Raw genomic sequence first — 288,358 nt, forward strand, 5'->3', positions numbered from 1 at the left:
GGGGGGGGGGGGCAAAAGAGTGCATTTGGAATTAAAACCAAGGTTAAATTCCTGGCTTTGCCATCTTCTAGTTATATAATGCAGAAGTTACCTAACCTCTTGAGTCTCGGTTTCGTTTCCTCTAAATTAAGGGCGACAATACATTCTCGGTAGGGATTTGAGTATAAAATCAGTATTTTAATACACCTAGCAATGGCGCTCAATATTGGTTCCCGCCTTCCCCAAGGTATCCCTCGGGCTGTCTGCGGAGCCAAGGACCCCCGACCCCCGAGGTCGGGAAAGCGGTTCTACCTGGAGACCGCGGCCGGGCACTCCTCCTCAGCCCCGCCGACCTCCGATCGCCGGCCCCACCTGGGAGCACTTCCCGCGGGATGACTGAGCATCCCCCGCCAGACGGGCTCGGGAGCGGATGCCACTCCCGCCAGCCCGGAAGGCGGTGGGGAAGCGCGGAGAACCGGGCGGAGAGGCTGCAGCGGCCACCCCCACACCGCCCGCCCGCGAACTCGCCGCGGGTGCTGGGCCGCGCTGGCCGCGTTTGAAGTCTCCGGCGCCGCCGCTGGTTGGCCGGCGCGGGTCACGTGCGCCCAGACAGGAGTTTCCCCGACAGCTGGAGGCTGCGTGGGATCCGGCGGCGGCTCCCGAGCTCGGCTGTGCGGCCTTCCCCGCCCCCTCCTCCCCCGCCCGCTTCCGCCCGGCTTATTATCCTCCTTATTGACAAACAGAGCGGCCGCGGCGGCGACTCTCGGCGTGCGTTTGTAGCCAAGCCATGGGAGACAAGAAGAGCCCGACCAGGTAACAGCGCCCGGGCCCCGGGCCCGGACTGTGCAGGCGGCGGGGCCCTCGCGCCGAGCTTCGGGCGGCCGTCTCGCTTGCCGCCCGGGCAGCGGGGCCAGAACGGGGGCGGCGCCGGCGCGGCTGCTGCGCTAGCGCTGCCGCGTGAGGAGCCGGCGCCGGCCGCCCCACAATGGAGCCGCGATGGCGGCGGCCGGAGAGGTAGCCCCGGGTGTCAGAGCGGCGGCGACTGCGGCCGCGCCCGTGCCCTCCCCCTTCCTGAAGACTTCCCTCCCACTCCGAGCCGGAGCGCGGTGCGCCGGGGGCCCGCGGGGCGGGGGTCGCTGAATTGGGGCGGGGGGCGGGGCGGGGGCGGCCGCAGGGCCCGGGCGCCGGGCGCGGCCTGCTGGTGACCCCGCGCCGCGTCGTGTCCGGGTTGTGTCCTGCAGGCCGAAGCGGCAGCCGAAGCCGTCCTCGGATGAGGGTTACTGGGACTGTAGCGTCTGCACCTTCCGGAACAGCGCCGAGGCCTTCAAGTGCATGATGTGCGATGTGCGGAAGGGCACCTCCACCCGGTGAGTCCCGGGCCTGCCCCTCGCGCCGTCGGCCGCCTGGGTCGCGGCGCAGAGGACGCCCCTGCGGCTGCCGCCCCCTCGCGTGACACTCGCAGACCCGGCGGGAGGAGGCGAGACCGAGGTGGTGGCCGCGATAGGAACTGGGTCGGATTGATCGCGACCCGAGCGGTGGTTTGCGGTGAGGGGTCATTGAAGAGGCCGTAACGTTATTTGCTGCCAAGAGAGAATAAATTATTTAAGAGAGGCATTAGCTACTGCGATTTAATTCGTACTGCTGGGTGTAATGCCCCCCCCCATTCCGGGTATAATAATGTGGGCTGCATTGTTGTGTTAGTGTGTAGGAATCAAAGAAAAACCATGAAATCCTCTGTGGAAGCAGAAGATGCAATTTAATTTCGTTCTTCAAAAAAAAAAAAAGTATCTGATTATAGAATATACAATAGGTTCAGCTTCCTTTTTTTAAATATAGACGTCTGGAAGGGTCAGATCAGGATTTTGGTTAGTATTTTTATTCTTATTTTCTAAGATTTTATAAATAGTTGGAGGTGAGCCCAGTCACAGGGACACATTTTCACTGAAAGTATCTGAATATTTTTAGTTTGATTAAATGGCAATCTATTAGACTATACAAATGAGATGAAATGATCTCTGCCTATTTTCAGTATTTTATTGTAGGCTTACATTATAATAGCTCAGTCTTTTTAAAAAACCACTTAAGTGAATTAAGTGGATAAAGAAAATCATACAGGAAATTCAAAGTCTGATATTCATGATCTGCCAACACTTGGTTACAGAGTTCCTTTGCCTTTATAGGAAAGTAGCCTTTAATTTGTTATAATCATGTGATTTATAGCCCAATATATATTTTTTGGGGGGGGAGTTTAAGTTTTATTTTTAAAATTTATTCAGTTTATCTAAAACAAAAACCAGTTCATCCATTTCTGTCCTCCCACCTCCAATCTGATATGAGAGTCATATGTATAGCCTAATATTTAGATACAATGTATTTTCATATTAGAAAGTCCGTTAGGAACTATGCTCTCACAAGAGTGTACCTATACTGATGTGATATACTGTTGCTTTTAAAAAAGGGCTACTCAGTATTGACATCAGATTTATATATTCCGTAGAAGTTAGATTTCTAGAAATGAGCTATCCAGATTTTTAAACACCATTTACAATTTATTAAATTTTTAAAATGTAGAGACAAGTGATTGGCAATAATTTAAATTTTAAGATTTGTTTAGTTAAATTAGCTGCTTTTGACATACCTTTTTGTGGACCATAATATGCTTTTTTTACATTAATTTTTGTTTACATTGGGTAAAATGTATTGAGCATTTTTCATGATATCCTTTAAGAAGCAGACTTTAAGACATCTTCTAAATCCAAGGGAATATAATAGACCATTCTAAAAAGAAAGAAAAGCACTTTTTTGCTGAAGTGAATGTGGCAACTATTTTTGGACCCGTGATTTAAGTGTTTTGAAAAGTGGAGTATATCTTTATATAAGGTTGGATTTGGTTGAGATTATGTTTGTATATCCGTGTTAGTACTTTGTACTTCTTAAAACACTCCAACAATTTTTAGAAAATGGTTTTTGGAGGCAGGAACTTTAAAGTGGAGACAATTATTACAGTCTTAATCTCTGGTACGATGTTGTTGCTTTTTGTTGTTCCCTCTCTATTTTCTTGTAGCCATTAGAAAAAATACTGAAACTAGAAGAGCCTGTATGTTTATTTGCAGGGACAGCAAGGAAGGGGGGAAGCTGTTGTCCTACTCCACAGCCAGTCTTGGGGTTAGAGGAACCCTAAGAAATAGAGTAGGTGGTGGCAGCTCAGAAGAGAAGAAACAGGCTGAATACCTGGCACCTGGAAGAAGAAGGAATAGAGTGCACAGGGGAGTTGGCCCAGGACAGAGAAGTGGGCCTAGTTTAAAAGAGGCTTGAGGCCCACATGGGAGCCCCTGATACTTTTTTACCAGTACATCTGAGCTCTTGTAGATCCAATTTTTAGTGGTGGAAACATTACTTGAGGAGGACTCAGAGAAGCATTGTCATTTGGATTGAAACTGAAGAGGCTCTGGGCAACTCACCAGAAGTCTAAGGGACACTCTGTTCCTAAAAGTAAGTGTTCTACAGTACGACCCTCTCAGCTTCTTCCTTCTTCTCTCTGAATTGTCTCTTCTCTTTTGATTTTTGGCCCTAAGTTAAACCTAAGAGCTCTAATTTCTGTGTTATCTGTTATTTTCCTGCCACTGTTTCTGCAATTCAGAGTGGAATCCATGTTTGGATAGAATATTGGAACAAGGCATTGTTAATAGGACAGATATTGACTTCACCACAAAATATTTCCCTCTCTGGTAATGTTAGAGAAACAGGATTGCAGAACACTAGTGAGAAGCAAAAGTTTCAGGAGTTGGAAGAAATAATTCTATACAACTGACACGTTAATTAGCAGTTAGGGTAATTTCATGTGTAAGGTTGGTGATTCTCAAAGCAGGGCCTGGATAGTGGCAGAGCAGGAGATGTAGTTTGCTAATGACTTGTTTGCGTGACTGACCTAAGGGATTTGAATTGCTTGGGTCACACTGACCTTTGAACTGATTTTGTCTGGAAGTCGCCAAATGTGAGGCCAAGTCTCAGCCATTCCAGACATTTGAAAAGTCTTTTCTTTTTAAATCTCCAGAGAAGATGGAGCCCATGATTTCCTTCCAAAGTCTTTACTGACAATTTTGTCTTTAAGGAATATCGAGTTCAAATCCTTTGTATTCCAACAGAAGGACCCCCCCCCCCACCTTTTTTTGGCTATATCCTTGGTAGGTCACAATTTTCTGCAGAATAATTATGCAGTGAAATGAGGTCATATTCATAGTAGCATTTTAAAATGAAACATGATTTGAAGGAGCTTCAGTTCCTAAATTGATCAGTTATATTCTTTAAATTAATGCCATTTCTATGATTAAATTTCAGTTTGTGCTTGCTGGCCTTAAGTAGTTTAAATTTGATTAATCTCTTTTTTTATCCAGAATGTAAATAACTAGATAGTTCAAGTACCTGAAGTTTTCTACTTTGTGTTCTTTTGAGAGAAGCAAGGATAAATGTCATACTGACAGGAAACATTTAAAAAAGAAAAAGCTATGGTGACAAATTACGATCAAAGGTACTATACAGTCTCCTTCATCTTTTTATCTCAAGTTTTTATATAGAAAGAAATGTCTCACATATAAACCTCAGAAATGTTAGGAAATTAAGAACCATTCTAAATCATCAAAGAAAATTTACTATAGTGTGAATAAGGGTGGTACAATCAATGTATAATGATTGAGTTAAAATGGTATTTTAACTGCCACTTCTTATAGGAATGGAAATTACAGGTGCCAGATATTTAAAAATGAGAATGATGAAGCAATTTTTTTTTTATTTTGAAATGTGATCTCAATGAGAACATATAAAACACCTAGTCTATAGTGGACTTTTCAGGTGCAATTCAAAGTATAACAGGTAATGTTTATTTTCTCCAGTTAAGTTGCAACAGTTCCCTTAGGTTTTTTAGAGATGTTGTTTTAGAGAACAATGAAAAAAATGTCACATGGCAGAAAGAGCACTAGTTGTACTAGATGTCTGGCCACCTGTGTTCTTAACCATTTCAACTACTTCAATGTTCAGCAGTTTTCACTAAACATCTTAGTTTATATAAGGGTTGAGCTAGGTATTGGACATACAATGGTGAGCAAATAGATGTTTCTTTGTTTCCTTTGTAAAGTTTTATGATTTTTTTGTCAAATCAGAAATACCTTGAATAGTATCAAATACCATACATGCAGTAGTATTAGTAAATCTTTATGTATACGTCAAAGAGGTTGAGATTTTCTCATTTTAAAAAAGTAGTATTGGGACACCTGGGTGGCTCAGTCGGCTGGGCATCTGCCTTTTGCTCAGGTCGTGATCCCAGGGTCCTGGGATTGAGCCCCACATCAGGCTGCCTGCTCAGTAGGGAGCCTGCTGTGTGCGGGTGTGCACATGAATAAATAAAATCTTTAAAAAATATGTTAAAATTTTTTTTAAATCGTGTTTGTAACTGAACACAGTAATATTTAGGATCTGACTGTTGGTAAAAGGTACCTTATTTCAGCTTCTGTAAAATGGAAGTAAATTGTTTAACATTTACATTTTGAAGAAATCTTAAAAAGAAACCCAACTATCTGATAAAAAAATCTTTCCAGTATTATTGTTATCATAGTTGCTTTTTGTCTTCTAATTTGAGGTTTGCCGCAGATTCTCCTACTCTTGATGTAGGAATGGGAGAAAAAATTGAGGGCCATCTAGGTCAGTTTGTTTTTCAGAAATGCAGAGTTCCCCAATCTCCCTTATCTGTCTGAGGAGACTTTCCAGCTACTACACAGCTGTTGTTGTTTAGAGATTCTTTATTCTAGGTGCTTGGTTGATTTTCCTCTTTATATCTTGGGTTAGAGTAATCACAGGAGTTGATTTTTTTTTTTTTTAAGATTTTATTATTTTATTTGACAGAGACACAGTGAGAGAGGGAACAAAAGCAGAGGGAATGGAAGAGGGAGAAGCAGGCTTCCAGCTGAGCAGGGAGCCAGATGTGGGGCTTGATCCCAGGATCCTGAGATCATGACCTGATCCGAAGGCAGCCGCTTAACGACTGACCCATCCAGGCGCCCAGGAATTCATTATTTACAGAGAAATTCCTAAAGTGATTAGCGGTTGGATTAATGGTTTTCAAAAAGTGTGATCTGAGGAACCCTGGGGATCCCTGAGACCCATTTAAGGGAGTCTGTAAGGTCTAAACTGTTTTCATAATCATATTAAAATGTTACTAGCCTTTTTTTTTGTGTTGACACTGCAGTGGTGGTACAAAGGCAAGGGTGGGTAAAACTGCTGGGCCCTTAACATGAATGAAAGCAGTGGTAACAAATCGCTATCTATATTTATCATTATCTTCACCACTATGCATGTGAAGTAAAAATAACGCTAGTTTCACTTAAGAATGTATTCTGTTGAAGCAGTAAAAGTTACTAATTTTAGGAAGTTTCATGTCTTTTTGAATATTGTTTGATGAACTGGGAAGTTACAAGTAAAGTACTTCTGTTGCATACCAGAATATAGTGGTTGATTCAACTGCTACTACATTTGTGTAGTTGTTTGAGCTGCAAGCAGAATTAGCTGCTTTTTTCATAGAACATCATTTTTACTTGAAAGAATGCCTAGCAAACTATGGCTATTCAGACTCGGGTACATAGCCCATATTTTCCTGAAAATGAACATAGTGAGTCTGTCATGTCGAGGAAAACAATTGGTAGTATTTGTTTCCAATGATAAAAATTGAGCTTTCAAGTGAAAACTAGAGTTTTTGAAAATGTGTAACTGTGATAGTTCCTAGTATTTTAAAGATGAAATAGGTGGTGATACCAATGTACGTAATATCTGATATTTTATCATGAAATTTGTTGATATTTGGAAGATTTGCATAACTCAGTGAACCAATATTTTCTAATAATGTATGATGTTACAAAACCAAGTGTAGATAATCTCTTTAAAGTACAAAATAAACGAATAGACTTTAAGGGACTACCATGAAAAGTTTGTTGTTGTGGTTTCACATGTCACGTTGCAATTAACACCTTTGAGAAATAACTACTTGTGTGTTTTCAGAAAAAGGCTATTAAAATACTCCTCCCTATTCAACTACCTACTTGTAGGAGTCCACACTTCCTTCATATTCTTGAACTGAACCAACCTACTACAACAAATTGAATGCAGAAGTAGATATGACATTCCAGATGTCTTCTGTTAAGCCAGATATTAGAGGTTTGCAAAAGTATGCGAGTACTACTCTTCACACAGAATTACTTTTGTTTTGGAAAATACAGGTTTTTAAAATAAAAATATTTATATTAAAATGTGCTTTTTATTTTTTAATAAACTAATATATATTAAAATTTTAGTTGTTTTTATTTCTAATATAATAATTTATTCTTGCTAGATAAGACTTACATAAACAAAAGCTCTTTTAACTTTGAGAGTATACAGAGAGCCTGAGACCAAAAAGTTTATGAACTGCTGGTGTAGGGCTTGCTAGCTTAGGTTTCTACAATCCAACAGATTTTTTTCAGCAGAGATTCTTTTCCTTTCATTTATCCTTTGCTGAGTGAGGTCTCCCTGATAACCTAGTGACCTACTTGTTAAACTCATTGGCCTATCTCACTCTTCTTTCCATGTCACCTCCATAGTATTTGATGTTGGTAGCCTTTTTTTTTTTTTAAATCGAAATTCTCCCTTTTTGATGTCTCTAACACAACTTATTCCTAGCTTTCCTTGTATATCTCTGAAATCAATTTCTACACGCTGAAAGCTGGCTTCTTCTCTATATACTTTACTTTGTACGTGGCATAAACTTTCTGGAATCTAAGCCAGAAACTATCATTGTCTCAACTTTGATTCTAACTTATCATCTCCCATGTCCTGTCTTTGGATTGTCTCTCATATCTGTCCTTTTTCTAGTTTATGTTGCTGTAGTTTAGAAGCCTATGTCATTTCTCTCATGAATTATGACAAATTGGTCTCTTCTCCATGATGCTGCTAACATTATCTTCAGTATATTTTTTGAAACTATGTGACTATGCAGGTCCCCTTATTTAAAAAAAAAAAAAAAAATTGAGAGAGATCTCTCCAGTGAATAAAGATCTCTTCATTGACTAAAGGTTGAGATCCTGAGTGTGGTATTCAAAGCTATATTATTTATCTCTGAACTGCCTTCCTACCTTTGTTTCCTGCTGCAAATACCAAGGAATCTAATGCTGCATTAGCACTGAAGTGTTTTCATCAAATGGCCCATCTTAAATCCTTTTGGGTTACAGCCTCCCCACCCCAACTGTTTTATTGATTCAGTCTATGTAAATGTATATGTAATTATTCCTAGAGAATCACCATGTTGTAGTAGTATCATCTAGATGTTTATCTGCCTTTCTGGGCAGTCTTACCCTCTTTGGTATCCCCAGAAGCTAGAAAAGTAGTTGGAATATTATAGGCACTTAAACTTTTTCAGCCAACGTTCCTTTAAATTTTACTCTTGCTATTTGACACCTAGCATTGCTTTTCCAATAACTTTTTTTTAAAGTTTATTTATTTATTTTGAGTAATCTCTGTACCCAGCATGGGGCTTGAACTCAGGACGCTGGGATCAAGAGTCATACCTTCTTCTGACTGAGCCACGCAGATACCCCTCAATAACTTTTAGGACTGTGTAAATGTTATCAGACTATTTTGTTTATAATTTGTAGGTATATATTTTAGCATTACTTTTTTTTTTTTTTTAAGATTTTATTTATTTATTTATTTGACAGACAGAGATCACAAGCAGGCAGAGAGGCAGGCAGAGAGAGAGGAGGAAGCAGGCTCCCTGCTGAGCAGAGAGCCCGATGCGGGGCTCGATCCCAGGACCCTGAGATCATGACCTGAGCCGAAGGCAGCGGCTTAACCCACTGAGCCACCCAGGTGCCCCTTAGCATTACTTTTTAAAAATATTTCACAATTTTGTCTTATATTTTGTTGCTATTATTTGATTCAAAGCAAGTGTTTACAGTAGACTAGTAACTGAGATGAGTGGCCCTGAATCTTTATATCTTTTGTCTTTAAACATGGAAATAGTATTTTTATAACATAGTAATGTTATAACACAATATGTGGTTATTTTGAAGAATTAACGTAAAGAAATATTGCATCTCTTTTATGTGCTTTTTTCTGTTACTATATTTGTTCTTGTCATATACTTTTTTTTTTTCTTTCCTGTTTTATTTTTATTTATTTTTTTTTTAATTTTTTTTTTCAGCATAACAGTATTCATTATTTTTGCACCACACCCAGTGCTCCATGCAATCCGTGCCCTCTACAATACCCACCACCTGGTGCCCCCAACCTCCCACCCCCCGTTCTTGTCATATACTTAAAAAACATGTATGTGTGCAAGTAAAAAAATTTGCATCTCAATTCTGAGACATCTTTAACTTTACCATTTTTAATTTAACATATAACAACATATTAATTTCATATTTCAAGGATGATATGTGCATGAATACCTTAGCATTTTTATGGTATAACTTTAGAAAGTTGCTTATTATTATCTCACAATATTTATATAGGTCTTGTTCAGATTTTTTAAATTTGCGTAGCATGGCTAAAAATGGGAAGTATTTCTTGACTGAAGTAAACTACTGAAGTCATGAAAGAGTACACTATATTATGAAATATATTTTATTCCTTGACTAAATTTTAGATTTTCTGCTGGGTGATTTTAAAAGTTAGATAGTTGATATTGAGGGCTTGTCCAAAACTAGAATATGCCAAACATAGATTTGTGATATTTGAGATCATTTAATTGAAAAATAGTTTAGAATTCAGATTTTGCATTTGTTTGAACTTACAGTTTAAAGTTAACAAACAAATTAAATTTAATTATAATTAAAATGGAACTAATTTTTACTTTATGTGATTGAGATAATCTTTTACCTATGAACTTGTTACTTTTAAAGATGAATCAATTATATAAATTAGCAGAAACCTATACAACTGTAGAAATTAGGCAGACAATAAAGAAATAATGGAATTTTCCCTCATCTTGTGCTTCTTTCCTATTTCCAGTTGTCCAGAGTCAGACTAACAGGATTACTTGCTGATATTTTTTTACAGTCCTGTTACTGTATTGCCTACCGAGGTAACTGCTTATTCTTCAAAATGTAGTTCATGTCTGTTCTCTTTGATCCAACTGAAACATGCCTTCCTTTGTCTTTTGTGCATACCTCTGATTGTGATCTTCATCAAGCTTTAGCATTTCTTTATAAATTTAGGCTTGATTTTTGTCTTTCTCATGAAGCTGAATATTCTAAGAGGATGAATTATCCAGAGAGAGGAGGGTGGCTCTTTGGTTAAAGTTGTGAGAGTAGCCGTGTTCTCATTTTAGAATCTGAATAGTCCCTCAGTTTGTGATGCTTATCGTCCTATCATTTAGCATATTAGAGTTGTGCTACATGTATGCATTTACTGTCTTGATGAGTTTAAGGGAACTATGAGCTTTTCGTTACCTTTTTCAAAGATACTTGACAAAGTACCTGGGAAATAATAGGTGTTCAGGAAAATTTTGTTGAAAGAGGAGTATACATACTAGAAAGGAAAGATTGTGATTTTTTAAAATATATAAGCTTTGAAGAAGTAATGCTGATACAGGTTGTGTAAGTCATTTGGAAAAGAACTCTCATGTATACATGTGTGAATTATCAGAAGTAAATGGTGATGAACAAAATTCTAGAATTCTGCCTATGCCTCATGAAAACATACCATATGCCAGGAATTATGCTAGGACTGTAGAATCATGGATGAGACCCAGTTCCATACTCAGAGAGTTTGAATTCTAGGAAAGATAGATAAATGGTATTTGCTAATGAGTAAAAAGAAGAAGGAATTTAGAATTAATTTTCCAACATAGTCCTCATTTTTGGAGAAGTCCTGTGCTCAAGTTAAGAAGGAAATCAGTTATTGCTGTAGTCATTATGAGTCAAGCCCTTTTGGTTAAGTGTGTTTTAACATCATGGCCAATTTCCAGTTTGATCAGTTAGCTTTCTCTTAAGAAATTTAAGCCAAATGAAACTGCCATGTCACTATTAGGTAAAACCCTCTTTTCTTCTTCCTGTATAGGTCTATGTGTATATAAATATGAATATTTTAAAAAGGAACTGCTGTTTTTAAGATGGTAATTGTCATATAATTAAAGTAAGATTTCAGAGAACTAAAATTATTTGCCTGTGACAAATTTACGTAGGATGGTATAGATTGTTGTATGTATATATATTGAATATATATATATATTGAATATATATATATTCCCAGAAACCATCTTTTTTGAGAATAGAATAATTTTATAATGGAACTGAATTTAACATCTTTCTCAGCTATCTTACTGATTATATTGGCAGTAATTTCCAGTGTGCTACTCAGTTGTTTTGTTTTGTTTTAAAGCATTGTTGAGAAAATGAAACGAGTTAATTTCTGAAAAGCCTTCATTAGAGTGGCTCACTAAATGGTAGCCATTACTATTAAGGTATATATTTGAAAGAATATTTATAATGTATTGCTATAAAATTAATTTTGTTATTGGTGGTTTCTGGAGGGTTGGAATTCAGTAAAAGCAGTATCTTTAAATTATTTATTCAGGTGGTGATTTTCTGTGTTCAGAATGTTTTCCTGTATATCCTTCCATTTGCTGATCAGATCACCTTATGTGGAGGAGAGGAAGATGGTCATCAAATCACAAATTAGTGTTAGAGCCTAGAGTGAAATGAAGATTGACTACCAGTTGATCTTTTCAATCCTTTTGTCTCTCATAAAGAGATGTATAAAACTCTATTTGAGTGAAAGACTTCCTTGCTTATTATTTTCTTCAAGATATTAGAGGCCAGCATATTTTGGTAGAAGGATTAGCATTTTGTGGAGTATTAAGTTTTCATTCAAGATTTAATGAAGCAGGTTTTTAAAAAAAATACACATTTTCATTTTTCTTAAATAATCATCTTTCATAGCTTGAAATTTAAGTGGTATTGCAAATATGTAAAATATGTCCTTGTGATTTTAAAAATTATTTAACGAGTATTTACTGAATACTGACCATGTTTTGTTTATTGGCTTTCATGGTTGTTAAAATCTCTGACTTTTATTACATGATCTATGATAATATCTAGAAGATTCAGTAGGCACTCCATTTTGCAATATTGTTAATTATGGGAAATTAAAGAATTACTGAGAATTTTAGAGCTGAAAGAAACCTTTCAAGAGCTTCCATGGTGTTTAGTCATTTCCTGAGACAGGCTAGTTTTTATAATTTGAAACCTTAGTAGAAGAGGGAGAAGATTGTCTTCAGAGGAAAGATCTTGAGGGGTTTGGGGTAAAAATGTTGGTATTAAAACTCTTGAAATAGGTTGAGGCCACCATTGTTTGCAAATCCTTCCTGATTGGAATTTTGAGCTCAGTTTAGAGGATTTCTTATTGCTATACTGAGAACTGCCAGGTAAAGCATAGCAGTTTGCTGGGTGAGGTCTTTTCTGTTTGTTCAAACTCATGGCTCTAGCCTAGTATCCTCTTGGCAGGTAAGAAAACAGGCCTGGAAAGATTGTAACTGTTTAAAAGTCAATAGCTTGTTAATGTCAGATTCAGATATTTGGATTTCTAGTCCTTTTTAATCACCTTGCTGTGGTAACATTTAAATTTGCTATTAAGTAACTTCTTAAGGATTTCTTCTTGTAAATTTCATATACCTAGATCTAGTGCTGTATGTCTTGATAATTTCTAACATTAATCCTACTTCTTATAACAAATATAAGAATTTATATTAAAAACTGTGCTAGCAGTATAGGAAATGAAGAACAAAATGACAGCCCCCAAAATAATGAGGATTTTTGAAGTGCAAATGTTAACAAACTTCATTTTGATGTTTTTTATAGTAACACTTTTTGTGCAGTGTATCCTGACTTCTTTGATATCATAGTATTTCTTAGAAGAAAAATCCCTATGAATATAATTTCCCTCTTTTATGGCAACACAATAAAAGTCATTAATAGTATAATTAATAACCAATTTGACTACATGTATGTATACATGTGAATAATAAAAAGTTTGTGCAGTCCACTGGCAATTTTTGGACATGAGTTAAAGCACTTCATTTTTACATGTTTTGTAGTCTGGTCAAGGTTCTTCTGCACACTGTCATACTTTATAGGATGTACTAGGGACGATCAACCTATAACAGCAGCAGGTAGCTTATATTTGATGCTAGCAAGGTGATTGCTCAAGAAATAGAGCTCTAGGCACATTTGTAGAGAAGGCAAAATTGTTTTGGTCTTCTATCATCTTTTTCCATCCTTTTTTGCTATGTATTTTTGTTCTCCCCAGTGCCCAAAGTCTCCTCACTAATATTCATTTCTAGGTTGCTTTTTTTTTTTTCCTAGCTTGCTTGCATTCTGAGAGGTTCTGATTCCTTTATTTTCTTCACTCCACCAGCAGTTCTTCCTTTACTAGAAAATCTTTTTTGTTTTATCTGTTCTGTAAATCTGAATAAAGTAATTGTTTCAAGTGTAACTATAAACAACCTGAGCATGGGGGATAGTTATTTTTTTCTTAAGGTAGTAACTCTCATTCTGATGATAAAAGTATTACTTGTTCGTTGAAGATACTGAAGAAATAGAAGGGGGGTGCCTGGGTAGCTCAGTCGCTAAGCACCTGCCTTCAGCTCAGGTCGTGATCCCAGGGTTCTGGATCTAGCCCCGCCTTGGGCTCCCTGCTCTGTGGCAAGCCTGTTCTCCCTCTCCCACTCCCCCTGCTTGTGTTCCCTCTCTAGTTATCTCTCTGAATAAATAAATAAAGTCTTAAAAAAAAAAAAGAAATAGAAGGAAAATAGGAATGCCTGTCATCTCTCCAGCCGGAGATAGCTACTTCTAAAATGTGTTTCCTTTCTTTAAACGTGGATATTAGTGTTTGTTTATTTATATTGAATTTAGTGTACATACAGTGTATTACTAGGTTCAGGGTGAAGTTGGTGATTCATCAGTTGCATGTAACATGCATCGCTTGTTACATTAAGTGCCCTCCTTAATGCCAATCACCTAATTGCCCCTCCTCCCCCATCCACTTCCCCTCTAGCAACCCACAGTTTTTTCTCTAGAGTTAAGAGTCTCTTATGGTATGTGGTATGGTGAGTGCTGTGAATTGTGTAAGACTGATGAATCACAGACCTGTAGCCCTGCAACAAATGATACATTATATGTTAATTTAAAAAGATTTTTTTTTAAAGTCTCTTTTGGTTTGCCTCCCTGTCTGGGTTTTATTTATTTATTTAAAGATTTTACTTATTTATTTGACAGAGATCATAAGTAGGCAGAGAGGCAGGCAGAGAGAGAGAGAGAGAGGAGGAAGCAGGCTCCCTGCTGAGCAGAGAACCCGATGTGGGGCTCGATCCCAGGACCCTGAGATCATGACCTGAGCCGAAGGCAGAGGCTTAACCCACTGAGCCACCCAGGCGCCCTCCCTGTCTGTTTTTATCTTAAATTTATTTTTCCTTCCCTTTCTCTATGTTCATGTTTGTTTCTTAAATTCCATGGATATTAGCATTTAAAAGTGGAAGTTGAGGTGTCTTTCTTTAGCATAGGAGAAAGGAGGAAACTTCTAAATCAGGGGAGTTCTCTGACTTCCCAAGATAGCTCTCACCTTGACTTGATTCTTTCTGGGCTTCAGTATGCTTCACAAACACCCATCCTAGGGAATGCTCTTTGAAAAAAAAAAAAGCCAAGATTTTGGAAAATACGGTGTATCCTATCTTTGGAGTTTAATAAATTAAAAGTTCTGAAAAGTCCTCCAGTAGAACTTGTTTTCGCTTAGTTCGTTGAACAGTTCTCAATCGTACTTGACTGGGTTTTCTTTTTTGTTGTTGTTTTATTTCCTTTCTATTATAATACAGAACTTGTTGGGGCATACTGTTTTGTAGACCCTTGCTACTGAAGGGTGGTCCAGATACCACTGGCATAGACATCATCTGGGAGCTTTTGGAAATGCAGAATCTCGGGGTGCTGGCTGGCTCAGTTTGAGGAGTGTGTGACTCTTGGTCTCAGGGTTGTGAGTTCAAGTCCCACAATGGGTGTAGAGATTATTTAAATAAATAAAACCTTAAAAAAAAATGTAGAAGCTCAGGTCCCACCAAGGATTTATGAGTCAGAACCTGCATTTCAGCAGGATCTCTAGATTATTCAATATGCACATTAAAATTTGAGAAGCACTGCTCTAGTTTTTTTCAGGTTAAGCTAGTGAAGTGGGCAAGGCTTTGACATATTCATTCCATTTGAACTGCATTTTCCAAAGGTCTTTACTCTTTCAGGGGTGTACATGTGTGTAGGCATGTACGTGCATGTATGGGTGTTCATTTGTGTACAGGCATGTAAGGGTGGGTGTGTCTCTGTTTATGGTGCCTCCTCTCTGGCCAACACTTCCCTCATGAACTCTTATGTTCAAAAGTGCCTTCTCTGTTAACACTTCCTCCTTCTTATCCCTGTTTCTGATATCCGTACACAGCCATACGTTCGTTCACCCATACAGCTCATTCAGGCTTGACTTTGGGAAACCTGTGAGAGGGTAGGTATCAGGAAATAAGTCAGTAGAGATGTGTTTGCCATTTAGAATCAAGTAAGAGGTTTCTTGGGAGTGGAAATGAGCTAGCCTTCCATCAGAAGAGCTCAGAAGTTTTTAATTGTGTTGATTGGAGCCCTGAAATCTTATGAAATTATCTCACTGCTTGTCACTGGGAGCAAGCAAGTTGGGCTCCATGCTCCCACACTCCACTTCAGCCACATCATCTGTGCTTTTATACACCTTATTTATTGGGATTTCTTTTAATTTTTATTTTTGAAAGATATTTTACTATCAGAACATTTTTTCTTTAAAAAACCACTGCACTGTTCCATCCATTTAGTCTTCTACCACTAAATGCTCTGTTCAGCACAGGCTAGGTTAATTGTAACTGGACTGCTTATCCTCACATTTCAAAGATGAGCTAATAATAATTTACTGTAGTGATGGGTGCATTTGAAACTTTCTCCCTTGAAAAACCTTTTATTCCTCCCTCTTTCCAGATTTTATTTATTTATTTGGCGGAGAGAGTACAAGCAGGGAGTAGCAACAAGCAGAGGCAGAGGGAGAAGCAGGCTTCCCGCCAAGCAGGGAGCCTGATGCAGCCTTCCGTCCCAGGACCCTGGGATCATGGTCCGAGCCGAAGGCAAATGCTTAACCGGCTGAGCCATCCAGGCACGTCTTTTTAAAATTTTTATGTGTACTCAGCATAGTGGAAAGCAAAGCAAAAAAAACAAAAAACAAAAAAACCCAAACCATATATATGTGTGTGTGTGTGTGTGTGTGTGTGTGTGTGTGTGTGTATATATATATATTTATTTATTTATTTATTTATTTCAGGGTTTCTTGCCATTAAGTACTATAGTGCTATAGTGGTGAAGACTTGGGACTCTGGAGCTTGATGGTTTGGGTTTAAATATTTGTCCTACCCACCACTTACTGCCTGTGTGACCTTGTGAAAGTTAATCAATTTTTTGAGCCTCAGTTTTGATGTTTATACAGTGGACTTGATAATAGCACCTACCTCATAGAGTTGTGAGGATTAATTGAGATAATTCTTATAAAGTATTTAACAGAGTGCCTAGCATATAGTAAGTCTTCAATAAATGTTAGCTTAAACAATCAAATACATGAGTGGTGATACAATTTACGTGTATAACAGTCCCCTTTCTCAAGCATGTGGGTTCAGGTATGCTCTCACAAAACCAGAGCATAAGAACAAGTGTTTTCTACTAAAAGATAACATTTCCAGAAATTGCTTCAGGGAGAATTTCACCTACCTCTCCCCTTACCTCCCTCTTCTTGTTTCCTACCCTATTTGTGCCTGCAGGGTTGTGTGTGTGTGTGTTTGTCCTAGTAACTTAGTGTGGCTTATCACATAAACATTGGGGCTTACCAGTAAAAGTTTTAACTTTAGGGGCGCCTGGGCGGCTCATTCGTTAAGTGTGTGCTTTCAGCTCAGGTCATTATAGTAGGGTCTTGGGATCATTAAGTGTCTGCCTTCAGCTCAGGTCATGATCCCAGGGTCCTGGGATCCAGCAGCGCATGGGGCTCCCTGCTCAGCAGGAAACCTGCTTCTCCCTTTCCTACTCTCCCTCCTGTGTTCCCTCTCTCGCTGTGTCTCTCTGTCAAATAAATAAATAAAACCTTTTAAAAAATAATAAGAAAATAAAAAGCACTTTAGTACAATAGTGGTAAGCAGTGTCTATAGACTTAAGAATTGAACAGTTAAAAACAGCATTTTTTAACATAGTTTGCCATAATTAAAGAGTAAGTCTGTTTCCAGGATTGAATTGTCAGAAGGCATGTTGATCGTCTTTTTAGGCCACTTTTGTCTTCTGGTATATTATGCTGTTTCTTCTACCTTGCACTCTACAGTCCTTCACAGTTTCTTTCTTAATTTTTTTTTTTAAGATTTTATTTATTTGTTTGACAGACAGAGATCACAATTAGGCAGAGAGGCCGGCAGAGAGAGAGGAAGGGAAGCAGACTCCCTGCTGAGCAGAGAGCCCTATGCGATGCAGGACTTGGTCCCAGGACCCTGGAATCATGACCTGAGCCTAAGGCAGAGGCTTTAACCCACTGAGCTGCCCAGGTGCCCCTCTTTCTTAATTTTTATGAGTGCTCAGCTATCATCTCTCAAGAAACATTTCTTTATCTCTAGGCCAGAATGAATGTCCTTTCAGTTACTCTTGAAGCATTCTATGCAAAAATGTGATGATTATAATTACATAGTATATTGAAATCATTTTGTTTCTGTTTCTTTCTTCTTTCCAGGATTGTAATCTCTTGGAGAGCAGTATCATTTGTCCTGGAATCACATTTCAGCCATTTATAGCCTTATAACCATATGGCTTTATGGTGATGATTCAGTGTGATAAATGATGTAAGGAACTTAGCATAGTTTTTAGTTAATAATAATAATAATAATAAGTTATATTAATAAAAATTCTCAGTGCCTGTCACTGTGTCTTGCGTAGGTATTGATAGTGCTTGACTGCAAAGGCTCTTTATCATTTATCTGATTGCCGCTTTAAGCTGTTTTCCACTTCTTGTTTTCTAAGGAACATTTATATCATATCATTTTATTTCAGGAGTCTGTGAGGTGGATAGAATATGTTTTATTATGCCCATTTTACTTGACAAAAGAACTTGTATTAATCAAAGTTATCTTCTTACTCAACTTTTTCAACAGTTTAAAAAATGTTTTCTTTTGCCATCAGTATAATATATCGTTTAAACCACAACCGATGGCATTTTATTCTTATGTCATGCTTACTATTTTGTTGAATCTGAACTAGAGGCAGAGAAACCATTTAGTGGAAGCCATTATGATAGTCTACCCAAGAGACAGTAGTCCTGAACAAGGATAATGCCAGTTGGAGACAGAAATGCATAGATTCTAGATATATTTAGAAGAAAATTTATAGGATTTGATGAGTGGCTGGATATGGTTCTGGGAGGTAGGAAGTTGGGTTGTAGAGAGGTAAGAAGCAAAGATGAATCCCAGGAGTCTGGCTCAAGTAAGCAGCTTTGTAAATGTGCTTTTCATTGACATAGGAAATAGGAGGATAGACAGTTTTGGGGAAAGGTAGTATTTCACTTTTAGATTTGCTGAAGTTCAGGTATCTGAGGGAAGATCTGTGAGACAATTGGCCATGTGGGGCTTAAGATTATGAAGGAAAATAGGGCTATAAATATATACTTGGTAGTCATCAGCATACATGATCGAGTTGAAGCTTTGGGAGTAGGCAAAACAGATCAAGGAGAGAGCAGACTGCATAGCATGAGAAACTTGAGAAACATCACTACGTTTTTGTGATGGTAGAAGAAGAGCGTCCCACCAAGACAAAGAAAGAATTAGAGAAGGGGAAATAGGGAGAAAGAAACCCAGGGGAGTGTAATGTTACAGAAACAGGGAAGAGATTTTCAAAAGGAGAGGATGTTAAAAGGTGAGCCATGTCAAATGGCCTTTCATCAGATAGAGTCTCAATTTTTCCCTTGCATTCTGTGTAATGTTTATTTTAATAGGTGTTAAAATTTTTAAGTTTTAACAAGATAATAATCATGCATAATGCTTGTACTAGGCTTTTCATGAAAGCTACAGTAGTTCTATCTATACGTTAAATAGAGAAAGTTAATATTGATAGGTCCTGATAGGAGATGAGTAAAACTATGTTAGTAATCTAACTTTCTCAAGGAAGAATGCTCTGATTATTTAGTAAAATCTATCATTAAGCCTGTGCTTTTACAGGTAGCTCCTCATTATAGGTACAAAAATCAATAGACTTAATTTAAATAATTGAGTCCATCTTGGTACCAAGAATTTTTTAAGTGCTAAGTAAATGTAATTGCATAATTGTGCGGGGGAGCATGTATGGTTTAAAGAAGCTCTTCTGTTTTTAGAAGGAATGAATCATAGCACTCTTGATCAGCTAACCAAGCAAATCACAGTACTTTTCATAAAACTGTGTTTGGTTCATAAAGTAATAGTTATCAGTGGAGTATATTGGGTTTGATGTGGTTGTTGATTCAGATTTTACGAGTGCTCAATAACAAAGTTATTATTTAGAATATAGGCAGTAGTTTGAAAACTATCACTGTTGACTTCAGACTATATTGGAATTTATGTTAGAAAATCTTGTTTTATAAAATCAGTTTTATACAGAAAATGTGTACTTAAACGTTTTACAGATGGTTATTAAGAATTGCTTTGAAAACTAATACAGGCTTTAGAATTTGCTCAGATTAATTTTAATATCAAAAGTTGAGAAAACAATTACAGAGTAAAGAAAGGTTAGACATGCTGGCATAATTGTTGTCATTGAGAGGACCATTACCTGTGATTTTTGTGTGTTAACTTGGATACTAACTATAGTGGGTGTATAAGGGATTACATATGATGCTCCTGACATTTTGGACTAGGATTAGAAAAATGTTTCCTTGGACTAGAAGCTATAGAGAATAGATGATATTAACTGTCTATGGAAGTATACCATTTTAAGATACAGTTTATAAAATGTGCTTAATTAAGGGACCTGGGGTATCTGTTAAATTAGGAAGATCAAAATATTATTGAAGATCAATTAATGTGATTAAGGTATCCTTAGGAAGAATGAGTAGAACATAAAATGATGTAAAAGAAAAACCACACAGCATTATAGCACTGGACAGTTGGTTAATATTTAGCAAAGTATAAGAGGTGGTAGGAAGTGAGATGCTATTTGATGGTCACTAGAATACTTTATTCTGGGTTCGTGGTAATGTAGTCTTCATTATATTAACTAGTTCTAAACATCATTCAAGTAAAAAAAAAAGTAATTTGTAGATGCAGTTACCAGTTTCAGGGCTGCTACTATACACTTAGTCTGTGCATTATGCAAGTCTCTGTTAATGCTTTGGCCCTGTCCGAATATGTTGTTGATACTGGGAAGGAAATACTCTGACTTATTAATCAGTTTGGTGAAATTGGTTGATAGAATTCTGTCATTGAATTGTATCTGCTTTAGCTTTAGGTTGAATTTTTGGACCTAAAAACCAAGAACCAGATCAAAATTGGGACGCCATCCATCAATTCATAGGTATTATTTTTCTATGAGTTCCCATTTAGACAGCTAATTGGCATTTGATTGATCACTTTTAGCTTAATACTAATTACTTATGTAAAGTTTTCTGTATTAGTTATCTATTTGTGTACTGTGTAACAGATTTCCCCAAAATCAATATATTATCCCCCCACCCCCCCCCTTTTTTTTTGAGCAGCCTATCAGGTGATTCTGGCTCAGGGTCTCAAGCTTAACTGAGGGAGGATCCATTTCCAAACTTACTCATGTGTTTGTCAGAACTTAGAACACCTGCTTCCAGGTTACTCATGTGGCTGTCAGCAGACCTCAGGACTCTGGCTGTTGGCCAGAGACCTCAGTTTTTTGGCCTCATGGGCTTCTCCATGGGGCTGCTCACAGTATGGCAGCTTGTTTACTCCAAAGCAAGGTATCTGAGCAAGACCCCTCCCAAACGAAAGCCAGTCTTTTTATAAACTAATTTTGGGTGTGATTGGGTGTGTCCTGTTACTCTGCTAAATTCTGTTCCTTAGAAATGAGTCACTAGGGTGCCTGGATGGCTCAGTCGGTTAAGCGTCTGCCTTTGACTAAGGTCATGATCTCAGGGTCCTGGGATCAAGTCCCATATCCAGCTCCCTGCTCAGTGGGGAACCTGCTTCTCCCTCTGCCTCTGCTGCTCCCCCGCTAGTGCATGCCCTCTCTCTGTCAAATAAATAAATAAAATCTTAAAAAAATTCTTCTGTCCAAAACAGGGGTTCTAGGGAGATAGCTCTTAGCTGCTATCATCCTTCCCCTTTAGCTTCCAAACAATTTGAGTATTAGTACCTTTACCATCAAATGTCAGTCAAAAACATAAGTAAATACTGTTTTTCTCGTATATTCATTTTAGGATTTGTCAACAGTTGTAAAATTCTAGCTTATAAAAATCAGGTATTTCAACATGGAAAGCAATTTGTATAAATGTTTCTGGCAACTTTTGAAGTCCTATAACTTCCTTTAGTAAAGTAAGTCTAATGTAATACCTGGTTTTGTAGTATTAGCAGATATAAACTATATGTTGGTGTGATTATGCTATTAATTAGTTTAGTTTTGTAGTATTAGCAGATGTAATTTTTATATTGTATTAGATAATAATTTATATATTGGTGTGATAATAATAGTGATTTATTAACTGCTGCCTGAAATATTTCTTTAGCTATTTCCAAATTATATGTATTTCTAAAGAAAATCACAAATGTATAGCAGTATTTGGAATTCAGTTTTAATATTAACATGTTCTTATGGCTTTTATGCTGTAAGTTGTGATTCCTAATTAGTAACGTAAAGTACTTTGTTTATCTTGCAGTTTAAAGAATATAGTTTCAAAATAATAGTGCCAAAATAAATAACAAACCAGAAATCTGTAAGTTTAGAATTTCTTTATGTATTTCTTTTAGTCCTTAGACTATATCCCTCTAAAGATATGTAGAATTATTTGAAAACCATTTCTGGGTGTTTATGTCAACAGTTTGATACATAGATTCTGGGCATTGTTTCCAAATGTTTGTTTGCTTGTTTTATTTATTTATTTATTTATTTATTTATTTTTAAAGATTTTATTTATTTATTTGACAGAGATCACAAGTAGGCAGAGAGGCAGGCAGAGAGAGAGGAGGGGAAGCAGGCTCCCTGTTGAGCAGAGAGCCCAATGCAGGGCTGGATCCCAGGACTCTGGGATCATGACCTAAGCCGAGGGCAGAGGCTTTAACCCACTGAGCCACTCAGGCACCCCTTCAAATGTTTTTTTTTTTTTTTTTAAAGATTTTATTTATTTATTTGTCAGAGAGAGAGAGAGAGCGAGCACAGGCAGACAGAGCGGCAGGCAGAGGCAGAGGGAGAAGCAGGCTCCCCACAGAACAAGGAGCCCGATGTGGGACTCGATCCCAGGACTCTGGGATCATGACCTGAGCCGAAGGCAGCGGCTTAACCAACTGAGCCACCCAGGCGTCCCTCCCCTTCAAATGTTTTATTTACCTTAATTCGTTCTACTGTCCTGCAAACTAGGTTCTGTTGTTACCTTATTTTACTGATGAATATAGTTTTTGCCATCTTGATTTTAAGTTAATTTACGCTAACAAGAAAATAGTACTGGTTTTGTTTGTTTCTCTATGGATTGCTGTAGTGGGATAAAACTGAGGGAAACTGAGGGAAAGGAAAATTTTAATTAGGAAATGGGATTATAATTTGGGGACCTTGAAGGTAGTATATCATGAGACTGAAAGGGCAATAAGTCATAAAGGACTCAATTCAATTCAGATATAAACACACATCCCCCCATGTTTGTTTACATATGAGCGAGCCATCAGTAACATCACTTAAATATGTGTGAATATGGGTATAATATTAAATTTTGTTATGCTGTTGCAAGATTCCAAGTCCAGGATTTACCGTGAACAACCTTCTACAGCAATAATACCTTACATTAGAATTTTAAATCTTAATTGATAATTAGAAAATAAAGTGCCTGGAGTCATCACAACCAGTTGTAATTTAAATTGCTTCTAGCTAAAATATAATGTTCAAACCAGTGAGTAATATTGGAAGTGAAAGTTAACTACCATAGTTTTTTCTGACCAGTTTTTTCACAAGTTCAGATTGATTTTATGGAGTAGATTTTCATTACTGAAATGCTTGATTTTCATTAATTACTGAGGAGTACCTTTTTGTGGATAAGTGTTGTAATTATTAGAGCTTACACAAGATAGTTTTGAATAGAGCATCCTAATTTCTGGAATTTCTTTTCTAAGTTATTTTGATAAAAATCCATGTAAGTTGAACTTAAAGCATGATAACAAACAGCTTTCAATGCTGGTCTCTAAGTGACCTTTTTCGTTACTTTAAAATATTTTCCAGATATTTTAATTCTCTTGAGTTACTTGAAAAATGCAGTTGATTCTTTTTTAAAATTTTTTTTTAATTTTAAAGATTTTTATTTGTTTATTTGACAGAGACACAGTAAGAGAAGGAACAGAAGTAGGGGGAGTGGGAAAGGGAGAAGCAGGCTTCCCGTCGAGCAAGGAGGCCCATGCCAGGCTCAATCCCGGGAGCCTGGGATCATGACCTGAGCTGAAGGCAGATGCTAGATGACTGAGCCACCCAGGCACCCTGAAAAATGCAGTTGATTCTATTTTAAATTCGTAAGATGAGTCTAATTGGAGACTGAATTTGCTATAAATAAAAATTGGAAATTTTTAGTTCTTAGTGAAATCTTTTATTCTAGCTTATACCAAAAGGATGAAATATTTGGATCATTGCGCCTTATCTGTTTTATTAATCCAAACATGTAGGACCTTTGCACCAAATATTTGTTCACTCTCAGGTAATAGTAGTTAATTAGGAATCCAGAAGAGGTGACTAGAGGAGATCTCCCTTTTGGTATTTATTTCTGTATTACAGTTAGAAATGGAGGTCTGTATAGTGTCCCTGTCTGTGTGAATGAGTCATTTAAAAACAAATGCAGTGGGCGCCTGGGTGGCTCAGTGGGTTAAGCTGCTGCCTTCGGCTCAGGTCATGATCTCAGGGTCCTGGGATCGAGTCCCGCATCGGGCTCTTTGCTCAGCAGGGAGCCTGCTTCCCTCTCTCCCTCTCCGCCTGCCTCTTTGTCTACTTGTGATCTCTCTCTGTCAAATAAATAAATAAAATCTTTAAAAAAAAAAATAAAAAAATAAAAACAAATGCAGCAATTATTATTTTTTAAAACTCAGACTTACTTTAAAAAGCTTATGATTTTTTCCAAGACAGTTTGTATCTTTAAATTAACTAGGAATATAGCAAAAATCTTGACATGTGAAGTCAACCTTTACTAAATACAAACATCTCATAATGAGTGAAATGTAACATTTTCATTAGAATTACATTTTCAACTTGTTTTTGTTGAATAAGTTTATACACCGTTTTATCCTAAATTATTTACTTTTATTTATTTAGTATTTAATTTTTAAAATTAACATATAATGTATTATTTGTTTCAGGGGTACAGGTCTGTATCCTCCTTACTTTTACAACACAGGAAAAGCTGGGGCACCTGTTGGACTCTTGGTTTCAGTTCACGTCCTGATCTCAGGGTTGTGAGATTGAGCCCCATGGTGGGCTCTGAGCTCAGCGCAGAGTCTGCTTAAGACTTTCTATCCTTCTTCCTCTGACTACCCATGCTGTACTTGCACTCTTTCTTTCTCAAATAAATATTTAAACAAAGGAAAAGCTACACATTATCTTTGATTTGTTTCCATTGAATTAAGAATCATAAAAACCTTATTTTTTTGATGGTAGTAGATGATTATTTAGCAACATAATGGTAAGAAGGAGGAGTATTACTGAAACGTATCTGTAGATTCAACAGGAACTCGTGTTTGAAGTCATCATTTCTGTAGTACATTAAAGTAAACATGTACCTGATCATTATGTATTGAGTTAAAGGTAATAGAATATTTTCATGTGAGCTTGAAGATGAAATTCTTCTGAGGAGACCTTTTTTTTCTTTTTGTTAGAAGTCAGTGTTTTTTTGTGTGTGTTTTTTTTTGTTTTTAATGAAAGGACCATTTTAGGCAGTTATTTAAAAAGCATAACAGGTAATCAAAACTATGGCCATACTACTTTGTACAAGTTATTTAAATTAAAATCTGTTGTTATTATTTATCAGTGGCCTGACATATCTTTATATGTGTGTGTGCTTGGTTTCTTAGAGGTGACAAATGGTTATTTTAAAGACTTATTGAGTGATAAAAGGGAATTGTATTGATGTTTTTTATCTGAAGTCTCATAATTTGTTAGTTCACTGTGGACTCTACACCAAAATTTGTTGAATGTTAATGACAGTGCTAGTTAAGAAATGGCAGATTTTGATCAACTAATTATCCTTGTACTAATATTAAAAAGTGGTGGTGGTGTCTCAGTAAAATGGAATAGTCTAACAGCTGATATTTTTGTATATTAAAATATAGCTGCCATTATAGTGGGAATTTAAAAATGAAACCATCCAAATCATATTTTCTTTTCCTTCTCTTCCTGATAGTGCCAGACGTTTCTGTTGACGTTGTAGTTAGCAAATTGTTTTTGTGTTTACTTTGGGGCATGCAAGTGCAGTTATTTGGTGAATTTACATCCCTTTCCTCTGTAGTTCTGCGTGTATTAATAATCTCAAATAAAATTAATCTTCTTATTCTGCTAGAGAAGAAAAAGCTGGATCACTTACCAGTAACTGGAGTTCTCCTATTGGGTAATCTCCACAGATCCACATTCTTTGAAGTTATTGTGAATGCCTCGAGGACCAAGGAACCGTTGAAATTTCCAATTTCAGGAAGGTAAGCAAGTGCACTGAAGCATGTCTCTAGCATCTCCCAAATCCCCTCCCCCCAACTTTCTTACATATACGTCTGTACTGCATGCCCCCTCAGTTCCAGTGGATGCCCATCAGGAAGATTCTCATGCTGGACAGAAGGGCAAGAGAGGTGGATCTGTGAGGGAAAAGACCCAATAGGATAACTCAAGTTACTGGTGAGTAATCTAGTTTTCACAAACTTGAGATTTTTTTTTCTCACATTTCTTCTCTTTAGAAGGAGTTTACTTACAAAGAAGAAAGTTGTTTGAGATAGCTTCATTTTGTTAATTTGATGTAGATTATGGAATTTATTGTATGGATGATAAATACCTCGTTCTTAATGGGTGTATGAATAAGTGTGACAAGAGTATCATTTACATAATAGCTGTTTATAAAAATTATGTGTCTCTTACCTTTTGGTAAATAGTGTAATACTCAAAGTAATTTAAGGAAGCCATGTGTCGAATTATTTTATAAATTCCTTTATTTGTGATGTTGCTTTTATATGAAGTAAATACTTACACTGTAAAATTTATGCTTATGCCAAATTTGGCCAAATTCTTTTGGCATAGTACTGAACAACAAAAAGTAACTTTATATTAATTGACTACCACTTCTTACTGATATGCTTTTCAGTGTACCTTTTAACTTCATTATAGGTATATTTGGGAGATAATTCAGGGTGTGTTACCGTTCTGTTTACCACTTCCTTATTCATAATAGGTAGACTTATTAATGTGATGGGTGGCACAGTTGGTTCATTGTGAGTCTGTTCTTCCACAAGTACCAGACGATTTATTGAACTGGCGTATAAATGTTAGAGTTGGACAGAATTCCTTGCTTCTGATTTCTCTTCTTTCTCACTTACTCTGCTTTCTTACCAGTTTATCCTTTCTAAAAGGGCACTTTTAACCCATAAAGAGCCTACAGTGGTGCTTCGCTCATGTTGTTTTATAAAATTTTCATCCATTTGCTTCGAACTTAAGGCCTCTCATAATCCAGTCCCATCCTATTTATCCAGTTTTTATTTCTTCACTTTGAAACTTTTTTTGGGTCTCACTTGTTTACTTGTTATACTTACACTTTGGGGCTTGTGCCTTGCCATTTTTAAAAAATGACTTTTTATTCTACTCTTCTATACTCTAGGTTTGAGATCAGGTCCTATCCCTTACACAGTTCCTTTTGTGCTAGCATCTCTCTGTGACCTCTGTTTCCTCCGTGGAAAAATGAGATCTCTATGAGGATTGAATTAATTAATTTGTGGAATGTACTTAGAACAATGCCTAGTAGCACATAGTAAACACTCTGTTAACTATTATTTGAATGTAGGTGGAACATTGCTGTGAATATGGATATAATTTTCATCTCTTTGACACAGTTTAGCCTTTAAGTATTGGCTGTGGGTGCTATTACTATTTCCTTGATATGAAACTCTTAAGATGATTTGTATGATCACGGAGAACAAGGATAGGATTTTAATCGTTTTTAATTTTATTTAGTTCCTAACATCAGTGACTGGGATTAAATTATACCAATTAAAAAATGGTTTTTCGGGGCGCCTGGGTGGCTCAGTGCGTTAAGCCGCTGCCTTCGGCTCAGGTCATGATCCCAGGTCCTGGGTTCAAGCCCCACATCGGGCTTTCTGCTCAGCAGGGACCCTGCTTCCTCCTCTCTCTCTGCCTGCCTCTCTGCCTACTTGTGATTTCTCTCTGTCAAATAAATAAATAAAATCTTTAAAAAAAAATGGTTTTTCATGTAGTTGATAGAAAAAACTTAGTTTTTCAGGATATATTTACCAGTTTCCTCATTTATAAAACAGGGTCATTTGGCTTGTCAGTCTTGTTTGTATTGCCAGTTTTTCTTAAGAACAACAGTTTTTTCCCTTTGAAACTGGAATAGTGAAATTATAATTGTTAAGTGCAATATAAATTTCTTCTATGGGACATTAAAATAGAATGTATAGTTTTGAGAGAGTTAACTAATTTGGCTGCACTTTAAGACTTTGTGTAGTGTTAGAAAACAAACTGGGAGTTCAGTGTACTTGATTTTTGAGGTTCAATTATCAGAAGATTATTGCTTGATTTTCAGAAATGTTTGGGCTTAAGAATACCTGTCTGAAGAAGCAATAGATGAAATATAATTTCAGGTTGCTGAAGAGAGGGAATGACAGATTGAGTGTCACTTTTAAATAGTCACCAGAGAACCAATTCAGGTCCAATTAGAGAAGCCAAAGTAAAGGACATTTAGGTGACTTAAGCGCTTGTTTTGAATTTCCTTCTGCATACCCAGTTTCATTGTTTCTTTGGTATGATAGTGCTGTAGTATATTAAGAATATCCTTATTCTTTATTCTTTAGAGATACATGCTGAAAATTTTAGAAGGAAATATGATGGGTTCAGAAGAAAAGTATGGGTATTTGGGTGTGTTGTGTATATGTGTATGTAGAGAGAAAAACAGAGATAAAGCAAATGTGGCAAATGTTAATGATTTTGAATCTAGGTGAAGGATATATAGGGTATACATTATACTTTCAGCTTTTCTGTGGTTTTGATATTTTTCAGAAGTTAAGAAAGTATTTTAAAAAGAACTGTATTGTGCTTCAATTTCTCTAATTCTAAAATGGGAATAATAGAACTTGTTCTTTCTATGCCTTGATACAGGTAGGCACAGTGGGGGTACCTTTGGTAGACTAGTACTCAAGAGAACTTTTAAGAAGTGGGTTTGTTTTTTTTTTTTACACTAAAGAAGAGTTTTATAGCAGACAACTTTCAAAGTACATTTCACATAAAAGCATGTTAGCTTAAAATATATCCCTTTTTCTTATTCAGAGCATATTGCATTATAATTGAACAAGAGCAGTCCAGAAGCAATAAATATGTAGAAATATATGAAGTAATTGAAATAGAAAAATATAGCTAGTTATAAAGTAACTCCATAAATAGACAGAAAAGGAGATTAGACCTAGCTGAAGAGAGAAGTTGTTAATTTCAGGATAAAACTGATAACTCTTCCAGGACACCTACAGCAAGATAAAGAGATGAAAAGAATGGGGAAAAAATGCTAAACCACCTCATAAGTAGGTTGAAAAGCTCCAGTGTAGGTCTGATTAGGGTTCTAGAACAAGGAATACAGAGAATGGTGGAGAAGCAGTATTGAAGAAAAAATGACTAAGCATTTTCAAGAGTTTTTTTAAAAGCTGGAAATAGTTGGTAATTAGAACTGAATCATAACAAAAGCATTGTATCAGGGGTGCCTGGGTGGCTCAGTGGGTTAAACTTCTGCCTTCAGCTCAGATCATGATCTCAGGGTCCTGGGATTGAGCTGCACATTGGGCTGTCTGCTCAGCAGGGAGCCTGCTTCCCCCACTCTCTCTCTGCCTACTTGTGGTCTCTTCTCTTTTTCTCTGTCAAATAAATAAATAAAATCTTAAAAAAAAAAAAGCATTGTATCAGAACTTGAAGGGTACAGGAAAAGTGGTGCGTAAGGGTGAATTTATACCTTTAAATGCGTGTATTGGATTGAAAGAAAATAAATGAGCCAGATATTAGACTCAAAAACTAAAAAAAAAAAAAAAAAAAAGAAAAGGAGAAAGTAAAAGCTAAGAAAGAATGGAGAAAATAAAAATAGAATTTGGTGAAGTAGAAAATAATCAACAATAAAAACAATAGCAATCTTTATTCAAATCAGAGCTGGTTCTTTTTAGTCTTTTTAGTCTTTTTAGTCGACTAACTTCTGGACATCCTCCTCAAAAAACAGATGATGCAAATAATAAAATTTAAAATGAGATATGACTACAAACACAATTATAAATTTAAAAATCACAAGAAATCACATATATAAATATATATATTACATATATATAAACTCACATACACATACATGTTATATGTGTGTGTGTATATGTGTGTGTGTGTTTTCATATATATATATATATATATTTTTTTTTTTTTTTTTTTTAAACCAGGTGAACTGGATTGTTTTCTAGGGGAAAAAAATCATTCCAAAATTGTAAAGAAAAAATCTAAAGAAATTTAAACTCCATTAAAAAAAATTGAAGTTGTAGTAAATTTTCCCAAAAGGAATAGGTTTTTAAAAATAAAAACTTTAGGGGTGCCTGGGTGGCTCAGTCAGTTACACATCCAAGTCTTGATCTCAATTCAAGTCTTGATCACAGGGTTGTGAGTTTAGACCCTATGTTGGGCTCCACACAAAGTGTGGAGCCTATTTAAAAAAAAATAATAATAAAAATAAAAATGGGGTGTAGCTGGGTGGTTCAGTCAGTTAAGTGTCTGCCTTCAGGTCAGGTCTTGATCCCAGGATCCTGGGATCAAGCCCTGAGTCAGGCTCCTTGCTTGGTGGGAAGCCTGCTTCTCCCTCTCCCACTTCCCCTGTTTGTGTTCCATCTCTGGCTGTCTCTGTCAAATAAGTAAAAAAAAAAAAATTATTTTTAATAAAAAATAAAATAAAAATAAAAATAGAAACTTTATTGAGCTATAATTCACAAATCCTATCATTTATCCATTTACAATGTACAAGTCAGTGGTTTTTAGTCTTTTTAGTTGTGCAGCCATTACTCTGATGTTTTAGGATATTTTCTCACCCCAAAAAGAAACTGCTATACCTGTTAGCAGTCAGTCCCAATTCTTCTCAAACTCTCCAGACTTAGGCAGCCACTGATTTATTGTTTCTGTAGATTTGCCTACTCTAGACATTCCATATAAATGGAATCATTCAATATGTGGCCTTTTGTGACTCACTTCTTTCACTTATTATAATGTTTTAAGGTCCAGCCCTGTCATACCCTATATCAGTGCACTTTATTCCTTTTATGGCCAAATAATATCTCATTCTGAGCATGTGCCACATTTTGATTATCCTTTCATCAGTTCATGGATATTTGGATTTTTCTGCATTTTTTGCCTATTGTGAATAGCTGCTGTCAGCATTTATGTACAAATTTTTGTGTGGACATACATTTTCATTTCTCTTGGATATATTCCTAGGAGTGAAATTACTAGGTCATATGTAACTATGTTTAACCTTTTGAGGAACTGCCAGACTGTTTTCCAAAGTGACTGCCATTTTACTTTCCCACCGGCAGCATATGAGTGTTCTAATTTTCTACACGCTCACCAACACTTTCATTATCTTTTTTATTTTATCCATCCTCAGTGTGTGAAGTGGTATCAGAGGAATAGTTTTAATTGTGATATTTATAATCCTTTTTCAAATATACTTTTCTTGAACAGATAATTCTATTTTTATACAAAATGACCCACATAATAGAAAAAGAGGGAAAGCTATCCTGCCGTTTATCAGACAAGTGTACTCTGGAAACCTAAACTGGAAAGAATATACAAGGGAAAATAGATTCAATCTCATGTATGAACAGAGAAATAAAAATTTTAATTAGGATAAGAATGTAAGGATAGTTCAATATTTGAAAATTATATCCATATAACATAATATTTAGGGAAACAATTTTTTTTTAAGATTTTATTTATTTTTTTGTGGAGGGCACAGATTGCATGGAGCACTGGGTGTGGTGCAAAAATAATGAATACTGTTATGCTGAAAAAATAAAAAAATTAAAAAAAAATAAATTAAAGATTTTATTTATTTTTTTGACAGAGAGAGGGAGAGAGAACAAGCAGGGGGAGCAGTAGGAAAAGCAGATGCCCCAATGATCAGGGAGTCTGACATGGGGCTTGATCCCTGAGATCATGACCTGAACTGAAGGCAGGTGTTTAACCGACTGAGCCACCCTGGTGCCCCAGGGGAACAATCTTGAAAGATGTAGTGAGAGTTTATGATAAAACTCAGTGCCCATTAATGTTTTGGGGAAAAAACCCTTAAACCATGACAAGTGAACTTTTTGCTTTCTGTAAAGTCTGTCTTTTAAACTGCCTTTCAAACAGCAACATTATGCTTAATAGTGAAACCTTAGAAACATTTCCGTTAAAGTCAAGAATCAGACAAATATGTCTTTACTGATAAAGAAAAAAAGAACTAAAATCCAAAAGGATTAGAAAAGAGGAAAAATGAGATGAATATATTTCTGGAAAATTTTTAAAAAAACACTGTATTAATAAGAGAATTCAGTGTCACTAGATACAAGATCAAGATTCAAATTGACAATAGCCAGTTAGAAAATAAAAAATTTCTCCTAGGGGTACCTGGGTGGCAGTGGGTTAAGCCTCTGCCTTCAGCTCAGGTCATGATCTCAGGGTCCTGGGATCGAGCCCCACATCGGGCTCTCTGCTCGGCGGGAAGCCTGCTTCCTCCTCTCTCTGCCTACCTCTCTGCCTACTTGTGATCTCTGTCTGTCAAATAAATAAAAATAAATAAATAAAAAATCTCTCCTATACAGCAAATTCTATAAACTACCCGAAGTGTTATTGAAGGACATAAAATTAGACCAGTTAAGTCAGAATATACTATATTTATGTTAGGTATAAGCATGGTTTAAAAAATTACTTCTCTGTGATTTATTTTACATATAATTTCAAACAAAAATCCCAATAGTATATATATTTTTTAAAGATTTAATTTATTTATTCAACAGCGAGAGAGGGAACACAATCGGGAAGTGGGAGAGGGAGAAGCAGGCTACCTGCTGAGCAGGGAACCTGGTGCAGGGCTCGATCCCAGGACCCCAGGATCACAACCGGAGCTGAAGGCAGACACTTACTGAATGATCCACCCAGGGCCCCACCCCCAGTAGTTTTTTCTTTTATTTATTTATTTATTTATTTATTTAATTTTATTTAATTTAATTTTATTTTTTTATTTTATTATTTTTTTTAATTTTTTTATTTTTTTTTATTTTATTTTTTTAAAAGATTTTATTTATTTATTTTGACAGAGATCACAAGTAGGCAGAGAAGCAGAGAGAGAGAGAGAGAGAGAGAGAGGAGGAAGCAGACTCCCTGCTGAGCAGAGAGCCCGATGTGGGACTCGATCCCAGGATCCTGGAATCATGACCTGAGCCGAAGGCAGAGGCTTTAACCCACTGAGCCACCCAGGCTTTTTTTTTTTTTTTTTTTTTTTTTTTTTTAAAATAAAATGACCTTCATATACAAAAGTAAAGCCACAATAACCAAGACAGTTCTGCAAGAAGAACAGTGAGGAGGGGCTTGCACCATTGTTTAGCAAGACTAATTTTAAACTTACAATATTTAGAATATAGTACTACATAGTGATGAAAAAGAATCAACTGCTGTACACAACATGGCATGAATCTCCCATGCTTAATGTTGAGGAAAAGAGATGAGAAACAAAATATTACATAATGGGGCACCTGGGTGGCTCAGTGGGTTAAAGCCTCTGCCTTCGGCTCGGGTCATGATCCCGGGGTCCTGAGATGGAACCCCGAATCGGGCTCTCTGCTCAGCAGGGAACCTACTTCCCCCTCTCTCTGCCTGTCTCTCTTCCTCCTTGTGATCTCTGTCAAATAAATAAAACAAAATCTTTAAAAAAAAAATACATTTTGTATGATCTCATTTATAGGAAGTTCAGAAACAGCTAATCAGAATAGTGATTTTCTTGGAAACATGGTTCTAATTTGGAGGAGCATTCTGGAGCATGAGAAATGTTAATATATTGATCTAGGTTGGATCACATTGGGATATACATTATTTAAAAATCAAACTGTACACTTTATGTAAATTAAACCTCAGTAATAAAAGTAAAATACAAACTTAGGGTAGTTAAAGTAGTATAACCTTAATACAGGAAAAGACAGATTAATAGAGAGTTCAGAAATGGATCCATACATATTTGAGAAGTTGGTAAGAGCTAGAGATGACATTTTCTATCAGCCGGGAAAGAAAGAGTGGACTGTTGAATAGGTTTTCTATATGGGGGGAATACTAGGTCTCTACTTGAAATGATATGCAGAAGTCAGTTCCATTTGATTTTTATACTAAGTGTAAACAACTGTTTGATAAAGAGCAAAGAATAGAAGAATATGTGTCTTTAGGATGTGTGAAGTGTTCTTTAACAAGTCAAGAAAAGAAGATAAGGACATTAAGGATAAAGGATTTGACTACCTCAGGAAGAAAAACTTAGGTTTACTAAAATAGCATCATAAACCAAACTAAAATGTGAGTGGCACAACTGAGAGATAGGTATAAGGTCTGTAATACCCAGTGGATTCGTGTCCAGAATAAATAAAGAGGAAAATAATAAGACAGATGATACAGATGCAGAGAAAATGAACAATGGATATTAAGGCAATTCACAACAGAGGAAAGGAAATTGGAATGCCTAACGAACCGAAAAGATGCTTAGTCTCATTTGCAGGGACATGCAATTAAAAACTTATGAGCCATTAGTTTTTACCCATTAGCTCAAGATCGGGTAAGTGTTACACAGTTGAAAGGTGCATATCCTAGTATCCAGAAATTACTGTTCAAGGTATTATTAGTCTAGAGAACTTTGCACATTTGCCCAGGGAGATTTGTACAGGGATATTCATTTGGAAAAAAATCTAAATGTCTGCCAATAGGAAGCATGGATAAATAAAATATAAAATAGTTGTATAACAGAGAATTACCAAGTCTATGTTTAGATTTTTATCATGGGTGACTATTTTTATACTTTAAGAAAAAAAATAATATTGTTTATGCCCAGGAATTGTTTTAAGCATTTATAAATAATTATTTTAGTCCTCGTAAGAACTCAAAAATAGGTACAGTTATTATCTCCATTTTATATATGGGAATACTGAAGCATACAGAGGCAAAAAACTTACCTACTTTCAAAGGTGGTGAATGGCAAAGTGGAGATTGAAAGTTAGGATTTGAATCTCAGTTGCCTGGCCCCAGAGTCCATTATGCCATGCGGCCTTTTGATGTGTTCAAATAGGGAGAGCGCTCAGAAATGTAAAGTCAAAGTAGAATGATGTACAAAGTACAATGCAATCTCATTTACACCAAATTCATGAGGGTGGTTACCTCTGGTAAAGGAGAGAGATCTAGTGATAATGGTGAAAGCAAGCTTTATGGAACTACATGTTTTTCCTTAAAGAACATGTATATAATAGCTTTTAAACACCTACAGTTAATGTATATATAAGCTTATTTTTATAAAAAGAAAAACTAGAAGGATTGATCTAATTGTCTTAATTTGCATTTATTCTTGATATTTGTTTATGGTAGAAAAAGAAGTAGTGGCCCTAGCAGAGTGACTGTGATTTAGTTTAGTTCTAAGATAGCAGCACATGAGCACCAGTCACTGAGTTGGGTGCTAGGAATAGGATAGGTTTCTTCCTGTCTCTTTAAGGAGTTTAAAGTTTTATAGGAAGGAGATAAATAACTGTAATTCAATATGTTATATATAGATCTGTTTTCTTCTTTGTTTCTCCATTCCCCCGCGCCCACCCTTTCCTCCAAATACAAATAGGAGAAGGGGAAACATCCTCATTTGGGGCATGGGAAGCAGGCAGTGAAAGGTCAGTGGCAATTCTACATCCTGTTCTTTTACAAAACTACCGGAGAACAAGCTTGTGGTCAGAGGTTTAGCTTGTTCACCATCCTATCTCCAAAACTTAGTGTAGTCCTCGCACTTAGTTGAATAACTGGTGTGCTTCCCTCTCAGTTAACTAGCACTTAAACCCAAATTTCTCCTTAGCCATCTGGGGCGTTTTCCATTGGTTCTGTTTCTTCCATTGATTACCAGAATCTATGGCAGTTAGACGCCTTAAATTGATGCCAAAGAACTTTGACTTGAGAAATATTTTAATCTGTGGGAGATTTTGGCTTTTTAAAATCCATTTTATTTTCATTGTGCTGAGTCCAGTACATTTTTTTTGAAAACTAGTAGTCTACTAATATGGGGATAGTACAATTGTTTTCCTGTACTCTCTGTCTTTGGGTCAGTACTGTCTTGTACAAGTATTTATGTTCTATTTCTTATTTGTGAAATTCTTAATTTCCTAAAACCACATCCTCCTCAAGTTTCTAGATGGATCATGGACTGTTTCCAGATGGTATTAATGTTTATGGTGTGAAAATCCTAGTGTCTTTTAAAATCTCTCATGGTAACCTCATAAAAAATAGTTACTGTTGTTTCCTTTCAGCCTAATGAGAGGTGTGTTTTCCTTGGTAGCAAATTGGAGTCAGTGTTAGGTGAGAATCTTTCCCAAAAGAGCAAATGTGAATACATTAAAAATTGCTGAGAATGGGTAAATTTGAATAAATCATAGTGAAAGATGTTTATTTTACTTTGTAAATTTAACAGTTGGATTATAATTGAGACAATCCTAAAACAAGGCATGTTACTATGCTGGATGGATTTAGTTAAACTATTGGTCAGATCCTGTTCCATGTGTACATAGTGCTGCTTTCTTAACTATATAACCCTTTTGCCAGAGATAACATGAAGAGAGCCTGGTTACCATTTGGTGGAACAAGCCTGCTGGCTCAAGCCTCTGCCCAGAAATTTGATTCAGTCTCTTTTCTGGACAGTCTGGTAAGCTCTCATTGTTCTTCATGTTAAAATCATCTTATTCAGGATGCACCCAAGAGAAACTTAATACTAAAGGAGGAGACAATATTAAATTCAATGAAAATGTTAAAGTAGTTACATTAATTGAACACTTCACATTAAACATGACTAATTTTTAATAACACTGTCCAATAGAAATATAGCAACAAAAGAGAGCCATATATGTAATTTAAAAATTTCTCATGGCCAAATTAAAAAAGTGAAATGTAACAGATGAAATTAATTTTAATACTGTACTTTATTTAACCCAGTATATCTAAAAAATTCTCCTTTCAAATCAGTGAGATATTTTATGATCTTTTTTATACTGAGTCTTTGAACTCTGGTCTATGTTTTATATTTATAGCACATCTCAGTTTGGGCTAGCATGTTTCAAGTGCTTAATACCCATATGTGGCTTCTGTATCCTATAGCGTAGACTTCGAACATCTGAAAAAACATTTGGTTTTGTATATTTATCCTTCTGTTACTGCTCACTAAAGGTGCTTTGAGTTTCTTTTTTCTTTCATTACTTTACCTGTTTGTGGGTGCTCAACTTTACAGTTGATCATTGGTAACCTGAAACCTACTATCCATTCCTACGTTTGACAGAACATTTAGGTCTTACTATAGTATTCCCTGATACCTAGGTCTACTTAATTTCTTCATATATATTTTTAAGGATTTTATTTATTTGAGAGAGGGAGCAAGAATGAGTGGGGGTAGGGGAGGGAGAAGAAGGGGGAAAGAATCTCAAGAAGACTCCGTGCTGAGCATGGAGCCTGACGTGGGTCTTGATCCATGGCTCTGAGATTATAACGTGAGCTGAAACCAAGACTTGGATGCTTAACCAACCAATTGAGCCATCCAGGCACCCCATACTTCCCTACAAGCTTCCTATAAAAAGCTCCTGCTTTTTTTCAGAATATCAGATTCAGAACTTGTACGTAGGCTACTCCAGGTGGGATTATACATTATTGCCCTTGTCATCTCCCCAGCAGGGTAACAAACCTCTTCTTTCTTCATTTAAAGTCATTGTTCTGAACCAGAAGTATTCCTTATATGATGACTTTTTTTAAGAAGGAGGAAGTCCAACATCTTTATGGGGATTGGGTATCCATTCTCTAAGAAACTGATCGCTTGAAGATTTCCAAACAAATCAGTTTTTCTCTGTTTCTTCCCTAGTAGATACTATGAGAATGAACATGTTGCAAAATAAAAGAATATCTAAGTATAACACATATGACTTGAAATTTTGATATCCTCTTGATTTCACCTTTCCTAGATGAGGGACATTTATGAGGATTATTCTCAGCAAATGAATTTATGACCTCTAATAGTGATTATCTCTGTGTCCCAATACCAGCAGAAGAATCTTCTATATTTCATTTCAAACAGTACTCTTGAATGGGATTACTTGAACTCTGAATATATAAATGCCCAGATATTGGGGTTTCTTGAACTACCTGCTTTCTGGTCTTAATTGTTATTTAACTTTCATACCTCTTTGGAATTTCCAGTATTTCTCATCCTACCTCTTTTGTTACTCTATCTCCCTTCTAGCAGAATCTCGATCCTCTTCTGTTTCCTTTCCAGCCCTGCTATGCAGGCATACCCATTATTGTTGGTAGGTATTGCCAAGCGCAGTGAACAGAGCATTTGTTAAGGTAGAGTTTTTTAGCAAGTGTGGTAGGGTATGGTGTGGAATTAGTATTGGAGGGCCTGGTCTGTTGTTAAAGTGAAGCATAGAATATTCTCATTCTCCCATCCACTGTGACCATTCATCCTGTTTAATTTCATTGCCTCTACCTAGGTGACAGCTGATAGTTGCTAATTGTGCTTGCTGGTATGTTGGGCATGTTTTTGAGTTAGAGGCCATTATAGCCAGTGAACACTAGGCAGCATGTAGTAGCAACTGACTATTAAACAAACTAAAGACTGGCAGAAGAGGGTTCTAGGATTAGAGCAAGGAAACACTGGATTTGTTTTCTTTTCTTTCCTGTGATTGGATAGTTTGTCCTATTTACTGCCATCATGCTAATGTTCAAAAGATTCAGGTTTAGCTTCATCTCTGAGTATTTACTGAGACTGGTGAAGTGCCAGGTACTTTGTTAGCAGTGACCAAGATGGACATGTGCATTCTCAAGCAGTGGTTACTTGTTATTCCCCTTTCAATGTCCAGGAGCTCGCTCTCTACTGCCTTTAGGTCCCGGTCAGAGGCCTCAGCTTAGTTTTTGAGTTTCTGTAGTAGAAACTAGAAATTGATGACCAATTGTACCAGTTTGACTCTTAGTTTTGTTTGGTCCCCTCAGTGTTGGTCTACATCATGTTTCAAAGAACTTGAATTGCCACTATTAAAAGTTCAGGAAATTTTTCTTGATATTTTAAATTTCCTGCTCTTTATTTATTTGTTTGTTTGCTTGCTTAAAGATTTTTTTGTTTTTTTTTGTTTTGTTTTTGTTGTTGTTGTTACTAGTTGGAAGGTCTAGCAACCCTGAGCCTTGTTGTTCATTGCAACAGTTTAACCCACTTAGAGGGGACTTTGGCTCTCCATAGTTCTCATCACTCCCTGGTTGTCTCCTGGGTGTAGGTTTTACCTGGCCCTCCTCACTCATTTTTATTAATTATCTAGTCTCTGTAGATAATTGAGTTTGTAACTTCTGTCCTAGGTAATCTCATATCTCACTACTCTAAACTTTCTTTTCTTTCATATGAACTTTTTAGTATGGCCAAGAGACATCCTTAGGTAAAGTCCTTAACATGGCTTACAAATCTTTTCATGGCTTGATTCATGTTTATTTCTTTAGCCCTAGCTCTTACCATTCATCCCAGTAATGTTATGCCTCAGCCATATCCACCATCCCCCTACCAGTGATGTGCTGTTTTGTGTTTCTAGCCTTTGCACACACTCTGATCTCAAATACTATTTTGTCTTTCCTTTCATCCTCTATCCCCACTCCTTACCACCTCCCACCCCGAGTTTGGTTAATTCCTGTTAATTTCATGTCTTAGTTTAGATGTCACATGCTTCAGAAAGCCTTCCCTGTTCCCATGGGATCTGCCTCTGTATTCATCCTATATATTTCCATAACTGCCTGCATTTAACCCAGTCTTAGCACTTGCCAAGTGTTTTTGGTTGTCTGCTTTCCAGACCTGCTCTAGACATTTTTATTTTTAAAGATTTTATTTATTTATTTGACCGAGAGAGATCACAAGTAGGCAGAGAGGGAAGCAGCGGGGCTGGGGAAGCAGGCTCCCTGCTGAGCAGAGAGCCCGATGCAGGGCTCTATCCCAGGACTCTGGGATCATGACCTGAAGGCAGAGGCTTTAACCCACTGAGCCACCCAGGCGCCCCTGCTCTAGACATTTTTAAGAGGTTGTCTTTATCACTTTTGATTCCCAAGGCCTGTCCTAGAATTGGTTATATAGTAAATATTTCTTTAATGGCTTCTTTCTCTTAAGTTCTTTTAATAATTTCTGAGTCTTTGCTTATGGAATTTCTATTGTATGGAATACTCTTTTTGTTCTTCCAACTCTTGTTCATCCTCTAAGCTTCAACTTGGCGGGGGGAGGCTAACCTAAGCTTTTTTTTGTTTGTTTGTTTGAGGACTAATTTCAGTATCTACTTATCTTTCACTTCTTTAGGTTCTGGGAACACTTTTTAAAAAATGTCTCATTTTAGCACTTGACATGGTTTCATGTACATTACTTTAAGTTATATTTAATGTACAGTATCATTCTTAAAGTGTTATGTGCCAGTAACTTGTGCTTATTAGTAGATTGCTAGCTAAAATAATTTAGTGATTAGATTCAGTTTATGAGCCAAGGTACTACTATCTTAAATAATCTCCCTTGTTTATTGAGAACTCTGACATCTAGCCAGAAGTTTTATATCTCTACCTAAATTTGTTCTTCCATTTTATATCTCTACCTAAATTTCTTGTCCTGCTTTCCCCATAATAACAGTGCATGTATCTTAATTGCTTGGTTATTTTTTCCGTTTTCTCACACTGAACTGTAAACTAAGGGTTGAAACCATGTTTGCCTTGTTATAACCACCTGCTGGCATATCTTAACTAATACTGGAGTTGAGAAGATCTTGATATTCACCGTGTGCATGTTTAATATGTGACTATAAGACAGTGTTTTCAATAAGTTAGGCATGAACATTTCTTTTTTGCATGATAATTATTAGGCAATTATTTAGGTGACTCTACTTTGTGTCTTTTAGGAATTTCACATTTTATATGTGCAAAATTGAACTTAGAGTTCTCTCCCCTAATTCTCCCTCCCTTGATGACACACAGTCTCTCTCTCTACTTCTTTCTCTTACCTTCTACTTCCTCCTGTTCATCTACAAATCCTACATGCTGTACCTCCAGAATATATTTAGAATCCCACCTCTCTCACCCTCAACTGTTGCCACCCTACTATAGGCTACCATCATCTCCTGCTTGCCCATTATAATGTGTTCCTAATTGGTTGCTGTGATTATAGTGTGCTTTCCTACGGTCTGTAGTCTAAATAGCAGCCAGGTAGTTTTTGTTTATTTTATTTTTTTAGTTTCCAAAGCTCATTTAAATTTGATCCTCGCAAACCCCTTTTTAGGGGTTTAGAATCACTATTATTATGGTAATTATTATTATTGCAATTATTTTACCAAGAAAGCAGAGCCCATGCAGGTTAAGTGACTTACATGAGAACAGAAGCCATTCATTAGTAGAGCCAAAATTTAATTATAGATCTTCATGTCTCAGAGCTTTGCCTTGTGGTTCATAAATTCTAAATGTGATGACTTGAGAATCCATAAGGACATTACCTTAAAGTCTCCCCTAGGCAGTTTTCCAAAGGGATAGGTCATTCATACTATTTATAGTCACTTTTTTTTTTTTTTTTTTTTTTAATTTGTCAGAGAGAGAGGGAGAGAGAGCGAGCACAGGCAGACAGAATGGCAGGCAGAGGCAGAGGGAGAAGCAGGCTCCTGCTGAGCAAGGAGCCCGATGCGGGACTCGATCCCAGGACGCTGGGATCATGACCTGAGCCGAAGGCAGCCGCTTAACCAACTGAGCCACCCAGGCGTCCCTCACTTTTTTTTTTTTTTAAGATTTTATTTATTTGAGAAAGTGTGAGCACAAGATGGGGAGGAAGAGGAGAGGAAGAGGCAGGCTCCCCGCTGAGCAGAGAGTCTGATGTGGGGCTCAATCCCAGGACCCTGGGGACATGACCTGAGCCAAAGGCAGATGCTTAACCAACTGAGCCACCTAGGTGCCCCTAGAGTCACTTCTTAAGAGTGGTTTTCACAGTTAAATTAAGCAGAAGGTACAGAGATTTTCCATATACCTCTTGCCCCCACAGTCGCTAAATGCCTCGCCCCATTATTATCTTTCTCCACCAGAGTGGTACATTTGTTACAAATGATAAACCTATACTGGTGCGTCATTATCCCGCAAAGTCCATTGTTTATATTTGGGTTCACTCTTGGTGTTGTACGTTCTGTGAGTTTAGACAAGTGTATCATGACATGTATCCACCATTATAGTGTCATACAGGATAGTTTTACTGTCCTAAAAATCTTTTTTTTTTTTTAAAGATTTTATTTATTTATTTGACAGAGAGGGATCACAAGTAGGCAGAGGGGGAGAGAGATGGGGAAGTAGGCTCCCTGCTGCGCAGAGAGCCCAATGCGGGGCTCGATCCCAGGACCCTGAGATCATGACCTGAGCCGAAGGCAGAGGTTTAACCCACTGAGCCACCCAGGCACCCCTGTCCTAAAAATCTCTGATGCTCCGGCTGTTCATCTCTCTCGTCCCAATCCCTAGCAACCCCTGATCTTTTTACTGTCTGTAATTTTGTCTTTTCCAGAACATCATATAGTTGGAATTACATAGTATGTCACCTTTTCAGACTGGCTTCTTTCACTTAAGCAATATCCATTTAAACTTATATATCCATGTCTTTTGATGGCTTGATAGCTTATTTCTTTTTAGTACTGAATAATATTCCATTGTCTGGATGTACCACATTTTATGTGTCCATTCACCTTTTAACAAGTTTTGATAATTATGAATAGAACTGCTATAAACATCCATATACAGGTGTTTCTGTGGCCATATCAGCTTTTTTGGGTAAATACCAAGGAGTATGATTGCTGGATTATATGGTAAAAGTATGTTTCGTTTTTCAAGAAACTGCCAAAGTATCTTCCAAAGTGGCTGTTCCTTTTTGCATTCCCACCAGCAATGAATGAGAGTTTCTGTTGCCCTATGTCCTTTCCAGCATTTGGTATGGACAGTATTCTGGAATTGGACTATTCTAAAAGGACAGCAAGATAATTTTTATTTTAACTTTAGTCAGGTCATGTTTTTCTCTTTTTCAGAACCTTCCCATTCTACTTTGAATAATATTCTATGTTCTTTCCATTTTTTCAAAGGAACGCCTTACATGATCTGGTCCTTTGGACTTCCTCAAACTACTTTTACCATTTCCTCTCTCATTCATTGCAGTTGAGACATTTTGGCCATCTTAGTGTTCTTCAAATATGCCAGCCTTCTGCCATAGGGCCTTTGCAATTGGTCTTGCGTTTCCTGGGATTTTTCATATCTAGATACCTCCATCGCTTACTCCATCACTTCATTTAGGACTCTGCTTAAATAACCTTATTGGTGGTGCTACTTTGATTTCCCTGTAGAAAAATAGCATTTCTGGGTGCCTGGGTGGCTCAGTTGGTTGAGGGACTGCCTTCAGCTCAGGTCATGATCCTGGAGTTTCTGGATAGAGTCCTGCATCAGTCTCTCTGCTCAGCAGAGGGTCTGCCTCTTCCTCTGACCTTCCCCCTCTCATGCTCTCTCTCTCACTCTCTCTCTCAAATAAACTCTTTTAAAAACAAGAAAGAAAAATAGCATTTCTGTGTAGTTCTCTTATACCCTGCTTAATTTTTCTGCTACTACCTAAGAATATTTCATGTGCATGTGTGTGTACATGCATATATTTGCATATAATTGTGTGTGTGTGTGTGTGTGTGTGTGTGTGTGTGTATAAAATGTATATGTTTGCCCATCTTTACTGGAATGTATGTATGCTCCATAAGGGGATATTTCTGCACATCTGTAGAATAGGACGTGGTATATAAATGGTGTCTAATAATTGTTGAATGAGTGACTGTATTATACCAAAAATGTTTTAGTGTTACGGATTTAGATTATTATGGTAGGACACAATCATATATGTAAGGAAGGCTTAGTTTTATTTTATTTCACAACTTGTAAGCTTTGTGAGGCTAATAAGGATTTTCTTCTTTGCTGTATTCTCATGTGTAGAATGTTGCCTGGTGGCAATATTTATTTAATATTTATTGACTCAATGAGTTTATGTAAAGGAACAACGATATCTTTATTATGGAAATAACCAAATTATGCTGTATGTGCAAGTAATCTTTTTTTTTTAAACATGTGCAAGTAATCTTGAACAGAACTAGAAGTAGACTATATAACTCCAAAGTTGGTAGAAAGGGGAGAGGAAGAGTGATAATACTACCTTGATTAAAATCTTTCGGATCCATTTATATCTGTCATTTGCTAGCTACTCCAAGCCACCATCATCTCTGGTCTGGGCTACGTAATAGTGTACTACTTGATCTCTCCAATTCCAAATATATCCTGCTCTAGTTCATTCTCTACACAACAGTTTTAAAATGGAAATATGATGGAAATCACCTTTCTTCTGAAAATATTTCTCTACTGTTAGAATAAAATTCAGGTTCTTTAACTTGGCTCATTTGTAGAGCTAGTGTGGCCTGCCTCCCTTCTGACGTTATGCAGTTCTTCCTCCTCATGACTGCATGATGTCATGCAGTATTCTCCAGTGTCACAAACTCTCAGTTACTATCACCCATTAACTTTTTTGCTGCCCTTGGACACTCAGGGCTTACTTTTTGCCAGATAGAATCTTTCTCCCAGTCTTTCATTGGAGTAACTCCTTTGTATTATTTAAATCTGAGCATGTCAGATCTTGTGTGCAGTCTTCCTTGAAAGCCTTATCTACATCATTCCTGTTACGGTTGCTCATGGTGTTGGAGTGGGCAGGGAAGAACAATGCCAGTTTGTAATTATATAGTTAGCTAACTTTTTTGTTTGCCATTGTATTCCTAACACTAAGCATGGTGCTTGGTGCATTGTAGGTCCTCAGTAAACATTTGTTCAATATATGAAATAACTGTATAACAAAAGATGGAAAACAAAAAAAAAGAGCATGGAAACAAATCCCCAGAAAACATAAAAAGAAGACCATATGTGCTTATTAAAACAGTAAATACCCATGACATAAGCCCAGCTATTAAGCAAGACTCAGATTAGGTGAAATACAAAACCCAACTATACAGCAGATATTAGAAACACATCGAGAACAAAATTACTAAGAAGGCTGGAAGTAAACTGATAGTCAAACCAAGATACTAAGCAAACATAAGCAAGAAATTAATCAATGGATGGTATTGCTAGACAGAGTTGAATTAAAAACATAAACATCAGGGGTGCCTGGGTGGCTCAGTTGGTTGAGCAACTGCCTTCAGCTCAGGTCATGATCCCAGGATCCTGTGAATGAGCCCCAAGGTAGGCTCCCTGCTCAGCAAGGAGTCTGCTTCTCTATCTTAGAGATAGATAGATAAATAAATAAATAAATAAATAAATAAATAAATAAATAAATAAAATCAATCTTAGGAGGGTAAAAAGCAGTGTGAGAAAGAAGAGGGGTACCTCGTAATCATCAAGGATATATATAGTTACCAATAAAAAGAGAACCATAAATCTTTATAGTTTAAAGATGAAGCATTGAAGTACGTAAAGTGAAAACTGAATCGGAGGAGGAAGAGAAAAAAAATACAGCAGTAATGGGAGACTTTCAGTCCTTGCCACATCAAAGAGATAAAAAATAAGATATAGTCTGAATCATATAATCAATAAATCTGATACAGTAAACATACTCTCACTGTAAAGAGAAAGAACACCTTTTTAATTTCCCAGGAACATTGGAAAATAAGTACTGGAAAGAAAACTGGAAAAAAAAGTAAAAATATTATCAACCACATATTCTACAATGAAACTTTAAATTTTTAAGATTTTATTTAGTTGACAGAGCACAAGCAGAGAGGAGCATCAGGCAGAGGGAGAGTGAGAAGCAGCTATCCCACTGAGAAGGGAGCCCAATGCAGGACTTGATCCCAGGACCCTGGGATCATGACCGGAGCTGAAGGCAGACGCGTAACTGACTGAGCCACCCAGGTACCCCATACAATGAAATTTTAAGTTAATAACAAAAGCAGACTCAGAAACCAAATCACAAAACCTTCTCAAACCTCAAAACAAAAACCTCAGACACTTGAATTAAAAAATGTAAAAATAATCTCCTAAAAAAATCTTAGGTCAGGGTCTAAAAGATACTGCAAACTGGCAAATTTAATCTATCTAGATTAAATAATAAATACACATAAATAATATATGGGACACAGGAAAAATTATTTCTAAAAATGTCATTACTAAAATACTGAGTTAAAATAATGAGTTAATATTCAACTAAACTTAATAAAAGAACAAAATAGGGGCACCTGGGTGGCTCATTTGGTTAAGTGACTGCCTTCGGCTCAGGTCATCAACCTGGAGTCCCAGATCGAGTCCTGCATTGGGCTCCCTGCTTGGCAGGGGGTCTGCTTTTCCCTCTGACCCTCCCTCTTCTCATGCTCTCTCTCTCTCATGCTGTCTCTCTCATATAAATAAAGTCTAAAAAAGTAAAATAAAATTAAAAGAAAAATGTAAGGAAAGCTGGAAAAAGTAATCTTAAAAGATAAAGATAGCAAGTAATAAATTAGAAGGTAGTTAAGATAAAACCAAGAGCTGATTTTTTGATAAAAAGAAAAATAAGACTAGCTAAGAGCATTCTTTTTAATGAAGGGAGTACAAAAATCAAATTAGAATTATGAAAAATAAATATAATAATTATTCTAATATTCTAATATTAATTAATATATCTAAATATAAATACTTTAATATAATTAGAATGGTTGGCATAATAAATTAGAACATATTGGAAAAATACATTGTTTTCTAGGAAAATGCAGGTAATCAGAATTGATCCAAGAGGAGACTGAAAACCTAAACCTGCCAGGCTCAGATGGTTTTTCAAATGAATTCTTTCAAACCTTTATGGGACAGGTGATTTCATTCATATTAAACTGACCTCAAGGAAATAGAAAGAATTGAGTCTTCCTATTAAAATAAGAGAATCTACCACAATCTAAAGTTGCTAAGATTAAACAGGTTAATGCAAACACAATTCTTAGAACAATGCTTGACATATAGAAAGCACTCAATAAATATTAGTGTCACAAAAATAGAGCAGTAGAGCAGACGTGAAATTGATAACACCCAATAGAGATAATCATAATAAAATAAAACTACAGGTCAGTTTTATCTAAGAATATTGATGCAGAAATCCAGTAATACAAATAAAATATACTATATAATGATTAAGTGGAATTTATTACAGGACTGCAAAGATGTATTAGAATGCTCTTAATATAATTCAACAGTTGATGAAGGAAGAAAAGCCATATGGTCATCTCAGTAGATTTTTTTTTTTTAATATTTTATTGATTTATTTGCCAGAGATAAAGATCACAAGTAGGCAGAGAGGCAGGCAAAGAGGGAGGGGCAAGCAGGCTCCCTGCCGAGCAGAGAGCCTGATGCAGGGTTTGATCCCAGGACCCTGAGATCATGACCTGAGCTGAAGGCAGAGGCTTAACCCACTGAGCCACCCAGGGCCCCATCTCAGTAGATCTTGAAATACCGTTAATAAAATTGTACATTTATTCCTGAAAAGTCTTTAATAAAACCTTTACTATTAAAATATGTACCTCAGAACCATAGTCAGGAAAGTAGTTCACGGAGATATATTAGAAATAAAGTGAAATTAATAGAAACAAAACAAAAACATTCTCTTATTAGAAATATTTAACTTTGTTCTAGATGTACTAAAAGTTATAGCAAGGGGCGCCTGGGTGGCTCAGTGGGTTAAGCCGCTGCCTTCGGCTCAGGTCATGATCCCAGGTCCTGGGTTCGAGCCTCGCATCGGGCTCTCTGCTCAAGCGGGGAGCCTGCTTCCTCCTCTCTCTCTGCCTGCCTCTCTGCCTACTTGTGATTTCTCTCTGTCAAATAAATAAATAAAATCTTTAAAAAAAAAAAATAAAAGTTATAGCAATTAGAGAATCATGATAAAGAAGTAATTCCCTAACCCTTTCAATAACATCCAGTGCTTTGTTCTGGGCATTTAGTTAATGTGTGTTCACTGACTATTGTGCTTTTTTGAATTTTCACCCATTTTCCAGTAACTTCTATCCAAAACAGTCTTAAAGTGTTTTGGGTTAGCTTATTTTAGCTTTTTTTTTTTTTTTTTTTTAAAGATTTGACTTATTTATTTGACACAGAGAGATTAGAAGTAGGCAGAGAGCCAGGCAGAGAGAGAGAGGGGGAAAGCAGGCTCCCTGCTGAGCAGAGAGCCCCCGATTTGGGGCTCGATCCCAGGACCCTGAGACCATGATCTGAGCCGAAGGCAGAGGCTTAACCCACTGAGCCATCCAGGCGCCCCAGTAGTTTTCACATTAAAAAAAAATCTCAAAAGAATTTTGATTGAATTCTAATTAGTAAAGCAAAAACAAAGCTGCTTTGTTTGCAGAGGGGTTAGGGAACTCTAACTGATGGGTTCTGCGAGTACTTTATGCAGCTCTAAAAATGACAACTCTAAGGCCGTCTGGCTGGCTCAGTCGATAGAGCATGACTCTTGATCTCAGGGTTGTGAGTTCAAGCTCCATGTTGGACATGTAGCCTACTTAAAAAAAAAAAAGTTAAAAGATAAAGTTAAAAGATAAATAAAAATTACAACTCTAGGGGCACCTGGGTGGCTCAGTTGTTAAGTGTCTGTCACCGGCTCAGGTCTTGATCCCAGAGTCCTGGGATCGAGCCCCACATCAGCCTCCCTGCTTGGTGGGAAGCCTGCTTCTCCCTCTTCCACTCCCCCTGCTTGTGTTCCCTCCCTCTCTCACTCTGTCTCTCTCAAATAAATAAAATCTTAAAAAATTACAACTCTATTCTGTTTTATGCAGTTTTCTATGTTGCAGTCCTTTATAGTGATAGAAAATTGTTTTATAAAATATGGTCACCAATTTGATAAGATCTTCTTATTCTTGGCAACTTTCGATTCTTGTTTGGTTATGGTAGATATTAAATTAGAAACAGCTTGGTATTGGGAGTTGTGAATGTGATCACTTAAGGTTGCCAAAAGCAGATCTATCAAGAAGTGGTAACTGGTAATGAGATAGGAGACCAGAGAATTACCAACTAGAACTAGATAGAATGTTTGAAACTGCCTTTTCAAATAAGGGGAGATGGCCAAAACATCTTAATGGCTATGTTGATGAGACATGTTGAGTGTAGTTCTGAATGGTGACTCTTGAGTCATCACAACCTCAACATTGTGATCTATAGAAAGCATGGGCTGTTGAAGGTCAAATACTGCATGAACTCATATATATGTGGAATCTAAAAAAGTTGAACTCAGAAGGAGAATAGAATAATGGCTGCTGAGTAGAGCAATGTTGGTCAAAAGATAGTTTAAGTTACACAGGATAAGTAGCTTCTGGGGAATCCAATGTACAGCATGGTGACTATGGTTAATATTGTATACTTGAAATTTGCTAAAAAAGTAGATCTTTGGGGTGCCTGGGTGGCTCAGTGGGTTAAACCTCTGCCTTCGGCTCAGGTCATGATCTCAGGGTCCTGGGATCGAGCCCCACATCGGGCTCTCTGCTCAGCAGGGACCCTGCTTCCCCCTCTCTCTCTGCCTGTCTCTCTGCCTAATTGTGATCTCTGTCAAATAAATAAAATCTTAAAAAAAAAAAAAGTAAATCTTTAATGTTCTCATCACTACCACCACAACAAAGTTGGTGGGTATGTTAATTAGCTTGATTATGATAAACATTTTATAGTGTATTCATATATGAAAAATATAACATTTTACACCTTATATACAATTTTTGTCAAATGCACCTTAATAAGGCTGGGAAAAAAATGTATGAACTTTAGAATCCAGGAGACTGGGAGTTGAATATGACTTGGAATGTGATCCTGGCAGGTTTCTTAAACATTTTGAGACCTAGTTTCCTCATCATGTGAAAAGGGATTTGAATGAAATGAGTTAGTGGATGTAGAGCTTAGTTTGATTCTTGGCACACATAAGACACCCTTCATAGCTTTTATATGTTATACTGTTTACTAAAACGGTGAAGCACATAACAAATTTTAGCAACAAAATTTAAAGATTTGGGTTTTTTAAATGTATGCTTTAGTTAGCCAGAAAATCAATTTTATTTAAACACTTCATTCTCAATTACTCATAACCAAAAATCTTGCTGCATTTCACTTAACTGAAGTATAATTAACATGTAATAAAGTGCATAGGTCTCATATTTTCAGTTTGGCTGAATCTAACTGAATATTATTGTGATAGTATCTTTCATTTGTATCAAACTACTACTAGTGAATTGCTAAATATAGTTGATAACTGTTATAACTTAGTAAATTCTGTGTTAAGAAAACTCTTTTATGGGGACATCTGGGGGGCTCAGTCAATTAAACAGCTGCCTTCCGCTCAGGTCGTGATCTCAGGGTCCTGGGATCCAGTTCCCTGCTTGGTGGGGAGTCTGCTTCTCCCTCTGCCTACCGCTCCCCCTGCTTATGGCTCTCTCTCTCTCTGAAAAATAAATAAAAATCTTAAAAAAAAAACCACACCAAACTCTTTTATGGAAACTTTATTCGAAAGTTCATTTCAAAGAATTGAGTTAATTTGTTGTCATTGTTGGTCTGTATTAACTCAGTGGCAGTAGTTTTTTAATAAATTGGGTTTATTCGTGGCCTGTACAACAAAAATTTCTGCACATAGCTTCCATTTGTTAGTACATATTCCCCTTTTTTTTTTTTTAAGATTTTATTTATTTATTTGACAGACAGATCACAAGCAGGCAGAGAAGCAGGCAGAGAGAGGAGGAAGCAGGCCCCCCACTGAGCAGATAGGCCAATGCAGGGTCCGAGCCCAGGATCCTGGGAACATGACCTGAGCCGAAGGCAGAGGCTTTAACCCACTGAGCCACCCAGGTGCCCCTGTTAGTACATATTCTACGTGAGATTACAAAGGTAGTCTTTTCATACTTCTTTTTTATTTATCTCATTTGGTGAACTTACATACTTCTGTTCTTTTTTTCCATTTTATTAAAGTATGGTTAACACAAAGTGTTACATTAGTTTCAGGCGTATAACATAGTGATTCCACAAATCTATATTTTATGCTCTGCTCACCACAAGGGTAGCTACCATCTATCACCATACAACCCTATTACAATACCCTTGACTGTATTCTCTGTATTATACCTTTCGTCTCCGTGATTTATTCGTTCCACTACTGGAAGCCTATCCCTCCCACTCCCTTTCACCCATCTTCCCCAACCCCTTCTCCCCTTTCCCCTGAGAGAACCTGGGAGTTCACTTGTGTTTGGTTGAGAAATACTGAGAATAGAGGAACATTTTTCTTTCCTATATTAGAACTCTGTTCATCAACAGAAATCCATCTCTTCTGTAGTCTTTTCCTCTCTTCTTCAGGTAAGCACCTTTTTGTTGCATGTTTCTTTAAATTACCTTTTATTGTTAACCTTAACTTCCCCCTTTTCAGTTATTTTGGGGTATGTCTTTATGACCTGTTCTTTTGAAAGTAATTTAGTTCTGGGGTGGGTGGCTCAGTCAGTTAAGCAACTGCCTTTGGCTCAGGTCATGATCCCAGGGATCCTGGAATTGAGCCCCATATCCATATGCATCCATCTGGATTCCTGCCCAGCAGGGAGCCTTCTTCTCTCCACTCATGCTTTCTCTCCGCTCTCAAATTAATAAATAAAATATATTTTTTTAATGAAGTAATTTAGGGGCGCCAGGGTGGCTCAGTGGGTTAAAGCCTCTGCCTTCGGCTCAGGTCATGATCCCTGGGTCCTGGGATCGGACCCCGCATCAGGCTCTCTGCTTGGCAGGGAGCCTGTTTCCTCCTCTCTCTCTGCCTACTTGTGATCTCTCTCTCTGTCAAATAAATAAATAAAATCTTAAAAAAAATGAAGTAATTTAGTTCTCTACAAATCGAAGTTGTTCACTTACTGTTTGTGATATGAAATGCTCACTTACTGTTTTGTGATATGATTTAACTGATTAGAGCTAAATCTGTCTTAGTGAACATACAAATGTTATTCAGAGTACTGTTTTTATTCTAAGAAATATGGTATTAGATCATAAACTTCATATATAGCCATTGATCCAAATTTTAGAGAACTTTATGAAGACTGAATTAGATCTGTTAGCAGATAAAGATAATAATCATTTGTTGGTTTATGACTCTTATGACAAATGTAATAATATGTAATATGCATATTACATACACATACAAAATGTAATATGTAGAATAATCAAAAGGAAGACTAGCAGTGATTAGTATTATTAGGTATAATTCTTAAAAATTTTTTCTAATTAGAGCATCTCTGAAAGAACATTTTTTTTTTAAGATTTTATTTATTTATTTGACAGAGATCACAACTAGGCAGAGAGGCAGGCAGAGAGAGAGGGGGAAGCAGGCTCCCTGCTGAGCAGAGAGCCTGATGCAGGGCTCGATCCCAGGACCCTGAGATCATGACCTGAACCGAAGGCAGAGGCTCAACCCACTGAGCCACCCAGGCGCCCCTGAAAGAACATTTTTAAAATTAGAATGAGGGTACCTGGGTGGCTCAGTCAATTAAGCATCTGCCTTCAGCTCAGGTCATGATCCGGGGCCCTGGCATCAAGTCCAAAACAGGACTTCCTGCTTTGAGGAGAGCCTGCTTTTCCCTCTGTCTCTGCCTCTCTCTCTATCTCCCATGAATGAATAAAGTAAAATCTTTAAAAATAAAATAACAGTGAAATCTGTGATTATAGGCATCTTGAATTAAATAGGAAAAAATCTAAAGAAAATGACAAAAGTAAATTGTATGATATTGTATAATGTATTAAAACAAGTGGTTTGTTTTTTGTTTTTTTTTTTTAAACAAGCAGTTTTGATCAAGATTTGTGTTCTGACACTTTCAAAATTAAATGTAGCTTGGGGCGCCCAGGTAGCACAGTTGGTTAATCATCCAGCTCTTCGTTTTGACTTGGTTGTGATCTTTGGGCCCTGATCTCAGGGTCATGAGATCAAGCCCAGCGTTGGACTCTGTGCTGAGCTGGACCCTGGGCTGAGCATGGGGTCTGCTTAAGTTTCTCTTTCCCTCTGCCCCTCCCCTCCGGATGTGCATGCTCTCTCTCTCTCTCTCTGATTAAAAAAAAAAATGTTTTAAAAATACTAAACGTGGCTGCTTTTATTATTTAGAAAGAATGTGCTGTTGTAATATATACATTATTGATTCTTTTGTTGGTCTTGAACTGATTATTTGTATATGAATTATCAACAAAAGGTGCTTATACTGGGTTAATTTTCTTCTGATATATAGTGTGGGTTTGCTTACCTTTCCTGTCTATCTGTAGCATATACTGTCAATTAATATTTATGAAATTCCATTTAATATTAATATTACCATAAGAAACATAATCAGGAAGGTATTTCTAAGACTCTTGTATCTGCTACCAAAACGTTATATATAATTTTATAATATATAATGTGTATAACATTTCAATATCAGATTATGTATAGATAATAGGTATATGTGTACATATGTGTACACATTTACACACTCACATTTATACATACACAAGGCCACAGAGCAAACTTGAAATAATGTTTCTGTTATTGTGGCATCATCATGCTTCTAGGCATCCAGCCTAAGCCTTGAAGTCACTGTATACTCTCCTCCCCTCTGTCTCCACAGCCTCAAATCCAATAAGACTTGTGAGTGTTTTTCTTCACATTATCTCACATGGCCCGTTTAACCCCTAAAGCCCTACTTTCAACCCTTATTGCTTCTCTCTCAACTATTGTAATAATTTCTTTATGGTTGTCCTTGGTTTAAGTCTGACCCTGATACCCTTTCATTTTCAACAGTGAGGATTCGAAAATGGATTCCTTTTTTAAACTTTTTCATTAAATAACATTTCTTTTTTTTTTCTTTTAAGATTTTATTTATTTATTGACAGAGAGAGACACAGCGAGAGAGGGAATAGAAGCAGGGGGAATGGGAGAGGGAGAAGCAGGCTTCCTGCTAAGCAGGGAGCCCAATGTGGGGCTCGATCCCAGGACCCTGGGATCATGACCTGAGCTGAAGGCAAACGCTTAACGACTGAGCCACCCTGTGCCCCTAAATAACATTTCAAACATAATAGAATAACCTGTGGATTGAACTTGTGGTAGATAGCTCCCTGTTCCTTCGAAATGAAAATCAGACTTCAGACCACTTAATATATAAATCAGAACTTTCCATAGCCTGGTTCCACCTTGCTTTTCTAGCTTTGTTTCCTACTATAATCTCAGTATTCCAGCTATACTGGGTTACCTACTAACTATGGGTTTTCTGAAAATGGTTTGGAAATTCCATGCATCCTTTTGACATTGTGACTGCTCACAGTGTTCTCTCTGCCTTAATTGCCATCTGTTGAAATTCTGCAGCCTAAGGCTTGGTTTAAGTATGAGCTCTTCAGAAAGGCTTCTCTGACATTTTTCTTTTCCACTCTGACTCTCCCAGTTTTAAGTGTGCTCTTTTAGTGTTTCCTACCTCTCATATTTATTTAACAAATACTCACTGAGAATATATTATGTTCTAGGCCATTACTGGATTCCTCATGTCTGTTTCTTCTTCTAAATTTGAGGCTCCACGATGTTAGGAACCATGTTGTCCTCCTTAATTTAGTCCCTTATTGCATTTAGCAGCGTCTTGTGTATAGGTGAGGCTTTCAAGGAATAGTCATCTCAACAGTTGACTTTCAGTTATTTTCAAGTAGATTATTATATAATAAAACCATACAGTGAATACTTTAGTTTTTAGAATTAAAAAGTGTATTTCTGTTTTTTATTTCAAAAAGTAAAACATTTTATTAAAAGTATAGAGAACATAGCTAAAGACAAAAAGAAGAAAAGTAAAATCATCTTAGAAACCTGGAAATAATGGTAGCCTAAAACATTTTTTTTAAAGTTGCCAAGCTTTATTTTAGGTTTTACTGGTTACAGATAACATATCTAACCCTATTCCGCCCATAGTATGCAGCCCTGCCTCAAACATATTTGAACATTTCATATTGATGTATTCTATTCACTTTTTAGTTTAGCTGTATTCCCATTCTGCTCCCTTTTTGTCTCATCCGTATTTGTATACCAGAAACAACTCTTTTCACATGGATTTTTGGCAGACAGATTTATTATATATTTCTGTTTAACAGACTATCTCAAAACATTTTCTTACAGTTTCTGTGAGTCAAGAATTTGGGAGCAGCTTAACTTGATAGTTCTGGCTCAGGGTTTATCATGAGGTTGCAGTTAAGATGTCAGCTGAGGCCTGCAGTCATCTGAAGACTTGACTCAGCTACAGCATCTGCTTCCAAGATGGTGTAGTTACACTGGCTTTTGTTGGCAGGAGGCCTCTGTTCCTTGCTATGTGTCCTTCCCCATAGGCCTGCTTCAGTGTCCTGATAACATACCTGTTGGCTTCTCCTAGACTGAGTGACCCAAGAGATGGAAATCACTGTGAATTTATGACCTAGCCTCGAAAATCCTACTTAGTCATTCAGCAGTATCCTCTGGTTACACACGTCAGTGCTATTCAGTGTGGGAGGAGACTATACAAGGATAGGAATTCTAAGAGAGGTCCATCTTCAAGGCTATTGCCAATTGTCTAACTCTGGTCTGGAACTGAGCAACAGAGAGGTGAAATAAAAAAGCCAAATAGTTTTTTAGTTTTTTCCAAATTGGGACTTCAGAGCATAAAGTCTAAAGTTTATCATTTTTGTTTGAAAATGACAAAGTGTGAAAGACTTAAACTCTCATAAGGATGCATTCCTAAATCAAATTTTAGTGGTATCTTCACATATTAGCTTTTAGATTTTTCATACACTCAAATATCTGAATAACCTCAAAAATAAATAATATTTCATTATTAATCTTTAATAATAGTGTGGATAAGAAAGTGTGTTAAGGTGTTTTCATGTTCATGATGTTTGCTTCTCACAATATTGCTTCTCATAATTACTGGCTTATAAATGAAAAATGAGACTTTAAGTGTCAGACTCCACAGACAATCTTATTTCAGAAACAAGCTCTTAAACATGCCATTGAATCTTACTATCCTTGGAACGCAGAGGATATATAAGCATACCACAGATTTTTTAAAATTAAAAAATCCTAAAGTAATAAAGATAGTATTTTAAAAAATAATAGTTATTATTATAATAAGTCATATCTGCAAAAAAGATGTCCACTAGGTTTTCTCTAGGGCTCATGAACTTGAACTATAGATTAGGTTCCACATTATGTATTTTTTTTTCTGCCCTTAATTTTGCTAACTTAAAATGATATATTGCTGATGTGGTAATAAGCAGTGGCTTGCTCAGGTAATTCTGGATATTCAGATTGAATATGACCCCAAAGTTACGGATAATTTCTTAGGCTGTTTTTTGTGTTCTCAGACTCTTAATGAACCTTATCTCACTAAAATGCTTAGAGCTTGAATATTTCAGATTGAGGCAATGACAAATGTATTATTAAGTGCTTCCTAGTTATTTTTAGTAGGAAAGTCACTTGGTGATCAACCTTACACCCACTATTTGTCTTTTTCTTCAACTAAAAATTATTACGCCCTAAATCAATATATTCATGCTATTCACGATTCTAGATATATTGCTCAGAAGTGCATGCCACTTGAGCAAGTCTTAGAAATCACAGGGGCGACTGGGTGACACATTCTGTTAAGCATCTGCCTTCAGCTTGGGTCATGATCTCAGGGTCCTGGGATCAAGCCCCACATCAGGCTCTGCACAGCGGTGAGTCTACTTTCTCCCTCACTCTCTCCCTCTATGATCTTTCTGGCTCTCACTGTCAAATAAATAAATAAAATCTTTTTAAAAAAATCACAGGAACATTCATTTCAGATGTTATCAGTGTCTGGAAGAAATGTAAACACTTTTTCCTGCAACAGTTTATATTAAGATAGAAAACTCAGTATATTAAATAATATTTTCTTTGTATAGAAAAGACATTATGGCCATTCTGATAACATTGAATCAGAATTGGGAGGTGTATTTTTGATTGCTGGTTATGCATTGAGGACTAAAGCAACATAAAGATTAGGCAGTCAATTACAACCTCTTTCATAAAAGCTTCATACCTACACAAATGGCTGGTGTTCTATCAGTACTGATCCCAACCCGCCTAATGCGGCCGACGTTGTAGTTCATGGTTTTTAATACAGTTTCACTCTGCTGGCAGTAACTTTTTTGTAGCTTGGTATGTCGGTGATAAATGTGTCATTGATCACTTTTCTCTCAAATAGGTTGTCTATAATGATATAAGAAGAACTGATATTTTTTCACATTTGTGGTTCTAACTGTAAAGCAAAAAATCTGCTATATTGAAAGAAATTTGTGCCTTCTGCTTTCTCTTCAAACATGTCATCACCTTTGTGAGGTTTTTTTCAAAGCTTCTCTTTATAATGTTTTTGCTGTTTTGAGTATAACTATAAATGATGCCTTTGTGGTTTTAGACCTCTCTCTGTTTCTGGTGACAGAATTCATCAATTTTACACTGAAGCCTATATTTTGTTCTTGTTTTGTAAAAACATACTTGGTTTGCCAATAATTTTGGAAGTTGTTCAACAGCTTTAGATGCTTAATGCCACTATTGGACAAAGGAGTATATTGTGGCCAGTAGAGGTAAAAGAATGCTGGTTTGTTAAAAACAGTTTTTAGGTGTACTTTTCATTCACGTTTCTCTTTCCAGGTACTTGGGCATCCACAACAACACCTACAGATTGACTTACCCCAGTCACTCTAATTGACATTCTATATTCTGCTGAAGTCTTGTTCAGTGTTTATATCATTATTCTGAATTTTAGCACTTCTGGAATTATTTTCATCTCTACTTCTATGAGCTAAAACAATTTTTACGAGTTTGGATTGTTACAAAATAACAGGATTTCAGTGAAAAATCATTGATCTTACCTTTTAAATATATCATTGTAACAGGTTGTCTCTATTTGACTGATTGATTGATAGGCCTGCTAGTGGTACACAGACTGTGCTTTGGGAATGTTGTGCCAAGCTGTTCTAGAAGCACAAGAAGTAACAGGTCTGGGTAGTAAAAGTAAAGGAGAGGTAAAATGAAAAAAGCAGTACTGCTGTCTGGTGATGACTTTGAAAATCAATGTCTTACCCACACTGGACCAGGAAGCAGAGGAAAGGCAGTAGGGTGAAGGAATAAGGAGAAACAACACACAGTAAACTGTGTGACAGGTATAATTGACAGCATGTAAACTACAAAGGAGTAAAGAAATACCGACTATAACAACTGTATGAGGACAGTAAGTGAAGGACAAACCCAGTAACTTCAAGCAAAGGACAGCGTGTCCCACACTGCAGGTGCTATAATCTGATGATTGATTTATTGTAGTTGGATGGTGAGCTAAGTCAGTACCATAACTTCTATTTGATACGTAAAGATTCCATGGTATATCAAAGAAACCATCCTCTGAGATAGATACTAGATTTTCTGTAACAAAGAATGGCATCTCACTTCTTGGAATGTTAGTAGGTGTCAGTATGTGTATTAGTTACCCGTTGCCACATAACAATTACCTTAAAACTTAGCTGCTTAAAACAATAAGCATTAATTACCTCACAATTTCTGCCAGTTAGGAATCTGAGTGCAACTCAGGTGGGTGCTCTGATTTCAGGGTCTCTGACGGACCTCAGTCATCTCAAGGCATCAGTGGGGGGAGGAATTTCTTCCAGTCTTACTCACGTGGCTGGTGACAGGCCTCAGTTCCTCAATTGCTGTTGGACAAGTGGGCCTCAGTTCCTCACTGCTCTGTTGACCAAAGGCTTTCCCCTATTCTTTGTTAAGCGAGCCACTCTGTAGGAAGTTCACAACAAGGCAAGAGAGTGTGGGCAAGATGGTAGCTTTAGTCTTTTAGTAACCTAATTTTAGAAGTAGCATCAGTTAATTTTGCTGTATTTTGTTTGTTAGAAGTATTTTACTAGGTCTGGCCCACTCATAGGGAGGGGATTAGACAAGAGCATGAATACTAGGAGGTAGGGGTTATTGGGGACCAACTCAGAAGACTACTTGACACAGTAATTTTCATGAGTGAGTAAATGAATGAAGGAAAGGAGAGAAACTTAGGAAAAATAGCTTGTGCTAATAAGTCCTTCATAAATAAAGGTTGCAAGAATGGAAAGTAAACCATAAAAGAGAAAATCTCCAGATAAAACTTATTTTAGCTAAAAATAGACATATTTTGATCAGTGGGTACACTATCCATATCACATCATATAGACATGTAAACTCATCCATATCAGAAATGAAAGGGTTGGAGAACATGAGTGCTGTTCTCTGCAGACTCTAAATCAAATAACATCTTTTAATACTGCCAGTCTCTATATTTAGAAAAAGTAGAGTCTCCAAATTTGATGTTTTTCAGTCACTGGTTCTCAGCTTTCCCTGCACGTTGGAATCACCTTGGAAACTTGCGGGGAGGACTGGTGGGATGCCAAAAAGGGATACCTGGGCTCTAACCCAGCCTAAATAAATCAAAGCCCCTAAAGGGGGGCCTGGACAGGGTATATTGCTTTAAAAGTTTGTGAGGAGGAGCGCCTGGGTGGCTCAGTGGGTTAAAGCCTCTGCCTTCAGCTCGGGTCATGATCTCAGGGTCCTGGGATCGAGCCCCGCATCGGGCTCTCCGCTCTGCGGGGAGCCTGCTTCTGCCTGCCTCTCTGCCTACTTGTGATCTCTGTCTGTCGAATAAATAAATAAAATCTAAAAGAAAATTTTTTAAAAAATAAAAAAATAAAAGCCTGTGAGGAGATTGCAGTGTGGGGTTGGGGTTAGGAAGGAACCCTGCTGATTTTTTTTTAATTTAATTGAAATATAATTGACATTAGTTTCAGGTGTATAACATAGTGACTCAACAGTTATATACATTAATAAAGACTTGCCACCATAAGTATAGTTACCATCTGTCACCACACAAAGTTAATTACAATATTATTGACACTATTGTGTATGCTGTACTTTTCATCCCTGTGACTTATTTTATAACTGATAATTTAAGTGGTTCTTAGTGGAAGGATTCAACTATGTACCCTTTCTCTGGTTTCATACAAATTGAAAAGGAGATAATTTTATGAAGAAGCTTTCTTCATTCATCATGTATTTATTCGGTGCCTAGTATATGCATAGCACTTGTGGGGAGTAAAAAAGTAAGTAGTTTAAAAATGGGAGTAAGCTAAACTTTATTATATTGTTATATATGTATTTATTATGATTATCTGACACTCTACATGGGCTGTTGGGTTTCAGGGAGGGGAGAGATGAATGTAGACTAAGAGTAGATAAAGAATGCTATTTGGAAAAGATGGGATCTAGGGTGCATTAGGAAAGTAGAAGGTGAAATGCAGTAACTTGCTTCACTTGACAGATCCAGATCCTGGAGTCCAGTTTGGAGAGATCTGACGATTTAACCAGCACTTTGCTCTTATTCTGTAGGCCAGTGACTGTACAAAAGGAGCAATGGAGAAGCTTTGAAAAATACCAGATTTCACTCCTGAAGATGTTTATTTGGTTGGTCTGGTTGGGGCCCAAGTATTATAATTTTTTATAAGACTCCATGTGATGCTGATGTTTAGCCAGGGCTGAAAAACTGCTATGGGATCACTTAAGGTCCCTGGAAATTTTTGAATGGGAGTGCTTAACATTCACCTGTCCATTAAAAACACATTAGGTATTTTTTCTGCAGGCGCAGGGCAAATGGCAATAAACCAGCTGAAACAAGAAAATGTCCCTGTTTATGGTGGTGGTAGTGAGCTTATATTCTTTTCTGGTAAGGGAAGACAGGCAATAAAATAATATATAATGTGGTAAGGGTGCCTGGGTGGCTCAATGGGTTAAGCCTCTGCCTTCAGCTCAGGTTATGATCTTAGGGTCCTGGGATCGAGGCCGCATTGGGCTCTCATTGGGCTCTCTGCTGAGTAGGGAGCCTGCTTCCCTCTCTCTCTGCCTGCATCTCTCCCTACTTGTGATCTCTCTGTCAATAAATAATAAATAAATAAAATAATAAATAATAAAATCTTAAAAATTATATAATGTGGTAAGTAAAACCAAGTGCTTTGAAGAAGAGAAAGCATAGTCTTAGGGACAGTGTAATGGACAGAGTGGGCAGTGGAGTTGGAGAGGAAAGTGCCATTTTATGTCAGGTTAGGAAAGACTTAACTGTCATTTCAGCAGAGACCTGGAAGAAGTGAGAGAGCGAGTAGATAGAGGGGATAGCAGGGAAGAAATCCCCAGGCAGGAGTAGAAGGCCAGTGAGGTTGGGTATTATGGACTAAATTGTGCCCTATCCCCTTATATTTGTTGAATTACATTGAATCCCCAGTGTGACTGTACTTGGAGATAGGGCTTTTAGGAGGTAATTCAGGTTAAATGAGGTTATAAGGATTGGCGAAAGGTATGATAGAATTGGTGGCCTTGTAAGAAGAGGAAAAGAGCGATCTCTCTCTTTCTCTACCATGTGAGGACATAGTGAGAAAGAGGCTCGCTGCAAGCCAGGAGGAGAGCCATACCCTGCCAGACCTTGATCTTAGACTTTCTAGCCTCCAGAATTATGAGAAAATAAATTTCTGTTGTTTAAGCCACACAGCCTATAGCATTTGTTGTGGCAGCTCAAGCTGACTTACACACAAGAACCGAGCATTCCAGAGGGGAGAGTATAGAAGATGAGGTGGGAAGAGAGACTAAATAAATCATGTAGGGTTGCAGACTAGAACAAGAATTCTGGATTTTATTTTCAATTACCATATATTCTGGTTGCCAGAGTGTAACAAGGGGTTTGGGTGGGGAGGAGGAACCCAATGAATGATTTTAAGCAGAAGAGTGATGTAATTTGATTTATATCTGCAAGGATCACCTGGCTGCTTTATGGGAGAAGAGTCCATAGCAAAGCAGTTGAAGAATCAGGCAGGATGTTACAAGGGTGGCCTCAGTGAGGTTGGTGAGAAATCCAATTCTCGACATATTTTGAAGGTAGAGTGGAAAGTCGTTGCTGGTAAATTAGATGTGTGTGAGAGGGAATGTGGAGAATGAATACTGCTTCCATGTGTTTGGTCTGAGCAGATGGAAAGGTGGAGTGTATTTACTCAGGAAGACATCAGAGACTGGAAGAGTGTGGAAAGGGTGGAATCAGAGAAGTATTGTTGAACAAGCTGTCATTTTCAGTTGCTACTAGACCTTGAAGTGAAGATGTAAATAGTTATGTAAAATCTTGAGTGTAGGGGAGATATTGGGGTTGGTGATAAAAATTTTGGAATATTACTGCATAGATCAGTTATTCTCAACCTTGGATGCATTGATTTATTTTGGGAGTGAGACTCAGGCATTTTTTAATTTGATTAGTGGTTAGGTTAAACATTTTGTAGAACAGCTTTTATTGAGGTATCACTGATGTACAGTATACTGTATACAATTAAAGTGTACCATTTGATAAGTTTTGACATATGAATACACCTGTGAAACAATCACCACAATTAAGGTAGTGAACATATCCATCATCACCAGAAATTTCTTTGTTACCCCTTCTCAGTTCCTCTCTCCCGTGCCTCTCTCTGATCCTCAGTTGCTAGGCAACTACTGATCTGCTTTCTGTATAGATTAGTTTGCATTTTTAGAATTTTATAAATGGAATCATACAGTTTATAGTCTTCTATGGTTTCTTCAAACATAATTGTTTTAATATTCATCTGCGTTGTTGCAAGTATCAGTAATTCATTCCTTTTTGTTGCTGAGCAGTATTCCATTATATGAGCATAACATTTCTTTCCTCATCTGTTGGTGGATATTTATTTTTAGTTTTTGGCCATTACAGATAAAGCTGCTATAAACATTTGTGTAGAAGTCCTTTTATGGATTTGTATTTTCTTCTCTGAGTAAATATCTTGGAGTGGAATGTATCACATTTTTTCTCATGTTTCAAAATGAGGGGTTTTGTCTGTGCGTGTGTGTGTGTGTGTGTGTGTGTGTGTGTGTGTGTATCTTTAAGGAAAACTCTTATGCCCAGAAAAGATTATTCAGGGACTACTTCCATTATTAAAATTAATGTTCAATTTCGTAGTTTCATTTAAAAAAATCTATTTTTTTCTTAAATGTCTGTTCATTTTTACAAATCTTATTCTATTTAAAAAATTTAACAGAATTTAACGTTTTCCCCCTAAGCATAGTTATTTCTATTTTAATTATTTTTATTTTATTTAAAGATTTCTTTATTTACTTTAGAGAGAGAGTGCATGTATGCAAAGGTAGGGAGGGTCAGAGGGAGAGAGAGAATCTCAAGCAGACTCTCTGCTGAGTGTGGAGCCTGATGTGGGGCTTGGTCTTATGACCCTGAGATCATGACCTGAGCTGAAATCAAGAGTTGAACGCTTAACTGACCAAGCCACCCAGGTGTCCTATATTTTTAAAAAGTATTGGTGGTTAAGTCTAATGTGGAGCCTGGACTGAGAACTGTTGTACAGATGGTATTTAAAGCAAGGACTGAATGAGGTCATCTTGAATAACATTTCTCAAGTTTTGTGTGCGTAAAAAATACCTGTAGTTCTTAGGCTAGGTCTGAGAATCTGCATTTGTGCTAGTCTCCCAGGTGCTGATGCCTCGGTTTGGTTAGTGGACCACCTTTGTTTAGCACTGTCCTAGAGGGTTAGTGCAGATAGAGAAATATGTGAAGACTGAGGCCTGATGTACTCTGAAGTTTAGAAATTGTGAAAGAAGGAAAAGAACCAATAACTGAGACAGGGAAAGAGTAGCTGGTGAGGGACGAGAAAAATTGTGTGGTATTCTAGAGGCTTGTGAAGAAGGTTCTGCCCAAAGTGAAGGAGTGGTAAACTCAGTTAAATGCTGTTTGAAAAGACTGCGTAAGATGAGAGCTATAGCTGACCAGTGCATATGGGAAAGTGATTGTTGGTAACCTTGAAAGTGAGCGTTAGTAGAATGGTTGGGACCAGAGCCTGATAGAGATGAACCTGTGAAAGAATGGAGGAAAGAGGTGTGGAAAGTAAGTAAATATAAATCATTTGATGCTTATAGTAGAAAAGAGAACAGAGAAGTGGGGCAGTGGCTAGAAAGTGATGTGGACTTAGGGAAGAGTTTTTTCTTTTCCTTTTTTAAGGTAAGAGCTGTTGTTATCTGTTTGTATGTTGACAGGAATTACCTATTTACAGAAGAAGTATCTTGAAGCAGGAGAGAAAGGAGGTCAGTAGCAGGAGTAGTGTCCTGGAGAAGCGCAAGTAGAGACATGGCCATAATTGGGAATATGGATAGGGAAGTTAGAGGATATGGGCGTAGATGAAAGCTTGTGGAAATTTTCATCAAATATCTTCTGTTTTCTCTGTGAAATAAGAATCACCCTATGATAAAACAGCACACAGTAAAAGTAAGCTAGTGTTCTATCCCCAGTGCTTGGAACAGTGATTTGAACACTGTTTAATAAATGTTTGTTAAATAAATGAAGGAAGCGTAATCTTGGATTGGAGGGAAGAAGACAAGAAGTCAGTTAAGTAGATAATGTAGAAGGCTGCTGTTGGGTTGTGCAAGAGTGGTAAACATGGGAATGATGAGGTGGAATCATTCTAATAATGTGAAAGAAATAAATTGAAAGGACTTGATATTGTTTGGCTAAGAGGAAGGGAAAGTTGAGGAGGACCTGTTTGTAGCTCTGGAGATTGTTCTTAGTCTTTCAAATTAAGTGAGCTGTGATGTCCTTTAATGATTTGAGGGGTTTGTCAGCGATTTAATTGCTGAACACTCTAACCTAGTTTTTCTAAAGCTGATGTGTAGTCATCTGTTTTGTCTGTGCTTACCAAGGACTCTCTTAGTAGCTGCCAAAGAAGCAAGTTTCCCCTGCTGCCACTTCCCAGGAGTTTAGGGAAAAATGGGTTCTAGGCTTTTGCAGAAGTGTTTGATGTTGAAAATTAGACCTCAGAGTAAAAAGTCTTCAGAATACTCAGATTCTTGAAATGATGCTATAAGCACACTTAGGCAAGTGACAAGAAGAAAGAGTATGTTGAACCTGAGCATAAATTTAGTTGGTATATTGTGAATCCTTGAACCAGTGGTTTTTGTTTTTGTTTTTTTTAAAGATTTTATTTATTTATTTGACAGACAGATCACAAGTAGACAGAGAGAGGAAGGGAAGCAGGCTCCCCGCTGAGCAGAGAGCCCAATGCGGGACTTGATCCCAGGACTCTGGGATCATGACTTGAGCCGAAGGCAGAGGCTTTAACCCACTGAGCCACCCAGGCGCCCTTGGACCAGTGGTTTTAAATTGTATTTCTCACAGCCACACCTCAGGGATAACTGAAGTTCAAGGATGAGCACTGAGCAAATGGGGGTTCAGGAGTCTCCACATCAACTTCATATAGAAGATAGTTTTTTTTTTAGTTTAATATATTGAGATTCCTTGTAAAATTTTGTTAACATGATGATTCTGCTGCAAAAACAATAACAATTTGAATATCAATGCTAAAAGTACTCTTTGAATTTTGACAATAAGTCAGATAGTTCCATGATTAGCAGAGTATTTATTGAAGGTAGAGAAAACTACTTTATAAGAACACTTTTATCTTTCTATTTAGCAATAAATTTTTTAGAGGAGCACCTAATGGCTCAGTGGGTTAAGCATCTGCCTTTGGCTCAGGTTGTGATCCCAGCATCCTGGGATAGAGCCCTATATTGGGCTCCCTGCTCAGCAGGGAGCCTGCTTCTCCCACTCCAGCTCCCCCATGCTTGTGTTCCCTCTCTCGCTATTTCTATCATAAATACAATCTTTAAAAAATAAGATAAAATAAATTTTTATAGAAAGCAGACATGCACATTAAACCCTTTATTGCATTTTCATGAAAAAGAAGTGAATGCCTCAGAAGAAGATGACATCAGCAATTTTTTCAAGAAAATGAATTCTTGAAAGTTGGCACTTAGTTAAATCAATTACACAGTTGTTTGATAGTTGTATTTATGCATCGTATCTAACTGGTATTGTTAATGATCATTAATAACGAGGTGTTGATTGAGCATCTGTACACGTAAGATCCATGCTAGGCACTGGGCATACAAAAATAAGTGAGATACGGATCTCTTCTCATGTAGGGGTTAGAGTACAGTTGGTGGGGAGATAGAACACAGCCATGTAAGGATCAACAGCATTACAGAGTGATGTGGAAGACCATGTTTTTCCAGAGATGCTGCAGTGGCTCCATAAATGTTTGGTGCACATTGCTTTTAAAAATATTTTAATCATTAAAATCCAAAGGAACATGTTCTATAAATGTGTTCTATGCACCAAACAGAACATGTGCAAAAGGAAGACCACTAAAGGTAATTAATTTATTTTGCAGATTAGATTAGTTTATTCTTTTTTTCTTTTTTAAATTTCAAAATAAAGTAGCAAATCCTTTATTTGTATTTCTTGAACACTGTGAATAAAGACATCCCTAGCAACATTTTTTTAGTCCTCATTTTCCCTCCTTTACCTCTGTCCTCACATAATCATTTTGCTTCCAAGCTGCAGTTCTCAAAACCTCTCTCATCCGGTCTTATTTCCTTCTTATTCTTTATCACAAAATCTCAAAAACCGATTCATTTAAAAATAAAAAATCTACCTCAGAGAGTCATTGAACACTGCCCAATGCTCCCCAGACTAAAGGACCTAGAAATCCAGGGAGTTCACACTGAGTAATTTACATCCCTTCTTGCTTGTTAACCCTTTGTAGGCATTGTGGTGCTAGAGCTCACTGATGTGTCTTCAAATGATAATTTCCTAGATGAGTTTTTTGCAAATTCAAGAAACATTACATGAACCTTATATTTTTAAGGACAGAAAGGAAATGTGGTTTCTCACATTAGGAGTCATTCCGCAGAAAGGATTTTATCATGCAATATTTTGCAACAATGAACCTGAACCATCTTGTTTTGCCATAAGAAAATGTGATGGTAGGATGCCTGGGTGACTCAGTCGGTTAAGTGGCTGCTTTTGGCTAGGTCATGATCCTGTGGTCCTGGGATCAAGTCCCACATCGGGCTCCCTGCTCAGCAGAGAGCCTGCTTCTCCCTCTTCCTCTGCCTGCTGCTCTGCCTACTTGTGCTCTGTCAAATAAATGAATAAAGTCTTTTTAAAAAAGAAAAAAAAGATGTGATGGTGTTCTTTCATCTTTTATGACATTTGGCATCAAAATTTATGTGCTATGATTTGTAAATAGACCATGCAGAAGGATAGGTACATATACCTAGTCTGAAAATGAAAATGGTGGGGCACCTAGTTGGCTCAGTTGGTTAAGCTACTGCCTTGGGCTCAGGTCATGATCCTGGAGTCCCAGGATCGAGTCCCACATTGGGTTCCCTGCTTAGCGGGGAGTCTGCTTCTCCCTCTGACCCTCCCCCATCTCATTCTGTCTCTCAAATAAATAAATCTTTAAAAAAATAAAAAAACAAAAATGAAAATGGTGGGCACCTGGTGGCTCAGTGGGTTAAAGCCTCTGCCTTCAGCTCAGGTCATGATCTCAGGGTCCTGGGATCGAGGCTGCATCGGGCTCTCTGCTCAGCGGGGAGCCTGCTTCCTCCTCTCTCTCTGCCTGCCTCTCTGCCTACTTGTGATCTCTCTCAGTGTCAAATAAGTAAATAAATAAAATCTTTTTTAAAAAATGAAAATGGTAATTTTGGAGGAAAGAAAATGGTTGTCCTCGCTTCAGAAAAGACTATGAACCATCAAGGTTTTTGAAGTAAAATGTTTTGATAATGCTGGTGCAAGAAGTGGAAATGAAGAGAAGCCAAAATCTACTAGAGGTGTGTTTGAAATCATAAAATCAGTATTTCCAGGTAGGTGTGTTCCTAAGAATAGGCCTAATAGCTGATGAGGAGTAAGTCAAAAAACTTTGTCTATTTCAGGTCTATATACCTTCAAAACCACATTATTACAGGATAAAAGTTTGGGCTAAGTATGTTTTAAATGCTTAGTAAAAATTTTAATGTTGGTTAATTTTATTACTTTATTTCTTCTGTAAATTATCATAAAATGACTTAAGGTATTTTTTTTTTTAAGATTTTATTTATTTACCAGGCAGAGATCACAAGTAGGCAGAGAGGCAGGTGGAGGAGGAGGGGAAAAGCAGGCTCCCTGCTGAGCAGAGAGCCCTGATCCCTGGACCCTGAGACCATGACTGGAGCCCAAGGCAGAGGCTTTAAACCCACTGAGCCACCTAGGTGTCCCAATGACTTAAAAGTATTTTTTAAAAGGGCTTGTGGTGATGGCTCTTTTTCCTGGTGTACTGACAGTTTAAACATGAACTAGAAGTTCTTTCCACGTTGTCTATAATAAATTCTCATTCTTTTTTCTCTATTACAGTATACTGGTTTTTTTCTTCTTAATGCTTTTGACAAAGCTCACTTTCTTTTTTCTTTCTTTCTTCCTTTTTTTTTTTAAACTTCTGCATGGTTTTTATCTCATTTGCTAAGTAAATTCTGTGAGGGCACAGATTATGTTTGTTTTACCTCTAGTGAATCTCCAGCATATTACCTATATCTGACTTGTGTAAGTGTGCAATAAATTTGTTAAACAAAACAAGGTTGCCACTTATAAAATCTACCTTGGTTAGATTTTTCGGTTTTTGTTAGCAGTGTATTAAAAGACTCATAACAAGTTTAGGTTTAGTTCAGTTATTTTTACTCACTGAGATTTATTGTATTGCTTCACTTTATATTTTAGTGTTATGAAAATGACTATTTCTTTCTGAGCTATGAGTGATACTGCCTCTTTTAGAAAGAAACCAGTAAATACTTTATACCTCACTTGTTTTGCTTGTCCCAACTCGACAAAGCTAAATTGTGATGAGGTTGATCAAGCTTGAGACATTTTTCTTAAAATATTTAGCATATAGAATTTTTGATGTGGGGTGATAGGATAGAAGGCAGACAGGTAGTTAGAAATGGCATATACCAAGTCAACATGTACCACCAGTCTTCTACCTGCATGGAAAGTTAAGCAGCTCCTAAAAATACTTTGATGAATAGTAGGTAGCCATTACATTATTGTTAAATTTGCATTTCTTTTCTTACATTACAGTAAATCAATAGACCTGCAAAATTTTACACAATCTATTTGGGCTGTTTATGAAGGATATTCCGAGGCATATGAAGATTCCCTCAATTTCTGAATATCATATTTCACAAGTAACAGCTTAGTCATGATATATGTAAATAGGAAGAGGACAAGAGAATGTAGTTGGGATATGGTAATTAACTAACTAGATGACGTTTTGTCCTCCATATTGCAGAACCTCTGGCATTATAGGTGTGTTGTGAAAATTATGAATGAGAAATCACTGGACATAAGAGGCACTTCTTAAAAATGACACCCTGCCCCTTCATGAGTTAACAATCTCCCACCTCTAAAATTTCCCACTATTTTCCAGATTTTTTTCTTTAAGGAGAAGAAGGATCATAGTTTAAATCTTAAGATCCCTAGAGATATGAAGGCTTTCTTTTCGGTAGGGCATGGTACTGAGTCACTTTATGATATGTTATAAAGGTAAGCTGCGTTCTCCCACTTTTGGTGAAGCATCTTTAAAGTGCATTCAGCCTCTAGAGAGCAGCAGAGAGCTTCATTTCAGTAATTAGTTTGTACACACACACACACACACACACACACACACACACACACACACACACATATCTTGTGTATTTATATTTTGTGCTTCTTTTTTTCCCATAGTTGAATTAGATCAAATAATCACAGAGCAATGGAACACAATTGTTATCTTTTTTTTTTTTTTTTTTTTTTAAGATTTTACTTATCTGACAGAGAGCACACGCAAGCAGAGGGAGCAGCAGGCAAAAGGAGATGGAAAAGCAGGCTCCCGCCGAGGAGGGAGCCTGATGCGGGACTCAGTCCCAGGACCCTGGGATCATGACCTGAGCCCAAGGCAGACACTTAACCGAATGAGCCATCCAGGCACCCCACAATCATAATCTTTAAGTGAAAATCAACCATCATTAAAAAGAATAAGGGAATGAAACATTACACATTTAGGAAAGTCTAGGATAAAAAGATATCACTACTCAAGAACAGAAGTAAATATTTTTAAGGGAAAAGAGAACCACTACAGAAGATTTGTTAGTGATTGAAAAATAACAAAATCAATAACTACACTAGGTACACTAGTAACGCACAGTTGCTTATTAGACCACTTGTCTCATATTTATACTTGCTCAAAGGAAAGCTTTGCTTATATTTTATTAAATCTATAAATCCAACATAATTAACATCAAGCTTTTCAGTCCTTCTGATTTAGAGTAGACCGGTTCTTGGCTTTCCTATAACTGCCTTAGTCCATTTGAGCTGCTGTAACAAAAATATCGTAAATGGTGTGGCTTATGAACAGCAAACATTTATTTCTCACAGTTTTGGAGGCTGCAAGTCTGAGATCATGGCACCAGCAGGTTAGCTGTCTGATAAGGACCCACTTCCACATTGCCAGCTATTTTTTCACATGGCAGAAGGGTCAAGGGATCTCTCTGGAGCACTATCCATGAGGGCTGTACCCACATGAACTAATCACCTGTCAAAGGCCCCACCTCCTAATACTATCACTTTGGAGGGGTAGGATTTCAACAAATACATTTTGGAGGGAACACGAACATTCAGTTCATAGCACTGTCCTAAATTCCCCCATTTCTTTCAGTTTTATTCCCATTTGGGGGAGAGTTCTTTATCCCTCTTATTGAGGTAAACATTTGATCATATTTTCCTTCTGAAATGTCCTCACATTCAGTGCTTCAGTGCCATTCTCCTGATGAGTATAGACCCCTATTACTATTACTTCATTCCCAGTTTGATTTGGGTAGTCTTCTAGCTTGTCTTCAGAGACCAGCCTCTCACTTGACCAGTTTAACTAATTGTTCATTCTGTGTTGGTTTTGACTTGGATGGTGTGTGTTTATTGAATAGTTTGTTCTTACCACTGACAGAATAACATTTAGAAGAATTTTAGATTCATAACTCATTTAAAAATAAATTATATATTTTACTCAACCTTGTGGTTTTATGAAGCAAATCATGCTCTACTAGTATTTTCATATTGATGGGCCATTTAAAAGGGGAAATGATTCTAGGAAGATTCTGGAGAGATAAAGTTTGTTAAATATGAAAAAGACTTGATAACAATTGTAAGAGACCTGAAGTTGGGAAATTAGGATGTCCCTTTCTCACATAAAAGTGGGAGTGGGATGTTGAGGAACAGTGTCACATAATAGATGGGTACCCACTTGGAGACAAGTCCTTGAGGGGTAAGGAAGTGATTGATCATGTTATAAAAAATATTCTGTACCTAACTACAGCACAAAGGGTTATATTCCTGAAAATCTTGATCAGAGAACCCATGATTGAGATAGTCTGATCTTACAGCATTAAGTCATTAATGAACACAGGTCATTGGTGGATAAAGAAATGGATTAATGAATACAGAAAAACCTTGAAAAAATATGCAATTTTACTTGAAGGCAGCACTAAATCAATTATATCTTTAGTAATAATGGCTACTCAATAACTAATATCGATTTATTGGTTGGTAGAAACATCAGGATTTTTACTCTAGGTTCAAAAGCATGTAAATTTATTTTGATATTTGTAATTTTATTTTAATTCAATTTAATCAATAACATTTTTGTTAATTTATTTTGCATTAAATTTTAGGATGGAGGGAGTGACAGTACAAAACATAATAAAGGAAGTTGTCAAACCTTCATTTGTTATGGAAGGAAGACATTCAGAGATCCATATTACCTTGGGAGACCAAATGATGACTACACCTCAGTTGCATTTTATATCTTGGAGTGACTCTCAATTTTAGGTGACTCACTGTTCACTAGGTAGTAGTTTAAACAACTCTTCTCAACCCTGCCACACCTTTGAGCTTTCTTTTCTCTTTCCATTTCCAACATAATTGAAAGGTTTATTAATTCTTGTTGCTCTTTTTACTACTTGTTTACTTCTGTGTAGCGAATGGTTGATCTTGGCCAATAACTAACCTTAGAGACTGCTCCTTAAAATACATCTTTCTTCTTTGTTAAACCTGATTTTATTATTCAACAACAAATACTAAGTATTTTTTCAGTACTATGCTAAGTGCTAGTTATACAGTGGAGCATAAAGCTAATACCATCTCTTTTCTTCTGGAGTTTTATATCCTCGAAGAGGAAACAGATAATAAAATTAAAATTGCAACTTCTCAGGGTGCCTGGGTGGCTCAGTGGATTAGGCCTCTGCCTTCGGCCCAGATCATGATCTCAGGGTCCTGGGATCAAGCCCTGCATCGGGCTCTCTGCTCAGTGGGAGCCTGCTTCCCCCTCTCTCTCTGCCAGCTGCTCTGCCTACTTGTGATCTCTCTCTCTCTCTGTGTCGAATAAATAAATAAAATCTTTAAAAAAAATTGCAACTTCTCCATTACTCCCTATGTTCCTTATTTTTTTCCCGTAGCATTTGTCAACATTTAAGACTCTGTATTCATTTTTTTGTTTGATTCCACCCACCTAATGTTGGCTCCATGAGGGCAAGGCTCTGTTTTCCTAGAGGAATATTTATTGGCTAAGAAGTGAAAAAGGGGGGCGCCTGGGTGGCTCAGTGGGTTAAACCTCTGCCTTTGGCTCAGGTCATGATCTCAGGGTCCTGGGATCAAGCCCCACATTGGGATCTCTCCTCAGCAGGGAGCCTGCTTCTCTGTCTCTCTCTCTGCCTGCCTCTCTGTCTACTTGTGACCTCTCTCTGTCGAATAAATAAATAAAATCTTTTAAAAAAAAAAGTGAAAAAGGTGGGGACGCCTGGGTGGCTCAGTCCTTAAGCATCTACTTCGGCTCAGGTCATGATCCCAGAGTCCTGGCAGGAAGCCTGCTTCTCCGTCTCCCACTCCCCAGCTTGTGTTCCTTCTCCCGTCTCTGTCAAAGAAGTAAATAAAATCTTAAAAACAAACAACAACAAAAAAAAGTGAAGGGGCACCTGGGTGGCTCAGTGGGTTGAAGCCTCTGCCTTCTGCTCAGGTTATGATCCCAGGGTCTTGGGATCGAGCCCTGCATCAGGCTCTCTGCTCAGTGGGGAGCCTGCTTCCTCCTCTCTCTCTGCCTGCCTCTCTGCCTACTTGTGATCTCTGTCTCTCAAATAAATAAATAAAATCTTTAAAAAAATAAATAAAGTAGCTTTCCTAACACTTTCTCTGCCACTGTAGTACCTTTCCTCTTCAGGCTGCTGCCAGTAATCTTTGTAAAATTCAATTCTGAATTTCTTCTGTGGTCTCCTATCTTTTAAGGGTAAACCAGATTCCTTAGCTTTTCATTATTGAATTTCTTCCCATCCGGTTAGCCTTGCTTTTTTTTTTTTTTTAATTATTTACTTGCCACTCCCTGCTCTCCATCTCAAAATTTATATGGCAGCAATACCAATATTTGCACTTACAGCTTCTTTGTGAAGTGGGGGCTAGATCAGAGGCATCAGCTAACTCAGAAACCAGTTAGAAATGTAAATTATTAGGCTCCACCCCAGGGCTTTCTGAATTAGAGACCCTGAGAGTAGGGCTAAGCAAGCTAAAAACAGGCCTTCCAGATGATCCTGATATACTTAAATTTAAGGACCATTGCTTTAATCCATTAAAAATTATTTCCTTACCAAGCTTGGCCATTAATTACTGTGTTTTCAATATCACTTTCATTTGTGTAACTCTTAATCTATATCATTAACCCTGATATCTGTGTCAATCCTACTTCTTAAATTCTGTGGAACATCTTTCTTGGGTATCTGTTCTGTGCTTCAGCCTCTATAGGCTTTAAACAAAATGCATTATTCATCTACTGAAACCTGTTTTACATGCTGTGTTTCCTATTTACTCCTTCAAAAGATTCCTCCTTATAGCATGAGTGATAGTGCAGCATTTTCTCATTGGTTTCTGTTTTGTCTTGTTCTAGAGGAACAACAACAACAAAACAACAAAAAGATTCTTTAATAATTCTACTGACCAAAAGAGGGTCAGGACTTTCCATGCAATAGAATTACTATGTTTTGTAGACCGTTTGTTAAAAGTATGTTTATCTTACTCTCCCTTAGTCTTTCATTCCTCCCCCTTCTCCTCCTCATCTTCTTTCTGTCTCTCGGTTTCAGAACTTAGAGATTGTTTACTTTGAATCTTGACCTCAATTGGCCAGATTCTACCATAAAGCTGGAGGGATCTTTGACCCTGGGTCAGTAGAGTCACAACTTGTGTGCCACAACTTGTGGCACCAAAGGGTGAAGCCAAGGAGCATTTCAGATATCTTGGTGCAATTTCTGCAAGAGGTTCCCAATATTTTTTAAAGGAATAAGTGAGTAAGTAGGCAAGTCTCAAAAGAATGGACGGATTGTCAGGGTCAAAAAAGCATGATGAGATTGTGACTAGAGATATAAAAAACTTCAAGGATTTTAGCAATAAAGTGAGGAGTTTTGACTCTAAGTATTAAATGAATAAATGAGAGATTTTAGAGGAAAGACAAACCGTCATTATCAAAGATGGTTAGATTCTTTCTTCTATGAGGGAGAAGGGATAAATTTAAACATTATTTCAATATAAATTTTCAAGTTTAATTTTTAGGACTCATGCTTATTTATATGTGTGCTTCCCTGTGAGTGCTCAGTTTGATATACTTTTTTAATAATTTTCACATTGATTCATGTATTGGTTATATTCTAATGGTTGACCATATATTTTAGGCTATAACTTTTACTGTTATTATAGTTCTGTTTTTGTTGGATAGGAAAGATAATAATTTGTGTGTGTGTGCATGTGTGTGTGTAAAATCTATTAAATTGCACATTAAATTATCTCACATGAGGAATTTTTATACTTGAAAATCATGTCATATATCTATTCTTATAATTTGAGCTATTCTCATAAGGAATATATATTCTTAAATTATAATAAACAAAAACCTTTCTTTTTAACATACACACAGGAAACCTCGACCTGTCTCCCAGTTGGTTGCCCAGCAGGTTACTCAGCAGTTTGTGCCCCCTACACAGTCAAAGAAAGAGAAAAAAGATAAAGTAGAAAAAGAAAAAAGTGAAAAGGAAACAACTAGCAAAAAGAACAGTCATAAGAAAACCAGGTAAATTTGTGAAATAATAAGTGAACCATTTAATATTCTCTTTTAACATTGATATATTCATATGTAAAGTGGACATAAAGGATTTCATCTCCTTTATTATAAAATATGAAAGTGTCTTTCTGAGCTTGAGAGGTCTATTAGAAATTAAACAGAGGCCACTAGTATAAGCTTAAACGCTTGCCTGCCTGCCTGCCTGCCTGTCTTCCTTCCTTCTCTCTTCTCTCTTTGCTTACTAGACTCAAAGACATTTGTGTTGGAGCTGATACTTTTTTGGTCATAAAGCCAGGAGTGACATTCATAATACTGAACAGATATTTGCATGGGCTTTAACTGGTTAAAGTCTTCATGGGTATCGGCAGAACAGATAATCATGATGCCCTTCTCAGTGCATATCTCTGGAGTAACAGCCTTGCATATATAACTGCCTTAACAGTTATTAACTTACTCTGCGATCCAACTATGTCATTGCTTTTCTAAAACATTTATTTAGTAAAATTGATCAGCTCTTTGCAAAACGATGATAAAGCTTTAAAAGCACAATAAGAGACCATTGCTTCCAGAGTATCTATTTGTCATGTTGAAGAAGATTCATCAATGATTGGTTCAATTAATGTTAATGATTTGAAACATTTAATTATATTTTTGTGGCTAGTTCATACATGAATCTAGAGCTTTAGATATAGATGTATTCATTTTGTTATTTTTACCTAATTTATTCATTATATGTTCAGAAAGTTGGTAGAGAGAAAAGCTAGTTTAAAATTTTATCATCTTTTGTATTTAGGCCAAGATTGAAAAATGTGGATCGGAGTAGTGCTCAGCATTTGGAAGTTACCGTTGGAGATCTGACAGTCATTATTACAGACTTTAAGGAGAAAACGAAGTCCCCGCCTGCATCTAGTGCTGCTTCTGCAGATCAACACAGTCAGAGTGGCTCTAGCTCTGATAACACAGAGCGGGGAATGTCCAGGTCATCTTCACCCAGAGGAGAAGCCTCATCATTGAATGGAGAATCTCATTAAAGTTTATTTTCTCCAATTTCTTAGTCACTTCTGTCATAACATACAAATACACAGATTATGCCAAGAAGTACCACATTTTCATGACAAACATTCATGCACAATCCATAATTTGCGTTTTACACAAAATAGAAATTTGTTAGAATTTGTTAGACTTCATTGCAATCTATGCCTACCAAACAAACCTTTTCAGACTTGACATTTTGGTCTCCACAGTTCAAGGTGCCATGAAAATGTGGTTGAATTATTCATTATGCAGTGTTATTGGTAAGTCTATTTTCACTTTTAGTTTAGTGAATTCTAACACATAATTCTTGAATTCTCTACTATTGGCATGTAACGAATTTAAATTTTTATAACATAGTGCAAGCTGCCTAAATATGTATTATTTGAGAATTGTGAACGAATAGTTATATGTATACAAGTCAAAGATCAACCTAATCAACTATTGCTGCAACAGGATTTTCTTAATGGTTATCCTCTTAAATACACCTGCTGGTACTTGGTGTGGTTAAATAGGAAAAATTGTTATTAAATAAAGAATTTGTATGAACCGTTGCCAATGTTTTTGACACATTTTACTAAATTATTGTTCCTGATTTATGTTTCTGGTTTTATCTTTGTTTTTGTTTATCTTTAAAGCATTCATTATTGTAATGTTTACTAGCAGAGTAGTAAACAATAAAACATTGATTATTTAGCTTTATAATTCAGGTTTAGTGCTCTTATCATTGAACACTGGTATTTTCTGTATAATATAAAACTTTAAAGTTCAAATAATTATAAGCATTTGGCAAAAACAGAAAAGAAACCTGACATATTTTAAAGGCTGCAATTTTGGAAAAGCTTTAACTTAATAATAGTTTATCACTGTTGTCTTTCCCCAAACTTGTGCAGGGTCATAGAAGTATGAATCTAATTAATACAGAAATGGAACTGTTTCGCAGAACTGGGAAATAACTAATCTTAAATCAGTTTAATTGGCCTCTTATTAAATATAAGATTCTTAAAGTCATAGTGCCCTATTTTCAGACACAAATGCCAGTTTATGCATTTATCAATATTCCTGAAATAAAAGTATTTACAGCCCCGCTTACTATTATGTAAAATTACCAATAAAATATTTTTATGACTACAGATTTTGCAGTTTTGTTCACAACTAATAATGTGTTTCATGTTGTATTTAAAAATCCAACCTAGAAACCACACAGTACTTTTTAAATTTTTCTAGGGTCTCCTGCTTCTTTTAGCCATTTGTTTAATATATATCCACCTCTAGGAGACTTCTGAAATATAAATTAAAAACATAGCTTAGATACAAAATATCACTTAAAAGCACTATGATTGCATTTGAAGAACAGAAAAAACAAAACTGTAGACCCTGACAGTTGTGGTATTTGGTGGTTTCTCGTGGTAATGTAATTTTCTGTTTAATTGCAGTACTTTTTCCAGGCACAATGGGACTGTCTTTTTTGTAAGATGCTAGTTGTGAAATACAGTTACTTGCATACAGTAAAAGTCTGTGATTAAAACATTTATATACCTCATTCTTTAGTGTTGTTAAATGAGAAATTAAAGTTTGTTTTTATTATATGATGCTTTCAGTGGAACCCCAGTGAACTGGTTATGTTCTTTTAAAACACGAAAAAATTTTGCCATATTTTATTGCTTTTCATGTTTTTCAAATGTTTTAAATTTTAGACATAGTAAAAATTACAAGTAATAATTGTAATAGGGAAAAATCTTCTAATTTTTAAGTCAAAACTGTGCTTGGAGACACTAGGTCTTCTGATAATGATCAGATTCTTTCTGGATGTATTTTAAATGGACTGTGGGAGAGAAAGAATCTTGACAGAGATGGGATTTTACCTGAATGGAGCGTAGTCATTTTTTCATAAGGTGGGGGTGGCAGAGATAGTATAGTGTGGAAATTTAGTGTGCTAACTGGTATCTGATGCTTTGTATCCCAGTTGTAGAACCTAAGTGGGCTTGAGTAAACTACTCGAGGTCACGTCCCATCTATTATATAGGGGTAATGGTAATCAAATCTAACTGATCGAGTCGTTGGGAGGATTAAATGTCAATCCACATAAAATTCTTAACAACTACATGGCGCACACTGGCTGATCAGTAAATGAGCCTTTACTATCTTTATCGGTAAAATCCCATTACAAAAACAAATTGTTTCTACACCCTCTTGGATGATCAAAAGGAATTGTGTTCTGTAAGTTACACTGAATTTTCTACATCTGATGTTTGCTCTGATCCCAGACCAGCCAACTTTCTGTAATTAAAGAACCTGATGGAATGCTATATGAGGCAGGACAACTGAACTGAGTCAGCTGGTTTGAAATTTTGTTTTCCTGTCATTAATCACAATTCACGTGCTTTCATTTCACCCTACCTCAAATACACTTATAAACCAGGAAACAGACCCAAATTCCGTAAATATACCTAATGTTAAAATATGCAAAAAGATTCAGAGCCTGGGCTTAGGGTACATTTGTAGCTCTGTTTCATCAATTTACACTGTGGTTTTAGCTGTGGGTTCTTTTAACCAAATTTCATACAAAAAGAATTTGAATGTTTTTCAGAGTTTATTAACTTATTTTGATACAATTAAGAGCAAAGATATAATTTGAGGCATACCAGAATATGTATTCTTAAAACCTTTTGTATTACACAGTAGAAATAGTTGACTTAAAGGCTTTATTTTTGTTAAATGCTTTCCTAAAATTATAGTGATAGTAGACAAAGTGAAAACATTAAAAAAGGAAGAGAATCTCAGCTTTTCTAAGTTGATAGCATTTTTATTATTACCTTTCTTTTAGACAAAAATCCTTTATTTTCCTTGCCTAAAGAATGTAGTTTCTGCATGTTTATGCATTAATGCTAAACGGTCTAGAAATTTTAGTTTCCAGTGAGGCCCTTAATTTTACTTATTTTCTTGATCTGCACATTACCTCTTCTGGAGTTTTAAAGACCTGATACAGGAACTGGACCATTGATAGGAATTTCTGTACTATACTTTGAACATTAAGTGAAAACAGAAAAGGGGGTGTATAAGGAAAACGATAACCATAAAATAATATTTTGACATCAGCATTGCCCTCCCCTGCCCTTCAAACATAGGCACCTTCAGTTTTCTGGAATAATGAATGTAGAAAAATTGAACTGCAGAAAAGTCAGTGATCAGAATCAAGAGACACTGAAGTTTACCAAATCTAGGCTATGACTGGTCATTTTGTGAAAGCAGAAGGAAAGGAATGCCCTCACTGGCTATTGCAGGTGATAGAAAGTAAGCCCCATTAATAACAAAGGCAAGGAGGGATAGGAATGGAGGGAAAATGAGGGAGGGGTGGAGAAAAAGCAAAGATAGCAGAAATTAGGAAATGGGGTATTGAAACACAATCTGGATGATCATAGAGAAGAATCACTAGGGAGGCAGAGAACAAATTGTTGTATGTCTGTCTCTGAGAAGGTTTAGAAACCTCACTGTGATACATCTTCCTAATGACTCAGTCATTAAAATTTTAGCTGTGTTTACTAGGGCAGCAATATGTGTATTATAACTTCAGAACAATTTTCTTTAAAACCAGTTCATTTTAAGAAGCTGTGATAGAGAAGTTTTACCTTGAATTATATGAACACTACTTTCCTAAGTGCAGATCCCCTCTCTCCCAGATAATTTAAATGTTTTTAATGTGGCCTTTGTATTTAGCCAGTGTAGCTACTCCTGTCTTTATGGGCCAGTTCTGTAGCTTGTGAAATTCCATACTAAGACTAGGTACTTCTATGGAAAAATCAAGTAGAGCTTTGAGAAGTTTCAGTGCTCTGGGACATGTTTCATGTTCTAAATCATTTTATGGGTATGTTTGTTTTCTGTGTGTTTTCATCAGTAGGAGTCATAGAATGTAGTAGCTATTTTACTATTGTTACACTTTGAGTATTTTCCTGATCTAGGTTATCTTTATATCAGTACTCAATTGAGAGAACATTTATTGAATATATTTTGTGCACTTGGCATTGAACTACGGGTTGGAGCTCACATGTTAAGTGGAGAGACCTGTAAGTAAGTAATTACAGTGCCATCGCTGCAACGGTAAAAACGTCTAAAGATAACTGAAGTAGCAGAGGAAGTGTTTGCCAATTCCCCCCCCCCGACCCCCGCCCCATTTTCTTCTAGGAAACTCAGCTTGGCCTAAGTATTCACTGCAAGTCCACATTGAAAATGTTAGGATTTCATCTTGATAGTTGCAGCTAATAATGTTCAGTGTCAGTTTTACTAGCTCTCATTTCATTACTCCTGCTTGAATTTTCAAAGTTTAACACTTTAGGCCATGTGAGATGATCATTTTCCTGTAATAATTTTTAAAAACCAATAATCAGCTAGCGAGGTCTGCTTTTGCTTTCCATGAAGCTAATGAAGAAGCATTACCCAGCATGCAAATGAGAAATTTTATTTAGACCTATTTCAGGAAAAGCTTTAATTCACGTGAGAAAATTTGCCTTTTGCTTACAGATAATGCAAATAATTCAATTCATTGATTGCCCTCCATTTCTGAGAGAAGTCTCAGATTAAAATTCGGCTTTTAATAATTAAGTAAGACTTAATCTCCTGCCAAGTCCATATTCTTATTCTTGATTGTATTTTTTTGTAGATTCTGATATTGATGTTTTTCATTGTGTTCTTACAAAGTTCCTCAAATCTCTTCCCTAAGGCTAAATAGTAATACTGTTTAGTAATGCTGTTAGTATTATAAAGTACTATAGTATTATAAAGTATTATAATACTTTGTAATACTAACTTTTTAAAAAAGTTAGAAAATTTCTTCATTTCAATGTGTGAGGCTAAGCCCCACTGAGAACTTTTTGGGACAAGGTTCTAGTGAAATGGGTGCCTCCCTAACTGGAATTCCTGAGTGGCAAGTCTTGAACTTACATGTCTAGGTTTAGATCTTTTGGCCTATCTGCAAGTAGGGAGTTTGAATGAAAGTTACCATCTCATCTTCGTATTTTCATTAACTCTTTTAGCAAGAGAATTCAGGAACTAAGCTGGGTAGCAAGACTCATTGGGAGTTTTTCATGTATATTATTTTCACTATCCTCTTAATTTATAATAATAGCAACAATGAAATTAACCTGTGTTTATTACTTTTACAGTCAGCAATATTGAGGTTGGGTTACTGTGTAAAACCAGTTTGGGAGAAGATTCCTAAGGGACAGAATGGCAGTGAAAGCATTTTTTAAAAACAGAAAGTAGGCCGAGTTCTCAGAAGAGCAAAATGATCTTGGCCCAAGAGATAGTTCTTTAATCAAAGAAGATAAAAAAGCCTATGTTTCCTGTACAGGATAAGATAAACAAGGAATAGTTGAACTCGGAGGAAAAAGGAATTTTTTTTTTTTTACTTTATTAAAAATATAGGAAAGTAAAAAGAAACCAAACATAACATAGGGTTATCGAGTGATGTAATTTCTTTGTAGAAAAGAACAATATGGGTAACAATAAGAATTCTGATTCTATTTTTTGAACTGAGGCCTGGACTTCTGAAGTGTGGTAGTATTAGAATTCTTAATTATTTTCAGTCTTCAGCCTTTAAGGACCTGGGTTAGGAAAAAGGTCTGTTACTTACTCTTGTTATAATCATGACCTCGACTGATGGCAGGTTTTAAAGAACTTGTGCATGTATGTTTTAATTCTAATTTTCCTCATGACTAAATTTCCCTACAAATCTAACATTTACTTTTACTGAGAGTATTTAATTAAAAAAATAAAAATAAAAAAGATTAAAATCCATTGTATTGGGGCACCTGGGTGGGTCAGTGGGTTAAGCCTCTGCCTTCGACTTAGGTCCTCATCTCAGGGTCCTGGGATTGAGCCCCACACCGGACTCTCTGTTCAGTGGGGAGCCTGCCCCCCCCCCACCTGCCTCTCTGCCTTCTTGTGACCTCTCTGTCAAATAAAATCTTTTAAAAATTTTTAAAAAAACCAAAATTCATTGTATTAATGGAAATGGAGGGTTCCTGAAGACTGAATGGGGGATAAGTGCAGGGATGGTCCAGAGGATATTCCTTACTCCCCTCCCTACTCCACCCTCTCCATACTCTTCCCTCCAGCTAAATTCAGGGATCATATAGAAGCTAAGGTGTCCCCATTCATTGATCTTACACTGCCACTTTTTTCTTTTCGAATCATGTGGTCTACAGCTGAGTATGAAGAGAATTGAGAATGAAGAGAATTGCTTTTCTCTTTCATCCTACCCCTGACTCTACTTTTCCCCCACATTTTCTGATCTGAATGAACACCTAAACTGAAATACTTTTTTTTCAAACTGACGATAGTCTTTTTCAACTTCTTTCCTCTGGTCCCACAAGGTTTCTAGGAAATGGACTATGGGAAATGAAGAGATTTCATTAGAAGCCAACCGGAAGAGAGACTGGTTTTCACTTTAAGTCTGAGTTTTTGATCCTTTGTGTTCTGCAACTAATCTGACTTGTATTTCTCTGATTGTAAATTTTTTTTTAATCCCAAAAACCAGTCTAAGAGGTTTTCACATAACCTAGGTTTTTTCCTTTTTGCTTTTATTTTAATTGCATCACTCAATTTAGCATTTATTTGTTTAGAGATAGTATGGTATAATGGGGAAAAAATGTGTGTTGGATCCTCAAAGATTTCCATTTGAATTATGAATCTTCATTATTAGTGATGGGGTTAACAAACTTCTGAGTTTCAGGTTCCTTGTTTTTTAAATAACATCTTCATATATGTGTTACAAGGATTGAATCAGATTATGCATAGACCTTTATAAACTGAAGTTATTTTTAAAAAGTTTTGAACTTTACTCTGAAAAGATCCCCGAAGATGATTTCTTCTCCTCCTCCTTCTTCTTCTTTTTCTTCTTCTTTTTTTTTTTTTTGAAAGAAGTCCTAAAAGGTAAACGGATGGAGAAGGAAATGCTGAGCAGAACCCTAAATTTGTTATAGAGCGATTTAGAGAAGATTTATTAAAAAAATAAAAATATTAATGGAATGTCTTATATATTCAAAATGTACCAGGAACTATAGGAATAACCAAGATTAATCTTTTGAATATAAGATTCTTGAAATTTGGATTATCCTAAATCTGAGAGTTTTCTAGATTGTGGAGGAGGTTTCTATCTCTATAATTTAAACAAGTATTGCTACTTAAAAATTTTTTTGTCCACCTAGATTAACATTTTTGACAGAATGACAGGAAGATCAACATAAATTAAAAATTTGTATATAGACAGCCTGTCACTAGAGAATTAGGGGGGTGGTCTAGAAATGAAAAAGTAGACTTATGAGTATATACATACACACAGTAAATCAGTAAATGAAAGAAATACCTATCATGATGTCAAACATTTAAATCATTTTCAATAATTTAAAATTAATTTCACAGATATAAAAATGCTTAGGGGCACCTGACTGGCTCGGTCAGAAAAGCATCTGAGTCTTAATCTTGGAGTCATGAGTTTGAGCCCCATGCTGGGTGCAGAGATAACTTAAATTTATAAAACTTAAAAAAAAACTATAAAAAATATAAAAATGTATGAATCCTGGAAATTATCATTAGGGCATGTGAATGGCTCCTTATACTCCAAGATAACCAGTTAACACTGTGGGTAATACAAAAATCATTTCTAATTTTGGAATGCCTTATATACTTTGCAACAAAATTTTCTTTTTAATTACAGGATTAAAAGGAACCTAAAGGGGTGTGATATGGTCCACAACCTTGATGTCAAGTAAATGAATGATTATTCTTCTGGATGCACTTGTCCCATAAATTGTTGCAGAATGAAAACTGCCATTCCAGTATTTTAATGACCTGTGGGGCATTACATTATTCTTTGTTTTTCCTACATTTAGTTTCTTTGTTTAAATAGAAAACAATTGTGATAGGCATCTCTTTAAACATCTTTGATCTATTTGAGTACTACTTCTTACTCCAGTTTCTTGGTACCATATCCTTTCTTTTTCTCTCTCAAAATCTATTTTCCAGTCTTATAAATGCTTTTGCAATCCATCTCTGTACCTCATTAAGTTTATTTTTATTTCTCTAAAAATTGTAAGGTTTAGTAGAAGGATTAATTTAATATTGTCATTATTTTTACTTGCCTGTCGTCCCTTTGAGGGCAGTACACTCTAGCCCCTTGTCTGGCATGTAGAATATATTCAATAAATGTTTATTGAATGAATAAGTGTATGTTTTCATTATACTTACACATCTTGATAGCGTGCTAGTTTTCATTTTTTGTCTGGTAAGTCAAGAAATGTTATCCTTATAGAAAAAACTGAGGCTTAAATTTATTTAGTAACTTTCCCATGGTCACAGAGCCACCAGTTTTGGGTGTAGGGATTTCGAACAGAGAATCACTGCTAAATTAAAAAGCATATCCCCACTTTGTTTCTCATGGCCAAACACTTCAAAGCTCCAAATGCGGGGCACCTGGGTGGCTCAGTCAGTTGGGTGTCTGTCTTCCGCTCAGATCATGATCTCAGGGCCCTGGGATCCAGTCTGGCATCAATCTCTGCTCAGTGCGGAGACTGCTTCTCCCTCTCCCTCTGCAGCTCCACCTGCTTGTGCTCTCTCGCACTCTCTCCCTCCAATAAATAAATGAAATAGTAAAAAGAAAAAAAAAGGTCCAAATGCATTTGAACAGGTTAGCAGCATGATTTTTCTTCATGAAGTGTGTGTGTGTGTGTGTGTGTGTGTTTAAAGCCTTCTTTCCCTCACTTTGTGACACTGTAACTGCTTTCTGGTTCCAATCTTAATCTTTGTTTCAGCCTCCAAAGTGGGGCCAGAACCTGCCCTCTAAAAGTCAAATGGGATCATGTTACTTCTTAATTTAGAAACCCTTCAATGGTCTCCACTGTTTGCTAGAGTAAGTTCAAACTCCTTGGTATACTAACCAAGGCACTCAAATATCTGTCCCCTTCAACTTCTAGTCTTATCACTCATCACACCCTCCCTTGCATTCACTTAGCTGGTTGTATCAAACTTCTCACAGTTCCCTAAACACAAGAACCTGTTTCATTGATCCCTCAGCCTGCAATTCCTTCCCTTCCCCCAGCCAAGACTCTGATGCCTCTTTTACTACCAAGTGCCTCTTGACCATGACCTCAGTAAAACTGATCACTCCTTTTTGTGTTTGCCCACACCTTCACAAGCTTTTATATATCCTAATGTTGTATCCTGGTATTGCGCTTATTTGCGAGTCCCACTTATTTACTTATTGTCCTTCATTTACTTATTTACAGTTATTTATAAGTCCCATTTATTTATGTACTTATTTACTGTCCCACCCCATGCCCAATTATGTGTCTTTATACCCCAAAGTACTCAAGTAGTGCTTGGCACACAGTGGTGCTTTATAAATGTTCAATAAATGAATGGAATGGAAATATGGCTGAAGAGAGAAGAAATGGAAAGCTAAAGAGAAAGCTTTAGGGAGAACATCAGGTCAAAAAGATCGAAAAAGATGTAACAGGGACGACCTCAGTTGAACATGCCCTTAACAAGTTCGTTAGGAGGCAAGATATGCATGCTCAACAGCATTACGAAGTAATTAAATACCTGGATGAAATGGCTCGTACAATATTACAGAAACTTAGAGGCTGGGGAAGTCCCTGCTGCGGAGGATGGAACTGAAAAACGGCTTAATCAAATGCCTTCCAGGTGCAAGGTGTTTTTCGTGCGTTAAGCAATTTAATCTTTGCAACCAGCCTATGAGGAGGATATTATCTCCGTTTTAGAGAAGAAACATGCTCAGAGAATTGAGGTTGCTCAACGTCACAGACTACCATGTGGAAGAAACATAATTTGAATTTGGGTCAGCGGTCTCCAACGCCCAGTTCATTTCGCCACACCCCTCCTCTGCAGTGCGGAGCCGCTGGGAGTTCAGACGCGTTCCTTTGGCGTTCCCCTCAGACCCCGGCCAGTCCAGCTCTCTCGCGCTCACTGCGCCTGCGCGTCCGCCTGCTGCCGGAGCTCCGGGGAGTGACCCACGCCGGCGGAGGCGGTGTCAGAGCTCCAGGCGGGTAGTAGGATAGCAGGCGAAGGTGGTTGGGCCGGCGAGGCAAGGAGGGGAGGGAGGGAGGAGAAGAGGGAGGGAGGGAGAGGAGGAAGGAGGGGCGGGCTTGAGGCAGCGGCGGAGGAGGAACTTGTTGCGGCCGCGGCTGCGCTGTGCGGCCCCCTACGCTTCAGTTCGCCCGGCGGGCGCGGTGCGGAGGTGGCGGCAGCTGCGGCGGCTGCGGCGGCAGTGGCGGCTAAGGCTGAGGCGCGGGGCTGCGGCGATGCGGCGCTATCTGCGCATCGTGGTGCTGTGCCTGGCCTGTGGCTTCTGCTCGCTCCTCTACGCCTTCAGCCAGCTCGCCGTGTCCCTGGACGAAGGAGCGGGAGGAGGTGGCGGGAAGCCGCAGGCCGCGGCGGCTTCCTGGCTCGCGGGCGGCGGACGCGGCGGCGCGAGAGGGGTGGGCAGCGTGCGACCCGCAGCTCATTCCGGCCGCTCGGACAGGTACGTGCGTTTCCCAGTTAGGGGGCCGGGTTCGGGGCCAGGGGCGCGGCAGGGACGCGGGGCTCGGCGGGGCTCGGCCCGGCTTGGGCTGCTCGCCGGTCAGTCCGGCGTCTCTCGCCTCCCGGCCCGCGCCTCCCGCTTTGCCGCCGTCTCTGACCCCTTCTCTCGTTTTTCCCTCCTTCCCCTCCATCCGGGGGTGAGTCTAGCCGGAGAGCACTCCACGCTCTTTGTGTTTGTCTTCTGACCCATTCCTTATGCGCGTTTTAAAGCGGATAGAAATTAATTTTCAACTTTTAACTGACAGTTGCTCCCCCCACCCCTTTACAGAAGTCATTGAAAGTAAAAGGTGCCCCACAAAAAAGCCTTTTTGCTGTCTGGCTAGTGGGAATTCCCTCTTGTTTCCATGGAGTTTAAGTTGAGATATTTAAACATCAGGCTGGCGCCCTAGTTCAATTTTTCCCCCTCTTCTGGACGGGGCGTCTAGTTTTTGTGTGTTAACGCTTAAATGTTCACTGTTAGTCTTAGTTAAATCTGGATAGAGCTTATATGCGTATTTTGCATTTTTCTTTAGGAAACATCGGTCTGCCCTGAAATTTACTGTAAGTTAGGAAAGGAGCCATACTTAACATGTTCACTCACGTGTTTTGTGGGATGGGATGGATATTTTTCTTTAAAAAATCGATGTATAAAAGGCAACATAGTGACTTGCGTGGATTTGCACAAATCACTGCCAGAGTTGGAATCTACGTGAGATTTAAAAAAGAATGCGGCGCATTACGATAGCTTAACAAAATCCGAGCGTTTGCCCTTCCTTGAAAAATAGGCTCCTTTTTTTGTGGGCACCTCCTTGGGAACGACTCAGCGCTCCCTTACTAAGAGGCAAAGTCTGCTTTGGTATCAGGAAGTATGCGGTTGATGGGGGGGGGGGGGGCAGGTCAGCTGCAGGCTCTTTAACATTCTTCTGAGAGTTGATGGTCGTTTTCAAAATAAAAGGGGGAGGACATTTGGGCATAGGAGCAACAGTCCAGGGAAAGCTGGACTGTCCTGTTTTTGTCAGAGGAATCCTGGACTCCATTCATTAAAGCAGAACTACTTCCAGTCAGATTTGTCAGCTCTTAAACTTCTCTGCCCTGGAAAGGCGGTGACTGACGACCTGAATGAGCTCTTGGATAATGAGGCTCACAAAATGTTGTTCATGGTCTTTTATGGATTGGGAAGCATTTAAAATTATGGAAAAGAAAATTATTTTTGTAGTGGGTAGAATCGTAAGGAAGCAACATTTTAAAACATTGGATGAAACTGGACTATGATGATTATGAGATTTCAGTTTGGTAAAGTGACATTCATTGTTAGTGCTTTTTTGTCTCAGAGACTTATACTTTATTTTGTGACAGAGTTTTGTAAGCTCTATTTGCTTGGCCAGCTGATTTGGACAAAGTTACTTGAAATATAGAATAAGCACCTCAGTAATTTTTTTTTTTTTTTAGGATTTTATTTATTTATTTGACAGAAATCACAAGTAGGCAGAGAGAGGGGGAAGCAGAGGCTCTATCCCAGGACTCTGGGATCATGACCTGTGCCTAAGGCAGAGGCTTTAACCCACTGAGCCACCCAGGCGCCCCATCAGTAATTTTTTTTAAAGTAATCTCTATGTCCAAATTGGGGCTGGAATTCACAACCCCAAATCAAGAGTCGTGTGTCAACTGACTGAGCCAGCCAGCTGCCCCAGCACTTAGTTTTAATAAATGTTTTTATAGAGCTATTACTGAATTTTCAAGTTTGATGTGTCCAAGTCAACTAAAAAGCTGTATATTTACGGGTCATCTGAGCGGCATAACTTCTCATTTTAATGAGGCATGACTGTAACTTAAAATTAAAGGTGTTTTAGGCTTGGTAAAAATGTGGTGAAGTACATACATTTCATGCTTGTATGAGAACTTTGGGCAGAGGAACAACATGAAAAGTTAGATTGTTAACACTTTTACTCTACAATTTGATTAAGGTCAGAAGAGTTCTTAAAACATTAGGAGTCTTAATTTTAGATATTATTTATAACATTTTTGAAGATTTCTCATAGAGTTTGGTCAACTCTTTTGGCTACCACAGGATATGTAGAAGATACCTGTCTTTAACTGCTTTTCCTATGTATAAATCATTTGACAAGGGTCCAGAAGGCATCAATAATTGGACCAGGATTGTATCCTTTGATTCATTAGGGCTTTTTCTGTAAAGCTTCTGTGATGAAAATCTACTCTGCATAGTGTTTCTTTGGTGGCAAATGGGGTATGAGGCAAGCAGCATCTTCCTTTTTGGTAGGGCTCGATTATCATTGCCTTGTTACCTTTTTTGAAGCAGTCTTACCTGAAAAACCTTATTTTTCTCATTCACTTAAAATACAAAATCTAGTTATACCCACTATGTTTTATTGGTCAAATCTTACAGAAAGTGTCTATTGCATGGAATTCCATGACAGTAAATTACTTGGAAATTTCCTTGTGAGTTTTCAAAGTAAAATTTCTAAAATGATAGGAACAGCTTTTCAGTGAAATCTATTAATTAGTGTATCCTGTTTGAATCCATTATATTTTGGTATTTAGAAAATATGCAGGCCTTAGAGTCAGACAAACCTGTTCGCTTCCTCTCTCTGCTGTGAAAACTTGACCAGCTCTCTACTTCAGTTTTCTCACCTGTAAAACATAGATAATACTAACCTTAGTTAATTTGTAAATAGCATCCTAAATTGACAGTGATTAAAATCCAGTACAATTGACTTAAGCAAAACTTACTTATAGGCTTATATGGCTTGTTGGCAGGAGCAAAATTGAAAGGAAAATTCCCCCGGGAAACTCCAGGTACCTTCAGGACTAGGACTCTCTTAACTCTCTTCCGCTGTAGACAGGCTTTGTTCATGGGATCTTTGCAGTGTTTCTTCTCTAATCTCAAATGAAAATTTCTGGGAAAAGGCTCTCATTGGACTTGTTTGAATCACATGTCCGTCCAGGGACTAGTCAGTGTTGTCAAGAATGGTGATTTCTGATTCTCTGGCTCTGTGTTACTTGCATATGCTTGTGGTAGACTGGATAACGTGATTGGTATTGGAGATGAGTGATGTCTTAAAGATGCGAATGCTGGCTAGGCAGTGGCTCTTCTACATAGAGAAACTCTCTTAAGCTGTTCGACATGGATAGACTGTTATTAAGTTACTCAATATAAATACAGGACTTCTGTAGAAGTTAGACTGTTTATGACTTTAGCTACTCAGAATGATTAATTGTCACATTTCACTGATGAATCTTGATGGTGATTATCAACATTTCATCCTGTTGTAGCTGTATGGTGGTGTGAAGTGGGGAATCAAGAAACTACTAAGCATTTGAGTGGTAACCATTTCTGGACCCACCATGCTGTTTGTGTGTCAAGTCACCTCACTGGTGAGGCCATTGAGTTCTCATTTCTCCTGGATCTTGTGAACAGTAGTAGGAGGTACTGAGCATGTTTATGGCTTTGGAGACAGACTTTAGCTTTAGTACATGTTTGGCTGTGTGAACCTTGAATACATTTCCTCAGAAGTTAGATTAGAGGTAAGAGTATGATATTGGGTTGGGGAATTGAAGTGAAGTAGCTTGAATGGATGACTGAATATGGTGTCTAGCATAGTAAAACTGTAGCTGTGTGGTGACAGTTTCAATCATTTAAATTAAAAAAAAAATTTTTTTTAAGATTTACTCATTTAGGTGCCTGGGTGACTCAGTCAGTTAAGCATCTGCCTTTGGCTCTGGTCATGATCCTGGGGTCCTGGGATTGAGCTCTGTATTGGGCTCCTCATTCAGTCAGTCTGGGGAGTCTGCTCAAGGATTGTCTTCTCACTCTGCCCCTCCCCCTACTTGTGCTCTTTCTCAAATAAATAAAAAAATCTTAAAAAAATTATTTACGTGAGAGTGAGCATGCAGTTGGGGGAAGGGGCAGAGAGAATATCCAAGTGGACTCCCCACTCAGCACAGATCTAGGGATACAGGGCTCAATCTGATTGAGATCAGGACTCAAGCTGAATCCCAGAATATGGTGCTTAACCACCTGAGCCACCCAGGGGCCCCTCAGTCATTTTAAATTTTAATCAAAAGAATTAAAAAAATTTTTTTTTTTAGATTTTATTTGTTTATTTGACAGACAGAGATCACAAGTAGGCAGAGAGGCAGGCAGAGAGAGAGGAAGGAAGGGAAGCAGGCTCCCTGCCTAGCAGAGAGCCCGATACAGAGCTCCATCCCAGGACCCTGGGATCATGACCTGATCCTAAGGCAGAGGCTTTAACCCACTGAGCCACCCAGGTGCCCCAAAAGAATTTTTTTTTCAATTTCTGACCTCTGGGAAAAATCCTGTCCTTAGGCTCGAGTCCAGATCTGCTTAAACCAGACCTATTAGTGGGGTCTGGGAATCTATATTTTAGATATGTGCCCCAGGTTAGTGTTACAAAACCAAAGACTGAGAACCACTAATGTAGCTGAGAAAGGTTTGACTATTTTCACCCTACTCTTTTTAGTAGAGATATTTCTTTCCCTCTTTCCTGAAGTCATTTTTTTTTTTTTTAAGATTTCATTTATTTATTTGACAGACAGAGATCACAAGTAGGCAGAGAGGCAGGCAGAGAGAGAGAAGAGGAAGCAGGCTCCCTGCAGAGGGAGCCCGATGTGGGGCTCGATCCCAGGACCCCGGGATCATGACCTGAGCCAAAGGCAGGGGCTTTAACCCACTGAGCCATCCAGGCGCCCCTCTAAAGTCATTTTTGAAGAGAGAAGTTCAGGCAGTGAATAGCGAAACAAATTACTTACTAAAGCCACCTTCATTTCTGCTTTGTTCATGTAGAGACATCTTATGTAAAACCAGTACCCTGCACTTGTATTTTAGTTCATGGAGGATCATACTTCACATGGTTGTAACGTGCTTAGCATAAATCTGACTAATAATTATGTAATTAAAATTATTTTGTTGTATGTTTGAGGGGAAGCTGATTAGGCTAATAAAAGAGGAACATGTACTTTTGATTTAGAAATCCTCTTTTAACACATTAAAGTTATTATCTGTGCCTGTTGAAAATACTTGCCCCCACATATTAACTTACCTTGTGTATACCATATGAAGTTTAAAATTTTTGTGTATTCGGATGGGCAGTTTTTTCCTTTATCATTTTAATCTTTGTCATACATAGTAAAACTTTCTACTGGAGAGTTTTTTCCTCCCACTCTTTTAACATTTAAATCTTTAATACAGTTTTTTTTTTTTTTTTCTTTTTCCTGGAGGAGGGAGTTGGGTACGATGTGAATAGTTAGTTTTGAAATAGATAAGTAATTGTTCATTGCCTTTTGTGTATAAGCAGTCCTTTTTACCCTAAGTATTAATTAAATTAGAGATTTAAGAAAAAGAAATGAAGACCTGACACAGCTAGAAATTATGTTGTCTGGAGACAATTTTTAGTTGAAAATGAGGGACCCCGATACTGATGGTCTTCAAATAATGCTGATTTGTTAGTATCATGGGAATGTTCTCCTTTAATGTGGTTGAGAGCTTCTCTGTTTTCTTGCCACAGTCACAGTGTAGGTATCCGTGCCTTGAGGTTGCACTGGTGGCTTGTAGCACTTGATTCAGACTTCCACATTCTTTTGCTGGATATGCCTAAACTTATCCCTTACTTAAAGTTCTGCACGGTTTTCACTAAAGCCTCATGACTATGGTAGATGTTTTGAAATGAAAAGTATATTTTCCAGGTTAATTTAAAAGTACAAAAGACCGTCTGTTAACAGATTTAAATAAACTTAAAATCTGAGAACTGTTATTGTGGAGAATTTAGATAGTTAAATGCTCTGCTTAATCCTGAGCATGAAATATCTCAATTCTTTAAGTACTGAAATTTTTGGGAATTTTGTTTTTGGTAATTTTTTTTAACTTTTTAAAATTAATATAAATTCACAGGAAGTTTCAGAGACACTCTTGTATCATTCACTGTTTCCTCTAATAGTAGGATTTTATATGAGCATAGTATAATACTACTACAATTAAAATATGTATCAATATAGTACAATATTATAACCCCAGAAATTGAGGTTGTACAACCCATAGGCTGTATTCATATATTACCAGTTTTACATGTATTTGGTATGTGTATATGTAGTTTCATGCAGTTTTATCACATATGTAAATTTGTGATAACAAACAACACACAACTGTGTTATCACCATAAGATGCTTTGTGCTACCCCTTGATCACTTTGTAGACAAGTCATCTAGAACTAGAAACATTATGCCATATGAAATTTGAGGATAAGTCATAGTAAAGTTTTATTTCAATTTATTCCACAATGAAGAAGATTGGTGTTTATGGACTTCATTGATTTTGGATGTCATTGTTTATGGAAGACATACCCAGGCTCAACTTACAGTTTTGCCCCATTAAAATTATTTGAGAGAATTACTTCTTGGAATGTAGTAGTATATTTCTAATATTCTGTTTCCAATAGTTTTTTTTTTTTTTTTTTTCTTTTAAACAAAATTTTATCTATTTGTTTGAGAGAGAGAGGGAGTACCAGCCAGGGTGGGGTGGGAATTGGGATTGGAGCGGTGGGGAGGGGCAGAGGGAGAGAGAGAAGCAGACTCCTGGCAGAGTAGCGAGCCTGATGCAGGGCTCCCTCCCAGGACTTGGATATCATGGCCTCAGCTGAAGGCAGACACTTAACCAACTGACCCACCCAGTTGCCCCTCCAGCAGTTTTAAGGAATAAAAACAAAAGCAGCTAATAACCAGAACTTGGAGAACTATCTTTACCAGTATCTTTTAACTTTATTTTTTTCTGGCCTGAAAGTACAGTTGCTATCTGTCTCCAGATTAGTTTTTTTTTTCCCCCCTAATCTTTGCTTGTGATAACAGTTACTGGTACATAAGGAGTTTCTACTGTCAATTTTTATTTTATTTTATTTTTAAAAAAGATTATTTATTTATTTATTTATTTGACAGACAGAGATCGCAAGTAGAAGAGGCAGGCAGAGAGAGAGGGGGGAGGAAGCAGGCTCCCCGTCAAGCAGAGAGCCCGATGCAGGGCTTGATCCTGGGCCCCTGGGATCATGATCTTAGCCGAAGGCAGAGGCTTTAACCCACTGAGCCACCCATGCACCCCATTACTGTCAATTTTTAAAAACTTTTTTTTAATAAGTGAGAGAATGTAAGCTTGGGAAGTAAGAAACATTAAATTATGCTACCTCTTGCCAGCAGCACATCAGTGTTTTATGATTTTTTTTTAATAGTGGTATGTGTACTCAGTAGTGCATATGTTTTATATTTCCATTAAAGACAGAAAGAAAAACATTGCGTCTTAAAAAACTGTGTTTTGACATTGAGTTATGGTTATGAAACTTATGTAAAACTTGACCTTTTCCCTGCAATTTCATCTACATTAATAACTATAGTTTCTAGCAATTCCACTTGTAGGTATATAGGTATATATGCAAGAGAATTGAAAACATGTATTTGGAGAAAAATTGTAAAAGAGGTTCATAGCAGCATTATTTATAATAGCCAAAACGTGGAAAACGACCCAGATATCTATCAACTGATGAATGACTAAACAAAATGTCGTATATCTATCCATTATTTGGGCATAAAAAGGAATGAAGTGTACTGATAAGGAATGAAGTATACTGAAGTACACTACAGTAGATGAACCTTGAAAATATATTCAAGGGTCAGACTGAAGGAAGTCAGACTCGAGAGACCACATATTGTATGATTTCACTTACGTGAAGTATTTGTAACAGGACAATCTATAGAGACAGAGGATAGATTTGTGGGGTGCCTGGGTGGCTCAGTTGTTTAAGCATCTGCCTTCTGCTCAGGTCATAGATCCCAGAGCCCCAGGACTGAGTCTTGGATTGGGCTCCTTGCTCAGTGGGGAGTCTGCTTCTGTCTCTAACCCTCTCCCCTCTCATGCTATCTCTCACTCTCTTTCAAATAAATAAATAAAATCTTAAAAAAAAATTTTTTTTCTCTTAAAAAAAAAAGAGCTGTGGGAGATTAAAGACTGCAAGTTGAGACAGAAAATGGTATTACTTTATAATTTAAATGGATAATTTTTATGGAAGAATTTAATTTGGTAGTTACTTTCCTTTTCCATTTCCATTTTCTACTGCTATAAGGTTTGACAGCAGGAGATGGAATAACCAGATTAATTTTGTCCTCCTTGGAACAAAGGTACACTGTAGGTGTTGAGTATAAATAAATTGTGGATTTGTTGAAAGAAAGCTGTGATAATGTCTGTATCTGAAAGATGGAGATCTCTATTTCAACAAGTTTGTTGTGAGGCTTAAGTGGATGTGAAAGCTCTTGAATCTGAAAAGAACTCTGTTAGCTGTTTACCACCACCACAGAGCCTGTCACTAGTATGGAAGTGCAAGACTTAAAAAATACTTAACCATGCCTGAGAGGGGACAAACATTTCTTGATCTTGCTGGCCTGCATACATTTTCTTTCTTTCTTTCTTTCTTTCTTTCTTTCTTTCTTTCTTTCTTTCTTTCTTTCTTTCTTTCTTTCTTTTTTAATGCTGGGCTTGAAAATGGTGTCCATGTAAAGGTAAACCAAATTACAATATTTTTTTTCTATCAGTTTTAAAAATCTGACTTTGTAGATTTTTATGCAGTAGTATATAGAATTATTTAGGCAGCATTTTATTTTTATTTTATTTAAAGATTTTGAGTGAGAGAGCAAGCACGAGCACAAGCAGAGGGAGAGGTGGAGGAAGAATGAGACACTCTGCTGAGCAGCGAGTCTCATTTGGGGCTCTATCCAAGGACGCTGGGATCATGACCTGAGCTGAAGCAGGACACTGAACCTGATGAGCCACCCAGGCGTCCCTAGGCAGCATTTTATTTTATTTATTTTTTTAAAAGATTTTATTTATTTATCTGATAGCGAGAGGGAACACAAGCAGGGGAAGTGGGAGAGGGAGAAGCAGGCTTCCCAGCAGAGCAGGGAGCCCGATGTGGGCCTCTGTCCCAGGATGAGACCCAAGCAGAAAGCAGATGCTTAATGACTGAGTCACCTAGGCGCACCCCGGCCCCCAAGCAACATTTTATTTTATTTTATTTTTTATTTTATTTTTTTTTTGTCAGAGAGAGAGGGAGAGCGAGCGAACGCAGGCAGACAGAATGGCAGGCAGAGGCAGAGGGAGAAGCAGGCTCCCCGCCGAGCAAGGAGCCCGATGTGGGACTCGATCCCAGGACGCTGGGATCATGACCTGAGCCGAAGGCAGCTGCTTAACCAACTGAGCCACCCAGGCGTCCCCCCAAGCAGCATTTTAAAAACCATCTTTGCCCCACCCAGTTCTCAGAGATTCTGATATAATAGTTGTTGTATGGGGGCTCTCTGGGTGCTTTCGATGTGCGGCCTGAGTTTGAGATACTCTGTCCTAGACTTTTGGCATTTGTGAGAGGTATGATCAGAAATCTTTGCAAGTACGAAATTTCATAGACCCTTTTGCTGTAAGAAAAGTAACATATAATTGAATTTATAGCAAGAGAAAACAAAGTTAACATGGTGAGGGGACATGAGGTGACCTGGTTTAGTGACTCACCCTGATTTCATACTTAACTGCTTTAGTGTTGAGGCCTCACTGCTGTGAATTTCAAACTTAACTATTGTTTTGAAAAGTAGTAACATTGAAAAACATACTTTTGTAAGATGAGGTGTTATGGCTCTTGTTACTGAGCTCAGACCTGCAGTCTAAGAGGAAAGACTACACTGATTTCCTCCATTTTAGTTTGTATAATATAGTGAAACGAAGATAATGTACGTAATGAAACTGAGCCATGGATATCAGTGTGCTTTCTTTTTCTTTTCTCTTCTTTCCTCCCCCACCCCCCAGTTTAAAACACCATATGATTAGTTTGGATTGAAGGTTAATTTAAAAGCCTTCAAAGATCCTCTCTTCCTTTTCTAAAGTCAGCATTTGTGGCATTTTAATTTTGCTCCAGGGTAAGCAAATATTTTGTTTGGCTGAAATGCATTTTATTCTAGGGGAATCTGTGTAGTAACAAAGGAAAATTTTAGTATTTCCATATTTTCTGTGCCATCTGAGGAGGGAATTTTAATATGTTTAGAGAGTTCCTGACTAGGAAGTGGTTTTTCAGTCTGTACTATATTCTACCTAAGAGGTTTTTTTTTTTTTTTTTTTGCTTTTTAATTTATTAACATATAATGTATTATTTGCTTCAGGGGTACAGGTTTGTGAATCATCAGTCTTTTTTTTTTTTTTTAAGTGTTTATTTATTTATTTGACAGAGACACAGGGAGAGAGGGAACACAAGCAGGGGGAGTGGGAGAGGGAGAAGCAGGCTCCCTGTGGAGTTGGGAGCCTGACATGGGGCTTGATCCCAGAACTCTGGGATCATGATCCTAGCCGAAGGCAGACGCTTAATGACTGAGCCACCCAGGCGCCCTGTGAATCATCAGTCTTACACAATTCACAGTACTCACCATAGCACATACCTTCCCCAGTGTCCATAACCCAGCTACCCTCTACCTAACAGTTTTAAATCTTGTTAAAATAATGATACCTTGAATAAGGGAGAAATTTCCAAAACTCAAGTTACCTTAGCCGTATTGAATTTATCGATTTGCAGTTTTTTTACTGTAAAATTGAACAGTAAGTTGTTATGTTATTAAGTAAATTCCTTGTTAGTTTTAAAACTGAAATACTTACATAGGACTCTTTATTTCTGTCTTACTCTTGTTAGGTGTAAAGATTTCTCTCTGTGTTACTGGAATCCCTATTGGATGCTGCCCTCTGATGTTTGTGGAATGAACTGCTTTTGGGAAGCGGCTTTTAGGTAGGCACCTAAATTTAATTGGTAGATCAGTGTAGGTAAGATTAGATAGTACATAGTAAGTTTTTGACTGTAATAGGACACAAAAGTGTTATCCTGTAATTTAGTATTGTCTTATAAGCAAGTAATTCATTTTCTGATTGGGTTTTCTATTTATCCTGCATTATAGTTGTTATTACTTATTTTTAGTATATATTGTGTATAAAATGCTATAATTTGTTTTTAGGTGTTATTAAGGTAAATTGTTATTTTAGCATTTATGATATAATTTTAGGTAACTGGGTAATAAACTATTAAACAGGTGATAAAGATAGATTTCCCTTGACATTTACAAACATATATATGGCATTTATCTACTTTAAAGCTGCTGAAAAAACATTTTGTATGTGGTTGGGGATAATTGAGGAAAGATTATGTTATTGTCAGAGAAATTGAATATTGAGGAATGAGGATAAAAATAAGTGTTTAATGAAGGGACAAATGTTGATATGACATTCTTAATTGAGCTTGTATGTCACTCAGTAGATTGGCTTTGTACATGGCTCTGGATAATGAAGGCCTTGGAGTCTTGCTCTCACCTTCACCAGTGAAAGAAGTGATGATAGGAAAGGGCAATCAGACTGTCTCCTTGACATAGTGGCAAGGGATACTTAGGCAATAGCCTGAAATGCCCTCCCTAACAGTAAAATTTCTTTGAGAGCCACTTATTTTTACTGTCTTTATCATTAATTTAAATTTTAATTTTACTCATTCTATTTTCTAGGCACTGTGCCGGATGCTTAGACCAGACTGAGTCTTGTTAATGTGGCTCTATCTTTCTGGAGCTTGCATTCTCTAGGAGTTTCACACTAGTAACCCTGAGATAAAGATAGAGGGTGACAAGTTGTAGCTGTGGCGCGGGGAGAAACAAGTGAGTCATCAGGGAGGATCATCTTAAGGCGTCAGGGAAGGCTTCCTGGTGGGAGTGACTGCATGAGGAACATGGAAATTAGTCAGGCTCAAGGCTGGGTGATAAAGTATTTTAGGTGGGAAGAACTATGTTCTTTATACATATTAGTAGTATATACTTTTATATTCTTGTATTCCTGATACATCATACATACCATGAACAACTAGGAAGGAGTCATTGAAATCCATTATTTTAATTATATCTCATTGCTATGGAAAAGATTGGGTGATTGAAATTCTAACATGAGTTAGTTAAATCAGATTATTCAAACTTCTAAAAACTAACTTTTTTTTTTTTTAAGATTTTATTTATTTATTTGACAGAGATCACAAGTAGACGGAGAGGCAGGCAGAGAGAGAGGGAAGCAGGCTTCTTGCTGAGCAGAGAGCCCGATGCGGGACTCGATCCCAGGACCCTGAGATCATGACCTGAGTCGAAGGCAGCGGCTTAACCCACTGAGCCACCCAGGCGCCCCTAAAAACTAACTTTTTAAAGATAATATTTATCCTTCAGCTTGTTCATAAATTTGGAGAATTGGCGCTCTATATTGTGCTCTATATATCTAGCTTTTCATTGTTATAAAAGTTTGCTAATGACTAGAGTATTGACAGCAACCACTTTGCTGTCTCCAGCTTTGTGGCATAAATCTACTCACTCTGAAAGCCGGGTAAGCTTGAAAACTGTATACCCTGATTTGTACAACCTAGGTCCTTTTGTAGGTTACAACATGGGCAGTAATCTTCCCTCCCCCTCCACTGAGTGCAAGAGTACGGGAGGGAAGTTGATCTAGTCTGAATACTGGAGGCTCTGCTTATTATTTTTCTTGTTTTGTCTTCTCCAACTCATTATTTTCCTAATGCTTCCAAGTATTCCTTGGAAGGAATTACATGTGGATGGATACATAATGTTGTAAACTCTTGTGCTATTAACTTTACTGAATTTGAGATTTTAAGTTATACTTTTCTGTTACACTCTCTACTTGTAATATTAAATCCACAGTATATATCTATAACCATTTTGTTGTATGTATCAAATCATTATGTAAAATCTCTCAAACTTAGTTTCTTACTTAGAATTTAGGATACTTCTTATTTACTCTGTTTGAACATGGGAGACGAGCCAAGACGCCATACAATTGCCGTATCATTCTCACCCTACATTGCAGTGTTACCTCTGAGTAGCACCTTAGTTTTCCTAACTCTAAGAGCTTATCTGCCCACCTGGTAAAGCTTCTTTGAAATTCCCAGTTACTACAGACCTTAGGTCCGCGTTTTGCCAGGCACCAGTGGGCCCTTAGCTGGCGTCGTTTTCCTCCCAGGCCTGTCCCAGCTTCCCCAATTGGAATTCTTTATAGTGTGTGACTTTTATTTTGATCAAAGCTTATCTAGGGGATTATTTCTCCCAATTAATTTATATAGTGAACATAAAATCACATAAAAAAGAAAAACTGCTTTTGATGTGCATAGGCTTTTAGTAATTGAAATCTGTATATCTAAGTCATTTCCTGACCAACCGAATTTGTCCCAGCAGCTTGTCAGAACACTCACCCCTCTCCTGTCTTTTCTGTTCTTGAAACAAAACCAAACACAAAATTTCTACAACATCCTGCACTCAACCCTTTTTTACCTTCAAGAATTCTTTGTTCACTCTGTTTCTCTTCATCAGCAAGACTTGTAAGAGTATCTACTGACTTCATGCTCTTAAACAACAACAAAACACCTTCCCTCCTCAACATGCCTGAGCAGCACTGGCTATCTGACTAACCCTCCTCCCCTACTGTGAAGTCACCTCTGACCTCTGAATTGTTCTTCTGGGGCCCAGTTTTTTTTTTTTTTTTTGTCCCTTTGACACTGGTTACCACTTCCTCTTTGTTTCAACTCTGTCAGTCTCTGGCTCTAAGACAAGGATCTCAGCTACTTGATCTCTCTGCTCCTCTACTCCTCTCCCTGTCCTGACTGTTCGATATTCATGTGCCTTAGGACTCTGCCCTTTTCTCTCCCCACTCCCTGGATAGTCACAGAATAGTCTTTTAATTTTAATTAATTAATTTTTAAATATTTTACTTACTTATTTGAGAGAGGAAGAGAATGGGCTCAAGTAGGGGGATTGACAGAGAGAGAGGGAGAAGCTGGCTTCCTGCTCAGTAGTGAGCCTGACACAGGACTTAATCCCAGGACACTGGGATCATGATCTGAGCCTAAGGCAGCCTCTTGACTGACTGAACCACCCAGGCGCCCTCAGGATCTTTTTAACTGATACCTTTACTTTCAGAGCTGTTTTCTGAGCTCCAGAACTGAGTTTCCAGCTGCATTTTGGTCATTTTTTATCTTGCTGATTCAGATGCCTCATACTCTCGTTTATACTGGAGTTCATGATCTGGTTTCTCACACCTTCCCTCATCTGTATTTTGTATCCTGGCTCATGGCTCACTTTGTTCATGTCAGTCCACAATGACTCTTATACCCAGCTCCTTTCACACTATTGTTCCTGATAGCCTCTTGCTTCCTATTCCCTTAGTTATTGTGCTTATTCCTTCCTATCCAACGATTTCCCTTCCCTACCCACTGCTTCCCCCTTCTCAGTATCCTCTTTATCACTATACTTAATGCATCTGTTGTGGTTGTGCATCTTCCAGACTGTTGGCTTTGCAGATAGATACTGTGTTGTTCATCGTGTAAGCCCCATGTGGAACAAGGTGCATGACAACTGGTAAATAACTAATGAGTTTCCCCAGTACTTCCAGACTGCTACTTTTGATGTTTGCATAGTGAGCTTCCATAAGTCTTTTTTTCCCCCCTGTTTAGGCAGTTACCATGCTTTCCCACGAAATCTTTTAAAATTCTGTCTTTTTGCAAGTGGCTGTAAATTGTATGAGGTCAGGATTGTGGCTTTCTTGCTTATCCCCAGTGTCTAGCATATGGAAGAAGTTCAAATACTCATTAAAGAGGATGAATTATAAAATTGTGTTCTAAAAACTGTATGGATTTAAGTCTGCATCAACATTGTGTAAATGTACAGGTATCACCATGACCTTAGCATTGTTGGGAGTTACAATTTCAGCATTTATTAGAGTAAAATGATAGAGTATTAGTGATTTATATTTTGTTGATTATTTGCTGAATGTATTTCCATATTTGTTGAGCTTCTTATGTTCTTTATATTTTCTGTATTGATAATTACCTCTTAAGTTTTTAATGCTTATTTTATGATCTTTTAGGATAATCTGTTTTTGCCATTGAGTATAAATATCATTCTAGTTTCCTTTTTTGTTTTAGTTATTTCATTAAGCAATCTCTCTCTCTCTCTCTCTTTTTTTTTTTTTTTTTTTTTAAGTAAGCTCTATGCCCAGTATGGGGCTTAAACTCACAACCCCAAGATCAAGAGTTGTATGCTGTACCTACTGAACCAGCCAGGCACCTCTCAACAGTCTCTTAATTTTAGTGTTATTACTTAAAAATTCTCTTTTAATGTACTAATTTTTTTTTGCAGCTGGAGTTTTAAAAATATTTAATCTTTATGATGGGAATTGATTTTCAAGTAATGGAATCTGTGGTTACAGGTGAATTTAATGTTATGTGTATTACTTTGAGTGGCCCATGCTAGTTTTTAGAGCTATCTTTGTACAGATTATTTAAAAATATTTTTTGGGGCGCCTGGGTGGCTCAGTGGGTTAAAAGCCTCTGCCTTCGGCTTGGGTCATGGTCCCAGGGTCCTGGGATCGAGCCCAGCGTCGGGCTCTCTGCTCCGTAGAGAGCCTGCTTCCTCCCCTCTCTCTCTGCCTGCTTCTCTGCCTACTTGAGATCTCTTTCTCTGTCAAATAAATAAAACAAAATCTTTAAAAATATTTTTTAACGGGGGTGCCTGGGTGGCTCAGTGGGTTAGGGCCTCTGCCTTCGGCCCAGGTCATGATCCTGGGGTCCTAGGAGCCCTGAGTTGGGCTCTCTGCTCAGCAGGGAGCCTGCTTCCTCCTTTCTCTGCCTGCCTCTCTGCCTACTTGTGGTCTCTGTCAAATAAATAAATAAAATCTTTAAAAAAAATATTTTTTAACAATTAGTACATCATTTCATGTTAAGTTTCTAGATTTTCTTTTTTATGCTATATGTAAGACCCTGAAGATTTTTTCAAGTATTGTATTTTGCTTCAAAAGTGACTACATAAGGGTGCCTGGGAAGCTCAGTCATTAGGCATCTGCCTTCAGCTCAGATCGTGATCCCAGAGTCCTGGGATGGAGCCCCGCATTGGGCTCCCTGCTCTGTGGGAAGCCTGCGTCTCCCTCTCACTCTGCCTGTTTGTGTTCTCTCTCTCTCTTTCTCTCTCTCTGTGTCAAATAAGTGAATAAAATCTTTGAAAAACCCAAACAAACATGATTATATACAACTCTTTATTTTTGTTTTTAAAAGATTTTATTCATTCATTTGACAGAGTACAAGGAGGGGGAGCAGCAGGGAGAGGGAGAAGCAGGCTTCCACTGAGCAGAGAGCCTCAAGCAGGACTTGATCTCAGGACACTGGGATCACAGTGCTAGCCAAAAGCAGATTCCTATCCGACTGAGCCCCCCAGGTACCCCTGTACAATTCTTTAAGTAGTTTTTTTTTTTTAACCTAGTATAATAATTCAATACTTTTTTTTTTTAATAGTGAGAGGTAAATTTTCTTTTTAAGCTATACAGTAAGGAAATTGCCATTAATGTTTCTGAACACAGTTTTCCATTTTGTTAAACTGCAAGGTTTTTTTTTTTTGTTGTTTATTTTTTTAAAGATTTTATTTATTTATTTGACAGAGATCACAAGTAGGCAGAGAGGCAGGCAGAGAGAGAGGGGGAAGCAGGCTCCCCTCTGAGCAGAGAGCCTGATGCGGGGCTCGATCCTAGGACCCTGGGATCATGACCTGAGCTGAACGCAGAGGCTTTAACCCACTGAGCCACCCAGGCGCCCCCTTAACTGCAAGTTTTTAAGGATGGTTCATAGCAGTTACTTTTTATTTGAGGTGATTGTTACCAGAAATTTAATTTGGTTTGACTTTGCATGTTTTATTATAATGCTAATTCTTGGCTTAAATACTATTAAACATTGTTTTATTTTCTAGAGAGAACACTAGGCTGAAAGAATACCCTGAAAGCTGGGTGCCTGGGTGGCTCAGTGGGTTAAGCCTCTGCCTTTGGCTCGGGTTGTGATCTCAGGGTCTTGGGATCAAGGCCTGCATCTGGCTCTCTGCTCAGCGGGGAGCCTGCTTCCCCCTCCCTGCCGACATCTGCCTACTTGTGATCTCTCTCTCTATCAAATAAAAAAATAAAATATTTAAAAAAAAAAGAATAATACCCTGAAAGCTTTTTGTGCTGTCAAAATAAAAAAAGGAAGACACATGATTCCTTCACAGCAGAAATGTTACTTGAAGTAAGTCTATTCCTAAGTTTTGGAAATCTGTTAACAGTGTTTGTATTAGAATTTATCATCTAAAATACTCTATTAACTTCTACATGTAACAGTACCTTTATCCCCTTTGTAATGTGTGGGGGTAGTACCTTGATACTCTGTGGTTGTAGCATTCATTATTTTTGTTCAAGTTATTGGTTACAGTGGTGATTGCAAAATAGTGATTTTTTTGGAATTCTCTTTCCTTCTACATTATTGGCTGATACTTGTTTTTAAAGAAGGGGTCTTCCCTTCTCCCAACCCTTTTATTTAGTGTCTTAGATTTATGGATTCATTTTCTTCTATGTGTTATCATTCATTACTCTCATAATTCCTATTTATGCTCTGGTTATGCCATATTTAGCCATGGAAGCACTGAGGTATTATGTTTGAATCATCTGTAGAATTTTTTCTAATTGTATTATCTGTAGAAAAATAGGTTTGAGGGGCACCTGGGTGGCTCAGTCTTTAAGCTTCCGCTTCCGGCTCAGATCATGATCCCGGCATCCTGGGATCAAGCCCTATATCGGGCTCCCTGCTCGGTGGGAAGCCTGCTTCTCCCTCTCCCACTCCCCATGCTTCTGTTCCCTCTCTCACTATTTCTATCAAAGAAATAAATAAAATCTTCAAAAAGGAAAAAAAGAAAAATAGGTTTGACTTAAAAATGACCTTTTGGGGGCGCCTGGGTGGCTCAGTTGGTTAAGCAACTGCCTTCTGCTCAGGTAATGATCCTGGAGTCCTGGGATCGAGTCCCGCATTGGGCTCCCAGCTCCACAGGGAGTCTGCTTCTCTCTCTGACCTTCTCCCTTATATACTCTCTCTCACTCTGTCTCTCAAATAAATAAATAAATAAAATCTTTAAAAAATTTTTTTAAAAAATGACCTCTTGGATAATATTTCTTTAAATTTATAGGGACTTGTCTCTTATTCATGCTGTGGTTAAAATATAACACATTTTTACAGACAAGTAATCATTTTGGAACCAAATTACTTGGTTGGCTGCTTCCCTTTATCTTACTACAAGGTTTTAGTAATCCCTTCCTCTAGTGGTGGAAGATTACTTTAAATTTTTTTGAGTTGCAATCATTTCCTGTTTTGGGGGTCTAGGGGCAGGGTGGTAGGCAGTGACATCTTTAAAGTATGGTTTGTTTTATCATTTTAGGTGTTAAAGTCTGTACTGTATATAATGCTTCTGCTAAAAAGGGGCATATAACCAAAAGCAAATGCAATGTATTTGACAGTACTCCTCCCAAAGAAATTGGTGGAAGGAGTGCTGGCAGTGTGACTAAAACAAGTCTTGCTAAAATGCCTGGGAGGAGTCAGACCTGGTACTGATTTTAGAGGACTTTTTTTTTTTTTTTAAACCCTGAAGAACATTTCACTTATTTTCTTAAGAAGGTTTTATTATACTTGTCTTTGTGTGACTTCTGTGCAAAACAGCACGTGACTATTGTGGCTTACTTTTTAAATCTCTGGGCTTTTAGCTTCGAGTCCAGTTAAGCAATCCTAGCCTTTTGTAAAGTCTTGCTGTGGAGTAAATTTGGATGGGTCAGTGGGTTAAGCCTCTGCCTTCGGCTCAGGTCATGATCTTGGGGTCCCAGAATCGAGCCCTGCATCAGGCTTCCTGCTCAGCGGGGAGCCTGCTTCCCCCTCTCTCTCTGCCTGCCTCTCTGCCTACTTGTGATCTCTGTCTGTCAAATAAATAAATAAAATCTTTAAAAAAATAATTTTATTTAATAACAACGTAGTCACACATAATTCTTTTCTTTATATGCTAGTGGATTATTATTAGTTCACCGTTAAGATGCAAGAGTTTTATTATGTACTTTAAGCCCGGTGCTCTGCACTCCTGCTCTGTATTAGAAGTAGGGTCTGACATAGCCTATGCCAGTAACTTGGGTTTAGGGAATCTTTCCTTCCAAAATGCCGTACTGGTGTTTAAATACATTTTAGACCACCTCAGAAATTTTTACCTCTCATTGATTACTTGGTGAATGGAACTGAATGTTTATCGGTGAAAAAATTTATGTGAAAGAAACTTCTTCCTGTAATTAGTATGATTGAAGATTGGGTATAATACTGAAATATTTATGGGTGAATTTATGTCTGGGTTTGCTTCAAAATGATACGTTGGTTAGTGAAGGGGATGTGAAGAGGGATTTTAGATGAAATAAGAATACCTTTGAATGGATGATCATAGCAGTTAGGAGAGGGAATTTATTCTATTCTATGGGGATTTATTCTATTCTCTCTACTTCAATATGTTTTTGAGTTTTTTTTTTTTAATAAAACTAAAATGTAATTGAATAGAAAACCTTCAGTTGGTGATGTTCCCTTTGTCATTTGGGAGGTTTCTTGAGAGAATTAAGCTCTAATGCATCTAGTCTGAGTAATGAATTAACTTTTCTCCTGTGTAGAATGGTGTTACTTATGTGCTATTCTTGGGAGAATTGAGAAAGTAGTAGTTCTTTTTGTGGTTCCTAGTGAGGAACATTGGCTGAGAAAGACTGGTTGAGGATGCAGAAAGATGTAATTGTTCAACATTGTACTGTTGTGTAATTTGATATTTCTTTGCTTTTTAAGTATAAATTTTTAACTTCAGTTTTTGAACATGGTCGAAAACATGTTGTTAACATGTTACCCTATACTAAAAGTGTTGGAAAATGTGGTTCTCTTTTCTATTAGGTATGGTCTGAATGTACAGCCCATTCAGAGAATGCACCTCGCTGTGGTTGCCTGTGGTGAAAGACTGGAAGAAACTGTAACCATGTTGAAGTCAGCTATCATTTTCAGCATCAGACCTCTTCAGTTCCATATTTTTGCTGAAGATCAACTACATGATAGTTTTAAAGGCATAGTAAGTATTCGAGACTTTGTTAAGACTCTAGAGATGAATATTTAATGGTATACTGTCATAGAATGTTATTTTATTCCTTCATTGAACAAAAATATTTACTCAGTACCTAACTGCCCTCCTAGAGTTGGGCTGCCACTCCATCTAAGAGTCCACATCTAGGTATAAGAGGAAGGTTTGTTTTCAAAAAGAAGTACGTTGTTTAAAGTCCTTTGCCAAGCATGGAGGTTTTATTTCATTGACTGTAGATCTAGGATGATTTGACTGAAAGTCCCAAGACTTAATTTTATTCCCATCATTGGCTTGGGAGTGCCTCAAACAAAGTGTGCACAAAGATTTTAATTCTGTTTTCAGGGGTGGGAGCTCTTGATTGACAATATGGAAGGAAGTGGCTTTTTGTTTTGATAAGAAAGTTCATTATTTTGGTTTTGTATTAGTTACAATGTTTGGCTATATTGACAGAAAACCCAAACTAACAGTGGCTTAAACAAGATAGAAGTTTATTTCTCTCTCACATAAGAGTAAGCAGGCTGTGGTATATGGTATCTCTGTGTCTTCGGGGACACTGGCTTCTGTCTTATGGCTGAGCCATTTTAACATAAGACTTCTCCTTCATGCTCCAAGGGGTCTACTCACTCTTCAGCTCTCACACCCATATTTTAACCAAATAAGGGAGAAAGGAGTAAAGAAGGCCAATCCCTTCCTACCCTCTATAAATATTTTCCAGAAGTTGCATATGACAGTCTTGCCAGTATCCCATTGGTCTAAACTTGGTTGTGTAACTGTACTGTTACAGCTGTTTGTGAGGGTTAAAAATATTCTCTTTAATCAGGACAGCCATGTAGCCTCCTAAACAATAAAAAAAATTTTACTGTGCAAGAAGAGTAGAATAGACAGATATGGGGGAAGAACATTTAAGAAAAAGAAAAATCACCTAAAATCTCACTACCTTGTGTTCTGAGACAGTAGTAAAGATAATAATAGTGATTATACCCCTCCCCACTATCTCAGTTTATCTCTCTGTATACACTAAATTAAATTTCAAACTGATTTGGTTTTTATGTTTGGTTTAAATATGTAGAAAAACATTTATTTGATGTTTTCCAAAGTTAAAGTAGTTCAAAATAGTGAATGAAGAATACTATTTGTGACCTCAAGTCTTTTAGTTTCCTAACAAAACCTTTGAGTCCAAGGGGTATTAAGCTTTACTTAAATATATCTAGTGTCTGTAATTTTTTTTTTTAAGATTTTATTTATTTATTTGACAGAGAGAGAGAGAGAGATCCCAAGTAGGCAGAGAGGCAGGCAGAGAGAGGGGGAAGCAGGCTCCCTGCTGAGCAGAGAGCCTGATGAGGGGCGGACCCTGGGATCGTGACCTGAGCTGATGGCAGAGGCTTAACCCCTTGAGCCACTCAGGCGCCCCTAGTGTCTGTAGTTTTTAAAAAATATTTTATTTTTAAGTAATCTCTACACCAACATGGGACTCAAACTTAAACTCAAGAGTCACATGCTCTACCGACTAAGCCAGCCAGGTGCCTCTGGTGTCTGTATTTTTGATAGATGCTTTTGTGAGCTTGATCTCTTTGGATTGTTTTCTAAAATATTACCTGAGGAATTACTCTTGTCTTAACAGTTCAGAGAACAACAGATTGCTGTGGAACTGTGGAAACTTGGCAGTGTAATAAAAAAATGAAATTATTGTTTCCTCTTACACACAGCCTCAGTGTTTTGTTCACATCTGGCTGAGTGATTACTTGTGTAATATATACTGTATTTTTTAAAAAAAATTATTTAATTATTTGCATGGGGGTGGGGCAGAGAGAGAATGCTCAAGCAGACTTCCCGCTCAATGTAGAGTATGTTGAGGGAATATCCATCCACATTAAAAATACACAGATAGACAGATATTTTCTAACCAGTTTCATATTGGTCTGATTTTAAGTGTAGACATTTTCTAGTATACACACTCTGGTAATAAAATTAGTGCTTAATTTTTTTGAGTTTAATTTATTCAGGAATTGATAGGATTTATGTATCAGGTAAAGATGAGGTAGATGAACAACGTGCAGGGCTTGCAGCTTTGTGATTTTGTGGTGGTTAACTTTCATTGTGCCTCTGATCTTTATGGTGGAGTCTTCCTAGACTATTACTATATTAAATCAAGTTATTTTAAATTAATTGATTAAATTATTTTAAATTTATACTGAATTATTTATATGAATCATATGGTCCTATAAAATTAATTAAATTGTATATTACTGTATATTAATTATATATAATTAATTATATATTACTACATATAAAATTTGAATGAAAACAAATGGCGGGAAAGAAGAATCTGATTTTCTCTTAACTGTGTATAGCATAACATCTAATGTCTTTTAATTTTTATCTTTTTAAAATAAGCTATTGGTTTATAATTTTACAGTGAAACTTGAAAATGAAATAATCTAAACTAAGGTTTTTTTTTTTTTTTTTTTAGCTTGATAGCTGGTCATTTCTGCAGACATTTAATTATTCATTATACCCAATAACTTTTCCAAGTGAGAATGCAGTGGAGTGGAAAAAGCTTTTCAAGCCATGTGCTTCCCAGAGATTATTCTTGCCAGTAAGTTTTTTCTCTAGTGATTTTTTTTCTTTTTCTAATTTTGCTTTTACACACACGAGTTAATGAAGAGTTGCATATATATGAGTTAAATAAACATACATGTAGATTTTCCCTTTGAACATTAGGGAACAAACTTTCAATAGAACAAATAAAAGCTACAAAGAAAACATCTGTTAAAAATGAAAAATGTAAGTAATTTCTGTGGAAATACTATTTCTTACATTTTAACTTATTCAGGTGCTGTAAACTGTTTTACTTCTAAGAAGGAATTGAGGTTATCAGATGTTACTGGAGCCAGGCCTCTTGCCAGCAGAAATTCAGGGGCAATATCACCTTCTCATTGCTCACTGCATTTGTAATTTGGGAAGTGAAGTAGACTGTAACATTAAATAGTTGTTTCTGTCTTATACCAAGCCACGTTACCCTTTACAGGTTATATTTTAACACAGCCCCAAATTTAAAGCATGTGAACTCTAAGGGGAATGAGAACAATTTATTCAGTGGAGCTGTTCTTTGGTAGTGTTCTCTGGTGATAAACCCTGCTCTTTTTTTTTTTTTTTTCTTTATTTGACAAAGAACACACAAACAGGGGGAGCTACAGGTAGAGAGAGGGAGAAGCAGGCTCCCCACTGAGCAGGGAGCCTGATGCAGAGCTTGATCCTAGGACCCTGGGACCAACTCAGCCACCCAGGCTTCCCAGATTATTATTATTTTTTAGTAAAAATATTCAGAAGCAAGGTTATCTCTTCATTTTGAGTTGATTTTGTCTGCATCTATAGTATTTGAAATAATGAATTTAAGAAGCTCACAAGTTTGTGGAAAGTATATAAATTATAGGGGAAGAAACTTTAGCTCCTTATTATTCTTAAGGGAACAAAGCAATTCTTAGCGTATTAAAATATAATTTACTGAATCCAGGTCTTCAATAAGATTTAAAGTTATAATTTTGAGGGCCGCCTGGGTGGCTCAGTGGGTTAAAGCCTCTGCCTTTGGCTCGGGTCATGATCTCAGCATCCTGGGATCGAGCCCTGCATTAGGCTCTCTGCTTGGCAGGGAGCCTGCTTCCCTTTCTCTCTCTCTGCCTGCCTCTCTGCCTGCTTGTGATCTCTCTCTCTCTCTATCAAATAAATAAAATCTTAAAAAAAAAAAAAGTTATAATTTTGATCACTGAGTTTGCCTAACTGGTAACTTTGTTTCCATGCACAAAAAATTTGGATCCTAGGATCTTTCTCAGTCTGTTGCCATTGTAAGAGGCACACAAATAAGGGATTAGGATAGGGGAAAAAAAAAAGGCCCCAAAAGTTTTAGATATTTCATGTAGACTTTGTAAGTTTAAAACACACAAAAAATTTTTTTTCACCAGAGATAAATTATTCAGCCATTTATTGAATTTCTAATAAGTGTCACACCTGGCATTTTCGCATCAGTTTGAGAAGGGATTTGAGGCTGCTGTGTATAATGCTGTGTATATTGTAATAAGATGTAGCTCTTCCCTCAATAGTTTACAGTCTAGTCAAAAAGCAAAGCTGTATATAATAACTGCCTCTCCCCAAAACCAATAATGAGTAATTGGTATTTATAAATGTGCCAAACAGTAGTATGGCCAAATGAGAAAGAGGATGGTTTGGTATTTCTTGGATTGACAGTCTCTAATGCAGTAAACAAATCATGTATTCTCTTTCAGAGTCTCAGTTTCCATGTTTATAAAATGAAAAGATTGGACCAAAAATATCCAAGTTTACTGCAAACTCTAAGAAACTATAACTTGGGATTCCAAAGTTCATGCTGGAATTCTAGCTTTAGAATTTGTTCAGACTTTCTACAGACTTTCTGTTTCTGAGTCTTGATTTCCTTATTTTATTTTATTATTTTTTTAAATTAACATATAATGTATTATTTGCCCCAGGGGTACAGGTCTGTAAATCATCAGGCTTACACATTTCACAGCACTTAATAGCACATACCCTCCCCAATGTCCATAACCCAGCACTGTCCCTACCCCCCAGCAATCCTCAGTTTGTTTCCAGAGATTAAGAGTCTCTTATGGTTTGTGTCCCTCCCAATCCCATCTTGTTTCATTTTTTCCTTCCCTACCCCCCACCAACCCCCTGCCCTGCCTCTCAAATTCCTCATATCAGAGAGATCATATGATAATTATCTTTCTCTGATTGACTTATTTTGCTCAGCATAATACCTTCTAGTTCCATCCATGTCCCTGCAAATGCAAGATTTCATTTCTTTTGATGGCTGCATAGTATTCCATTGTATATATATATCACATCTTCTTTATCCATTCATCTGTTGATGGACATCTAGGTTCTTTCCATAGTTTGGCTATTGTGGACATTGCTGCTATAAACATTCAGGTGCACGTGCCCCTTCAGATCACTACATTTGTATCTTTAGGATAAATAACCAGTAGTGTGATTGCTGGATCGTAGGGTAGCTCTTTTAAACTTTTTGAGGAACCTCCATCTGTTTTCCAGAGTGGTTGCACCAGCTTGCATTCCCACCAACAGTGTAGGAGGGTTTCCCTTTCTCCGCATCCTCACCAGTATCTGTCATTTCCTGACTTGTTCATTTTAGCCATTCTGACTGCTGTGAGGTGGTATCTCCTTGTGGTTTTGGTTTGTATTCCCTGATGCTGAGTGATGTTGAGCACTTTTTCATGTGTCTGTTGGCCATCTGGATGTCCTCTTTGCAGAAATGTCTGTTTATGTCTTCTGCACATTTCTTGATTGGATTATTTGTTCTGTGGGTGTTGAGTTTGATAAGTTCTTTATAAATTTTGGATACTAGCACTTTATCTGATAATGTTATTTGTGAATATCTTCTCCCATTCTGTCAGTTGTCTTTTGGTTTTGTCGATTGTTTGCTGTGCAAAATCTTTTGATCTTGATGAAGTCCAAGTAGTTCATTTTTGCCCTTGCTTCCCTTGCCTTTGGTGATGTTTCTAGGAGGAAGTTGCTGTGCCTGAGGTCGAAGAGGTTGCTGTAAAACAAAATTTTTATGTTGAATCACTGTAGTATCACATTTAATAAATTGCCTTATTTTCTGCCAAGAATCTGTATTGAAGTTCTGGTATATAGGAATGAATGGAACAGATGGGTTTCTTGTTTTCATAGAGCTTATTGTCTGATGTGGGAGGCAGGGATTAAACAAATACAATATGATGTTCAATAAACAAATGTATTACTGAAAAAATAATACATGGTGACAGAAGCCTAAGGTTACAACCATTTCTCTTTGATTTTGTTCTGCATTATTAACAAGTTTAATTGTTGATGTTGTGATATGAAATTTTCCAGATCATTTAGTGATATAATCTGTTAAATGCCTAAATCAAATTTGAAACACTAAACAAAAATACTTGAAACCTGTCAAATTGTCCTCTATTTCACTGCTAGTTCTGCATCTTTTTAACTAGATCTGAGTAAATGGTGCTTTATTTTTCTAAGTGATAGTTGTTTTTTTTTTTTTTTTTACTGAGTTTCCCCCTCTTTGAAATAGATTGATGAAAACAACTAATGTAAGCTCTACCAACTCCTTCTTCCTCCAGAAGGGACCATAGAAAAAATGCTGATATGGCTATTACTTAATGTCTGACCTTATGTCTGATCTCCAGTTGGCAGTAGTTCCTAACAGTTAACAGTGTTTTTCAAGTCTGCTAACAATATAGTAATCTGTAAACACACATTGTTTCGTGGTACAGAAACAGCATGTTGATAAAAAAAACAATTCCCCTTACTCTTCTGCCCCCAAAAGAGAGAAAGACATACAGACATATACATACGTACCCTTTCACTGGGGTCTTTGAACAAGTGAATCTTCTCTACTCAGGCTCTGCAGTCAAACCACATTTTCCCCCCAGTTTGATATTAAATCAGCTGATGGGGGAGTGGGGTGATTGCAGATTTATAGCTGCTCATTAAGGTCATGGCTTAACCTTAGCAGAAGGAGGAGGCAACAATTTTGAAAAGGAGAACAAGGAGCAAATGCTTCTCTTTATATTCTTAAACTGAAAAGATTTAGCTTAATCTAATAATTGAGTTTTACTGATATGCTGATACATGCAGTAAATTTAAATTTGCAGGAGTTGGATTCTAAATTTTGTGGGTACGACAGAAATAAAAAGTTTTCCTTAAAAATCCCTGTAGAAGACACATTTAGCATGTGTCAGAAAGTAGTAATGTAGCCAGTCCTTATTTTAAAACACATCTTGTCCTCACCCTTCCTAAGTATGTGCACATTTACTTTGATTTGTTGGGAGACAGTAAATAAGAAAATAAAACAGCATGGATTCCCGAGCTGGGTGGTCTGTATTCCAGTTTTGGCTCTATCATTTACTAGTTAAGACCAAATGACGCAAAGATGCCAGCCATTAGTGTATGGGCCAAGGGAACAAATTCAGAAAGTCTTCATTTATATTGGTTTATTTCTGTATTTATTTTAGGAAATTAAGATTCAGGATATAAATTCAGCTAAGTTAATGTTATTTCCCATTATAAGAAACACTCTATCCCTGATCTTTGAGAATATTGCTTTTATTTTATTTATTTTTCTAATTGTTATTAGTTTTTTGTCCTGATTTGTTTTTATTGCTTTTGTTCTCTGAAAGTTCATATAAAGATTAGCATTATATCTCTATATATACACTATTATAAAAAATGACAGATTTAGGAAAGATTACTTTAAAAAATTAATGTAAATTAGCTTATCGTAGGTATTTATAATTAAAGCCTCTTATGTTTTATATTAAATAAATAGAATTATAATTAATGTTTCAAATATCTCTTCTAATAGTTAATCCTGAAAGAAGTTGACTCACTATTGTACGTCGACACTGATATCCTTTTTTTACGGCCTGTTGATGATATTTGGTCTTTACTAAAGAAATTTAATTCTACACAAATTGCCGCAATGGCGCCAGAACATGAAGAGCCTCGGATAGGATGGTATAATCGCTTTGCCAGACATCCGTATTATGGAAAAACTGGAGTAAACTCTGGAGTTATGTTGATGAACATGACTAGAATGAGAAGAAAGTATTTCAAGGTAAGTCACTGATATAGGTAGCTGATTAACAGTTCTCTACTTTCCTTCCACAAATTGTTTGGTTTCCAATTTAGTTTCGTTTTATTAAGAACTCAATGAAACTACTCAGAATTTCCCACTTAGTTAGAATAATTGGAAAAAAGTGTGTTTTTAGTATTCTGTTTATTGGAGCATTATGGCAGATCAAGCCAGATGTCCTGATAATGAAGTAAAATAACAATGTATTATTAAGTAGCGAATGTCATCTTTCTAGATTGATACTCTAGGTCATAGTTGTCATTTTGCAGTTGTGCAACTGTAGAACATCTTGGGGTGAAACATAGATGTGAAGAGCTTAAGACTCTGGATCCTGTTGGCCAGGTTTAAGACTCTAGGACTTTGAGTAAGTTTTGAACATCTCTGGTGTTTAGTTTTCTCATCTGTGAGATGAGGATGGTAGATAACACCACTTACATCATAGAACTTTTATAACGATTGAATTAGAACAGTGACTAACACATTGTAAATGGGAATTGTTTGGGGCTATTTAAAAAAAAAAAAAAATTCTTGAGGCACCTGGGTGGCCCAGTTGGTTAAGTGTCTGCCTTCAGCTTAGGTCACACTCTCAGAGTCTTGGGATCCAGCCCTGTGTTGGGCTCCCTGCTCAGAGGGAAGCCTGCTTCTCCCTTTCTCTCTCCCCCTCTCTCCTGCTGTGTGCTCTCTCCTTTTCCCCCTCTCTCAAATAAATAAAATCTTTAAAAAAAAAAAATTCTTGCATGTTTTTTTATCTCTCAGATTGTGGGGCCAGTGGAAGAATCAGGCAATCTAGATTCTCTGTGCATTCTGAACACAGGAGTATGTTGTATGGCTTACCAATTTTATGTTGATGAGTTTTATATCATTGTAGTTTGTGGGCACTGGAGTCAAACTGTCTTTATGTTTAACCTTGTCACCTGACCGTTTATTTAACCAATAGCCAGTTAACTTTAAATGTCAGTTCTGTCAACTGAAAAATAGATGATAAATGGACTTGGGTAGGTTATCAGTCTAAAGGAGATCCTTTTAAAATACTTAGCACATCTCTTCAACAGATGGTGCTGGGAATGGTGGACCACTTTCTCACACTATACACACAAAAAATCTCAAAATACACTTGATCTTAGCCAAAAGGCCAAGAAGCGATAAAAATAATCTCAAAATAGATTAAAGATCTAAATGGGAGGCCTGAAAACATAACAATCGTAGAAGAGCGAACAGGTAGTAATTTTTGACATCAGCCATAGCAACATTTTTCTAGATAAGTCTCTTGAGGCAACGGAGACAAAAGCAAAAATAAACTATTGGGACTACATCAAAATACAAACCTTCTACACAGCAAAGGAAAATCATCAAAACTAAAAGCCTACTGAATGTGAGAAGATATTTGCAAATGACATATATAATAGTTAGTATCCAAAATATATAAAGAGCTTACAACACCCAAAAAGCAAATAATTGAAAACAAAAAATGGGCAGAAGACATGAAAAGATAGTATTCCAAAGAAGACATCCAGATGGCAAACAGACAGAGGAAAAGATGTTCAACCCGCTGAGCCACCCAGGCGCCCCAAGAAACAGACTCTTGACTATAGAGAACAAACTGATGGTTACCAGAGGGTTTGTGGGTGCAGAAATGCATGGAATAGGTGATGGGGATTAAAGAGCACACTTAGGATGAGCGCTGACTAATGTATAGAATTGTTGAATCACTATATTGAATACTTGAAACTAATAACGTATGATTATTACATTGGAATTAAAATGAGAAATGAAAATAAAATGCTTAGTGCAGAGCATGGCATGTGGTAAGCACTTAAATGTTAGCTAAATACAGTGGCTTCTAGATACCTATATAGACTTGCTGTTTATCCCTTTACATCTGGTTGGGGCTATATTAAACATTAAGGAGTATTATATCTTTGAGGATATGAGAAAATATGTGTATGTGTACATATGCATATATATTTATCAGATATTTTTCTTAAGGCTTCTGGTAGCCCAGACTTCACACTGTTATTTATTACTCCTCTTGTGTATCTTATTTAAATCTTGGCCTCATTTAGAGTTGTTTCCTTGATTCATCTTTGGTGTTGGCAAAACAACTGCTCGTAGCCTTGCCCACACCTTGACGTTTCAGTGTTAGGACTGTTTGTACCCATCATTCTTATTTTCTGTAGATCTAATAAGCCTAGTTTTTTTGTTGTTTTAGCCTTCTCATTTTATGAACCTTTTTGGAATCTTGATTTCATTTCAGTTTTGTGTGCTTTTCAGTTTTGAATGCTTTAATGAGGCTAGTGTAACCTGTGCTCTTGATTCACAACATTTCTTCAACTACCCAATTTGTTAATATAGCTTGAGTTTTAAAATTTCCATTACTGTAAAGTTGTACTAAATAAAACTGGCATAGTACCATGAATTCCTCCTATTCTGATTGTTAGCCTATGCACAGTAATATTATACCAGAAGATGGTGCTGTAAGATTACCTGCTAAGGGATAATATGACTTTTCAGTAACTCTTCATTTGAAATTCATAGAATTATGAGACGTTTACTGTTGCAAAGAACCTTAGAGATAATGTAGTATAACACCATTATCTTTTAAACACTTCAGAATTATAACTCTGTAGTTCAAATCTGTGATTGTCTTTTACTTATTTAAATGTCACTCCTAAATACTGCAATGTTTTCTCCCCCTTCTTTTTTTTGTGTGTGTCATGGCATGTTCTAAAATCAACTAGAGCTGTAGATATGGGAGTTGAAATCATTTCTGAACTTTGAACTTTGTTTTCATCTGTGTGTAATTAGACTTAATGAAGAAGACTATGAGAGGCATGATTATATTATACATTAATTTAGTAGGTGCAGTTTTCTTCACACTTACTGTCCCTGTGTTCCAAACAATCCTGTTCTTGCCCAGTGGGAACAACACAGAATTTGCTTTATTTTCAAATATTACTATATTTATGATTGCTAAGATGTTTCCATAAAATTTATTTTTGATTCCTTTTTTCATATATATGTCTTTGTTTTTCCTGATTGTTTTCCAGACTGTATCTGTAGCAAACATTGCCCTGTTTTTTCCTACTAATTCTACAATTTTTGGCTCTAGTAATATAACTGATTACTTATAGTAACTTTCTAAACTGTTTCTTACACATCTGTGAATGTTGACGCATGGTTCTTACTGCATGAAAAGCTGTAAGACTACCAGTGGCCATATTTTAAATTCTTAATTTGCTTTTCTGTCACCCAGTCCCTATCATTCATGACTGTTTATTTCCAAACTGATGTATTATAGTTGTATACATCACAAATTAAAATAGTAAAAATTCTACTTTTTTTTGTTGTTTCTCATTATGCTTGGTAGACAATGATAGAATAGTGGTTAAGCTATTGCTTTGTATTTTGTGTTATGATTATATTTGCGGTATTGAATCTCTATTAGGTGGGACGCCTGGGTGGTTTAGTGGATTAGGTTAAGCCTCTGCCTTCCGCTCAGGTCATGATCTCAGGGTCCTGGGATCGAGCCCCACTTCGGCTCTCTGCTTGGCAGGGAGCCTGCTCTCTTCCCCCCTCCCCCGGCCCCGTACTTGTGATCTCTGTCTGTCAAATAAATAAATAATAAAAGAAGAGTGAATCCCTATTAGGATATTTCTTAACCTTTTTCTATTAGGGAAAACCAAAGAATGTAAAGCATCTTTGAAAAAAAAAATTTTATTTATTTAAAGATTTTATTTATTTATTTGACACAGAGGGAGAGAGGGAACACAAGCAGGAGAGTGGGAGAGGGAGAAGCAGGCTCCCTGCTGAGATGGAAGCCGGATGCAGTTCTTGATCCCAGGACCCTGGGATCATGACCTGAGCTGAGGCAGTTGCTTAACCAGCAACTGAGCCACCCAGGTGCCCCTTGTTATTTATTTTTTAAATACACTTATTTTTTAAATATACTTAACGTGGGGCTCAAACCCACAACCCTGAGATCAAGAGTCACATGCTCTACTGACTAAGCCATCCAGGCACCCCAAATAAGGCATCTTGAGAGTCCTTTTCTCGAATATTTGGTGTGTACTCTGTTTACGTCCTGCTATATATTACTTTGTAATCTTTGTCTGTTTTCTCTACCTACTGAGGGCAGAATGTGTGTTTTGTACAACTTTGTATTGGGAATATTTAGGGTGGGGTATGACATAAGTAGCAACTTAATAGATAATTACTGGCAGAGGATAGATGGAAGTTTTAGAAACTGGGCCCTTAGTGAGTTACTTAAAAATATTGGAAAGAGATGGGGCGCCTGGGTGGCTCAGTGGGTTAAAGCCTCTGCCTTCGGCTCAGGTCATGATCCCAGGGTCCTGGGATCGAGCCCTGCATCCGGCTCTCTGCTCTGTGGGGAGCCTGCTTCCTCCTCTCTCTCTGCCTGCCTCTCTGCCTACTTGTGATCTTTGTCAAATAAATAAATAAAATCTTTAAAAAAAAATATTGGAAAGAGAACATTTCCATGTCCATGAAGTAGACATGGTGTTTATTTTTACATATTTGCAAAATGTATGTCATGAGGACTTTTACTCTATTATATATATAGTTTATGAGAACAGAGTATCAATGAACATCTTACTAACAAGGATAGAACTTTTCAGAGATTAGTGCAATAACTGATCTTTGGAAACTGACAAGTTCCCAGTTTCTACACTGTTGGAACATGCTATGAATAGCTATCTATCAGTTTTATACTTAATGTAAAGATAGACTCATAATGATAGTATTTTCGAAAGCATACATTATTCTAAAGTAAAGTTAATTGACCTTAATATGTGCACATTTTGGTGGCAGGTTTGCTAAAATTAGTAAATTAGAGCTACACTTTCCTTTTTAAAAATTACAAAATGGGGGCACCTTGCTGACTCAGTCAGAGGAGTATGTGACTTGATATTGGGGTTGTGAATTCAAGCTCCACATTGGGTATAGAGTTTACTTAAATAAATGAATAAACTTAAAAAAAATAAAGAATTGCAGAATGATATCAGGTTTATAAAAATTTAAATAATTCATTGTATGTAGAATAAAAGAGAAAAGTCTCCCCTTATATATACCACTCTTCTCAGTTTCATTTCTTTGCCCAAATGATATTACAAACTTTACTATATATTTTTCATACCCATTAGGAAAATGTTTTGAAACAGATGTACATGTACATAAGCACTTAAATATAAATCGTTTTATACATCTTCAGTTTGCTGTTTTTACTTAGTAAATATATAATTTTTATGTCAGTACATAGTCTGTCACACTTTTAGTGTGTATATGAGATAGCAGAGAATGGATGATTTGGTTTTATTATTTGTGTGTACTAGTATGAGCATGTAGTTATATGGCTGGAATATATCATATTTTAACTTATACTTTCCTGACTATACTGTCAGTTTGGAAAAATTATATTTTCATTTATTTTTTATTTTTATTTTTTAAGATTTTATTTGTTTATTTGACAGGCAGAGATCATAAGTAGGCAGAGGCAGGCAGAGAGAGAAAAGGGGAAGCAGGCTCCCCGAGCAGAGAGCCTGATGTGGGGCTCAATCTCAGGACCCTGGGATCATCACCTGAGCTGAAGCCAGAGGCTTTTTAACCCACTGAGCCACCCAGGGGCCCCTATATTTTCATTTAATTTTTGGCCATTTGTTTTCTCTTTTGTGAATGGCTGTTTGCCCATACTCCTTGACCATTTCTCTACTTAAAAATTTTTTTTTCTATAACCTGAACTCTTTTCATATGTAATGACTCTTTTTAAAAAAAAATGTTTATTTAAATTGAATTTAGTTAATATATAGTGTGTTATTAGTTTCAGAGGTAGAATTTCGTGATTCATCAGTTGCATTAACCCAGTGCTGATTACATCAAGTGCCTTCCTTATTGCCCATCCCCCAGTTACTCCATTCCCCCACCCTTCTCCCCTCCATCAACCCTCAGTTTGTTCCCTATAGTTAAGAGTCTCTTATGGTTTGTCTCCCTCTCTTTTTTATCTTACCCCCTCCCATATGTTCATCTGTTTTAAAATTTCATGTGTAAGTGAAACCATACGGTATTTGTCTGTGACTTATTTCACTTAGTGTAATACACTCGCTCCATCGATGTCATTGCAAATGGCAAGATCTCACTATTTGATGGGTGAGTACTATTCCCTCGTAGATGTATACCACATCTTCTTTATTCATTCATCTGTCGATGGACATCTGGACTCTTTCCATAGTTTGGCTATTGTGGACATTGCGACTGTGAACGTTGGGGTGCAGGTGCCCCTTCAAATCACTTTTTGTATCCTTTGGGTAAATGCCTAGTAGTGCAATTACTGGATCGTAGGGTACTTCTATCTTTAACATTTTGAGGAGCCTCCATACTGTTTTCCAGAGTGGCTGCACCAGCTTGCATTCCCACCAGTTTGCATTCTGCATTAGTACAAGAGGGTTCCCCTTTCTTCACAACCTTGCCAACACCTGTTGTTTCCTGAGTTGTTAATTTTAGCCAATCTGACGGGTATGAGGTGTTGGTATCTCATTGTGGTTTTGATGTGTATTTCCCTGATGTCAAGTGATGTTGAACATCTTGTGGCCATTTGTACGTCTTCTTTGGAGAAATGTCTGTACATGTCTTTTGCCCATTTCTGGACTGGATTATTTGTTTTTTTGGGGTGTTGAGTTTGGTAATTTCTTTATGAGATTTTGGATACAAGTCCTGTATCTGACATGTCATTTGTGAACATCTTTTCCCATTCTGTAGGTTGCCTTTTAAAGGTTTTGTTGATTGATTGGTTCGTTGTGCAGAAGCTTTTTATCCTGGTGTAGTCCCAATGGTTCATTTTTGCTTTTGTTTCCCTTGCCTCTGGAGACATGCCTCGTAGGAAGTTATGGCAGCTGAGGTTGAAGAGGTTGTTGCCTGTGTTCTCCTCTAGGGCTTTGATGGGTTCCTGTCTCACATTTAGGTCTTTCATCCATTTTGAATTTATTTTTCTGTATGGTGTAAGAAAGTGGTCCAGTTTCATTCTTCTGCTTGTGGCTGTCTAGTGTTCCCAACACCATTTGTTGAAGAGACTGTCTTGTTTCCATTGGACATTCTTTCCTGCTTTGTCAAAGATTGGTTGGCCATAGAGTTGAGGGTCCATTTCTGGGTTCTCTATTCTGTTCCATTGATCTATGCGTCTGTATTTTGTGCCGGTACCATACTGTATTGGTGACTTTAGCTTTGTCATATAGCTTGAAGTCTGGAATGGTGATGCCTGCAGCTTTGATTTTCTTTTTCAACATTTGGCTACTTGGGGTCTTTTGTGGTTCCATAAAAATTTTAGGACTGTTTGTTCTAGCTCTGAAAATGCTGGTGGTATTTTGATAGGGATGGCATTAAATGATTGCTTTGGGCCGTATAGACATTTAAACAGTGCTCGTTCTTCCAGTGCATGAGCTTGGAACATGTTTTCATTTCTTTGTGTCTTCCTTTGTGTCATCCATCCCTCCCTCCTCCTTCCTTCCTTCCTTCCTTAGTGTCCTTCCTCAGTTCCTTCTTTCCTTCCTTCCTCTCTCTCTGTTTCTCTTTTTCCTTTCTTTCTTCTTTCTGTCCTTCCTCAGTTCATTCGTTCATTTGTTCCTTCCTTCCTTTCAGAATTTTTACTTATTTATTTGACAGAGAGAGCAAAGCAGGCAGAGTAGCCAATAGAGGCAGAGGGAGAAGCTGACTCTCTGCCAAGCAAGGAGCCCCATGCAGGGCTTGATCCCAGGACCCCGGGATCATGATCTGAGCCGAAGGCAGTTGCTTAACCAACTGAGCCACCTAGGAGCCCCCCTAAACTTCTTTAATCAGTGTCCTGTAGTTTTCAGATACAGATCTTTTATCTCTTTGGTTAGGTTTATGCCTAGGTATCTTACTGGTTTTGGTGCAATTGCAAATGGGGTTCATTCTTTGATTTCTCTCTCTGCTGCTTCATTATTGGTGTATAGAAATGCAGCAGACGTCTGTGCATTGATACTATAACCTGCAACTTTGCTGACTTCCTGTATCAGTTCTAGCAGTTTTTTTGCTTGTCTTTTGGGTTTTCTATATGGAGTATCATGTCGTCTGTGAAGAGTGAAAGTTTGACGTCTTTTATAATGCTTCTTTTCTAAACTCATTTCTTACCATATTTCATTGGTTCTCTTGGATATTTTAGGTTATATAATTAGCATTTAATGCTAGTGTTATTGCTTCTCATCCAAAATTTTTGTAGTAGGACTTTTTCTTTAACATTTAAGGGTTATTTCACCCCTTTGATTTTTTTTTTTCCCCTAAGACTGCACTAGACCTTGTAATTTGATCCTTCGTTGATTTCCTTTTTTTTATTAATTATTTTTATTAACATATAATGTGTTATTTGCCCCAGGGGTACAGGTCTGTGAATCTTCAGGCTTACACATTTCACAGCACTCACCATATCACATACTCTCCCCAATGTTCATAATGATTTTTTTCTTTGAATATGTACGTTTATGTATATATTTTATATTTATATTTATTATATTTGAATGGAAAAAAATCAATGAAGATATGAACATGGCATGGTACGAGAGGTCCACCAGCCCTGTCTATTCAATGTGTCGGTAGTCTTTGTCCTTGTACAATTCAGAGTTCCCTTTTCAGATGCTAAGAATATTTAGTTAACATGCTAAATGACTTATTTCAGAGTTGTCCTTTCCATAAAGTATCTTCTTATTATTTCCTTAAGTAAAACTTCCTTCAGTTATTTTCCAGAGTGTTTTGCTGTTCTGAGAAACTTCACACAAGAGTAATACAATTATAGCAGATAATATTTAGTTTAAATATATAGTTTTTTCCCCTTTGGAATTCTCTCTTTTCTTAAAAGATAGATTGTTTATATTCCCATTGTGTTTATTATGTATCCTAGAATAGCATATAACAGTGTCTTTCAGACTGAGTATGAAGGATCAATTTTGTTTTTTAAATTTAGTTTTTCATGAGGCAATGCTTTTGTAAAAATGATATGTTACTAGAAAAATATTAAATAGACATGACATTCTGTTGAGTTGCTGTAAAGGTTTCTAAATGTTATTCTTAATTTCTGTATTTAACATTGTGAAGGATTTTATTTTATTTTATTTTATTTTTTTAAAGATTTTATTTATTTATTTGACAGAGATCACAAGTAGGCAGAGAGGCAGGCAGAGCGAGAGAGGAAGAGAAGCAGAGCTCCTGCTGAGCAGAGAGCCGGATGCAGGGCTCGATCCCAAGATCCTGGGATCATGACCTGAGCCGAAAGCAGTGGCTTTAACCCACTGAGCCACCCAGGCGCCCCATTGTGAAGGATTTTAAAAATTCACTGTGCACACTGAAAACTGTGCGTTGAGGAATATTGGGTTAAGTCTGAAGAGTTTAAGAGTCAAATTAATTGGAAAGGCTTAGTATTCAGCTCCACTGCTTCTCACCCACATTCACAAGATTTAGAACCTCTTTCAACTCGGTTGTTTCCTTGGGTATTTGACTTTGTGTCTTAAAATAATGAATTTTGAGCAACTTTATAGAGGCTGAAAAGGCACCTGATGAAATTCATAATCTGTTTTTGATTTACTGGTTTCAAATTGATCTCTTTGAAATGTCAATTATGAAAGATTGGCAAATCAGTCTAAGAGTGATAGTGATCCTGGTAACAATGATAGCTAACACTGAGATGTGTCATGTGCCAAGTACTGTCCAAGTACTTTGTATGTTAACAGGTTGAATCCACAATAACTGTGATATAGACCTAGATACTTTGTCTAGACATATGACATAGGTACTAAAACAATCTGATCTGCGTTTTAGGATGAGATCATGGTCATAGTACTTAAAACTGTCATCTACAAAGTACTTAAAACTATCACCTAGTTTTTCTTTCCCAGTCTTTCCTGACTTTTATTAGTTTTATTACTTCTACATGCAGCTTCAGATACCTTCTTTTATTATCTTTCCTACTCCCAAATGGACAGTCCTACTCACATTTAGGTTTACGTTAGAGTCACTTGGTTTTATAACGGAAGAAGTTTGCATTTCTTCTTGTTGCTCTGTGATACTGAGGGAAGAATGGGGAACTGCCATTGTGCTGCCATATTAAACAAGGAAGCCTGAGGATCTTCTTAATGTATTTACCAACAGAATGACATGACAACTGTACGGCTGCGATGGGGAGATATACTTATGCCATTGCTTAAAAAATACAAACTTAACATCACATGGGGGGATCAAGATCTGTTGAATATCATCTTTTTTCATAATCCAGGTAATCATTTAAATTTCTTTAATTCTTCACATTTGTAAAAAATCATAGGTATTATTTAGTAAATAAAGAAACATTTATTTAATTTTGGCTTATATTTGTGATTATCACTATGTTTAAGACAGAGTAGAACTTTTTAAAAAAACTTTTCTTAATATTGTTTTTGTAGGAAAGGATCTAAATTTTAAACATTTTTCACTATTTTAAATCTTCTCCTGTAAGAGCTGTGTGTTTAAAATTTTTGCAGAATGTTAATTCTGTGGAATTAGGGTTATTTGCTAATCATTGTTTCATTTTTCTTTACATAGAAAGCCTTTTTGTTTTTCCGTGTCAATGGAATTATCGACCAGATCATTGTATATATGGAAGCAATTGCCAGGAAGCAGAAGAAGAAGGAATCTTTATTCTTCATGGGAACAGAGGTGTTTACCACGATGATAAGCAACCAGCATTTAGAGCCATTTATGAAGCACTGAGAAATGTAAGAATGTGTTTTTTTCTTTTTTTAACTGTCTGTGTTGAAATTCTTACAAACTTAGAGTATTTGCAAGAATATACAAAGAATTTCCATATCCTTTACTCGTGTTCATTAGTTATTAACATTTTACCTCATTTGGTTTATCATCAGTTCTCTTTCAGTATAGATACGTTTTGTTCTCAACCATCTGAATGTAAGTTGCACACATCATGCTCTTTTACTCCTTGAAGATTTTAATGTTTTCAGTAAGAACGGGTGTTCTCTTATTAACCATAGTACAGGTATCAACTCAGGAAATTTCATATTGATACAGTACTTTGATGTATATTCTCTTTTGATATAGAACAGTTTCTCAGTTTTTGTCTTTTATGACATTGGCATTTTTGGAGAATAGAGCCTCTTTATCTTTTTTCTTACTAGAATATTCTTCATATTCGCCTGTCTGCTATTTCCTTATGATTAGGTTCAGAGTATTCCCTCCTGGTCAGAATACTGTGTAAGCCCTGTGAGCTTCTCAGGGTATCACATTCATAGTCACCTTTGTCTACCTGCCTTTCATGGGCGATGCTGCTTTTGATCACTCACGAAAAATGTTGTTCAGTTTCTCCACTATATAGTTGTTTTTCCTCTTATGAGCAGTCTGTGGGGAGACTCTTTAAAATCCTATAAATATCCTCCTCTTCAGAATTTCTGTGCCACATTTAGCATCCATTGTTGATTCTTGTTTAAACCAGTCTTTACTATGGTAGTTGCAAATTGATGATTGTCCAGGCCTGGTTGTCCTTCTCTGTACAGTTTTGGCACTTAGCATTCTCCTGTAAGGAAGAGCCATCCCCTTTTGCCGATTTATTGACCAGTACATTATTAGTAAGAAATCATTGATAGGTATTTTTTTCTTGATGATTTATAATGCATTATTTGTGTTGATGCTTAAGTTGTTTCCAGTTTGGCCATTGGAGTCCCTTTTGCCAAACTCGTGTGCCCAACTGACATATTCCCTTCACTACTTTGGGTACCTCCTCATTATCTTTTTCAAAAAATATGCTAGGCTCAACTTGTTTTACCTTCCCTGTCCTACCCTGAAATTACCTATCTGTCATAGGAGCTCTGGTTTCTTTTAGAGGGCTCAGGGTGCTGGGCATGCTTATTGCTGTAAGATTGTCTTCACTTCTGAGCCCTTAAGTGACAGAGCTAGGAAATATAAATACACAGTGCACACACAAGTTATACACACAATCATGTAGTTACACTGATGCCTCCAGTTCTGTTTCCCCAGAGCTCTTCCTGCTTTCTCTTACTCTGTTTTCATGTTTTATTACCTTCCGCATTTAGAATCCTGACTCATAAAATGAAACACTTCCTCATTTGTGTAATCCCCCAGTACATTTAAAATAATTTCAGAAATTGTCTGGTCTTTGCTAAAAACCAACCTACTAAGAAAAGTTAAGGATTTGTTCCCATTATCTACCTGCCCCTTCCCCCCTCACCATGAGGGCATGTACTCAGTATTGTGTTCAGCAGTTACTTGGATTAGTTTTTTTATCCTGCTTCTCAGTGTGGTTATTTTATTAATTTGGAATACAGTTGGGTTTGTTTGTTTCAGTATGCTTTCAGTTTTAAGGTTTTATTCTTTCCATCTTTATTGGTTCAACTTTAATTTGATAGGGTAAATGTTAGTATATTTCAAAAACTTAAAACTACTCAGGGGTATCACTTTTTATTCACCCTTTCCACCCCAAATACCCTATACCATAGGTTACTGATTTCATTGTTTTCTTTTCTTTTCTTTTCTTTTTTTTTTTTAAGATTTTATTTATTTATTTGTTAGAGAGAGAGAGAGAGAGCATGAGCACAGGCAGACAGAGTGCTAGGCAGAGGCAGAGGGAGAAGCAGGCTCCCCGCCGAGCAAGGAGCCCGATGTGGGACTCGATCCCAGGACGCTGGGATCATGACCTGAGCCGAAGGCAGCCGCTTAACCAACTGAGCCACCCAGGAGTCCCGATTTCATTGTTTTCTAATTGATCCTTCCTGTAGAGATGACAGAGATATGTATATTTTATAACCACCTTTTCTTACACAAAGGTAGCATATTGTTTATATTATTTACTCTTTTTTATTTTTTTCACTTAAAATAGTCCAGAAATTCATGGATTTAAAATCACTTCCTCTTTTGTTTTTTAATTTTAATTCCAGTGTAGTTACCATACAGTGTTATATTAGTTTCAGGTGACAATATAGTGATTCAGGGGCGCCTGGGTGGCTCAGTGGGTTAAAGCCTCTGCCTTCGGCTCAGGTCATGATCTCAGGGTCCTGGGATTGAGTCCTACATCAGGCTCTCTGCTCAGCAGGAGGCCTGCTTCTCTTCCTCTCTCTCTCTGCCTGCCTACTTGTGATCTCTCTGTCAAATAAATAAATAAAATCTTTAAAACAAAAAAACAAACAAAAAAAACAATATAGTGATTCAACAATTCCATACATCACCCTGTGCTCATCATGATAAGTGTATTCCTTAATCTCCATAGCTTGCTTCATCCATTCTCCCTCCCCTTCTTTATTTTTCTTTTTTTAAATAGCTATATCTGCACTGCATTTTGTGTATATACCAGAGTTTATTCAAGCAGTCGCTTAGTTTGAACATTTTGGTAGTTTCCAAAATTGTGAACTGTGAATTCTAAATAATGCAGCAGTGCATAACCTTGCCCTATGTATATTTGTATTGATGGGATGTATCTTTAGGGTAAGTTGCTGCAAGTGGAATTATGGATTGAAGATACTGCCGATTTCCCCTACAGAGGGATTGTTTGAATTCCTGCCCACAATTTATGAGGAGGCCTATTCCCCAATAGCCTCATCAATCAAGTGTATTTTCAAGCTTTTAAAATTTAGCCATTCTGATAACTGAGAAATGGAATCTTAGTTTAGTTTTTGTTTGTTTAAGATTTTATTTATTTATTTGACAGAGACAGACACATCAAGAGTGGGAATACAAGCAGGGGGAGTGGGAGAGAGTGAAGCAGGCCTCCTGCTGAGCAGAGCCCCATTCAGGGCTTGATCCCAGGACCCTGGGATCATGACCTGAGCCGAAGGCAGACACCCAATGACTAAGCCACCCAGGCGCCCCTCGGTTTTTTGTTTTTTGTTTTTCGTTTTTTTAGTTTAGTTTTAATTTGCCTTTCTCTTATAAATTAAGTGAACATCATTTTATATATTTAATATCTTTTTTTTGGTGAATTTTCTTTCAAATCTTGTACCTGTCCTATAGGTTTTTAAAAATGATTTTATTGATATATAATTTATATCTCACAAAGTTCATTCATTTAAAGTGTATAATTTAGTGAATTTTAACGTATTTTAAGAGTTGTGCAACCATCACCGTGAGAGAGTTTTTTTGGTCTTTACTTCCTCTCTTTGTATAATGGGGATATTAGTCCTTTATTTGTGATATCTGCTGGAAGAGTTTTCTCCTAGTTCTACTTTGTTTATAGCATTTTTTGCCATTAAGAATTTGTTTTTTAAAAATTTTAGGTAATCAGGTTTTTAAAAAAGCTTTAAGAAAAAAAACAATTAGAAAGCCTTTTTTTTTTTTTTCTTTTAGAGATTTTATTTATTTGAGAGAGTGAGAGAGCAAACACATGAGATTGGGGAGGGGGACCTGGAGAAGCAGGCTCCTCACCGAGCAGGGAGTCCGCTCTGCAGGGCTGGATCCGAGGACCCAGGGATCATGACCTGAGCTGAAGGCAGATGCTTAACCAACTGAGCCACCCATGCACCCCATAGAAAGCCTTTTTCTTCCTATACTCAGCATATAGAAACATTCACCTACATACATACTGTATGATCTGTTACATGTAGCCTTCTGCTCTGTTTGGAATTTACTCTTTTGTATTGGGTGAGGAATGGATCTTTTTCCAAATGGCTATCTTCTCTCAACACTCATCTGTCTATTTATTTATTTATTGTCTTCTTCTTTCTCATTCCTTTCTTTTTCTTTTCAAATTTTTAAATTTAAGTTCTAGTTAGTTAACATACAGTGCATGACTAGTTTCCAGAGTAGAATTCCGTGACTCATCACTTACATACAACACCCAGTGCTCATCATAACAAGTGCCCTCTTAATACCCATTGCCATCTAGTCCCTCTCCGACCACCTTCCTCTATGAACCTTCAGTTTGTTCCCTATAGTTAAGAGTCTCTTATGGTTTGTCTCCCTCTCTTTTTTATCTTACCCCCTCCCATATGTTCATCTGTTTTAAAATTTCATGTGTAAGTGAAACCATACGGTATTTGTCTGTGACTTATTTCACTTAGTGTAATACACTCGCTCCATCGATGTCATTGCAAATGGCAAGATCTCACTATTTGATGGGTGAGTACTATTCCCTCGTAGATGTATACCACATCTTCTTTATTCATTCATCTGTCGATGGACATCTGGACTCTTTCCATAGTTTGGCTATTGTGGACATTGCGACTGTGAACGTTGGGGTGCAGGTGCCCCTTCAAATCACTTTTTGTATCCTTTGGGTAAATGCCTAGTAGTGCAATTACTGGATCGTAGGGTACTTCTATCTTTAACATTTTGAGGAGCCTCCATACTGTTTTCCAGAGTGGCTGCACCAGCTTGCATTCCCACCAGTTTGCATTCTGCATTAGTACAAGAGGGTTCCCCTTTCTTCACAACCTTGCCAACACCTGTTGTTTCCTGAGTTGTTAATTTTAGCCAATCTGACGGGTATGAGGTGTTGGTATCTCATTGTGGTTTTGATGTGTATTTCCCTGATGTCAAGTGATGTTGAACATCTTGTGGCCATTTGTACGTCTTCTTTGGAGAAATGTCTGTACATGTCTTTTGCCCATTTCTGGACTGGATTATTTGTTTTTTTGGGGTGTTGAGTTTGGTAATTTCTTTATGAGATTTTGGATACAAGTCCTGTATCTGACATGTCATTTGTGAACATCTTTTCCCATTCTGTAGGTTGCCTTTTAAAGGTTTTGTTGATTGATTGGTTCGTTGTGCAGAAGCTTTTTATCCTGGTGTAGTCCCAATGGTTCATTTTTGCTTTTGTTTCCCTTGCCTCTGGAGACATGCCTCGTAGGAAGTTATGGCAGCTGAGGTTGAAGAGGTTGTTGCCTGTGTTCTCCTCTAGGGCTTTGATGGGTTCCTGTCTCACATTTAGGTCTTTCATCCATTTTGAATTTATTTTTCTGTATGGTGTAAGAAAGTGGTCCAGTTTCATTCTTCTGCTTGTGGCTGTCTAGTGTTCCCAACACCATTTGTTGAAGAGACTGTCTTGTTTCCATTGGACATTCTTTCCTGCTTTGTCAAAGATTGGTTGGCCATAGAGTTGAGGGTCCATTTCTGGGTTCTCTATTCTGTTCCATTGATCTATGCGTCTGTATTTTGTGCCGGTACCATACTGTATTGGTGACTTTAGCTTTGTCATATAGCTTGAAGTCTGGAATGGTGATGCCTGCAGCTTTGATTTTCTTTTTCAACATTTGGCTACTTGGGGTCTTTTGTGGTTCCATAAAAATTTTAGGACTGTTTGTTCTAGCTCTGAAAATGCTGGTGGTATTTTGATAGGGATGGCATTAAATGATTGCTTTGGGCCGTATAGACATTTAAACAGTGCTCGTTCTTCCAGTGCATGAGCTTGGAACTTGTTTTCATTTCTTTGTGTCTTCCTCAGTTTCTTTCATTAGTGTCCTATAGTTCTCAGATATAGATCTTTTATCTCTTTGGTTAGGTTTATTCCTTGGTGCAATTATAAATTAGATTGATTCCTTGATTTCTCTTTCTGCTGCTTCATTATTGGTGTATAGAAATGCAACAGACTTCTGGGCATTGATTTTATATCCTACAGCTTTTCTGACTTCGTATTATCAGTTCCGGCATTTGCATCATGTCATCTGCAAATAGTGGAAGTTTGACTTCTTCCTTGATGATTCGGATGCCTCTTATTTCTTTTTGTTGTCTGATTGCTGAGGCTCAGAATTCCATTACTAATGTTAAAGAGTAATGGTGAAAGCTGACATCCCTGTCTTGTTCCTGATCAAAACTTTCAGTTTTTTCCCACTGAAGATGATATTAGCTTTGGGTCTTTTGTGGATAGCTGTTATGATGTTGAAGTATGTTCCATCTTTACCTACTTTGTTGAGGGTTTTTTTGGTGGTTGTTGTTTTTTTAATGAGTTTATTTATTTATTTTAGAGGTAGAGAGTGAGAGTGGGGAGAGGAGCAGAGGGAGAAGGACAAGTGGATTCTGTGCCCAACACAGGGCTTGATCTTACAATCCTGAGGTCATGACCTCAGCTGAAATCGAGTTGGACACCCAACTGACTGAGCCAGGTGCCCTAAGGGTTTTTTACCAAGAATGGATGCTGTATTTTATCAAATACTTTTTCTGTATCTGTTCAGACGGTCATATGGTTCTTATCCTTTCTTTTATTAATGTGGTGTATCATATTCATTGATTTGCAAATATTGAATGACCCCTGTAGCCCAGGATTAAATCCCACTTGATTGTGGTGAATGATTTTTTTTTCTTAAGATTTTGTTTATTTGAGAGAGAGAGAACGTGAGAGAGGGAGAGGGACAAGCAGACTCCCCCACTGATCAGTGAGCCTGATGTGGTACTTGGTCCTAGGCCTCCAGGATCATGACCTGAGCTGAAGGCAGCTGCTTAACTGACTGAGCCCCCTGGGTGCCCAAATGATTCTTTTAATGTACTGTTGGATTTGATTTGCTAGTATCTTGTTGAGAATTTTTCCACCCATGTTTATCAGGGATATTGGCCTGTAATTCTTCCTTTTGGTGGGGTCTTTGCCTGGTTTTTGGAATCAAGGTCATGCTAGCCTTGTAGAAGGAGTTTGGAAGTTTTCCTTCCATTTCTATTTTTTGGAACAATTTGAGAATACGTTTTAATTTTTCTTTAAATGTTTGATAGAATTGGGAAGACTTCTGGCCCTGAACTTTTGTTTTGAGATTTTTGGCAACTGATTCAATTTCTTTGCCTGGTTATGGGTCTGTTCAAATTTTCCATTTCTTCTTGTCTCAGTTTTGGTAGTTTGTGTGCTTCTAGGAGTTTATCCATTTCTTTCAGATTGCCCAGTTTGTTGACATATGATTTTTTGTAATATTTTCTTGTGACTGTTTTTATTTCTGTGGTCTTGGTTGTGATCTCTCCTTTTTCATGATTTTATTTATTTGGGTTATTTCTCTTTTTGATAAGTCTGGCTAGGTATTTTTCAGTTTTATTAATTCTTTCCAAGAACCAGCTCTTAGTTTCATTCATCTGTTTCTATATTATTTATTTCTGCTCTTATCTTTATTATTTCCCTTCTTCTGCTGGCTTTAGGTATTATTTGCTGTTCCTTTTATAGCTCCTTTAGGTGTAAGGTTAGGCTGTATATTTGAGACTTACTTTTTTTTTTAAGATTTTATTTATTAGAGAGAGAGAGAAACAGAGCTAGCATGAGTGGGGGGAGGGGCGGAGGGAGAAGTAGACTCCCTGCTGAGCAGGGAGCCTGACCTGGGACTTGATCCCAGGACCCTGAGATCTTGACCTCAGCCTAAGGCAACCACTTAACTAAGCCACCCAGACGTCCCAGAGATTTCTTGCTTCTTCTTTTTTTTTTTTTTTTTTTTAAGATTTTATTTATTTATTTGACAGAGAGAGATCACAAGCAGGCAGAGAGGCAGGCAGAGAGAGAGGAGGAAGCAGGCTCCCTGCTGAGCAGAGAGCCCGATGCGGGGCTCGATCCCAGGACCCTGAGATCATGACCTGAGCCGAAGGCAGCGGCTTAACCCACTGAGCCACCCAGGCGCCCCGATTTCTTGCTGCTTGATGTAGGCCTGGATTGCGGTATCTTTCCCTCTAAGGACTACCTTTGCTGCATCCTGAAGTTTTGGATTGTTCTGTCTTCATTTTCATTTCCTTCCATGCATTTTTTAATTTCTTCTTTAACTTCCTGGTTAACCCACTCATTCTTTAGTAGGATATTCTTTGATTTCCATGTATTTGTGGTCTTTCCAAATTTTTTCTTGTGGTTGACTTCAAGTTTCAAGCGTTGTGGTCTGAAAATATGCATGGAATGATCTTGATCTTTTTATACTTCTTAAGGACTGATTTGTGACCCAGTATATGACCTATTCTGGAGAATGCTCATCGTGCACCCATTTGTTGGGGCGCCTGGGTGGCTTAGTGGGTTAAAGCCTCTGCCCTCCGCTCAGGTCATGATCCCAGGGTCCTGGGATCAAGCCCCACATCAGGCTCTCTGCTCAGCAGGGAGCCTGCATCCTCCTCTCTCTGCCTGCTTCTCTGCCTACTTGTGATCTCTGTCAAATAAATAAAATCTTTAAAAAAAAAAAAAAAAAAGAACACCCATTTGTTTAAAAGTCTATCTTTAACCCAAAGATTTGAGATACCGACTTTATTGTATACTAAAGTTCCATTTGTAGTTTCTGAATTTTCTTTTTTGTTCCACTGGTTTGTCTAATTGTGCACTAATGCCACACTATTTTAGTTATAAAGGCATTGTGGTAATACTATGTTTTAATATCTATTAAGGTTACTCCCTCTTCAGAGCCTGTTCTCAGTGTTTTCCTAGCTATTGCATATTTACTTTTCCACAAATATTAATTCATTTAACTAAAAAACCAAATACTAACTCATTAACTCAGAAAACTTTTTATTGGGAATGGATCAGTTTCTTATGTTAACTTAGGAGCTGCTGATGTTTTGATGGTGTTGAGACATCTTAATGAAGAACAAGGGCCATCCGGTGCCTGGGTGGCTCAGTGGGTTAGGCATCTGCCTTTGGCTTGGGTCGTGATCCCAGAGTCCCAGGATCGAGTCCCACATTGAGCTCTCTGCTTGGTGGGGAGTCTGCTTCTTCCTCTGCCCCTCATCCCACTCGCTCTCTCACTCTCTCTTTCAAATAAATAAATAAAATTAAGAAAAAAAAGAACAAGGGGTATCTTTCCATTTGTTCTTTCAGAAATGTTTAATAGATTTCTTCATTCAGATTTTGAACACATCTTAAGTTTATGCTTAGGTATTTTATCTTCTTTGTTGCCTTTGTAAGTGGGGTTTCTTCATTTAAGCATCTGCTTTATATTGAGTTTGAGAAAATTAAACTGCCCCTTTTCCTCCCTTGCCCCAGATACCTCTAGTTTGATGCCTGAACCAGGTCTCCATGAGTATGGTGGGGACCAAAACTTGGAGCAAGTCCAAATGACGATGGGATTTATGATTTATGATTTTGCTTAATGAGCAAAATTAACTGCTTAATGCAGTTAATTCACTGATACCTGGGGAGAAATATATGTGACCATTTGTCTCTCGTGCATATGTGTTCTTTGTTCTGCTAGACTGTGCCTAATCTTATGTGGATGTGAAGACAGAACATAAGTAAATAATAGGAGTGCTAGTTTAAGTGTGGGGGTCAGGAAAAGAGCTGATTGCCTCTGTTTTTTAGATTCTTACTCTTTTTATTGCTAATGACTGGTCTAGTACAGCTTCATTAGTAGGATGAAAATACTTCACTGTAATCCATTATGACAGAGGCTATACTGGAACTGTAAGAGAGTTTTGTTTGCGTTGAAGTGCCAGGGAAAGCCTTGTGCCTCACTCAAGGGAGGCCTTTAAAGTGGGCCTTGAAAAAATGAAACAAGATGGGATCAGGAGGGAGCCAAACCATAAGAGACTCTAAATCTCACAAAACAAACTGAGGGTTGCCAGGGGGATGGGGGCAGGGAGAGGGTGGTTGGGTTATGGACATTGGGGAGGGTATGTGCTATGGTGAGTGCTGTGAAGTGTGTAAGCCTGATGATTCACAGACCTGTACCCCTGGGGCTAACAATACATTATATGTTAATAAAAAAAATAATAAAGTGAGCCTTGAATGAGGAAGAGTCTTCCAGGAGCAGAGACTATCTGGGCAGAGTGCTGCCTGAAAAAAAAGCTCAGGGGTTTTCAACACAAAAACACTTTTTTCATGAAAAGTCCATGGAGAGGTCAGGTGTGGAGCTATTCAGGAGTGGAGTGCTGGGTGAAGGTAGGGAGTAACTAGGCTGGGATCAGTGTGGTGATGATATGCTGTGTCAAGGTGATGATCTGCAATGATAAGGAATTGAAGTTTTTTCCTGGAAATCAGTGTTTCTCAAACTTGGTGGTAAGCAAAGTGCTAATGGCATTATGGGCTATCATTTTGTGCATTATTTGCTAAGTTTCTTCTGTAAACATGACAGATGAAGTTTCTGTATAATCAGTTTATCATGATACAGCTTCTCACTAAAGAATTCTAAAATTTAGTGTTTATGTTCATTTTAATGTAGTAGACCTTATGATGCCCCCAGAAATCAATTTTGTATATTAATGCTTTATCACGGGTTGTCAAATGAGAAGTACTTTTGGTGTTCTGAGACTGCAGAATATAAAAGAAATGCATTCCTATAATAATATGGTATCTTTGTTTCCTTTGAGCATTAAAAAATCCATTATTAAGGGATTAAATTTCTCTAGTTTTATTTGATCTTTGATCTCTGATAAGTGTATACCTTTAAAAAGGTGACTAATAGTTTTAAGCTGACTAATTACACTTGATTTGAAAAAAAATCTGTTAAAATAATTTCAAATACTGAACTGATTATTTGTGTTTGTTTTGAATCTGTATTAACTATAGCTGTATCTTTCCATTTTTCAATTTAATGAAGTTAATCAGTCTTTTATGGTGCTCTTTGTTAGTGTTTTTATCTTCCCTTATCTATAATTCAATGAGAAGTGTAATTTTTAAAAGCAATGTATTCAGACAAGGGTATTTATGCAAGTTTCAGACAGAAGCTTAGTCATAGCCATTGAATGCAATGAACAATATGAATTAAAAAGGATATGAACCATCTTTAAAATGTAAATGCATGGCTGTGTCTTCCAGCAAATCAAGTTTTACAGTCCATACATATTTGTTAAATATTAGTTGTTGAGTGAATAAAAATATTAAGATTAAAATTGCAAATGTAAAATGGGAACAAAACATTTTATTGCTCTATAAGGTATTTTCTGCTTCATGTATTTCATTCTGAATTACATTTCTTGGTGGTTCTGTGTTAACTTTGATTTACTTCATATCCTGCTTATATTTGCATAACTATCTCTGCAAGGGAGTTGTCCTGAGTGTTTCCCTCTGTGCTTTGGTCTTTCCCCTCTTGTCCATGGGCACACATTCCAAGTCCCCCAGTAGATGTCTGAAACTACAGATAGTACTGAACCCTGTATGTACTATGTTTTCTTCCTGTACGTACATAACTTTGATAAAGTTTAATTTATAACTTAGACACATAAGAGATTAAGGAATAATACCTAATAATCAAGTAGAGTAGTTGTAACAATATATTGTAATAAAAGCTATGTGAATGTAGTCTCTCTCAGAATAGTTTATTGTCCTATATTCACCCTTCTTCTTGTGATGATGTGAGATGATAAAATGCCTCTGTGAGGAGATGAAGTGAGGTGAATGGTAGGCATTGTAACATAGCGTTAGGTTACTGTAGACCTTGTGACAATATGTTAGGAGGAGGATTATCTGCTCCCAGACTGCAGTTGGCCGCAGGGAAAGTGAAATTGTGGTTTAGGGTGTAATGTTGTACCTTCTTGTATATAGTTGGCTCTCAGCATTTATTGGATTGAACTGCTATTCTGCCTTATTTTTAAAACATATATTCTTTGAAAATGCCTCAGATTATCTCATTGTAGTCCTCTTAACCTCAATACTTATTTGCTGCCTTTCAACTGACAGTTTTATGTGTACAGCATGACCTTCTTAAAAGTTCGTGCACTGTGCCAGTGAAGGAGTGATTAACTGTATCAGGAAAGGCTTCCCAGAAGTACTGACATCTGAACTGAGCTATAAGGATGAGTACCAGGCAGAGAAGGAGAAGTGAAAGTAAGTCAGGCAAACCATACAGGGTGGAAAAAGGCCTCCAGTCAGGTAAGGCCACATGTGGCCTCTGGGAAGGGGAGCACCTAGATGCAAGTTATGTCCTGCACAGCTCTGCAGCGCTGCAGATATGTGAATGCCAGAATGTGCCATGACTTCAGGCTCTATTTATATGGGTGGCAATTTTGGTAATTTATCATCTTGTCCCTGAAAGGTCAAATTTGTTGTGTTATACGGTGGACTAAAAGAGCTCTAATTCATGAGACCCTGTCTTTATTTCAGAAAAACCTTCTTCAAAATACTTTCTTAGGGAAAAAAAAATTTTTTTAAAATTATTTATTTACTTAAGTAATCTACACCCAACATGGGGCTCAGACTCATGACCCTGAGATCAAGATTTGCATGCTTCTCCTACTGAGCTAGCCAGGCAACCACAAAAATTTTTTTAACCACAAACACTGGGGTTTTAAAACATGCAAATGAATGAACTGAGTATCAAGTACTTCATATTTCTGGAAATCAACTTTTAAACACCTTTGTAATACTGTCATTTTATTAAAAAAATTTTTTTAGTTCATTATGTTCCGTTAGCCAACATAGAGTACATCATAAGTTTTTGTTGTAGTGTTCATCGATTCATTAGTTGCATTATAATACTCAGTGCTCATCCCAACACGTGCCCTCCTTAACACCCATCACCCAGTCACCTCATGTTGTCATTGTATTTCCATTGCTTAGTAAGAAAATGATCATAGTTTGGTCCTCCCATTATTATTGGCCTCTCAACCACAGTTGTCCAAGGACGGTTTTTGACACATTGAGATGTTATTTGATGGTGTTACTTGATAAAGCCTACCTTTTTCAACATGGCTGCTGTTTTTAACCCCAAATAAATTTTGCCATATCTATATACAGCATTTAAAAAAAACAAAAAACCCAACCAATCCAGCTTTTATTTGTTTCTCCCAGATACCTCCATGCCAGTCAGTACTGTTTTCATTACATTCAGTTAAGCATCTGCTCCTCTTTTTGTTTTTAATCTTCTAAACAATATTTATCTTCAGTGTATGTGATTGAGTTTAAAAAATCACCCCAAGAGTGATGGTTTCATGCAGTTAATGCTCATAGTTTTCTTCCTGAAGAGATACTGAAGTTCAGCATCTCTTTACATCTCTACATTGATAAAAGCCATGTTACAGATTATCGTCTAAGTTCATCCTGTTCTCCAAAGATTGGCTATGGTTTCCCATAGATTCACTATTTGTGATTCAAGTGGCATTTTCCTTCCTTCTCCCTCAGTGTCATGATAGTGAATCTTGGGGTTCACCTCAGGTCATTTGAACCCTCAGAGATTTCAGGTGCTGCATTTCTTTCAGGAGCTTGCATTTTTCACTGACTTTAAACTTTCACAAAACTCCTCCATTTTTAAGCCCCATATATCTTTCTAATTGAAAATATGCCTAGGGACGCCTGGGTGGCTCAGTTGGTTAAGCAGCTGCCTTCGGCTCAGGTCATGATCCCAGCGTCCTGGGATCGAGTCCCGCATCGGGCTCCTTGCTCAGCAGGGAGCCTGCTTCTCCCTCTGCCTCTGCCTGCCATTCTGTCTGTCTGTGCTCGCTCTCTCTCCCTCTCTCTCTGACAAATAAATAAAATCTTAAAAAAAAAAAAATATGCCTAGTTGTAAATACCAAATCAAAAAATATAGCTGGTTGAAAACAATAAAGTCACAGTTTCTTTCCAGTTAGTAACTGCTGCACAGTATTTTACACAGTAAAAAAGGACTCTGGTCAAAATAAATTTTGGAACCAGTGGGCCAAACAACATTGAACACATGTGTTTTTCATTTCACTGTTTATAGCTTTTCATGTGCTGGTGTGAGTTCCCATAAAGAGTGCATGATGTGGGGGCACCTGGGTGGCTCAGTGGGTTAAAGCCTTTGCCTTCGGCTCAGGTCATGATCTCAGGGTCCTGGAATCGAGCCCCGCATCGGGCTCTCTGCTCAGCAGGGAGCCTGCTTCCTCCTCTCTCTCTCTGCCTGCCTCTCTGCCTACTTGTGATCTCTGTCTGTCAAATAAATTTAAAAAAAAAAAAAAAAAGTGCATGATGTGGAGCAGCTCCCAAATGCATTTACCCACGGGACCACTTTATATAGTTAGGGCTCTTTGGGAAACCCTGAACTGTGCTGTCATTTTGCATTCATTCCTCCCACTCCATGCCTCTCTCTGAATTCTTTGTAGCCTAGCCTCAACACTATTATTGGAGTGAATTTTGGCTTTCCTTAGAGTCTCTCAGATCTACACCTTCAGAGCTTTTGGTCATCATCTCACACCAGTCGGTGTCTCTAGGCCTTCTCTGGTCTTGAACGTGTACTTGCCTTGGCTTGGAATGCCATGCCTCCATTACCTCTTCTCTGAAAAACTTTCCCTGATGCCCTCAGTGATTTACTGTGTCTTTCTTCCTCCTCTCATGTGAGATCATACATCCATTTAATTCATTGAAATTATTTGTTGAGCATATGTACTTTTTGTGAGACTAAGTGGAAGTCATAAATATTAAATTGAAGTTTGCAGCATAATTGAATTTTTATATGTATGTTTGTCTTTTTATTTTCTTTCTCTAGTGTTCTTTTAAAGATAACAACATCCGTTCCTTATTAAAACCTTTAGAACTGGAACTACAAAAGACAGTCCATACGTACTGTGGAAAAATTTACAAAATATTTATCAAACAGCTAACAAAAAGCATACAGGACCGTTATGATAGACCTCCAAAGGAAAGGTGATCCTTGGTAACCATTAAATCAAGTGAATTAAAACAACAAAATATCAGAGGACATGCATGAAGGAATGGTCTTGGATAAAGTATTCAGGAAGGAATTATTCATCTACAGAATAATTGTTTTTCCTGAAGAAGTTAAATGAGCATATATTCATGTAATGAAGAATAAATTAAAGTCTTGGACTCCAACAAGAAGACATTTTTGATCTCTGATGTTTTGTAATGCTATTTGCTGTCAGTCCAGTATTGATGAAATATTTTTGAATGGTTTGTAGCCTACAGACTTTGGTTGACTCTTCTCAAGTGAGTAGGAACAGTAGGGGTGTATGGATGGAGAAAATGTACCTCATACACAGTGAAAACACTCAAACTGTGAGTATAGCAATAATTTTATGTCAGCACTAACCTCACTTTAAATGTGTGACAAAAAGTTTACAGAAACAGAATATGTTCTGTTTCTAATGCAATGTGATGTAACTGATGTGACCATTGACAATCAATGTGTGCCTTTATACATTTCATCTCTGTTTTAAAATATTCCTGTGACAATCATGTTTAAAGTTAGATTATAAGTAAGCTGCATGTTTAAAATTGAGCTATATAAGAACATGGGAAAACCACAAAAATGTTAGTTTTAGTTTGTATGTGTTTGTGAAATGTAGTATTTTCATTTGTATATGTTAACCTGTGTTGCCAAACTCAGATCTGAGATTGTTAAACATATTTTTGGAAATTTTCATCACTTTAAATGAAAATTTTCAGCTTTACTGGGCATTCTGGAAGCAAAAAATACACTGATCATAAAGTGAGAACGGAACTAGTATACTTACATGATTGTGGAAAATGTGATGGACCAAAAGACATAAGCTATATACTTCCTGTGAACAGTAATTTTAGTTACAATGAAGCAGAAAAAAGTGATCCATTTAAACTTTTTTCTTCTACCTCAAAATGTTTTGCAAGATATTTTTGAAGAAGCAAATGTAGAGAGCCTTACTTTTAAGTCAGTTAGACAACTTTTGTGGATGATTTGGATTAAGAAGATTGTTATATCTGAGTATAGAAAAAGTAGTTTTGATAATGTGCATATCTTCCTTTTTTTTGAATATCACTTAAGACATTTTTTTAATCTCAAAGAGAAGAAAAATATTACTTCTCTTAGTGTTCTTGACTGCTCTCTCTAACATAACTAGATTCTGAGTACTTGGCATGTACTATGCTGTGCCATATATCTGATTTTATTAAGTGCTATGTGGTTATTCTTTTTCCTTTTTTGATATCTTAATGCTTAATTAGAAAAGGAAAAACCATGAAGGAAAAAAAAAAACCACTTATGTGAAAAAAGTGGTGATTGGCTTTATAGTGTCCTCTGTGGAGACGTGGCATACGCAGAACGACATGGTCAGTGCAGTTGTCCCCTGTCTTTTGCAGTTCAGTCAGGGCAAATTGAGAGAGGAAGGTGTAAAAAAGGCAAATTAGAGCGCTCTTTGAACAGATGCTTTTAGAGAACACAATCTGTATGTCTTTGGCAGAATGCCATGGTGAATATAAGCACTTGTGAACTGTGCTGACATTGAGTTTACTGAGTAGAAAATGAGAATCCTAGGATTTTGAAGTTTGGAGGATAGATATCAGATCATTTCTAATGGTCTCTGAAAGAGAACTTTGCCTGTCTAGATTAGACTCTCGATGGGGGGGCTTGTTGAGCATGGATCCCTGGGCTTCCCCTTAGACTTCTTGGACACTGTGTCTAGGAGAGGGGCTGCAATTGTTTTTTAATGAAGAGATTTAAAAACTACATAAAAATAGAACAGTACAGTGGTACTCATTGCCAGATCAAACACTTAAATATCTTACTGTATTTGTGTCATCTATTCCTTTTCCCTTCACTGAAGTATATTAAAGAAAATGCCAGATAGTCTGTTATTTTACTGCTATGAGTACTTTGGTAACTACGATGACATCATACCTCCTTTGACTTCATTTACTTTACATTCTTAAGCAAATTTCCTTACAACTCTCCAATGTTAGATTAGGGTACAAAAATAAGTCATATTATGATTCTATTTTTAATAAGCATCTCAGATGATTTTGATGTAAGCTAGTTTGGGAACTACTGGGAATCATTTTGCCAAGTTGAAGGTTGAAGTTAGGATACCATAATTCTTGGCACAGTTAGTAGATTATAAATGTGATTCTGAAATACTAGAGGAACGGGGGTTATTAGCAAGATATGGATTTATATTATTAGTAAGTTTCTTAGGTTTAATTTCCTCAGTGAACAGAGAATCTACGCCCCATGGGCTCTAATAATGGGGGTGGGGCTGTGTAGATTGTGGTCATGATTTAATTCAACTGGACTGTATATCTCTGGTCTCATGTCGTGGCTTATTTCACTGTCACACACTCCACTTTGTGGATCAGTTAGAAGGTTTTTCGTCTGGTTTTATTCAGACCTGACCTAATTGGGCATTTTACCATAACTTGGGATATGGTGAAAACTTTCTACTTAGGGACTATATTTATCTAAAGTTTAGGATTCATAGAAAATCCATAATAATAGTAAAATGAGTTTTCTGAATTTATCCTTAGATATGGTAACTTTTTCTTTGTGAATTCCTAAGAAATGCTGTTCTCAGCATTAATGAGGTTAAATATATATAACAACTTAGGGAATGTATTCTATTTCTTTGCATAAAACAGTGTATCTATGCAGTTTATATAAATTACATTATGTATTCTTTGAATCTTTGTGTTAGAACAACCTCAGCTATCTCTGGGCTGCAGTATTACCAAAGTTGAATGACTTTAAAATGTAGTCAGACTTTATTTGTATGAAGTAGCCATCTTAAAAGAACTTGGAAACCTTTAGAAAATATATATTGTGATTTGCATTTTAAAGCAATGCAGAACTTTTTTTTCCCCTCATGAAGAATAGTTCATAATGTATAAGGTAACCCAGTTATCTTTTAGACACTTTAGAACCTGAAATAATACTATTACCGCTTACTCATTGCTCTTTCATTCTTGCCTCCTGTCAGATGTTACTGGTATAATGGCAAGAAAACAAGTCTGTGTATTATACCTGGATTCTTTTCTTGGTTTGGGACCTCAGGCATATCTGTTCACCTTCTCTGTGCCTTAGGATTGTAAACAATCAATATGCTGTTCCAACCTCATGAGTCTCAGAAGTCATAAGTCAGAAAGTAACGTGACCCAACAGAGATAATGGAGTTGAACGCGTTCTACACGACTGATCCATGCCACACAAGAGCATTAGTGTTGAGTTCTGTTTTGCCTCCTATACAGATCATTCTGTTTCCTGAATGTTTTCTGACATTCAGTAAGAATTTGCTTATATTATGTAAGGAGGAGTTTTTAAGGAAGAGAAAGCAGAGAAGAAAGGAGTGATTATAAATGAATGATAAAAAAAAAAAAGAAGGAAAAGAGAGAAAGTGAGAAAGTAAGGATAGAGAAGGGAATAAAAGTAAGAATGGCAAAAAGGCAGAGTAAGAGAAGGGATGGAATGAGAATGGGAAAATCGAGAAGTGGAGGTGGAGAGAAATGCCGTGGAAACGGTCACTTTTTGAATTGTAGGACCCCCACCCTGTGCCACTGTCTGCCTGCCTTCTGGTTTCAGTTTGTGAGGCACTCCGGCATCAGGAAGGGTGCTGGCTTTCATGGAGGCAAGTAGCATAGCTACTTTGGTTTGATTCCTCAATACTAGAGTCCTGTTCCAGTCACTTTACTCACTGATCTAAATTTAGTGATAATGATTCATCATTTTCTTTCTTTACTGGATCCCAGTTTGTGAGCAAAGACCTATGGAAACATGATGACAGATACCCTCCTTTTAATGTTGTTGGTTTAGTCATGCCAGTGGTTGGATTATGCAAGACTAACCACATGGATTCACAGGGGAGACTGGGGTGGAGGGGATGGTTTGATTAGGTCTGAAGGGGCCCCAGGAATCTATTACAGCAGTTTTCCAGATGATACTGATACGAAGCCAGATTTGGGAATCACTGCCCTACCTTGAATGGCAGCTTACACAGTAAATCATATCTTTTGATTCCTCAGTAGGCATACTTTCAGTTGAACTGTTATAAATGGATTCAAGGGAATAGGAAGACAGGAGAAACACATTGAAGGGAAAAGCCTGAAAAGATACTGTCCAGTGTCTTTGAGAAGTTTGTATTCTAAGTAATAAGTACCGTAATAGTAATCAGAACCTCTTTAAGTATTTTAGAAAGATCATGGATCTGTTTTTTAAATAGCTTTTTTGATTCCTTAGAGTAAATAGAGAAGGATAGTAGTGGTGCAATATGTCAGGTATCGGGCCAGTTATCCATTTATTAAATGTACTTTCAAGTGTCTTAAAACAATTGCCTTACTGCATTTTAATATTTAATAAAAGTAGATTAATGATTTGTACTGTAACAGTTATCCTTTTTACATTGCCAAAGCAACCCTTTTATGCCTCTTAAAGTCTGGCTAAGTTGTTCTGGTGTTTGCTGTTTCCTAATTCACTGAACAGGAAATCAGATTTCTAAAATCAAGTTATATAAACTTAAGTCTAAGAGGTGGCACAGGAATGTTTTCTTTTAAAACTGAAATGAGTATGATATTAATTCAGATGTCAAGGAGTTAAAGAACATGAGAAGAATGTGGAATAGCATGTTGGACTAGGCAATTTAAAATTGATTAAAAATTGTCAAATTTACTTTTAAATGGAAAACAATGTATTGTCACTTCATCTCTACCAATAATTCCAAATGTCTAAAAGGATTATTTCTTTAGAATTTTCTGTAAACTCGGTTTTTAAACAAAAGAGTGCCTTTGAAAAAATAAGGAAAAAAAAAGAAGTGAAAATTTCTCCTCCTACCAATACTGTGAATGCTGTTTGGAGGGTCTGTGGTCAGGGTTTTTAATATCAAACTTAAGAACTGATGTGGAGCATTTGCTTATGTTTGGTTTATATATACAATATGAATTTATGAGCATATTCACTCACATAATACCATAGTAAGTCCTTATAAAATATGAAGGGAACACATCAGTGTTATATTCCACTTAAAAAGTAAACTGACTTTGACTATGATGGCAAATAGCTGTTTTCAACTTTGTATAAAATCTCTTCAGGGAATATTGGAATGTTATGCAAAAGTAATTCAGGGCTTGTTGTATACCTGTACCTGTAGAATATGTCATCCATTCAAGACTTAGCAGAACCCACATGCAATATGCATTGTCAGTATTTGAGAGCTGGACCAATGGTTTTTGATGGATGTTATAACAGAAGATCTGTGAAGATTGCGGTTTGCACCTGTTCCTGAAATCAAAAACTGGAAAAGGTTGCAGGTGTTTCAACTTTTCACAGGCATTTTGCATAAATATATTAATATCTTGAGTGGTAATGATTCTAAAACTGCAGGAAGGCCTGTTGGTGTACTGTGATATGTAGAAATCACTACCTTTAAACTGCTTTTTACCTTAAAATATGATTTTAGAATAATTTTGGTATCTTCAAGTATTTTGTGTATCTTAAAATTTATTAAAGGGGAATAAAGTTATAGATTTGGATGTAACCTGAGCATAATGGAAAGTTGCTTTGTTCTGTATTGGTGGAGTTCAAGTCATCTTTTTCTTGAGAAACTGTATTGCTGTTTCTAAATAAACATATACTCCATAAATGTTTAATTTCTTCAAATGGCGTGTCTGAACTATTCTAACAATCAAAAACAATTTTGGAATGTTTAGGTTTGGGATGCCTGATAACCAGGAGCCTAGGCAGTGGGCTGTTTCTGGAGTATTTCTGCAGCCGATCAGTGTCCTCAGGAAGTTAAGTACTGTCTGTTTTTCCATTACCATTCTCACCATGTGAGCTTGGTCTCACCACATGGCCATAGAGTGACAGCTAACATTCAGATTGCAATCACAACCACAGGCAGAGGTATATGTCTTTTTTGTAAGAGAAAGGTTCTGCTTGCTCTCATAGCCATATAATATCTGTGCCTAAAACAGTCACTTTGCTAAGGTGATAAAACTAACAGTTGACTCAGACCATGAAGATTAGCCCTAAACTTAGAAATGGTTTCCCTTGAAGAATGGCTGCTTGGAGGAAAAGGAACACATCAGGGTTATGTTAGAACTTGGTTGGGTAGGGGCGCATGGGTGGCTCAGTGGGTTAAGGCTGCTGCTGCCTTCGGCTCAGGTCATGATCTTAGGGTCCTGGGATCGAGCCCCACGTTGGGCTCTCTGCTCAGTGGGGAGCCTGCTTCCCTTCCTCTCTCTCTGCCTGCCTCTCTGCCTACTTGTGATCTCTGTCAAATAAATAAATAAAGTCTTAAAAAAAAAAAAAGACTTAGTATTAAAAAAAAAAAAAGTTGGGTAAAAGGGTTGGGAGCTTGGGAGATAGCTACTGGGTAGGCAACAAACCATACATTATTTTACTGGCCCAAGTATTTATTATAATTTCCAGGGGGATCACATTTCAGATTCGACCTAAGCACCTTTCTGTGCCAGGGTATAATTTTGCTTTCAAAGTTCTCTGTATTGTTATGATCTCACAGTTTACAATTTTACATATTATATTATTTATACAATGGGTTTTCTAGTCACAATATTAAGGGTGTTAAAAGATTATTGAAGTGGTGACTGCTTCCAAGAAGCCGTTCTTTTAAATTCATGATGAAAATGTATAATAAATATGAGCAATTTTATCATATTTTCAATTAAATCTTTTGTAAGTTACAAAATGTCCCCATTGAGACAAAAATTCAAGTAATACAGGAGAATTAAAAGTGTGTGAAGTAGGGTGCCTGGGTGGTTCAGTTGGTTAAGCGACTGCCTTCAGCTCAGGTCATGATCCCAGGGTCCAGGGATTGAGTCCTGCATCGGGTTCCCAGCTCCATGGGGAGTCTGCTTCTCCCTCTGACTTTCTCCCCTCTCTTGCTCTCTCTCACTCTCTCTCTCTCTCTCAAATAAATAAATAAAATCTTTTTTAAAAAAAAGTATGTGAGGTAATACAATCCCTATTAAAATACCAGTAGCATTTTTCACAGAACTAGAACAATCCTAAAATTTGTATGGAACCACAAAAGACCCCAAATACTCAAAGAAATCTAGAGAAAGAAAAACAGAGTTGGAGGTACCACGGTCCAAGATTTCAAGATACACGACAAAGTTTTAGTAAACAAAACAGTATGGTGCTGGCATAGAAATAAGAGATCCATAGAACAGAATAGAGAGCCTAGAAATAAGTCCACATTTATATGGTCAATTAATTTATGACCAAAGAGGCAAGAATATATAACGGGGAAAAGACCATCTCCTCAACAAATGGTGTTGGGAAAATGGACAGCTACATGCAAAAGAATGAACTGGACTACTTTCTTAACACCACACACACAAAAAATGGATTAAAGACCTAAATGTGAGGCATGAAACCATAAAACTCCCAGAAGAAAACAGATCTTAATCTCTTTGACATCAGCTACAGAAACATTTTTCTAGATATGTCTCCTAAGGCAAGGGAAACAAAAGCACAATTAAACTACTGGGACTATACCAAAGTAAAAAGTGTTTGCACAGTGAAGGGAAACATCACAAAACAAAAGGCAGCCTGATGGAGAAGATAATTTGCTGGTGATATATCCAATAAGGAGTGAATGTCCAAAATGCAAGAAGAACTTAGTAACTCAACACCAAAGAACCAAATAATCCAGTTAAATAATAGGCAGAGGAACAGAATAGACATTTTTCCAAAGACAAACAGATAAAACAGACAACATGAAAAGATGCTTAACATCACTAATCATGGAAATGGAAGTTAAGACCATAATAAAATGTCACCCTACACCTGTTAGAATGGCTAAAATAAAAAAAAAAAAAAAAACACAAGAAATAAGTCTTGGTGAGGATGTGGAGAAAAAGGAAACCTTGTGTACTGTTGGTGAGAATGCAGCCACTGTGGAAAATAGTATGGCGGTCCCCCAGAAATTTAAAAATAGAATTACCGTACGATTCAGTAATCCCAGTACTTGAGTATTTACCAAAAGAGATGAAAACACTAATTTGAAAAGATGAATACACCCCTATATTTATTGCAGCGTTATTTAGAACAGCTAAGATATGGCAGCAACCCAGCATGTCCATCTGTAGAAATGGATAAAGAAGACGTGATATATAAAGATACAGAGATTATAGATATATAGAAGAAATATCTGTACATACACACGATGGAATATTGCTCAGCTATGAAGAAGAATGAGATCTTGCCATTTGCAGCAACATGGATAGAAGCAGAGGTTATAATGCTAAGTGAAATAAGTGAGAGAAGAAAAATACCAGACGATTTCACTCATATGTGCAATTTAAGAAGTAACAAATGAATAAAAAAGAGAAAAAAAATCCAGGCTCTTAAATACAGATAATGAACTAGTGCTTACCAGAAGGGAAGTGGATGGGGGGAATGGATGAAATTGATAAAGGGAATTAAAAGTACACATACTGCAGTGAGCCCTGAGTAATGTATAGAATTGTTGAATCTCTATACTGTGTACTTGAAACTACCAAACACTGTATGTTAAGTATACTTAAAGTATATGAAGCCTTTTGCTATGTACATTATAAGACACAACAAAGGTATGGATATCCAAAGGTATTGGATCCTACTTTGCACACTTCTACAACTTGCCTTTTTCCACATAATGTGATTTTTCCTTATCAATACATTAGATCCACCTCCTTCTTTATAGCTGTTTATTTCATAGTAATGTACTTATGCAGAGATTAGCACACAGACTTCTGAAATATAAATGTGTTAAGTAATGAGTTTTAACTTCATAGTAAATAACCACTTAGCCCATTTTGCTAGTTAAGTGTAATTTAGTTTACTCTAAGGGGCATTAAATTGTGGACAAAGAGCTAGTGTACCTCAGGCATCAAAATAAATGTCAGATTGTTATATTTTATTTTTTATTAGGTTTTTTGAATTTTATTTAGATTATGAAATCAAGGTAACCACTATATCATTTTACAGGCAAAATACCTTGAAAAAATAAAAAACCATTTTCTTTCCTTTTTTTTTTTTTTCGATCTATCCCCATCCCCTGTATCCCCCCGCCTCCTACCCCCCTTCCCTCCAGTAGCCATCAGTTTGTTCTCTATAGTTAATATTCTGTTGCTTGGTTTGTCTCTTTTTTTCCTTTGCTCATTTGTTTTGTTTCTTAAATTCCACATATGAGTGAGACCATATGATATTTGCCTACCCTGACTGACTGACTTTGTTCAGTATTATACTTTCTAGCTTTATCCATGTTGTTGCAAAATATAATTTTATTTTTTTAATTAAAAGGATGAAAATTTTTGTATAGCTTAATACATACTAGCAGAATAAGACTATTTTTTGAGACTGGCACATCTGAATATTGTTACTTTAGGGTTCTTTTCTACCTTTACATTCTTTATTATTTTTATTATTTTTTAATTTATATATACGTGTGTGTGTGTGTGTGTGTGTATTTAAGATTTTATTTATTTATTTGACAGAGATCACAAGTAGGCAGAGAGAGAGAGAGAGAGAGGAGAAAGCAGGCTTCCTGCTAAACAGAGAGCCTGATGTGGGGCTTGATCCCAGGGCCCTGGGATCATGACCTGAGCTGAACGCAGAGGGCTTTAACCCCCTGAGCCACCCAGGTGCCCTTACATTCTTTATTTTTTTAAAGAATATTTTGAGTAGGGCGTCTGCATGTCTCTGTCAGTTAAGCATCTGCCTTCAGGTCAGGTCATGATCCCAGGGTCCTGAGATCGAGTCCCATGTCAGGCTCCTTGTTCAACGGGGAGCCTGTTTCTCCCTCTGCCTGCTGCTCTCCCTGCTTGTAGTCTCTCTGCCTCTGTCAAAGAAATAAAATCTTAGGAAATAATTTCTTTGAGTTTAAGTTTGAGTTTAAGCTAAGTTTAAAAAAATTTATTTGTGAAAATTAGCAAAAACTGACCTGAGCTTTGCCTGTACTTTAGCATTTAAAATCTATGAGTAAGGGTTGTTTTTGTTTTAATCTTTTAGAACAATATGAACAGAAACAAAATGCAGTCACATATCTTAAGTTTTCTAGTAACCACAAAAGCAGTAAAAAGTCCTTGAAAATGACTTAATTTTTAAGATTATTATTTTTTTATTCTTTAAAGATTTTAAGTAATCTCTACACCCAGTATGGGGATTGAACTCACAACCCTGAGATCAAGAGTTGCATGTTCTACTGACTGAGCCAGCCATTTAATAATATGTTTTACTTAACCCTATATATCCAAAATATTATCATCTGGACATGTAGTTAGTATGAGAATGTTAGTGAGATTACACATTTTTTTCCCTACTAAGTAGTATGTATTTTTCACATACAGCACATCTCCATTTGAACTTGCTATGTCTCAACCATGTTGAATAGTACAATTCTAGAATGTAAACTCTGAAGGCAAAATGATTTCTGTTACTACTGTAGTATCTCTGTCACCTAGTACTGTGACTAATCATAGTAGACACTCAAATTTGGTAAATGAATATTAATTGAGAGGTGTTTTATAAAATGGCAGAATTTTTATTTTTTTAATTTTTTGTAAATTTGGAAAAGAGTTTGAACTCTGGCCATATTATTTATAAAGATATTAAATAAAATTCTATTCCAAAAAAAGGCACACCCTCATTGATAGTGAAAGAAAATCAAACCAGAAGGGGTGCATTTTTTTTAATATAATGCAAGTTTTTTTTGTAGTTTGTTTTGTTTTTAAATGAGAGGAAACTCAATGCTGGCAAGATTATAGTGAATCTATTATAGAGAACTATAGGTGATAGTATAAGATGATATGATTCACCATACCCTGTTAGTTCGCTTTTTGGCACCACTGATGAATCATGCAAACATTAAACTCAAATATATTATAAAACTGAGTCTGCTCCCTTGAATTCTGGCTTCTCCATGTTACTACAGCTTCCGTCTAAAGCCAGGTACTTCATTTTGTACTAGATCCTATACCCTCCCCTGTAAGTCAAGGACATTGTTCCATCAATTCTTCCCTCTTAACAATTTTTTTCTCACTCTACTGGATCATTTCCAGCAAAATTCCTTTAAAGAGTTGTCTATATTCTGTTTCAGTTACTCTTTTGTCAAGGTTACCAGTGACATGTGTTCTTAATTCCAAAGTCCAATTGCTAATCATCATCTTATTTGACCTTGGCAGAAGTACCATTTTCTTTCTCTCTCTCTCTTTCTTTCTTTCCTTCTTTTGTCTAAAGATTTCATTTATTTATTTGACAGAGAGCACAAGCAGGGGGAGCAGCAGGCAGGGGGAGAGGGAGAAGCAAACTCCCCACTGAGCAGAGAGCCTGATGCAGGACTCAATCCCAAGACCCTGGAATCATGATCTGAGTTTAAGGCAGAGGCTTAACCAATTGACCCACCCAGGTGCCCCAGAAGTACCATTTTCATTGAAACACTTTCTTCAGTTGGCCTCTGTTTCATCATATTCTGCGTTCCTTTTTCCTCATTCAGCACTTTTTTTCAGTTTCCTTTCTGGCACTCCCATTTTTTTCCCATTCTCTTAATGTATCTAGAATATATCAGACCTCAGTGATCTCATTCAGTTGATATCTGAGAAACATCAACTATGTCCCCAATTTGTATCATCAATCAAGATATCTCTCAAATTCTAGACTGTTTTCTAGTGGCCATTCCTACTTGATATCTCTGATAAAATATCTAGTATCCATTCCAAACTTAACATATCCAAACAGATTTTTTTTTTAAAGATTTTATTTATTTATTTGACAGAGAGAGATCACAAGTAGATGGAGAGGCAGGCAGAGAGAGAGAGAGAGGGAAGCAGGATCTCTGCCGAGCAGAGAACCCGATGCGGGACTCGATCCCAGGACTCTGAGATCATGACCTGAGCTGAAGGCAGCGGCTCAACCCACTGAGCCACCCAGGCGCCCCTCCAAAACAGATTTAAAAAAAATTTTTTTTAGGGGCGCCTGGGTGGCTCAGTGGGTTAAAGCCTCTGCCTTCGGCCCAGATCATGATCCCAGGGTCCTGGGATCAAGCCCCACATTGGGCTGTCTGCTCCGTGGGGAGCCTGCTTCCTCTTCTCTCTCTCTCTGCCTACTTGTGATCTCTGTCTGTCAAATAAATAAATAAAATCTTTTAAAAAAAAATTTTTTTTTAGAATCTTCTTTAGAATCTTCTTTACTTAGATGATGATAAATCTATCCTTCCAATTGCTCAGGCTAAAATCTTGGGAGCCATTCCTTTCTTCTGTCATTGTTCATCCACAGTTCACACACAAGCCATTAAAAATACTAGTCTATCAACCTTCAGATTAAATCCAGAATCTAACCACTGCTTACTACCTCACTTTCTAATCTGCCTGTGTGGGCCATCATTTTCTGTTGCTTAAATTAGTGTAACGGATTCCTAAATGGAGACCCTGACCCAATACTGTCCAGCTACAGTTTATTTTCAACAAAGCAACTAGACTGCTCCTTTTTAAAAGGTGAAATCATACCATGTTGTATCTCTGCTCAACTCTAAGTGACCCACCACCTCACTCATAGTAAAAACCAAAGTCCTTAATTAAATGTCTACAAGACCTTACAGTTTCTGCTAGTGACCTGTCCTCTCCCATTATTTCTCTAATTTCTTTGAATACTCTTTGCTTGCTCATTCTTCTTCAGCCACACTGGCATGTCTGACACACTCTTGACTGGGAGGTTTTTCACCATATTTTCCTTTCTCTGCAAATTTTCCAAACCTTTCCCTGGACAACTCCCCCATCTCCTTTAAGTCTTTGGTTAAATGTCAATTCCCAAGAAAGCCTACTAGATGAATAAAAGATGGCTGCAAATTTTCTGACATTCCTCTTGAATTAAGGTTGGTCTATGACTGCTTAGACCAGTAGAGTATGGCAGGCTTGCTTTGGGACTAACAACTTCTTGGACTCTTAGAAACGTGAGTTTCCTTGTAAGAAGTCTGACTACCTTACTCTAGAAACCCTCTGGAGACATCCTGAGACTCCATGGGGAAGGCGAGGATCCCAGCTGAGAACAAGCTTCCAGCCATCTGTGCCAAGTCCAGGCATGTGACTAAAGTCATCTTAAGCCCCCTTGGACCAGTGAAGCCATGTTGGATTCTCCAGCCCAACCCTGCCACAATGGAGCTGCCCAAGAATAAGCATGGTATTTAACAAATGGGAAGATAACTGTGTGATACAGAATTAAAAAAAATAAAAATTCAGCCTAGAAGAAACTATAGCCTAAGGAAAATTTCACTCAAGTGCTTCATACTATGGAACAACTTATTAAGGTCATGAATTCATTAAAGTAAATCTCAAAAATGAAATGATAAAGCAGTTGAATGAGATTTAAAAAGAAGTCTAATTGGGGTGCATGGGTGGCTCAGTAGGTTAAAGCCTCTGCCTTCGGCTCAGGTCATGATCCCAGGGTCCTGGGATTGAGCCCCGAGTCGGGCTCTCTGCTCAGCAGGGAGCCTGCTTCCCCCTCTCTCTCTCTGCCTGCCTCTCTGCCTACTTGTGATCTCTGTCAAATAAATAAATAAAATCTTTTTAAAAATCTGATAAATAAAAAAGGAACAGAAGACAGTTGAGAATTAACTTGCTGACATAAAAGTTTTAGCACAGTGAGTCAAATGTCACTGAAAAAAATCATCACAGTTAGAAAAATGCCAATAGCACCACAGACTAGAGATTGTGCATGAACACATGGGAACAGAAAACAAGAAAGTATTTAAAGATACAAGAAAATTTCCTTGGAATGAAAACTATAGTAAAATAATCAGATTGCGAGAGCACATCTTATTCCAGAAAATTTTGTTTCTGAATACTAACAACTAGATATATTCTGGTTAAGTTGTTAAATTGCAAAAATAAAGATAGAGTTCTTCATATGATGTTAGGAAGAGCAGATTATGCTCACAGGAAAAAAAAAAAGTTATTTTTAGATTTCTGTATGGCAACTTTCAATAGACTGAGAAAATGTCTACAAATGAATGAAAAAAAGTGACCCAAACATTTGATGACCAGACAAGATCTCATTTAAATATATTTAAATATATCTCATTTAAATATAAAGGCAGGGGTGCCTGGGTGGCTCAGTGGGTTAAAGCCTCTGCCTTCAGCTTGGGTCATGATCCCGGGGTCCTGGGATCAAGCCCCATGTCGGGCTTTCTGCTCGGCGGGGAGCCTGCCTCCCCCTCTTTCTCTGCCTGCCTCTCTGCCTACTTGTGATTTTTCTCTCTGTCAAATAAATAAAATCTTTGTTTAAAAAAAATAAAATAAATATAAAGGCAAACATGCATGAACTCAAAAAACTGTAAACCCTTGAGCGTTCTTGAAAAATCTACTTATAAATGAAGGCAATCAATTAACTAATGAATCAACATAAAGACCTCAGCAGTGGAGACACAATGATTAAAAGAATTTATGATGAACAATGAATCCATTCGATATGAAAGTAATTGGAAATAGTGGGGATATGATTACACACCAGAATCCAATATAATACACTTTGATAATAATAATGTAATTTGCAAAAATTGGGAGGTGGAAACCAAGGAGCTTGTAGGGAGAGTTAGCAGCCTTCACTAATAAGGAGTTTAAAATGTATCATGATATCAATCTCATTTTAAATTATTTAAAGTTTTAGTTATGGAATTAGGTTAATCTTGATCCTTCATGCAAGGTGTGCTCTAAGTTTTTGTCCATTTGTAGTCTTTCATTCATTCCTTCGTAACATGCATAGTATAACCCTGTTTTATAAAATGTATTTCTACCTATTCTTCTACCTGTATGTATGTAGAAAAAAATCTGTGAAATGATGTTCACCTGATGTTAATCATAGTTATTTCTTTTTTTTTTTTTTTAAAGATTTTATTTATATATTTGACAGAGATTACAAGTAGGCAGAGAGGCAGGCAGAGAGAGAGGAGGGGAAGCAGGCTCCCTGCAGAGCAGAGAGCCTGATGCGGGGCTCGATCCCAGGACCTGGGATTATGACCTGAGCTGAAGGCAGAGGCTTTAACCCACTGAGCCACCCAGGTGCCCCAATCATAGTTATTTCTGAGGGGTGGAATTTGAGATGATGAAAACCTTAACTTATTTTTGCTGAGAAGCATAAGAGAAGTTAAAGAGCTAGGGGTGGGGCGGGAATGAAATAGCTCTGCCTCCCAACTAATTTTGAGCAAGTTCCTTAAGTACTATTTTTCAGTTTCCTTCTCTGTAGTAGTCCTACTTTGTAAAGCCATTGTGAGAACTCAATGAGTTAATGTCCACAAAATACTTCAAATAATGTTTGGCATATGGTGAGATCTCAATAAATGTTAACTTCTTTGTCTCCTTTTTTTTTTCACTTCTACTAGTCTTTGTCATGCTAGACATTCTTTTAAATAAACATATATCATTTTTTATATAAACAAAGTGATTTTAACAACAGAACAAAATCTGCATGTTTGGTTTCAAAAAACTAGTTTGCTTCCAGTTCTCTGCAATAAACGTATCTGGTGACCTATTCTTATTGATTTTGCGGGGGTGGGGGGGTTCTCTGCACCTCCTGGATTTTGATGCTTGTTCCCTTTGCCACATTAGGGAAACTCTCTACAATAATTCTCTCCAGTATACGTTCTGCTTCCCTCTCTCTTTCTTCTTCTTCTGGAATCCCAATTATTCTAATGTTGTTTCGTCTTATGGTGTCACTTATCTCTCAAATTATCCCCTAGTGGTCCAGTAGTTGTTTGTCTCTCTTTTGCTCAGCTTCTTTATTCTCTGTCATTTGGTCTTCTATATCGCTAATTCTTTCTTCTGCCTCATTTATCCTTGCAGTAAGAGCCTCCATTTTTTATTGTACCTCATTAATAGCTTTTTTGATTTCAACTTGGTTAGATTTTAGTTCTTTTATTTCTCCAGAAAGAGCTTTTATTTCTCTGGACAGGGTTTCTCTACTATCTTCCATGCCTTTTTCGAGCCCAGCTAGAACCTTAAGAATCATCATTCTGAACTCTAGATCTGACATATTACCAATGTCCGCATTGATTAGGTCTCTAGCCTTCAGTATTGCCTCTTATTCTTTTTTTTGTGGTGAGTTTTTCCACCTTATCATTTTGTCCAGATAAGAGTATATGAAGGAGCAAATAAAATACTAAAAGCGTGGCAAAGACCCCAGGAAAATGTGCTTTAACGAAATCAGAAAAGACCCCAAATCGTGGGGGGGAAGGGAGGGGGTAAAAAGAAGTTCAGATAAAAAAAATTAAAAAAATAAAACAAATAAAGAAAAAATATTTTAAAAAATATATATATACATTAGACTGGTGACTAGAACACCCACTTAATTTGGTAGTATTTTGGTCTCTCAGAAGAAACTACCTCCCAAAATTTTAAAGAATGAAAAATATATATAAGGGTGAACACAATGAAGGGATGGAATATGACTATAAAGATGAAAAAAAATTTTTTTAATTTCTTAAAAAGGAGTTGATAAGGTAAGTTGGTTGGGAGAATGAAGAAAAAGAAAGTGGAGAGAATTTGCTTGGGCAGGAGACTAGAGCAAGCTGGGTGCTAGACTTAGGGTGTATTTTGATCTATTAGAAGAAGTTGTACCCCAAAATTTTTTAGAAGGAAAAACCCCTCTGTGCATACAAAAAATAAAGTTAGATACAATGAAGGATAAAATATGACTATAATAATGAAGGTTCAAAAAAAGTTTATTTTTTTTTATGGAAGGTATTGTTAAGATAAACTAGTTTAAAAAATGTTAAAAGAGGAAAGGGTAAAAGTTAAAAAAAATTTATAGAAGAAAAAAATAAAATTAAAAAAGTTTATTAGCTTTGCAAGACTAAAGAATCATGGGTAGAAAGCCTCGAATTCCATGCGTTGCTTTCTCCTCCTCTGGAATTTCCCTGTTCTCCTTGGTAGGTGAACTTGGTGCTGGCTGGATTTCTTGTTGATCTTCTGAGGGAGGGGCCTGTTGTAGTGATTCTCAAGTGTCTTTGCCCCAGGCGGAGTTGCACTGCCTGTACCAGGGATCAGGCTAAGTAATCTGGTCGGGTTTGCTTTCGGGAGCTTTTGTTCCCTGAGCGTTTTCCATAGAATTCCAGAGGACGGGAATGAAGATGGCGGCCTCCCAATCTCCAGCCCGGAGGAGCCGAGAGCCCGGGGCTCCACTCCTCAGTGCGCCCTCAGAGAAAAGCGCCCAATTATTCCCGTCTCCCTGGCCTCCGGCCATGCTCCGAGCTCACCCAGCCTGTGACAAAGTGTCTCTGTCTCTGGCACACAGCTCCACCTGGAGTCTCCTAACCCCGCAGATCCCTGAGCTTTTCCAGGGGGGATCCCCCCGGATCTTATGGGGACCCCACTCACAGAGCAGTGGCCTGTGCCACGGATTAGGGTTCAAGGTGACCCCGAGTTGAGAGCTCACTCCTTGGCTCTTGTCTCTGTAGCCGGCTTCCCCGTTCTAATACCTGTAAGCTCTGCGACACTCAGGTACCCCCGATCCTTCTGTCACCCCGCGGGACCTGGAGCCACACTGTCCCCACGTGGGTTTCACCCTGGCTTAGCCTCTGGACCAATGTCCCTCAGTGGAGCCGACTTTTAAAAGTTCTGATTTTGGGCTCCGTTGCTCCGCCGCTTGCTGGGAGCCGGCCCCTCCCCCTGCAGTCTATCTTCCCGTGGCTTTGGATTCACTTCTCCACCGGTCCTACCTTTCAGAAAGTGGTCAATTTTCTGTTTCTAGAATTGTTGTTCTTCTTCTCTCTGATCTCCTGTTGGATTTGTAGGTGTTCGGACTGGTTTGATAAACTATCTAGCTGATCTCCTGCTACCTGACGTCATCTCAGCCTGTTACTTCTTCGCCATCTTGCCTCCTCCTCCTCACCACTGCATTTGGCATCATGATGCTTCTCAACAGAACACCATAAAACCAGCTTCGCTGAAAATTGCCATCAGCGGAAAAAGACAAAAATGCCAACGCCAAGTTCTGGTTTCAAAAGTTACTTTTAAAGGCAAAGTGCTATTTTCATGTTCATTATATTAATTTACAACTTAGCTTTAAAAAATTAAATTAAGGGGTCAGTTGAGGAACAAAACATCTTAGACATGTTTTCTATTCTGCTCAACTCTTACTTGTGATGGAACCATGTTTATTGTAATTTTGAGGGATAGAAGAAACTTGTTTTATATGAGGAAAAGAACCCAAGAAAAATATAATTTTATTTGGAGCATTTTGAGAGCCTTTTTATTCCCAAGTTCAAAACATCCCCATCTGTCTTTCTCTCTTCTCCTCCTCCCTCCACCACTGACTCTCACTGCCCAGTGCAGGTTTATACCTGTACTCACAGGTTTACCTGCAACTCTGACTGCAAAGTAGGACCTGCTTGTATTTGAGCGGACGACCCCATGTCTGTTAGACCAGTGCAAAGAGTGACAAAATTGACAGCAGGATCAGGATAATAGAAAAAGTCTCAGTCAGCATTCTGTGTCACCAAAGAAGACCTGAGAAGGTCTGCATTTTGCATCTTTGAATAACATATATGGAAATAATTCTATTTTAGAGGTCATGTTATGGAGAAATAGCATATGTTTTTATGCTTAACCTAACATTTCTGGGTCACAGGCCATTGGGCAGTAAAGACCAAACAAACACAGTCAGGATTTTAGAAAGTATTTCCTTCCATCAGTATGGAAGCAGAGGGAGCAGTAATAATGTGAGTCTCTTCATGTCTACATCAGTGTGATACAACTGAGGTGTATTTCTTGTTTTTTGGATTTTTAAAATTTATTTATTTGATGGACAGAGAACACAAGTAGGCAGAGAGGCAGGCAGAGAGAGAGGGGGAAGGAGGCTCCCTGCTGAGTGGGGAGCTTGATCCCAAGACCCTGAGACCATGACCTGAGCCCAAAGCAGAGGCTTAACCCACTGAGCCACCCAGGTGCCCTCTGAGGTATATTTCTGACTTCACCTTGCTCCTTCTGTGGCCAGTTTAAAAAGGTAGTAACAGAACACCATTGCACATTCCAGGTTCAAGGGGGAAAACCCCACAATGTAATAAAGTGAGAGGTAAATCATATGTTTTGGAATTAGCAATAAAGGAGGCAGATGCTCTGACAATAACACTGGTATATCCAGGGAGGCATCAAGAATCTTGTGGGATGACTCTTCCTTAGATTAGCACGGCCTAATTAAGAATAATTGAATATGGGCACTGCTTACGAGGCTTGTATCATTTGTCTTGTTGATAGTAACTCCAAAATACACCCACATTTGAATTAATTCGCTGATAGTTATTGAAGGAGAATAGCTCAGCAGGCTAATCAGAAGGGCTGGACAAGTTGGCCTTAAAGATGTGCTGTCAGTTGCATATAATGACCTATTGCCTTGTAGGAATACCATAGAATGGAACAGGTCAGTGGAGCCCTCTGCCTCAGTTTTGTAGTTGGTGAAGCTGGAAAACACATGCGGTTCAGACCTACATAACTTTCTGCTCCTCTCAACAACCTACACTGAACACCGGTGGCACCAAATTCCACTTTGGTCATGTAGAAGCACAAAGGGACACTTTGTCCTGCTTCCAGGACGATTAAGCACTTCATATGGGACCATCAGAGAAGACCTGTAACTCTGATATAAACCAAAAATAAAAAGGTCACCCTGACTAGGCCTGATCCCTACACAGAGAAACCTTGAATATTTCCTATAAACCATTTTATACCTGATACTTTCTAGGTTGGTATCTGAAGATTCATCATGACCATTTGAATATAAATAATCATGCAAGAAAGCAACTGTTTTTCCTTCATGAATAAACTAATGTAAACTTGGTTACCTGGGTAATTTTGTAGTTTTAAATTTAATACTTTGGCCAGCCAGTTCTTTTGAAGCCTGACTCTCTGCCCTTTTGGAAAACAAATGTTTCCTTTCTTTTTTTTTCTTAATTTATTTTTAGTTTTATTATTTTTTATTTTACTATGTTATGTATGTGACTAACAATTGTTTTCTTTTCTAAATGCTTCTTTGTTGGATATTAAGGAGGGCACGTATTGCATGGAGCACTTGGTGTGGTGCATAAACAATGAATCTTGGAATCCTGAAAAAATAAAAAAAATTGGAAAAAATGCTTCTTTGTCTTCCTTTGACAATCACCTCAAAAGTCTTTTTACAAATCTGCTATTTAGGGCACCTGGGTGGCTCAGTGGGTTAAAGCCTCTGCCTTTGGCTCAGGTCATGATCCCAGGATCCTGGGATAGAGCCCTGCATCCCACCTCTCTGCTCGGCAGGGAGCCTGCTTCCTCCTCTCTCTCTGTCTGCCTCTCTGCCTACTTGTGATCTCTGTCTGTCAAATAAATTAAAAAAAAAAAAACAAAACTTCAAAACTGCTATTTATCCAGTCAAATGCAAATGCCTTTGGCTGATAGGTCATAGCTTCTGAAATACAACCTTTAACCACTACCCCCCTTTGTGGTTTCTGTCACATGGTTCCCTCACAAGAATCCTAGAGCAGCTCTGTAGATCATGTTGCCTGGGTTTTCAGCTCTGCACCTTTGTTGACGCTACATTTTCCAACTGCAAGCTCTTCCAGACATCTCTTTACCCATGCCAATTATATCCATCCCTCCAGGCACAGCCTAGGCCCTGTGTTATCCTTGAGACCTCCCTGGGTGGTTCACAGTAGTTTTCCTTCTCTCAACTCATAGTCTGTGCCACTCAGCACTTCATCCTTTGCTGCTAGGTGAAGTGTTTGTGTTAACACTTTACGCCTGCATACCCCATCTCTTTAGATGGTGGTAAACTTCAACCCTTACATAAAATAGGCTTTGCTAATGCAGGTCTGATATTCAAGCTGGGCCTTGAAAACAGTAGTGTATTGTTTTTTTCTGCTTTTTACATAATTGTGATTGCATTATTGAGATGTGGAATAAATTAAGCATATAAACTTTTTAAGAATTCTTTTTAAAATTTTTTTATTTTTTGTAAACATATAATATATTATTAGGCTCAGGGGTACAGGTCTGTGAATTGCCAGGTTTACATACTTCACAGCACTCACCATAGCACATACCCTCCCCAATGTCCATAACCCTACCACCCTCTCCCTGTTTTTAAGAATTCTATGCCAAACTTCACTTTCCAACCTTCTACCAACACTTTGGGCAGATCCCATAATTTCCTAGTCACTTTCTGTTAGAACAGTCTATTCTGTAAGTTATAGACTTTGATTGTGTATCTGGTTCAACACTCTTCCCCAGGATCAGGCACACTTGTTATCATCTTGTCTTCTGTCTAGAGGGTGGGAAAAAGGTTCAGGGGGAAGGTCACTTCTCTCTTCTGAGTGATTGCAATCTCCTTGCTTTTCTGGGATGCTGATGGCAGAGGATACCCTCCTACCAGAGGGTAAAAGCTGGCTTTCTGGTGGGACTCCCCACTGCTGAGTTCCGTGGTAGGATCTCTGGTCTCAAACCAGCCTCTTCCCTTAACCTCTTTTGCTACTGGAGATGGCTACCTTGGGTGCTGTCTGGTCTGACGATTCCAGCCCAAGTACTTTCTGTGCTTCCACTGGATGTACAGAAAAGTCCTGCTCTTCATACCAGGCAGGGCAAGTGCTGACTCCATTCTCACCCTTCTGTCAACCCTCTTTCTTTTCTCACTTGGTCACATTCCCCTGCTCAGAGTACTGGGGAGCAGATGGACAAGCACTTTCTAAGCAGCTGTTAAGCGGGGAATGAAATGGCAGTGCTTCTTATTTATACAAACCTGCATTTTTAAAAAATCTTGGGACACCCACCCACCCACTCTTGACTTACATATATAGTGAGCAACAAGGTACCAATTTTGTGAATCTACTTTTCTAAGAGAGGCTCTTTGTAAAAGTTATTCTTGATCAAAATTGTAAAATGAATATCTGTTTCATTTCTAAATAAGGTAATTCTAATGAAAACCCAGGATCTTCTCAGGCATCTTATTATATTATAAAAAGCACAGGATTCTTCATTGTACCAAAGGAGATACTAATCCAACAGTTTATTTTCAGTCCTGAACCTTTCTAAAATATATGATGTATACATTTCATTCTAATAGAGACAGTTTAGGAGATTGCCTAAATTCCAGACATCCTTCAGACCATCCTATTATATTTTATAGTCACCCATTCCCCCCATACTTTTTTCAGTTTAATTTTCATTTTCAATTAATTTTTTGTATGAGTGTTCTTCTCCATCATCAGTGTATTTTTACCCCAGATTTTTACTTTTAGGTTCTGATATGCTTCTTTCGTGCATTCTAATTTTGTATTCACTATCTGATATTTCTAATTGCTGTAGTCTTGGAGGGTCTAATTTCTTGTTTTTGCTGACTTTTTTTCATGGGGGTTTGTTTTCTGGTGTGTTTTGTAATTTTGGATTGTGAGGTCATGTTTGCCTGAACTTTGCAAGTTAATTTATTGTTTTGGTGGTTCCCAAACCAACCAGAGATTGAATTTTAGTCCTAAATCCATGAGGGTAGGCCAGAAGTCATAAATTTCAGGGGAGTTTTTAAATTTTAAACATCTGACTCTATGCCAAGACAGACAAGTCTCCTTGGGTTTTCTCTTTGCTGGTAGATGATCAGCCTTTTTCAGTGAGAATGAGTACTTTATGCGGGGCTTCAGTTCTAAAACTCTATCTTGATGCAAGCCCAGGGTCTTGCTTTCCATCCCCAGGTAGCCATTGAAACCCAAGTCTGAAGGTAATGGGAACTGGCAATCACCTTGAGGCCAACTGCTTCGGAGTCAGTCTATGACTGTAGGTCACAGTTTGTTTTATAGTCTTGATCTTTGGGAATTTACCTTAGTTTCCTCCCCACCCTCTCCCCTGCAACATGAAGCATGAACTCACAGCCCCGAGTTCAAGAGTCCTATGACGTACTCACTGAGCCAGCCAGGTGCCTGTCTTACATTTTTTTTTTTTTTTTAATGAACCCAGTTATGCATTAGAAAGAATGACTGTTATATTTGATATAGTTTTTCTAGGTATCTTGTGGAGAATTTTTGAGGATTGCTAGTTATTATTCTTTTAAGTTTCAAATCCTACTTACTTGTAGTATGTAATTTTCTTCATATCTTGTGCTGAAGCAGTATAAGAATAAAACCTTCTGCTTATTGAATGCCTTATATGTGCCAAGTGGTTTATAGCTGTGATCGCCATTTTGTAGTAGTCTTTAATATCATGGACCATATATATAAATAGAAACCCATTACTCCCCATGTCTACCTCTTGTGTGTATTCTGTATCTGGATGTGATATTGTGATTTATAACAAGAAATATATATTTACTCTCCATCCCGTTGAGCTCCTAAAACACTAGGAATTTTCTAAATGATGAGAACATTAAAGTGCCTCTTATTATGTTATTGAGGTGACTTTGGGCTCCACCTAAGGATGAGGGGAGCTCATTGCCAGGAGAACAAACCATATAATTAGAGCGTGGAAATTCTAACTCCCTTACCTCCTCCTGGAAGGGGAGAAGGACTAGAGGTTGAAACAGTCCTTAATGGCCATTGATTTCATCAGTCATGCCTATGAAATGAAGCCACTATAAAAACCTTAAAGAGCTCCTGGGTCAGTGAACATGTGGATATTCAGCAAGAGTGACACTCCTGGAGTGAGGGTAGAGTTTCCGCACCCTTTCCCTATGCATCCTGCAAGATTCCCTATGCATCTGTCCCTGTGTATCCCTATGCACCTTGCCCTATGCATCTCTTCTAACTGGCTATTCCTGAGTTATATTCATTTATAATAAACCAATAATTTAGCAAGTGAAAAGTTTCTCTGGGTTCTGTGAGCCACTTTAGGAAGTTAACCAAGCTTAAGGAGGGGGTCTTTGGAACCCCCATAGCCAGTTACAGCACAGGTGACAACCTGGACTTGGGATTGGTGTTAGATGGGGGCGGTGGTGAGTTTTGTAGGATTGGAGTCTTGTTGGAGCCTTTAACCTATGGAATCTGATGCTATCTCTGGGTAAATCATGTCAGAATTGAGTTGAATTATGGGATGCCCCGCAGGTGTTGGAATTCCACCCCCCATCCATTGGAATTGGGTATGGAATCTTAACTGGTGACCAGAAGTGGGATTAGAGTCAGAATATTGGAAGTGGTCATCATGATATGCAACTATTTTACTTGTCTACTGTCTTAGTTTCCTGCTCTACTACAATGTAAATTGCATAAGGATAGGAGATCATGCCTATCTTGTTCTTACTTGAATTTCTAATATCTATGTGACTAGCTCCTAGTGAGCACTTGGTACATATTTGCCATGTAGATGAGCATAATCTATGCTATAGGTGTTATTGTGCCTATTTTCAGATGAGGGCTTGGGTCCACTGAAGTGAAGTGACTTGTCCAAGGTTACAGAGGTAGTAAGTGGTGTGTGATAAAAGATCAGATGCTAAAGTCCATTCCCCCCTACCATTTGGGAAGTTATTTCTTTCATTAGTTTCTGGAAGCCAAGGTGAAGAGCTAAATTATGAAAGTGGTTTGATTAAATGATAACTGAAATAAATTCTTCACATCATTAATTTCAAATTACACTTAATTTTAATACTGTTCAATGATTTATATTGTATAGAATTAAGGCAATTTCATGGAGTCAGCATGTCAGAGTAGAAATTCCAAGCCCTGTTGATTGTACTTGATGCCTATTTTTGTTATATTTCTGAAAAGCAGATAGCATTTATTTGGGAAAGTATGTTTTGAGTTCTCATCCTATTCAAGAGAAATATTAAAAATTGTTGTGCTGGGGCGCCTGGGTGGCTCAGTGGGTTAAAGCCTCTGCCTTTGGCTCAAGTCATGGTCCCAGGGTCCTGGGATCGAGCCCCGCATCGGGCTCTCTGCTCGGTGGGGACCCTGCTTCCTCCTCTCTCTCTGCCTGCCTCTCTGCCTACTTGTGATCTTTGTCTGTCAAATAAAAAAAAAAAAATTGTTGTGCTTTCTTTATTCTCTCCTCAATTTTTCTTATTCCTTGATATAAACAAGAGGTTTGGCAAATTATTGTTCTTACTGAACCCATTATAAAAATCAGTTTATTATTATTTAAAAAAATAGCCCAGACATTAGCAAGTTCAAAATGCCCTAATCTTACAAGTCTCTAAAGATTCTAAAATAGGCGAAAATTGCTTTGCTTTGACAAATCTATTACAGTTTTCATTAAGGCTATATTTTTAAACTGGAGAATATTTCCTGCAGCAGAAGCTATACAATTAAAATTGGTGATCAAAGTCAAGTGGGTATCACAAATAATAACCATAACTTGGAGAAAGTATTCGTCAAAGATGAGAGTCTCACAATAGAAGAGTAGATAATGTATGCTGAGTAGAAAGACCATTCTGGGGGTGCCTTGGTGGTGCAGTCAGTTAAATATCTAACTTGCTTTTGGCTCAAGTCGTGATTTCAGGGTTGTGAGATCAAGCCTGACATAGGCCAGTGTGAAGTACCCCTGGGACTCTCTCTCCCTATTCCCTTGCACGCGCACTCACATGGGCATGATCTCCTCCTCTAAAAAAAAAAAAAAAAAAGATAAATCAAAGGAAAAAAGAGAGAGACAGAGAGAAAAACCATTCTGGGTCTTTTCAGGATAAATCTGTAAGAAAATGTAGGTCACCACTACTGTGGTTCATTCACAGCAGTGAATGTCTTTGACCTATAGTGCCTTTTTCAGTTTGGTGCTATGAAAAAGGTGACTCCTGTTGTCTAGAAAATGTTTTTGTATTTTTAATAGTAAATTTTAAAATGTTGTCAACAGGAGTTTATATTGTACAACTGCCTGCAAAATATGTGTCCACTTCCCAGATAGCATGGAGCCTTGATTACTAGATGGGTTCCCATGGTGGCATGCATGGAGAACAGCTTTCCACTCTTTTTTTTTTTTTTTTTTAGATTTTATTTATTTATTTGACAGAGAGAGATCACAAGTAGACAGAGAGGCAGGCAGAGAGAGAGAGAGAGAGAGAGAGGGAAGCAGGCTCCCTGCTGAGCAGAGAGCCCGACGCGGGACTCGATCCCAGGACCCTGAGATCATGACCTGAGCCGAAGGCAGCAGCTTAACCCACTGAGCCACCCAGGCGCCCCAGCTTTCCACTCTTAAGAGTACAAGTATGGGTTTGCTTATGTTAGATGGTAAATCGATGCTATTTTTTTTTATCTGAAAAACTAGAATAAAGAGATTTTGGTGATACAGTTTTTTTCTTAATACACAAAGAACTGTAAAAGCTAGTATTTAGGAGAAATAACCTTTAAAAAATAAGACAGTTTGGAATGAAAATATAATTTGAATAAGCCTACACATCCATGAATATAGACCATGATACTATTGTGAGTGCCTAGAAGGCAGGGACATCTCTTATTCATTTTTATCCTCCCCTCCTACCACACCTAGTCAGCACTGGATGGTCTTTGGAGACATCCACCCAAATGATCATAATCAAGCCTTTGCTTGAACATGTTTCAACACAGTAAACCCCACCAAGACAGCCCATCTGAGTTTGGAGGGTTTAGGCAGAAACTTGTTCTTCTCTTGAGTGAACATGAATTTCCTCTAACCTCCCCCTGCCAGATCTGTCTTCTGAGGCCTCACAGAACAAGTCTGATCCTTCTTCCCTGTCAAAAGCCCTGTAGACCTCAGAAGGCAAATACAATGACACAAAATTTGAATTGTAGTGTGGCAAGCACCACACCATAAAGTCAGATTCTGATTTCTCCCTTTGAGGACCTGGATTTTTGAAAAGGTTTGTTTTATGGGTTACCCCTTCACTCACTTGAATCATATTAACCCCATAGTCAGAAAAGCCCCTACGTCTTTTTCAGTTGCTCTTAATCATTGCCACCATGTTGAGTAGTTAGATTTTAAAATTTGGATTTATCCCTTTTGGGAGTATCTTATTGTATGTAGTCTATCATTTTGGCCTGACAGAATCTTCTGGAGTCCTACTATGTTCTCTAATATCACTGCTGTTCCTCCAAAGCTCTTTTATGTCATTTCCGGCCTCATCTCTCATTGTTCCCACTGTTATACACTCTTCATACATACAGTCAGAATTTTAATTCTTGGAACAGATCATGCTTTATCTCAATTTGAGTCATTGTACGTGCTCTTTTGTAATACTTTCCCCCTTTTCCCATCAACTAACTTATTCTTCAAGGCTCAACCAAGATGTCACTTTTTCTAGGATTTCTATTACTGGGTAAGATTCCTCACTTCTGAGGTCTGATAGTACTCTGTGTGTATGGTTAAGCCCTAGCACTTACCAAACAATTTTATGATAGTCTATATTCTTTTTAAAATGCTTTTATGTATTTATTTGAGAGAGAGAGGGAAAGAGAGAGAGAGAGAGAGAGAGCACAAGCGGTGGGGAGAGGGGTAGAGGGACAAGCAGACTCCCCACTGAGCAGGGAGCCTGATGTGGGCCTCAATCCCAGGACCCCGAGATCATGATCTGAGCTGAAGGCAGATGCTTAACTGACCGAGCCACCCAGGCGCCCTGATAGTCTATACTCTTGATTTCTTTTACTCACTAATCTATGAGATTCCTGAATGTAGAACATATTTATTTTCACCAGTTTGTTTCTAGTACGTAACACAATGCATGGCATGTAGTAGCGTTTTAGTATATATTTATTGAAAAAATAAATAAGTCAGGTGGCCTCACCAAAGTAATAATAAGCAATTGTATAGAACCTAAGAAGTTACCCTGTGATGTGCTTATTAAACTGTGCTCCTTCAATCCACAATCTGTTTTTCAGGCTCTGGTCATTAAACTAGTATTTGACCTACTACAGTGAGTGATTTCCAGCACATATCTTTTACCTCTTCATGTCTGCAAGGGCATCATAAAATATCATGTAACCCTGTCAAACATTATCCTGAAATTCAGAAATTTTATGCATGTGGCCTTCATCTGACCTACCAGTCCCAGGAAGGGAACATTTGTGTTGATCTTGAACTATACTGGCATTTAATTATTATATCCAGATCTTTCACTTATCTTTCCCAGTATTGGTTATAGAATGCTTTAATCTCATCTCAGTTTTCTGTGGATTTTATATGTATTTTCAAAATATTTTTAGTAAATGTAGAATACTTGAATTTTTTTTTACAAATATTAAATACATAATAATATTTAAGGCTCACTGATCCTTGTTTTTGACTCCACCTTACAACCCCGTTTGTTAAAGTAAAACTACAGTTTTATTTATAGTTTACAGGAGTCCAGAGAAAGGGAATGAAACTTGATTAAGTTCACGTGTGTTAAGCAGTTCCCAGCATTATTGCTTATTTTTCGCAACACTGCAAAGTAGATGTTATTAATCCTGCCTTATAAGAGGAAAGGAAGTCAGGAAGCAAGGAAGAGCCAGGATTGGGATTGGAATTCACTTAGGCTTGGTTCTAAAGCGGAGAACCCCTGTGAGAATCTGGTTGAAGTCGCAGCCTCCATCCCAGCAAATGCACAACAGCCACCCATCAGTTGGAATTCTTGTTATAAGCTGTAGAAGAGAATCTCATTTTGAAATAGGAAGGCTTAATGTTTTTTAAGATATTGGTAGCTCATGGAATCACTGGGACAGCTGTAGAACCAGAAATGAGGTTTAGACTGCCAGGAAGAAATGCCCAAATCCACCCTATAGAAGAAGTGTCTCCAGAGGAATCCACTGTTAACACTTCCACTAAACGCTGGAAGCTACAGTGTGCATTGCTATTTCTGGAATTCAGTGCTGTTGGAACCACTGGGGCCATCACATTTCCCTCCCCTTCTTGGACTGGGTAAAGTGTGTGTGTGTTTAAGGAGGAGACAAAGTGGCTCCCTTCCAGTGCCCAATAGCCGCTGGGCTTGGAGGGGGCGGAGCCAGGGCGCCACCTATGAGAAGGTGCCACTTGTAGAAGGCAAGGCCATTGGCGGTGCGCTCTGTGCGGAGGAGGCATCCGGCTGGCCCTGCACGGTGCGGATCCGTGCTGTCCCTTCATCGAGTTGAAGCTACGTGGGGGTGGGGGGTAGTTCTGAACCTGGCTCTTCCAGTGCTGGTCGTCGCCGAAAGGAAGCCATCCTTCCACAGCTCCCGGCTTGTCCACCCAGAGCTCGCACGCAGGTCGGGAAGGCCCGTGTCCCCTGGGAACACCACCAGGTCAGTCTCAAGCAGCAGGCCGTGACGCGTCTGTGCAGCATCTCGGTGCTTTCTAGAAGGTATAACCGGAGAGGGGAACTCCCTGCTGAGCACCTCCTGCAAGTTTACAGCGAACCCCAGCAATCTGCATGTATCAGACACGGGTGGGTGAGATTCCTAGTCCATATGGCACTGGGAAGTAGTTGAACAGTGTTTGGTGTAGGCATTGCCATGAGGAGCTGCCTGTGGGCTGTCGCTGGAGTCCACCACAAACGCCCCACGCACTTGGTTCTGTAGCCACAAGCATCCATACCTGTTGACGTCACAGATGCAGACATCCATACCTGTTGACGTCAACAGACACATCCATACCTGCTGATGTCACATCAGGCCATGGGTCCATCATGGACCCATGGCAGCCACCATCAGCGCCATGTGGACACAACCACGAGGCCTAACTCAGAGGCCTGCAACCTTACTACCTTTAGAGCTGCTGTCTAGTCATTGGAGTGTCAGGGAGAGCACATAGACCGAGTAGAGGAGAGCCTGTGATACTAGTAATTAAAAGGTTATGCTTATTCATGTGAATGCAACTTTTTTATTGTCTAGGACTTGAATTGTACTCCTGTCATTGACAATTGAAACCTGAGACTGACATTCAAAAATAGCAATGTCATAGCTGAAAGTTTTGCGGGATATTTAAAAATATGGCATTTGAATTTATACATGAACTGAAAAACGAAACAAGTCCTGTCATAATTTGACAGGCATAATCACTCATCCTGTAATGCAAATAGTAACCTAATAGCGAGATGCTAATAGTGCCTTGGTGCAGGTGTTGCTAATTAGCTATTGGATTAGGCTGAAGCGTATTCTCTTCTTTTACCTATGTATGATGTTTGTGCAAAATGCAAATGTGAGCTGTAAGCTGAAATGTTTAAGTGTCAACGATACCTCATGGATTGACCTTGAAACAATGAGAATTTTGAATTGGGCGATGGTCAAAACTTGATTGTAGCTTAGAACTCAGTTGGGTTCCTGGTTTCCCTCCTGACCGTCAAGGTTTCCCCTCAAATAGGAAGTTAAGTTGATTTGGGCTCCGGCCAGGTGACTAGGTGAGAAGACAGAAGTCATTTCTTATTTGCTCTTCCTATCCATTTCTAGCAGCTGGACTACTCTGAGAGAAATGGTAGCAATTACTTGTATAATTAGGGATCATTCATTTGTTTATTCAGCAAATATTTATTAAATGCCTACCATGTACCTGCACTCAGCATGTGGTAGGAATAATATAAATATTTGTTGGATGAAAAATAATCATTTGAAAGTGTGAAAAGCCTTCCATGATTTGTAAGCTTTGGTCTTCTTTGTAGTGAGGAAATTATTTTTGTTTGTATGATTGAAGTATGGAAGAGAAAAGAGTTTATTTTACTCTACTATGTTTTTTAGCCTCTTTTCAGTCGAGAGGGAGAAAATACGAGTTCTGGCTAGGAAGCTATGAGTCTGCTTCCAGGCTGACATTGTGGAAAGCCCAGAGATGGAGGCTGGAGGCTCTTTGTTCTAGATAAAGCAGAGGACACACAGAGCTGTGTGGGCAGAAGTGTTTGCTGACTCCTGCAGGACATGTCACATGAGTGAGAAAGATAACTGGAGGGTTTTTTCCTTACTTTAGTAAAGGGTTTGGGGGTCATATTTAAACACCATATTGCCTAGTCCCTTCCAACTAATGTAAGCACTCTTGTGTACTTTCTGTTCTGTTCTGGAGGATTTTGTTGTTGTTGTGGCCTCGTCTATTGTAACCATGGACTGTAGATAAACTGATCATTGCTAACAGCTTGGATAAATGTTACTAGCTCATATCACAGAATGTCAAGCAGCCTTGTAAAAGACTGTGCTAATATGGAATTAACTCTAAGATGTTGTTATGAGAAGAAAGGAAGGTGCAGAAGAGCATTCACAGCTTCATTTAGTATAAAAAAGAAGATCTCTCTCTAGTCATATATCCATACACACAAATTAACACATGTAGTCTTTTTTTATACATAACATGAAATTTAACCATTTTAAAGATTTTACTCATTTATTCATTTATTTGACAGAGATCATAAGTAGGCAGAGAGGCAGGCAGAGAGAGATAGGAAGGGAAGCAGGCTCCCTGCTGAGCAGAGAGCCAGAGGCAGGGCTCAATCCCAGTACACTGGGATCATGACTTGAGCTGAAGGCAGAGGTTTAATCCACTGCCCTGAAATTTAACCATTTTAAGCCTACAGTTTGGTGATACTACGTATATTCACATTATGGTGCAATCGTCACTACCATCCATTTCCAAGACTTTCTCATCTTCTCCAATGGAAACTATATATCATTGAATAATAACTCTCCATTTTCCCATTATCCCAGCCCTTGGGGGCCACCATTCTTCCCCTTTCTGTCTCTCTGAGTTTGACTCTTCTATGTACCTCTATATGTGGAGTTGTACAGTATTTTTTCTTTTGCAACTGGCTTATTTCACTTGGCATACTGTCTTCAAGGTTCATCCGTGTTGTAGCAGATGTCAGAATTTCCTTCCTTTTTAAGGCTGAATAAAACTGTCACTGTATGTATATGTGACATTTTGTTTACCTGTTCATCTATTGATGAATACTGAGGTTGCTTCCAGCTTTTGGTTATTGTGAATAATGCTGCTCTGAATATGGGAGCGCAAATATCTGTTCAGGTCCCTGCTTTAGTTTTTTGGGGTATATACTCACAAGTGCAGTTGCTAGGTTACATAGTAATTCTATGTTTAATTTCTTCAGAAACCTCCATGCTGTTTTCCACAGCAGCTGCACCATTTTACATTCCCAGTGGGGCACAAGGGTTCTAATTTATTTTTCCACATTGTCACCAACACTTGTTCTTTTTGTTTCTTTGATGATAGCCATTCTAGTGGGTGTGATGTAGCATCTCATCCTGGTTCTGGTTTGTGTTTCTCTAGATTATAAGTCTAGAAGATTTAAAGGTTATAAATGATAGGAAATCTTCCCTGAGTATTTTATTAAGCTCTAGGATAACTTAATTTTTGTTATTGTTTAAGTTATTTTCCTGAAGATCAACTGGACTAGGTACTTACAGTACTTAGATTAAGTACTTACTTACTTTTTTAAAAAAAGGTACCTTTCCATTTTCACCTTCTTCACATGCAGAGTAAATGGTTAATATTTGAATAATTTTCATTTGCAGCTTTGACCAACTAACTTCTCACATTTTCCGTAGCATTTTAGTGGTACTATCATGTAGTAGTTAAAAATATAATTTCTAGATCCAGGCTATTTGAGTTCAGAGCCTGGGTCTGTCACTTACTAGCTGTGTGACTTTCAACAAGCTACTTAACTTTTCTGTGCTTCCGTTTCTGCTTCTGTAAAATGGGGATAATATTGGTACCTAACTCAGAGGGATGTCGTGAATATTAAACAAATAAATAAATGTAAATCAACTGGAATGATTTCTGGGAGATAGTAAATCCTAAATGTATTGTTTATTATTATAGTCAAAATACCATGAATCATTTGGTAATAGTACAGCATATGTTTGTATGTATTTGGAAAATACATTGACAGTTACTTGGATCTCAAGCAAGGGATGCATTATGGCTTCTGGAGAAGAGTCTATGGCTTTGAATAGAAGGGCTTATCTGGTCTGCCTTAGTCAATAAAAAGTAGTTGAAAGTCACCTTTAGTACTTCTCTTAAAAGTAACTAATCTTTTGACACCATGGGGCCTTGAATCAATGGTTGCAGATCAATATTTTCTATATACAGTTATTGTTTCCTTTCACCTTACACACCGTGGACTGAAAATCAACACACTGTAGGCTGAGAAAAATCAATGAGGGTACATTTGTGGTTTAGGGAACACTGGATAGGAGACATATGTCCTTTTGGAAAACACATACAAAGGAAATTATGTAAGCACTTTCTCAGAGGAGTCCTGAAGTAATTACTGGATGAATTTGTGATCCAACAGGTTTCTCCTCAATTACTGAGAGAGCGCACCAATTCATTTACCTTGTGGTAAACAGGCTATCCTGATCGTCCAAATAAAGACACTGAGATTGTCCCTGTTAAAGTAATTGCCTCTGGTGGGCCCAAACTCAGAATTTACAAACTGCCTCTCATTTCTGGCCCATTTGGCCTTGATTTACAGAGACGATTACTACTTGACTGCTTTGAAAGAAATCTTATTTTCAGCCGTCTCAAGGAAATGTGTCTGAATGGTTTGGAGCTTTCTGTGTTTTCGTGGAACCAGATGAGTTACTCCCGAAAGCTAATTCACACTGTGAATTACATCTTTTTAACGACATGCACTTCCTCCCGGGAATTAAGAAAGGGTTTCCTTGGTTTCAAAGCCAGGACCTCGAGAGTGTTGGTTGGCCTTTGTATTGGGACTTAGCTCTGCAATGGCAACTTTCAAGAAATAAACACATTTGTGTGGTTTGAATGGGGAGCAGAATTTAATGCTGTGTATTCTGAATCCCCAAATGCTGTTTACTGGATGAAGTCTGTGGCAAGACAGATATGCTGTGAGGTTTTCTCAAACGGATTACCACTTCTTTCAAACAAGAGAAAGTCAAAGAATTTGTATTACATTTTTTGGAATGTACTAGAATATTCAAGATTGGCTGCTTATATTGTTACTTGCAAATTAGATTCACACAATTAGGTAGAAACTCATCCCCACCTTCATTGTGTAGTTATTTCAAGCTTTGTCACATTCTAGTTAAGACATTGGACAACTCATTCACTGAATCATTATTCATTGTGCAAATACACTGTGTGCTGACAGGCAGCTAGGTGCTGAAGATACAGTAGTGAACAAAACAAAATCTGATCCCTTGTGGGTCTTATAATTTAGTTGTAGAGAGTGGATTGTTCTAATCTACTTAGGCTGCCATTGCAAAATACCACAGACTGGGTGGCTTAAAAAACAGATTTATTTTCTCACGGTTCTGGATGGTGGGAAGTTCAAGATCAAAGTATGGGCAGATTTGGTTCCTGGTGAGGGTCCTCTTTCTGGCTTGCTGAAGGCCACTTTTCAGCTGTGTCCTCTGGTGGTAGAGAGAGAAAGAGAGGAAGCAAGCTCTCGGGTAATCTTTTCTTAAAAAAGCATTAATCACATCATGAGGTCCCACTGTCATAATCTCTTCTAACCCTGATTACCTCCCAAAGATCCTGTCTCCAAGTATCATCATATAGGGTTCGGGCTTCAACATATGAACCTAGGAGAGACATAAGTTAAGTCCATAGCAGGGATATAAAATGCTAAATAAATAAATACATGCTAGGTCAGATGGTGATACACACAAAGGAGAGTCCTGATCGGGTTGCTCTTTCATATGCGGTGGTCAGGACAGGTCTTCGAGATAACATGGCATTGTACACTCTTGACTTCACTCTGAACAAAATGGAGTCCTTGTAGAATTTGAGCAGAGGAGAGCTGTAATCTAACGTATATTTTAGGTGGATCTCTCTACTCTGTTGTGTTGGGAATAGACTTGGAGTGGGTTAGGAGACCACTGCAGAAATCCAGGTGGGAGCTTGCACAGTGTTACACAGGTGGAGATGATGACATGTAGACAATTTCTTGAACTACTTTGAGCGTAGGGGTGGTAGGATTTGTTGATGCATTGTATTTGCAATGAGAGGAAGAGAAAAGTCAAGGATGACTTTGTTGATATCAGCAACTGAAAACAGAATTGTTATTGAGATGGGGAAGCCGAGAGAAAAATTTTCTTGGAGGGAATCAAGAGTTTTCTTTGGGCTATTAGATGCAAGGGCAGAGAAGTCAAGAGGACACTTGATTACATAAGTCAAGAGTTTAGGGGCAGGCTCTGAGCTGGGATTTATATTTGGGTATCCTCAGTATAGAGATGTTATTTAAAGTCTTGAGAGAAGAATCAACAAGTAGGTCCCAGGACTGATCTTTGGGAGATGAAGATGAAGCATCATCTGACTGAGATCGAGAAGGAGAAAAATAGGCAAAAGGTGATCCAAGAGAAAGTGGTATTTCAAAATCCAAGGGAAGAAAGTATTTTGAAAAGAAGGAAATAGCCAACTGTGTCAAATACTAAAGGTTTTAGTGGAGGAGAAATAGTGAAGTTCTGTGTATCCGTCTGTTGCCAAGTTGGGACCATGTATAGCTGGGACTACAAGTCTCAGAATCTTCTCTATTCGGTGAGAGCTGGGCAAGAGAGAAACTTGCATGGAGATTTGAAAGGAGGAAGCAAAAGCCATTATTTGCAGGAGTCTTGGTGGCCAAGAGTGGTGGCTTCACAGGTTTCTCTAGAGCGCCCCCTGGCAGTTTTGATGGTCAGCTGCAACAGTTTCTTAGGCTTCTCTGGGAGCTCCAGATGCTTGCTTCTCCTCCACTGCTTTAATTTAAGCCAAGGTTGTTGGTGACTGTTTTCCTTCTCTGCAGACTTTAATTCCTATGTTAAACTCCTGATTCCGTGCCCGCCCCCCGCCCTTTAAAGTTTCTTTGTTTATTTATTTATTTTTAAGTAATCTCAAACTCAAACTCACAATCCCAAAATCAAGAGTTGCAGGCCCCTTCCTACTGAGCCAGCCAGGTGCCCCTAAACTTTTGATTCCTTCCTTCCTTCCTTCCGTTTCTTTCTTTCTTTCTTTTTTAGATTTTATTTATTTGACAGAGAGAGAGAGAGAGAGCAAGCGCACAAGCAGGGGGAGTGGCAGGAAGAAGGAGAAGCAGACTCCCCGCAGAGCAGGGAACCATACATGGGACTCGATCCCAGGACCCTGGGATCACAACCTGAGTTGAAGGCAGATGCTTAATCGACTGAGTCACCCAGGCACCCTAAACTCCTGATTCTGAATACTTGCAGTGACTCTGTTCTCCAACCAAATCCAGACTGGTATATCCTGCTTGGATCTTTATGGAGTCACTTCAAATATATTAGATATTTCTTAGGACTAAATAAAAAAGTCAGTAAAGCCCCTGAAGTCCTTTTATAAATTCCTATTTTATGGTGCTCCCCAAGTTCTGAAATGGGTTAAGGAAGAACATTAATTTAGTAAGCCCGAAGGCTACATATAAAATAAATTCTGGTAGAGGTAGAGATCTCTGTACCTTGGAGAATTCACTCATTTCCCTTTTCTCTAGTGCATTGGACATAAGTAATACAGTATGCCCCAGATTTGACAGAGAGCATTCCCTCACTGTTAATAAACCCATTGATTTCACAGAAAAGTTTCTCTTCTCATTAACATCACATTTTTCCCCATCAAAAAATTAAAGCTTGGGGCACCTGGGTGGCTCAGTGGGTTAAGCCTCTGCCTTCAGCTCAGGTCATGATCCCAGGGTCCTGGGATTGAGCCCTGAATCGGGCTCTCTGCTCAGCAGGGAGCCTGCTTCCTCCTCTCTCTCTCTGCCTGCCTCTCTGCCCACTTGTGATCTCTATCAAATAAATAAATAAAATCTTAAAAAAAAATAAAGCTCACCCAACTTACGAAATCTTCCTTTTGTTGTTCCAACAAAGGGCAAAATGTGGATTTTTCCCCTTCCTTTTGTCTCCATAACAAAATTAAGTCCCACAGTATCTCCTTCTATTTCATATTATTTTGTTCAGTCACAGCCAGAGGATTTTACTCAAAGACCTGGAAGGAGGTTGGTTACCTCTAGGTACTATGGGGTTCCCAGTCTTACCCTACATCTCAACTTCAGAACTCCAAAAAGGAATCTCCTCCTATGCTACAGTTTTCTAAAGACTCAAGGGTCATGAACACATAAAAACTTTGCATCATCCCCACATCCTCCACAGAACTAAAAGAATACAAACAAATCTGTAGACTAAACAAATTCAAGGTAACAGCTTACAATTTAAACATCTAGTTTCTTATTGGACCTCGAACAAAAGAAATGACCCAAGGATCTAATCCTGTTAAATTCTAGACTCACATTCATCTTGTCAACCACAGACCATGATAGAAACTTAATTATTTCGTGGGGAGGAAAGCAGAGGAAATGGCAGAGAAATGATGAGGAAAGTCTTTTGGCCTCAGCATGGCCATGGTGCCAGTTTGCTGTGCCAACCGGCCAGGATATGGAGCCTGTGAACTGAAGTTCAGCTGGAAGAGAGATCCACACAAATGGTCACCTCTGTACATGGTATTCTGTATCTTGCTGTTTAAAAACTCTACCCTGGGACGCCTGGGTGGCTCAGTGGGTTAAGCCGCTGCCTTCGGCTCAGGTCATGATCTCAGGGTCCTGGGATCAAGTCCCGCATCGGGCTCTCTGCTCAGCAGGGAGCCTGCTTCCCTTCCTCTCTCTCTGCCTGCCTCTCTGCCTACTTGTGATCTCTGTCTGTCAAATAAATAAATAAAATCTTAAAAAAAAAACAAAACTCTACCCTGGAGGGACACCTGGGTGGCTCAGTCAGTTAAGCATCTGCTTTTATCTCAGGTCATGATCCTAGGGGCATGGGATTGAGCCCCCCGTGGGGCTCCCTGCTCAGTGGGGAGCCTACTTCTCCTTCTCTCTCTGCCGCTTCCCCTGCTTGTGCTCTCTTGTTCTCTCTCAAATATGTAAATAAATCTTTTAAAAAATAAAACTATAGCTTGGAGATTCTTTGTATTGGTACATATAGAGATGCGTATTCTTTTTTTTTTTTTTTTGAGATGCATTATTCTTTTGACAACTGTATAATACTCCATTATTTTTTTTTAAAAGATTTTATTTATTTTTTTGACAGGGAGAGACACAGAAAGAGAGAGAGAACACAAGCAGGGGGAGTGGGAGAGGGAGAAGTAGGCTTCCCGCTGAGCAGGGAGCCCGATGTGGGGCTTGATCCTAGGACCCCAGGATCATGACCTGAGCCAAAGGAAGACGCTTAATGACTGAGCCACCCAGGTGCCCCTAATATTCCATTATTTAAATGCACCATAATTTTTTTAACCAGTTCCTTACAGAGTGACATTTAGATTATTTTAAAATCTTTTTCTGTGAAATATAGTGCATGACCCGTGTATTGTCTAAGGTTCATTAAAAAAACAACAACCACCAGAATTTATTGTGTATTTCAAAGGGAATTCAATATAGGAAACTGGTTAGAAAGGTCTAAGAAGAGTTGGAATAGCAAAAAGAAGAAGTCTTAGAAGGGCCTGGAAGAAAGATGGAGGATGGCATGCTAATCTGTGATGAGAAGCTGTAATTCCTTGAGCAGGAATCTGCAGGGGCTGCTGCACCATTGGAAATACTGTTGCTGCTAATTGGTTCTGCACCTGCGGAAGCTGGGCACCTAGACCAGCACTGAGCGAGCTGGAAAGATGCTGTTCACGGTACGGACCTCAGAATTCTGCCGCCACCATGGTTCCTCCCAGCCACCAGCGGCAGTCACCGCACTGCTAGAGCCAGCAGCAGAATGGTGGTCATTTTTCCCCAACTTTCTAATCACCCCCCTCCCCCCACCCCCAGGATCTCTTACTGGCAGAACCAAACAACCAAACAGGAAGCCAGCTAGAAAGGGAGGCTGGAAAGTGGAGATTGCACAGTCCCAGTCTCAGGAGTACAGAGCAGAGTGGAGAAGGGGGGCAGTGTGGGAAGGAGGCTGACTAGCCGTGTGTATGCCTCCGACTTTCTCACTACCCATAAAGGTTCTTCCAGCCACATTTTGCCTCAATATCATGAGGATATTTATAGGTTAAGTTTGTAAAGTGGGATTGCCCAGCTGGTGGATACCCATCTTTGAAAATTTGAAACATTCAATCAAATTGCTCTCTCTAGAGTAATATTTGAGAATGCCTCTTTTTCCATACTCTTGCCAAATCTATGTATCTGCCCATTTGGTAGAACTAGTCCATCTCTAAATCCCTATAAGTTATGCTCCAAAGCCTTTGTTTGCAGCAAACAGCATGCTTATTACCCCTAAAAAAATAATTCTTTTTAAAAAAAATTATTTGAGAGAGAGAGCGTGGATATGGTCATGCACAAGAGAGTGGGGAAGAGGCGGAGGGAGAGGGGAAGAGAATCCTTGAGCAGACTCAGTGAGTGTGGACCCAGAGACCGTGACCTGAGCTGAAATCACCAGCTGAAATTGAGTTGGCCGCTCAGCCAACGGAGCTACCCGGGTGCCCCCGCCAAAGTGATTCTTAAAGATACTTGAAATCCCCTTAATTAGAGACTCATGATTATAATATTAAATATACACCTGGAAGGGTTAAGGTTGTCTGTCATTCATCCACACAGCCCTATAAATTAGTTCAGAAGCTTGCTGTCATAGAGGGAGATGGGAAGATTTCCAAGGTATTCCTAAACATTGTTAAAACATTCTGGGATAGGTTTCCAATGTGCACGTGTGGGGGCCACCAGTTCTCACACTAATAGGCAATTTTCTGACACTGCTGAGTGTCCTACAATTCTCAGTTTTGTCTACTCCCTCCCAGCTCTTTCGGAGCCAGATAGGAGGCTGGATGTCATTTAATCAAAATCTTTTAATTGTGTTGATGAAGAAAGAGGCCTGGGGAGGTGGTCAGGGACAAAGCAGAAGTGGGAGCAGAACAGGCTGGAAAGGATTGGACTCCCTGTGTAGAGAGCACATGCCCATGCTCTGGGAACCAACACATCATATGTTAGGGGGAATGAAATATGTAACAAAAGATATTTATGACTCATTATGGGAAAAACAAGGACTCTGTTGGATTTAGGTTATGACTTAGCATTGTTTTAATTTTTAATTACATATTGGGAAGGAGGTACCATTTATTATTTCTGGCCTCTGTAGGTCCTGTTTCAGCCTGAAATACAGGTCTCTTGAGTCCCAGTTTCTTCTTCTCCTCCTCAGCATGCTCTCTGTTTGAGCACCACCAGACATTACATACACCAGAAACAATGATGTTTCCTGTACATCAGTGTTTATTTTGATTATAAGTGAAATGACACTGAAATACATTTACATCGATAATTTATTTAAGAGAGAATGTCAGAATTCTAAGAAAAAAATTCAGCAGGACTAAACACGTCAGACAAGTCAAATATAAAAATTATAAACCTAGACTTCAATTAAGATTATATAAGATTATATAGGATTATATAATCTTCTTTCATAAGATTATGAAAATAGGGACGCCCGGGTGGTTCAGTGGGTTAAGCCTCTGTCTTTGGCTCGGTCATGGTCTCAGGGTCCTGGGATTGAGCCCCACATCAGGCTCTCTGCTCAGCAGGGGCTCTCTGCTCAGCAGGGAGACTGCTTCCTCCTCTCTCTCTGCCTGCCTCTCTGCCTACTTGTGATCTCTGTCTGTCAAATAAATAAATGAAATATTTAAAAAAAAGATTATGAAAATAAATAGGCATATATTATAACTATTATTAACTATTAACTATTATAAGCTATTATTAACAGGTGAAATATATAAAATAATGCCTTACTAAAATGGTCTCTTTACACACCAAAAATTTTAAATTAGTTACCACATGTAAATTAAAAAAGCTGATGTAATTTATATTTCTTTAAAGAAGTACCAGCTTGGGGGGATGCTTGGGTAGTTCAGTTGGTTAAGGGTCCAACTTGATTTCAGCTCAGGTCATACTCTCAGTGTCTTGGGATTGAGCTCAGCAGGGAATCTGCTTGAGATTCTCTCCCTCTCCCTCTGCCCCTTCCCCTGCTTGCACGGGCTCTCTCTCTCTCTCTTTCACACACACACAAATAAATAAATAAATCTTTAAAAAGAAGTACCAACTTAAAAAAAATGAGGTCAATGGTATCACCGTTCAGTTGCAAGCATATTTTTATACAACTTTTTCTAGCTGCTGACAGAAGTCTGATTCTATACATGTCAGGAAGTGCAGAAGCAAGCTATATGCTAACACCAGACATTGATTTCTGACCCATTCGTCTTCAAACAATCTCATCCCTTTAAGGAGTAGTTTCTGAAAATCTTTGTACTTTTTTTTTTTATAGTGACAGTTTTCTTATTATGGTAAGCTGTAGTATTTTGTTTTGAAGAAAACATTTCCTCTTATGTCTTTGAATGTCTTTGTTTCATCATGTAGAGAGTGATAGTGAGGGATCCTTACCAATTTCAATACAGACATATTCATATCTCACTTGTTCGGAAAGTCTTTGAATTTCAGTTAAGACTTATCCTCTCAGTGAACACTTTGCCATTGCTTATTGTGGCTTTATGAGGATGGCTTTGCCTAGGCATAGAAGAAGGAGCACAAATTTGTTTTGTGGTAGAAATTAAACAATGCAGTCATTGGCTTCTGAAAACATAAAGAATTTAGAGTTCATATTCTTCTGAATACTAAAACAACAGTATCATCCAGAACTAAATATGTATTTCAGTACTTAAAAGAAACATAGTATCCCAGAATACTGGAAATGGTGTCGTAAACACTAAGTATCAATGCCATTTTTTGGATCCTTTTCTTTTCCCTTTGTGCCTTTCAGCTTCCTGCGCTTTCTGCAGTTCAGGTTTGTGAACGAACACTGTGGTGTAGCTGGCATTGTTGTGTTATGCAGTCTCTCATGAGCTGGCTTGGGAACTTTTCCACTTTTTATTTCTTTGAGGAAGTGCTTTCTTACTTTCAAGCAAGTGCCTTAAAAATGGACTTTTGCAATGGAGCATGTTTATTGGTTGATGTGGGAAAATGTTAATTTTATATATAGTTCTTATGTACATTACAACAGGAAGAGTTTGACAGAGATTTAATTAGTAAACAAGGATGAGACGCTAAGTCTTCACACCCAAATCGATGGCCCTATTGGAAGCTTATTTGAGTGGATGCATTCTGCTGAATGATGGTGCTATTTTATAAAACTCATAGCAAGCTAAAAACATTTGTCCAACTTAATGTTGCATAAACATGACCTCAGTCATAAATAAAATTCTGTGCAGTTAGAAACTGCACTTACAAGGGACGTTATTCCCTAGTCACGTCCCTGCTGGTCTATCTTTCCAGAAGTTTCTTAAGTGTTAAGGTGAATTGTATGAAACTGCTTTATTTTAGGTGACAATAGTCAAGTAGCAGCAATTTTTTCTAGTTCAATCTGGAATTTGTTTCATGAATATTGCTATTTCTAGCATCTTATTTTCTCCCAATATTTTGGAGAATATTTGTAATGAAAAACAAGCATATTTTAATCTCTTGGTATCACTCCTACGTCAAGTTATAGGAATAGAAGTGTCTAATTAATAACAATCAACTGTAGTCAGATGTTGGGAGGAAGGGCCAAAGGAAGCTGTCTCTGGGCATCTCTGCCCAGGTCTCTACAATGATACCGATCCAGAATTTTAGGGATGGCTGTATGGTAGGTAAGGGTTCAGACACATTTGGGGCTGCCTTTGACATCCTGTTCACCAGTTTCTGGTCACAAACCCCAAATCATCAAGTGCGATAGCCAATATCTAGTTCTGAATGGGCTTATTCATTCATTCATTCATAGTTCAAAGAATCCCAGTGCCCCACTGTTGCCTCTGAAAATAGGCTCATTAAAATAGAATGACATACCGAAACCAGTTCGGAAAGATCAGTAAATTTGGTGCAAAGTTTAAACATTTTTAGGAAAGCAAAACTACTTTTGAATCAATTTCCTTAACTTCAAATATGTTGCTTTAAAGATATTTATTTTCACCACTTGAAGTGCTGTTTCTTTTACAATATTGTTTGAATATATTTCCCTCTTTAATAGTTTCCTTTATATTTGTATAAGTATCAGCTATGTGTATGGCATTCATCTTATGGATACTTAAAATGAACACAAAGGAAAGTATTGTAATTAAGGTCGGATGCTTTATTAAAGATAGCATGTTCTATGAAGTGCATAAATTAAAATATTATAAATTAGGTTTTAAACGTCACCTTTCACTTTTGTCTGAGACCCACATCTAGAATATCAGACAAAAATAAAAGATAGGAAAACCCATACTACAAAAAACGTATTTCCTGCCTTCCTTTATATGAAAGAAAATTGCCTTAAAAAAATGTAGTTACAGCCCTTTTGGAAGGAGCCCCGTCAGGACACTAGCAATTCTTCCACAGCTCCAACACTGCCCCGGAAGGACAGCAGATGGCACTGCGCTTCCCCTTTTGTCTGCCTTGGGCGGTGGGACGGGAGCCCAACTTTGGCAGAACTGAGCTGAAGAGTGTAAATAATATATTCACAATGGGGTGAGCAATTGAAGCCGTGCATTCAGCATCATAATTTACCTCGCCTCATACCGATCGGTGTTCTGGAGGTCATAGTTTTCGTTGTTCTCGGTCTGGGGGGCCTGCTGTCCTGGATTAAGGGTGCCCATTCCCGCTAAGGGAAGGCGCTGCCGGCCCCGAGAGAGGACCCCATTGCTGGTGCGGCAGGGTTGGTTGAGAGGCCGTTTTGTTCTCGGCAGCATCCAACAGACACCGAGAAAAGGACGTTCTCCTCTTCCTCATAACCCCTTTTGTACTTCTTTTTTTTTTTTTTTAAGATTTTATTTATTTATTTATTTATTTGAGAGAGAGACAGTGAGAGAGAGCATGAGCTAGGAGAAGATCAGAGAGAGAAGCAGACTCCCCGTGGAGCTGGGAGCCCGATGCGGGACTCGATCCCGGGACTCCAGGATCACGACCTGAGCCGAAGGCAGTCGTCCAACCAACTGAGCCACCCAGGCGTCCCCCCTTCTTAAGTGTCCCTTGGGCTCTGGTGGACTGGAACAAAAATCTGTGACTTGTAACTTTGGGAGATTTGTGATGAAGAGGAATCGCAGATGTTACAGCCAAAACGACTTTCCGCCCACCCACACTCCACAACCGCGGTTTCATTCTGCTGTGCGCCTGCACCACCGTGCTGGTTGTGTTCCGCGCTCACCAGCAATCTCTCTTTCGTCTCTGGGTTTGTTTTCTTCTTCCTGGTCTGTTCCTTTAGCTGAATTTGCACTTGCTGACCTTGGCAAACAGATCTATTAAGCTTTATTGCTTTAAATAATTTAATAACGTGCTTTTTGTGGGAAAGTGATGACAGTTCAGTATATTAATCATGTAATTTTCAGATGGATGATCTCTTAGAGTTTATTTAACCGAATTGGTTAAAGAACACGGTGAGAAAGCGACGTCTACAAGGGTGCAGTGACTCCCCCAAGTTCACAGAGATGCAGAGTAAGAGTTGGGACCCAGGGGCACCTGGGTGGCTCAGTGGGTTAAAGCCTCTGCCTTTGGTCCCAGTGTCCTGGGATAGAGCCCCACATCTGGCTCTGTGCTCTGCAGGGAGCCTGCTTCCCCGCCCCCCCTCTATCTGTCTGCCTCTCTGCCTACTTGTGATCTCTGTCTGTCAAATAAATAAATAAAATCTTTAAGGAAAAAAAAAAAAGAGTTGGGACCCAGATTTCTTGAGGAGTAATCTCATAACCCGCTTTAGGTTATCTCGCTTACATTTTTAAGCAGGTTGGGATCAGAAATGTCGAGCTTGATTTACGTCACTGACATGCTGACTGTAGATGGATTTGGGCTGGTCTCATTCATCACACACAGCTCCTCGCTCCTGTTCCCCTCTGTTCATAGGCCTGAAACAAATTCAGATTTGTATCCCCTGTGTCTTGCATAGTGGCCAACACCTCAGAAAGGTTCAGAAATGTCAGCTGAATGCATACATGAAATTTTATGGAGATTACCCTGAGGAGCCATGGGAAGTCCTCCTTGGGCTCTGAACCCATAGACATGCTGGATTAAGAATCAGAGAAACCTTTAGACAGATAGCTGAGCTTGAAAGCAAGACAAGGAATCCTAGGTGCTGAAAAGGCAGCCAAAGCCCCAATTTAGAGTGTTGTCAAGTGGGAGCAGAACAGGACATGTGAGGGTGGCTGGAAAAGAGACACTCTTGACTAGATGGATATCAAGTGAGTTTATATTCATGGACTCTTCCATGACAAGGAAAGATTCACAGAGCCACCTTTTATATTCTAATGAAAGGCCCTCATGCCAGGGTGCGAAAACTTGTTTAATGATTATGTGTCCTGGGAACCCCTTCCTTGGTGTGTCTCCAAGGAACCACACCAGCTGCTTTGGCGTCACATGCTTAGGATGGTAAATGGTGTTAGAGACAATCAAGTCAGTCAGTAAAGGATGAAGCACCCTGAAGTCACTTTAAACAACCGAGGTCTATATAGGAAACAATGGGAGAACCACAAATTAGCCTAGAGTCTTTCTAATAAACACAATATCTCATTCCAAATAAGAGTGGGTCTTTTACCTCACATATGTGTTTTAAGGGATGTATGTGGCATCTTAGTTTTTCCTTATTCATGTAGTGGGCAGGAATTTGGTCACAAAATAAGGTCTGCAAGAAACTTCATATTTCTTCATTAAAAAAAAAAAAGTCAACACAAAATTTGGAAGCAACCAAGATGTTCTTCAATGAGCGAATGGATCAGTCTGCTGTGTTTTGGCCAGACGATGGACTGTTATCCAGAACTAAAAGGAAATGGGCTAGCAAGCATGAAAAGACATGGAGGCACCTTAGATGCAATATACTAAGTAAGAAAAGATAACCTGAGAAGGCTACGTACTGTATGATTCCAAATATATGGCATTCTGGAAAAGGGCAAAATGGTGGCAGTAAAAAGACCAGTGGTTGCCAGGGGTAGGGGGAGGAAGGTATGAGTAGGTGAAGCACAGAGGATTTTTAGGGCAGTGAAAATTCATGATATTATACATTTGTCCAAACCCAAGAATGTACAACACCAAGAAGGAACCCTAAGGTAAACTGTGGACTTAGGTGGTGATGACGTGTCAATGTGGATTCGTCACTTGTAACAAATGTAACACTCTGGTGTGGGATGTGGATAATGGGGGGAGACTGTAGGTATGGAGGAGCAGGGGATAGATGAGAAATCTCTATCTTTTTCATAATTCTGTGAACTTTCAGCTGCTCCAAAATTGTCTTAGTAAAACAAACAAACAAATGAAAACAAGAAAAAGTTAAGATACACATGACTGTGAGTGCTCATCTCCCAGGGTGAGCAAGAAACTTACTTACAGTTTTTGTTGGGCCTCCTTCCAGCTCCCGTGGGTTGTGCAAGAATGTAGGGAGCTCAGTCATGCCTTGTTTTATGGAAAGGACTGTCCAGCCTTAGTCCAGCACGATTGCAGTTGGCATCTACACTCCCTAAGCCTTTTTGCCTTTGGAGTTAGGCAGCTCCATGGCTTCTGGACCAAGCCTGGTCACAAAAACCTTGCCTAGGTTCATGAGTCTGCTTCTATCCCCTCCTTCCCTGTAGCTTAAATGCAGAGAGAAAAACCATGATGTAACATTCAATATCATCTTGCCCCATCTGTAGGATGGGGACAATCCCACCTCTCCTATCTTAAGTTTCCCCTTCTCAGGGATGTTAACAGGATTGGGTAGGGTGGGGTCTGTGAAAGCCTTTTCTCAACTACATGATGCTGGACAGTGGTGGTGCCACAGCTCTGAGGAAGGTGGCATGTGGGGGCCTGACACTGTCCCTCACTTGGATTTTTCCTCCAACATCTAATATATGGTTATTTCCTTGGGTTGAGTACCTAATGAACTAGTTGTGTTTATGTGTGTTTAGGGGTTGTATTGTCCCAAAATGCAAGCATTTATTTGTTTGTTTGTTTAGAGAGGGAGGAGAGGGCAGAGAGAGAGTCTTAAGCAGATTCCATGTCTAGTGTGGAGCCTGACGTGGGGCTCGATCTCATAACCCTGAGATCATGACCCGAACTGAGATAAAGAGTTGGATGCTTAATGGTTTGAGCCACCCAGGTGCCCCTAAAATGCAAGCCTTTAAACCTTAGACTCACATTTAGTGAGCGAGATGCTCTCATTATGAAAGTATCTGAGAACAGAGTCAAACTGAGTGAATATTGTGGCCCTGTTTCAAATCATATGCTCTTTGCATGGTATGCTTGCCTTAAAAGGTTGGGTCAGAGATATTGCCTGCACTATTCAAGTGGTTTCCCCTTGACTTTTCATTCTCTTTGTACTTTTCTCTTTTCTTTTTTTTTTTTCCTGCATAATTGAATTCAGATTTCATGTGAATATGCTGTGACCTACGGTGTTGGAGAGAATCACATGATTTGAAATCAAAAGGCCTTGGATCCAGGTTCCAGGTCTGCCCCTTACATGGTGTGTGATCTTGGCAAATCACGGAACATTCTGCAGTGTCTTTTTTCTCCCTTGTAAACTTTGGGCTAACATTGCTGATCTCATGGGGCTGCTGACAGATGGAAGTGAGGTCATGTGTCTGGAAGCCCCCTGCAAAGAGAAATTGCTTGTCAGGAATTCGTCGTTATGGCTTGATTGTGGTTTTTGTGATTTTTTTTTTTTTGACTTGTATCTTTGATATCCTGTGACCACTGTACAACCACCAGTTTTTTAGATATTCTTGTCCCTTACGCAAGAACCTTATGATCATCAAAAACCTATTAGCTTTCAAGTTCATGAAAAAAGGCTTTTTCTAAAGTGAAAGTTCACATTTATAGTTTCCTGTGCTGGTTGGAGACCTTGTGAAGAGGAGAGTTTAGAGACCTGTTTAAGGAGGCCTGGGCTCCCCGACCCAAGGAAGAGAGGCTTCCATGGAGGTCCAGGGAAAAGACTTCCTGGGACACACCTAGGCTGCAAAGCTCAAGGTCAGGGCCTTCCAAATGGAGCAGGCCATCAGTAGCTCTGGAGGATCTCCTGCTCCCTCAAGGCTTTTTTCCTTTGTTCATCCACAAGGCTGGTATCCTAGGACAGTCTTGAGCTGCTTCTAAGTAGGTGCAGGTGACTTGGGGTGTGGATAACTGCAGAATGTATCCTCCACACCTGCGTGTGCATGAGACAGGGTGTCTTATTCATGATTATGCCAGGGTGGCCCCCAGCAAGACGAGGCTGGGGGACTACTCTCCCTAGGAATGTGGTTTAGGGAAGATGCTCTTTTCTTTGGTATCCTTTGTCTTTACATCTTCTTTCCAAGGAATGGAGAAACTTTAAGACCTAAGATCAGGGGACGAGGCCACGGAAGTCTCTCTGCCTGGGTTTTTAGGTGGCTTCCTATAAGCTTGAGGCAAGAATGTAGAGCACTCAGTTAATCGATTAATTAAGCAATGAATGTTTGACTGGCTGTGACTTCTGTCTATGTGCGGGTCCCAGCTGGGGGCTAGCTGTGGTAGAATGGGACATCGAGGTACTCCTCTCCATTTCATTTATCACCTGTTGTACTGGGGACCCAAAATGAGTAATACTGTGTATGTGCTAATATTTATCGAACCAGCCATGTTTGTGAAGCCTTTTACACAGATGATCTCCATTCAGATGGCCGCTCCTCTAGAGAAGTTACTGTTGTGTCCATTTTGCACATGAGGGCGCTGAGGTTCAGACAGTAAGTTGCTGATCTCACATGGCCAGTAAGTGGCAGGTCTGGATTTGCATTCGGGGCCCTCCTCTACAATGAGCTCCTACCCATAATACTGCCAGTCTTACACGCCACCCTGAAGGACTTTACTGCCCCAGAGAGATGGTGAGCCATTCCAGGACACTCTGCTGTAAAGAGCTGTGTGATCGAGATGTATGTTGGAGCAGGAGCACAAACAGGGAGCAGGCGCCCTTGCTCAGAGGAGCTGAGAAGCCTGCAGAGACGTGACATTTGTAACCCTCTCTCCTTCTCTGTATTGGCTTCCACCCAGCTTCCCAAGAAACTGGATTTCACCTGTTTTCTGCTTCAGCCTGACATTATAATTAGGCTTCTCTGTGACTCTGTTTGCCTCTCCTTAAAGGTGGGAACTGCTCCCAACTTGGTGGGTCTTCTGCTGCTGCTAGGTGCCTGGAAAGATGCGGAGCCCGATGGAATTAAAAAGCCAAGCAAGGGACGCCTGGGTGGCTCAGTTGGTTGAGCAGCTGCCTTCGGCCCCGGGTCATGATCCCAGTGTCCTGGGATCGAGTCCCACATCGGGCTCCTTGCTCGGCGGGGAGCCTGCTTCTCCCTCTGCCTCTGCCTGCCATTCTGTCTGCTTGTGCTAGCTCTCTCTCCCTGACAAATAAATAAATAAAATCTTAAAAAAAAAAAAAATGCCAAGCGAAAGGAGATGCCTGTTAAGGCTGTCAGGGATTCTCTGTGAAAATACCTTTACTCCCTTGGCTAGGGGTGCCTCCCCAGCTAATGTCCACTTGGACTCAGGACTGGAAATACGTTTTAAATGCTTGACCATTTTCCGAGTCTTAAATAAAAAAAAAAAAATAGGTACTTACTGTAAAAAAGATTCAACTTGCAAACATTTTCTTATAGCAAGCAGGTACATTGCATTTAAAATAAGTTTTTTAAAGTAGAAGATGGGTCAGATCCGTGGAAAACAACTGATACTCTCCATCGAAGCACATCACCTAGGATGTTGGTTAAAAATGTAGATTCCTGGGGCGCCTGGGTGGCTCAGTGGGTTGAGCCGCTGCCTTCGGCTCAGGTCATGATCTCAGAGTCCTCGGATCGAGCCCCGCATCGGGCTCTCAGCAGGGAGCCTGCTTCCTCCTCTCTCTCTGCCTGCCTCTCTGCCTACTTGTGATCTCTCTCTGTCAAATAAATAAATAAAATCTTAAAAAAAAAATGTAGATTCCTGCACAGAATCCAGGAGCTATTAAATAAGAATGGTGGGCGGTGGCATGTGGGACTCTAGGAATCCATATTTTAAAAAGATTTCAGGTGATTGAAAAAAAATGCCAACTAAAGTTTGAAAGCCACTGTTGTAATTAATTGGTCCAGCGACTCGATATTTAATAAACCCGCGGTCTGCTATTCATTGCCTGGGTTATAAGGACCTTCATAGCAGTAGCAAAAGTGGATGTTGAGTGAAGGAGCAAGGTAGCCCGGAGTTCGACAAGGGAGCCCCGATGGCTGTCCCGGGCCCAGGGCCACGGTTGTCTAGATCGGTATGGTGCTGCCTAGCAAGTGTCTCCTAGTTCAGTGCCAGATGCCAGGGGGACTTCAAGATGCCTGCGAAAGCCAGGGTCCCCCTCTTGTGGAGACTGGGGCTGGGTGAGACCCTTCCCTTGCTATGGCGGGAGACAAGCAGCTACCACCATGGCACTAGGAAGCCACGGAGGGCCTTTGATTTGCATGTGTCCACAGGCCTCGGTTCAGTTCAATGAGCTGATAAAATTGATTTTCCCACTGCATTGGCTGATTGTCATACTGAATCGCTGAGGTGATGGACTGGTTCAGCATCGTGCAGATACAGCCACAAACTCCAGTGATGCGATTGCATTAAAAAAAAAATGAATTTTAGAAATGCCGTGTTTTCCCTTTACCAGTTTCAGCCTGTTTAAGAAAGTTAGGAGTTTGCAAAGGAATAGGGCGGGGTGCCTGGCTGGCTCAGGCAGTGGAGCATGTGACTTTGGATCTCAGGGTCGTGAGTTCAAGCCCCACGCCGGGTAGGGACCCTCTTTAAAAAATAAAATAAAACAATATTAAAGGAAAAGAAATAGGTAAAAATCTCTTATTCAGGGACACTGGTGTAAGAGTGACGTTGGGTAAGAGTGAACTCAGCTGAACTTGACCCCAGCTTGACTGCATTCTTGGGTAAGAGTGAACTCAGCTGAACTTGACCCCAGCTTGACTGCATTCTACTTTGCATTTGTTGGTTAGCAGATTGCCATTTTTTCTATCTGCTGTAACTACCTTCAAATGTTGTGAGTCATCAGGCTATTAATTGAAGGTTGTTACCAAATTGTGAAGGGTCCTCACTGCTAATCAAGAGGCTAGCTTTTGCACAAAGCATCATTTTTTTTTTAAAGATTTTATTTATTTATTTGACAGAGAGAGAGGGATCACAAGTAGGCAGAGAGGAAGGCAGAGAGGGAAGCAGGCTCCCCACTGAGCAGAGAGCCCGATGCGGAGCTCCATCCCAGGACCCTGGGACCATGACCTGAGCCAAAGGCAGAGGCTTTAACCCGCTGAGCCACCCAGGAGCCCCCACAAAGCATCATTTTTGTCTGAATTTCCAGATACCATTTGCGGTTTTCAAAGTCTGTGTAGAAAACAAATATACTCTGCTTTCAAGTAGGATATGCATGGTGAGAACTCTCAGATGATATTAGTACCACTCATATAGCATTAGTGAAATCCCTGTCATTAGGAAATGTTATTTTATATAAAAAAGTTGATAATAGGATACCAAGATGCTAATATGATTAGGTGATGAGCTGATAATGGGGATTTTTTCATATCAGTGATTTTCATTTGTCACCAGCAAAGCTGATCTCCCTAATATGATATGATATTATAATAAAACCCAGGCAGAGAGTCAGCAGTGAAATTTATGATGCAAAAGAAAAGTCAATAGCATTATAAATCTTAGAAACTGATTATATTTCAGCTGTCAATGTTCTTGGCTGGAAAATCTCCTTTAATTCCCGTGTCTTAGTCCTATTTACTTTGGTGATACCAAGCAAGGAAATGAAATAGATTTAAATCTTTATCTTAAGGATAACTTTAATGAGTGACAGTCAGTTCCACATGGCCTGGTGGCCACAGTTCTATCACCTTTGCCTGGCTAATGTCCCGTCCAATTAAGTATACATTTAAATGCAAGGAGTTGGCAGGGTGTCGTCAGCGGAATTTGATTCTATGAGAGATAAACCTACTTTTCTCTGATATCGTGGTTTTAGGAATGAATGGCTGCCTGGAGGTGGGGGACAATCATTTGAGTTTCATCAAAGGATTCCTGGCAGGCTTGTATCACCGATTACAGAAGGTAGGTGAATGTAGAGCCGATTCAATGAACGTAGAGTCTGGCCAATGAGAATTTTTGGAACAGGGCCAAAAGCCCTGAGATTCATTTGAGCCATCCAGTCATCCAACTATAGTCTCTTGAGTTTAAACAAAAATATACAAGCAGGGACGCCTGGGTGGCTCAGTTGGTTAAGCAGCTGCCTTCGGCTCAGGTCATGATCCCAGCGTCCTGGGATCGAGTCCCACATCGGGCTCCTTGCTTGGCGGGGAGCCTGCTTCTCCCTCTGCCTCTGCCTGCCATTCTGTCTGCCTGTGCTCGCTCGCTCTCCTCTCTCTCTGACAAATAAATAAAATCTTTAAAAAAAAATATACAAGCAGTTCACATCAAAGTTGAGATTAGACGGCTGCTGAAGCTTCTGGGGTACTGGGGCATTCTCTGAGGGGCTCGGTAGTCCTAGAAAGCGGTTTCTTGTTGGGTGGCGCTAACAAGAATGTGAAATGCACCAGTGAAATGCCAGATGATGGCAGTCCCTTCTAACCTATAAATTAAGAAAGGGTAAGCATATAAAAGTTGCTTTCAACAGTACCATAAACACTAATATGTCGTGAAAATCTCAGTGGGAGTCTGAGGGATCCTAATATATAACAATATCTGCTACAGCGAGGAATGCGGAGGCAGGAAGATCTTTCTATCAGCCTTTTGTAGAAGTGTTATATTGGGGATACCAGGACAGCTTTGTTAGAACCTCACTTTATCCATGACAGGCCAGGGCTGTGCCACCAAGAGAGACGTCCCGCCCATTGAAATTTCGGAAATATCTTCACCCTCAGAGTCTCCTGAACGCTTTATGGAGCAGATTCCGTGACTCACCTCACCCACATTGGCTTCTGGTTCTGGAGGGAAACCTCATGCATTATGCTTGAACCGGTTCACTTCTTCATGAGATAGCCACTGGCATAGTTTAGAGCTAGAGAGCTCCAGCTCCCTTTCTTTCTTCCAGTAAGATATTTATTTATTTTTATTTTTTTAAAAAAGATTTTATTTATTTATTTGACAGACAGAGATCACAAGTAGGTAGAGAGGCAGGCACAGAGGAGGAAGCAGGCTCCCTGCCGAGCAGAGAGCCCGACGCAGGGCTTGATTTCAGGACCCTGGGATCATGACCCGAGCCAAAGGCAGAGGCTTTAACCCACTGAGCCACCCAGGTGCTCCCCAGTAAGATATTTAAATGTAATAAAATTTGTACTTTAAAATCTGTGCTGAACTCTCCATTTGACCACGAACTTGCTGGGCTGCGCTTGGATTTGATCGACTAAGCTTGGGTCAGAAGCCGTACTGTGCGGTTTCCTGCTCCAGGTGGGAAACTGTGGCTTGGAACAGGCAGTGAGGAAAATAGCCCCAAGGAACCCAGCACAATCCTTTTTGTGAACTCCCAATACTTCTGGGATTTGACCTTTGGCTTCCCCTCAGTTTGTTTCCTACCCTTGTTAAAATAACCACATGAACTGGATTCAGAAGTTCTTTTGGTTTCTGGTTATCTGCTCAATGTTGGCCTAGAGGCCTTCCTGCTCCTGCTCTCCTTGGCTTGGGAATGCGTCTCCCACTGTGCACTGGGATACTGCTTTTAGCTCATTATGCGAGAGCCCGCTTCTGCCTCTTGGTCAATTTTGTCCCAAGAAATGTGGCAAGTGGACCAGAACTAACCTCCCATGTCTGATTCATATGCAGGAGTTGGCTTTTGACTTATCAGGTGGTGGGCTTTTGAGAACTTAAATTTTTTTTTTTTTTTAATATTAAGGATACTTTTTCAGTTTCTCCTTTTCATCCATCAACATCTTGCCCCTTAAGTTATAGTTGACATGAATGCATTTTTTGCATATACCAGCCAGTATTAGAATACATCTTTCCAGTGAGTGTCTAGCTGTAGATCCTTCCAGGCACAACACACGCGTCAGACAACGTAACAGTCACCCATCCAAATATAATATATAATGAAGGGAGAGAAGGGCTGGGGCCCTGGAGAGGGGGTCAGAGCAAGAGGCAGTTTGCTAGAGCAGCACTTCCTGGCATCGCACTAACGACAGAGCGAACTCTTTCTGAGCGTGAGACATTGGCTCTGCGTTTTCTTGTGTAGTCCTTGGAGGTACGTGGTGAAGTCTGCCTCTGTCCCCCATGTAGAGGTGGAGAAATTGAGGCTTCGTGATTTTCTCAAGGCTCCGCAACCACTAGATAGAGGGATTTAAATTCAACCCTGTCTGAATGCAGAGCTTGAATTCTTAATCATCTTGATAGAGTCTACATTTTTATGAGTTTATTGAAAAGATAATTAATGGCTACAATTTACCAATAATTCAATATGCTTCAGTTAATTTGTATTTTATCAATTACACATTGAAAGACACTTGAAAAATGGCAGTGTTCCCATCAAGAAGTAAAGTCTAATTGCCTTGCCCTTAAATCAGGCTAACCCTGCAAGGGGTTGGGCCAATGGAAGGAGGTGGAAATGACACTGTGGGTTTCCAAGGTAAAGCCATTAGAAGCTTTGCTGCTTCTATCCAGTTCTTTGTCTTGCTTCCTTTTTTGAGTGCTACCTTTTGCAGCCCGACCACCAAACCGTAAGGAACTCAGTCTGCGTGTGGAGTCCACATGTGGATGTTTTGTTGGTAGCCTCAGCTGAGCTCTTGGGCAAGACCCATTAACAGGTAGTCATGTAAGTGAAATGTCTGGGACATTCCAGCCCAGTCAAGTCCCCAGATGACTACAGCCATCCAGCTGATACCATGCAGGGCGATGGAAACACCAGTTACCCTGCAGAGTTATGGGAGAGAGTACATTTTGTTTTAAGCTCCTACCTTTTGAGGCGGTTGGTCACACAGTGATAGAGTACTGAAACACATAGTCTTTGTGATGATATGCTTTCCGGATTCTGCCTGCTGTGACTGATGGTGCTCATACTGGTTCAGGGATCCCTGGCAACAGCTCTGTAGCTCTGTCAGGTCGTAGGCCCACTATCTGGGACCGCGGAAGAGGTTTGTGGGAAGATTCGTACAGGGACATATCCCATGTGTGTTGGCTTCCTCCATATCCATCTTAGTCCCAGACAGTATTCTTAACTCTCTCCTAAGGGAAGAAAAATACCTATCAGGTGTCATGGAAAGTTAAGTGAAAACGCAGGCTTGCGTGTGTGTGTGTGCCCATACACAAACACACCATTCAGACGATCTCAAACAAGCACCAGAGATCTGGATGATATTTGAAAGAAAGCAGCCATTTGGGTCTCTCTCTTCCAAAGACAAGCTGTGGGCTAAATGATGCATCAGTAAGCGCCTTCTGCAGGCGTTCTTAATAGCCCCGGTTTATATGCCCGAAATTCTCACACGGGATTTCAGAATGCAATAAACAAAGAACAAAGTACAACCAAATTTTATGGTATTATTAAAATAGTGCATATAATTGTTGTCTGGTAATCAGAATATGTTAAAAGATACTTGATTATAATGAGTGCTATGGTTTAAATGTTTCTCTTCTCTCAGCATTGGTTCACTTATATAGAAAGTTTTAAAATCATTCTTTTAAAAAATGACCTGCACCTGTAGGCTTTGGTTGTAGGCTTAATGGTAATAATGATAGCTCTTGTTTGTTGAACACCAGTGTGCACGACATCACGGTGAACCTTTATGCTACCTTGTGAGGCAATCATTACCTCCCCTTTATAGATGGGAAGACTGAGGTCTAGAGCATATAAATCACTTGCCCGAGGTTACTCAGTTAATGTATGCAGAGCTGGGATTTGAACCACATCTGTCTGATTCCAGAGCCGTCTACTCACGCTGCCTTAGGATGACTGCGTCTCCTACTACCCTTCTAAAAAGCTTATGATTCAAAAGGCAATTTGTAATAAAGAGCCAGCCTGGAATTGGGGTTTTAAAAGCACTGCCTGCCCTTTCAGGTATAAAACATTTTGTTAGAAGCAATAACAGCGTAATTATAGCAAATGTCTCCACCTTCCCTGTCGTCACCGCATGTGCGTCTAGGTTACAAGTTCGAAATTTCACCGATTATTGGTGCATAATTGGCTTCATGTAGATGATAAATGTATTACTGATTGATTATCATGACTTGGTCATATTCGAAATGTCAAAGTAGAAAATTGAATTGTCATATTATCGCATGTTCTCATTCAAGCACCAGATAAATATTACAAATGATGATTTTCCACTGAGTACTGTATAAAGAATTTATGGAATATTAATAATACTGTTATCCGCAACCTTCATGCTTGGTGGATGACCCCAAACTGAAATCATGTTTGACTTTTGAGAAATAAACCTTAAGGATGATGGGCTTTACCCACTTCTCTGCCGCCTACAGTTTTAGAGTGTAACTATTCCTAAGGACAGTGCTTGCCTCCCTTAGAGAGAATTGGGTAGTTATGTCCTGCTTGACAATGCTTTTTTTTTTTTTTTCTTCATCCTTTTACTACCCACCATGCTGCTTGGCAGTCAGGATATCTTCTGAGGTGAAAGCAGATCTTCAGAGATAACAAAAGAGCTGTTTTGGGACAATCTAGGCTCACTCCCCGATTCTCACCACTGTGTAGACCCTGACAGCTTTCAAAAATGCTGCTATAAGCCAGCTGCAGAAGCCAGCATTTGCTGGAAGCCTTCCCATTTCCTGACAGGTGTGATGTCCCTGCTCTCACTGGGCCACTGGGAACCTCTTTTCAAAGACCAGTTAAGGAGAGGAGTCTGGGAGGAAATCCTTTACAATAATAGGCCAGGGCAACAATCTCAGCCTGTGGGACTCAGACACCTCCTCTGGGCCCTTGAGGTCTCCTTATTAAGGAATCTTCAAATTTCCTGGGGCACCACGTATGGTCTGTAGACTGGATAAACCATTTGATATAACTCCTTTTAGGTAAGTGAATGTAGATACTGCTGTGCTCAATAAAAGAAAGAAGTTAATGTTAAGATAATACCGAATTTATGGTACCCTTCAGCAATATGCACTTTCTTAACAGATACTAAAACAATAATGCAATAGACAAGGCATGCATTTTTTTTTTTTTTTCAAATTATCTGGAGTCATTGGGTCAAAGAACCATTTGTTCAACCATAGTTGCTCAGGGGAGATAGAAGGGGCCATTGCTGCTCACTGAATCCCGCTAGTTGGTGAGGCAGTTAGGAAAAGTTGTGTTCTAGTTTTTATTTTTTATGATCTCTTTGGTCAGACTGAATGTAGAAGCTTCCTAAATGCTCTAGGTCCTCTTAGGACCCAGCTTAATCCTTCTTTCAGATACTGAAATCTGTAGGTCTCCGTGTCTAAGGCTTCAGAATTTTTCAAACCTTTATTTCACGTTACATAGTAGGTGCTCAGTAAATGTTCATTAATATTGATGAAGCAGTTGGTTTACTCTCAGTATTCCAGATCATTATTGTTAATCACGTTCGTATTCAGGGTGGCATCTCTGAAGTGAATGGAGTATGTCTAGGTTAGGAAGAAAGGGAAATCAGTGCTTCGTAAATGTTATTGAAAATGTGTCTTTTGGTCCCCCTTCTTAATCAGGAAAGAAACAAAATGTATTCTAATTTGAATTAGCCACCTGGCTTTTAGAAGTGGCTTCTTATAGACCTTGATTTTAATCTCTGGCACCCATTTTCCTTTGTTATACATCTGTGTGTTGGGAGTGGAAATGTCAAAAGTGTATGGATACTCTTTGACTCATAAATATGCAGTAAACATGAACCCCAGGAAATGAGCATTTTGCAAACCACCATGTTTTTTCTTTGTGTTCTGTACTTAATGTTTCTTCAGTCATTAGTACCATAATTCAACTCGTTCCGTAGTTGAGCCCCATTATGGATAATTCAGCTGTGGTTAGCGAATTTAAGAGCCCAATAATCGTTTATGTCTTCCTTTATGAGAAATGTCAGATACTTGGGCAACCAAATCTGCCTGGAGCTGGTGCATTTCTCGTGCTACTCCGGATGGCCTCCGGGTCAGCCTGTGATTAGTACACACATTCCATGCAGGATGGAGCAAGGCAATGTCCTCAAACATCAGTGAGCTTCAGAATCCACCAGTGCAGAGTTAAACCCCACTTTCCTCAAATATAATTCCTTCGATTAGGGGTGGGGCCCTGGAGCCTATATATGCTAACTGGCCACCCTGGGTGACTGTGATGCCTGTGTTCTGGTGTAAAGACTGCAGGGGAGACAGGGAACTTGGGAATGATGCTTTGGACCATGATTAGTATTTGGAGAGAAGGCAAGGCATCCAAGAGGAGGGTGATAGTGTGAGTAGAAGTACGGAGCAGAGTGTTGGAGGTCATAGAGGATGGAGTCAGGAGCGTGGGCAGTGAGGCTAGACAGCTCTGGTTCTGAATCCCCCTGCTCTGCCCCCGCCGGTCCTCTAGACTTGCATGAGTTACTTCATCTGTCTCGTCCTCAGTCTCCTCGTCGCTCGTGGGATCTGTCTCTAAGGGTTGGTGTGAGGATGAAGTGAGAAAATGTAGTTAATGTGCTTGACATAGATTAGGGCCTTAATTGGTATTAGCTTTTATTTGCATACATAAAAATGGTGTATTTAAATTCTTTTTCTCTCTGAAGTCACAGAATTTATATTTCGAGGATTTCTTTTTGTCTTGTCCGTTACCAAGTTTGAGAAGTTTCTTTGTTCATGATAGTCACATGGAGAAGAAGTAGGGAGGTGCCAGGTCTGGTGAAAGTCAACAGAATTCTTTGGGAAGGTTGTAAAGTATGTATTCTCCTGAAAAAAGTAAAATAAAACTCCTGAAAGTTTTCAGTTTTAACATATTTTGAAAAGAGCCAGGGCTGAGCTGGAGAAGGACCTGGGGCCACCATTGGGAAGGACTAACTCCAAGTTCTGGCTTTGTCACTTGCCTGCCATATATAGAAAATAATAATATAGGTAACTTAGTCAGGACTTCTCTCTGTGCCTCAGTGTCCTTGTTAATAAGTTGAGAGGATGCTAACAGCTTGTTCATAGGGAGCACAGGGATGTGCTTTTGAATGGAGTGTGGGTAAGCATGTGTATGTGGGTGTGCACACGTATATGGGTACGCACGTGTGTATGGGTACACACGGTGTATAGTATAGCGGCTCTGGGGCGGAATTGCCTGTGCTCAAATCCCCCATTGTGTTACCAACTACAACTGTGAGCTACTTATGCCACTTTCTGTGACCTCAGTTTCTTCATCTATAAAATAGGGATAATTAATATGATGCCTACCTCAATGGATGTTCTGCGAGTATAAACAATTAATACTTGTGAACTGTTTAAAATAGCACCTGGCATCCCTGAATGTTGGCGTATGTTGGCTGTTATGCTCATGTATTGCCAATTTGGAAGCAAAACATTCCTTTTAGGGAAAATCTTTCTTACTGGGTGGATTTCGGTTCGTTTCCAGTTCTCGCTGAAAGCATCTCTTATCTTTCATTATTTCTCTGCCTGAATCTTTTTTTCCCCCCCCAGAGTGAGGCTCTCCTCACTGCCCACCCAAATTCCCATTACACTTACTGGGAGATTAATTTGTGCCCACAAATTGCTCCTCTAGCATTGTCACAGTGAACCTTCGCCACAACCGCACAAAATGTGCATTAACAGCTCTGCTTGAAGACAGCTTGCTGAAGGTCACATGTCTAGGAAGTGGCAATGACTGCTTCAAAGCATATACTCTTCACTTCTGTGTGTTACTGTCTCATAAACCTTCACTCTCTGTGTTGTTCCTCTCTCTTCCACCACACCAATCTCAATGCCTCCCCCCGCTTTTTAAAAAATATTTTATTTTTTTATTTGACAGACAGAGATCACAAGTAGGCAGAGAGGCAGGCAGAGAGAGAGAGAGGAGAAAGCAGGCTCCCCAAAGAGCAGAGAGCCCAATGTGGGGCTCGATCCCAGGACCCTCATGACCTAAGCCGAAGGCAGAGGCTTTAACCCACTGAGCCACCCAGGTGCCCCCCTCCCCTTCTTTTCAAAACTCGATTCTTTCTGTGATCCATGCTGACCCATCTTGGCTTTGATCTGCTCTGGGTAGCTCTTATTTCCTCTATTAGACTCTTATTATTCTCTAATTGTCTTGTTTAGGTATGTGTGTAAGACTCTAAGTTCCTTGACAAAAGGGTCTATGATATCCCTGATATTTCTCTTTATGTCCAAATTTTTCTCTTCTTAAAATGGGCTACAGTTATATGGGATGCCCTAATGCCTTCATTTTTAACTCAGTCACCTCTTTGGAAGGCCTGATTTCCAAATAAAGTCACATTCATAGGTCCTGGGGGTCAGTGCTTGAACATTACAGTTTTGGGGGAACACAGCATATATCTTTAAAATAAATCGTAGTTGTACTGAATGTGAAATGCTAATAAAAATTTAGACTTTGTGTAAATATGTCATATTATGTATGATAGGTCATATCATATGAGATACATGTCCCTGCATATGAGAGATACATTGAGACTATCTCATATGATACATTGAGATTATCCTCAGTGTATCTCTCAGATAGGGAGATTTAATGAAAATTAATTTCAGAATTTGTTAGACTGATTACAATAATTTCCAGGTGTCCAACAGGTAAGCCAATGATAGCAATGTGGCCTGCCTAATCACAGCCCACTGGAGATTTTTAAATAACATTTATTTTATGTAATTAGCACATCTACTATAGACCAGTAGGCCTAACCACCCACCCACATTGACTCCCTTCCTCCAGGTGTCACATCAGCAGGTGTGAATCAAATTAGTAATTTGTGATGGAAATGGAATGTAATCAATTACACAATTTTGAACTGTTCAAATTTAATTCCATTAAATTATATCATGAAACTGGTCCATTGTGAAGTAGTGAAAATAAGATGAAAAAAAGTATGAATAAGGGCCTTGCACTAGGAAATGCCATCAAAGAGTTTATAAGAGTATGGTCTTTTGTTTTTTCCAGACCTGGATATGAGTCCTAGTTCTGTCACCTATGACTGTACTACTATGGACAGGTTTGTTAACTTGATGAAGGCTCAGTTCCCTCACCTGGGAAGTGGGGCTAATAATGATCACTGCATGACTATGTTGTGAGAATTAAATGAGATGATGAAATGAAAAAGCATGAAAGGAGCAGCGTGGGAGCAAGGAAGGACCTTGTCACTTTTCTTTATTGTATCCCTGGTGTTTAGAACCAGGCTGGAAAATGGAGACTATATTTTAATAAATAAATATTTAAATCAACATACGTAAATACATCAATATTTAAATAAACAAATAGACATCTATTTATTGAATGGATGAGTGAATAAATGAATTAATGAGAAAAAGCAAAGAACCCCCACAGAGCAATAGTGGTAATTTCCACAGACAAGGGTAGTGGCTTTAAGTCTGAATGCACAATAGAATCACTTGAGGAGCTTTTTAAAATCACTGGTACACGGGCGCCATACCCATAGAATCCGATTTATTGGTTTGCATTCAACCTCTAGCACTGAGATTATTTTTTCATTGCATGTGTCATCTTCTAATATTCTATTATGCAGTCTTAGGTATTTATAATATACAAAATATAATAATATAATAAGTTTTGCACTTTTATTTATAGACTGTCTCCTCCCTTGTTGAAGGAAGGGGAGCTTTGCAAGTGCAGAGATTTTTAAATTTTTTAAAAAATTTTATCTAAAAATTTTTTAAAAAGATTTTTAAAATTTATTCGAGAGAGAGACTGAACGTGAGTGAGTGGAGGGGCAGAGGGGAAAGGAGAGGGAGGGGGAGAGAATCCCAAGCAGATTCTCTATACTCAGCACAGAGCCTGACACAGGGCTGTATCCCATGACTCTTGAGTTCATGACCTGAGCTGAAACCAAGAGTCAGATCATCAACCAGCTGAGCCACCTAGGTGCTCCTGTAGAGATTTTTTTTAATGTTTTTTTCCTTCATGTATCCTAAGTGCTAAGGACATATTTGATACGATAGTAGATATTCAATGATAAATAAATGAATAAATGAGTGACCAATGTATATTATCCAAATTATTTGGATGTAGCTAAAGTTTATTATTTTTTTCAAGATTTTTATTTGTTTATTTTAGAGAAAGAGAACTCAAATTGGGGGAGGGGCAGAGGGAGAGCATCCCAAGCCAACTCTGTGCCCAGCGCAGAGCCTGGCATAGAGCTTGATCTCACGACCCTGAAATCATGACCTGAGCCGAAATCAAGAGTCAGACATTCAACCAACTGAGCCACCCAGGCTCCCCTGAAGTTTATTTTTTAAAAGATATATTGTAACCACTTTTACTGCTCAAAAAGAGACATAAATTCAATCAGTTGGTGGTAGGAGGTTGATTGGAAGTTCTATAATCAGAGCTGGTGGGTGCTGGAGAAAGGATCCCATACTCCCCTGGGATGAGTTGTTGGCAGAGGTTAGACAATGGAAAACCCAGAGAAGCCTGGGGGAAATTCCAGAGCGGGGGTGCCTGTGCTTTGGTTTTAGGTGAAGCCTGAGAAAACAGAAAGCTTCTTAAACTCAGGACCCTTTGCACCAACTGAGTCCTAGTAGATTAAAAATGGTGGAGTGGTTTACTTAAATAGTGAAGAGTTGACAGCCCACAATCAAGTTTCCTCTTCTGTGAAGTAGTGTGGAAGAGTAGAGAAAGTTTTCTGTGTCCTCAGGAGGGGTGCACAAGTGACTGGAGTGGCCAGTAGACCTGAGAGGCCTGACATTTAAGCAAGAAGGATGCCGGTGAACCAGCATGGCCCCAACATTCAGGGGGCGGAGTGGAGCAGCTGCAGCATGGTTAGTGCCCCGAAGAGTAAAAACATCTGGCCAGATATATGAGTGGTAGACACAGCATAGGACCAAGAAAGATGGAGATGGGGTCTAGATGTTGTCTACCAGTGGTACACAGGGCTACTCAAGTCCCTGTGATTGAAACAATGTCTGGGTAACAAAAATTAAAAGGAGAGGGCGAGAACTCTGAATTGACTAAGTTTTTCTGGAAGTGATTACACAAAGTTTTCTGCTCTGGGTCAAATGGAGGTTTGAGAGCTGTAAGTTAGACTGAATTATTGGGAAATATTTTTTTTAGAAATTCTGGTTTTATTCATCTGAATTTTTTACTACAAAATTCATGCTTATATAGTAGCTGTCTTTTTACCTCTTATCATTACTTTATACTTGACTCATGTCTGTGTTGTGTTCAGTGACTGTACATCAAGCAGTCTCCATAGCCTCCTCATTACCAATAGAACACTCACCTACTCACATGGCTGACAGGTGTGGATGGCTGATGCTGTGGCCCAGCTCTAGAAATTCCTGCCAGTATCTGGTTATGTGAGCTTCTTGGGTCCTAGCAGGTCTTACCCTTGAATGCAGTAGCCTCCAGAGAGCAGCTTGCAGATAGCAGGTCTCTGTGCTCTACCTGGATTTCTCAGTCAGTTTGTATAGTCCGTTTGATTTCTGTGCCCAGCCCTTCCTCAAACTCCAGGACGGATCTGGAGGTTTTAGAGGCTTTAGGGAACCAAACTGGAGCCCACATATAATCCCAGAAAGGTGGTGAACTGGTCTCATGCAAACACATCTGACCTGAAAATCTTTTGGTTGTTACAAGGTTCAGCTCCTTAAGACTGACATGAAGAGATCTGCACATGCTCCTCGCTAAACATTCCATCAAATACACATGAAATTCTGTTATTTTCTCTGAGTACCAGGCTCTTTCAGCTGCCTCCGCTGTCTTTCATATCTGCTCCTTTGAGAGTCTGAAACTCCCTACTTGACCTTTTTATTTCTATTCATTATTCAAGTCCCAGGTCCACCTCATTTTGAAAACTTTCCTAACTTCCCTGGACTGCTGATTGCTTACTCTTTTGCACTCCAGCAGCATTTGGTACACACTTTCTCTGCAGCTCTTTTCACATTGTTCTTTATTTTTGTATCTCCTCCTCCACTAGTCTGTGAGTTATTCAAGGGGCAGGATTGACTATGTGATCCTGAATTGAATTATTGAATTCAATTATTTCCAGTGTACCCTGCGTCTTCCTAAACGTGTGTGTGTGTGTGTGTGTGTGTGCGCATGCGCGTGTGCGTGTGTGTGCGTGTGTGTGTGTGTGTGTGTGTGTGTGTGTGTGTGTAGAGAATCTCTTGGGAATCACATAACCCTGGCGTCTTTCTGTGGAATATGATGTTATCAGGCCTTGGTATTTTGAATTATCCCAAGCAGGGCCCAGTTCCCTTTGAATCTGATCAAGGAAGCCTTGGTTCCTGAGAACCAAGTTTTTTTCCCCTAAGTATGGTTTCTAGTCCAACTACATCAGCATCACCTGGGAATGTGTTAGAAATGCAGATTCTAACCAATTTGGTATAGAAGAGATGTAACTCAACATAATAAAGGCCATATATGACAGGCTTGCAGCTAACATACTCAGTGGTGAAATACTGGAAGTTTTTCCACTAAGATTAGGAATAAGACAAGGGGGCTTACTCTCACCACTCCTATTTGTCATAGTACTGGAAGTCCTTGCCAGAGCAATCAGGCAAGAAAAGAAATAAAAGGCATCCAAATGACAAAGGAAAAAGCAAAATTGTTTCTTCAGATGACACAATCTTATACATAGAAAACCCTAAAGACCCCACCAAAAATCTGTTTGAATAAATAAATTCAGTGAAGTTGCAGAATATAAAATCAATATACAAAAGTAAGTTGAGTTTCTGTAGCTAACAACAAACTTTCTGAGAAAGAAATAAAGAGGAGCAACTGATTGGTTCAGTCAGTAAAGCATGGGACTCTTGATCTCAAGGTTGTGAGTTCAAGCCCCACCTTGGGTGTGGAGCCTACTTAAAAAAAAAAAAGAAAGAAAAAGAAAACAATCTTGTTCACAATAGCAACTCAAACAATAAAATACTTAGGAATATATTTAATCAAGGAGGTGAGAGATCTGTACCCTGAGAACTATAAGGCACTGATGAAAATTACTGAAGGAGACACAAATAAATGCTTTCTGTGTTCATGTGTTCACACAGATTGGAAGAATTCATACTGTCAAAATGTCCATAATATCTAAAGCCATCTATAGATTCAGTGTAACTCCTATCAAAACTCTAATAATAGTTTTACAGAAATAAAAACTAATACATTAAAATTGATATGGAATCACAAAAGACTCCCAAATAGCCAATGCAATCTTGAGAAAGATGAATAAAGCTGGAAGTAGTATACTTTTTGATATCAAACTATATTCCTAAGCTATAGTAATCCAAATAGTGTGGTACTGGCATAAAAACAGACACACAGATCAATGGAACAGGATCCAGAGCCCAGAAATAAACCCATACATCTGTAATCAACTAATATTTGACAAGGGAGCCAAGGAAAAGATAGTTCCTTTAATAAGTAATGTTGGAACAACTGGATATCCACAGTCAAAAGAATAAAATTGGGTCCCTATCTTATACCACTTAGAAAAATAACTCAAAATGAGTTAAAGATTTAAATGTAAGATTTAAAACCATAAAACTTCTAGAAGAAAACTTAGAGACAAAGTGCCTTGACTTTGGTCTTTTAAATGATTCTTTTAAATGATTTTCATGCCAGGAGTACCAGCAACAAAAGCAAAAATAAAGAATGGGACTAATCAAACCAAAAAGCTTCTGCACAGCAAAAGAAACAATCAATTAAATGTAAAGGCAACCCAGAATGGGAGAAAATATTTACAAATCATTTATCTGTTAAGAGATTAATATCCAGGGGCGCCTGGGTGGCTCAGTCGGTTAAGCGTCTGCCTTCGGCTCAGGTCATGATCCCAGGGTCTGGGGATCGAGCCCCACATCAGGCTCCCTGCTCAGCGGGGAGCCTGCTTCTTCCTCTCTCTCTGACCCTCACCTGTGCTCTCTCTCTATGCTTTTTCTCTATCTCAAATAAATAAAATCTTTAAAAAAAAAAGAGATTAATATCCAAAATATATATAAGGAACTCCTACAACTCAGTAGCAAAAAACCCAGTAATTTGATTAAAAAATGTATGAAGGACCTGAATAGACATTTCCAAAGAAGTTACAGAAATGGGGGCGCCTGGGTGGCTCAGTGGGTTAAGCCGCTGCCTTCGGCTCAGGTCATGATCTCAGGGTCCTGGGATCGAGTCCCGCATCGGGCTCTCTGCTCAGCGGGGAGCCTGCTTCCCTCTCTCTCTGCCTGCCTCTCCGTCTACTTGTGATCTCTCTCTGTCAAATAAATAAATAAAATCTTTAAAAAAAAAAAAAAAGAAGTTACAGAAATGGCCAAGAGGTAGATGAAAAGATGTTCAACATCTCTCATCATCAGGGAAATGTGAATCAAGACTACAATAAGATGTCCCCTCATACCTATTAAATGGCTATCATCAAAGCAACAAGAGGTAACAAATGCTCTCTAGGACATAAAGAAAAGGGTACTCTGTACACTGTTGGGGGGAGTGTAAATTGGTGCAGCCATTGTAGAAAACAGTGTAGAGGCTCCTCAAGAAACTAAAAATAGGGTGCCTGGGTGGCTCAGTGGGTTAAGCCACTGCCTTGAGCTCAGGTCATGATCCTAGGGTCTTGGGATTGAGACCCGCATCGGGCTCTCTGGTCAGCAGGGAGCCTGCTTCCCCCTCTCTCTCTGCCTGACTCTCTGCCTACTTGTGCTCTTTCTCTCTCTCTCTGTTAAATTTAAAAAAAAAAATCTTAAACAAAAAAGAAACTAAAAATAGAACTAACATAGGATCCAGCAAATCCACTTCTGTGTATATATCTGAAGGAAATGAAATCACTGTCTCAAAAAGAAAATGCCTTGAGGGCATTATGCTAAGTGAAATAAGACAGAGCAAGACAAATACTATATGATCTCACTTATATGTGGAATCTAAAGAAATGGAACTCATCGGTACAGAGAGTAGATGGTGGTTGCTGGGGAGAGGGGGTGGGTATGGGGGATGGGTTTGGGAGAGATAGGTGAAGGTCGTCAGAGTGTAAGCTTCCAGTTAGAAGATTAATAAGTTCTGAAGATGTAATGTCCAGCATGGTGACTGTAGTTAACAATACTATATCGTATACTTGAAAGTTGCTGAGAGAGTAGATCTTAAAAGTTCTCGTCACACACAAATGGGCAGCTATGTGAGATAACGCTTGTGTTAACTAACCTTACTGTGGTAATTTCTTTGTAATATATATGTACATCAAACCATCACAACTAACAGTGATGATGTCAATTATACCATAAGAAAGCTGGGCAAGGGGTAGGAAATACAGATTCTCAGGCCCCACCACGCACCTCCTGAATCAGGAACTGTGGAGTAAGCCCTAGCCATCCGTGTTTTCAGGGGATTCTGCGCAGGTCAGCCACGGCTTTCTACCCATTCTAGGGATCTCCGTGGTTACCAAGACAGGGAATTGGGGATTGGCAGCCATTGTGGGGGAAGCTGGGTTGGGAGGAGTGAACTTCACCCCACAGTGCCTTTCACTGAGACTCGGCCTGGAGCAAAATTCCTGTGGGAGAAGGCGAGTCACTCCTCTGTCCCCTATGTGCTGCTATCCTGACAGATTTTCACATCTGAACCCTTTCGCTAAAATTAGAGCCCTCGGAGGAGGAAGTCAAGAGCTATCCCATCTTGCCGTGGATAAAATCATCCTGTTGCTTTGATGGATAAAGTGAGATCCACATTCCATGAGAACTGGCAGGCTTCTGGGTGTTCTCCGTTGTCAAGGCAGCGCCTGTGGAAGACTCGGCGGGGGAGGCAGAGCAGCTTGCCACCCCAAGGATATACGCTGTGGCACTCTTGACAGGCAGAAAGACAGGGAAGTGAATGTTTTAGTATTTTATAAATCATTTGGAGGAAATTATGTTTTATTTATGTTCATTTTTGAATGTATTTGAATTTTTATTACAGATATTTTTCAAAGATGCAAGCATCGCAGGCAATCCTGGGGGAACAGGCACCTCAAAAGGATGTGGCAGGGGCCGACCTGATTGGCTGAGGGGGCGAGAATTCTTCATATTTTAAAGAGCAGTCTGAAGTTGGCTTTCCGAGGGACCAAGTCTGAACGAAACTCAAAAGTTTTAAATCGTGACTATGAAGTACTTGGTTTTAAAAGGAACATTTAATGTGAGCGAATCACAGTGCCACCGAAGTGGTGTGGAGAGGAATTCAGATGGAGAAAACAGAGGGGAAAAATTAAGATGAGTCTTAATTAAATGGCCACAGTGTGGACCAGGTGACAGGCTCCTTCTTCAGAATTATTCTCTGGAACACCTGAGCCTGCAGATGTATGCATGGGGTGTCCCTGGAATGCAGCTCCACAGCCCTGACTTTTCAGCTGCCTTCATTATCAGTGCTGGTCAGGGCTGCTTGCCCGGTGGATGGAGTGTGCGGCTGTTGGCACCAACCGATGAAACCGGCCAGGGTGCCGGTACTGCACGTGTTATAAGGAAGCACGTTTCACGTGCAGGTGTGATGGGGCTTCCCCTCCCTCCCTGACCAGCAAAGGACTTGATGCTCTTGGAACTGAAATTAAATTGGACATCCTAATTTAAAAATTTTCAGCTTGTGATTTTTATCTTTATAAATAGAGGTATACACTCAGCTTTTGCAAGTGTTTAATTTAGGAACATAGTTTTTTTTTTTTTTTTTTTTTCCCCTGATGGTATGAAGTTAGTCATGGGGAAGAACATACTCTCAATGATGAAGAAGGGCAAACGGAGACAAAGAGCTGTTCTTCTCCAGTGTACCATTGACACAGGATATGGGACAATACTTTAGGGTAGAAAGATACCTGCCAATGCTAGAGGATGGTACTTTTCTTATATCTGCTTTCATAGTTCTCCCTGTTATGTGATATTGCGACAAAAATGTTGCTCCAGGAAGGAAACAATGCCTTTAGAATACCTTTAAAAAGGTATTATGTAACAGCATTGGCTGTCATTTATTGATGAGCACCATGCCCAGAACTTAGCCTTTATTCACTGGTTAATTCAGTGTGTATTTACTGAGTTACTAATGTGCGCCAGGCCTGCGTGAGACCTGCTGAGGAGCCAGATGTGTCTATACAAATTGACACAGTTTGTCAAAGTGCCTACCAAGTGTAGGTTCAGCTGAGGAAAATAAAGCTTAGGGACTTGAGGTCAGAGGGTCTTGACTGTGCTACTCTGGAATCATGGGGTTCTGTGTTTAAAAAAAATCCTGAGGTCTGGGCCCTACCCCAGCTCAACTGAACTAGAGTTACTAATGGTGGGGGGTTGGGGCTGGTATTTCTTTTACATTCCCCCTGGGGGCTCTGATATGCAGCCAGGGCTCAGGCACACTTCTGTGAAGGTCACCTTGGTCTGACTGGGGACAGGAGTCTAAGCCGTGAAGTCAGGTGAATGTAGCACTCCAAGGTCAAAATTCGGCGTTCAGGCCTTGGTGTGACATTTTTGAAAGCCGGTTGTGATCAGCAGGGCTGTGCTGTGACGGGTTCATTGTTTCTCAACACCATCTCCCCTTTGGGCCTCTCTGTTTCTCAAAAAGTCCCGTCAGGTTTCCCAGCTGGAAGACAAATCTGAGATCCTCTGAAGGCTCTTCACTTAATAGGATCCTACCCACCAGGTAGCATGTATGCTCTATAATTTCACTTAAGAGGTTTGGTATATATAGTCTGGTAACAGGAGTGGCAGAGATGGCGGAGAGAGATGAGCCTGCCGCGGAAGGCACCGTGGGTCCTCTCCGAGGACAGCAAGTTATCGTTTTGTTTTCAAATAATGCAGCTGGTAATAAGTTTTTGGATGTGTGTGAGCTGTAAATCGTTCTGAAAATTGAACTGAAGATACACTATCGTAAATCTCTTCCTTGGTGCTGGAATATTTATGGGGAGAGCACTATAATCAGTTATGTGGGTATGCTCTGTCTGACACCTGACGGAGCAGAGCTCTGTCCTGACGATCTGTTGCCTATTAGCCAATTCCTCTAGGTGAGCACGTGGGTGTGTAAGTTGGGGGGCCGTTTTAAGTGGAAATAATCAGATGATCCCTTAATACAATCAATATGTTGTGCATTAGCGGAGCAGGTGGGGAGGTCCAGAAAGGTCCAGGAGACGCAGACTGTGTTTTTCCTTCCTGGGGCAGCCTTCTTTCCCATTGGCTGTGTAATTTGGTTCCCTAAATCAATGCTTGTTTGTTCTAGGAACTCACAATCCTATGAAAATGCACATTTCATTAGGTTTGTTTTGAAACTCATTATCGTCACTATAAATACCTCTGTGTGGAAAGTAATGAAATAAAGCCAAGAGAAATCGTGAAATCACGGCACTGTGGGAACTAAAGAATCAAAGCAGCAGTAGGCAACATTGTCATGATTTTTCTTTCAAATAATTATTGCAATTATTTGAAAGAAAAAAAATTCCTAGAACCACTCATTATTTTCAGACTTTCTTTTGTTTTTTTTTTTTGGGTGGTAGTAATACACGTTTTCAAACAAAACCTGACTTGCAGCCCCACTGTCTAACACAGATCAAAAGTTGAAGTTGGGGAAGCGATTCAGATCTTTGCCAGGCCCCTTAGGAACCTCCACTGCCCTTGGGTGGTGCCTGTCACAGCTCTCTGTTGACCTGGTCGAATGGAGAGTGACTAGTCCAACGAGCTCCAGTCACTGATGAGGAAACCAAGCCCAGGAAAAGTCAACAGGCAGAGAGAAGACGGGGACTGCATCCTTGGGTTGCTGCCGCCAAACCACATGACCTCTGCTCTCTGTACTCCTTAATGTGTTCTGTATATTCTTTCATAGTTCTTATCCCCTACCTTCCTATGATATCATCTGTATTATTTCTCTGTGTTTATGGTCTCACTGCTGTTCCTAACCACCCACACAACTACCCTCTACTAGCATCTCACTTCATGAGGGAGGGATTTCTTTTTTGGTCTATTTTGTTCACTGATATATCCCCAGCATCTAGAATAGTGCCTGGCAGGTAGTAGATGCTCAATACATATTTGCTGAGTGAGTATATTTTATGAAGACTGATTATAGATTAATGAGATGGTCTCCATAAGCTATCCATGACCATCTCACTCATGACAATATAAGCAGGTTTTGCTGGGGAAAAGAAAAGCCTCAACATGTCTGATTGGCTCAGCTGGCCTCTCAGTCCAAGTGAAAGGTAATGGCTCTCTGAATCAGCACTCCTCTGTGGAAGCTGTGTAAGATTTGCTTTTAGGAATGTCTGCCTGCTGGGGAGATGAAAACAGGCAGGAAAGGACCAGGTAAGGGATGCTTCATTGAGGTGTCCATGAACTTGGATGGGGAAAAGACTACATCCTTATTTTAACTAACCTCTAGCTGAAATTTACCATTTTCTTCAGCGACGTATACAGATGACAAACCCCAAGAGACACTGTCAGTAATAGAAATCACAGATTTTTTTTCTTATCACGTTATTGTTGCAGATTTAGCAAAATATTATTTTTGTATATTACCATTTCAAAATTATGATAGTTATTACACTTATCTGTAGAGTTTATTGTTCCATGCATTAATAAAGAATTACATAGATTACAACATCACAAATTTACTAAAAATGTTTGATAACTATTATTTTGGTATACTCTGCTCCCTTTGTAATACCACGTATTTTACTTTATGTCTTCAAAAACACTCTAAAAAGGAGTTCAGTCTTCACCAGATTGCTAAGGGTGTCTGGGGCATTGTCTGTGCCAAGAAAGACAGCAGTGGGAAGGCCCTGCTGCTGGGTGTAGCCAAAGAACCAGTTAAGACCAGACTCAAAACAAAAAGAGCTGTAATCTTGCTCTCTGTTAGGGAGAGTTCTGTAAGTACCAAGTCTAGTACCTACGGAGGCAAACTCGGTCCTGCCAAAGACATGGGCAAACCCAACAGAATTCTCTAGCATTTAGGCTTTCCAGCCCATGAGAGATGGATCTTGAACCTCTCAGGTAAGTGAAGCCCTCCTTGACTTCTCTATCTGAAATTTCAACAACTCTCCTTTCATACATACTTCCTAGCCCCGTATCTTGTTTAATTTTTACTGCTCTATCATATTTGATTCTCTCTCTCCCCTGCTAGAAGGTAAGCTCCATGAGGGCAGGGAATTTTGTGTTTTATTCATGCTGTGTCTTCTGTGTCTAGAATGATGCTTGGCACACCGACAGTAACTAGACGTAGATTGAGTCAATGGATGTGTCGTGCAGCCCTTATCTTGGAATACGTTCTGTGTATCTGTGGGGGACTCCAGGTACCTCCTGGCCTCCTCCTCCTCCTTCTTCTTCTCTTCTTCTTCTTCTTCTTTTTTTTTTTAAAGATTTTGTTTATTTATTTGACAGACAGAGATCACAAGTAGGCAGAGAGGCAGGCAGAGAGAGAGGAGGAAGTAGGCTCCCTGCCGAGCAGAGAGCCCGATGCAGGGCTCAATCCCAGGACCCTGGGATCATGACTTGAGCTGAAGGCAGAGGCTTTCACCCACTGAACCACCCAGGTGCCCACCTCCTGGCCTTTTAACTGGCCTTTCTTCTTAATATCACCCTGCTGTATCTAACAAACACATTGAATGATGAGGTAAGTGCTTTTTGCTTTTTCAGTGACCTCAATTTCCTACACTGGACTGGACACTGGGCCTGAATCATAGGCATCTGGGCTGGAGCCTTAATTCTTAGTTTCACTAGTCAAGACTGACAAATACGGGGCATGTGGACCACCCCTTCTACACTCATGGCAGACATGACCAATGGACTAAGCACTCTTTTTGGCTGGCCTCAATCTTGGTTTCACAGTTGTTCCTAACCTACTGGTCATAGGGCTATCATTCTTTCGGAGATGTACACAGGCTTCACACTTTGGTTGAATCCCAAGCCAAATTCTACTTTTTGTACCCTCCAGCTGCTGTCTGGGATCCTGTTTCAATTTGAACACACACCTAGGATCTTGATGCCTCCAGGAACCATTGCCATAGTCTCTGTCTCCCTCCTCAGGTCCAATTCATTCATTCCACAAACTCTGTTCTAGGTAATTTGGTGTATCAGTGAACACTATGACTAACTTTCCTGCCTTTGTGGTGTGTATATTCATTGTGGGAGAGGAGCATTAAATAACAACGTAACATAATTAAATTATGTAGTATTTTTGGACATGAGAAATGCTATGGAAAAAACCTAGAGCAAGATTTAGAGTGAGATTTAAGATTTTCATTCTCCTGAAGGGAGGCAGCCTTGTTCCATTGGCCCTGGTCGTGTTTGATCCTGCCCTCCTCTCATTGTCTTATTTGCCTCATTCTTCATCCTGGCCTGGTACAGGGACAGTTTGGGGGCGCACTATGAAACGCACCGTAGATGTTCCGAGGAGAGGCAGGGCAAAGCAGATCAGATCTGTGGGAGGCTCAGAAAGGAGCTTCTGATATGATATATATGTTTGGGGAAAGAAAGTAGAAGTCAAACTGAAAACGTGTTAAAAGACAAACTTTATTCTTGCCACAGCTTCTATGGCTAGTTCCAGCAAAATCTGTTTGAAAATGGAAAAATCCAACAAAACTTCATTCTTTTCCACCTTCTGTACTGAAATAAGCTTCCTACCTTGAGGCTATTGAAATTAGAATTAAAGTGAAGTAATATTAAAAGTTCCTTTCCTCAGTCTCACTAGCCACATTTCAGGTGCTCAATAGCCCTGTGTGCTAGTGGTTACCACATTGGACCCTGTAGATAGAGAACGTGTCCATCACAGAAAGTTCTGCTGGACATCAGAACTTGCTCTGGACTGTGAGTGTGCATGGGTCCAGAGCCGAGTAGTAACACAAGCAGCTCAAAGCCTGAGGTTAACAAGAGTTGGGCTTACAACCAGGATTGAGCTGCAGGATGATTTGAAAGCAGGAGCCTAGAAATGAGTCATGAAACAAAGAGCCAAGAAACCAATGAGGTCAACCAGGAGGGCAGTAGGAGTAACAAGAATGAGCACATCTAGAAATGAGCTGGAGTAGAATCCATCTGGCTGGAATCCAAGGCTGTCTGTACACAGTCTGTGGGGAGGACATGAGTGGACAGACACTTAGTGACCTCCTTCTTAGGACTCTTCTGGCCCCAGGAACTAAAGCTTCTTGCATCTCCTCTATCCTCACCTTCCTCCTTCTAGGCGTCCAGCCTTCCGGGTGAGACATTTTGGAATGATCTTTGCCTCTTTCTGAGGTCTTGGTCCTGCCCCTGGCTTCCCACCTAATCCCCGTGCTTCCTTAGCAAGCCCTCCTCTTGCTCCCTGCAATTGCTCCAGTCTATTCTTTATTTTTCTCTCCCCTGGACTTTTATATAAACCAGCTGCATCATCTTGCTGGCACTATTCTCTTTCCAGTCTTCCCGATGCACCACCATGAAATCAGACTTCTTAAACCACAGCTTTGATCTGTATCTGCTGCAGTCCCAACTTCAGTGGCCCCTCCTGCCTCCAAAATCACGTCCCCAGCCTTCTTCCTGTCATTTGAGACGTTCTGTGACATGCTCCAATTTATCTTTCCGATGTTATCTCTCCTCACTCGCAAACTTGTGTCCTATTTTACAGCAGATTGGATTAATAATGTCTCCTAAACCTGTCTTGCCATTTCCTATCTTGACCTACTCATGCTATTCTTTCCACCTTGGATGACTTCCTTTACCCTTTTCCACTTCACCTTCTGTATAAGCCAGCTTCACCTAAAGGCTCATGTTACATTCCGCCCCCACTCAATCTTTTCCTCATTTTCCCCTATGTTAAGTGTTCTCCGTTTACTTTTCTTTTTTTTTTAATATTTTATTTATTTGACAGACAGAGATCACAAGTAGGCAGAGAGGCAGGCAGAAAGAGAGAGGAGAAAGCAGGCTCCCCGCTGAGCAGAGAGCCCGATTCGGGGCTCGATCCCAGGACCCTGGGATCGTGACCTGAGCCAAAGGCAGAGGCTTTAACCCACTGAGCCACCCAAGCGCCCCTCCGTTTACTTTTCTATCATTCTCCACTCTGCTCTGTGCCTAGGAGGCTGGCTTGTATGAATTATATCATTTGCCCTCTGGCTTCCAATCGGGTTTGGCCAATTGGACAAGATCCGAGGGCAAGAGAGAGAAGTCAGGTTATTTATTCCCATGGCTCCCTTCCTGCATGACTGTAGGGGCGGACACTGTGCTCCTTATTGAAGGCCACAGTTCTAATCAGGGGCCCCTCTGATCGGAGGCCCCCCATCTTCCACCCTTTCAGGTCTAAGGGTGGCTGTGACGTCTGCTATTGTTAACCCTGTGGAGCTCCTCCATGTTGTTTGTCTCTCTTCATTTATCCCATACCTTTGTGAGTCATTATTTCATGAAATGCCCCTTAATGATTCCCTTTGAATGCTTCCTCTGTTTCCTACCAATGTCCCGAGTCATATGTCCCAAGCTAGACACAATGACTCCTTCTTTAACTCCCTTCTCTGCTAGGCACTTCCCGTGCAGGAGACGTGGAATTTCCCATTAGACGAAAAGCACTGATTGAGCACTTACCGTCTATCCACCATGATTCTGGATGCTGGGAATACAGTGATGGGCAATATAGATGATGTCCTTGCCACCTTGAACTAAAATAATAGAACTAGCATTTAATAAGTGTTGACTAAGTGGCAGATGCTTTTTAAAGTTCTTTACATGCAGTAAGTCATTTAAGAAAGTAGAACCTGAGAGAGATTAAGGAATTTGCCTGAGGTCACACACTCTGATCCAGGTGGTCTGACTCCAGAGAGGATACTCTTTTTTTTAAAAAAAGATTTAATTTATTTATTTGAGAGAAAGAGAGCGAGAGCGCAAGCATGAGCAGGGGTGGGATGGGGGAGGAATAAAAGGAGAGGAAGGAGCAGACTCCCCACTGAGCAGGGAGCCCTATTTTGGCTCAACCCCAGGACCCTGAGATCATGACCTGAGCCAAAGGCAGACGCATAACAAACTGAGCCATCCAGGTGCCCCTAAAGTTCATACTCATAACCGCATCACTGTGCCATCTGTCACTAGCCTGGTGTCTTTTGCAATAACTAGTACACAGCCAACATTCCGCACATATTTACTGGGCTGATTTGAGTAGACAGTTCCTTTAGCTAAGGAAGACACCCATGGGACTATGCTTTCTGTAGGCTCAGCAAAATTTTGATTTCAGTAGCTTTCAAGAATAATTTGGTTTTGTTTTATTTTGTGTTGTCTTTAAGTATTTCTCTGCAGTAGCAGCTGGTAACGAATGGAGTCTCTTCCCCATTTAACTGAGCTTAATATCTGGTCGCATGGCTGGATCTTCATCACAAACAGAATTGTGTACTCCAACCCTGGGCGGGAGACAGCCTCTGTTGTGACACAGCAGTGCTCAATGGATAGTATGTGCAGCAAATGTTTAGTTACAACAGTATAGCACCCAACTTGTAATCATTAATAGAAACCCATGCAAGAGTTCACTGCAGCTGTGACTTCTTCTACTGGCGAATCATTCTGTTTGAAATATAATGTACTCAAAAGGCAGCAAGAACTGTAGTTAGAAATCACTGTAATGGCTTTCATGAAAGCTATCGCTAATTTAGGGCCCAATTAAAACTAGAAATCCAATTATTGCTGAATAACATAATTGCAAGAAAGTAACTTGAATTGCACGTATGTCGGTAATTAAGGAGGAAGCTTTAATAACAGAATATGTCTGAACCATTACAAGGAGGGGCTAAAGAGCTTGAAGATCTGCTTCGTTTCTCCTCCAGTGTGGGTCAGGGCAAGAAATGCCCCAGCCCTTGGGTGCTGGCAGTAGGCTCTGAAACTTGTAAACATGGCATGCTTTTTATAGCCTAGCTCAGGAGGTCCCAGTGAGATAAATGCAGAATCTATGATCAGCTCTAAAGTTGATATTTGAGTCCATGTCCTGTGAACATCAAATACATCATTCGTCCTGAAAAATTAAATAGTAGGGAGTGCTGTTTGTTAAATACTACTCTGTGGAAAGCAGTTGGCTGTGTAAATATCAAATGCTATACCTTTGTAGTTCAAGCTCAGATTTTGACCTTGTAATTAATTTCACAGAATTAATTCTGTTGCTTGCTATGGAGTGGCCAGGCTGTGGAGGGGAGGGAGGAGGTGTGGGCTTAGAGAGCCACAGACTGGGCACCCCCAGTGTGTCAGCTATTAAGAGCGCTGCCCTGGGTGAGGAAGGGTGTAGCTCTGGTCAGTTTCTCTCCATAGCCATGGTTTGCAGAGGGGGCTAGCAACGTTTTTGACAGGACCCCAGGCAGGTGTTTTCATTTAATTGCAGAGGCTATTAGGTGGTGTGACCTTTCATTGAAATATATTGAATTATATTTGATTCAATATATATTTAATTCAATATATATTGAAATATATCTCAAGTTATGTGCATCGAGTTACCTAAAGGGTTTGTTAGAATACAGATGCTAAGCCCCACCCAAGTTTTGGAGTCAGTAGGTCTGGGGTGGGGCTTGAGAATCTGCATTTCTAGTAGCTTCCCAGAGGATGCTGATGTTGGTCTAGGGACCATATTTTGAGGACAACTACCAGTAGGGAAGGGAGGGTGCCAGGACCCAGCAGGACCAGCGTGAGGAGGATTGAACAAAAAACAGCCTCCATCTCCAGTCATGGGTTTTCAACCCTGCCTGAACAGTAGAACAATATGGTGCCCAGAGCCCTGGGATTTTGACCTCGTTCAAACTGACAGTGAACTTGGGTCACTGTAGTAACTTCATAGGTCAAGTTGGGTGGAGTCCAGTGACAGTGGTGCAGCAACTGGGTAATAATTAACATCATGGAGGGCGGCTAATCTGGGAGAGCAGCATGGACGGCAAGAACCAGGAAGGGGAGCAGAGGCCATCATTTTGCGGCGCAGGGTAGGCTCCAGGCCCACTGGGCATCAGGCAGACAAACAGAGAACAAGAGTAGTAGCAATAATAGGCATCGTTTCTTGAGTCCTGCTCTACGCCAGTTGCTCTACCTGCATTCTTTAATTCTTGAAATAGCTCAATGTGGAAGGGAGGAAGGTGATATCTCATTTTACTGGGAAAGAAATGAGAGATCTGAGAATTTTTGTATGTGATCCAAGGTCAAAGGTAGTAAAGCTACAATCTGAACTCTGATCCAGAAGCCTGAACCCTCCTGTGGATGAACACCGATGGGCTCGCTTCTCTTCTTGGGTTTTGAGGCAGGTATCAGCTCACGGGTTGGAGGAGGTCCTAGTGGGGGTTCACCATTCAAGGAGGTACATGGGCAGGGTTCACGGTCATCTGTGGAACCGTGCAACATGTATTCTGACTTTACAGCTTACCACTATGTGGCTTTCTCCTCTAATCAGTTAGCATCATTTCCTAAACCTCTGTCTTCCTCACCCCCAATCAGCAGCTATCTGCGAATGGTTTTTACTCTTTGCTATGTCTCTTTTATCTATCCCCTCCTCCCTCTTTCTGCCTTTATTCTGCTTTGGCCTGGCACCGTCTTTTGCAAAACACACCTCAGCTGCTGCACTTCTGGTCTCTCCATCGGTTCATTCATCCCTCACACAGCCACCAGAATTATCTTCCTACACACAAGTTTGGGAATGTCACCTGCTTGTTTGGAAAACTTGAGTGGATTTTTTTTCCTCCTCTAGAATAAAGAATTAAAAAAAAATTCAGGATGTAAATAATAACGGAGTTATGCCTAATGATAGCTATATTCACTAACTGGAAACAAAACAAAACAAAAGAAAACACAGCATTCAAACTCTTCTATTTTGTTTGGCCCTGCAGTATCTGAAGCTACATGTGGTTAGAGGCTCTCCTCCACCCGAGATGAAGGAGAGTCGCTGTCTATCTCCCACACAGGTAGCCAAGGCTGATAATGAGAGTTTGCTTTTTTTAGTTTTTGTCCTTCAAATATGGCTGGGGGAGATTTCTATGAAACATTTCATTTTTTTGGGTGGATGGTGGAAGAAGAGTATAAATGAAACACTTGCTGTATGCATTATTACTATTACTACTATCACTCTTGACAATGAGAGTGTCTAAGAAACTGTTGCTCCTTTATCTTCAATATAGAGGGAATGGCTCATCTCTTTGACTTAAAAAAATTTATTTATTTATTTATTTATTTGAGAGAGGCAGGGAGAAAGAGAGACAGAGGGGGAGAGCTTAAGCCCACAAGCAGGGGCAGGGGCAGAGGGGGAGGGAGAGGGACGAGCAGACTCCGTGCTGAATGTGGAGCCCTACACGGATCTCAGTCTCATGACCCTGAGATCATGACGCTGAGATCATGATCTGAGCCAAAATCATGAGTCGGTCATTCAACTGACTGAGCCACCCAGGTGCCCCGCCCCCCTTGACTCTGATATACACATTTAAACTTACTTGTCCATAAGACTGGTCTTGAGCTGGAATTTACTTCTAATACATGATGAAAGTCATTTGTTAAAGACCATGTTCAGGAAGTTTCATTACCCAGGTCCTTTCTAGAACTTCTCAGCAGAGAAGCACCAAGTCAATCAGAGCTATCCTTGCTCAGATATTCCTGGGGGCCAGAGTGCCCATGTGGATTTCAGTGGGTTTTCTGCTGGGCAATGCCTCTCCAGCAAGGAGAGGAAACAGTTGCTCTTAAAACCCAAAAGAGAAATCCCAGCTGATATTACCAAGCAGATATCAACAATGCAAGTCATTTTGACTGTTCAGCCTACAAAGAACCTGCTTGGAAGCCTTGTCCCTTCGGTGTGGTCATTTCTAGGTCATAAGTGGGAGTGCCTGGGAGGAAGAAAGACCTCTGGATAGGGATGAGAGAACAGGAAGACAAATGCCTGTGCTGCTTTGCATTCAAAAGCAATAGCTGCTAAAGGAACAATTTTTTTTTAATTTTATTTTTATTTATTTTTTTAAATCATTTTTTAAATTTATTTTTCAACATAACAGTATTCATTGTTTTTGTACCACACCCAGTGCTCCATGCAATCCGTGCCCTCTCTAATACCCACCACCTGGTTCCCCCAACCTCCCATCCCCCCCACCTCTTCAAACCCTTCAGATTGTTTTTCCGATGTTTCATAGTCTGTTCTGTGTTTTCCCCAGACTTTTCAATACCGGGACTTTCTTTTTATTTTAAGCAATTGACACCTCCTTCATGTACCTAATTTTTAAAATATTTTGTCTAAAAAATGATTTTATTCAGTCATGACTAATATATGTATATTTTATTAATCAAGAAACAACATGTGGTTGTGAATCAGAATATCCGATGAACATGAGTGTTGGTATAAACTTTTTGTTGTTGGCTAGTACAGTTGTATTATTTAATGTTCACTGGACCTTCAGAAACACAAAAATACATAAGGACCCCTATTTGCACCTTCCCAAATTGTAAGGAATCTAGGAAACCCTAGAGTTGTTACTAGGTTATTTTATGATCTTTCCAGATAGGAAGTAACCAACCCAAGGCATTAAAAAAGATTAAGTATACAATTTTGGGTATTACAAAGTTATGCCATGGACTTCTGCTGAACGCTAGTCAGAGATACACCAAAGATGACTGAATTACGAGCACTTAAAACTAATCTGTGCTGATCTGTCAGGAGAAATTTATGATTTCATTTCTAGAAATAGGATAAAGAAATGAAATAAAGCCTAATTCCAGTGTGTAAATTAGGGAAATCAAGCTCTTCCCAGCGTGGACCTCAATAAACTGCCTTCTATTTGACATGCTCAAGAGCACGGTCTTCCCTTTAATTCACATTGTGAAATAATTGCCCTGGTGGAAATCAGAAACATGCGAAGTAATATATTAGTTTTACTCAATGATTCTTGAGAGGTGATACCTCAATTAACCAATCTTCAGGGAAAGAGGCAGCACTGAAAAAAATCATGCTCCAATCTCGCCTTTGTAAACCCAGCCAGGCAGGTTTATGCCTCTAGGCACCGGCAAGACAAAAACACCTCTGAGCAGAGTGGCCCTCAGTCTTGCTCAGATGGAGACGAACAGGGCCACTCTTTGGCAAATTTATCAAATACTTCAAAGTTCTCTGTTTCTCCACATTCCATTTTCCGTTACCTCTTAACAGATTGTCCCCTCCTGACTAACGGAATCCCACCTTCTCTTTTTTTCCTTCTTCTCCATCAGAAACTGATTTTGTAGCAATTATGTGTATCAGTTAATACACGGAATACTAATTTAATGCAGATGAATTTTAATGAATGTGGCAAATCAGCCAGGCCTTTGAACTCAAGCCTTTTACCAGCTTTGAGAATCCCGGGACTCAGAACTTCTCACCGTGGTATCCCCAGCACCGAGCTCCGTCCCTAGCAGGCAAATAACAATCTGCTGTTGAATGAATAATGAAAGGCTTGGTTCTTTCTCACTTGAAGGGATTCAAGCTGATGGGGTATGAGATGGGAAGGCTTGAGAGGGCCGGGCAAGTTAGGAAACTTAGGGGAGTAAGTCCACTCCAAGGATGAACAGCCAGCTTTGCCCTGGTGTCTGACAGGTACATCAGAAACAGGTGGCTTTCTTCTCTTTCCTTCACACTCCAGACTTTTGTCTCTGGGGAAAACAAGGAGGGACTGTGGCTCCTGGGTGCTGCTCCTTCCTTTTATCATAATTTTGCTCCATGTAGGACCAGCTATGTAATTTGCTGAGCCCAAGGTAAAATGAAAATTAGGGACCTTTTGTTCAAAATTTGTTAGGAATTTCATGCAAATCGGAACAATAGTGAAATACCACTTACCACTCACTAGGATGGCTATAATAAAAAAGATGGACAGTAAGAGTTGGCACGGATGTGGAGAGATTGGAACACTTGTACATTTCTGGTGGGAATGTCAAATGATGCTAACACTTTGCAAGACAATCTGGCATCTCCTCTAAAGGTTAAAGATAGAGTTACCATATGGTCCAGCAGTTCTACTCCCAGGTATATACTGGAGAGAATTGGAAGCATTTATCCACATAAAAACTTGTACATGAATGTTCATAGCAGCACTATTTATACTAGTCAAACAGCATCAACAACCCAAATGTCCATCAACTGATAAATGGTTAAATAAAATGTGATATAGCACTATTCAGCACTAAAAAGTAAGGGTGTTCTGATACATGCTACGACATAGATGAAACCTGTAGGCAAGCTAAGTGAAAAAAGCCAGACGCAGAGGCCATATACTGTAGGATTCCATTTGTATGAAATGTCCAGTAAAGGCAGATTCATAGAGGAGGCAAGAAATAGATTGGTGATTGTCAGGATCTAAGGGAAGAGAGAATGGGGGGGGACGGTGACTGCTAAGGAGTATAGCTTTTCTGTTTGGGGTGATGGAAATGTTCTGGAACTAGATTGTGTTGATGGTTACACAACCTTGTGACTATACTAAAAGCACTGAATTGTACACTTTATTTTTTTATTTTTAAAAAGATTTTACTTATTTATTTGATAGAGAGAGAGAGAGAGAGTGAGAGAAAGGAAATACAAGTAGGTGGGGTGGGTGAGGGAGAAGCAGGCTTCCCATCTGAGCTGGGAACCCGATGTGGGGCTCAATCCCAGGACCCTGAGATCATGATCTGAACCAAAGGCAGAAGCTTAATCCACTGAGCAACCAGGCACACCTACCTCATGTCTTAACCCTTATGGCATATTTTTTCCCACATGTAATGCCTTGTTAGGTGTGGTAAATAAACCAGTTGAGAGAGGGAACAGCCATCCCATTTGCCAGGCACTGAGGGGTTTCCCAGGATGTGGAACTTTCAGTGCTAAAATGGAGCAAGTCCTGGAGAAATTGAGATGAGCTGGTCACCTTAGTGGCCAGTGAACAGTATCACACCATCATTTCCCCTCCCTGAAATTCTGAAGCACATATTCAGGCCTTATTTCTGCCAGTGATGATGGTAGCATGGTGTGGAGCATTGGTTCTGGGCCCGGTAATCCCCCAGGTGGTTGGTAGAAATGCAGAATTGCAGGCCCCTGCCAGGCCTACCGAAGGAGAACCTGTGTGGAAACAAGATCCCCAGGCGGCCTCCATGCATGTCAAAGATGTGGAAGGCCATCTTCTGATGGCTGAGCGGGTAGAAGATGTGGGCCCTTGTTCAGAATTGCCATTAGCTGGAGGCATAACCTTGGATAAGCTGCTTAACCTCTCTGGGCCTTCATGTCTTCCCTTGTGAAATGTGGGAATTGGAGTCCTAAAGCTCATGGTCAACGGACATACAAATATTGGTGAAATCTGCAGCATCGGAATTTGAACAAACAACATCTATGGAAATCTAAAAGCAGATAACTCTGCTTTGGTCATCTACTAGCTTTGGTAGTGCGTCTTTCAGTTTTCTCAAGGGGGCTGTCACAGAGAGCATGTGAGATAAATAGCATTTACAAAGTATAGGTAGAGCCTCATTAAATGGTAGCTGTGATTTTTTTTTTTTTTTACAGCTTTATAAACATATATTTTTATCCCCAGGGGTACAGGTCTGTGAATCGCCAGGTTTACACACTTCACAGCACTCACCATAGCACATACCCTCCCTAATGTCCATAACCCCACCCCCCTCTCCCAACCCCCTCCCCCATCAACCCTCAGTTTGTTTTGTGAGATTAAGAGTCACTTATGGTTTGTCTCCCTCCCAATCCCATCTTGTTTCATTTACTCTTCTCCTACCCCCTCAACCCCCCATGTTGCATCTCCTCTCCCTCATATCAGGGAGATCATATGATAGTTGTCTTTCTCTGATTGACTTATTTCGCTAAGCATGATACCCTCTAGTTCCATCCACGTCGTCGCAAATGGCAAGATTTCATTTCTTTTGATGGCTGCATAGTATTCCATTGTGTATATATACCACATCTTCTTTATCCATTCGTCTGTAGATGGACATCTAGGTTCTTTCCATAGTTTGGCTATTGTAGACATTGCTGCTATAAACATTTGGGTGCACGTGCCCCTTTGGATCACTACGTTTGTATCTTTAGGGTAAATACCCAGCAGTGCAATTGCTGGGTCATAGGGTAGTTCTATTTTCAACATTTTGAGGAACCTCCATGCTGTTTTCCAGAGTGGTTGCACCAGCTTGCATTCCCACCAACAGTATAGGAGGGTTCCCCTTTCTCCGCATCCTCGCCAGCATCTGTCATTTCCTGACTTGTTAATTTTAGCCATTCTGACTGGTGTGAGGTGATATCTCATGAGGTAGCTGTGATTTTATGTACTCTTAGAATCTAAGAGTCTGCCATGAGAATACACCCTCACTAATAGAGTTGGGTCTGGGTGTCTTCTAGTAATTGCAAGAATCCTTGTGTTTGGTATTAAAGAACATGTAGAATCTTTGTGTCGGGTGGGGAGATGTATTTGAGCCCAGAGTTTTTTATTTGGACAGTTTCAGGTTGGAGCGTTCCTAGAAATCCTGTCTACATCTATCTCATGCACAGCTCTTGTGTCTTAGGATAGAGTCGTCAGTTCCAGAGATGAAAAAATCAGAAGTGTCTGCAAGCAGGACGCATCGATATGGTTTCCCTGGTTAAGCCAACTAAGCTTTGATCTTGGAGAAAGAATGGTGACAGACGTTCAAATCTGAGCTTTGCCACGCCGGCTGGATTTCACCAGTTGACAGTGCTGAGTTTCCAAGGTCTTTGTTGGATATTTTTTGTTGTTCTTTGGTCCCAGCACTCCATCAGATTTACATGTTGGAGATATAATTAGCCATAGACTGATTGCAAAGAATCAGCCATAATTTAAAAATACGAATTAACATAAAATGGCAAGCATTAAAAGTTAATGTTAACTTGATGCTCATTTATTTTTGCATCCAAATGAGCCTTATTAAGTTACTTAGTCCATCTAAACATGAGGGTTTTTTCTCATATGTGAAGTTGTGATAACAATTTCTTCTGTGCTAAACTCTGATAATGATTTTGAAAGAAAGCAGGCTTGGTCTGCTGCTAATATTCAATTCTCGGGTCCACCTGTGACCAGGTTTAAACCAGCACCACTATTCGGTCTGGCTTATTGAAGTTCAGAATCTCAGTGTGGACTTTGTTGTTTAAAGGGCTTTCTGATGGAAATTATGTTTTGACTGTCAGTGCCCTGTGGTTTCCTCCACTGTCCGCACAATCAATAACTTTGGGCAGGTGGGTGAAGGGCAGATGGGGATGGAATGTATGGAAATGTAGCAAGCCTGTGGGATAGGGGCTTAAATAAGCAAATCAAGCCAATTGGCTTAGAATTATGATGGTTGGCTTTCTAATGCATATTCAGAGAGGGCTGAAAAAAATGTATGAAATTTAATTGTACCATAAAGCTGTCACAAGAAAATATATACTGAATATCAAGTAGGTAACACTTCTTCTGGAGAGTTAATCTGTGAAAGTTAAAAAAAAAAATTAAAGAATATTATAGTGGAATAAATAACAGGAAGAAATAGGTGGTGGTAGGAAATGGGAAGGAAAAGGATTGCACAAACTCGAATGTAATATGTAAAACATATTTGATATTTCATAGGTATTAGTAATTCCTCCATTGAAGATTTAAAACACATTTGGGAAAAGAGTTTAAAAAGTGAGATTATGTAAACTTTTCCTAGCCCACAGGTTTAAGAGAATGTATCAACAATATTTAGAGAACCGTTGATATTGTGATGCTATGGGCTAATGCAGTGAATGTTTTGCTCCTTTGTGTTGAAAACCCAGTGTTTCTATAAACCAGATAGAAAATGTACCTGATACTTGGTCTAGCAGAGTTTGCTCCTCAAACTTTAATGGGCAAAGTCATCACTGGAATGGGGTAGAGTCTTCCTAAAATGCAGATTTTTATTTTTCCTTTTCTTTTGAGGTAAAATTTGCATAACATAAAATTAGTCCTTAACCATTTTAAAGTGTACAATTCAGACATTTACTTCTTTTATTTTTTTTAAATTTAAGGATAATTTATTCATTTATTTTAAATGTATTTTATTTATTTTAGAGAGAGAGTGAGAGACAGCAGGAGTGGGAGGGGTGGGCGGAGGGAGAGAGAAAGAGAGATTCTCAAGCAGACTCCACGCTGAGTATGGAGTCCGATTCAGTGCTTGATCCCAGGATCCTGACATCATGACATGAGCCGAAACTGAGAGTTGGTGCTCAACTGACTATGCCACCCAGGAGCCCCTATTTTTAATTTTTATTAAAAAATTTTTTTAGGGGCGCTTGTGTGGCTCAGTGGGTTAAAGCCTCTGCCTTCAGCTCAGGTCACGATCCCAGCGTTCTGGGATCGAGCCCCATGTCGGGATCTCTGCTTGGCGGGGAGCCTCCTTCCTCCTCTCTCTCTCTCTCTGCCTGCCTCTCTGCCTACTTGTGATCTCTGTCTGTCAAATAAATAAATAAAATCTTAAAAAAAATTTTTTTTTAAGGTTTATTTATTTGAGAGTGAGAGAGCCAGCACTCACATGCTGGTGAGTGGAGCAGGGGCAGAAGCAGAGGGAGAGAATCTTCAAGAAGACTCCCTGCCAAAGGCAGAGCCCACTGGGGACTGGATCTCACGACCTGAGATCATGATCTGAGCCAAAATTAGAGTTTTGTAAGAGTTGACACTTAACCATGTAGGTGCCACCCAGGCACCCCCAGTTCAGTGGCATTTAGTACATTGACAATCTGGTGTGTCAATCACCTCCGTCTAGTTCCAAGACATTTTCATCACGAATCCCCATAGTCACTAAGCAGTCACTTCCCATACCTCCCTCTCTCCTAGACCCTGGCAACTCATTAACAATCTGCTCTCTGGGGATTACCCGGATTTTTTATGTTTCAGAAAAATGGAGTCACATGACGTGTGACTTTTGTGTTTGACTTCTTTCACTAAAATCTTGATTCAGAAGGTTTGGGAGCAGAAACTGAGAGTCTGCATTTCTAACATGCTTCCAGATGATGTGGAAGCTGATGGTGTAAATATGGTGCTTGGTTGGGGCTGGGCTCCTAGTGGAGGGGCTTTGGCCCAGTGAGGATCACGGCACTTCAGAGCACTCCCTCATTGACTTAAGCAGGATAGCCAGCCTGTTGAGCCGCCAGTAGATCAAATGCACGTATCGGCTTATTGATGCTCAGAGATATTGAGGACCTCTGGTAGATCTCTTCCATAGCGTGTGTAAGACTTCAGAACATGTGTGCTGTCATGTGTACTTTATTTTGTTAAATCACTTTTGTCATCTCCATCAGGACCTGGTAAACTATGGCCAGGGAGCCAGATCCAGGCCACTGCCTGTTTTGTATAGACTTTTGTATAGCTGAAAATGGCTTTCATTTCTTTTTTTAGATTATTCTATTTATTTATTTGACAGACAGAGAAATCACAAGTAGGCAGAGAGGCAGGCAGAGAGTGGGGGGGGGAAGCAGGCTCCCCACCGAGCCGAGAGCCCGATGTGGGGCTTGATCCCAGGACCCTGGGATCATGACCTGAGCTGAAGGCAGAGGCTTAACCCACTGAGCCACCCAGGCGCCCTCATTTTTTTTTTTTTAAATGTCTGAAGAATAATGTTTTGTGGCATGTGAATGTTAAATGAAATGTCAATTTCAGTGCCCATAAATAAAGTTTTATTGAAACACAGTCACACTTGATTATTGATGCATTGTCAACATCTGTGATGAAGACGTTTTAGAACCGACAAAGCCAAACATATTAAGGTCTGGCCCTTTGCAGACAAAGTTTGCCAACCCCTGATCTCTATGATCACTTCAGGCCGCAGGTACAGAGTACAGGCATCAAGATGACCTATGAAGTCCTTGAGAAGAGCAAGGCATATGATAGTAGGCATACAAACCAGCAGCTAAACATTAGGAAAAATCAGCTCACAGACATGAGTTTTACAAAGTGCAGCTTTTAAAGAACTTCTAATTTTCTAGTCAACACAAAGAGCTAAAAATCAGACTTTCGCTCCTGACCAAGCACTGGGGTCTTTTTTCTTTCTTTTTTTTTAAGCCATCCTTGGCCACTGCTTTTGAGCCTCCTCACATTTCCATGGCTGTAAAGCTGTATGTGAAAATGTCAAGTGCTTTTTAAGAATGGATTTTACACTTGCCATTTTCAAGTGCAGTGGATTTACACTTCAAAAAGTCAGAATGCGACTTCATAATTGAATTGCACCTGATCTTTTCAAGTGCTGGGCTCTGGAACCTGGAGTCAAGGACAATCTCAGAACTAGACTGAGTTTTCAGAGGTTGAATATACCCTGAATTCAAGTCCACAAAACCAGTAACAAATGACCTCTGCAGCTGAAGTGTAGGCAAAGAGGAAACACTTTTTAGTTCTAGCCCAAGTTGTTGATAGAGGTTCACAATGTTAATTTTCCTGGGTTATTTTCCAATATTTAAAAAAATAATGTGCTGATGACCTCGGATGTATGATACACCCACATTTGACTGGGGGGTGAGGCACTAGGACAATTTCTAAGGAAGTAATTGACTAAGCTTTAGGGATTTTTTCCCAGTTTTCACACCTTAAAGATAAATGGAGTAAGCAGCTGCCATTACCAAAGGCCCAAGGTTGTCCTTAAGAAAAGTTCAGTTGAATTTGTTGACTACCTAGATACTTATCACTCATAAATAGGACATACATACATCTAAACTTTCACAAAGACATAATCTTTGTGGCTCCTTTGAAAAAAAAAAAAAAAAAAGAATCTATCTAGGGGGCGCCTGGATGTCTCAGTGGGTTAAGCATCTGCCTTTGCCTCAGGTCCTGATTCCAGGGTCCTGGGATCAAGCCCCACGTCAGGCTCCGTGCTCAGTGGGGAGCCTGCTTCTCCCTCTGCCACTCTTGCTCCCCTTGCTTGTGCTCTTTTGCTCTCTCTGTCAAATAAATAAAATCTTTTAAAAAATGGAATATATCTAAACCTTGGGGTTCTAGAAAGCATTGTTTTTAAATGGAATTAGTCAGGAAACTAAATGAAATATGTTTTTCTGTGGCTCACTAGAAAGCAGTCAGGCAAATATTTTGGCAAAATTGTGCTCTTTGCCTCAAGGAAATGCACTGATTTGAGTCATTGAGTCCTTATTTGCTTCTCATATATTCTCAAATATGCTCTATTAAAATAGAAAAAGATTGTACTTCAATCTTTCCAAAACAAAGTTACAAGTAAAGTATGAAAATAATATATATAAATGTGCCCTAAAGACATAACTTTTATCAGGACAGTTGCACATCTTTGTAAACTCTGAATGTACTGTGCAGTTATTCCTTTAAATCTGGTGAATGATGTTTGAGATTCGCAAGAAGTAGAGGGAGAAAGTGGCCCAGAGCCTGTGTGGTCTCACCACAAAGGGAGAGCTGAAGTTCCACTAATACATTGTCTTCTCTTCTTCCTTTGAGTGCTCCCTGCATGGAGTTAGCCAAACTGCAAGGTCTGAGGGCACAGTCCTTCATAGGACCAATCTTACTTCACCAATTGCAAGTTTAGGGGTCCTCAGAATCACTCACTAATTCCATAATTCAACAGAAATACAAGAATTCACTGAAACCAACTATACTCATGGTTATGATTATTACAGGGAAAGGACGCAGGAAGTCAGCCAGAGGAAGAGATGCATAGGGCAGGGTCTGGGAGCCATCCAAACATGAGCTTCGGTTTGTGCTCAGACACATTGCTCTCCCAGGATCAATGCACGACAGTACATGGAGACTCCCAGTGCATGAAGTTCACCAGGGTTTTGCTGTCCAAAGTTTTTACTGGGGCTGCATTCATAAGAATGATGGCCCATGCAGCTAAAGTCAGTTACCAGGTCAGCTGATACCATGAGACGCCAAGCTCCCATCCCAAATTACATGGTTGGTCTTTCTGGTTTGGGCAGCCCCCAACCTGGGACTGTCAGGTGTGACCAGCCCCAACCCTAATCAAAGATACTCCCATCTTTGACATCTTTGACATCTTTGACAGAGATGACCTCCCAAAAGGCAAGGGCAAAGGCCAGACCTCTGTTTGGGTAAAGCACTTTTACTATACACTTTCCTTTCCAAATAAAAATGAAAAAAAAAATTTTTTTTTCTCATCTGAAAAATGCCAGACTAAATGGTTATTGCTCTTATATATTTGCCAGACTAATGGTTATTGCTCTTGTATACTTCCTTAAGCACTTTGTTTTACCCTTGAGATCAGTGACAGAATGGAGAAGAATTAAAGTTCTCTTGTCTGTCACCGAGTCCCTCATCCATATCCCAAAGACAAGGGTTTTTATTTGCTTGTTTATTTATTTAGAGAACAGTAAGACCTTTTTTCCCCCTAGGTAGGCAGTTTCAAAGACAAAACAAGTCACTTTAAAAAATGTACAGGTCTTCCATTATTCTAAATCCATTAGGATTTTGTGCTTAGTAGAAAATATGAATTAAACTTTTATCCTTTTCATTACTTAGAACTTTTGGCGACTAGCTTCATTGTTTCTGAAATGCTAGAACATGCTTATTGTAAAAACGTCAAACAGCAGAGGAAAGTGAAAAAGAATAAAGAAACAATCATTAGACATTTCACTACCTGAGGGTAATGTGAGTGATTGTCTTTGCTTCTTATCAATTTTAACAAACTGTAGCTGTTCTTTTCACTTGTTTTCTTATCTGTCTTCTCCACTAGAGCATGAGCTTTATGAAGGCAGGCACCAAGTCTCTTTTGTTTACCATCCAATCACTAGCTAATAACAGCATGGCCTCCGGCACAATCCCCTAAGATTTGCTTAGTGAATGGTTGATTGACAGCCCTCTAACCGTATTATTCATAAACAGATAGCTATAAAATGTAAGATCCAAGGAGTCAGAGCTTTTTGCATGTTTTGCTTCACTTATATATTCTGGTTGTCCAAAACTAACAGCTAGGAACCAAAACAATCCCACAGCCTAGTCTTTGTCAATAAAATTTTATTGGAACACAGCCACACCCATTTGCTTTATCTATTGCCTGTGGCTGCTTTCATTCACAATGGCAGGCTGGAGCAGAGGCTGCAGGGACCACATGATCCGCAAAGCCTGAGATATTTACTATGTGGACCTTACACAAAGAGTTTGCCAACCTCTGCTATAGAATGAGCCTGTTCCTTGGTAGGTGTTCGGCAAATATTTATTGCATGAACAAATTGTGCGTGAATTCTATATACTGTACAAGATGTTTCTTATTATACAGTACTTCACATATCCTATTCTGAACAGTAGTGTTTAATTTTATTTGCATGCTATAATATATTTGACTAGTTATGTTTTATTGGGCATCCAGGATGTTTGTTTGTTTGTTTTTTTGTTTCCTATTTAAACAGCAATACAGAGAACGTACATCCTCTGTGTGGGCAACTATTTCAAGATAAATTTATCGATGTGGGATTTCTGCATCAAAAGATAGTCACATTTTCACATTTGGGATACATGTTGGCAGATTGCTTCCAGAAAGGTGGTAGCAATTTACTCTTAACAGTAGTATATTTTCCCATAACTGTACCGACACTTGATATTAGGACCAGAATTTTTATTCAGGCAAGACATAAACATGAAAAAAAAAAAAAAAGGTCAAATGGCAATCAGAGTACCTCCAAGCTTCTTTTGGTAATGAAACTGACTTGTCCTGCCACAATGATGGGAAACATAAATGGTTTTTACTTGCCAAATTAAAAGCATGGTGGTGCCCTTGATTACATTTACATTTACCACTAATTCCCTTAGCTCCTGAACACAGGAGGAAAAATCATTATGATAATGAAAGCAGCTATTTTTAACCAAATGTATGCATGTACATTTTAGAAATAGAAATGTTATGTTCTTCTTTAAAGAGGGAAAAATGCTTACATATCATTCATTTGTTCAAGGCAAAACTTAATATCCACAACAAAATAAAAGGATTTTTTTCTTTTTAAAAATAAAGTCTCCTTTCACCTTTAGAAAAGGTTGAGATAACAGTCCGATTTTGGGGCTCTTTGATGACAAGGCTCTGGTTGTTTACGGACAATGATGTATTTGGAAGTCATTTTGATTCAAGGGTTCACAAAGACAGGATCTGGGATGCCCAGTGCTGCCCTGCCTTTCACCACTGAGAGTTGCTCCCAGATGGGGTTTGGAGGTGTGTTAACTGCCTGGCTCCAGGGGGTGGTTAAGGGCCGACGGGAGGGGAGCAGAGCCATTCTGTCCTCATCAGCTTTTTCAAAATGCCAGCTGGAAACTGAAATGGAGCTCCTTTAGCAGAGCACCATGAGGGCACAGCGGGTTAAGTTCCTAGACCTGAATGCTAAGCTTCTTATGTTCTAAATCTTCTGTCAAGAAGATTACTGACCTTCGCTTTGATGCAATGCAACAGTTAGCAGGTTGAGTAGTAAATTTTCAGACCTCTTAGTCACAGATGAAACTAGTTATTTAGAAGGAAGAAAAGCCTGTTCATGTGCTGAGCTGGGGAAATGGATAACTTCATTGTGCAGCAAAGGTGTTCTTTCCCTCCTGTTTAATGACTAGAGCTGCGGATGCAAATAGCGAAATGGCGTGTTTAATGGACTTTAGGGAGCTGTGAAGCAGGTGGGTTACTGTGAAGAAGTCAAAGAAAATGGAAACATAATGCCTTGCCACGTGGCCTCAGGACATGCTCTGGGGCGTTGTGCCCTTCCATCCTCCGTTGGATCAATCCAGCACAAAATGAAATAAAGGCTTGGAATCAGCCGTTGAATAAGGTGATTGAGAGATACAAATGAGGCTCTACAGAGCCAGACGTCCTTTTGGGCCATTGCCACAGTGCAAAACTCCCATTGATGCTGGTGCTCTAGTTTTTGTGAGGTGAATGCCTGACACGTTTTGTGGGAGAGTTGATGTCTCCCTGGCAAACTACAGATAAGGCACAGGAAGGATCATCTTCCTCGTTTGGACTTTCCAGCTGACTTAGTCCCACTATACAATTCACTTATTAAGGGAAGATCAAATACTGGTTTAAAACAATAAAACTAACTACACCTCTATGGCTAACCTTCTGAACCCAGGAGACAATTGCCATTACCTCTGCACTGTATGATTGGGCATCACAGAACGTCTTCATTTTGGTTTTACTTGTGGCTGTCTGTGCAATAGAACACGGGGAAGAATGTCAGCAATCATCTAGAAATTTTGTCAATGGAAATAGAAAATATTCTCAAACATATTTGACATGTGTGCGGCCCTATACAGACCCCAAATTAGCTGGATAATTGCCATCTTTGTTTCCAACTTCCTCCCCGTTTCTTTTACAAATTACAATCGACAACGAGAACTTAAACCAGAGAAGAAAATCCATACGATTGCAGATTAGATCACTCAGGAATAGGGAATATTTATTTGTTAAGTGACTTCCAAAGGTTATTTGTGGAAAGACGGCTGCTAAACTGCAACTTCTAAATGAAGACTATTGACTGTCACTCTAGGGTTCAGTTCATCAAAAACAAGTTAGCAAGGAAACTAGTGGATTATTATTTTAATTGTTGAATAGATTTTGGATAGATGAGAGTATCTCATTTGAATGAGATATAGGTTCTGGGAAATCATTTAGTTACTTTGCTGTTAATTCCTCCAATAGCTGATCATGACGAATATACCTGAAACTGACAGAGTCAAGTTAATTATTCTGTAGGTGTTTTATTGTGATTGATTTTTTGGGTAACATCTGCCTTTTTCAGTTTCTGCTTCTTCCAGGTTAAAATTGTGGTGACCCAGTTCTTAGAGTAAATATTTTTACCTCAGTGCATGTATTTCCGTAGTAGAGAAGATTTAAAATTACCTTCCAAGGAGAATTTTGTTCCTGCCCCTAAATGCTCCCTTAGCTTACCACCAAGTGGAAGTGAAATTACCTTTCTGTGCTTGTCAGGCTTTTCGATTTTCACCTAAGAATGTTAACGCTGTCCGTAGCTCTACCGTCTGCTCAAGTGTAAGGATCTGTACTGAGTCGACAGCATAAAATAGAGGCACTTCGGCTGTTTTTTGAGTTTAACATTGAACTCATTGCCGTATGCTTCATCTCTCAGCAGTGATTGACAATATTCACCAATGATTGTGTGAAGGCGATGCACTATAAACATTCTTCCAAATGACTGAAAAATACCCTTGGATTGAGACTGGCCAGCATAAACCTGTCTACCTGGACTGGTTCATATTGCTCATTGCAGATTTGCTTTTTATTGACTTGATTTTGGAGTTGTATTATCACCAGCATGACCAACTGTCCCAGTGTGCCCTAGACCTTCCTTGTTTTAAAACCGAAAGTCCCATGTCCCGGGAAAACTTCCTAGTTCCAGACAAAACTGGACAGTTGGGTCACCCTACCAGCCAATCAAACACATCTCCGTGAAATTTACCTATGCGTCAAATGTAAGGCTGTGAGGATCTTTATATGAATGCTCAGGAGGTATTTATCTTCGATCTTGGTTTTTCCTGAGCAACTGTATATATAACTAAACATCTTAAGGCTACTGTAAATTATAGAACTGACGAATTTACTTTCTCTTGCATTGGCAAAAATGAGCCACATTCATGTCTCAGCTGAGGGGTTCAGCCTGGCTCTGTTTCATGTCCTTTCTCTTGGGTTCTTTATTTTTACTTACTCTCTTTCTTTTTAAAATAGAAACTCAATCTTATTTTTTTGAGGTTTAAAAAAATTAAAATCAATTTAATTAACCTATATGTATTATTAGTTTCAGAGGTGGAGGTCAGTAATTCATCAGTGGCATGTCACACCCAGTGCTCATTACATCAAATGCCCCCTTTAATACCCATCACCTAGTTACTCCCATCTCCCCACCTTCCTCCCCTCTAGCAAGCCTCAATTTGTTTCCTTTAGTTAAGAGTCTCTTATGGTTTGTTTCCTTCTCTGATTTCATCTTATTTTATTTTTCCTTCCCTTCCCCTATGTTCATCTGTTTTGTTTCTTAAATTCCACATATGAATAAAGCCAGGATATTTGTCATTCTCTCACCGACTTATTTTTTTTTATTTATTTTTTTTAAAGATTTTATTTATTTATTTGACAGAGAGAGATCACAAGTAGGCAGAGAGAGAGAGAGAATGAGAGAGAGGAAAGCAGGCTCCTTGCTGAGCAGAGAGCCTGATGCGGGGCTCGATCCCAGGACCCTGAGATCACAACCTGAGCTGAAGGCAGCAGCTAAACCCACTGAGCCACCCAGGTGCCCCGTGACTGACTTATTTCACTTAGCATAATACCCCCTAGTTACATCCATGTTATTGTAAATGGCAAGATTTCATTGTATTTGTTGATTGAGTCATATTACACACACACACACACACACACACACACACACACACACACACACATCTTCTTTATCCATTTATCTGTAGATGGACATCTGGGCTCTTTCTGTATTTTGGCTATTGTGGACATTGCTGCTATAAACATTGGGGGGCAGGTGGCCCTTTAATCACTATGTTTGTATCTTTGGATAAACACCTAGTAGTGCAGTTGCTGGGTCATAGGGTAGCTCTATTTTCAATTTTTTGAGGAACCTCCATGCTGTTTTCCAGAGTGGCTGCACCAGCTTGCATTCCCACCAACAGTGTAGGAGGATTCCTCTTTCTCCACATTCTCACCAACATCTGTCATTTCCTGATTTGTTAATTTTAGTCATTCTGACTGGTGTGAGGTGGTATCTCATTGTGGTATTCATTTGTATTTCTCTGATGCCAAGTGATGTGGAGCACTTTTTCATGTCTGGATGTCTTCTTTGCAGAAATGTCTGTTCATGTCCTCTGCCCATTTCTGGTTGAGATTATTTGTTCTTTGGGTGTTGAGTTTGATAAGTTCCTTATAGATCTTGGCTTCTAGCCCTTTATCTGATAAGACATTTGCAAATATCTTCTCCCATTCTTTTGGTTGTCTTTTAGTTTTGTTGACTGTTTCCTTTGCTATGCAAAAGTATTTTTTATTTCTTTATCCTTTCTCTGCTACCTCTAATATGTTAACTTGTATTTACATATTCATGAAACTGCCTTTGATACTTTTTTGCTAATGGAGAGGCATAAATAAAAATTGCTGTGTTGCATCACAGAACTCTAATGCTCTAGGTCAGGTTTTCCAAGAAGCAGACAGACCCTGATAAGGAAATTTGTACCACAGGTAGTTTATTAGGGAGTGCACTCAGGATCTCCATATTTCAGGGAAGGGAAGGAAGCAGGACAGACAGAGAAGTTGAGGTGACTTGCAGCTCCCAGGGGAGCTCTGAAACTGGGATGGCTCTTCAGAGTGGTCCCGGATTTGGGCAAGACGGCTGGTCCTTACACTCCCACCCCCTTGGAGGAGTTGTGGTATGTGGACTGCCCTGGAAAGACATATGACCTTGGGTGAGCGGCTTTCTTCAGCTGAGGAAAAATCTCAGAGAAGTCCCAAGGGGAGGCCTGTCAGGCAGCAGTACTCCCGGCAGCTAAGACAATGAGTCGTCCAGCATCACTGCCCCCTACTAGCAGCAATTCCAGCTCTCCATAGAGCCCCCCAGCTGCCCCCAACTGTGTGTAGTAGCAGAAGGAACAGGGAAGTTCTTAGCTCTTTATCTGTAAAATAAGGATAATAGTACCTTCCTTGCAGAATTTTTGTGAAGCTTGATTAGATCACATGTCTATATAAAGAACTTATCTCAAAGTGTGCTATGTAGTAGATACTCAGTAAATGGTAATCACTGTCATTTCTCTCTCGCTCTTCCATGTGGGCCTAATAAAATCAATTCATGCTGGTGGGTCATTTTACTTGATATTTTGTGCGGAAAGTAGTTATAGCAAAAGTTTAGGTTAAGAAAAACAAAACAAAACTGTTTGGAACATGCCCAGCCTAAAACTAGTACCTGTTATAATGTAATAGACTTTCTCTAACAAGTTAGGAGCAAAAGAAAAATGACTTAGAATATTCTAGGTAGTTTATTTGAAAGTCTGTATTGTGGGATTATTTTTGAGTCTCTTGGGTCTTTAAAATAAAGAATTAGGAGAAGGCAGAGGAGCAAGTACATAGGTGGCTGGGCAGCTCTGATACTTTTCCTGGTTGTAGCTGGATTCCTTTCATTTTGAGAATTCCTATGACCCATTTTTGTGTTAAGCACTGTAAAAGCAAGAGACTAAAAATAGAAAAGCAAAGGGGTGCCTGGGTGGCTCAGTTGGTTAAGCGTTCACCTTCGGCTCGGGTCATGATCCCAGGGTCCTGGGATTGAGCCCCACATTGGGCTCCCTGCTCAGCAAAGAGCCTATTTCTCCCTCTCCTTCTGCCTGCCTCTCTGTCTACTTGTGTTCTGTCAAATAAATAAATAAAAAAATCTTTAAAAAAATAAAAATAGAAAAGCTGGGGCACTTGGCTGGCTTAGTTAGTAGACCCTGTGAGTTTTGATCTTGGGGTTGTGAGTTGGAGCCCATGTTGGGTGTAGAGCCTCCTTAAAAGAAATAAAATTAAAAAAACAAAAATAGAAAAGCAGAAGGTGAGAATAGTGATGGTTAAACAAAATGAAAGAACTTACAGAAGGTGAGATAGTCTTAAAAGTAAAAAATTTAAGGGGCACCTGGGTGGCTTAGTTGGTTAAGTGACAGGATCAGGTCATGATCCTGGAGTCCCACGATCGAGCCCCACATCGGGTTCCCTGCTCATCAGGGAGTCTGCTTCTCCCTCTGAGTCTCCACTTCTCCTGCTCTCTCTCAAATTAAAAAACAAAACAAAACAACTTAAAAAAAGAAAGTAATTTAAAAACAAACTAAAAAATTTAAAAATAAGGTAACGATCACTAGTGATACATCTTTAAATAAAATACTCTTAAAGAGCCAGTGTAAAAAGCTTAAAGGGCAATTAAACCTATGAATTTAAAACAAATAAAATAATGCTCAGTTAAAAATAAATAAGAAATGAAATTTAAAAGAAGAAAAGTTAGAAATAGAGCACAGAAATATTTGAATTCATTTTAATAATACAGAGGTAACATTGCATAAATATGTGTTCAGAAGAATTATTTTATAAATCTCAGGCCAAAGATATATAAAATAAGACCAAAAATAATCTATTTAAATCTATGATCATAAAGAAGTGATTTAAGTATATTCATCTTATTAAGTAATTCCAAACTGAATGTCTGGTCTTTTTTTTTTTTTTAATTTATTTATGTGACAGAGAGGTAGAGATTACAAGTAGGCAGAGAGGCAGGCAGAAGGAGAGGGGAGAGGAGGCTCCCTGCTGAGCAAGGAGCCCGATGTGGGGCTCGATCCCAGGACCCTGAGACCATGACATGAGCTGAAGGCAGAGGCTTAACCCACTGAGCCACCCAGGCACCCCAAATGTCTGGTCTTTTAAGGAGTCATCTGGTACTTGGAATATGAATTTACCTAGAAAATGTGAATAAAGTCACTGAATATTGGCAGAATAACCTTATGTTCAATTCCCTTAGAAGACATTTGGGAACTGACAGGACACTTAGAAAATCTAATTCATTTCTACCACTGTCTTCCTCCCCCCAACACCATCCCTGCCCACAGATTCAGCAAAGCAAAAGTTTTTGGTCTTAAATAAATATTTAAATATCATGTACAGGTTAATCATTAGTCATTTGGGGTGCTTGTTAAAGGCACTTATTTTTGGAGCTTCTTTTCCAATCTATTGAATCAGAATTGTGAAAGCTTGAGCCTGGAAATATGCATTTTAATAGATGTGGCAGATAATGATGATGTCCACCAACGTTTGAGAACCACTGTTCCAGGTGACAGGACTAATAATCCTAGACTGGGGAGGTTAGAACTCCTGGTGACACAGTGTATCACATGGAGCAGCTGAGAGGCAGTGAATAGGTTTTTAACACTTATGTTTGAAAAATTAGATGTCTCCAAGCTGAAACTGACATAGAAAAGAAAAAAAATCATATAAGGGATGCTTATCAAAGCTGTAGACAACTCAATAGAAAGAAGGGTTAACATGATAGATGATAGCATTAAAACTCAAAAGGGTCTTGATAGGCTGTGAAATAGGTTTGAAATTAAGATGTTGAAATGTAACAGGGATAAATGTAAAATCCTATATTTGGGTTGACAAAAAAAAAAAAGTCTGCACTGCATAAGGTTGAGATGGAAAAAAGCAACTTGGTAGAATTCATAAATGAGGAGCCGGGAGCTTTTGTTGACTGTCACCATGATGGCAGTGAGCAGAGTGAAGAGGCTACTGGAAAAGCTGGAGAGGTAGAGAGAGGCTGGGTGGGGAGAAACAGCCTTGACCTCCATGCTGGTCAGTGTGTGTGCCTTCCCGGACGAAACATTTCAAGGGGAACGTTGATAAACTGGAGCTCAACAGAGGAACCTATTATCCAGGGTGAGAGCATCTCATAATTATGCTAAAGGAGGGATGGCTGAGATTTAACTTGGGAAAAGCAGGTGTTTCAAATGTTCGAAGGTATCGATCATTTGCAATAGGGAAAAACCAAAGAACAGATGAGAGGATGGTGAGATAATCTTCAGGAAGCTAATGGTTGGGGCATGGAAGGACTGGGGAGAAGCAAATAGAGCAGAGAGTTCTAGGAGAACGAAGACCGAAAGAGGGAGATTTGATTGAGGTCGGGGAGAGTTCTGTTGAATGGGAGATGCAGAAGATCAAGTGACTAGAGATCAGGGAGAACACGGATGGTGACTACACGGCGGCCACATTTGTAGACAACAAGTTCTAGAAGTTTGGCAGGGAAAGGAGGGGGAGAAATTGAACAGAGTTGTTAGAAAAGACATCAGTCTGAATTGTAGTTTTGTTTTACGGATAGGGAAGTCCTGTGGCTATTTGTTGGGGTGACTGGTTGTAAGTTTGCAGATTTACGCCTGGTGTCCCAGCGTAGTGTTAATATAGAGTCCCCTTTCGCTCTTGGAAGTATCCTGGTGTGGACAAGAAACATCACGGTTTTGCGGTATTTGATGGCTGAGGGAGCTGAGCCAGTAGACAGAGCACGAGATTGGAGATTTGGTAGTCGACATGCATAATGAGGGAGCAAAACCTGCCAGGTCCTGGCAGGACAGCAACAGGCCTGGGCTGGCCAGGGAGCTGGGCCGGGAATACAGTTGGATGGGGGAAGCTCTGGCAGGTGCCGTGGATACAATGACTACACGCCAAGTCTGGAACTCGGCTGGAACCAGCAGGGCTCTGGCATTCTTTCTGGCAATGATGAAGACTTCTGCATTTTAATAGAGGATTCTCTAGAAGAGAAGGCTTCAGGACTCCAATGGATGTGAGCGAAGGAGATATTCTGGGACTTCTCTAACCAGACCATTCAAAGACCAGCTTTAAAGTCCGTTAGTTTTCAAAGGCATGTGGCCAGGAGCTCTCATCTGCTGGAGTTTCTTTTTCCTGAGTAGAATGGGAAAGATCTCGCTTCATTGGCAATAGGCAAAAAGTAGAAACCTATTAAATTAGAGTGCGGTGTTGGAAACCATAGTGAATACACCATCCATGAGGGCCACAAACATTGGCCTCTTTTGTGAATGCACATTTAATGGGACCCACAGATTTGCATGTCCTGCAGAATCCCACTTACAGCAAACAGACAATGCCCTGGGCTTTTCAAATGCAAGGGAATCCTGAACTACTAGCCATCCTTTTAACTATTCTTTTATTAGCCTCTTAGGGCTGAATTTTTTTCTCCAACATGAAGGATAGATGAGGATACTGTAGTCTTGTCTGTGGTTAAGAGCACAGTCAGAAATGCCAGGTTGGAAGTTCATTTCCCTTAGTTAGCATTTGTTGCTTTCTTGCCTTTGGCTAAGAACTTTAGTATCTGAGCCTTAGTCTTCTTATCTGTGGAATGGGGATAATGACAGAACTTCCTAAATTTGTTGTGGGCATTAAATGAGGTAATGAATGTAAAGTGAATGGCATATTTTGCGTCTTACATAGAGTTCACAAATAGTGCTTGTTGTTATTTTTATTGTTCTTCTCGAGATGCCTCAGGGTCATATGCTTGAGGAAAGCCCAAGGACAGTTAGTGGGGGCTTCATTTTGGTTCTATTCCTCAAACACTTACTGAGCACTTCCTATGTATGTGAAGGACTTAGCCACTCAAGAAAGTTGCTTATCAATAAAGAGCTTTGCCTTTTGTTAGTCTAGTGGGTACCATCTGTGCATTTTGGTGAACTGCAGTTGTTTCCCTCCTGATGTGGATGTGGAATTTTGAATAGTATGTAATAATATGTAATAATAATAGTATATAATAGCAATGATGACAGCAACAGCAACAACAATGATACATACCGCCTTAAAACTGTCAGAGCCCTGGGCCAGGCCACTAGCAACCTCTCTGAATGTCACAACTCACACAGACTTGTGTTTTTTGATTAACCAGTGTCTTCAAACAACAATGTGTGTGTGTGTGTGTGTGTGTGTGTGTGTGTGTGTGTGTGTGTAAAGGTCATTTTCTCATCATAGTAGCCACATGGCTGTGGGCAGGGCAGATACTGTTCTCCCCATAATTTTGGTTGAACTCAGTAGGTTTGTGTAACTGCTTTATGAGAATAGGCAAGATTATACCAGGCTTTGTAATCCTTAGTGATTGTTTTGGAGAGTTATGAATTCAAATTTGGTAGCAAATTTAATCTATGCTGCATGTCGGGACTGCAGATAAATTAAAAATGAATAAGCCTGTGAACATTGGAATTAGCTAATTCCCACGGTTTCTTTTCATTCTTCTTACAGTTGGAAGAGATGCATTAGAAAAGATTGCCTTTTCCTTCCTTCCTTCCTTCCTTCCTTCCTTCCTTCCTTCCTTCCTTCCTTCCTTCCTTCCTTCCGTCCCCGTGCACATTTATTTGATGTTTATTGGGTTGGAATTACAGATCAGGATGCTTTTTAAATATACTTTAATTTAAAATGTTTTTGCAAAGAACCGTGTACCTTTCCAGTGAGCCTGATCTCTTTTTCTCCACTGGTTTAGTTTGTGGGTCTGAAGCCAATTTGCATAACTGATTAAAACAAACCTAGATAGTTTGTGACCCATTTTTGTTAGAAGTTTTTCTCTCTTTCAACTACTACCATGGCAATTAAGATAGTTTACACTAACCTGGCTAATGATTTTCAGATTTGAATCTTAAGGAACTGTTAAGCATGAGGTTTTCAGAAATGCTTACGATCAGTCTGGGTTCTCTCATCTGCAAAATTGTGGTATTAACATTTTACTGAAATATGTGAATTGTAATTCTTGTTTGATGGCTTTTTAAGGCCAAAACTTTAGCCTCTGTAATTCTTTACAGTGAAGTATGAGCAACTTGATTACAAAGAGTTCTAGGCCATCATTGACATTCTCTTATTAATAGCAGCGCTGGTAGTGATGCCAGTAGAAATAGAGGAAAAAAGACTCATAACTGTAACAGCGTAGTAATTAACATGTCACTGGTGGTCCTTTGGCATTACAGTTTGAGATAATAATGAAAATGTCATTTCAAGTTATTCTATCATTTATTAAGAAGCAAATGAAGTCCTCAAAATACAGGTTAAGATCAATAGGTGTTCTCGGAGCCATTAGCCGCAGGGTCATCGTAACTTCAGTTTGGTGCAGAAGGCACCGTGTCTCTATCTCCCCTTTTGCTGCCCCACGCTGTTGTGTATGCACACTGTGCATTTTGCGGGATAGCGTGGCCTAGAACACTGAGCAGGGTGTAGCCATCAGTCACGCCAGGGGTCGAATCCAGAGTGGTTTACTTATAAATTGTGTGGCATATTTAACTGTTACGAGTCTGCTTTCTAAAATGAAGGTCCTGGTACCTTTCTCAGTGTGGTTGTGAGGCTCACATGTGATAATGCACAGAAGTGCCTGGCACAAAGCTTGGGTAGCATTTATCCAGTGCCAATATATGCTATTTATATGCATTCTTTTTATTCCTCACTCAGCCCTGTGAGATAGACATTCTCTTTCCATTTTATGGAGGAGGAACCAGAGAGGTTCAGTGACTTGTGAATGTTACAGAGTTAGTGAACAGTTGAGGTGGGCTTCAAATCTAGGTCCACAACCTCCACAAGCATGGGCTGCTATCATGGTGCCCTCTGTGGGGCAAGTCTTCAGCAGACCATAGCTCCTCTGCTCCTTCTGTGAGCAGAAGGAGGGTCTGAGACTGAGGCTCAGAGAGATATAATTTTTTTTTAGATTAAGTTTGTGTATATATGACCTTCAGTTAAGATAAAAATATACGACCTTCTACATTGGTACTCTGTGAATCCAGCTTCTGGGTGTTAGTCTCACAGTCCTTGTAGCAGAGCTTTTTCAAGAAAAGTTTTATATTTTTAAATAATTCAAGGAAATTTATATAGAATAGTACAAAGAAATTTCATACATGCTTTATCTGGATTCACCAGTTCTGTATGTATTTTGCTTCATTTGCCCTCTGACTTGGTTGTATATAGAGGTATGGGTGTGAATATGTATATATTCTCATATATATTATACATATATATTATATGTATATAACTTAGGTTTCTGAACTACTTCAGAGTAAGTTGAAGGCATCAGATACATTGTTCTCCTTTGCTACTATATACTGTAATGTGTGCTCCCAGTGAAAGAGGACTCTTCTTAAATAAATGTAGTGTGATGACCAAATTCAAGAACTGTGATGATACAATGTAGCCACTTAATACACAATCCATATTCATATGCTGTCAGTTCTCTAAGACCAGGCCAGAATTGCTCACTGTTTTTGGTTGTCACATCTCTTTACTCTCCTTTGATCTGAAACAGTTCTTCCACCTTTATTTTGTGTTTCTTGACTTGGGAATTTTGAATCGGACAGGCCAGTTATTTTGTAGACTATTCCTCAGTTTGGTTTGTCCGATATTTCTTCATGATTAGATTTGGGTTGTACATTTTTGTCAGGAAACCACAAAAAAGGTATGTCTTACTAAGTTCATTGTATCTGGTGCACTGTATCTGGTGCATTTTCATTATTTATTTTGATGCTTAAACTGTCCCACATGTGATCACTAGAAACATCTTAACTGGCTCCTCATTGCCCATCATACTTTGAGGCCTTCCTTGCTTTCTGGTGCAAGATGCTCTGGGCTTGTCTTATATTTTTCCCTGCTGCAAACCTGGAATTGGCCTTCTCCCTAGAGCTTTGGTTCTTTTTAGTGGGCAATGCTATATAGAGACCAAGATCTGGCACTCATTGATGCCCGATGTTATGTACCTTTAGGGTAAATAGCTCTCAGTGTACAGAGCTAGGAAACACACACACATGTTCTCATCAACACTTATTTCTCTTGTTTCTATTCATCTATATATTAAAGATCATGAGTAACTTCTGGTATCTCCTATTCCAACTCAACACTGCAGAGTTTTGATAATAGCCTTCCCCTTTCCAAATTTATAATTCCCTTCTTCCACAATGAAGACTCTGGCTCTCATGATCCCAAAATATTTACTTATTTACTCAGACTGCATAGAAAGTATGATTTAGAGTCTTAAAGTTTTAAAGTTGTTAACCTACACTATTGCCCAAAACAGATATACACATTAGAATTCAATAGTTTCATACAGTTTTTTTTTGAGGATGAAAATTATATACAATGAAAAAAGCAGTCCAGTTTGCTGAGCTTGGCAAATGCATACACCTGTGTAACCTATATTCTTATGAAGATACAGATGTTTTCCATTACTTCAGAAAGTTCCCTTGTGCCCCTTTCTAATCAGTCTTCCCCAGAATAAACCAATTTTCAGATTTGTCTGGCTTATAGTTTGTCTTATAAATAGAAGCATCAAACATGTATTTTTTTGCATTCTCTTTTAAATTTCTCTAGATTTTAAAATTATTTTCACATTTTTTATAATGTAGATCTACATGATTATTCCCAAATTTTAATGCTCACCTTCATATCTAAATGAAACTTTACCCCTATTGAGCAGGATTGCTAAAGCAATTATAGTGAGACAGAGATTGTGGCTATAAAAGAGTGCAATCCTGCTGAACTTAAACTAAAACTCTTGAATGGCTTGAAATGAATTGTTAGGAGACCCAGAATAAAAGTGATTGTATAAGTGAGCTTATAGTTGTCCCATTGTACTATTAATCACCATTCAGTTTCCTCAAAATGCACATCAATTAATCAGCCATACATTCATTTAGTCTGACATCCATTTACTTATTTAGAAATATTTTTTGAGCACATCTCAGACACTTTCCTAACCCGTGAAGATCTAAACATCACCAAACAAATGATGTTCTTATTCTATCAGAGCTTCATATATTCCACTGATAGTGCTCTTTATTTGTGTGTGTGTGTGTGTGTGTGTGTATGTGTATGTTGTGTGTAGATTCAAGTTTGTCTGACATTGTTATAAACTGAATGTTTGTGTCTCCCTACAATTCACATGTTGAAGTTTTAATCCTCAGTGTGTTAGGATTTGGAAATGGGGTCTTCATGATCTGATTCTCTCTCATAGGATGTGGAAGGGTCCTGGTCTGATGAGATTAGTGCCTTTATAAAAAGGGGTGCCAAAGAGCTTGCTCTCCATCTCTGTGCCATGTGAGGACCCACCAAGCCAGGAAAAGAGCTCTCTCCTGAACCTGACCATAGTGGCACTCTGAACATGGATTTCTATCCTCCAAAACTTAAACAAAACTTGTTTAAACCACCCACTCTATGATATTTTGTTATCGCAGCCCAAGAAGACTAAGACAGATATCATATTCCTTCTGCTTGAAGAATTTCCTTTAACATTTTCTACAGAGGAATTACACAGGCAATGGCATCTCTCCATTTTCATTTATTTCAGAGAATCTTTACTGTCCTTCATTTTTGAAAGATACTTTTGCTGGGTATAGAATTCTCATTGGCGGTTTTTGTCTTCTAGCCCTTTAGACAAGTCACTCCCTTGTCCTCTGGTCTGCATAGGTTCTGATGAGAAGTCTACTATAATTTCATCTTTTCTCCTTTATATGCAGTGTGTCTTTTTTCTCTGGCTACCTTCAAGATTTATTTCTCTTTCTTTTCTTTTCAGCAGTTTGAATATGATATCCCTATGAGTTGTGCAAAAGGGAAATAGAAGCCTTATTTTCTTTATTTATGGCAAGAGTGTTCCACTAAGAAGTTCCCCTGCTGTTTGACACATGTTGGTTCTTTGCCTATGGTGCTTTCCCCAGCCTCCAGTTGTCATCAAATCCTATTCAGAAATTAGGAGCTAGTACAAGGCTTTCATTGCCAGTAGGTAACATGACCTCCCAGCTCTTTCTCCTTTGGTCTAGACACATTTTAGATGAAACCCATTGTTTCTATATGAAATTATTTCAAAATGATTTACCATACACAACCTTCCTTTAAATATACTTTCTTCTGAAAAGTACTCTATTATTTAAGCAGGCTGTTTTTTTTTTTTATTATTTCTATTGTTGTTGTTTTTGTGCATTGCTAAGAAAATCTCTTCAAGCTTTTCCTCTATTAGTATGATTATTTCTTCAACTCACATGATTAATTCAATCAGGTTGCTTTCCTTTTTTAATGGGTGACTCTAAAAATGAGGTAAGAAAGGCAGGTAAGGGCCACACTCAGAAGAAACCCATGGTTGATTCTGTGCTCCACTGTTGACAACCTGGAATTCTTTTTTTTTTTTTTTTTTTTTTAAGATTTTATTTATTTATTTGGCAGAGGGAGAGAGAGAGAGAACACAAGCAGGGGAATAGAAGAGGAAGAAGGCTCCCTACTGAGCAGGGAGCCCAATGCAAGGCTTGATCCCAGGACCCTGGGATCATAACTTGAGCTGAAGGTAGATGCTTAGCCACCTGAGCCATGCAGGTGCCTCACAGTTTGGAATTCTTTTTTTTTTTTTTTTTTTTTTTTTACAGTTTGGAATTCTTAATAATACTTGAACAAAGGGCCCCACACTTTTGTTTTGTATTGGGTAGCCCTGAAAATTATGTGGCTGGATCCTGGGTTTGGCATTAACATCTCAGTTGGGAATTTTAATAATCAGAAGATGGTATAAAGATATTAGGTGTTTTGAACAGACAGGAAAGGGAATGCAAGGACATAAGGCCATCTCTGAGGCAGACTCCCAAATGTTGTGATTCAGGGCATTTCATGTCTATGGGTTATGTGTGAAAAGGCGTTAGTAGTCAAATTTGAGAAATGTACTAAGGAAAGTTAAGTAAGTTTCCTTAGGATAGAACTTCTCAGTCTTTTAACTGTGGCTCCTGGCCTGGGGGAGCAAGTGGTCTTTGGGTTATAGTTTTGGGACACAGCTTGCAAACTGGGGAAAATAGTTCCAGGCTCCCAGGGCCTGCTACTACCAGTAGCTTTGGGAATTAGGCTTATGGATTTGTTAGTAAGAGGAATGGAGTCATTGCTCTTTACTGGTAGACCAAAGGCATTGGTCTGCAGTTGGTTTTATCCCCATTCCCACCACCATATACATCCTGAGTCATGTCTTTTTTTCCTTTGCACTTTTTTTTTAAAAGATTTTTTTATTTATTAATTTGACAGAGATCACAAGTAGGCAGAGAGGCAGGCAGAGAGTCGGGGGGGAAGCAGGCTCTCCACCGAGCAGAGAGCCCGATGCGGGGCTTGATCCCAGGACCCTGGGATCATGACCCGAGCTGAAGGCAGAGGCTTAACCCACTGAGCCACCCAGGCGCCCCATCCTTTGCACTTTATGACTGCCCTTCAACTTACATTTTAGTCAGTTTTTACCTAGGTGAAAGATGACTGTTAAATCGTATATATGGATCTGCAGTGTGCATGACTCCATTGGAAGCTATGGAGCGGTATTCTCTAAGGGGCATTAAAAAAAAAAAAAAGGAGGAGACTTGGCCTCGGTGATGTAGATGCACAAAAATATTTATTACTAAATGAATAAGAGCTGTGATCAAAGTCTGGGTCCTTTCCTCTTAGGGGATCCCTGTGCACACATGTGTTCTGCATATTACATTATACCAACCCTGGCTGAGAGCCATAGAAATAGCACCGTAAGTGATCCCCTATTACCCTCTAATGTAACCATCAGCCTTACTCTATAAATCAGCTGGAAAATAAGCCTGCACTTCAGGAGCTTGTGTCTAGTACACAAGAGACCACTAAGAAGTGTGTTAGTGAAGAAGGGAGGAGAAATGTGGAACACACACTAGGTGCTGTTTAGAAGTCAGAATGAGTTAGTGGGTAGATTGCCAGTGAGTCTTTATTATAAGCCTGTTGCTTGCAGAACATATTTAATATCCAGTAATAGCATGGTTTGGAGCCCTGGTGCTCAATTCTGGCTTAATCACATATGAAAATTTAAAAGGTAATTAGCAAAAAAATTACCCTACCTTTCTGAGATTCTGATTCAGTAGGTAGGGGTTGGGCCCAAGGATCTGGAATTCTCAACAATATTTTCCAGTGATTCTGATACAGGAGGTCAAGAACTACAAACTGTTGGAAAACAGTGATATGGGCAGTGACCTGAGCAAAAAGCATTAAAAATACGCTTCAAAGTCACAGTGTCTGACCTAAGAAATAGCAGATGTTAATATAATCTGTGAAACATCTTTGTAGTCTGATTTTTCTTAGACATCTCCTCCTTTTTAAAGAATATTTTTGGTGAGGGGGCACCTGGGTGGCTCAGTGGGTTAAAGCCTCTGCCTTCAGCTCAGGTCATGATCTCAGTGTCCTGGGATCAAGCCCCACATGGGGCTCTCTGCTCTGCAGGGAGCCTGCTTCCTCCTCTCTCTCTGCCTGCCTCTCTGCCTACTTGTGATCTCTGTCTGTCAACTAAATAAATAAAATCTTAAAAAAAAAGAATATTTTTGGTGATAAAATAATCTGTCACACTCCTTCTGGGATTACGATCTTGTGCTAATATTATTTAATTGTATTTTTATTTCATGATCACTATAACTTTTAAACACTATTTTTATGTGTTTTTGGAGGAAGACAGTTATACAATAGACAATACTATAAATGCTCTAAGAAGCTAGAATTATAATTTAAAAGACTATATGTATGTATGTCTGTGATTTAAAAAAACTGTGCCCTTCATGGAATGTCTTAAGCAATTAATGTGAAGTTTTTTGCCATCAGTGCATTTTAAAATTCACTTTTGCATTATCCCAAACAAGTTTTCCAACATTTTCTTATGAAAACAACTAATTTTAATAAACACCCATATACCCACTGCCTTGGTTCTACTAGTAACATTTTACTCTATTTGTTTTCACACATATCTATTTAATTATTTGTCCTCTTCTCATTCTTCAGTCCATTTTAATTTTTGACACATTCCAAAGTAAACTGCAGAACATCAGTACACAGTCTGCGGTGTTTGTTTATGGTTATTTTTCTTTTGCTGGAAAATTTACATACAAAGAAATTCACAAATCTTAGGTATTTATTGAATTTTGAATTTTGACAAATGCAAATTTCTATATAATGCAGACCCATATCAAGAGAGAGAACATTATCACCATCTCAGATTCTTCCCTCCAGACAATCCTCAGCTTCTGCTTATTCCAGGATTTTACGCAAATAGAATCCTACAGCGTATAGTGCTCTTCTTTCAATCAGAGTAATGTTTGAGACTCATCCACATGGTTGCGTTTATTAGTAATTCGTTCCTATTTATTGCTGAATTGTGTTCCATGGTATGAATATACTTCAGTCTGTTTAACCCCTTTTCTTATGGAGGATATCTGGGCCATTTCCAGTTTTTGGCCGTTATGAATAAAAGTGCTATGTACATTCTTGTTCAAGTTTCTTGTAAACATATGCTTTGTTCCTCTTGGGTGAAAACTTCAAAGTGGAATTGCTGGGTCATAGAGTATGAAAGTTCTGTTTATTCCATATCCTTGGCAACATTTGATGTCACTTTTTAAATTTTAACAGTTTGGGTGGGTATATAGATTATTTTACTTCGCATTTTTCTGATGACTACTGACTACACTTTTCGATGCAGTTATTGACAATTCAATGCATTTATTGACAATTCAATTGACAATGACAATTCACATATCTTCTCTTTTGAAGGGTTTGCCCAAGTTTATTGCCCATTTTTTATTGGGTCCCCTTTTTATTATTGAGTTTTAAGAGTTATTTACATATCTGGCATATCAGTACTTTGTCAAATATACATTATGCAAACATTTTCTCCCAGTCCGTGGCTTATCAATTTCATGCAATTCTTAAAACTCACGTCTTAAATAAGAAAGTAAAAAAAGGGAGATAAGGTCAGATTTAGTAAAAAGGTAAAAACATGATGATTGGTGGCTAGTGAGACACAAGGTCAACATTTGTAGGAAGAGGTAGTCGTTGAAGCAGGTAGTAGGGAAGATGGTAGTTGAAAAATGGAGCTAAAATTTCAGAAGGCTTCCTGTGTATCACTTGACATACATATCTGATTTAAATTTCTCAGCATCTCTAGGAAGTAGAGTCCTAAAATCAAAGTTCTGGAGAATTTTAATAAGTTGTCCAATCTATTCAGGTTTAAGCTAAGTACTCTAAGTACCTCAAGAGGGTCGGGTCTGTCTTATTTTTCTGTTACTCTACCAATTTTTCCTCTAGTGAAGAAAACAGATTTTTACATAATTTAATGATTGCTTATGTTCTGTGGTAAGATTTATTTTGATAAAAATTTGCACTATTATTTTGCCATCAGATGAAAAAAGATGAGTATAATTTAAATTAATGTGTCTAAAATAAAGCACAGAGAAAAACATGTATATAATATATCAAGCATTGTTTTGACTGGAATATTTCCTCCAGATACTTAATATGAGAAGAATGTTTTATAAATTTTAAATCCGTCGTAGGAGTCCTAAACTGTGGTCTTTAAAGTAGACGCATGTGTATTTAAATCAGTATCAATCAGAAAAATAATACAGATCCAACAACTTAAAACCTCTCGTATGATGTTAATATAATTAACAATTTTGAACTTGAGTTAAATTTCTTTTCCTTTCTCCAAATCTTCCAGTGGACACTCCAGCAAGAAACCCCATGTTCATTTGCACCATGACTGTGCCCCAGAGGTACACATACTCTTGCAGAAAAAGCACAAGAGGGAAAAGTATTCAGGATTGTGTTCATTATATTGAATTTTTTACTCAACAAATTCACTATACTTTTACTAGCAAATGACTGCACTGTGCCCTCATGATATAAATCATGAATGTTTTGTTGTGTCTACTACATTTTGTTTCGTATATGAAACACTTTTTACATGTATCAACTCACTTTATCCTTTTGCAAACCTTATGCTTTATCTAATTTTTACTCCCCCTTTACGGGCCTGAGGAAGTGAAATAGCTTGTTCATGGTCATGCAGTTTGCAGGTGGAGAACAGAGGATTCCAGAAGTGTGACTCTATGCCTTCACTCTGGATTGTGATTAGGCAGATGACCAATCATCTCATCTCATTATAACAAATATCATGGTGATACTTGCTGATTTAGGAGGAGTGAAAGCCAGAGTGAAAGTAAGTAGCCTGAGTGTAGACAAAGGAAACACCTTGTTTTAAAATTTCCAGTGCAGCCTTTCCCCCACCCCAACCCCCAATTTTTCCTCCTCATGCTGCATCATAAGACCAGTACAGGGTCAGACCAGCCTGTGTTTTCCGGACTGTCCTGTGAGTTAGAGGGCTGAGCAGCCCAGTGCGTGAGGGTAACTGATTTCCATGGTATCCTGTTTTACAGCTCACCATTGAGAAGAGCAGCCAAGAACACAGATTCTAGGATTTATGACTTGAAGAAGATGGTAAAGAACTTCAAAAAAGACTTGCTTGTTTATTGCAAGGTCTTTCTTCCATTTAGATCTAACTGAAGATGCTCCTGTAAGAAATATTTTTAACTTGATAGTCGATATTTATTTGTTTAAATCAATTATAGCCATGTTTTAAAAGGCATTGCCAAGTAGAGATGGATATCTACTTTGGTAAACATCAAGATTTATTCTTCTAAGATGTTTCAGATATATTGATTAGAATGAGGCTATCATACTTGATTCATCTTAATAGTTTAAAAACTTCTGCTTACAAACTTGCAACAATTCCCTGTTGAATAGTGCATTAGATTGACGCATTCCATTTGACTTTCTAGAATTCTTGTGCTACTCCAGCTCTCCAGCCCTCTGCTTCCCCCACCATTATACACCCAAATCAACTTTTTTGTAATGGAGCCATCTCCTCACTCTCCCATAATACAGCCATTCTTTCCTGCCTCTTTGCTCCTGTGGGTTCCCTAAACGCATTCTCCCAGATTATTCAGAATCAGCCATTCAAGCTCTTGTCTTACCTACTCTTTGACCAGGTTCTTGGCCCTATACTGGTTAAGAAGGCAAATTCTGGTTTTAGATACGCTTGTGTTCAAACCTGGCTTAGCTGTTGACTGGCAATTTATTTGAACTTCCCCACTTTGTTTTTCACCTATGAAGTGAGGTTAATAGTAGCAGGTGGTCTTTTAAGGTGGCTCCCATCATTCCTGCTGTTGGGGTGTACACCCATGTGTAATGCCCTCCTTCTGAGTGTGGGTGGGGTCTTGTGACTTACTCCTAACCAATAGAATATGATAAAGGCTACAGAATTTACAGGATTGCATGTACGTGATGATGTTACCTGTGATTGGAACATTTGTCTTGTTAGGAATTGCTCTTCCTTGCTGGCTTTGAAGAAGCAAGCTGCCATGTTGTGAGTTGGCATCTGGAGAGAGCCATGTAACAAGGAACGGAGAGTGGCCGACAGCCAAGGAGAAACTGAAGCCTTCGGTCTGAGAGTCTGCAAGGACTGAGTGCTAGTTAATCAGGACACCATAAGAACAGGAGATCTCCATCCTGGCTCTTTGAAACTTCAGTCCTTCTCAAACAGCTCTATAAGCTTTATTACAAAAGACAATATTCAGATAGCCAATGACTATATATATTAAAGCCATGAGACTTGGCCATTGTAACTATAATTAAAAGACTAACGATAACCAATGTTGAGAAGTATGTAGGGCATGTGAAACTCCATCTCTAGGAGATATAGGCATTGGTACAAGCACTTGAAAAACTAGTGGTGTGTGTCAAAGCTAAAGAGATACCCATCTAGCAGTTTTACTCCTTGATTTATAGATGCCTAACAGAAATGTGTGCTCATGTCTATCCATGACATGGACAAGAATGTTTATGGCAGCTTTATTCACATCAGTTCAAAGCTGGAAAAAAAAATCCCAACTGTTTATCAAAAGAGAATGGATGAATAACTCTGATATAGTCACACAATGGCCTACTACACTGCAATGAAAAAGAACAAGCTACTCCACACAACACCAATGAATCTCACAGACATACTGTTGAGTGAAAGAAGCCAGGCATCAAAGAGTAGAGCACTCTTCATTTATAGGAAGCTCAAACAGAGGCAAAATGAATCAGTGGTGATAGAGGTCAGAATGATGGTTACCCTGGGGCAGTATTGATCAGGGAAGCATTCTGGAGTGCTGGGAATTTCTCTGTGTTGATCTGTGTGGTAGTTACCTGCGCAGATACTGCCTAAGTGAAAAGCTCACTGAGCTATATACCATTAATGTTTGTGCACTTGACAGCGAGCTATACTTCAATGAAAAGCTTTGTAAGAAGTGTCTGTTGGGTGCTTAGCATCCAGATATTTCTGTCCGTCCATTCAGGACATAGTAGATTATTATTAAAGCCAGGCTAGTTAAACTTTGCAAAATGTAACTGAGTTTTCAGTCTGCGGATCTTTCTCTTTTAGATGATAGTTTTTTGTATCTCCTAATTGGTTCATGCATATTATCTTTTCAAAATATTTTTTTTTATTGTAAGCATTTTTTTTTGAAGTCCAAATAGGTTTTTTTAAAGAATTTTAAATTAATATATAATGTATTATTAGCCCCAGGGGTACAGGTCTGTGAATTGCCAGGTTTACACACTTCATAGCACTCACCATAGCACATACCCTCCCCCAATATCCATAACCCAACCACCCTCCCCCTAGCCCCCTCCTTCCCAGCAACCCTCAGTTTGTTTTGTGAGATTAAGAGTCTCTTATGGTTTGTCTCCCTCCTGATCCCATCTTGTTTCATTTTTTCCTTCCCTACCCCCCAAACCCCCGCTTTGCCTCTCAACTTCCTTGTATCAGGGAGAGCATATGATAATTGTCTTTCTCTGATTGACTTATTTCGCTCAGCATGATACCCTCTAGTTCCATCCATATCATTGCAAATGGCAAGATTTCATTTTTGATGGCTCCATAGTATTCCATTGTATATATATATACCACATCTTCATATTATCTTTTCTACACTGCTAATAAGTCAGAGACCATGTGCAAAATATTTGTATAGCCAAAGCACCTAGCAAAGAACAGAACACACATATCCGTTCAATAAAGATTTCCTGAGAGAGACATTAAGGAGAGGCAAACCGTGTCTTGGCTGGCAGGCACTCTATTGTTCAAGAATCACCTTGTGGCCTATAGGAGTCTTTACCTCCTTCTGAAAGGTCTTGTCTTGCCCTCTTCTTCTTCTTCTTCCTCTTTTCCTTTGGTGGGGGGCATGATTTTTTTTTCCCCTTTAAGATTGATTTAATATGAATTGAGGTGCTATTTATTAAATCCCCAAACGTCCCTGCCTGGCCATCATCTTACTGCTCACTGAAATGTCCCCCATGAGATTAGAAATAATAGGTAGACTCAGATGTCTTTTAAGGCAGCTTGGCACATTTTATCTTGGAAAAACCTCAGAAACAAATGATGATGGAACCAAACCAAACCAAAACACAACAAGAAAAAGCTGAAGTCAGTTCTCAGGTTAAGACTCCATATCAGTTTGGTCCTATACATGGTGGGATCTTTGTTTTGTTTCTTCAGAGGAGGTCTTAGCCCTGGAGGCATGACCCTCCCCTAAAGAGCCTGTGGCTAAGGGTGGCTCTGATAGGAGTTGCTAGAAATCCCACCTGTGCCCTTAGCAAACCACGTGAACTGAGAGTGGAATGTCTATCCTCACTGAGACTCAGTTTTTTAACAGGGAAAAGAGAACGATAATATGTACTTGTAGGTATGACCAGTTCCATCAGGGGCTCCTTTGGTAAGATGAGCCTCTGAGTGTCTGTTTCCACGCAGTCTTCAAATTCCGTAACGGGAGAATCTACTGGATGAAGGGATTCTTTGTCTTCTCAACCGAGCGTGCTAACAGGGGCAGAAACTGCCCTCCCCACCCCCCAACTCCTTTAAGGAATGGAATTCCTTTTCTGGCCCTTACTGTTGGCTTTCTAATTCTCTGATTTGCAGATGCCTCTGGTGCCCGATGTTACTGTTCCATTAGCATGTTTTGCACATTTTATCGCCAAGCAACAATTAGCAGTGTGAATCCTGCCTTCTGTGGTTTCCATTTGGGCTTCACGCATGGAATTTTGCTTTCATCTTTGCAACACAGCAACAGTGTTCAGGGTTCAGCTAAAGCTGCTTTTAGGAGAACGTCAGGAAAAAGACTGAGGTGCAAACAGCAGGTATTTGGCTCTGCGGTGGTACAGTTTTGAAATGTTATTTATGAAAAAAAACCCCACAAAAAAACTTCTCTAATTAGATACCCTGTAATTTGAAAGTAATACTAAAGGTCGGAGATAAACTCAAAGCAATTTGATACAGTTTTATATAAAAACCATGTGGTGGCCTTAAGGGGGGGACTGATAACAGTAGCATAATTATGGGAATCCTGGAAGAGAGCAAACTAAATGTCCACAGGGAAAAAAAAATCTTTTGTCAAAAAAATTTCTCCCGATAATAATGAAAGGAAATTATTTCCTTCTAACCTCAATACCTTGTAGGATTCTTTTCAGTGAGTTAATAGAATATTATGAAAATTTAATGGGAACGAGAATCTAGGAGAAGAAGTAAGTAAAAGAGTAGAGCAAATGGGGGGAAGACTATATACAAACTGGTTCTTTACCTACAAGAGAAGAAAAATGACTATGTTTCGCTTTTATGACAATGCAGTTTCTTGTGAAATACTCGTGTTAGAAAAGTAAAATCACCAGCAGTCAAGAATATGTAAGTAGAAAAACACGCTAATTTTTCTACACATATTAGAATAATGGTTAAAAAATTCTGCTAGGTAACTGTCTTCCTTGTCTTCCACGGAAGAAGAGAGGAACCTGTGGTTCAATCAGTTAAGGAAAATAGGGTCTAGATGTTGTATATTTGTACTCTGTTTATAATGAGAGGTCTAACTTCTAGTCTCTTCCCGGAATCTTGAGGGAAGACCCAGGAGGGATCAAAACAGAGGAGGTGCATAACTGAAGGAGAGAATATTTGGTTTCTGATTTTCTCTTACAGCTTTCTGAAAATCACAAAAAAATGTTTTAAGTGGAACAAGTATTTATAGGGGATTAAAATTTTGGAGTTAAGGGGTATTGGTCATGGAGAGCCAAATTCCCTCACAATGTAAGCAACTCTTTGACTAAAAACTGGCTTTGAAGATGATTAATTCACAAGCATTTGGTTCTACTTAAGTTTTTGCATTTGGCTTTGTGGAACAAATCTGCCTCTCTTTAACTTCATTTCCATTCAGTTTGACAATTTATTGAACTTACTATGTAGCCTCCATGCATTTATCCAATACATAAAAGCCTTCTTGTCCTCCAAGAACACACTCTCTCAGACCGATATGTAAATAGAGTTGTGCATTCTGTTTAAGTCAAGGACAGGGAATGGCTCTGGTGCTGTCCTCGTATCAGAGAAGTTTCCTTAGCTCATGTTGAGGGCAGAAACTCAAGGAAGGACTCCTGGAGATCATGACATTTGAACTACTTGGTCTTTGTATAAAACTGCAAATAATATATGGATAGACACTTGAAGCTGTTAACAAGGATTACTTTGGGGGAGGCGAGCTGGAGGAAGAGAAGAGGGATGATCAGGGACTACCTTGGTTTATTCTTTGTCCTCCTGTATTTTTAAAATATGTTACAGTGAGAATATATTCATGCATAATAAAAAGTACACAAAGAGATTTTAAAGGGAGAACTTTCTGTCCCTAGAATGGCCCTTCAAATACTGGAAGATGGTATCTTCTGCTCCAGGCTCAACTCTAGCTCCCAGAATTGAATGGCATACTAGAAGTGAAAGGGTCTACAAAGTGCTAATGAATGAATGAATGAATGAAATGTTTGCGTTGACCCTCTTTTGTTTCCTTCTGCCAATAGAAGGGGACCAGCTTAGTCTTTCCCTTTAGGTCATCTTCTTGTTTTTTAGGGCTCTGCGAAATCCAGAAATGAACCCATTTCTTTAGGATATCAATGGAACAGATTTGATCTGTGATATAATCAGTTGAACATGGTTAAAGGTAAGATTTCTAGTGATGCCTTGTACTGGTTTGGGTAGGCTAAAGTTGTAGAAACAGAAAGATCCCTTAAATCAGTAAGTTCTCTTTCATGGAGCAGCCAGAGGTGAAAATTCCAGGTTGGTAATCATCTTCTTGGTTGAAGCTGGTTAGCAGCCATGTATGGGTTCTAGTTAGAGAGATAAGAAAGGATAACAATGGGACGCGGTCCCACTGTGGGATCAGAAGTGGCACGTATCACTTCCAGTTAGGTTCCTTTGACAAGAAAGGCACATGACTACACCCATTACAAGAGTGGCATGGCCACTCCTCTTAGCCTTGTCACTTGCTAAGATTCACTTATTATTATTACACTGCTAATACTTTCCACCTGTTATCAGAATCTCAAAATTGTGCTAGGCTTCCTTAAAAAAAAAAAACTTCACATTTCATTTATTAGCTCACATTGAGTTTATAATAATTAAATTATCATTAAAAATATATTTTTTGGTTTTGCATTTCTTTGGTATATCTTATTCCCTCAGAAGTTATTATATACTTAATTTGACATAAAAATATTATATCAACTTGTATCATTTTTCTGTGTCTTTCTTTCTCACTTAACATTATGTCATGTACACATTTTCTGCAAATTTTACAGCCCATATAGTTGCCCTTAATGCAATACGATAGTATTCCATTATCTTTGGGCTGCATTTTGCCACCTACTAGTTTGTTCTATTTTGTTTTGTTTTCCTGGGTACTTTCTTCCAATTCAAGCAAATAGCCTGCACGTCCCTTTGTTGGCTTGGGACAGATGTATGTCAAGGTGGAAAGCAGAAGCAGACTTCTGAATGTAGAATGTAGACTTGTAGAATGCAGGCTTCTGGACTTTTCAAAAGTCTTCTAGTTATAGTGAAACTTATAGTTACAAGCCTTATAGCTTATAGTGAAACTTAGAATGTTTATTGAGGTGATGTAAGGGCCAAGGGGATTTACTCAGGGGAAAAAAAATAGCATTTCCTGAGACCAAAAAGGCCTGAGGACAGGAGAGAGTGGGAGAAAGAAGTCTGTGGGTTCCTGAGTAGTGGTGACATAGTCCTACTTGGCCACAGAGACAGGGAAGTGGGGAGTTGGAAGAGCTCAGACACAGGGTTCTCAGTCTTCACAAAGGTCCTAATGGCCCAAGTGTGCCATGCAGCAGCAGGACCCCGGGTTTCTACAGGCTGTGCAGATGGATGACGAGAGATAGGAGGGGCAACCCGACACCCCATGCCTTGACATTGGGAAAACTTCGCAGACCATCCTGGAGTAGTGAAGAATCTTCAAGAAGGACAGATTAAATTTTCTGCCTGTTTGGCAGATTTAGGTCTCTAAATCATAAGTTAAACAGAAGAAAAACAGTAAATAGATACTTCCTGCACATCTGCATTTGGTGACTGACATTCATTTCTGCTGCATAAGTGTCGTTGGCTTAATTATCCTTCGGCTGTGTACAGGCTTTTTTTTTTTTTTTTCCTTTCCATAAGCTATGAAAACATGGGGTCCCCATTTTACATTTATATTATTGAGTTTCAAGAACTTAAATTCAGACTTTAGATTAAATCCTGCTAAGTTTTATCTTCCATCTACTGGAATAATTTCAAAGATTGGTCTTGTCATCTGAAATATTATCTGTCTCTCCCGGTTTAGTGCTGTCTTCAGAAATGATGAACTTGTTTTCTCTTTTCATTGAAATGGTTATTAGAAATGTTGAGCAGGCCAGAAGCAGGGGCCGAGGTATGCGGCACACTGCTGTGGTTCTCTCCAGTTTTAACATTTATTAATTATTTCTTTCTGGGTTTTATTACTTATTCAGTTTTGATTCTACATATCTGTACTCTTATCCAGCCCAGAGTTCTTTTTCTTGATTTTAGATATTGCGAATGATGTTGTTTATTGCTTAGGTGATAAACATCTGCTTATCCATCCTCTGTTCATATCGCACAAAACATGAGTTGTGGTGGTAGGAGAGGTAGTGGGAGGAAACAGTGGACTCACACAATGATAATGCCCCAAGGGGAGAAGTTCTTATTCTTACTAAGTCTCAAAAATTCCCGGAATCAGCCATATACCTGATGTACTGCATGACATCACCTGATGAAACTTTGATTTCTAAGGGGCAGTTAGAAAACTGCTGAGAGATGTTTTCTCTGGGAGGGGTGGTGGTAGGATTAGGGACAACTTTTACGTTACGGAGTGTGTATTTCTGAATTTCTTGAATTACATTTATCTATTCATCCATTCATCATTCATTAAAAAACATAGTGAAAGACTGTATGTGCTAGGCGCTAGAGATACAGTGCTGGGCAAAGTCAGGTACAGCCCATATACCCTCGTGGTTAAGAGTAAGAGTTCTGGGGGTGCCTGGGTGGCTCAGTGGGTTAAAGCCTCTGCCTTCAGCTCAGGTCATGATCCCAGGGTCCTGGGATCGAGCCCCGCATCGGGCTCTCTGCTCAGCAGGGAGCCTGCTTCCCTTCCTCTCTCTCTCTGCCTGCCTCTCTGCCTACTTGTGATCTCTGTCTGTCAAATAAATAAATAAAATCTTTAAAAAAAAAAAAGAGTAAGAGTTCTGGAATCAGAATGTGTGGATTCAAATTCTGGTCTGCCACTTATTAGCTGTGTGATCTTGGTCAAGTTCCTTGAGCACTTTATGCCTCAATTTCTTCATGTATAAAATGGGATAATCATTGTTCTTCCAAACCCTTATGCTTAACTGAATTATGGTAAGGATTAAAGGAAAAAAAAAGTGTAAAACAATGAACGTAGTGTATGGAGTATAGTAATTTATAGTGTATTAATCAGTGAGGGAGGCAGACATTACTCACATGCTCATGCGACAAAGATTAAACGGTGGTTGTGTTAGGTCCCTCATGCAGAAGTACGTGGTACCATTGGAAGGTATGGTTCGTCTTACGGGAATAAGGTGGGGGATCTTCTCTGATCAAAGAGGTGTTCCCGAAGAAGTGATGAGTAAGCTGAGAAAAAAATGTTAAGGAAAAGAATATTAAGATTTCTTCTAAAAGAATAGGTAGGGAGAAAGCCTAGAAATCGATTGTCTGGCTATTGCCTCCTTGCTAGTTTCTGCTGCTTGTCTGAGCTTCTGTGCACAGTGGTCTTTGGTGAATGCTATGAGGGACGGGGAGAGAGCACATAGCACAAGAGAAAAAGTCAGAGGACTCAAGTGAGAGGAGGAAGACCCCCGTCTGCTGGCCACAGGAGGGTGGATTGATTTGCCTGTAGCAGGTGGATACCCATCACGAGGCGACACTGCGCCTGCTTGCTCTTCCGCTAGTTTAGAGCGCCAGGATACTAGATAAAGGCACAGGCGCTGCAAATTATTTCTGCCCTAAGCGTGACTGGGGAGGAAACTTCTGCTGTAACTCTTGCCAGAGCAGACTCCACGATCACTAATTTATTGGATTTAACAGGATTTTAAAGAAAGGTTTTTTTAAAAATAAAACATGGTAAATTTTAAACAAATTTATTTATTGTAGGCATTTAAAAAACTTCTAATATGCGAATAGCCATTCTCAATCCTCTAAAGGGAGGCTCTCAAATTGTAAATGATCAGGTCCTCTTGGTCGTAGGAAGTCATGGCTGTCTTTCAGGGCTGGTTCCGCAGAAGCATATACATGCGGAAATACCCTAATATGATGGCGGGGCTGGCTCTCCGTAAGCCTGTGGTGGTCAAATGGAGCTTTGAAGGACCTGAGAAAGGGGTGCTTTGGGGCAGACTAGAGCCTGGTGAGGTCGGAAGAGACCAGTAGAGGGGGACTGCAGAATGCTGTGAAGACAGAGGAGTAGGCCTCTGGGAAAAAAGGTAGTGCCAGAAAAAACGTGAACTTGGCCTTAACTCCCAGAGGCTGATGATTGCAAGTAGACTGCACTGGGACTCAAAGACCACAGTGCTGGAGTGTGTGGGGGCTCTGCCTCTTGTCGCTACCAGGCTTGGGTAATGCTCATGAGCCCGCCTAAGCTCACAATCGAGGGGTATGGTAGGCAGACTCAAGCAAGCCTATTCCTTTTCTGTCACCTTTTCCAGGTTTTCAAAGGCATCAAGTCAATAGTTTCTCTGAGGTATTGTGCCCGCGGGTTTAAGCGTCCCATAATTTTGAAAACCAGAGCTTTCTGGCCTCTTAGTTAATGGTTATGGGTCCTCAGGTCTTGCTGATAATGGTTTCCCTCACTGCAACTCCTTGGGCTGGGATCCTGGCCTTATTTAATACTGGCTTGAAGCTGCTTTATCACAGCTTGAAGTGCCTTGGGCTTCTATTTTTGTGTTTGTTTTTAATTTTTCTATTTTCATTTTCTGATGATCAATGAAAAAAATGTTCATTGTTTGAAGGTTTATAAAAAATATATAGAGAAAAAAGACCCATAATCTTACCAATCACAGACAACCATCTGGTATTTTTTTCTCTGATTTTATTTTTTTCATAAATCAAGATTACTTGTGATTCCATTTTGTATCTTGCTTTTCCCCCCAACTTAATCTTATGCCATGTTTTTTTCCATGCCATTAAGAACTCTTCATAAATGTAATTTTTAGTGGCTGTCTAATATGCGAAAGATGGAAGTACTGTAATTTATTTAGCTGTTCAATTTCCTGTTAACCGTATTTGTTCTCTTCCTAATCTGAATGCCTTTCTTTTTGCAACATGTAAAGGCTGTCGGGTCTTGGGTTCTCTTCTTAGTCTTTTATTACTTCTGCGCAGTCTTTCTCAAGATGTGGGCTTATTCCTTCTTTTATCATTGATTCATCGAACCTGGTTAACCTTTTTGTTGTCTTAGCATTTTCCCCTAAGCTTCAGCTTACTGTGCTATTTAACTTTCCTGTCCTAATCTTACAGATGCTACTGACTTGCCCTTTTTTTGTCTTTGGTACATGCCCTTTCAAAACATCAATCTCAGAAGTTTCCTGTACAGATGCTTTGGATGGTTCTAGTTGGTGCTGAGAAACATACTACCTTGTACAGTCCTGCCTGAAAAACTTCCAGCCACTTGGCACGTAACATACTCTTTCCTCAGCGAAAGGGATGGACTTTTAGGCAAATCATCATGAGGAATGCTTGAATTTGCAGGGATTGGATTTTATTCCCTCAAGAAAATGTACATAAATCTCAACAAAAGGAGGTGTATTGGTCTGTTTGTTCTGCTATAACAGAGTATCACAGACCCGGTGGCTTTAATAGCAGAAATTTATTTTTCACACTTCGGGAGGCTAGAGGTCCAAGATCAAGGTGCCAGAAAATTTGGTCTCTGGTGAGACTTCTCTGCCTGGCTTGAAGAGAGCCATTTTCTCTCTTTGTCTTCACCTGGCCTTCCCTCTGTGTGTGCACAGAAAGAGAGTGAGCTCTGGTGTCCTGTGCTCTTCTTCCAAGGAACCCATTCCTTTAGGAAGGGAGCCCCACCCCTAAAGCGTTCACTTACCTTTAACTACCTCCTTTAAATGTTCTGTCTCCAAATATAGTCTCATTGAGGGAACCTCAGCATAGGAATTTGGGAAAGAACAGCACAATTCAGTCCACGAGGGATGACACAATGTTGTGATGTTCCGCAGTTTCTGTATTTACTCTATGTCAGGAGAGTTTTTGTTTGCTTGCTACTTGGAATATATATATTTTAGCTTTCATTGCCCCCAAATAAAAGGATGATGTCATCACTGGATGTAAGCCCTACCAATCGTTTGAAGAGTAAAATATCCAACCTTAACCATAATCCTGATAGGTCTAGACAGCTTGACCATGGACAGACCTTTTTCTTCACTCTTTCTGAGGGATTTTAAGTGCTTGAAAATATGAAACGCTTCAAGAACAAATAGCGCTTGTAGAGGGTGAAGAAACCGCTGTGGGTTATCCTGAGTATTTAGTCAACACCTATTTTTGAAGTCCTACAATGCAACAGGCACTGTCCCAGGCCCCCAGGAGACAGAGGAAACCAAACAAGATTCCTGGCTTCAGGGGACCAACTTTCAAGTGAGGAAATGGACAATAAACTGATAACCATAGAAATACATAATATGTTGGTGAATAAGGGCTATAGAGAAATCAAACATGATAAGTGGTAAGACAGTTACTGGGTGGCCATACTAGACAAATAAAGTCTTTCCCAAGGAGATGTCCTTTGAGAAGGAGCCCGAGTAGAGTGAGGGAGTGACGTAGATCTCTGGTGGAAACGGGTTCTGGGGAGATGAACTTGCTGATAACACGTTTCTGATGTTTGCCCCTTAGAAGTCTTTGCTGTTTGTTCATTGCATATAAATAAGGTCTATTATAAATACAGGACATTCCTAGATCTTTGACCAAGAACTTCCTCCCAATAAGATCCTCTTCCAGTTTTCTGGTAAGGACATGTGCTTTGTGTTTGCTCTTCTCGGGGCCCTGGCCTGTAGTTTGCAAAGCACACGCATTCTGAGAACTCTCTGAGTCAGATGTTTAATGTTGTGTAACATTTTTCAGACTTATTAATGACGGGGCCCTAAATACACAGCCCGCGCATTTAGGGTAGATCCTTTAGGTTTTAGAACTTCTGCACCAAAGGGATATAAACTCTAAAACTGTTCATATGAAATACAAATGTCGTATGGCTTAGAATGTTTTATTTCTAATTGGCAACGAACAGTCATCAGGAGCATTGTCCAAGCTGCTGCTCCAGGCTAACATACTGGTCAGCCACATGGACACAGCTCGTGTTGAGGGCCCCATGCCTCTGGGACATTGTATACAGTTGAGCCCAACTTTACTGGGCAGTGTCCCTCTCGGCCCCATCCACTCTTCTTTTCCCACATAAGACTCCTCACATGGCTTCTCGTTAGGCTTTATTTCATGCTCTTCTGGGCCCTCATCCTTTCTTTTCGTCTTTTCCTCTCCCTGGCGGGAGTCCATTCAGCTGGATCTGTAGAACGATCCCTGCTTTCATTCTCTAGCCTCCATTCTTGGGAGATGCTGGTACCAATGGTAGCTGTGGGGATGGAGTAGCAAAATTAGGTCTGTTTGATGCCTGGGTTTGCTTCTCAGCCTGCCATCTACCTCACAGAGGAAAGCACACCGGGGCCATGAATCCTTATGGAAATGGGGTGTGTGTGTATGTGTGTGTGTGTGTGTGTGTGTACAGACTTCAAGATTCTTCTGCTGCCATTTGATAGAGTAGGTGTGAGGATTAAATAAGTCATTTAGCCCGTCCCTCAAATGTTACTTTTAAGATTTCCTTCTCTAAATCAAATTACAAGATTTTCTATTGTTGACGCTGAAAATCCTTTTAACTGATGAAACCCTTTTCTTTCTGTAGAGTTCCTTTACAACGTATCCTTTTCTCTCCGCATTTAGTACTGTTTTCTGTTTTTTCATGCTTGTCCTTTATTTTACCATGAGATCCTAAGTAATTTGATATTATTGGTCCCAGAAGTTGTGGTAAGATGTAGTGGAAAAGAGAGCCCTGGGCAAAATCGTAAAGATGCTTTAGTGTTTGTCTTTTGTTTTCCCTTCCTTCTGGTTTTTCTGTCTCCATTAAAGCTCCTGGGTCCTTTCCCCAGGCACGCAGGCCCCTCATGCAGTAAGCACCCACCCTCACCTCAGTGGCTGAGATGTCTCAACCAGTCTGGGGCTTTCTCTACCTCATCAGCTTCACTATTCGATGCTCTTTTCCCTCCCCACTCCGCAGATTTCAAGTGCAGTGTGGATAAACCCATGTGGGACAGCTTCTCGGTAACTGATGGCGGCTACACACAGCCTCTCATTTGTCCCGGCCAGATACCTTTAGTTGAGACTCGGCTTACATTCAAATTTTATACTGCTTTCTTTAAAGTTAACCTTGCTTTCAAATACTACTTTTTTCCTATTATCTTTTCTTTCTTTTTTTCCCTCCCACTCCCCCTCCCTCTCTTTTTCTTTTTTTTTTTTTCAGATCTTTGACCTAAATGTTAAGAAATTCAGATTCTTAAGAACATTTATGCTTAAAAAACCCCACTTTTTCAAAATGGATTTTTTTCATTCTGGGAATGAAGCTGGGAATACATTCATCTGGGAACAACAAAGATCTGAAAACTAATGGCTCAAACCCAGATGCCTGTAACGGAATCCCAGAAGTGGGTGGTGCAGGACTGGGGAACGGCTCCACTGTGTCAGAGACCTCTCCTCTTTCTCTCCTGCTCTGCCTTGCATGGTTTCCATTCTTAAAAAAGTGTGCTTTGGGATGTCTGGGTGACTCAGTCGGTTAAGCATCTTGCCGTCTGCTCAGGTCATGATCTCAGGGTCCTGGGGTTGAGTCCTGCATCGGGGCTCCCTGCTTCGTGGGGAGCCTGCTTCTCCCTCTGCCTGCTGCCCCCTGTTTGTGCTCACTCTCTTTCTGGCAAATAAATAAATGAAACCTTAAAAAGAAAGAAAGAAGGAAAGAAAGAAAGAAAGAAAGAAAGAAAGAAAGAAAGAAAGAAAGAAAGAAAGAAAGAAAGGAAAAGTAAAGTGTGCTCCCTCCAAATATTACACAAGGTGTCCTCTTATGTCTTGGTCAGAACTTAGTCACAAGGCCACACACTTCGAAGTGAATGAGAGGCTGCTTGAGGCCTCTGCTGGCTGACCAGTAATAAGGCCACCTCAGATACTGGGGTTCTTTCATCAAGGAGGAAGAGGTGGCTAGATATGGAAGGTAACTGGCAGTCTCTGCCACAATATTCATTTTGCTAATTATGAGAGCAACATATACAAAACAAAGAAAAGTAAGAAGAGGTAAATACTCCCAGAATTAAGCACACCTGGCATGTGGTCTAGAACTCAGTCTCTCTCTTCTTTTCCCCTTTTCTTAAAGTAAGCCCTGTGCCCGACGTGGGGCTTGAACTCAGGACCCTGAGATCAAGAGTTTGCATGCTCTAGCGACTGAGCCAGCCAGGCCCCTCAACTCTCTTTTTATCCCACTCGCAAAACTTCAATTTTTATGGACTTGTGAGAAAAGATGGATCATATATATAATTAAAAAAAGCATATAACCAAAGTAGGGTACTACCATATAGTTGCTTCCTCATGATTAAACTTTGGTTATATTTGCTCTAATATGTATCCTTATATCTGTCCTTCTTTCTGCCCTTTCATCAATGCATCTTATTTTTGAAACACTTTAAAGTTGCAAATATTAGTAACTTAAGCATAAACATTTTAACATGCATATCACAAACTGGAGTTCAATATCTTTTACCATTGTTGTTCTTACTTATTTAAGGTAAAATTAAATGCAGTGAAATGCACAGGCTCTAAATTCAATTAGTTTACATTCACAGTTTTAAACTTGCTTTTTCCAGTAAAGAAATCCTTATTGTAATTAGTATGTGAGGTTTTTATATGTGAATAATGTAGATTAAAATAATTATTTTGATGATTTGCATATACACTTAATTAAGTCCTTAGGTTGGACATTCGGTTATCTCTAAAGTTTTACTATTTTAAACAACATTGTGTTAAACACTCTATATATACAGAAAACACTATATATGTGTTAAAAAATATCTATTTTACATTGTTATATACTATATATCTATAAAACACCACATGTAAGAATAGTATATATTTAGTTCCTTAGTCTAAATTCCTAAATGTAGGATTTCTGGTTCAGAGGTTATGAAAATGTGTAGGGTAGTTGAGCCCTGTTGCCAAATTGCATTCCACAATCATTGTGCTATTTTACTCTCCCACCAGCGAAGGATGTGATTGATTCCCTCTAATTCTTTTTATCAAGAGCTTTAAGATTATGTAATTTCATACAAGAGGCAATCTTATTATTATTTTTACCGGTTTTCCTGTTAGTGGTTTCTAAAAAATATCCCTGTATTGTATATTTTCGAGGCTGTTATTTATTTATTTATTTATTTATTTATTTATTTATTTAGCTAGCTAGCTAGCTAGCTAGCTAGCTAGCTAGCTTCCCAGCCACTTTATATTCTTTCTTCCCTGTCCATATTCCCTGCCACTGGCAGATCTGTCTTCACTTACCCTTATCCCAATCAAAAGCCTGACTGTGTACTTAGTTATTTTGTTGAATCAAATTGTCAATGGATGAATCAAAGATTGCCATATTTGCATTTCTTTCTACTAAAAAGAATTTTAACTTTCAGTACCAGTTACGACAACAAGGCCACATGTTCTAAGAACTTTGTATCAGTTTTATTTCCAAATACAATAATGACTTCCATAGATACCCCTTTTTGTTGTTGTTGCATTAGTGGTAATGAAACTCTGACTTTTGCTTTAATCTTAAAGCATTTGTTCTGGTGGTATTCAAAATCCTAAATTGTTTTCACATTGAAAAAGATGTTTCCTTTCTTTTAAAGTAACCTCTTTCTGGAATTCATCCTATGCTTTCTTTAATATTGGCACACGATTGTGCTCTGACATTCCAATAGGGACCAAGGCCATGTGGTACAACAGCTCATTTTAGAGATGAGAAACCTAAAACCCAGAGAGGTTGGGGTCTTGTTCGCATTTAGTTAGGATAATTTTGTCCAAACATTGAACATGTTCAGGAAGTACTCAGAAAGACTAAAATCTGCTCAGATGATGAGTTGGTAATCCTCCCATCCTAGTACTAACCAGGCCCGACCCTGCTTAGCTTCCGAGATCAGACGAGATCGGGCGCGTTCAGGGTGGTATGGCCGTAGACGATGAGTTGGTAATCCTTACCAAAAAACAAAACAAAACAAAACACTAAAATAATGATTATTTGGTCTACTTTTCAACCTTTCAGAGAAAGATATGGTTCCCAATATGTGATGTAATTCCAACATAGGGCAAAAATTAATTAATAACCAGGTAATTTTTTTCTTTACAACATAGAAGAGAGAGAAAAAGAGGCTTTTGTTCACTAATCACTAAAAAAACAAAACATTTGCTCAGCTTTAAGAAACTTATGGATGGAATATAGTGCAGTTACAAAGTAGTGCCTTTGCTTGTCTTCCTCCCAGACATGAAAACAGTTGCTCTCCTCTCACCTGCAAAGGGCTTATCCCTCTCTGTGTTGTGACTTTCCACAGCATAACTGAAGGTAGAACTCTTTCCTTACTTCTTTTTTTTTTTTTTTGAAGATTTTATTTATTTATTTGACAGACAGTGATCACAAGTAGGCAGAGAGGGGAGGTGGGGGTGGGGGGTGGGGGGAATAGGCTCCCTGCTGAGCAGAGAGCCCGATGGGGGATTCAATCCCAGGAGCCTGACACCACAGGACCCTGAGACCACGACCCGATCTGAAGGCAGAGGCTTAACCCACTGAGCTACCCAGGCGCCCCTTTCTTTACTTCTTGATCCTTTTTCACCACCCTGGCCTTACACTTAATGCCCTTGTATCACGGTTTGCTGTCTCCCCTTCCTCTCTTTGCACCTCCCTGCCCCAGTCCAGACCCTGCCTTCAGTGTTCTGTTAGCATCCAGGCCACTTAAGCCAGCACAACTTGTCTGTGTTCCCCAGTGGATTGCAAGCTCCTTAATGGTGTGGACTGTTCCTCAAACACTGACACATACATAGTAGGTGCTTAATAAATATTGGTTAAATGGAGTAAGTTGCATAAACTCTACCTTTTCATCATTCACTGATTCTTTTCTCATTAGTTAATCAAGTCACTCAGTACTCAAGCATTATAGAGCATCTACTGTCCCAGGAACTGGTGAGAAAAGTACCAAGAAAAATGGTTCCTATCACAAACACAGGCTCCTGCTTTTAAGGGACTAGGGGTATGTGTGTGTGTGTGTGTGTGTGTGTGTGTGTGTGTGTGTGTGTGTCTTTTCTACTCATAAGGCTCAGCAAAAGCTCTTCTAATAGAGGCCTCCTGACTCCAGGCCTTACTTGCTGCAATTCTGGGGTTCTGTTGGGTGTTAGAGAGTGGGTGGATGGCCCCAAGGGGAGGGGTGAGGTGGGAGGCAGCAAGGTAGGGAGGTGCTCAGCTGACTCCTGGAGGCCAGGGGAAAGCAGCTTAGGATCCTGATAGGTCCCCATCTAAGCTGCCCCTACTTTGATTTTCTTCCCCCAGAAAAAAAAAAAAAGCATTTTTTGACTAAAAGTCAAATGAATTACAGATTATGGGATCTGTAATTACAAATACAATTTAAACAAAATAATTGAACAATAAAAGATGTGAAAAGAGGCATCCCCTTCCAAAACCTCTGCACGTGAATTTAAAAATCCTTTCCCAGTTTTTTTCTGTATATTGTATTTTTGCTTTATAGGCATATGGGGGCATCCCTCCCCTTCTCTCCCCATCATAGAGTGTTGAAAATATTCAGGAGCCTTGGCAAGAAATAAAGTCATGCTCAACGAGTAACAATAGAGTTCCGCCTGCAAGAACTTGTCCTTCAAAAGCAGGAAGATCCCGAGCAAGGTAGAGGGACAAACGTAAACAGAATCCAATGAGTCGCTAGATGTTCAGGAGCATTTTAAATACTAGGAGCCGGGCCGGGGGGGGGGGGGGGGGGGGGGGGGGGGGCTGTTCTGGGCAAAGGTGAGGCGCGGGGTACGCCAGGTCAGCCTGCTGTCAGCAAGGGGTCCGCTTTGGTTGTAGTCAAATTGGGGAAGTGATAAAGGCTAATTAAAAAGCACTCAGGCTCCGGAAACCCGCAGCAGAACGCCCCGGCGGGAGGGGAGTGCGCTGCCAGGCGCGGCGCCCGCGCGGAGGAGGTGGCTGGGCGGCGCGGGACTCCGGGAGCGGCGCGCACCCGCCGCCCTCCTGCATCGGGCGGGAGTGGGCTGGGGGGCCTGGGCCCACCAGCCTGCAGCGCGCCGCGTTCTTGTCGCTTTCCTCCTCATCGCAGATTTCGATAAAATGCCGCGCTCACTGGGTTGATAAAACGCCACGCCTCTTTGGCGAGGGGCTGGGGCGACGGTGTTGGCACGCTCCGCTGAGCTTTCCCCGTTCACTTAAAAAAAAAAATGCAGCAAAAGGTGCTTGATGAGGAAGGATTGGGAGTGATGAAGTGCTGGTGGCAGCGCCTGTGGGGCCGAGGCCCCCAGGAATTCTGACACCTTAATTCTGAGAGTTTGGTTAGTATGCTGACTTCTTTTTCAGAGCCGGAGCGGGGTAGCCGCGAATCCCCAGCTGCTGCAGTCCTGTTTCCAGGTGCCCTTAGGAGCGTGCGGAGCTGTTTTGCGTTAGGAGACTAGTGCGAGGCTTTCGTGCCTGGTCGTCTTGGAAAATCCTCTTCGCATGATTGCGACGCGAGGAGGGGACTTGATCACTCCTTTCCTACTCTGACCACATCCTTATTGTTATGAAGGCGTTAGTGAGGTTTTAAAAGGTAATATCGTCAAACCAAAAAGTTTTTGAGTACCAACTATATCTCTTTACTAAAAATTCCGAAGTTAAATATAAGCAAGTCTTCGTTTTCCGTCGAGAAAGTACTTTGATATTTATCATGTGCGTGCATATAGCATTGTGCTGGCCAACGCGATTTAAATCCTGATCTGCCATCCGAGGACCTATAATACCAAAAAAACTGTAAAGACGATACAGAGATGGTCGTTATAGTCATCAAATACACAAATTCAGAAAGTAAAAGTGTGACGTTAAATTATGCCATGAATTGCTAATAAGCATATATTCAGATAAGCTACATGAGGGCAGGGTGTGTGTGTGTGTGTGTGTGTGTGTGTGTGTGTGTGTTTGACAGTTGTGTTCCCAGCTGTATCCCCAAAGGGTCTGGAACAATGCCTGATACACAGGACTTCAATAAACATTTGTTGACTAGTGAATGGAAGATGTACTTGTCCCCAAAGCGGTTACTTAAGATGCAAAACTCTTATTTCCATAAGGCTGTCATTGCTCAAACTATTTTTTTGAAAGGAACTTTTCTTTGGGAATTTCCTTTAAAACTAGTGCCGTTCCTTTACAACCATACTTCAAGTTTTGTATCAAATCAATACACTCTGAATGAGTGAGTTTACTTATGTTGTTTATCAGGCATAGATCCAAATAACTTTCTCAGTTCATTCTCAAAGGGTGAATTTACCATCCTTGAGGTTATTAAAAGAATGCCATGGGCCCTGAAAACAATTCTCCAAGAAGCATGCCAAAATGTTTGCATTAATAAAAACTTCATTGGAAAAAGTGTCTAACTTCCTGAGATGAATACCTTGAAGGGAATAGAACTCTTCTGATTTATTCTTGTATGTTTGATAAAAAATCAATTCCATTACTCATATTTACATTATACTCCTGGAACGAGCTTAAGTGCTTTTGATTGAGTAAAGAAAGAGGCCTATAAGAATTGTTTGTTCTTTACTACCATTCTTCCAAAGGTTTTAAGCTGGCTGAGAATAGGAGCTATTTTTCCTTATTGATTAAACTTCCATTCTCTATCATTTTACCCACTTCCAGAAATTGCAGAATCTTTCATTTCCCTATGTTTCATACATATTGTTTTTAATCACAGAATAATACAGGATTATTTTTTAAAAGCTCACATAGTATGGAATTATATGGAGTAAAATGTTATTGACTATGGAATAGACAGAGCAGATTCAACCCATAACCACAACCCAAATTCCACTACAATGAAAACAAAGAGATTCCCCCCTCCAAGCATTTCTGTTTAGAAATATGCCTTACTTATGAAAATATGCTTAAAACAAAAATGTAGAAATGTAATGAATTGTTATAAAATAATTCCATGAAACTATCACCTAAATCAAGAAACTGAGCATTGCCAGGATCTTAGAAGTTCCCGTTGGTGCCCATTCCTTCCCATTCATTTCCCATTAAAGATAAACAATATCTCTTTTTTTGCATGCATGTGGTAATCATTTTCCTGCTTTCTTTATGCTTTTCCATCTACATAGGCATCTATAATATCATGGACTAGTTTTGCCTGTATTTAAATATTAGGCATAACGTACATATGATCTCCTTCAGTTAATGTTATATTCAAGATTTATTCATGTCGGTTATCTTTGTTGCTTAGAAATCCATTGTATGAATCTACCATAGCTCATCTATTCTCCTGCTGATGAACATTTGAGTTGTTTCCAGTTTTGTGTTATTATGACTAGTGCTGCTTTGAACATACTTGAACGTGCCTCCTGGTGCACACGTGCGTGTGTTCCTGTGGGTGGATAACTGGGAGTGGAAGTGTGGGGTGGGAGGGTGTGCGATGTGCACTCCCAACACCACCAGAGTTTCTGTTTTTCTAGATCCTTGTCAATGGTGGGTATTGTCAATATTTAAAATTTTCATGTTCTGGTGAGTGTATAATCCTCTAATGTTTCTCTGCCTTTTCAAAGTTTTGTTTTGGCTCTTCTAGGTCCTTTGCATTTCCTATGTATTTTAGAATCTGCTTGTCAGTTTCTATAAAAATATCCTGCTGGGATTTTGTGCCAGAATGCATTGAATCTATAGATCAATTTAGGGGAGAATTAACATCTATTATTGTCATGTATTTTTCTTTTACATATGTACTTAATCCTACTATATATTGTTATTATTTTCATTTAATCAATTATTACAAATATTGATTTGTTTATATCGAGATATAATTCACATACCGTATAATCCATATTCACATACCATATAATTCACATACCCCCTTTTTTTTAAAAAGATTTTATTTATTTATTTAACAGACAGAGATCACAAGTAGGCAGAGAGGCAGGCAGAGAGAGAAGGGGAGGAAGCAGGCTCCCTGCTGAGCAGAGAGCCCGATGCGGGGCTTGATCCCAGGACCCTGGGATCATGACCTGAGCTGAAGGCAGAGGCTTAACGCACTGAGCCACCCAGGTGCCACTGAGCCACCCAGGCTTAACCCACTGAGCCACCCAGGTGCCTTTTAAAGGCATATAATACAGTGGTTTTTAGTATATTCATAAGGCTGTTAAATCCTCAACACTGTCTAATCTCAGAACATTATACTCACAGCAAAAAGAAACCCCATACCTAGTTGGAATCACCAATTATCTTTTAAAGATACATAAATTGTAAAGTGCCGTGTAATACTCATAGGGACATCTTTTTAGTGCTCTTATTTGTATAGAAAACATTTGACCATTAGTTCTTCCTATCCGGCATCATCTGCTCTGCCTCAAGCATATCCTTTAGCATTCCTTGTAATGGGATGCTGCTCATGATACATTATTCAGCGATTTTATGTTTATGTTTATTTTTATTTTTTACAAGCCTATTTTGCCTTAATTTTTATAAGCTATTTTCACTGGGTATAGAATTCTAGGTAAATTCTTTTCTTTTAGGACTTTCAAGACATTGCTCACTTTTTTCTTCTTTGCACTGTTTGAAATGTGGAATCCACAGTCATCCTTTTCCTTGTCCTCTGTTTGTAACAGGTCTTTTGAAATCTGGCTGCTTTCAAGATGTTCTCCATCACGGGTTTTAAGCAATTTGATTATAATGTGCTTCTCCATCACGGGTTTTAAGCAATTTGATTATAATGTGCTTTAGCACAGTTTTCTTCATGTCTCGTGTGCTTGTGTTTCCTTGAACTTCCTGGATCTGTAAGTGTATAATTTTGTCCAATTTAGAAAACATTGGACCACTATCTCTTCAACTATTCTCTCTCCCAGAATTTCCTCTCTTTTATTTTCTCCTGGGACCCCAGTTACCTATTTATTAGGCTGCTTAGCCAGCACATGGGTACTCTTTTCTTTCTTTCTTTTTGGAATTCTTTTTCCTGTCTGTGTTTCATTTGGGAATGTTTCTGTTAGGGTATATTTAAGTTAACTAGGCTTTTATCCTCCCTCATCTAAGTTGCTGTTGGTCCCATTTAGTGTATGTCCCTTTGAGATGTTGTAGTTTTCATCTCTAAAATTCAGTTTGGGTTTTTTTTTTTTTTTTAAAGATTTATTTGTTTTAGAGATAGAGAGGGAGAGAGAACGAGAGAGCGGGCGTTGGGGGGACAGAGGGAGAGGAAGAATTTTAAGCAGACTCCCCATTGAGTGTGGAGTCCAACCCTGAGATCACAACCTGAGCCAAAATCACGAGTCAGACACTCAGCTGACTGAGCCATCCGGGTGTCCCTCAAGTTGGATCTTTGAATAGGTTGCCTGTCTGTACTTAATTTTTTGAGCATGAGAAACAATTATGAGAACATTTTAATGTCCTTGCCTGCTACTGCTGTCATGTGGTAAAGCTGCATATATCTTGAACTCTAGAAGACAGTACTATTATTCTTTTACAATAATTATTTTTGCAATTATCTGTGTTCACTTAGATTTACACATATGTTTACTGTTTACCCCAGGTTGCTATTTATCTTTAACTCTTTTTGTAGTATTTTTTAAATTCTAGAAATATTTAATTTTGGTACTTGGTTGAATCTATCAGATATTTACTTTAGGTCCCTGGGTCTTGCTTGGAAAGGCCTTCCCAAACTAGATTATAAAATTATTGTCAGATAATTTTACCTGTGTTTTTATAAATTTGATTTAAACTCTTAATTCATTGCATTTTTTGTTCTCTATTGTGTGAAGGTAAGGGTCTGGCTTAATTCTTTCTGGGTAATTAGGAAATTACTCTTTATTGAATATCTATCCACTTCCTCTGATTTGAAATATAACCTTATTATATAATCTTTCCTTTTAAACGTGGGTCTTCTATTTTCTTGCACCAGTGCCCCAATTATTTAAATTGCTGTGATATGCAATAATTAATATGGAACTACAGGGTGACAAAAATACCTCCTTCTATTTTATCATAATAAGCCATTGCACGCAACTTGATGGGAATCTAATGCTTTTGGGTCTATTAATGTCAAACATACAGCCTGATACCAATAAGCATCCAGGCTCTCTGGACAAAACTGTGGTGTTGGTAGAAGAGGCAATCTTTCCTCCTTTCTTCTGAACAACCTTTCTAGATCTCTAGGGTCGCGGGGTCTTCATGCAGTCCCGGGCTACCCAGGTCCCTCTCAGGACTGCTTTCTTGTGGACAATATCTGTTTCTCTAAACCTACTTTTGAATCATCTCCTCCGGATTTTATTGTCAACTAATCTGTTGGAAAGACTCTGAGAAAATAGGTTATGCTAAAGGATTGATGACTGACTGGTAAAGAGCTAATGTCATCATGGCGCATGCGTGGCTTCCTCTCAATGTGTGTCTTCACTGCCCAACGTAAGCCGTCGCGGTGTACTTTGTGTGTCAATCCTGGGCTTTCCCTGAGAACCCTGTGCAGCACAGCACTCCAGGAGTCCCTAACAGGTCATCAGCATTGGCACATGGGTTGAAATCACTTTTCCACCCCTGGAATATACACTGAGTGAATGGAAGCATGATGGTGGCTGTATTCGTTTCCTAGGTCTGTCTGAACCAGAGACTCCATGGCTTTAAACAGAAGAACTTCAGGGGCACCTGGTGGCACAGTTGGTTAAACGTCTGACTCTTGATTTCAGCTCAGGTCATGATCTCAGGGTCATGGGATTAAGCCCCGCATTGGGTTCTGTGCTCAATGTGGAGTCTGCTTGAGATTCTGTCTCTCCCTCTCCTTCTGCCCTACCTGATCATGCTCTCTCTCTTGGAAACTAAATAATAATAATAATAAAAAATCTTCAAAACAAAACAACAAAACAGGGGTGCCTAGGTGGCTCAGTCAGTTAAGCATCTGCCTTCAGCTCAAGTCACGATCCCAGGGTTCTGGGATGGAGTCCCACATCGGGTTCCCTGCTCAGCAGGAGAGTCTGCTTCTCCTTCTCCCTCTGCCCCTGCCCCTGCACTCTGTCTCTCTCTCTCTCTTTCTCATTCACTCTGTCAAATAAATAAGTAAAATCTAAAAACAAAACAAAACAGAAGAACTTCATTATCTCACAGTTTTGGAGGCTACAAGTTCAAAATTCAGGTGTCACAGCAGGGCTGTGTCCTCTCCCACAGTTCTAGGGGAGAATCCTCCCTTGACTCTTCCAGCTTCTGGGGTTTGCCAGCAATCCTTAGCATTTCTTGACTTGCAGATGCATCTCTTCAGTTACATGGCCATTCTTCTCCCCGTGGGTCTTCACACTGTCTTCCTTCTGTTTGTGTCTGTATCTATATATAGCCAAATATATGGATATACCTATGTTTGTTCAAATATCCCCTTCTTTTAAGGACACCAGCCAAATTAGAGTTCTCCTTCTTAATGAACTGATTTTTAACTTGATGACCTCTGTAAAGACCCTATTTCCAAATAAATTCATGTTCAGAGGTGCTAGAGATTAGGACTTCAATGTACAAATTTGGGGGTGGGCAGGGACACATATCAATTTTTTCACAGTGGCACACTCTAAAGTTGTGGGTGGAAAACTCTTTAGCTCTTTGTGTAAAAGCAGCCCTGTCAGGGTCAACCACTTATGCCCTAAAAACAGCATTGCCTACTTTCTCACTTCACAACACTCACCATAGCACATACCCTCCCCAATATCCATAACCCCACCTCCTCTCCCAACCCCCTCCCCCCATCAACCCTCAGTTTGTTTTGTGAGATTAAGAGTCACTTATGGTTTGTCTCCCTCCCAATCCCATCTCGTTTCATTTACTCTTCTCCTACCCCCTCAACCCCCCATGTTGCATCTCCTCTCCCTCATATCAGGGAGATCATATGATAGTTGTCTTTCTCCGATTGACTTATTTCGCTAAGCATGATACCCTCTAGTTCCATCCACGTTGTCGCAAATGGCAAGATTTCATTTCTTTTGATGGCTGCATAGTATTCCATTCGCAGACCTGTACCCCTGGGGATAAAAATATATGTTTATAAAGCTGTAAAAAAAAAAAAAAAAAAAAAAAAGAAAGAAAGAAAGGATGAATACCCAAGTTTTGTAGCAACATGGACGGGACTGGAAGAGATTATGCTGAGTGAAATAAGTCAAGCAGAGAGAGTCAATTATCATATGGTTTCACTTATTTGTGGAGCATAACAAATAGCATGGAGGACAAGGGGAGATGGAGAGGAGAAGGGAGTTGAGGGAAATTGGAAGGGGAGGTGAACCATGAGAGACTATGGACTCTGAAAAACGATCTGAGAATTTTGAAGGGGTGGGGGGTGGGAGGTTGGGGGCACCAGGTGGTGGGTATTGTAGAGGGCACAGATTGCATGGAGCACTGGGTGTGGTGCAAAAATAATGAATACTGTTATGCTGAAAAAATAAAAAAAAATTAAAAAAAAAAAAAAAGAAAATTTGTTATAACAAAAAAAAAAAAAAAAAAACAGCATTGCCTGATAGTGGAAGAGCATTGAGAGTTGTTATTATTTATGTGGTTAAAGAGATTCTGGGCTGAGAGTCACAATCCAGAATCAAACCCTTCACAATTTCCAGAGGATTTAAGAGGATTATTTTATCTTTGTTTTTACTTAGCTCTATTTTAAAGGGATTTTGAGGCAGTGTGTATTGCTCCCTAAATTTTTCTCATGCCTCTTCACTGTAGATGCAACAAAGCAAACAAGATCTAGGTATGACTGAATGTGCTGGCACATTTCTAGAACAGGGTTTGTTCATTTGTTTGTTTTTAATGAACCTGCAAAGTTTTTGAGCTTATGAAGGAAGAATCTAGTTCTTTCCTATTGACTTTTTGGCATCACAAATTACAGGTCAACTGAAATTTACGAGCACAGGCTCAACATGCTTCATGTGTGATTTGAGTTCATCTGTGGGAAATGAACAGAGGCAAGAAGTAAATTATGAGATAAGGAGAGGTACTCACTGGGCGTTTGCGAGATTTCTTGGTCAGCAGATTAGTTGATTCATGGCTAAAAAAAGAACTTATTAGAACGCTTTATGAGGGATTAGCTTTTTATTGCTCATACGAAATAGGTATAATCTAATCTTAGTATTAGTGCAGAACAAATGTCCTTAGTCTTGAAAGGTATGCTCATCCAGGAATGGGTGAAAACTGTTCTAGAAGCCGCATGCATTTGCTTCTCTTTGGGAAAATGTTTCTGGGATGAGTGACTTGCAGTTTCTTTCTTGGTTAAAAGTAAACTCAGTAGTGGTTCTTTCTTAAGGAAATCATGATGGGAAAGCACAGGCCCTTAACCACAAGAATACACGGATACTGCTAATTTTGCAGGTGATTTGGGGTGCCTGGGTGGCTCAGTGGGTTAAGCCTCTGTCTTCGGCTCAGGTCATGGTTTCAAGGTCCTAGGATCAAGCCCTGCATCGGGCTCTCTGCTCAACAGGGAGCCTGCTTCCCCCCCTCCCTCTGCCTCCCTCTCTGCCTACTTGTGACCTCTGTCTGTCAAATAAATAAATAAAATCTTAAAAAAATTTTTGCAGGTGATTTGCTGTGGACAGTGAATTTAAAAATTGTTTGGTGTGCAGAGGGAATGGCAATTGTTTGGCTTCGTGGGGTGGGAGCACAGGCATTTTGGAGTTACACAGTCCTCAGTTCACAGCTCAGTGTCCTCTCTGTGTTCTCTAGAGCACAATTCTTAATCTGAGAACCTCAGATTTCTCCCTTTTGAAACGTGGGCATTGATACCTTTCTTGTAGTATGTGAAGATCAAATCAGATAATCACTGTAAAATGCCTGGCCCAAAATTAATTTTGTAACAAAATTAGTTTCCTATTCTCTCTGTCAAATCCCGTTTTTTTTTGTTTTGTTTTGTTTTGTTTTGTTTTGTTTTGTTTTTTTGGTTACATGATTGTGTGATTTTAAACTAGAACATAGCTCCATCATCTTAAACTAAAATCTAGCTTCAGCTGGAGGAAAAGTTGGTTAGGTAATTCTGTTTTCTGTCCTATGGCTCCAAGACGAGGGTGCTGTCCACATTGTTTAGGTTTAGCATTTTAAATAAAAGCACTTTTCTGTAGGAGAGACACTAGTATAAAGTATGTTAGGAGAAAGGACATAAATATCCTCTGGGGCACCTGGGTGGCTCAGTGGGTTGAGCCTCTGCCTTCGACTCTGGTCATGATCTCAGGGTCCTGGGATCTAGCTCCGAGTTGGTCTCTCTGCTCAGCGGGGAACCTGCTTCCCCCTCTCTCTGCCTGCTGCTCTGCTTACTTGTGATCTCTCTCTGTGTCAAATAAATAAAGAAAATCTTTAAAAAAAAAATAGAGCTCTTGCTCCGGGGAGCTACTTTAGGATTTTGGAATAGTTTGGAATGGGAGGAGCTCCAATGCTATTTCCCTTTTTTTTTTTTCACTTTAACCCGTGCATAGTTCCAAAGTGTCATTTATTCGCTTTTTTGGCAACTCTTGCACTATTAGAGAAAGATTAAGTTTGGCTCTGTTTGCCAAACTTGGGACAGCCGGGACAACAGGAAAATGGAGCCCACTGTTTCTTGCTTTAATTTTGTAAAACTTCATAGTTTTGTTTGGATAATTAAATTGAAAATAGGAAAACTGGCTTTTTCTAAGTCTTAAATTTCCTAGTGTTCAAAATCTTTATTGATGCCATCTATTTTGAAAAAAAAAAAAAATTCTTCTAATTAAGAGTTCCAAGCTTGGGAAAAGCTTTTAAAAACAAACTGCATGGATCACAATTTTTATTTTAATGGCATCAAAATTAACAGATTGCCTCATCTATGGCTATCGTGTCGTATTCTGTGATTTTTTTCTCCCCTGCAGAGATGTTATGTATACATGCCCACTAATGTCATTGTTTGACTCATTAATATCTATCTTTGGTTTCAAAATATGTGTGTGAGCTGCATGGTGCTGGCCATCTGTAATGTTCTTCCTTTCTCAGTAAAGACATGGTGTGGGAGGGTCAATAATTAATTGCTTAGCAGCATAGGACTTTTAAACAAACTGCTGCTTTTCAGGATCAGGGGAGAGAAAACCTGTCCGTGTGCTTGGTCAGTGATTGGGATAGAATTTGCTACACATAGCTCTTTTTAACAGCAAAGGATGCCAGCAGGTTTATGACTCCATCCCTAGAGTTATTACCCCAAGAAATAATATTTCAATTGCAGCTATCTCTATGAGATATCTCTATAAAGATTCTCTTTTACTTTGTGCTCTGAAACATATACTGTCAATGGACCAGCGCTTCTTCTGACCAACACTGGTGATGATGTAGATAACAGAGGTGTCTGTAACAGTAAAGATTTTTTTAAAAAAAATTGAAATATTGAATGAAAACAGTGAAGTCTGCTGGAAACCACAACAATATCTAATGCTAGAACATCTCCAGAATCTTTATGTTGCCAGAAAATAAGAACGATTTGAGAGAATCTGGAGATCTTTTGGCTTAGTAGAGTGATTTTCCCGAATGGTAATACAATGACAAGCCTTCTTGAAGTTGGTCCGATGATCTGTGAAAGTCTTAATTTGGACATATTGTACAAACAAGCACTATCTTCTCAAATGTATATTGCCTGAGAAGTGTGTTTTAGGAAGAAGTGTGGTGCAAGCTGGCACATTGGTATAAACCGTGTGAAAATGATAAATGTAGCAGACAGCTCAAGCTTTCCTCTGCTCAACACTTGAAATATAATTTCCAGTGGAGTTATCTTTAGTAATTACCCTCTGATGTTTCTTAAAAAGGTCTGCTAATCTGAATCTTTTTTTGGGTGCCATGGAGTTTCAGATGATTGTTGTAGACACTTGGAATTACTGCTGTTCTTTTGAGGCTTGTCTGGAGAGGGTTTTCCTAATTCCTAATGCAGCAGCAATAAGAACAATATTTAGCACTTATGAGGCTCCACTTCTCAATTTCAAAGCACTTTACAAATATCAATTAATTGCTTTGAATGGGGAGTTCTGCAGCTGCTGGAGGAAAAAAGGAGCATACAGTGATTGGCTCATTATCATTTACAGCTGTTGAAAAATGTTTTTCAAAGAAATAATTACAGATTTTCACATATATTTAAGGAAAAAAGGAGCAAGGGGAAGGCTACTAAGGCTCTTTTTTTTTTGAACAAACGACTCTTATCTTTTCATTCTGGTTTGAGAGCAGCAGCTTTATTGCAAACAATTACCCTTCCCTAGACAAAAAGAAGAGGAGCCATCCCCTCACTAAGAAAATGCAAGACTGTAAATCCTCTTTTGGAAAATAATCTCGATCTCACCGCTTTTCAGTTTGGGGCTGTTGAGAATTTTTGTTTATCAGTCGGAGGACCGCTGCCGGACTCTTCTCAATGCAGCCTGATTTAATGTCTGATCTTGGGCTGGCTTTGTCCAGCTTTAATTATGCATGAAAGCCGAACAAGTAGACAATAATTGATAGTGCTTCTTGCATTGTTTTCAGCAGCGCTTTATCACCACAGGGGGCCAAAGGAAACTATCCAAACTGTCTCTCTGTCACCAGGCAGCCCGAGCCATGGAAACAGATTTCTTCTTTTCTCTTTTCTTTTTCATTCTTTTTTCTCTCCTTTTCTTCTTTTTCATAATGTGACTCTCCTGGCAGGGCAGATAAGCTGCTAATTCTATTAATTTTCTTATCAAAATCAGCAAGGTAACTGAAGCTTCCAATTTAGTGATTTATTATCCTGAGCAAGCTGTGCGGAGTGCACCTTTCATATTCTGTAATTGGCATTAGAGGGGAAGAGACTTTCAAGGGAGATGCACTCAGCTAACCGTTTCCATTTCAATTGACTATTGAGCAAACAAATGGAGTGTCCTTTCATTGGCTTAAATCATTTAAAATGATAAAGTTAGCAATTCTGCATTTGAATATATGCCAGTGGATATCTGTGTGCAAGATGCTGACCCCTAAGACATTAAAATATGAGCATAATAACCATCCCACTATAGGATTTTTGCCATCAATAAAACATCCAAGTGCGATATGTTAATTGACGTGCAAAAGGCCAAAATTGATCACACATGTAATCCTACCCTTATTATTACACTGTTCTCCAAGCCCCTGGAAATACACATCTTCCCTTTGCCCACTGACTGCTGGATTCTTTTGGGGGGGGGCATACAGTGGATGCTAGTTCAGCACTGAAATGGAAACGTGTCAAAAGCAGGAGTCTCATCAATTAGGAACGGTTAGGAGTTGGATGCCAAGGGTGAGTGGGACTGATTCAGATGTAGATATCGAAAGGAGACTTGATTTCAGGTGGAAAAGTAGCTACTCCTTGGTTGGTATCATTTGAAAAGCTCAGGAAGTCTCCTCTGCCCCCGATGTTACTCTTATTGAAATAGCAACTCCAGTTGTGGTTTATGACCACTACATGCCTTTGCAGAGTAAATTTTATATAGTAGTTGTCATCAACTAGATTATTGACAGCAAATTGTACTATACACATTGCGCTATGTGTTAATTCCCGCATTTCATAGATGATGTTTAGGGGTTGGAGAGATTAAGGAGCTTGTATGATTTCACTTGGTTAGAAAGTGTTCCATCTGGGATTCGAATTCAGAACCATGATTTTCAAAGCTCTGTTTTCTTATCACTGTACTGGTCTTCCTCTAGACTGCTATTTCTGGAAGAAATAACACCCCAGGTCCTCTCACTTCAGTAGAAATCATACCTTGAATCACGCCATACCCAAACCTTTGGATTAGTTTTGGGTACTTAAAACTTGAAAGGAAACTCATATTAAAAACGGAATCACTGTTTCTCATGAAATACAGCTGTGACAATTTGGAACTTCCCCCCTAATTCTTCGGGATCTTTCCCCCTTGTATTTCCAGGGACTGTTCTCCCTCTCAGGGGGCTGTCCATGGTGCTGGGGCTGGCAGATGTACTGCGGTAGTGTGCACAATGATTTAGACATTTGTTTGGGCTTTTAATCTTTCCTCATCTACACGCACCACCAAAATAAAAACCAGTGAAGTATGTACCCTATAAATCTGCTTGTTCTCTCACTCCTCAGAAATATTTCAAAAAGAACCTGACACTTGTAATCAGAACTGGGCTTAGATGCTGCCTCCTTTTGATTCAGCGATCCCGCACCCCTTCCTTTTCCGTTTTCAACAGTGCGGAAGTAGTGGAGGCCAGAAGGGCATGGGCAGGAGAAGCGCTGTGCATAGGAAGGATGGAAAATCTACTCCTGAGAGATGACTCTCCACCTGACTGCAAGTGTATAGATTATTGAGTTAAGAGAGGAACAACTGATAGTGCAGTTAGTAAATGCTGTAGCTCATACAGGTGTGGGGGAGCACCCAGAGCTTTCCAGGGGGCGCAGTGAAAAGGCAGGTGTGTGACGATAGTGACCAGTGATGTAGGGCAAATGTTCTTCAAGAGTAGAATTGCAAAAGATCTTCAGAGTTTATTTAGGAACAGAAGAGGCTTGACAATAATTAGTAAGATTTGGGTCTAAAGAATGGCTATGTGGGACCTTGTTAAAAAGAAAAGGAGGAAGTAAGCAATACTTATCATGGGATAATAATTCTCTGGGTTGCTGGGAGATACGTAAAACCAAATATTCTCAAATTGGTAAGAGGAAATATGGAAAAGTGGACCAAAGGAAGAGGGGAAAGAGCTAAAACTATGTTTGCAATAATTATTACTATTTAGGAAACACTGTATCATGCAATGGGCCGGGTGCTTTCCCTGTGTTACTGCATAAGATTGTTTTCCCCAGTTTATAGATGAAGAAATTGTCACATCCTCATTCTGTGCTCTAAATTATTTTGCAAGAAAATTACCAATGTGATACATTTAAGAATTTTTGTATGTCTACCATTAGTCAAATACTAGCTATAAAGACATGGATATTGTGAATTAAAAAGAAAAAAAGTACATAGGAAACCAAAGAGTTTGAGAATGGTTGATACAGGGGTTGGAATAATGCACAAAGATTATGTAAACCGTGATTACTAATAGTATAATGGGTCAAGTCTCAGAAATTCTCCTATTTTCAATGTGAGATGGCATGAAGTTTCTGCTGTTATCTACGAGAAATATTTTGAAAATAATCAAAGCAGATATACTAAGGCAAAGTCTAATTTTAAATAAAGGCATTAATAAGACAAATTATTTATGATTTTAAAATGACCATTGATGTGCTTTTCAAGGGTGCGTTGACGATGACCTGCCAGGTTAGCTGGGATAAAACTAGAACTCTCTTCTCCATCTGCTTCCAAGTTTTTATCTGTACCTTCTGTGTACAAAGGTGACTTTGACTTCAAAGGGCAATGGGAATTAGATCTGGTATGAAAATGGGACTAGGAAATATATGGTCTTTCAGGAAAAGGTCATTACATACTGTACAGAAGCTCAACTTTTATTTTGATTAAATACTTTTTTTCAGTGGGATTTACTAGCTAATTACTTCCCCGGCTTTGTGGCTTGGCAAGACTTACCTGATATATAATGTCTGCTGAAGGACTTTAAGCCTCAAGGTTTGTGTGCTTTTATGTAAAATTATTAATATTAATAATAATTAACCACAAGTAGTAACTAGGGTGGGCCAGATGGCCTTTCCTCCTTTCAAAACTTCTTTATGTTCTTAGCTTCAAAAGGTAGAGGTGATAATGCAAAGATACAAGTGACATTTTAAATTAAATTATTGATCTTGGAGTGACGTTTAAATAATTTACTCAACAAGAGGACTGCCTTTCACTTGTATCAAATTAGAAGCTCTAAATACCATCTGCTTATATCACAGGAAAGCTGTTTGTCTGTTTGTAGTCATGCTGAGTATGGGGCTCCTCTTGGCCCATTTTTAAGACCCTCATCCATTAATCTTACTAGGTATTAGTTGAGATCACTGGTAATTAGTCTTTTAAGTTGCATCCAGATGGGATGTATAAATTATTAGTTTACTGCCAGGCACAAGTGGGGATGATTCATGGACCCACAGTACTTTCCTCTGCTCCCTGATAAGAAGTTCTGAAGAGTAGGCACTTGGTGAGACGAACCATCATGTTTTGTCTTGGTTCCAACAATTGCTGACTGTTACTTCTGGTATATCTGAAAATACAAAAGTTTGAGATCTGTTTAAATTTTTTAGAGTTATTTTAATATTCTCTATCCCCACCTCTTTTGGTTCCCCCTTTTGTTCTTCCTTCCTTGATATCAGTAGCATGTCTTTCCAGAAGCAACCTTGATTGGGTTGGACGTAGTATTGCCAGGAATCTCCTTGCCTTGGCCATTGAGCATGGCATTGCGGGTGGGGGGAGGTGAGAGGGAGGGGTGCCCAAATTAGATTTTTACCAATGGGGACTTAACCTAAATATATGGGTCAACTGATTATAATCCTGACCTAAGGCATATAGATTAAAAGAAAGAAAGTTGGTCATGTAGCTTATGATGATCCTCTTGTACCTTTTTCTAACTGTACTTTCTTGGCGAAATCTTTCTCCTTCATGAACTCTGGTAACCACTTATGTTTTCCCATGCCTGTACTCAAACAGTGAAGTGTACTGGAGACAGTGAGGTGAGAATTTGGTAGGACTATACATTTTATAATTACTGCGTAGTTAATGTACAATTAGAAGTCCAACTTAAGCTAGCTTAAGGAAAAGTGGAAATTTATTGGCTTATGTAGTGAAAAGCTATAGAAGTGGTCAAGCTTTAGGCATGGCTGGCTCTAGACATTCAAACAGTATCAACAGAGAACTGCTTTCTTTCTAGCTTGGTGAAAAGATCACATCTAGCAGCCTTAACTAAGTTTGCATTATTTGTGTACTTCTAATAGCAGTGGGAGGGAAAGAATATCTTTCCTGACAATTATAGTGAAAAAAAATTTTTAATGTTTTTTTCTTAAAGATTTATTTATTTATTTGAGAGAGAGAGAGAGAGAGAGAGAGAGAGAGCAAGCATGAGCAGGGAGAGGGACAAAGGGAGAAGGAGAAGCAGACGTCCCACTGAGCAGGGAGCCCAATACAGGGGTCGATCACAGGATCTGGGATCAGGAGCCGAGCCAAAGGCTGAGGGGCTTAACTGACTCAGCCACCCAGGCACTGGTAGTGAAAATTTTAGACTATACTCTGAGTGGCCTAGCTTGTGTCACATGCTCACCCCTGGACCAATAACTCAAGTCTCAGTCCTACGTCTACTGGTAGGGTAGGATCATGGTCTATGCTAGATCCACTGAAATTTCTTGGGCTGAGCCGGCTTACAGTAGAGCAGGGAAGGGGAACATGATTGTCAATAATCAAACCCAAAAGTGTTCCCAAAACTACTTGGCACTCCTGCTATACTCTTCTAGTTCAAGTTGCATGTCCACATTTTTTTTTTTTTTTTGAAAGAGAGAGAGCTCACGTGCACTAGAGGGGAAGGGACAGGTGGAGAGGGAGAGGCAGACTCCCCTCTGAGCAGGGAGCCCCACGTGGGGCTGGATCCCAGGACCCTGGGATTATGGCCTGAGCTGAGGGCAGACGCTTAACCAACTAAGCCACCCAGGTGCCCCTACGTGTCTACTCTTAACAACAAATATTTTAAATCATCTCTACTTTTATCAAAACTTTCATCTCCTTCCTCCTCGTCCTAACCTTTTCTCTAACTTTCAGTTATAAATGTCCTTTCCCTCTGTCTTACAAAGAAAGTTCACGACAGATGGAGAACCCCACCATCAATTTCCTGCTACCTAACACTTATGCAAATGCAAGGACTTATATTTTCATTCATCCTCTTCCCTTCCCTTACAATTGGGACAGGGGGTCCTCTTTCTACTTATGGCCAGTGCCATTATTGTGCCTTTTCCTGTCCTCTAACACCTGTATGCTAACCATCCCCCATCTCTTTCATGCACATTCGTCTGTATTCCCCTACTGGCACATTCCCATTCTCACTTTCTCTTTTACCTTTTAATAAACTTTCCATTAATCCTACATCCCTTCTTTAGCTATGGCTCTAATGCTTTCCTTCCTTCAAAGCCAAACTTCTTATGAGTAATGACAATCCTTGTTATTGCCATTTCCTTACTTCCCACTTACTTCTCAACCCACTCTTGTCTAACTCTGACCAAAACAGCAAGCCCTACTTTGTCCCTTCTGCTCAAAACCCTTCAGTATTTGTCCATTGCTCTTAGGATAAAAATCTAAATTCTCAAAGTGGCTCAGAAGGCCCTGGATAGTCTTGCTCCTCTGGAGATCTCCACCCGTATCTGGCACCAGTCTCCTTATTTCTCACTACCACCATTGCCTTTCTTTTTCCTACACATATTCTATCACATTCGCAGCAGGAACCAGCTGGTACATTCAGGTTGTGTGGTTGAGGAGAGATTATGAGGAACTATGTACAGAGGTATAGTTAGGGTTAGGGGAAAGCAACAGGAGATGATGGTGCATCTGAGAGCTCAGAACTGTTACCAAGAATGTAGGTCCCTGTAGGTGTCTTAGGAAGGAATGATTTTGAGTTCCTGAGAGGGCCCTTCCATGTAGTGATGGGATAAGACTGCCTACAGGAGCTGTGCTCCGAGAGAGACTGCCACAACAATTGCTAACCCAAGGACCTGCAGGAAGAGAACTAAGAGATTAAATGCCTCAAATAATTGGCTGAACATTAGTAGAATCCAGAGGGCAAAGGACTAAGTGGTATATAGACAATATTTTGGGTCCGGAATAAGGTAGAGTTGGAGGGTGGAGAGAAGGGTGTTGAGTGCATTAGGAAGAGCAGTGGATAATTTCCAGCTCTTTCTAAAACATGACATTGTCACATACTCTCCTCCTCTGTTTAGATAGCCCTCTTTTCCTTGCTGATCCTCTTCAACTAGTTAATTCTTTTTTATCCTTTATTTATTTTTAAATAAGGTATACTTATATACTATGTAGTATATAAGTATAAAATATATTTAAATATATAAATAATATTTAAGTATTTTAAAATATTTATTTATTTATTTATTATTTTAGAGAAAGAGAAAGAGGAAGAAGGAGTGCTAATGTGGGGGTGGAGGGGCAGAGGGAGAGGGAGAGAAAGGATCCTTGCTCAGTGCAGGGCCCTATATGGGGCTCAATCTATGATCCTGATATCATGACCTAAGCCAAAATCAAGAGTTGGATACTGAACTGATGGAGCCACCCAAGCACCCCTCCTTTTTATCCTTTAAATCTCAACTTGAGTGCCTGTATCTTAGAGAAGCTATCTTTAATCAACTCCTAGATAAAAGCCCTTCATTTATGTTCTCCCAGGGTCTGGTTCCTTTTCTTCTCAGGACTCAACTCAGTTTGTAATTATCTTGCTAATAGTGCAAAAATTTCAATTTAACTAATGTTTGTCTCCTCCATGATGCTGTATGCTTCATATGACTGATCTGATCTGACTCCTTTTGCAGGTCCTAACAGACAATGCCTAGAATATAGCAGGAACTCACTAAATAACTGCTAAATGAACAGACCAGAGATGTAATCAAAACACATGAAAACATTTACCAAATCTCGTTTACACCTCCTTTGTAAATCCTTTTGTCACTCTGTTGCCTTTCGTCTAGGCACATGCTGTTTTGCTAGGCTGACAATTCTTCAGTACTTTGGCCAGATGGGCATAATATTGCCTATTGGCAAGGCAGCTTGAGATTCATGCTTCTCTCATGATGTTTTAGGTAAATGCGTTGTTTTTTCCTTGTTAGGCTTGTGCTTGATCAGTCACCTTTCACTAAATACAAACTGTCTGATTGACACGAACCTGCTTTTCTTTGTAGGGCAGGAAATGATCTAATGCCCTAAAAATGACCTAGATGGCCACTGTTAAATGTTCTGGCTGCTTGCCATCTCAGTTCAGTGCAGGTAACACACATTTATTGAGTGCCTACTATGTGCCAGACAGTGTTAAGTACTAGAGATGGAAAGATGAATAGGATATAATCCCACTTTTAAGAAGTTGAGAATCTGGAGACACCTGGGTGGCTCATTCGGTTAAGCATCT

The 288,358-nt window shown here is 38.9% G+C and overlaps 2 protein-coding genes across 9 annotated transcripts; both read left to right on the top strand.

Moving 5' to 3' along the window:
- Positions 1–488: 488 nt before the first annotated feature.
- YAF2 (YY1 associated factor 2) lies at positions 489–77,508 on the top strand. Of its 7 annotated transcripts, XR_007129384.1 has the most exons (7): positions 489–792; positions 1,221–1,346; positions 3,093–3,471; positions 25,856–25,927; positions 26,021–26,120; positions 36,318–36,417; positions 74,733–74,856. XR_007129384.1 is itself a non-coding variant. In XM_047741012.1 (5 exons), the coding sequence occupies exons 2-5, from the start codon at positions 1,322–1,324 to the stop codon at positions 75,905–75,907; spliced, it is 549 nt and encodes a 182-aa protein (XP_047596968.1). In that variant the 5' UTR covers positions 582–792; positions 1,221–1,321; the 3' UTR covers positions 75,908–77,508. The 7 variants fall into 7 exon arrangements, 6 of the variants coding, with proteins under 6 accessions (XP_047596968.1, XP_047596967.1, XP_047596970.1 ...); XM_047741012.1 differs by lacking the exons at positions 3,093–3,471; positions 26,021–26,120; positions 36,318–36,417 and adding an exon at positions 75,670–77,508 and having other exon boundaries at positions 582–792; positions 25,795–25,927; positions 74,733–74,885; XM_047741011.1 differs by lacking the exons at positions 3,093–3,471; positions 26,021–26,120; positions 36,318–36,417 and adding an exon at positions 75,670–77,508 and having other exon boundaries at positions 584–792; positions 74,733–74,885.
- An 8,575-nt stretch (positions 77,509–86,083) lies between these two features.
- On the top strand, positions 86,084–145,371 carry GXYLT1 (glucoside xylosyltransferase 1). Of its 2 annotated transcripts, XM_047741270.1 has the most exons (8): positions 86,084–86,445; positions 97,217–97,309; positions 106,352–106,523; positions 109,003–109,128; positions 113,932–114,183; positions 124,366–124,489; positions 124,795–124,967; positions 139,521–145,371. In XM_047741270.1, the coding sequence occupies exons 1-8, from the start codon at positions 86,225–86,227 to the stop codon at positions 139,680–139,682; spliced, it is 1,323 nt and encodes a 440-aa protein (XP_047597226.1). In that variant the 5' UTR covers positions 86,084–86,224; the 3' UTR covers positions 139,683–145,371. The 2 variants fall into 2 exon arrangements, with proteins under 2 accessions (XP_047597226.1, XP_047597227.1); XM_047741271.1 differs by lacking the exon at positions 97,217–97,309.
- The last annotated feature ends 142,987 nt before the right edge of the window (positions 145,372–288,358 follow it).

The sequence above is a fragment of the Lutra lutra genome, chromosome 8, assembly GCF_902655055.1.
Source record: "Lutra lutra chromosome 8, mLutLut1.2, whole genome shotgun sequence".
NCBI classification, from domain to species: Eukaryota; Metazoa; Chordata; class Mammalia; order Carnivora; family Mustelidae; genus Lutra; species Lutra lutra.

What these genes read in the sequence shown, in the direction of transcription:
- YAF2 (XM_047741008.1), top strand. Translation starts at nt 976, where the DNA reads ATGGCGGCGGCCGGAGAGGTAGCCCCGGGTGTCAGAGCGGCGGCGACT. An exon ending in CGGAAGGGCACCTCCACCCG is followed by an intron (nt 1,347 to 25,855) that starts GTGAGTCCCGGG and finishes TAATCTCCACAG; the next exon opens with ATCCACATTCTTTGAAGTTA. An exon ending in AAATTTCCAATTTCAGGAAG is followed by an intron (nt 25,928 to 74,732) that starts GTAAGCAAGTGC and finishes ACATACACACAG; the next exon opens with GAAACCTCGACCTGTCTCCC.
- GXYLT1 (XM_047741270.1), top strand. Translation starts at nt 86,225, where the DNA reads ATGCGGCGCTATCTGCGCATCGTGGTGCTGTGCCTGGCCTGTGGCTTC. An exon ending in CATTCCGGCCGCTCGGACAG is followed by an intron (nt 86,446 to 97,216) that starts GTACGTGCGTTT and finishes TACTCTTGTTAG; the next exon opens with GTGTAAAGATTTCTCTCTGT. An exon ending in TGAGAAGAAAGTATTTCAAG is followed by an intron (nt 114,184 to 124,365) that starts GTAAGTCACTGA and finishes ATTTACCAACAG; the next exon opens with AATGACATGACAACTGTACG.